The sequence below is a fragment of the Adiantum capillus-veneris genome, chromosome 27 (genome assembly GCF_014529385.1).
Source record: "Adiantum capillus-veneris isolate H3 chromosome 27, ASM1452938v2, whole genome shotgun sequence".
NCBI classification, from domain to species: Eukaryota; Viridiplantae; Streptophyta; class Polypodiopsida; order Polypodiales; family Pteridaceae; genus Adiantum; species Adiantum capillus-veneris.
Window position 1 is genome coordinate 86,751,637 of NC_140957.1, and position 288,358 is coordinate 87,039,994.

Sequence of the window (288,358 nt, forward strand, 5' to 3'; positions counted from 1 at the left end):
AGCTATCCTTCGGCATGAAGACAAGGTACTATGACATGGTAACATTATCCGATAGTACCTTATTAAGTTAAAAAATTATCCTTTTGAACATGCTAGATGGATGCAAGGAATACAGCTTAAGGATAGTATGATACAGCTTACAATGCTACATTAGAGTAAGTAAATGTACAAATTTCTTTTAAATGACCCATGTTTTTGTCTTATAAGAATAGTGCACAAATTTAAATAGTATGCATGCTTAGAATCATGTTTGTGACGATGAAGTCTCTCAAACACCAAGTAGAATTTGTAAGGAGAATGAAATGGACTAAGGAGCAGACATGATTGCGGCAGCTATGTCTCCCAATCACCAACTGTATTAGTCATCCACCTTGGAAATATGTTGTAGGGTAAAAAGGGATCCTCTACCCGCTAAGTAAGATTGACTAATGACTAAGGCTTTATATCTTCTACCTCATAGTCGAGGATGGCTATGATTTCAAGAGAGAAGTAATGTCATAAAATCTAATATCTAACCAACCCAAATGATTTTCTCATATTAAACTGATCGTTTAATGTGGGTGTCATAATAATCAATATCTAATTCTCCTAAATGATTTCCCATATTAAACTGATCATTTAATGTGGGGAAGTGCCAGGGGAGAAAAAGCTAGAATATTGGTTAAGCTAGCAGACCAGCCATTGTAGGGATCCAAAGGAGGGAAAATAGGGATCCAAAAGGGGGGCCATCTGCAAAAGAGCCATGTGCAACAATGGGCTAAAAAGACCCTAAGGTTCAGCCCATTAAGACTTCCAAAATGCTAAGGTTCCAAAATTCAAAGGTTGTGTCCAAAGGTCACCCATGGGGGAATTGGATGCTTTGTGTGTGACCCAAAAAGTCTTTACAAATCCCTACATAGGAGGGGGCGAGCCTTGGGAGTAGGGGATGAGAGAGAAAGTCACACACACACACACAAGCTCCCTTTACACAAAGGGAATGAAGGACACATGTCAGCTCCCTAGCCCAGATGCCCACAAGGTGTACCCAATTCCAATTGGATGGCCTTGGAAGTGGACCAATGAGAATTAGGCTAGAGTAAATCTAGTTTAATTAATTTAAAAACACTTAATAAAAGAACCAATGAGAATTAAGTCCTCTAGAAGACTATTGGATAGTCTCCCAAGTGGTCCAATGAGCATTCAGACGCCCAATGGCTTGTCTGATTCCTATTGGCCAGGAGGCAAAGGGGTCCAATGAGAGTTTAGTTGAATTATTAAATTACCTTAAGCTCTCACAAAAGGGGAAATGGGGACACATGTCAGAAGGCTATCACTTATGCTGCTTAATTGTCATTGGCTAGCTCTAGGGAGGTCCAATGGGAGGACAGCAAGAGCAAATAGCAAGGGGGTTCCGCCCAAGAGAGAGAGGGGGCTGATTTTTGCAAGGCATTATCACACACACACTCACACAATCTCATGTGTGAAGTAAAGAAGACTCTCTCTCCTTCTCAAGCTTTAATGGAAAGCTTACCACCTACTCCAAGCTTGTGAGAAGGGAGGCCTACACCAACAACTCTTGGCTTTGTGATGCAAATCCAACCAAGAGCCAAGCTTCAATGCATGCTCATCTCCTCTACCATGCTAATTACTAAGCTAAGCTATGCTAATATGAGTGATTATGTGAGGAGATGTACATCTTTCTTGTAAGATACTCCTTCTTCCTCTCAATCTACTCTCATACCCTGCTAGCTCTCACCATCTTCGAAGGTGTGTGAGGTCTTGGGTCTGAGACCGGGGATAATTAATGTTGTGTTTGCTAAGTGTTTTGCTTAGTGCATGAATCTTTCATCTTCATTGCACTAGCTAGTCTTGAAGGAACACAAAGAATTGTATTGTACAATGTCTCTCTTGATGGGAGAAACCATAATACAAAGCATTTTGGAGGAGGGACCGGCTCCATGCAAATCCGGTCCTCAATTGTTGTCAATAGCTTAATTTCTCTCTCTATTGAAAGTATTGTTTATGCTATCTAACTAGGTGTTATGCTTTTTGTTGCTCTCTCCACCCAAGCACTCTTGTAATTCTCATTAGGAATCTATTCTAATGAAATGCCCACTATGTTCATGGTAATTTTCACTACACACAAGTTTTTAGGCCATTAAATGTTACAGTGGGAGAATAAACGGGAACAAGGGTTAAGATATATGTTACCATATACATGTGGTAGTGATGTGTGTGAACACACTAGGACCGCCGGGGCATTTTTTCCCTCTTTAGGAGGTTTTTTCCCCGTGCATTGTATATACGCCCATCACTCTAGGGCTATCTATCATTCCATTGCACACTAAGTAACACACTCTCTATTGTGTGCCTTGAGCTTCCTTCGTCTTCTCCAAGCTGTGTGCGTTTCTCTGCAACCCTAATTCCAACAATTGGTATCAGAGCAGGTTGCGTCCTCCCGGGCTTAGTCGCCAGCTGCTCCAGTACACGCCTGCTCACTTTCTCCGATTTCAGTGATCTTTGGCAAGCGTTCGCAGGTCAACAAATATTTTGGGACATCTCGTAGAGCTTGGTCTGCTCATATTTTTGATTTGGGCTCATTTCGGCCTCTGTTTCCACTACAGGTAGTACTGCACAGGCTATTTCGTCATTTTGTGCAGAATTTTTGTCAGTGCCGTTTTTTGCATAACAGGTGCCTTATAGTCTTCTATGGTTTGTGCTATATAGCACAGGTTTTTCCCACTCCATTTCTCCTATTTTCGGGCAGTTTTCACATTAGGTGCATCATTTACCATGGCTGACAACAACAACACAGATGTGTTCAAGATGTTTACTGTGTTGAGGACAGGTTGGATGGGGACAACTACCCTATGTGGGCTTATATGATGCAACAGGTTCTTGTGTCAAAGGGTGTCTGGAACATTGTGCAGGGCATTGATGTACGTCCTAGTTCTGAGGATGTAGGCGATGTTGAGGATGTTGCAGGTCTTGCTACAAGGATTGCAACTGTTAGAGTTGTTTTGCCTACGACAGAACAAGCTCGTTGGTATGTTAAGGATGCGCAGGCTCATGCATTGATTGCGTTTTCTGTGAAGCGCACCAATGTTCCTCACATCCGATCAATGAAATCTGTAAAACAGGCTTGGGATATTCTAGCTGGTCTTTATGCAAGTCGCAATGAGGCTAAAATTGATTTGCTGCGTAAAGAGTTGGAGTCGTAGATTATGCATGAGGAACATGATATGGACACTTTCCTTGCTAGTGTCAAGGATATCAATGAGCAACTCATTTCTGCAGGTGAAGTCATTTCAAACAGTTCCCTAGTGCAGACTGTTCTTGATGCCTTACCAGATTCTTACCAGACTTTTGCTAGTACTTGGAGACTTATGACCCAAGGAAATCCTGAAGTTGTCAAGTTTGATGCATTATGCACATTGCTGTTGCAAGAGTCACTTTCCAGAAAAAATAGGACTAGGCAGCATGCAATTGAACAAGCTTTTATTGCTTCTCAAAGAAAGGGTGGTAACAGCAATGCAACCACTTCTTATGGTTCTGCTGCGAGTGGCAAAAATTCTGTTCCTAATGCTTCTGCTGGCAGCAATTTGTCTGGAAATTCTGGTGATAAGGGCAAAAAGAAGATGCATTTGCATTATTGTAAAGCTAATGATCACTTGATCAAGTCGTGTCCTAAGTTGAAGGCCAAAGAGGCTAAGAAGAAAGAGGGTGGTTCCACTGCAAATGTTGGTTCCACTACAAATGCAGCCATTGTTGAGTCTTCTGTGAAAGGAGACTGTAATGTTGATGTTGATGCAGAATGGGCTTTTAGCGTAGAGTGCACTTACAATCCTGCTGTCCATGATGCATGCTTGTTCTCATGTGTGGTATTTTGACAATGGTGCTACAAAGCACATTACCTCACTTCGTGAATTGTTTACCTCTCTCGAGTATGTCCCTCATGGGAATTCAGTCACTTGTGCCAACAACGCCTCTTATCCAGTTTAGGGAGTTGGAAAGATTGTGCTCGCTGCTGCTAATGGCAGCTCCTTCACACTTGTTGATGCACTTTATGTACCTGGGATCAAGAAGAATCCCTTGTCTGTATCCGCACTTGCTAGACTTGGACTTGTAGTCAAATTTGTCGATGACAGATGTACAGTTCATGATCTCAGTTTTGGTGATGAAATTGTTTCATCTGGCCTTTTGTGCCGTGGGCTATATAAGCTCACTTTGTATGACAAGTGTGGAAAAAATTTTGCAAATGCTGTTGCAGATTCAAGGGCTATTTCAGATGCAAAACTTTGGCATGCACGTTTTGGTCATCTGAATTTTGCCAGTTTGTTGCGTTTGCAGAAATCTGATATGGTTGCTTCTTTGCCACCTCTTAAAGCACTTGTCAAACATGTTTGTGAAGGCTGTATTTTGGGTAAGATGCAGCGTTCTAAGTTTCCAAAGGATGGTTCAGTTCGGGCCACATGTACGTTGCAGCTTGTGCATAGTGATGTTTGTGGGCCCATGCAAACTCCGTCCTTGGGCAATTACCTGTACTTCGTGACTTTCATTGATGATACTCCAGGCATGCATGGGTATTCCCGCTTAAACCGAAGTTCGAAGTTTTTACGTGCTTCAAACAATTTCTGGCTATGGCTGAGAATGTCTTGAAATGTACTATGGGCACCCTCCGTTCCGATCGAGGGGGGGAGTATATGTCTCATGAATTTAAATGCATTTTTGGCTAGTCGTGGGATAAAACACCAATGTACAATGCCTTATACACCTCAGCAAAATGGTGTTGCTGAGAGGAAAAACAGGTCACTTACGGAAATGGCACGATGTATGGTCAAAAGTCAAGCTTTGCCGCATTCTTTTTGTCTTGAGGCCATCATGTGTGCCACTTATGTACTTAACAAGTGTCCTACAAAAGCTTTGCAGTCTATTAATCCATATGAAGCATGGCATGATAGAAAGCCTTCTATTGAGCACATGCGTGTTTTTGTCTATTTGGCATATGCTTTGGTGCCACAAGTGCAGCGCAGAAAATTGGATGATAAGGCTGTCAAATGTATTTTTGTTGGTTATAGTGCTGAAAGCAAAGGTTACAGGTTGTATCATCCGCAAACAAAACGTATTCTGGTTTCTCGGGATGTAGTGTTTGTGGAAGATTCTGTTCAGCCCTTGTTGTCATGTACTAGAGACAGTAATCTAAGCTCGCAGGACATTTATGACACTTTGTTGCCTCTTTCCAGTGGTGGAAATACGAATGTAAGTTCCAATTAGGCAAATATACAGCCTATGGGGGTTTCTGAAAATGTTCTAGATCAGCATATAACTGATGTAGATGTACATGATGTACTTGATGAGGAAAGGGCTGAAAATGAGCAGGCTATAGGTATGCCAAAATGGCCGGTGCACACTTTGCGTGACAGTAAATTGGATGCACCTTTGTCTAGTCGTACTCGTTCAGGCTCTCACCATGCATCTTATGCATCAGATTGTTATGCTTTGGCTGTGTCTACCTTACATGATGTTGAGGAGCCTTTGTCTTTTGATGAAGCACAGAATTCAGAAAATTGGATGGCTGCCATGCAATCAAAATATGATGCACTTATAGAAAATGACACATGGACTTTATGTGATTTGCCTCCTGGCAAAAAGGCCATTGGTACAAAGTGGGTTTACAAGTTGAAATGCAAGACGGATGGTGAGATCGATCGCCATAAGGCTCGACTTGTTGCAAAAGGTTATGCACAGCAAAAAGGCATAGATTATGAAGAGACTTTTGCTCCCACTTGTCGTATGACTACTGTGCGTTTTCTATGTGCATTGGCAGCTCATTTTGGTTGGGATGTACATCAATCATACATTGTTACTGCTTTCTTGAATGGTGACATATTTGAGGAAGTTTATGTAACGCAGACTCGCGGTTTTGTCATAAAAGGACAGGAGGACAAAGTGTGCAGATGTAAGAAGGCTTTGTATGGGTTGAAGCAATCTCCTCGTGCTTGGTATGAGAAAGCTGACACTCATTTGGTTAAACGAGGCTTTCGTAACAGTCCAACAGAAAGCACATTGTATGTAAAGCGTGAGGGTGATGTACTTCTCATTGTGGTTCTTTATGTTGATGATTTGTTGATCACTGGACCAAATGAGAGACATATTGCTGAATTTAAGGCTGATTTGAATGCTACTTTCAAGATGAAAGATTTGGGGCTGTTGCATCATTATTGGGTATACAGTTTAAGCAGTGTGGTGGTGGTATTGCCTTTGTCAGAAAAGTTCAATAGAGACATTGCTATGTAAGTTTGGACTTGAGGATTGCAAACCTATTGCCACTCCCATGGAACCAGGTTTGAAGTCGAGTCTACATGATGCTGGCGATCCTGCTGATGTCACTCTTTACCAAACTGTTGTTGGCTGCCTCATTTATGTATGCAACACGAGGCCAGATATTCAGTTTGCAATCTCACAGGTCAGCAGATTCATGCATAGCCCAGGGTCTAAGCATTGGCAGGCTGTCAAGAGGATTTTACGCTACCATAGTGGCACTTTACATCTTGGCTTGTTTTATCCCAAGGGGGGATCATTGCCGCCAGACCTACATGCTTTTTTGGACTCAGATTGGGCTGGTTGTTTTGACACGCGAGTGTCCACAAGTGGTTTTTATTTCATGCTTGGCAGTTCATGTATATCATGGTTGAGCAAGAAGCAACCTACTGTGGCCACTTCGAGTTGTGAGGTTGAGTACAGGGCAGTCTTCACAGCTATGGTTGAGTGTGTATGGCTCAGACGCCTTATGGCTGATTTGGGTGTTGGACAGGACACTGCCAACACTATCTACAGTGACAGTCAGAGCGCATTGGCAGTTGCGAGGAACCCAGCTTTTCATGCTCGCACAAAGCACATTGAGTTGAATTACCAGTATGTCAGGGAGAGGCTCTCAGCAAGAGAGATCAGCTTGGCTTATGTGCCAACACAGGACAACCTTGCAGATCTTTTCACAAAGGCATTGTCTCGTGAGAAGCTTGAAGCTTTCCACAAAGCTTTGGGCTTACTCCCCTTTGTGGACTGATCATGTCCTCAGGGCATGGAACTTCCCTTTACTCATGTGCCAGCTCTCGTTCACTGCATCACTCCAGGGGGGATTTGTTACCATATACATGTGGTAGTGATGTGTGTGAACACACTAGGACCTCCGGGGCATTTTTTCCCTCTTTAGGAGGTTTTTTCCCCCGTGCATTGTATATATGTCCATCACTCTAGGGCTATCTATCATTCCATTGCACACTAAGTAACACACTCTCTATTGTGTGCCTTGAGCTTCCTTCGTCTTCTCCAAGCTGTGTGCGTTTCTCTGCAACCCTAATTCCAACAATATAAACATGTGCTTATACATCTATTTCAACACGGGGCGAATGGTAAAGGGGCCCAAATGAGAGATGGTCTATCAAAGAGCAAGGCTAACCAATGGAGCATAAGAACTTAGGGTTAGCTTCATTGAAGACCTCAAATAATTAGTGTAAAAGTCCTTTGACCTTAGGTAAGCTAGGGCTGAGCTTGAGGTGGGAACCCGGCCCAAGCTTAAGGTGCTTGAGGTGCTTGTTGTGCATGATGACTAAGGTGCTTGAGGTGCATGATGGCTGAGATGCTTGAGGTGCTTGATGCTTGAGATGCTTGAGGTGCATGATGACTGAGATGCTTGAGGTGATTGATGCTTGAGGTGCTTGTCATGCTTAAGATTCTAGGGTTGTACTTGACGTGAGAACCCAACCCAAGCTTGAGGGGCTTAAGGGCCAAGCTTCTGGTGAGAACTAGGCCCAAGGTTGAGGGGCTTGGGGTGGCACAAAAGTCAAAGATAATACCTACAAGGAGGGGGTGAGCCCTACAAGAGGGGGGATGAGAGAGAACACACACACACACACACTCACACAAGGCATGCTTGGTACAAAGAAAGCAAAAGGGACACTTGTCAAGTTTCTCCTCATGTTGCCATCATGGTGTGCCTGAAGCCTATTGGTTGGCCACCCAAGGGGTCCAGTGATAAATTAGAATATTTAATTAATTGTTTTTACATTTATCAAGTCCTCTCTCTCAAAGGAGAAAGGGGAACACTTGTTCCAAGGATATCCTTGTTACTTGATTTACCTCCTGCTTGTGATTGGCTAGGCCTGGAGGGGTCCAATGAGCTTCAAGCATGAGCTACAAGGGGGGGGGGGGGGGGTCTACCAAGGAAGCTAGGGGCTTGCTTAGGGGTGCAAAGCAAGAGATCCCTCTCCTTCTCCAAGCAAATAGAGAGGTTGAGAGCTTACACCAACACTCTTGGCTATGGAATGCAAATCCAACCAAGAGCCATGCTTCAATGCTTAAGCTTGCCACCTTCTCCATCTTCATTACATAATAGCAAGAAGAGTGATGATAAGTAAGGAACTAATTCTTTCTCCTATGGAATGTTTCTTCTTCCTCTTCCCCACCCTCATTCCCTGCTAGCTCTCTCCACCTCCGAAGGTGTTTGAGGTCTTGGGATTGAGGCTTGGAATAGTTACATCTTTCCACAACATTTACTTTATGCTTGTGATGAGGCAACCCTACTTTGCAAGCCAAAGTTACTCAACAACTTTGCGCTTATGGGATTTCCTTTCCTCTCCAAGAGGAGAGAGAGCTTAGGAGGCCTCTTGAAGAGACCCCCAAAAGAAGACTCTCTCCCATATGACAGGAGGAATCCAAAGAGCAAGAAAGCAATGAAAGTTTAAGTTCCTCTGAAGATGTGGCTCTACAAAGACGGAGGTCTAGACAATCGCCCACTCCTCCCAAGAGGAAAAGATCAAAACACAGTCCTTCTCCTCGTCACTCCGAAAGGGAAGAGAGGAAACAAAGGAAGAAAAGGGCAAAAAAGAGGTCACCCTCTTCTCCTCCTTCTTCAACTTCCTTCTCTTCCGACAAAAGCTATGGCTATTGTCCTAGAGAATACAGAAGGGGAGGACATCACAAATACTACCTTGCATGGCGAAGGTCACAAAAGCTAAAGAAGTTCAAAGAGGGAGGAAAGAGTATCTCTTTTCTCACCTATGATGACACCTTTGGTGCTACCGACAAAGTGTTGGCCTTCATCCAGCAATTTGATTTGGCATTTGGAGACGAGGGCTTAACGGAGTCCTCCAAGCTACGCCATGTAGCTATGCACTTCCAAAAATCAGCTCGTCAATGACTGGCTAGCCTTCATGGCAACGGCGAAGCCCCAAAAACATGGAAAACTCTATGAGTTTCCATCATGAAGCAATTTCTTGCAACAAGCGATGCAAAGGACAAAGTCCTTACCGAATGGTGCAGCTTGAAGCTTCTCTCTCATGAGTCTATCCACAAGTATGTAGACAAGTTTTGGGATTTACATCTCAAGATTACTGTCTTTCAGAAGATAGACTTTACCCAGCAAAAGCAGCAATCTTGTGCGGGATTACCTGAAGAGATGGTCGAATACATCAACTCTCAATGGCCTGGTTCTATCACCGAAGTAATCCATCACACCATGGTTGCTTCACGCATCAATTTTCATCAAGGGGCTAGATGGAATGTCAAGCCCATGGAAAACAAAGACAAAAATGATGCAAAGGGAAAAACCAATACTCAAAATTCTTCCCAAGGCACTTCCAACAACAACAACAACAACAATCTGTCAAGTAGAAGGGAGTTTACAAAGGCAAAAAAAAACTCTCTCCTGAAGAGCTTGAAGCTTTTCGCAAGGACCATAAGTGTTTCAAGTGTGGGGAGCAAGGACATGGCTATCGTTCTTGCCCCAAGTGCTCGCAATGAGACTCCTAGGGCTTCCACCATCGAAGCTCCAAAAGAGGATGTTCATTGCAAAGGATCATCACTTTCCTATGCTTGGGGAAAGGTAAGAAAGCATGATGCCTTCATCTTGTTTGACCCTGGCTCTACTCACAACTTCATATCAATGGAGTTGGCCACCAAGTTGGGCATTCAAGCCTTTGAGATGGGAGATATGGTAATGGCTGACACAGCTTTCAAGGGACAGCAAGCCTCCGTTACTCCCTTGATTGGGAAGTTGAGGCTTCATGTCAAAAGCTATGTCGACAAAGAAGACTTTTTCATCTCTCCTCTCCAACATGAGGATGCTATCCTAGGGGCTCCATGGTTTGATTGCATGGCTACCAATATGAAGTTCCCTAAAAGGAGAATCTACTTCCCCTATAGGTGAAAGAACATGTATATAGATGCTATTGAGCGTGGTCGCACTATTCCACTTGTAAATCCTCCTTCTTTTGATAAATCAATGAAGAGCTCAGTTTCCACGTACATGATTTTTGACAAAGAGTCTCTAAAAGATCCTAATGTTTCATCAAATGTAAATTTGGTAGGAAGCAAGAAGAGTTAGACTTGTCTAATTTCTAAAAGGATTCCAAGATGTGTTCATCGATGATATCCCTATGGACTTATCTCCAAAACGAGGGGATGATGACCATCGCATTGAGCTCCTTCCAGGAAGCTCACCGCCCAACAAGCCTCCTTATTGAGTCTCGCAAGCTCAAAAGAGGAGATCATGAGGAAAGTACAAGAATTGGTAGATGGAGGGATGGTGAGGCCTAGTTCCTCTCCCTTTTGTTCTCCAATCCTTTTAGTACAAAAGAAAGATGGTACATACCGTATGTGTGTGGACTATCGAGCACTAAACCATACCACTATCAAAAACAGATTTCCCGTGCCTCGGGTAGAAGATCTGTTTGATAAGCTACAAGGCTCTACCTACTTCAGTAGGATTGACCTTAAAGTGGCTATCATCAAATAAGGATAGTGGATGAAGATATCCTAAAGACCGCGTTTCGCACAACGTTTGGTCTTTATGAGTATCTAATCAGGCCTTTTGGCTTGACTAATGCACCAACTATGTTCAATTGTCTAATGGAGAAAAAATTTAGACCTTATTGCAAATTTGCTGGAGTGTTCTTTGATGATATTATCATCTACTCCGAGTCTTTGGAGGAACATAAGCAACATCTCCAAGTGATTTTTCAAGCATTGAGGGAGAAGAAGCTTTTTCTCAACCAAAAGAAGAGAAAATTTTTCCTTCAAGAGATTCAATACGTAGGTCATATTATCTCTCAAGATGGTATATGTATGGATCCATCAAAGTTAGAGGTAATAAAAGCATGGCCTAATCCAAGGAATCTACATGAGGTAAGAAACTTTATTGGTATGTGCGCATACTATAGACGCTTCATAGCAAAATTCTCTCAAATAGCAGGACCACTACATGACTTAACTAAGAAGAATGTTAAGTGTGTATAGATTGCTAAGGAGCAAAATGCTTTTGATAAGTTCAAAGAAAAGCTTACCTCCCAACCAGTCCTCATGCTTCCGGATCTCTCAAAGCCATTTGAGGTCCAATGTGATGCTTGTGGTGATTTCCTTGGAGCAGTTTTGCTTCAAGAAGGGCATGCCATAGCATATGACAGACGAAGGCTCAATACTGATGAACGAGTCTTGGGCGTTTATGACAAAGATCTTTTAGTTGTTCTACATGCCCTAGACACATGAAAGCACTATTTATTGGGGACTCCATTTATTCTACGAATCGACCACCAAAGTATCAAGTATTTCATGATGCAAACCAAGATTTTCGACAAACAAATGAGGTGGGAAAATTTTCTTTCACAATATAATTGCCATATTGCTCACATTGCTAGTAAGCACAATCAAGTGGCCGATACACTTTCATGACGATCAACAGTTAATGCGGTGTCTATAGCTACTCACAATGATCTATCTTCTATGATAGATGAGTATGCTACTAACCCTCACTTTAGAGACATAATGTCAGCCCTTGCTTTGGGGAAGAAAGAGGAACCATTCACCTTGCAGGATGGGTATCTTCTCCACGACAATAGGCTATGTGTTACCCATTCCCTTCGTGGGAAAGTTATGTATGAATCCCATGCTCCTCCCTATGTTGGGCATAGAGGTATTCAACCTATTCTTCGAGGAGTAGAGACATATTTCTATTGGCCTACCATGAAAGTGGACATACAAGAGTATGTTTCAAAATGTGTAGTATACCAAAAGACCAAGTATGATAGAGGGAAGCAACCTGGATTACTCCAGACATTGCCTATCCCAAATTCACCATGGGAGACTATATCCATGGATTTCATCTTTGGATTGCCCAAGTCTATCCATGGGAATACAGGAATATGGACAATAGTCGACAGGTTTAGCAAGCAAGCACACTTTATTCTGCCAAAAAGACTATTAAGGCACACCAAATGGCAACTCTCTTCATATCTCAGATTTTCAAACACCATCGATTACCAACATCCATCGTGTCAGATAGAGATCCTAGAATGACCAATAATTTCTCGAAAGGTCTCTTTGAAAATCTAGGAACAATATTGAATTGCTCTTCGGCCTATCACCCACAAACGGATGGCCAAAGTGAGGTAGCCAATCTTACGATACTCGATCTACTCAAGAATTATTTAACCAAAGTAAATCAACACTCACAATGGGAAAAGTACTTACTTCTTGTAGAGTATGCCTACAATAATACTGTACATACTTCTATGGGAAAATCACCTTTTGAGATCATTGAAGGGAGACCTAAAAGTCCATTGCTACTCAAAGTACATGGGAAGATCTTTGTTGCCGATGAGTATAGCTGTGACCTACAAAAATCTTTTCAAAAGATTGAGGAGGCTATATCCATCTCTCAACAAAGGCAAAAAGCTACTGTTGACAAGCACAGAAGGGCCTTAACATTCAAAGAAAATGATTCGGTCTTACTTAAGTTTCCTAAGACTCGATTGAGGCAAACGACAGGCAAAAATCCTACGGGCCATCAAAAGTATTATGCTAAGCTAGCAAAAAGATACTATGGTCCTTTCCAAATCTTGAGGCCCATCAATGAGACGGCTTACCAACTCAAGTTGCCCAACCATTGTCTCATACACATTGCCTTTCATGTAAGCCTACTAAAGATCTACAAAGGAGAGCCACCAAGTGAACCAATTATTGAAGACCCTCCTGAAGTTGAAGACCAAGAAGAGGTGCTACAACCTGAAGCTATCCTTCGGCATGAAAACAAGGTACTACGACATGGTAAGATTATCCGACGGTATCTTATTAAGTTCAAAAATTATCCTTTTGAACATGCTAGATGGATGCAAGGAATACAGCTTAAGGATAGTATGAACCTTGTCAATGCTTACAATGCTACATTAGAGTAAGAAAATGTACAAATTTCTTTTAAATGACCCATGTTTTTGTCTTATAAGAATAGTTCTCTTTTTAATTGTGCACAAATTGAAATAGTATGCATGCTTAGAATCATGTTTGTGATGACGATGTCTCTCGAACACCAAGGAGAATTTGTCACTCTACTTTGGGAGAATGAAATGGACTAAGGAGCAGACATGATTGCGGCAGCTATGTCTCCCAAGCACCAAATGGATTAGTTATCCATCTTGGAAATATGTCGTAGGTAAAAGGGATCCTCTACCCGCTAAGTAAGATTGACTAATGACTAAGGCTTTATCTCTTCTATCTCATAGTCGAGGACGACTATGATTTCAAGAGAGAGGTTATGTCATAAAATCTAATATCTAACCAACCTAAATGATTTTCTCATATTAAATTGATCATTTAATGTGGGAGAATAAATGGGAACAAGGGTTAAGATATAGACATGTGCTTATAGATCTATCTAACACAGTTCCAGTGGTAAAGGGGCCCAAATGAGAGACGGTCTAACAAAGAGCAAGGCTGACCAATGGAGCATAAGACCTTAAGGTTAGATTCATTGAAGACCTCCAATAATTAGTGTGAAAGTCCTTTGACCTTAGGTAAGCTAGGGTTGAGCTTGAGGTTGGAACCCGGCCCAAGCTTAAGGTGCTTGAGGTGCATGATGACTGAGATGCTTGAGATTCTTGAGGTGCTTGATGATTGAGATGCTTGAGGTGCTTGAGGTGCTTGTCATGCTTGAGATGTTAGGATTGTACTTGAGGTGAGAATCCAACCCAAGCTTGAGAGGCTTAAGGGCCAAGCTTCTGGTGAGAACTAGGCCTAAGGTTGATGGGCTTGAGGTGGCAAAAGGTGTACATGTACTTTCCGTGTCGACAAGAAAACAATTTGGAAACACTAATTTACAAGTAGATTGGCCCATGTACATTGAAAAAAAAAATTCAGACTAATAAGTATCTCTTGCAATGTGATAATAACCAATCTTAGACAATCATCCATGCATCTCGTGTCCGGCCTCTTGAGTAGTATGGGAACACATGCCAAAATTTTAAGTGATTTATGAGAAAAGTGTTAAATGGGTAAAACTTAAGCAAAACAGTCCGTATCAATGCAATAACAATGGCGAAGCGCTCCTCCACAAGCGACCAGCAGGTCTATGCGTTCAAGAGTTCATCTCTCTTCTCTCGCCAAATTATGTCCATGATGCTTGTATGTCAGTTGTTGTAGATTATCATGTGCGATACTTTGACAATGGTGCTACAAAGCACATTACCTCTCATTGTGACTTGTTTACCTCTCTCGAGGATGTCCCTCATGGGAATACAGTCACTTGTGCTAACAATGCCTCTTATCCGGTCAACGGAGTTGGAAAGATTGTGCTGACTGCTGCAAATGGAAGTTCTTTCACACTTGTTGATGCACTTTATGTACTTGAAATAAAAAAGAACCTTTTGTATGTATCTATACTTGCTAGACTTGGACTTGTTGTGAAATTTGTGGATGACAGATGTACAATCCATGATCTTAGCTTTGTTGATGAAATTATTGCATCTCGAATTTTGTGGCGTGGGTTGTATAAGCTCACTTTGTATAAAAAACATTACAAATGTAGTTGTGATTCAAAGGCTGTTTCAGATGCAAAATTTGGCATGCACGTTTTGAGCACCTGAATTTTGTTAGTTTGCTGCATTTATAGAAATTTGATATGGTTGCTTCTTTGCCGCCTCTTGAAGCACCTGTGAAGCATGTTTGTGAAGGCTATATTTTGGGTAAGATGCAATGTTGTAAGTTTCCAAAGGTTGGTCCAGTTAGGGCTACATGCAGGTTGCAACTTGTGCATAGTGATGTTTGTGGGCCTATCCAAACTCCATCCCTAGGCAATCACGTATACTTTGTGACTTTCATCGATAATTACTCCAAGCATGCATTGGTGTATCCGCTTAAAGCTAAGTCTGAAGTGTTCATGTGCTACACAAAATTTCTGGCTATGGCTGAAAACGTCTCTAAATGTATTATGGGAACCCTTTGTTTAGATCGAGGGGGGGAATATATGTCTCACGAGTTTAATGCATTTCTAGCTAGTTGTGGGATAAAACACCAATGTACAGTGCCGTATACACCTCAGCAAAATGGTGTTGCTAAGAGGAAAAATGAGCGCTTACGAAAATGGCACGATGTATGGTCAAAAGTCACGCTTTATCGCATTTGTTTTGGCTTGAGGCTATCATGTGTGCCACTTATGTACTTAACAGGTGTTCTACGTAAGCTTTGCAATCTTTGACTCCTTGTGAAGCATGGCATGACAAGAAGCCATTTATTGATCACATGCGCATTTTTGGTTGTTTGGCTTATGCTTTGGTGTCAAAATGCAGCACAAGAAATTGGATGATAAGGCTGTCAAATGCATTTTTGTTGGTTACAATACTAAAAGAAAGGGTTACATGTCGTACCATCTGCAAACAAAGCGTATCTTGGTTTCATGGGATGTTGTGTTTTGGGAGAATTCTATTCATCCCTTGTTGTCATGTACTAGAGACAATTATGTAAGATCACATGACATTTATGACAGTTTGTTGCCTCTTTTCAATGGTGGAAACTTGAATGTAAATTCTAATGAGGCAAATGTAGAGCCTATGGGGGTTTCAAAAAATGCTACGGATTAGCCTATTACTGATGCAGATGTACATGTTGTACGTGATGCGGAAAGGAGTGAGAATGAGCAAGCTAGAGGTATGGCAAAATGGATGGTGCATAATTTGCTAGTGATAGTAAACTGGACGTATCTTTGTCTAGTAATACTCATTCAAGTTCTTGCCATAGATCTTATGCTTCAAATTGCTATGCTTTGGCTGTCTCTAGTTTATGTGATGTTGAGGAACCTCTGTCCTTCGATGAAGCACATAATTCTAAAAATTGAATGGCTACCATGCAATTAGAATATGATGCACTTATACAAAATGACACATGGACTTTATATGATTTGCCTCCTGGCAAAACGGCCATTGGTACGAAGTGGGTTTACAAGTTGAAACGCAAGCTGGATGGAGAGACTGATCGCTATAGGGCTCAACTTGTTGCAAAAGGTTATGCAGAGAAAAAAGGCATAGATTGTGAAGAGACTTTTGCTCCCACTTGTTGTATGACTACTGTGCATTTTCTATGTGCATTGGCATCTCATTTTGGATGGGATGTGATATTGTTACTGCTTTCTTGGATGGTGATATATTTGAGGAAGTTTATGTAACTGAGCCTTGCTGTTTTGTCCTAAAAGAAAAAGAACATAAAGGTGAAAATGTAAGAAAGATTTGTATGGGTTGAATCAATCTCCTTGTGCTTGGTATGAGAAAGCTGACACTCATTTGGTTAAATGAGGCTTTGGTAAAAGTCCAATAGAAAGAACTTTGTATGTAAAGCGTGAGGGTGATGTACTTCTTATTGTTCCTATATGTGGATGATTTGCTGATCACTGGACCAAGCGAGAAACATATTGCTAAATTTAAGGCTGATTTGAATGATAATTTCAAGATGAAAGATTTGGGACCCTTGCATTATTCTTTGGGCATAGAGTTTAAGCAATGTGATGGTGGTATTGCATTGTGTCAAACAAGTTACATAGAATCATTACTATGTAAGTTTGTCTTGAGGAATTCAAGCCTATTGATACTCCCATGGAAACAAGCTTGAAATTGAGTCTTTATGATGCCGGTGATCTTGCCGATGTCATCTTTACCAAATTTCTACTGGATGTCTTATTTATGTATGCAATACGAGGCCAGATATTCAGTTTGTAGTCTCACATGTCAGTAGATTTATGCATAGCCCAAGGTCTAAGCATTGGCACGCTATCAAGTGGATCTTTTGCTACTTAAGTGGCACTTTACATCTTGGGTTGTTTTATCCCAAGGGGAGATCATTGCTGTCAGATTTACATGATTTTTTTGACTCAGATTGGGATGGTTGGTATGACATGCGAGTGTCCACGAGTGGTTTTTGTTTCATGCTTGGCAGTTCATGCATATCATGGTTGAGCAAGAAGCAACCTATTGTGGCCACTTCGGTTGTGAGGCTAGGTACAGCGTAGTCTTCACAACTACGGTTGAGTGTGTATGGCTCAGACGCCTTTTGGCTTATTTGGGTGTTGGACAGGACATTGCCAACATCATCTACACTGACAATCAAAGCACATTGAAAGTTGCGAGGAACCCAGTTTTTCGTGCTCGCACAAAGAACTTTGAGGTGCATTACCACTATGTTAGGGACTCTTAGCAGGAGAGATGAGTTTGGCTTATGTGCCAACATAGGACAACCTCGCAAATCTTTTCACAAAGGCATTGTCTCGTGAGAAGTTCGAAGCTTTCCGCAAAGCTTTGGGCTTACTCCCCTTTGTGGATCGATCATGTTGTTAGGACATGACACTTCTCTATACTTTATGTGCTAGCTCTTATTCATCGCATCACTCCCAGGGGGGATTTGTTACCATATATGTGGTAGTGATGTGTGTAAACACACTTAGGACCATCGAGGCATTTTTTCCCTCACTAGGAGGTTTTTTCTCCCGTGCATTGTATATACGTCCATCACTCTAGGGCTAACTTATTTTTCCATTGCACACTAAGTAATACTACTCTTTGATGTCTGCCTTGAGCTTCTTCATCTTCTCCAAGCTGTGTGTGTTTCCCTGCAACCATATTTTCAACAATTTTTGAAATTTTCACAAATTTGAGGGGTATTATGGTGTGTGTGTCCGACCGCCTAGTGTGAGAGGGCACATAGGCTCTTGGCATGTACTCTTTTAAGGAGATGGATGTATATTTTAAACTCATGGTGTGCTCGCAAAGCCCTTAGCCATTCCTCGTCTTGTCCATTACATTGGGATAGCGACCTAATGTTTGCATGAGCGAGATGTATATGTTCCATGCCTTGAAGTGATGTGTGCAAGTGGAATTATCCGTCTCACTCCCATGACATCCATGCTTGGCAGTTCTCTCTCTTGGCAAGTCTAGTCCCTCAGTTCAACCCCAACGTCCACTCCAAAGTCGTTGTATGATCACTCCGCCCACATGAAGCGTTGGAGTTGATCCCTTTATGTCAAAAAGATGTCCATCTTTATTCTCTGCCCCTAAAAAGGGGGAGGTGTGGTGTGTGAGTCCGATCACCTAGTGTGGGAGCTTCCCATGAAACTCTATCATTTCAGTATTTTGGTAATTTTCCCAAATAAGAATTACCGGCCCAATTTCGAAACATCGCACAGAATGATCGCGCTTGTTGGGAGAAGCTTCTTCTCTTCTTCTGTCTGGTATCGCGGGGGGACCCAAATAGCACTGTTGCGCTATGTCTTATCACACTTTCTTTTGTTGTAGAAACACAGGGATTGTCTTCCTTTGAGTTCACGAGATGAGGGAGGTCATCAGCATCCACATTGGGCAAGCAGGCGTGCAGGTGGGCAACTCTTGCTGGGAGCTCTTCTGCTTGGAGCATGGCATTATGCCCGATGGCTTCATGCCCAGGTTGGTGGGTTGTTGTTCAATCATCCATGATAGATGTTTCAAGCTGTGCGCGCTTGCCGTGATTCTGTAGAACACGCTGATTTTCTTTGCCAAGATGATGAATGTGCTGCCCATTTTCCATCCATTGGACCCCGAATGCGCGTTCTCTGCCCATCGCATACTCGATTCTGAGACTGTTTGAATATGGCCCTCATCAGCGACCACATGGTTGGGGGTGGTGATGACGCATTCAATACATTCTTCAGCGAGACAGGGGCTGGAAAACATGTGCCACGAGCAATCCTGCTTGATCTCGAGCCAACGGTGCTAGATGAAGTGCGCACAGGAACATACAGGCAACTATTCCATCCAGAGCAGCTTATTTCTGGAAAGGAAGATGCTGCTAACAACTTTGCACGAGGCCATTACACAGGTGAGAAGAAGCTTTTGGTATACCACGAGGAAAAGTGGCTCGTATGTTAACTACCCTGTAGAAGCCATTATAAGGAATTAGTTTACAAGAGGTCTGTAGGCTGTTTTGGATCATTATATAGGGTTTGTCTTCATCCTACAGCAAGAATGGTCTCGTTGTCGGAAGAGCTTATGAAATGTCACCCCACTGAACTCGGGAATATAACCTCCCTTGTCAAAACAAAGCAGACCCTGGTTTGTAGCATAAATTTCCCAGTTCAAATTCAAAAGTCCCAGTTATAATTTCGTTGGACCTTAATTCCAGTTTATAATTTGAACATTCTGGCCATAAATTCAGACAAATATTTCAGATTTTGACATGAATAACAGTTATCTCATTAGTTTGGCCTTCAAAATCAAGGGTTTTTTTTAGCATGAGAAGGTCTATATTAGAGTATCTTCATCAGCTCCAAAACATAGGGATTGAAAGACAGGTGGCACGGGTAGGAGAGGAAATCCACTGAGAGGGATTTCAAGGAGCATCACATACCGAATTGGCTAGTATTGTTGATGGAATAATGGTCGAGAACTAAATATCATGACACTTTTGCAGTTGGAAGGGACATTTTGGACGTATGTCTAGACCGTGTGCGGAGAGCAGCAGATAATTGCAGTGGTCTTCAAGGGTTCTTAGTCTTTAATGCAGTCGGAGGGGGCACAGGCTCTGGGCTTGGCTCCTTGCTTCTTGAGCGCCTCTCCGTCGACTATGGGAAGAAGTCCAAGCTTGGGTTCACAATATATCCATCTCCCCAGGTAGGGGCTTTGATTAAGTGATTTGCCTCATTTGTTGCAAGTCAAGTGCTGGTTTTCTCAAGGGGAGAAGGTTTTCGTTTTACTCAAGAGCTCAACATTTGGTAAGGCTACCATGACAAAGTGCAGGAGGAGATGCGTGCGCAAGTGTGTCATGTTGCACATGCCTCTTCTTTATCTGACAACTTTATGGCAGCTTGCTTACTTTTTTGTTGAGACAATAATTGCAGGTGTCGACAGCTGTTGTTGAACCATACAATAGTGTCCTTTCTACCCACTCTTTACTGGAACACATGGATGTGACTGTCCTGTTGGACAACGAGGCAATCTACGACATTTCTAGACGATCGCTAAACATTGAGAGGCCAACTTATACAAATTTGAATAGGCTAATTTCACAGATAATATCGTCTCTCACTACGTCTTTACGCTTTGATGGGGCTTTGAATGTTGATGTGTTAGAGTTCCAGACCAATTTGGTACCCTATCCGAGGATCCACTTTATGCTTTGTTCGTATGCGCCCGTTGTTTCAGCGGAAAAAGCTTACCATGAGCAGTTAACGGTGGCGGAAATCACAAATAGTGTCTTTGAGCCAAGTAACATGATGGCAAAGTGTGATCCAAGGCATGGCAAATACATGGCTTGCTGTCTGATGTATAGAGGAGACGTGGTGCCAAAGGATGCGAATGGGGCCATTGGGAGCATCAAGACGAAAAGAACGATACAATTTGTGGACTGGTAAACTAATGTTTGTGTACTATATAGCTTGTTGTCGATTTTATCCTTACAAGCCATGTGATTGGACGTCTGCATCCTTCAAGCTATGTGATTGGACGATTGCATCCTTACAAGCTATTTGATTGGATATGAGTGTAGGTGTCCCACTGGGTTTAAGTGTGGCATAAATTACCAGCCCCCAACGACGGTACCCGGAGGTGATCTAGCTAAAGTGCAGAGGGCTGTTTGCATGATAAGCAACAACACTGCTGTTGCCGAAGTGTTTGCAAGAATTGATGTGAAGTTCGACTTGATGTATGCCAAACAAGCTTTCGTTCATTGGTACATGGGAGAGGGCATGGAGGAGGGAGAGTTCTCGGAAGCTCGAGAGGATCTGGCTGCTCTTGAGAAGGATTACGAAGAAGTGGGTGAAGACTCAGCTGATTTGGATAGTGAAGAGATGTAGAGTGAGTGTGAAGAAGGAAGGAAGAAAGAAAGAAAGAGAGTTCTATTAACGTCCTTTGGAGGCTGAAGTTGACTTGTAGGACTTAACACATACATCATTTGTTACACTCCACTCTCGGTATCAAGCCGTATTGGCATATGGAAAAGGTAAAAAAACAAACTCTAAAAAAGCATGTTAAGCGTATTGCCAGCGTTCATTCTGAGCCAGTAACACAGACAATAAGCCTTTGGCTTTACAATGAGGCGAAAAGATGACTATCATCTGTACAGTGTGTGTGACGGTTGAAGGGAGAGTGAAGAGTGAAGGCATTGGCTTTGGCTGAACATCCAAAATTGTGAGATTCCCAAGTTATGATGGGTCATGTTTGTGTTCTTGTTCTAAAGCAAGGAAGGGAGAATAATTTGGGGGTCAATTTCCAGTTCATGCACCTACTATTTTCTAAAGCGAGATTATTTAGATGGATTAGGAGTAACACATGCATAATAGAGCGGTGCTTCAGCACAAAATATGCTGTCAGCATGCTTTTAGGTAGTGAAGCAAATTATTGTAATTCATTTTTTGTAAAAAGTGATTGTGTGCACACCCGATGTAAGGTATTGTATCTTGTTTTATGCAATTCAATTATCTTTTGGATTTATTTAATTCATCAAGACAATTACAGGATCACTATTACTTCTTTTGAATCACACATAGCAACAGTGATTATTATGACGAATTGTGTGCCATATCTGAGAGACCCAGTAATAATGGTTTTGACAGTCCTGGTTTAAGAGAAAAGTGGAGAGTGTGTGTTTGTGTGAGAGAGAGATGGAGAGAAATATTTGTATTAACGTCTTCTAAAGGCCATGTTGGCCTAAATAACAGAACTGTATACGATGATGTCCATGTCCATATGTATCATCATGAAACAAAGGAAAATGAAATTGCAAATGCAAATGCAAGAAGGCTGGGTATGGCTCTCCAAAGAATAGATGTACAACATACACATAACCCTTTTGAGCTAGAATTATGTGGGGAAAAGGATGTAGGATATACAATGCATTCGCACAGAGAGAGAGTTCCCTTTTTTGTGTGTTTTCCCTCTTTTTGACGTTTCCCAAAGGTGATATCGAATTTCCAAAAAGAAAGTGTGTGTGTGTGCGCGAGAGAGAGAGAGAGAGAGAGAGAGAGAGAGAGAGAGAGTCGTGGCCTTTGGCTTAGTGCATCAATTTTGAGTATCTTCAATCGTTTCTTCAAGTTGCTAGTTGGAACAATGCTATCTAGTTGGAACGAGATGGTGTTTTGATGAACATGTTGATATGTTGTGTGCTGGAATTCAACTAGCGTCTTCAAAATTTGTCAAAACACAACATATCAACAAGTTCATCAAAACACAATAGAAAGGTGTTATTTTCCTTCAATGTCAAAATGCTCTAACACTTGTGGTCATGACATAAGGCCAAAAATGGTTAACAAGGAATATTCTCATGAATTTAGGTTCCTTGATTTATCAAAACCTTGAAGCCCGTAAAACGGGTAATATGTGGAATGTAAAAAAGGGCTATAATTGCATAACATGAGAAGGACGACGTTCTAAGGACCTTTTGAATCAATTTCTATCGCCAACATTGCAACCAAAATTTCCCATTAGTTCGTAATTGACTATGGCCTCAATAGATGGTCAACACTGCAACCAAAATTTCCCATTAGTTCATAATTGACTATGGCCTCAATAGATGGCAAGGCAATCACCATATCCACCATTTTTTATTGACACATACCATAAGCCACATATTGGAGTTCTTGGGTGATAAGAAAATCATCTCTCCAAGGGTGTGAGAGATGGTGGTTTGATCGCGCGGGACACTTTGTAAAGCCTTTTGATTTTGAAGTATGGCAAAGGGAAGTTAGTGAATGACCCATGAGTGTTACCACCAAATATACCTCTACTCATTCATTTCATAAATGAATGAATATAATTCACTCATTTGTGTTTCATTCAAGTCCTTAAAAATAAGATATATTAAATTCAAGGAAAACTAATTTTTGGAAATTCCCAAAATACCCCTCAAATTTCAAAAATTCCCAAAATGCCCTTATATCTATTTTGGTTGGATTGTTCACAATTCCCTAATCCTTATTCCCTTTTGACAATTCAGATCCGTTTTTGAGTGCTCAACATGTAATTTGTCACAAGTTACCTCCCAAGAAAAGGCAATCATGTCTAAAAATAATGAAGCAATTCATCTCTATAGCTGACATAACCAGCTCAACTTCTAGTTTTAGTATCTTGTATTGATAGACAATTAGTCTTCTTATGAAAAGCTACAAATTTTTTATCTTTGGGGAAATTTACTCACAACCAAGGTATTTTGGGAATTTTGAAAACTTTGAAGCATTTTGGGAATCTATGACAAAATATTGGGGGTATTTTGAGAATTTCCACAAATTAGAGGGTATTTTGGTAATTTCTCCTAATTCAATTAGATACATTTTTCAAATGCCTAAAAATTGTTTTCATACCATAAAAGCACACCTTTGCCTACTCACGAAGCAGATGATATACTCGACTAGAATAATATATACTACCCAAACAATGTTTCTTCGAGGTACAAAAAGAATGCAAGACACTTTTTTGAAAGGCAACTTGAGCTCATAAAAAGTGAGAATAGTTTATGTTTGCTGATTCAAGAGTAGTCTTGACTATATCTGTTGGAAAGTTTGTATTGACGTTGTTTTTCCTTGCTTAAAAATTGACTCTTAAGAGATCTATGTGATATGTTTACATCAGCAATGGGCACAGAAAGATCTAATTGTGTCATTCGATGAAAAAGTGCCTAGAATCTTACACCACTTCTATAGATGGCATAGTATGCTTCCAAACTCAATGCAGTCCCTAGTTTCATCTACTTACACGTCTTTTTTGGCCTATATAAGGCCTTCGTAAAGCATGGAATGCTTGGCAACAATTGTGGACCTTTGGATAAAGCTTGCCAATCAATGCCACACAACAAGTTAATAATGGCTAACCTTTTTCCTTCCTTTTTCTTGTAAGAGAGGCATTAACTAAGCATCCTCTTTGAGAGTTATTTCCTTTTCTATTTCCAAAAAGAGGGACATTGAATAGTGGGTCACAAACAAACTCTCTCATGTAGCCCATTGTGACTTTTCACTTGTTTACTTTCAAGGTGCCAGCTGTCTCTAGTGCATGCCCACAACACTAAATGCCACAGAATCTTTAATGCAGGCGAGCAGTGGGATTGACGGCGATGAGAGCTCTGCACAGATCTCGAGGCCCACCTTGGAACCCTTGTCACCCGTCCGAGGCACATGAGCTGTCCACCCTGCCTGCACACGTCTAGTGATTCAGATGGGAAACCAAAAGCATAATAAGTAAAACTTGGACATCTTCTCACCTGTCCAAGTTTACTATAACTGAACTAGTTTACTTTTATATGCATATGACGGCCCTACGCATCTTATGATTTGTGCTTGAAGTTCTCTCCCGTAGATCCCATGGTTGAAGCCCTTCAGTGCTGAGGAGTGCATGCCTGATAATTGCATGGGGTGTTTGTTGTCTTTTACATACAAGTGTGGGCACTCAAAAAAAAGGCCAAGTGCTTTTAAGAAGAAAATGAAATCTTTCACCTAAAAAGATTTTTAGAGAGTTTGAGGTTTTGAGGAGTATTATAAACAGACTATAATCTCTCCAACAACTGAAGAGCGCCAACTCTATAAAGCAAGAAATTTGATAAGAGTTCAGATGGTAAAGGTGTTAGCAAGTTTTTGTGCCATCATATACTTGCTTGTCTGCAGCACAAGGTTTCAGAACTAGAAATACAAATGAGCTGCATTCAGCATAAAGCTACCACACCGCGTTATGGCCTGCCCACAAATCTGAGACCTGGGTTCCAGCCTGATTTGTATACAAAGAAAGGGATGACACCCCGAGTTACCAACGTCTTGTTCTCACACCGTCGGCAAACTCAAAGAAAATTCCGATGCAACATGCATAGTTGCAGTTCCACCACTCTCCAATAGTGCTAAAGCAAGATCGTAGTCATGCCATGTTCGAAGGGCTACCGCTATCCTTCTCAGTGTCTCTACATCCACATACAAGATCCAGCTGTTTGCACATGTTAAAACCAAAGAAATGAAGCTTCTGACATACGCTTTCCAAGTAATCAGATCACATGCCAAAGACATCTTTCCATCCAATGCAGAAGCCAAAAATCTCATATGTGAAGAGACTGCAGCTATCTTCAAAGACTCCTGCCCCTCCTTTGGTTCCGAAGCCCCACCCCATACAAGCATGCCAGCCAGAACGGTAAAATAAGCCACAGCATATCCTTCCAGCAATGCTGTGTTCCCGCTCTTTCCAACAACTGGCTTGCCTTCAAGCTTCTGTCCAGTTAGAAACCATGCAGGAAGTGCCTCACTGTACAGCAATTGCCCCAAGGTTGAGCCTCCCGACACAAATAGAAAAGATGCTGACAGAGTTGCAGCTTGTGAAACTCGTGATATGGTCGTGGCCAAAGATGATTGCAGGCACCGGAGGCGCGACCCCAACTTTGATGTCACTGCGGAACCACCTCCTTCACTTCCAATAGCACTCACCTCTCTCACTGACTTCACAAGCAGGGTAATAATCTCACCTGGCAGGAACATGATGTCATGTAAAGATGGGCAAATGCGCAGAAACAGAATGCCTGGGGGGATTGGTCCCCTCCCACCCGAGGGTGGATGCATCCAGTTAGTATGGCCCAGCAATGCACCCACTCCTCCATGGGCTGTCAATAGATTGTTTGTGGTGCCCAATGTCACTGAAAAACAACTCTTCAAGACCCGAGAAGCTGCTGTTTTATCCTTTTTCATTGCAGCTACTGCGGAGCCAAACACAATATAGTCATGCCATCTCCGAACTTTCTGTGACCACAAGGCTGCTACAACAGCTGTGCATGCAGTGCCACCCGCAATGTTCTGCAAGGCCGGACCTCCCACGCTTATCACTAACTCTGAAAACTTGTCCACTTTGAATGTGATTGTCAAACTCAACAATGTCGCTAACGGCAGTGGCAGAGTAACCAAGATGTTTCCTGAATTGGAACCTACATAATGTTGTAATACAGAGGATGAGAAAGTCCCGTTTCAATCATTCACCTCAACTGCATGATCACTTAAAAACTCACCAGTTACACAGCTGGGTACATCCACACCTGAAGAGGAAAGCATCTCTCTTATTTCTGCTTCCATTGACAAAAGATTGGCTGCTGGATTTGGCCAGTCTTTCCCATTCATCGGAGCTGACCTCGAGATGCCACGTGTTACCTCCGCTTCTAAGAAACTGATAATACTTGCAAGGGATGCAGGGCAGAAATCCACAAGCTCTCGAAGACCTTTAATTGGCAAAAAAACATTGCTCTCTCTCTCTCTCTCTCTCTCTCTCTCTCTCTCTCCAACAAAGGAGGCTGATTCCTATTACTTGAAAAGTCCCTCAAAACACCCAAAAGGTGCTGATTCTGGTAGAACTTGATAGCAGCAGGCAATGGAAACATAAGGAAGAGAGCAGTCGGTGAGAGAGAAGAGGTAACCGACATTACCAAGAAACTGCAAGAAAATGCCACAAGAAGCCTAACAGAGCACTACACTGGAGCTAACAAGAAGCTATCAGCCAAGGTAGAAACCAGTCCACTTGCTGAAGGTGGCTCTTGAAGACCAGAGTTGGGGAGGGAAAGGAAGACATTGAAGGAGGCTCAAGGGCCAACAACTTTGGAAACCTGGTAGAGGGAGTTGAGAGCAGAGCGGCAAGCCAACAAACGTAAACCCAATGTGAGGAATACAAGGAAACAAAGAAGGCAAGAACACACATGACGATAACAACAAATAATGAACCGAGGAAATCAAACAAAAGAAACACACTCTGAAAACAAACTTCACTTACACCTACGCACCCACCCAAACACACACACACACACACACACACTCATGCACTCACTCACCCCAAAGTCGGTTGATAGAGTATGATGTAAAACCAACTCTTCACGCACCCAAATCACACATACTCACACACACACATATAGCAAAGCAGGAATTGCAAGCTTAAAGAAAACAAAACAAAACAAAAAGCAAACAAAGAAAGCAGACCTGCCAGGGCGAGAAACAAGACGACTCCAACCACTGCGACTTGATGTAGGACACTGTGCTTGCAGAGTTCACTACAACTGAAGCAGGACTGGGGAGACCCTCCAAGCAATTTTCTCTACATTGCACAGGGGAGTCTGACAACGCAACCTAATTCTTAAATGTTTGGGCAGCAAACAGGAGCATGCGTTGCGGGGTAAAGGTTTCCAATCAAAACAGGAAGACATGTGGTGAAGGTGGCCAAGTAGAGCTCTGTAAACCTTAGGCCGCCACCATGGTCGAAAGTACGGTGGATGCTTAAGGTGGGGAGCTCTCTCTCTCTCTCTCTCTCTCTCTACCGGCCCTCTCATCGACCGAGCATTGGAGCTATGGAAATCCAAATGGCCACGATTGAGGAGAGGGGCTACACAACATCGACGAAGACTACAACAGAGGATTCGAGCCATACTCTCTCGACATCGAGAGTGCAGATGAGGATGGATTCTAGTAATAGAAGTATTTTTGTTCTAGTCTTTTTGTACCCAGACATCGTATAAGATTCACAATTTTGTAACAGTTTGGTCTCATAGGTCATTTTGGCATTTTAAAGGCGTTAATAAAACATTTCATTTCATTTCTCTCTCTCTATTGCAACGAGGGTTGAGAGGGGGTGGGTGTAGGTTCTCTGCCTGCGCGCTCTGCTGCTGCTGCCTCGCGCTCTGCTGCTGCCTGCGCGCTGTTACACGCAGCCCCCCTCAGCGCCGCTCTCCCACCTCGCACCTGCACCCTCCCCGCCCCCCCCCCCCCTATCGCGCTACCAATCGCCTATCGCCTAAACCCTTTACCTTTACATTTTTAACCCTTTCACCCCCCCCCCCCCCCTTCCCCCCCCCCCCCCCTTTTTACCTTTACTTACATTTTACATTTACATTTTAACCCTTTCACCCTATCGCCTCCTAGTGCTGCTTCTCTCTCTCTCTCTCCCCCCCCCCCCCTTCTCTCTCTCTCTCTCTCTCTCTCTCTCTCTCTCTCTCTCTCTATCGCGCTGTTAATTTTCTTAACACACTAACCTTTTAACCTTCCATTTTTTAAGTCTTTTAAGTCTATCATCTACGTCTATCGTTTGTTAAAATTAAGTCTATCGTACTGCCTCTCTCTCTCTCTCTCTCTCTCTCTCTCTCTCTCTCTCTCTCTCTCTCTCCTACCCCACCTGCCGCCCCCTCTCTCTCCCGCCACCCCCCTTGCGGACGGCGATCAAGCATGAGGAAGATGAACAATAAAGCCGACCCCCTAGAGGATGCCATTCAAAAATGCAAAGAGGAAATGACGAAGATCATCACCAAGATGAACCGCAATCTCTGGGGTACAATAAACATGCTCGAAGGACGCGTGCTGATCCAAGAGAGCAAGATAAGCACGCTGGAAGACCGAGTGACAACCCAAGAGGAAGAGATCGCGTCACTCAAGAAAGATCTCACCGAAGCACGATCAAGAAACACACTGGAAGAGGGCGAACTGCAACCCTCAGTAATCATAGAAATTAACACGATCAAGGAGCAAGTACGGGCCATCAAAGAGGGAGAAGAGCAGCACAAAGAAATGACGACTTCTTGGGTGGATGTTCTTACCAAAACTCAACAAAAGGCGGACGAAGCCGAGAAATGGATCAAAGTGGCCAAGAAAGGGAAAGGCAAGGAGATGACGCCCACGTCCACACCCAACATCATTAATCAGACACTAGAGGAGGAGCAGAAGAGAAGGGTGCGCGCTTTACATGTGAGAATTTGCGGTCTTAAAGACAAAGGCAATGTGGACGAAGAAGTAAAAGAACTCACAGCCTTGATGGGGATTCATGAGCCGACGCACACAAGGGCATGGAGAGTGGGCAACATAAAGAAAAATGGAAGCAGTGGAGAAACCTCAAAAGAAAGAGCACTCATCCTCCGTTTTCCCTCCATGGAAGCGAAGAAGTCCTTCTTGAAGAAAAGACCAACTCTTAAAGAGACTGGCATCTTTCTCGGGGATGATCTCACCCTCTCGCAGATCGCTCATATGCAGGAAGTAATGCCGGAGATTAGAGCGGCAAGGGGAAAAGGCAAGATCGCTTTTTACCGAGACGGAAAAGTGGTAATACTAGAACGACGCTCCACATGACGGTGCGATCTTTCTCGGGGATGATCTCACCCTCTCGCAGATCGCTCATATGCAGGAAGTAATGCCGGAGATTAGAGCGGCAAGGGGAAAAGACAAGATCGCTTTTTACCGAGACGGAAAAGTGGTAAACTAGAACGACGCTCCACATGACGGTGCGAGACTTATGGGACCACACTCAAAGTAGCTGCCTAGAACTCCAATGGATCTATGCGTCTTGATGTGGGAGCTTTTGAGGATAGCTTTACTGGAAGAGCCATCATCTTTTACTCTGAGACACACCAAGCCCCTGGGCAATCCATGCCTCACATCAGTGGATACAGGTGGGAGACAGCCTACAAACAGGAGACACGCTCAGAGCACAAAGGGCGGGGCTCGGGGGGAGTGGCAGTGTTATTTAGAGAGGATCTGCAGCCATTGATACACATAGCCCGCAGGGACGAGCAGGCTAGGTACATGTGGGTGAGACTGAAAGCAGAGACAGACAGATACCTTTATCTAGCTATTTGCTACTTTCCCCCGAGTACATCAGTTTATGCAGCACCCAGAGGATAGTCCCCTTTCTCTATTTTGGATGATGACATATGGGAGTTCTCTAGGGATGGTGACATTATCATCCTAGGGGACTTCAATGCTAGGACTGCCCATCACCAGGCAGTGTTTTATGATACTTCAGAGGAGATGCTAAGAGAGCTAGATGTTGCAGAGACGGGCCTTTCCAGACTATCACACGATGTGGAATATACTGAGTATGGGCGACACCTGATAGACATGGGCACTGCACATGGATTGGCCATCTTGAACGGCCTACAGAGATTTCCTATTGCGGGAGGTTTTACATGCTTCCCACACAGACATGGAGCCAGCACGGTGGACTATGTCATGGCCCAACCGAATCTCATCTCTAGTATCCAGGATCTCACAGTTGGGCCCAGACCGGTTGGGGTAGCAGTAGATCATGCTCTGGTGTCAATGACCATCTCTTTCCAGTTCAGTGTAGTACACAGGCCACGGGTAGCAGCCCCTACTCGCTACACATTCACACGGGAGACGGATTCTGTATACATGGACAGGATCTACAGACGCCTATGCACTGAGGACCCAGGGCGACCTCTGGAGGAGCTAACTAATATACTGACACAGACATTACATGAGGCAGCAGCACAAGCATACCCACACACCCAGCCTGAGCAGAGCCGCCGATCAGAGAGCATGCCTCAGAACAGCTCGTACGATGAGTGCCGCCAGCCAAGAAAGGGAAAGGAAAAGAAACACCAACCATCCCCACTCCCACAATCATCAACATGAGCTTAGAAGAAGAGCAAGAAGGAAGACTAGAGCTTTACATGTATGAGTATCTGGCCTAAAAGACCGTAATGATGTGGAGGGGGCAGCAAGGAGCTTCTCTTCATGATGGGTAGTGAGGCTATTCACACAAAGGCATGGAGGGTGGGGAAGAAGAGAGAAGGAAATGGGGAGACTGCAAAGGAGAGAGCATTGATCATTCGTTTCTCCTCCATGGAAGCGAAGGACTTCTTGACGAGGCATCCTACAGTAAAGAAAATGGGGATATTTCTTGGGGATGAACTCACTCTCACAACTTGCCCATATGAACGAAGTTATGCCCGAGATAAGGACAGCTCGAGAGAAAGGGAAATTTGCCTACTATAGAGATGGAAGAGTAGTTATTATGGAGAGGCGCTCCGCATGACGGCGTGAGACCTATGGGACCACACTCAAAGTTGCTACTTGGATTTGAAATGGATCTCTACGCCTTGATGTAGGTAGTTTCATTGGGAGGGACATCATCTTCTACTTTGAGACACATCAGGCCCGGGGGAAGTCCATGCCACATGTTAGCGGATACAGATGGGAGAACTTGCAGACAGAAGACTCGATCAGAGCATAGAGGACGGGGCTCAAGAGGAGTGGCAATTTTATTTAGAGAGGAGTTGCAGCCATTGATACATAGCCCGCAGGGATAAGCATGCTAGGTACATGTGGGTGAGATTGAGGGCAGAGACATGCAAATACCTCTACAGTGCTATTTGTTATTTTCCTCCTAGTACGTCAGAGTATAGATCACCTAGAGGACAGTCCCCCTTTTCTATTTTGGATGATGATATATCGGAGTTCTCCAAGGATGGTGACATTATCATCTTGGGGGACTTCGATGCTCAAACTGCCCATCACCAGACAATATTCCATGATACTTCAAAGGAGATGCTAATGGAGCTTGATTGTCACAGAGATGGGCCTATCTAGACTCTCACAGGATGAGCACACTGAGTATGGACGATACTTGATAGACATGGGGATTGTGCATGGATTGGCCATTTTGAATGGCCTACAGAGATTCCTGACAACAGGAGGTCAGCTAGGTCTCATTCCATCTTTTCATGATTCCATGGTGGACCCCATACTAGTTGGAGTAGCAATTGATCATGCTATCTTGTCTTTCACTCTCACGTTTCAGTTCAGTACAACTCTATTAGGAGAGGTCTCCACAGACACTCGGTTTACCTTCACAAGGGTGATGGACTTTGTATACACAGATGAGATATACAGACACCTATGTACTCAACAGCCAGGGCGGTCATTAGATGAGCTCACTCACATACTGACAAAGACGCTTCATAGTCGGCCTACACGGAGACAATCTGAGAGCATGCCCCAGAACAGCCAGTAAGATGGTGAGTGTAGAGAGACGATGATCAGACTACAGAGAGAGGTGCTCATGGGTATCACCACACATAGACAAACACAATTTATCTTTCGCCGCCTAGTGCGACGAAAGAAGAGGGCCTACCTATCTCAGTTAGAGCGGGATTTGTACCAACTATTTTTATTTTTTCCGAGAAAAAGATCCTTCTATTAGTTAATGAAACTGCCCATCAGGCTACAACCACCTCTACTAGAGAGGGCTACAACAATCATAAGGGGGAGACTCTCCCAATGAAAAAACAACATATGTACAATGAGGCTAAATCAAGAGATGGGAGGAGGGAAGAGCCACACAGGTGGACGGTAGTGCCATCTGAGCACACCTTGGACCATGGTGAAGAAAGGCCCAGGGCGCCAGAGTCGAAGGAAAGCCTCTCTACGCTCCCACATGCGGTCGGATCTGCCCTAGATTCTCTCAAACTCTCCCCTGAGAGTATGGATCAGCTCTAGTCAAAGATCTCGAAATGTCTCTACTGGTGGTACAGGGCGAGCCTCAAAGATACGGAAGCAACACGCCCGCCAGATGCACCAGAGTGTCGGGCCGCAGATGAGCTCCCAACACTCCTCTCTCTCATTGCACCACTCCTGTGGAGTAAGCTCTATAGCAAGCTGGAGTGTAGGTCAACCCCCCTACATCACTATCATCCTGCTCGTGGACGATAGCTCAAACTGAAGTGCCGGGCCTGTGAGAGTGGACCAAGCAGCTGCCCCCCAAGTGTACTGCCGTGCTGTGGAAAGAGCTGGCTGCCAAAGGACACGAAGCCAAACCTACTGTGCCAAAGGAACAGTCCCAAAGACAATGACGCTGACTCTCCATAGGATGGTCACAAGCTACGCATGCTGCCGAGAGACCACTATGTACAAGCTAGCTCCCAACTGCTGTAGCTCGATGTGCAACCAACCACTGGAACAAAGTGACTCGCTGTGGCTGTCTGGAATCCCACAAGCTCCCCCAAAAAGCTAACAAGAACTCAGTTGTGAGACCCTCCTCCAGCCAATGAGGTGCTGCAGCAAGACGAGCCTCTCTCCGTGCTGCGAGTATGTGACGTCCCAGTCGAACAGTGTACTGAAAGAAAGGGACACCTCGATGGTTGGCTGAGGAGAAAGGGTCCCTCCAAAACCACTCTCCAAGATCCCACTGCACTCCTGCCTGTGGACAGCTCTACCAAGCCCACAACCTCCAGTTGCCAATCTCAAGAGCTATTAGGTCAGAATCTATGACACAAGTCCTCCCACAAATGCCCACAACTCGGATCCTTTGAAAACAGCACTCTGCCACCTGTGGGGCCTCTATTGAAACTCGGTGTAAACGACCCTCACCCTGTAGCTCGAAAAACAGGGAGGGTACAGTCTCTGAGCAAGCCCAAACTGCGATGAGTACCTCCGGTCGCGTGAAGGCCCCCATCCATCTGGGCGCTTGTCACAAAGTGATGATGTGGCTACGAACAGCAGAAACCCAAATTTCTGCCAGAAACCCTAAAATTCCTGCAAACCCTAATTTTTGCCAAAAACCCTAATTTCCGGAAATCGTGAAGCCTAGGTTAAAAATAAATAAATTTAAATGACGAGCGACACGAATCTTGCTTTTTCTCTACGCCATGAGAAAGAGAGAGAACTTGCTTTTTTTTTTTTTAAAGACTCTCTAAGAGAGAGAGAGAGAGAACTTATGCTTTTTATATTTAAAAGCTTTTGGGGCTCTGCTTTTGGGCATCCCTTGTAACCTTTAAATTAGTGGTGAGGGCCTCACTTCTCAGAGCATCTGGACGCAGAGTCTGAGAGTGAAACTCTAACCGCTCTGCACTTTGATGATTGATTAATACAAAAAGAAATACCGAAAGGGGCGCCAGTCTTTGGGGCCAATATCTCTAGGCACGGAACTCCGCCGGGCCAGTGTACATCTATTGTGATCTGTGACTTGTTTTGAAGTGGTTATTTGGTGCTGTCGCGGTTGATTCTTGACTTGGAGTGTCCAGGTCTGTTGCAGTGGTATCAAAGCACGGCCGATTTCTCTTCTACGGGAAATCCGATCCCCAAATTTTTTTTTCCGCGGCACCTATGGCTTCACGCAAGGATCAATCGACTCCCTCTGGATCTGGAGATGCGGGCTGGGATCACAACGAAGATTCAGACAGAGAGTATGGCCAGCCTTGACCTACTCAGGCGGAGCAGCGAGAGATGACGCGTCGTCAATGGATCGGCGATGCAACAAAGATGATGCTCAATTTTGCCAAGGACCTGAAGATGGCAAAATATATGAACCAGACCTCTTTGGAAGAGGTACAGACGGAGTGGCAAAGAACCACAACACCACTCCCCAAACCCGCTCTCAAGAAACCTTCTACCTCCAAGAAATATACGGAGAAGGAACTGGAGGACGTGGTTGATGCACGGATTGCTCAGCTTTTCGACGTGCAAAAGAAAGACAAGAAAAAGCACGGAAAAAAGCAGAAGAAAGGCACTGACTTCCCGGGATATTTGGGTCGTCAGTCGACTTTTGACAAGGCAAAGAAATAGAAGAAGCGTGTTCGATTTGAAGGAGTACCCAGTTCTTCTTCTTCTTCTTCTTCTAATAGTTCTTCTAGCTCCTCGGATTCGAGCGAAGAAGACAGAAAAGGTAAAAAGCGAAGCAAGAAACAAAGCTTCAGAAAGGGTAAGAAAAAGGCAAAGAAGGCTACATCTCGCCCAAAGACCGATAGTTCTACTGTGGACTCGTCTACAGACAGCTCAGATTCCGATGACGGAAAGTTTTATGCGAACAAGAAGAATTTTTACAAAGCCAATTAGTATGACTTTCTCGAAGATAAAAGCAAGAAAGTCCAAGAGTTTAAGGAAGGTGGCCACTCGATCAAGTTTGATACTTTTCAGGATACTCAGATGCTTCAAAGGCTTTGTCTTTTATACAGCAGTTTGACATCGCTTTCGCGGGAGGACGCTATTCAGAGCACTCCAAGATTCGGAGAGCTACCTCTTACCTTAAGGGGAATGCTCGTACTCGGTGGTCCACGCTTCTTTTAACAAGAGTGCGCCAGTTAAATGGCTGAAATTTAAGAAGCTTTTTATTTCTTCTTGGTTGACGCAAGAATATGAACGAGATGTACGAGCTGCTTGGAACCATCTTTGGATGACCAAGAAAGATACAATCAATGCTTATTGTGAAAGATTCTGGAGCTCTTTTCTACCCGCCTCTTCATTCAAGAAGATCTCGTTCAGAGAACAGATTGAGCGGTTTACCTTGGGTCTAGCTACAGAGATCCGAGATCACTGCTTGGAACAGAAGTCAACTTCTATTCAGGAGTTGATGAGAACAGATTGAGCGGTTTACCTTGGGTCTAGCTACAGAGATCCGAGATCACTGCTTGGAACAGAAGTCAGCTTCTATTCAGGAGTTGATGAGTCATGCGAAGTGGGGCTTTGCCATTCACTCTAGCAGTCTGACCTACCCCACAGATGAGGCCATGACACAACGAGCCGAACAGACTTCTGGGAATGAAAGTAGAAAGAAAAAGAGCAACCCAGAGAAAAATGATGCACGACCCAAGCTTACTCCTGAGGAGAGAGCTCGCTTCATCAGAGAGGGGAAGTGCTTTGGATGCGGGGAACAGGGACATATCTCCGCGAAGTGCCCTAATAAGGCACAGAAAGAACAGAATGATAAAGACGACGACAGGTCTGAGAGTTCGAGAGCAGCTGAGGAATGTGGCAGAAAAGGCAGATAGAAAAGCAGAACTGGTACCACATGGCGTGGGACCTGCATGGAATCTAATGAATGAAAGTACAAACTTTGCCGCTTTTGGGGCAAAGTGAAGGATCAGGAAGCTCTTTTGAAGGAGCTGAGGCCAACTTCTTTTCACTTGGAATTGGTGGCTCGATTTGGAATTACGCCCGACAGACTGACGCCACAGGCAGAGGTAGTTCGACTGGCACCTGGATGGGATGTTGCCATTACACCGAGCATTGGCAAACTTCGTTTGCAATGACAGGGGTGTTCAAGGCACGCGAGTGACGTTCTACTCAGGATCCCTTGGTACCACAAGAACTACGCCGTGGTTGACTACCGGGCCGAGAAAGCGACTTTGATAAATAAAGGGCTTTTGGTAAATTGGTTGAGCTATGGTCAGAGTTGCTGCACAATTTGCACAATCAGTGGGATACAACAGCTGGATTATCTAGGGCAGCAGAAGAGCGTCGCCGTGTCTTTCTAAGGCAGTGGGCTCGCACTTCATTTTTCTTCAATATGGATTAGGGATACCTCACATGGCGCTACACACCTTCCTGTCAATTCATCTTACATTCCTTGTATATGCCACCTTGATGTCTAGATAGCTTGTTGGCATTGGCTATTCTTATACTGTTGTACTTCCTCTGGGTGAGAGGCTCACATGAGCATCCCTACGGGTCTACTTGTACTCAGTATACAGCTACTTTTTCCCCTCAGAAATAGAATCGTCCTCCCTACCATACATGGAGGGGACATTCAGCAGAGTTTTCTTTGTCAAGCTTCCTGAACACTGCTTTGTCTGTGGTAGAGCAGGGCATATGGAATTTGGATGCAGATGGAGAGTAGAGCATCCAGAGTATAGACAATAGACAGATGTTCAAGAGAGGCAGGCAACAGTATCACCAGGGTCTGGAAGGCCGGAAGCTACGAGCGCTAGGAGGAAGTAAAGAAAAGGAAGAGAAGGAAACAGAGGCTGAAAGAGACTCCTGTAGTCAAGTTATAGACCCAGGGATCCTACTCCACAAGATCCACCCCTTCAGATTTCTTCTTCAGCAGCCCTACCAGCTGCCTCTCCAGAGCCAAGGCTCCTGGGGTCATTTTTGTACCTTCATGTAGTTTAGACAGAGATGAGTTTCCTCTTGCTGTGCTCATGACACAGTTCAGGAATTTAACACTACTGTTCATTAGTGTGCATGTAGAAGACTTCTGCAAGTGTAGCTCAAAACTTTAGAGAGCATGTTATTGGAGGGCTGAGGGATTGGAGAGACTACAAAGCCAAGCAATTGATCAGTAAGTTATCACTTGCTTGATGGATTACACCAATTGTAAAGACAATACTATAAAGCTGCTTGAATGTAATGTGAGTGCTGAAGGTAGGTGTCATGAAGGAAGCATAATTTATATCCGTGTCTTCATTGCAAAAGCAGCTCAAATCTTGGTTTCCCATTGTAGCAGGGTTTTGAAAGGTGAAGTATGGACCAATAAGGTAACCTCTGAGCTAAACCTTGTGAGCAAGTCTACCCATCACCCATATGTAAGATTCCCGTACAGGATCTTGAAATGCCATCATACAGTTGGGTAAAGCACTCTGCGTATTGCTCCTGGCAGTTCTACAAAACCAGCTGAGACTTCCCACAATGAAAGAAACAGCTCTGATCAGATAATAGATGAAGTCCAAAAAAAAAGGCATTTACTCCAAATAGAGTTTTTGACGATTAAGGAAAACCTGGAATCTGGTGGCTCAAAATAAAATCACTCGATGCATTCCAAGGAAGCATATCAAGAGTGCCACAACAGTTTCAAGCTTCATACAGTGCGCACCATAGATTCCCACTCGAAATGAAGACGTGGGCCTGGCATTTGCTGCAGTCGACTTGCTCCTAAGATGAAACAGCCGGAATGTTGTTATTGCTACCACCCTCACCCAGACCGTCGTAGAACAGACGCACGAGTGAAGCTTGTTGTGGAACGATGTGTTCCGGATCTCTAAAACCCTTGCATGTAACCACCAGTTTTGTAATAAAAGTTTGTGACACCATTTTGAAACGTTTCCCCCAACAAACCACAAACTCCCCCACCCCCTCCTCTTCGTCCTAGAGGCCCCTTGTGCACGCTGTAGCCCCCGTTTTTTCCTATTTTCTCCCTTCTTCCTCCTCACATCTATGTAAATAAGTCCCCAAGATAGTCATACCATTCTATGATTCTAAAAGAGCCAAAAGAAACATGGTACCTGTAGTTAAATCACGCGGTAGTATTTTTCCATGACCACAAGCTGTCAGCAATGTGTCTACCACAAATGGAACAGCTGCTAAAAGATCCCATGCAGGCAGCAATGGCTTGCCACCTGCATCATCACTGACTGAGCTGGTGACGGACGCTCCAGAAGTTGTTGGCAAATTCGCACTTTTATTAGCCTTTTTTAGCATCATAGCAAGCAATCTGTCTCCTACCTGATGTACAGAATCAACAGACGCAACTCCTGGAATGCTGCTAGTTGTAATGCAAGATTTTTGCTGCAAAAACCATGCCTGCAGCCTTGGAAAAGAATCGATTGATACATACTGAGGAAGTGAAGACTGAGCTGAAGTTTTACTAAAATTACTTGGAGGCAACAATTTCTTTGATCCCTCTAAGTCCTCTGTGCTCTTATTTTCGGAAGAAATACCCAATGAGGACACAACTTGCATATTATGGCGCACCAGCAAGTACTCAAGGCTTGTATTATTAAAGAGATTCAATCCACTGCCTGTGGTCCACTGTTCAAGAGGGGCCCTATGGAACTTGCAGATTTTGATCAGGATCAGAAAAGCCAAGGAGAACACAGTCAAAACAGAAATTTCTTCTTTTGATCCCGTGACTAAGGGTACGGTTGGAGAGAGGCTACCAAACACTTCACATAGAGGCAGTAGAGCTGCAGCCACCTCACATGTCTGTTTCAAATTGCCAACCAAAAAAAATCATCAGGGTTTCTTAAATGCTCTTAAGCAGAAATAAGAGAGCATTGAAGCACAATACCCTGCCATATAAGGACAAAACATGTAGAGCATCAGTGGTATGAATTGCCCCCAGAGTGGCATACAGCATTGGTGCATGCTGAATTAAATGATGACCATTCAGTTTCCCATCATTTGAAGCTGGAGGAGAGAGTAAGCGTAAAACAAAACTGACTGTGTGCTCCTACAGTTCATAGATAAAGATTAGAACCCTCTCTCTCTCTCTCTCTCTCTCTCTCTCTCTCTCTCTCACACACACACACACATTGTAATTTGTTTCAGTTCTTTTTGATTCCGGACATGGTATCAGATTCACTATGTTGTAACGGCTTGGTCTCATAGGTCATTTTGGCCTTTTGAAGACGTTAATATATCATTTCATTTCATTTCTCTCTCTCTCTCTCTCTCTCTCTCTCTCTCTCTCTCTCTCTCTCTCTCTCTCTCTCTCTCTCTCTCTCTCTCTCTCTCTCTCTCTCTCTCTCTCTCTCTCTCTCTCTCTCTCTCTCTTTCATTACTCATTGGATGCACCATCTCTCACCCTTACACAGTCAGAGATCACCAAGCTCATACGCCAAGACCTGACCCAGCTAGACACCAGAAGGACATGGATACAACCAGCACAGGAATTGGGCACGAAGATGGCTTTTTACAAAGACCACCTTCTCCAGCTTACGGAAGATGGTTTTGTGGCGAGACCCAGATACATGGATACCCACTTGTCTCATGGGATACGATGTGCTATTGGCCAGTTACGCACATCTTCTCACCAGTTGTGGATTGAGACTGGGAGATACAGCGGAGTACCAGCAGAGGAGGACATGCCCCTTGTGTAACATGGAACCTGAGACAGAGCTACACTATACATGTCGCTGCCCCGTCTACTACGAGATACGAGGCCGCTTCCATTACTTGTTCAGAGAAGGTTTTGGACCACTCTCAAGAGTCATGGGATACGAAGATCAGAGATGTCTGGGTTTGTTCTTGCTCGAGCTGCGCAGACACGGAGATAGCTTGATGAATGGCGAGGCTGACCAGTCTCAAAGACAGATCACAAACTTCTTCAGAGCAGGCACGCGACAGTGGCAAGAGCCACTCCCACAGCAGAGCTCCCCCTCGTCTCACACCAGAGGCACACTGATTGACCGAGCGATTGAACTGGGGAAATCCAAGCGCCCGCGACTGCGAAGAACTACACAGCATCGACGGAGGCTACGACAGAAAATTCGGAGCACGCTGGCCAGGCATGCACGACGCCCGGTCAGACTACTAACCATGGAGGAAATTGATGAGATTCGCCAACGACCGATGCTAGATCTCTTGTGATTCAGCTACCCCAACAAGCCACCCATTTTTTGCTTAGTCTTTTGCTTGGTTCACATCGATCAACTTAGGACCCCATAGTATATATCTTTGTTTTGTACTGTTGTTAGGTTATTTTGTTACTCTGACTTTGTATCAGATCCACCACTTTGTAACTTTTGGGTCTCATAGGTCATTATGGCCTTTTGAAGACGTTAATATAACATTTCATTTCATTTCATTTCATCTCTCTCTCTCTCTCTCTCTCTCTCTCTCTCTCTCTCTCTCTCTCTCTCTCTCTCTCTCTCTCTCTCTCTCTCGGCTTTCAAGCTCCCTCTCTAACGCCCCCCCCCCCCCAATCTATCGCGCCCTCCTGCCCTGCTGCCTCTGCCCCACGCGCTCCCTGCCCGCCCCCTCACCCTTTCTCTCTCCCGCACCCCCCTGCCCTACGCTCTCTCTCTCTCTCTCTCTCTCTCTCTCTCTCTCTCTCTCTCTCTCTCTCCGCTCCTTCTCTCTATCGTGCTGCCCCCCGTCTATCGCGCCCTCCTCTTCATTCTATCGCACCCCCGCCCCCCTTTTCTAAGTTAAGTTAATTTAATTTAACTTCTCTATCTTTTTTAACCTATCCCCCCCCCCCTCTCTCTCTCTCTCTCTCTCTCTCTCTCTCTCTCTCTCTCTCTCTCTTTCTCTGATTCTTTGGACCTCACCGTAATGGATCAACGTCAAGGCCATGAAGGCTTGATGGGTGTTGCACAAACTGTCACACTTGAAGAAGACACTGCACAGGACACGGAAGCCGCCAATGTCTCACCTGTTTGCAAGCCGCGAGCAAAGGCAACCTTCATGCTCACGAATAAGCGGATGGCGCAGATGGAGAGGGAAATGAACGAGTGGAAAACAGAGATGGAAGGATGGTGGAAGGAGAAGGCCAACCTCCTTTAGATGGTCTTCAATGAAGGCGCTAAGTGGAAGAAGGAGAAAGAGAGCCTTAACGCAGAAATACAGACACTCAAAGAAGAAGTCTCAATCCTCAAATAGGAGAACCCAAACGCCGAGATACGGGTACTCAAAAAAGAAGTCTCAGCCCTTAAACAGGAGCTTGCTGATAGAGTAAGCAATGGACTAGAGGAAGGAGAATTTCAACCCTCGGTAATAGATGAAATCAAGGAAATTAAGGAACAGGTAAGGATGATCACAAAGGAAGAGAAACTGAGTGTGGCAAAGACATCTTCATGGGCGGAGATGATAACAAGGACACAGAAAAAGGCGGAGAGGCTGAAAAATGGATTGAGGTCGCCAAGAAAGGGAAAGGTCAAGAAACTCCTTGTACACCGACGCTTATCAACATGACTCTCAAAGAGGAACAAAGAAGGCGGATGCGAGCACTGCATGTGAGAGTGACCGGTCTCAAGGATATAAACAATGTGGAGAAAGATGTCACAAGCCTTACATCCATGATGGGGATGGAGAAGCCTTTGCACACAAAGGCATGGAGGGTAGGTAAGAAAAGTGATGGCACGGGAGAGTCTTCAAAGGGTAGAGCTCTCATACTACGCTTCCCCTTGTTGGAAGAGAAGAAGGAATTCTTGAGGAAGAGGCCTACTCTCAAAAAGACAGGTATTTTCCTCAGTGATGACCTGACTCTCTCACAGCTCGCACATATGAGAGAGGTAATGCCAGAAATTACAGCGGCAAGAGAGAAGGGAAAGATAGCCTTCTACAGAGATGGACGGGTGGTGATTTTAGAGCGGCGTACTGCATGACGGTGCGAGACCTATGGGACCACACTGAAGATGGCTACGTGGAATTGTAATGGGTCTATGAGGTTGGACGTGGGTGCATTTGAGGAGAGTTTCAAAGACAAGGATATTGTGTTCTTCTCAGAGACTCATCAGGCCCCTGGACAGGTAATGCCACATGTGGTGGGATACAGATGGGAAACAGCTCACAGGACAAATGCCAGATCTGAGCACGGGAGTAGAGGTTCAGGAGAAGTAGCAGTGCTATTCAAAGAGGAACTACAACCATTACTGCATATTGTACGAAGAGATGATCATGCTAGATATATGTGGGTGAGACTGAGACCTGACACAGGTCGATTCCTATATATTGCCATATGTTACTTTCCTTCGAGTACATCAATGTATGCCGCATCCAGAGGGCAGGCACCTTTCTCTATCCTAGATGATGACATTTGGGAGTTTTCTAGGGATGGTGATATCATTCTCCTAGAGGACTTCAATGCCCGAACGGGCAACTCGCAGACAGTCTTCTACGACACTTCAGATGAGGTGCTTAGAGAGCTGGATGGGGGTGAGTTGGGACTTGACAGATGCTCAGATGATAGAGAGCAGATGGAGTATGGGAGATACCTCATGGAAATGACCACTACACATGGATTAGCTATACTTAATGGTTTACAGCGATTTCCTGGAGCAGCCGGTTTCACATGCTTTCCACACAGACATGGGGCCAGTACAGTGGATTATGTTATGACACAACCGAGCTTTATCCCCTACATTCAGGATTTCATAGTGGGAGCCAGGCCAGTGGGCATAGCAGTAGATCATGCTCTCTTGACACTGTCCGTCAAATTTCAATATAGTACAACCCATACATCAGGAGGCAAGTCACACACCCGCTATACATTCACTCCAGAGACTAATTTTGTTTATACATAGGAGATCAGGGACCGTCTATTGGAAGGCACAGCTGGTACAAATGGTACAGGCCTCTCAGTGGAGGAGTGCACCACTCTACTGACTGAGACACTGCATGGGGCTGCATCAGTGGCATACCCACACACTCAGCCGGGCAAGAGACGACATTCTGGGAGCATGCCCCATAATAGTTGGTATGATGAGAAATGCAGAGAGATGAGAACTCAGCTTCAGAGGGATCTTCTTTTAGGAGTCATCACTTACAGACAGTCTCGGATTGCTTTCCGCCGCCTTGTGCGACGGAAGAAGCGAGCTTACCTAGCTCAGATGGAACGAGACCTATATCAGATGTTCTTGAGTAGGGACTCAGGAGAGGCATGGCGACTCTTCCATGAGCACTCCCCTCCCCCAGTGATTACTTCACCTGATGTGTGGGGCCAATATGCGACATCATTATATACGGTTCCTGGACAGGAACCCCTTCCAGACCCTACCAAGCCTTGCCCAGCTACGAGCACCTTCTTTACACCTGAGATGGTACAAAGAGCCATCGACAAGATGAGGACCGGGAAGGCATATGATCATGACGGTCTAGTAGCGGAGCACTTCATACATGCCAGGGATATGCTGATGGAGGTTCTCGCAGTGTTGTTCAATCGTGCCATGTGTGAGGGATTACCTGAGACTTGGAGGCTGTCTAATATTGTTCCCATCTTCAAGGCTGGGGACCCCACAGAGCCTGGGAACTACCGCACTATTATGGTTGGACACACATTGGCACGGTTGTATGCATCTATTCTAGAGCAACACTTGAGTAATTGGGCAGAGGGCGAGGGTGTACGAGCAAAGGGTTAAACCGGCTTCAGGAGGGGTTTCTCCACTCTTGACCATATTCTGACACTCAGGGCCATCATTGAGGAGGGTAGAGCACATGGGAGACGGATCTATTGTAGCTTTGTGGATTTTCGCAAAGCATTTGACATGGTACCAAGAGCCCAATTGATGCGTAGATTGCAGGAGATGGGGGTGCCCATAGAGGTGATTTGGGGGATTATGGCTTTGTCAGATCAGTGGCAGGACATGTACGCACTCCGGAAGGGGTATCTGATTTAGTTCACTCTACTATTGGAGTGAAACAGGGCTGCCCATTGTCTCCTACTCTATTTGGTATGTATGTTGATGAGGTGTCTGAGTACATTGACAGAGAGGGTGACAGGGGTGCCCAGCTGGCAGGGACGTGGATCCCATTGCTACTATATGCTGATGATATTGTGCTGATATCTGACTCACCAGAAGGTATGCAACGACATTTGGATGCACTACGCAGTTTTGCAGAGGATAGTGGACTGTGTGTAAACCTAGGTAAAACCAAGGTTATGGTGTTTAACACCACACCGCAATGGATTAGGAGATCAGTACCTACCTTCAAATATGGTCATGAGATTGTGGAGTATACAGATGCATACACTTGCCTGGGGGTAGTCTTTACTTGGCCGAGATTTTCTTTGAGAAGAGCAGCACAGACTAGACTAACTAGAGCTGGCGTGGCTCTGGGAGGAATGGAGAGGATGTGTTCGCAGGTTCAGTTCCAGGAACCTAGGACAAAGTTATGGCTCTTTGATACTTTGGTTGCTTCTACTATGTTATATGGGGTGCAGGTTTGGGGACCTTCTATAGGCAAAGATGGCTGGAGGTGTATGGAGAAGCCCCTGGTATCTATGATCTCTCGGCTGATTAGAGCCAAGGCTTCCGTACCGCATGATATCATTCGAGCGGAATTAGCTGCCCCCCCTATGGAGATTGAGGCACTTACAAAATCAGTCCCCTTTGTACACAGTCTGTGGGATACTACTAGAGACAGATATGCCAGGGTGGCTCTAGAGTCCTCCAGACAATTAGCTCTTAATGGGGATACATCATGCTAGTTTGCACAGATGGCATCATGGTTTCAGACACATGGTTTCACCATGGACAGGTTGCCTCCTTTTCAATACTCTCTACAGGCACCCTTGAGGTCTCTGACACGGGTAGAGATTAATAGACTTATTCGTCAAGATCTGATCCAGTTGGACACGAGGAGCACATGGATAGAGCCGATACAGGAGTTGGGCACAAAGATGGCTTTCTATAGAGAGCATCTTCTCCACCTCACGGGGGATGGGTTTGTGATTCGACCTAGCTATATGGACACGCATCTTTCTCATGGTCTGCGCTGTGCCATTGGCCAGATACTCACGTCATCACATCAACTCGAGATTGAGACTGGCAGATTCAGAGGGACACCAGCAGATAGCAGGATATGCCGCCTATGCCATCTAGAGCCGGAGACAGAAGTACATTACATGTCATTGCATAGTGTACTATGAGATACGAGGCCGTTTTCATTGTCTATTCAGAGAAGGTTTTGGGCCTCTATCTAGGGTCATGAGTTATGAGGATCAGAGATGTCTTGGGCTATATCTACTTGAGTTACACAGGCATAGAGAAACTTTACTGAGGAGAGTTGAAGAGCGACAACCCCAGAGACACATCACAGATTTCTTTACACTAGATATTGTACACCCAGAAGAACAGACAGAGGAGCAACCAACAGTGGAGAGGTCTACCCGCACTACTGGCATTCTCATAGACCGAGCATTGGAGCTAGGGAGATCTAGACGACCCCGATGGGGAAGAGGAGCTACACAGTTTCGAAGGAGGCTACAGCAAAGGATTCGAGCCATACTCTTTCGTCGTCCACAGTGCAGATGAAGATGGATCCCTATGAAGATGGATCTCTACTCCCCTCCCATATTGCCTTCACATTGTACTGCGTAGTTTAGGATCCCGCAGTATTTATATTTTGTTATCCTAGTTTAATTTATTTTGTTAATCTGACTTTGTATCAGATACACCGCATTGTAACTTTCTGGTCTCATAGGTCACTTTGGCCTTTTGAAGACGTTAATATAACATTTCATTTCATTTCTCTCTCTCTCTCTCTCTCTCTCTCTCTCTCTCTCTCTCTCTCTCTCTCTCTCTCTCTCTCTCTCTCTCTGCCACACCCCCTCGCCTCCCCCCCCTGCCCCGCTTGTCACGTCGCCCTGCACTGTCCGCCTGCTGTGCCATCCCCTGTGCTGCGGGTTCAGGCCCTGTTGTTGATCGCACTGCTAGTGCTACATCCCACGCTGCTGGTGTTGCTTCGTACACCCACAGAAGAGGGACAGAGGTCATCCAACGACCTGCATCAAGAGTGTACCTGCATCGCAAATTTGCAAGCCCTGCAGAAAAACAAAAATTGCAAGCAGAAGAAAATTCAAATATTCAAAAACTCGGAAATTGCAGAATTGGCAGTTGCAGAAAGCGGGACTTTGTCTTAACTTGCAGAAATTGCAGGAAGTGCAAATGTATGCCGTGTATGCTTAAAGTGGGAGAACATGTATGCATAATGTGGTAGGTGTAGTATGGTCTTCTACTACAGTCGCAAATTTCCCTCTTGTTTTTTACGGTGACCAAGCATGGAGAAACAGAATGATAAGCTCGACCCCTTAGAAGATGCAGTTCAAAATTGCAAAGAAGAAATGACCGAAACCATTAACAAGATAACCCGCAACTTATTGGGCACAATAAAAATGCTTGATGAACGCGTGTTGGCTCAAGAAAGCAAGATAACTACACTGGGTGATCGTGTGACGGCCCAAGACAAAGAGATCGCGTCACTCAAGAGGGAGCTCGCTGAGGCACGATCATGAAATACACTTGAAGAAGGAGAATTGCAACCTTCAGTATTAACATAAGAGCTCAAGAGGGAGCTCGCTGAGGCACGATCACGAAATACACTTGAAGAAGGAGAATTGCAACCTTCAGTATTAACATAAGAGCTCAACACAATCAAAGAGCAAGTGCGAGCCATCAAAGAGGGGGAAGAGCAGCACAAAGAAATGACGACCTCTTGGGTGGACGTTATTACAAAGACTCAATAGAAGGCAGATGAGGCCGAGAAATGGATTGAGGTTGCCAAGAAAGGGAAAAGCAAGGAAACAACGTCCACACCCACGATAATTAACCTGACACTAGAAGAGGAGCAAAGAAGGCGTGTGCGCTCTCTACATGTGAGAATTTGCAGCCTTAAAGACAGATAATGTGGACGAAGAGGTAAAAGAACTCATGGCTTTGATGGGGGTTCATGAGCCGATGCACTCAAGAGCTTGGAGAGTGGGCAACAAGAAAAATGGGAGCAAGGGGGAAACCTCGAAAGAAAGAGCACTGATCCTTCGTTTTTCCTCCATGGAAGCGAAGGACTTTTTGAAGAAGAGACCAACTCTTAAGAAAACGGGCATCTTTCTCGGGGATGATCTTACCCTCTCACAGATCGCTCATATGCAGGAGGTAATGCCAGAGATTAGAGCGGCAAGGGAAAAGGGTAAGATTGCTTTTTAACGAGATGGAAGAGTGGTGATATTCGAGCCACGCCCCACATGACGGTGTGAGACTTATGGGACCACACTCAAAGTTGCTACCTGGAATTGTAATGGATCTATGCGTCTTGATGTGGGTGCTTTTGAGGAAAGTTTTAGTTGGAGAGACATCATCTTCTACTCTGAGACACATCAGGCCCCTGGGCAGTCTATGCCTCACATTAGTGGGTATAGATGGGAGACCGCCTATAGACAGGAGACACGATCAGAGCACAGAGGGCGGGGCTCACGAGGAGTGGCAATGTTATTCAAGGAGGAGTTGCAGCCATTGATACATATAGCTCGCAAGGATGAGCAATCTAGGTGCATGTGGGTGAGTGAGAGCAGAGACAGACAGATATCTTTACATTGCTATTTGCTACTTTCCCCCGAGTACATCAGTGTATGCACCACCCAGAGGAAAGTCCCCCTTTTCTATTTTGGATGATGACATCAAGGAGTTCTCTAGAGATGGTGACATCATCATTCTAGGGGACTTCAATGCTAGGACTGCCCATCATCAGACAGTTTTTAATGATATTTCAGAGGAGAGCTGGATGTTGCAGAAACGGGCCTATCCAGACTATCACAGGATGGGGAACATACTGAGTATAGACGATACTTGATAGACATGGGGACTGCACATGGAATGGTCATCTTGAATGGCCTACAGAGATTTCCCGATGTGGGGGGATTTACATGCTTTCCACACAGACATGGAGTCAGCACAGTGGATTATGTCATGGCACAGCCGAGTCTCATCTTTAGTATCCAGGATCTCATAGTTGGACCCAGACTTGTTGGTGTGGCAGTGGATCATGTTCTTGTGTCGCTGACCATCTCCTTTCAGTTTAGTGTAGCACACAGGCCACAGGCAGTAGCCCGTACTCGCTACACCTTCACGCGGGAGACGGACTGTGTATACATAGATGGGATCTACAGACGCATGTGTCCAAAAGAGCCAGGGCGACCTCTGGAGGAGCTTACTACTATACTGACACAGACATTACATGATGCAGCAACAGAGGCATACCCACACACTCACCCTGAGCAGAGACGCCGTTCTGAAAGCATGCCCCAGAACAGCTCGTATGATGAGGAATGCCGCAAGACTAGAGCTAGACTTTAGAGGGAGGTGCTTTTGGGGGAAATCACTCACAGACAGTCACAAATTGACTTCCGGTGCCTAGTGCCGCAGAAGAAGAGGGCATTTTTGGCTCGCCTAGAGCAGGACCTATACCAACTATTCTTGAGTCAGGACTCACGTGAGGCATGACGGCTCTTTCATGAGAGTACACCCCCCACCCACCCCCGCCATTACCTCTACAAAGGCTTGGGGCTAGTACGCGTCATCTCTGTACACAGTTCTTGGACAGCCGCCCCTTCTTGACCCCCCCAATCCATGTCCCCATACATGTGCTTTTTTCACCGCTGAGATGGTCAAGAAGGTCATTGACAGGATGACGACTGGGAGAGCATATGATCATGATGGCTTAGTGGCTGAGCACTTCATGCATGCCAGAGATCTACTAGCAGAGCTTCTAGCAATTATGTTTAACCTTGCCATGTGTGAGGGCTTTCTTGATACTTGGAGCCTATCTACTATTGTACCTATCTTCAAGTCAGGAAACCCTACGGAGCCTGGGAATTATCGCACTATCATGATCGGACACACATTGGCACGGTTGTACGCATGCATTCTTGAGCAGATGGGCAGAGAGAGAGAGAGACGATACGCGCAACCGGGTAGGCAGGGTTCAGGAGAGGTTTTTCTACTCTTGACCATATCTTGACACGATCTATTGTAGCTTTGTGGACGTCTGCAAAGCATTTGACACAATACCCAGAGCTAGATTGATGCGCAGATTACAGGAGATGGGAGTACCCACAGAGCTCATTTGGGAGGTCATGGCATTATACAGGTCAGTAGTGGGGCATGCACACACCTTAGAGGGCCTATCTACAGCGGTTCACTCCACTATTAGGGTGAAGCAGGGTTGCTCGCTCTCTCCTACTCTATTTGGTATGTATGTGGATGAGGTTTCTGACTACATTTGAGAGAGATGGTGATAGAGGTGCACAACTGGCAGGGACATGGATTCCACTATTGTTATATGCTGATGATATTGTGTTGATCTCCGACTCTGCGGAGGGGATGCAACGTCACTCGGATGCTTTGCATAGGTTCGCCCATGAAAGTGGTTTGTCTGTCGACCTTGGTAAAACCAAGGTCATGGTATTATATACCACCCCACAGTGGATCAGGAGGTCAGCGCCCACATTCACATACGGCCAGGAGACAGTGGAGTATACAGATGCTTACACTTACCTTGGAGTGGTTTTCAATGAACCAACATTTTCATTGAGGAGAGCAGCAGAGACTAGACTAACCAGAGCCCATGCAGCATTGGGTAGATTGGAGAGGATGTGTTCACATCTTCAATATCCGGAGCCTCGGACGAAGCTCTGGCTCTTTGACACTTTGGTGGCTTCTCCATTGCTCTATGGAGCTGAGCTTTGGGGACCTTCATTGGACCATCACGGGAGGACAGGTCGCATTGATGGATGGGGGAACATGGAGAAGCCACTAGTCTCTATGATCTCGCGGCTCATTAGAGCCAAGGCTTCAGTACCATGTGCTATTATCCGGGCAAAGATAGCTGCCCCCCCACTAGTGGTGGAGGCCCTCACCAGATCCGTCTCATGCATACACCGCATGTGGGAACTTCCCAGAAACAGATATGCCCGCCTTGCACTCGAGTCCTCTCGACAGTTAGCCAAGCAAGGAGATATAGCATGCTGGTATGGGGAGATGACATCATGGTTTCAGGCACGTGGGTTCAGCATAGACAGATTGCCCCCCTTCCAGTACTCACTGGATGCACCCTCTCTGACTCTTACACAGTCCGAGATCACCAGGCTCATCCGCCAAGACCTGCCTCAACTAGACACCAGGAGGACATGGATACAGCCAGCACAGGAGTTGGGCACGAAGATGACTTTCTACAGAGAGCATCTTCTCCAGTTTGCGGAGGATGGTTTTGTGCCGAGGCCCAGATACATGGACACCCACTTGTCTCATGGGATACGATGTGCTATTGGCCAGATACGCACATCTTCACACCAGCTACAGATCGAGACTGGGAGATACAGTGGAGTACCGGTAGAGGCCAAGACATGCCTCCTGTGTAATATGGAGCCTGAGACAAAGTTGCACTACACATGCCACTACCCCGTCTACTATGAGATACGTGGACGCTTCCACTGCTTGTTCAGAGAGGGCTTCAAACCACTCTCCAGAGTCATGCACTACGAGGATCAGAGATGCTTGGGCCTGTTTTTGCTCGAGCTGCGCAGACACAGAGAGAGCCTGATGGGAGGAGAGGCTAGCCAATCTCAGAGACGAATCACAGACTTCTTTAGAGCAGACACTGGACACCCGGAGGAGCTGCTACCACACGAGAGCTTGTCGCCTCACACCAGAGGCACACTGACCGACCGAGCTAGGGAGATCCAGACGCCCACGACTGCAGAGGACTACACAGCATCGACGACGGAGGCTGCATCAAATAATTGGGATCACTCTGGCCCAACATGCACGACGCCCGGTCAGGCTATTGACCATGGAGGAGATTGATGAGATCCGCCAACGATCGATGCTGGATCTTCTGTGATTTAGCTATCCCACCTAGCTGCTTAGCTCACAGCTAGCAGTTTAGGATTCCATAGTATTTCATTTTGTCATTTTTGTTACTCTCACTTTGTATCTGATCCACCACATTGTAACTTTCTGGTCTCATAGGTCACTTTGGCCTTTTGAAGACATTAATATAAAATTTATTTTCATTCTCTCTCTCTCAAAGGGCCATAGACAGGATGAGGACCGGGAGGGCATATGATCATGACGGTCTAGTAGTGGAGCACTTTATACATGCTAGGGATATGTTGATGGAGGTTCTTGTAGTGTTGTTCAATCGTGCTATGTGTGAGGGGTTACCTGAGACTTGGAGGTTGTCTACTATTGTGCCTATCTTCAACGCAGGTGATCCTACAGAGCCTAGGAACTACTGCACTATTATGGTTGGACACACGTTGGCACGGTTGTATGCATCCATTCTTGAGCAGCACTAGAGTAATTGGGCAGAGGGTGAGGGTGTACGAGCAAAGGGTCGGGCCGGTTTCAGGAGGGGTTTCTCTCATATTCTGACACTCAGAGCCATCATTGAGGAGGTCAGGTCACACGGATTTATTGTAGCTTTGTGGATTTCCGCAAAGCACTTGACATGGTGCCGAGAGCTCGATTGATGCGCAGACTACAAGAGATGGGGGTGCCCATAGAGTTGATTTGGGGGATTATGGCTTCGTACAAATCAGTGATGGGACATGTATGCATTCCGGAAGGGGTATCTGATTTAGTTCACTCTATTATTGGGGTGAAACAGGGCTGCCCATTGTCTCCTACTCCGTTTGGTATGTATGTTGATGAGGTGTCTGATTACACTGACAAAGAGGGTGACAAAGGTGCCCAGCTGGCAGGGACGTGGATCCCATTGTTGTTATATGCTGATGATATTGTGTTGATATCTGACTCGCCAGAGGGTATGCAGCGACATTTGGATGCACTACACAGTTTTGAAGAGGTTAGTGGATTGTGTGTAAACCTTGGTAAAACCAACGTTATGGTATTTAACACCACACCACAATGGATCAGGAGATCAGCACCTACTTTCACATATGGTCAGGAGATTGTGGAGTATACAGATGCATACAGTTACCTAGGGGTTGTCTTTACTGGGCCGAGATTTTCTGTGAGAGAGTAGCAGAGACTAGACTGACTAGAGCTTATGCAGCTTTGGGAGGATTGGAGAGGATGTGTTCGCAGGTTCAGTTCCAGGAACCTAGGACAAAGTTATGGCTCTTTGATCCTTTGGTTGCCTCTACTATGCTATATGGGGTGCAGGTTTGGGGACCTTCTGTAGGCCAGGATGGTTGGAGACGTATGGAGATGCCCTTGGTATCTATGATCTCTCGGCTGATTAGAGCCAAGGCCTCCGTACCGCATGATATCATTCGAGCGGAGTTAGCTACCCCTCCTATGGAGATTGAGGCGCTTACCAAATCAGTCTCCTTTGTACACAGCCTATGGGATACTACCAGAGATAGATATGCCAGGTTGGCCCTAGAGTCCTCTAGACGGTTAGCTCTACAGGGGGATACATCATGCTGGTGTGCACATATGACATCATGGTTTCAGACACATGGTTTCACCATGGACAAGCTGCCTCCTTTTTAGTACTCTCTACAGGCACCCTTGATGTCTCTAGCACGGGTGGAGATTACTAGACTCATTCGTCAAGATCTGATCCAGCTGTGGACACGAGGAGGACATGGATAGAGGCGGTACAGGAGTTGGGCACGAAGATGGCTTTCTATAGAGAGCATCTTCTCCACCTCACAAGGGATGGGTTTGCGATTCGACCTAGCTCTATGGACACACATCTTTCTCATGGTTTGCGTTGTGCCATTGGCCAAATACGCGCATCCTCACATCAGCTTGAGATTGAGACTGGCAGATTCAGAGGGATACCAGCAGATAGCAGGATATGCCACTTATGTCAGCTAGAGCCAGAGACAGAGTTACATTACATATGTCATTGCACAGTGTACTACGAGATACGAGGCCGTTTCGATTCTCTATTTAGAGAGGGTTTTGGGCCTCTATCTAGGGTCATGAGTTGTGAGGATCAGAGATGTCTTGGACTGTATCTACTTGAGTTACACAGGCATAGAGACACTTTACTAAGGAGAGCTGGAAGAGACAGTCCCAGAGACAGATTATAGATTTCTTTACACTAGATATTGGACACCCAAAGGAGCAGCCAGAGGAGCAGAGCTCTGCCCACACTCATACTACCACTACTAGCATTCTCATAGACCGAGCATTGGAGCTAGGGAGATCTAGCCAATCACGATTGAGGAGGGGAGCTACATAGTATCGACAGAGACTACAGCAGAGGATTCAAACCATACTTTCTAGACGTCCAGAGTGCAGATGAGGATGGATGTCTACCATATCTCCCCCCCCCCCCCTCTCTCATTGCACTACACATAGTATTGGGCACCTTTTGTATTAGCTGGCACATCCATACAATCCCAACTTGTAGTAGTTGTATTTTTTGTTTCAGTTCTTTTTTATTCCGGACATGGTATCAGATTCACTATGTTGTAACACCTTGATCTCATAGGTCATTTTGGCCTTTTGAAGACGTTAATATATCATTTCATTTCTCTCGACATCCAAAGTGCAAATGAGGATGGATTCTAGTAGCAGTATCTTTGTTCTAGTTCTTTTGTACCCAGACATGGTATTAGATTCACCATTTTGTAACACATTGGTCTCATAGATCATTTTGGCCTTTTGAAGATGTTAATATAACATTTCATTTCCTCTCTCTCTCTCTCTCTCTCTCTCTCTCTCTCTCTCTCTCTCTCTCTCTCTCTCTCTCTTCCTTCTCATGTGAAGGAGGTAATGCCAGTAAAGCGGCAAGGGAAAAAGAGAAGACTGCTTTTTATAGGGATGGGAGGGTCGTGATAATGAAGCGACACTCCACATGACGGGACAAAATTAAAGGTGGCCGCCTCGAACTGTAATGGATCTCTACGCCTTGATGTAGGTGCCTTTGAGGAGAGTTTCACTAAGAGGGATATCATTTTTTACTCTCAGAAACATCAGGCTCCTGGACAGTCCATGCCACAGGTGAGCGGATATAGATGGGAGACAGCTTGCAGATAGGAGACTCGATCAAAGCATCGAGGACGGGGCTCATGGGGAGTGGCAGTTTTATTCAAGGAAGAGTTGCAGCCATTGATACATATAGCACGCAAGGATGAGCAAGCTAGGTACATGTGGGTGAGATTGAAGGCACAGACAGGCAGACATCTCTACATTGCTATTTGTTATTTCCCTCCTAGAACATCAGTATTATATGCACCACCTAGAGGACAGTCCCCCTTTTCTATCTTGGATGATAACATATGGGAGTTTTCCAGGGATGGTCACATTAGATTTCAATGCTAGGACTACCCATCATCAGACAGTATTCTATGACACTTCAAAGGAGATGCTTAGGGAGCTTGATGTTACAGAGATGGGCTTATCCAGGCTATCACAGAATGAGGAGCACACTGAGTATGGCAGATACTTGATAGATATAGGGACTCCACATGGATTGGCCATTTTGAATGGCCTACAGAGATTTCCTACATCGGAGGTTTCACATGTTTTCCACACCAAGATGGGGCTAGCATAGTGGATTATGTTATGGCCCAACCAATGGCCATGTCTCATTCCATCCTTTCACGATTTCATGGTGGGCACTAGGCCAGTTGGAGTAGCAGTTGATCATGCTATCTTGTCTTTCACTCTCACGGTTCAGTTCAGCACAGCTCCACTAGGAGGGGTCTCCACACACACTCGGTATACCTTCACGAGGGATGTAACTGACTTGGACACCAAGTTAAGAATCTACCACGACAGCACCAAATAACCACTTCAAAACAGTTCACAGTTCACAATTTATTCGATAGTGGCTCGGCGGAGTTCCATGCCTAGAAATATTGGCCCTAAAGACTGGCGCCCCTTTTGGTATTTCTTTTTGTATTAATCTGTGTTCAAAGTACAAGAGTGCGGGCAGGCGCTCACACTTAGACTCTGCGTCCAGATGCTTTGAGTTGTGAGTGGCCTACCCATATATTTAAAGAGTACAAGGGATGCCAAAATCAGAGCCCACAAAAGCTGAAAATCAAAAGCCCAAATAAAGCAAAGGCTCTTTCTCTCTCTTGCTTGTAAAAATAAAGCAAGTCCCAAAAAGCTGTCCATAATTAGCTTTTGAAAATAAAGCAGAAAAAGCTCTCTCTCTTTCTCCCCCTGCTAGAACAACTCACTTCCATTGGCATAAACCCTCTGATTTCTGCCCAAAACAGTAAATTCATCTCGCTGTATTTACTGGTTTTTTCCCTGTTTTCAGCCCCCCACAGCCCCTGAACTGCCCTCTAGCAGTGGGGCAACACTATTCCCAAGGGTTTTGGCCTCCGTATGGCTGAAAAACAGTCAAAATACACTAACGGGCTCGCTGCTGCTGCACGCTCCCCCCCCCCCCCCCCCCCCCCCTCCCCTGTTGCGCCATCGCTGCCCCTCACACCCCCCCCCCCCCCCCTCTCTCTCGCCCTCGCGCTGCCTCCAGCCCCCCAGCGCTGCCCCCTCGCCCTCGCACTGCCCCCCCTCGCCCTCGCGCTGCCTCCTTCGCCCAGCCCTGCCCGCCACCCTTGCCCTCTGCTGCCCGCCGCCCGCGCCCCTAGCTGCCCCCTAGCCCGCCGTTGCCCCCCATCCCCTGGCCGCTTCCCCCTCCCCCCCCCCCCCCCCCCCGGTCCTCATCGTTCCCGAAGGTCTTCTGCACCTGGCTTTGCAACACTTCTTCTTCGGACAAGTGCTCGGCGTGCTCGGTTGCAGATTTTCTTCACCGTCCGCTTCTTCGACTCAGCAGTAGACACAAATGGAGGCTCCAACTCCGCCACCAAGGGACTCACCCGAAGCCCCCTCGCCCGACCCCACTGAGCCCACCATTCAACTTGCTCTTTCGCCGACAGAGCAAGCGAGCCTTGCCGCAGAGGTAGAGCGCTTGCAGGCGACTTCTGTCATCTGCAAGGTTCTCAGCACCCGTCCTAGCAGAGGAGAGCTGTGAGACCTTCTCCAGGCCCTCCTTCTCGCAGAGGTGGACAAGATCTTGGATGTCCAGATTCTCGGACGGGGGTACTACCAGATCGAGTTCGAGACTTCCAAGATGGCCTCCAAGGTCATAGCTATGAGTCCACTGGCCATCCGAGCATCACGCGCCCACTTTCGACAGTGGCGACATGGTTTTGACCCGACCTCGGATGTGCTAGTAGAGGAGGCAGACATCCCCATCTCAGTCTGCTTTCCGGGTTTACGGAGGGAGTACCTTCCACTTCTCTCCAGGATTGGCTCTGCCATCGGGACTGTCCTGGAGACACCTCGTACGGCAGCATCAGTAGCTGCCAAGGCGGCTGGCATCCCTTCAGTTCGAGTTTTGGTCAGAGATACCCACACGCTCCCGAAGGTCATCCTTCTGCCTCGGGTGAGTGGGGGTTGGTTTAGACAGAGTGTGGAGTACTCGGGTCTCCCGAACCAGTGCTTCATTTGCAAACAGATGGGCCACCTAGCGAAGGCCTGTCCACGGAGGAGGCCACGACTTGCACCTTAGCCTCAGCCCCAGCCCCAGCTTGCCAAGGCTGGGCCGCAGCCACAGCCAGCGGCACAACGCACAGATTCAGAGCCACCCTCCGAGAGTGGGCTCCTGCGGAGGAGGGGTCACAGCAGGCCCGTGGCCGTCGACGCCAAGGGCCACAGCGAAAGCCTGGCACTCAGAGTGGCCCTCAGGTGCCTACTCAGCAGCAGTGGGTTCCCACGGGGAACTGCTTTGGTCCTCTCGAGCAGGAGGAGCCCCTTACGCCAGCCTCCACCTCAGCTTCACCTTCGCCAGCCGCCCCACCTTCAGCGCCCCACCTTCAGATTTCCCCTCCTCCTCATCCCCTCCCCCGCCCTCTGCTCCCGCCTACTCCCCTCCTCGCCCCCCTGTCTCTGTCGCCCCACCCCGCTTCTCTTCTCCTCCGCCCCCCCCCCCCCCCCCCCCCCCCCCCCCCCCCCAGCTCCTTCTCCCCCTCCTCCTGCTCCAGTACCACAGTCGAGTCAGGAGACTGGTCCCTCACCGGCGGCTAGGAGATCTCTTGGCAGCGCCTTTGCCACGAGTCGCCTAGCGAGAGAGGGTCAGCCCTTCTTGCGGCCCCCTCTGCAGATTCAGACATCTTCCCTTGCAGCTATCCCTCGTGGTCTGACGAGCATTGACCTACGATGCCGCTGGGATTTCTTCGACTACGGGTTCACTCGCTTCCTCGGCGATTCCGCAGCAGACCACGAGGCAGCCTGCTTCAGGGTCCACGCTTTGTTCCTCACCGCTAGGGGAACAAAGGCCTTGGACTCAACCATTGGTTTCTCCTTCCCCCTCTGTGGTAGGACTGAGATAGAGTGGTCCCTCGACTCAGTGGTGGGATGGTTGCATACACAGGTTCTCGAGTTCTCTCACCACATAGGAGAACTTGGAGTTACAGATTTGCTGCAGACTTTGTGGCCACTGGCCAAGTTTGTGGTGACACCCCCAGACTCAGCAGGATGTACGCACATTGTGGTGTACTTTTTTGCTAATGCGCAGTGTTTGCCTTGCTATGTATACATTCATGAGGACTCCTGGACAGAGGAGGTTGCTTTACGCACGGCTCGCTTTGCTTGGGCTTGGGCCAGGCACTCACTGCAGTCTCGCCTATCTAGAGGACGCTCGGATGCGGATTACTCCCCATCCAAGCCAGCCTCGAAGATAGCCCGTCTTGCTACTGCGGCAGCATCTGTTCTCTCTCGCTCCCCATGAGGATCGTCTCGTGGAATGTGCAGGGACTAGGTGGGCCCCAGTTTCAGCGACAGCGGGGCCGATTGCGTCAGGAGCTTCAGCGTTGCCTTGTGGGAGGAGAGATTGATCTCCTTATGCTTCAGGAGCACCACTTGTCTGAGAGCCGCATTCGGCGATGTGGTCAGATTTTGCGTGGACGTTATGATACCTTTTGGTCAGCTGCTTTTGGACCTGGAGGCATCCACGGTGACAGCGGGGCCGATTGCGTCAAGAGCTTTAACGTTGCCTTGTGGGAGGAGAGATTGATCTCCTTATGCTTCAGGAGCACCACTTGTCTGAGAGCCGCATTCGGCGATGTGGTCAGATTTTGCGTGGACGTTATGATACCTTTTGGTCAGCTGCTTTTGGACCTGGAGGCATCCAGGGTGGGGTATGTATGACTATTGCGGACTCATTGCAGCAGGCCATTGTGGGCTGAGGGATTATTGTGCCAGGCAGGGCTCAGTGGATTACTATGCAGCTTCAGGGTGGCCTTGTGGGCTTCCCGAACATCTATGCGCCCAATGTGGCGAGTGCTCGTGCAGAGTTTTGATCACAGATTGTTGAGTCTTTGCCACAGGTTGACCATTGGTGTGTAGGAGGGGACTTCAACATGTTGGAGGACCCTTCTGACAGGATCGGAGGCAGCCATGCTACTGTGCATGGAGTCGAGTTAGCAGCTTGGGAGAGGTTGTGAATGACTTTGAGGGTCTCGGATACATGGCAGCATTCTGGCATTGTGAGGCCTCCAGAGAGTCTTGCCTTCTCTAGATCGGACCGCAGAGTGGGAGGAGTGAATCTATCGCGGATAGATCGCTTCTACACTAGTGATCACTTCAGTGACTTGGGGGGCTCAGTGGGCATCCTGGCAGGGACATCCTCTCGGACCATGCACCAGTGATCCTCACAGTGGCAGACAGGTAGAGGAGTGGGAGCACGATGCTTCGCATCCCAGAGCGGGTCTTGTTGGACTCAGCACTCAGAGAGAGGGTAGAGGCTCTCTGGACAGAGGGCATGGACAGCCAAGCTCTACCTGCAGACAGAGTGGCCTTAGGCCTAGCTCAGCTTAGCCACTTTTTTCTCCAGGAGTCTCTGGCTCGATGGGCTGCAGCGAGAGAGGAGGAGCAGCGTCTCAGACGAGGCATTGCTTCACTACAGAGGATGCAGGAGCAGCATCCAGACAGTCCATGGTTGGAGGAGCAGTTACAACAGGCTAGAAAGGAGCTTGCTTGCACAGAGGAGAGGCGCCATGAGTTTGCCTTTCACCGACAGGCATCTCAGTGGACTCAGGTGGGTGACAGAGTGACAGGTGCTTTTTTAGAGACAGTGGGACCTCGGCACTCGCATGCCAAGGTCAATCAGTTGAGGAGACTCGATGGGTCAGTTGTTTGTGAGCCCGAGGATATGCGTGCAGTTGCTATTGACTTTTACCGTGAGTTACTGTCGGCTGAGCCCCAGTCAGAGAGACAGGATGCATGCAGGGAGCAGGTTTGGGCACAGATGCCTTGTCTTGTGACTGAGGAGATGCGCCAAAGGCTAGAGATACCTCTTCAGCTTGAGGAGCTGCACACGGCTCTTAGGGCCCTCCCTCGTGGTAGCTGTCCAGGTGAGGATGGGCTGACTCCCAGCTTCTTCTTGGAGTACTGGGACCTGCTTGGCCCAGATCTTTGTAGTGCCTTTCAGTACATTCTGCACACAGGAGTGATGCCGGATAGCATGAGTGAGGGCTTGATTTACCTCATTCCAAAGGAGGGTGGCTCCTTGGATGAGATTCGACAGTGGCGCCCCATCACCATCCTAAACTCAGCCTACAAAATTCTTGCCAAGGCTCTGAGTTTGAGGATTCAGCCACTTTTGGAGAGCCTTATACATGGGACTCAGACAGGTTTTGTCAAGGAACGCAGTATCCTTGACAACATCTTCACCTTCTAGGAGGCTTCTGCCCTGGCACGACTCCGTGGGGAGGACCTTGTGATTCTTCTTCTTGATTTTGAGAAGGCATACGATAGAGTTGACTGGGACTTTCTAGAGGGCACGCTACGCAGGATGGGCTTCTCAGATGCTTGGATCAGAGGGGTGTCAGCTTTGTACAGACAAGCTCACAGTCAGGTGCTTTTGGCAGGAGGTAGAGGTGAGTGCTTCATGCTCACACGATCGGTCAGACAGGGGTGTCCTCTTGCCCCCTTTCTCTTTCTGTTCTATGCGGAGGCGATGAGCAGATTTTTGGTGTCAGAGAAGGTTGGTCTGAGGGGCTTAGCACTCCCTATACGGGGAGATGAGCTTCTGGACACTGAGTTTGCCGACGACTCGGCCTTGTACTTAGAGGGCCAGGAGGCCAATTTACACAGATGTGAGCAGGCTTTGGAGACCTTGTGCTGTGAATCGGGCGCACTGATCAACTGGAGAAAGACAGTGCCTTTCTCGGTTGGCAGTGCTCCTGTGCCAGATTGGATGCCAGGAGAGGGTTTCAGGTGGATTCCTCCAGGGACTACAGTTCGGTACTTGGGTTGTCAGGTTGGTTTGGACTTGTCCCCCGAGCAGCAGATTGCTCCTCTTCTCCTGTCCATCAGGAGAAAGCTGTTACATTGGAGCTCAGCACGACTTTCGTTGGCTGGTAGAGTAGTAGTTGCCAACCAGGTGTTGTTGGCGATTATGTGGTACATCACTTCTTGCTGGATCTTCTCGAGTTCTTGTATCAGCCAGGTAGAGAGGCTGATCAGGAACTTCATTTGGTCAGGTCGCGACACTCAGATTGCCTGAGCCAAGGTGGCTTGGTCGGTCATCACACTTCCTTGTTCTCAGGGAGGGCTTGGGATCATTGATCCAACACAGCAGAGCAGAGCCCTTCTTGGGAGGTTCGTCGTCAGAGGACTTCTTCCAGGCGAGGAGCCCTGGAAGGAGTTCTTGCTGCAGAGGCTTCGTGCCAGGGTGCCTCAGTCAGGAGGCCCTTGGCAACCTTCGACCAGATGGATCTTTACAGAGTTGCGCCGAGTTGGTTTGAGCAAGAGACTGGAGGACCAATTTGCTGTGAGTTTGCTTCGATCTTGGGAGCTCTTACGGCGTGGCCTAGAGCAAAGACAGCCGACGTGCACGGAGGAGCGCCTACGGCAGCCCCTCGTCTGGAACCCCATCGTTAGCACTCAGAGAGGCCACTTGGTTGGGAGTCGGCCTCATGTTTCTTGGGGTCCCATGGCAGCTGGTCCAGCGCGCTCTCTAGGTGACTGGCTAGAGTTCACAGGTTTGTCAGAGGAGGTGCAGGCTATCCAGCTATACAAGGCATGAGAGGGGTGCAGAGCATGTGTCAGGACATCTCAGAGTCAGTTCCAGCTGAGTGGCTCACGCCTCTCGAGCCAGGAGCACCCTGGTGGATGGGAGCCTTCACACGACTGGAGGTTCTCATTTCAGTCAGGGCTTGCTCAGAGATTGTCCCAGCCCTGTTCTTCGAGCTTCAGGGTGGGGGACAATTACAACGAGTTGCAATAGAGGCCCCGTAGGTAGCAGAGTGCTGTTTCCAGAGGATCCGAGTTATGGGCATCTGTGGGAGGACTTGCGTCATAGACCCTGACCCAACAGCTCTTGAAACAGGACACTGGAGGCTATGGGCTTGGGAGTGTTGTCCACTGGCACGAGTACAGTGGGATCCTGGTGAGTGGCTATGGAGGGACCCCTTCTCTTCTGCAGACCGCCCAGGAGTCCCCTTCTTTCAGTACACTATTCGGCTTGGACATCATATACTTGCAGCACAGAGAGACGCCCGCCCCGCTGCAGCACGTCATTGGCAGGAGGAGGGCCTCACAGTCGAGTTCTTGGCAGCTTTTTGGCAGAGGCTGTGGGACTCTAGACAGCCGAGGCGAGTCACCTTGTTTCAGTGGCTGGTCGCACATAGAGCCACAGCAGTAGGGAGCTGGCTTGTGCATAGTGGTCTCTCGGCCACATGTGCAGCTTGTGACCATTTGGTGGAGAGTCAGCGTCACTGTCTTTGGGACTATTCCTCGGCCCAGCAGGTGTGGCTACGAATTCTTCGGCTGATGCCTGCTCTCTCCACGGCTCGCCAGTACACTTGGGGGGCAGCGGCTTGGTTCACCCTCACGGGCCCGGCACTTCAGTTTGAGCTATCTTCCACCAGCAGGATGATAGTGATACAGGGGGGGCGACCTACAAAGCTTACTCCACTGGAGTGCAGTGAGAGAGAGGAGTGTTGGGAGCTCATCAGTGGCCTGACACTTTGGTTCATCTGGTGGGCCCGCTGTTTCCGCATCTTTGAGGCTCGCCCTGTGCCACCAGCAGACACTGTTCGTGCCTTTTGGCTAGAGCTGATCCATACTCTTAGAGGACAGCTTGAGGGACTACATGGCAGCTCCGACCGCATGTGGGAGCGCCACAAGGCTTTCCTTCGACTCTAGCGCCTTGGGCCTTTCTACACCATAGTCCAGGGGGTGCTCAGATGGCACTACTGTCCACCTGTGTGGCTTTTCCCTCCTCCCATCTCTTGATTTAGCCCCATTGTATATATGTTTTTTCATTGGGAGAGTCTCCCCATCATGCTTGTTGTAGCCCTCTCTTGTAGAGGTGGTTGTAGCCCTATGGGCAATTTTCATTAACTAATAGAAGGATCTTTTTCTTGGAAAAAACAAAAAGCTCTCTCTTTCTCCCAACATGCGTAGCCAAAAAGCATGCCAAAATCTGCCGCTGAAACAGCCCGCAAAAAGCACTGCAATTTGCGGACGTCCGTACGGCCTACCACCTGTCCTGCATTCCGCGATTTCCGGGACTGGCAGCCACGTCAGCATTTTTCAGCGACTCTGCATTTTCTTCCGGCTTGTGTGTACACACGGGCAGCCACGCCATCACTTTTGTGACATACCCCCCTCTTGAAAGCATTGTAATCGCCCTCGATTACGCCTGCAAAACAGACAAAAGCCATAAGCTGCCTTAGCAGACATTGAATCTTAGTACCGACGCACTAGGAACACACATCTAGTACATGTACCAATCGACAGTCACATCACACGACATCAGGACATCACTTGAATATCGCATGACAAATCACATTCAACATTCATTCGGATCTTAGAGCATAATTTATTGGCAATGCAATTAGCAATCGCATCTAGATCCAGTCGAGACCTCATAGATGCCCGATTGACTAACCCCTATTGCAACCATGTCTATTCAAGATCATTTAGACCAAAATGCTCAGTCATCTTGTAGCCTGCTACACTATCACTTTCACTTTCACACGACACTAGTTTACAGTTGGGCTTTGGTCAGTTGGTCTTTGGTCTAGTCGGTTCACACTTGGGCAGAGACACGTGGTAGGGTGGTCTAGTGGACATCGTGGCCAGGTCACCACCGCCACCCAGTGGGGATAGACTTAGATGATGTTCTTTATGAGCCGTTGGTGGCTCTTGATGATTGTACATATGAGTAGTCGTTTCGGGCCAGTGGCATTATCTTTGTACGTAGTCGTCTAGAGTGGGTCTTTACACAGAGCACGTCTGCACCATCCCGGCACATCTGAGCCTCGACACCCCCATTGTACTTGAGAGTCCTGGGCTGGAGCTGAGTGTGCTGCCACGCCAGAGTCTGTATGAGTCTTTGAGATAGTCGAGTCATATGTTCTGGTCTGCTGTTGTGTCTTTGCGAGCTCTGTAGACGTCTACTGTTTCCTTTCTGTTCAGTCTGTTTGAGGGAGATTCAGTCTGTTTGAGTGAGATTGTCACGCACATTGCACTGAGGACTATCCACTCTAGAGAGCACGACACATTATCCGCGCTACAGGTGCTCTCATTTTGGCGATCACGGTGGGACCTCAAAGGAAGTCTCACTCTCGTGGGGATAAAATCGTGAAGCTAATCGGTTGTTACCTGGCTCTGCACACTTGCTTACACTGTGTAGATAGTCTGCAAGTTTGTTCTCTCGCCCCGCTCCAAGTCCTAGTCCTCGTCCCTGGTCCCTGGTCCTTGGTCTTTGATCTTGGTCTAGTCCTCGCCCTGGTCCAGCCCTCCTCGTCCTGCCAGCTAGGTGGTCTAGTCACTGGTCCTGGACCAGGTGGTCTAGTCACTATCCTCACTTGTTCTGTGTTAGACCTGTGCTGTTCACTGTTCACTTCACTACATGACACATACAAGGCGGTCAGTTGAGCGTCAAAGCGCACTACTGAGCACTCTGAAGCACTATAACAGAAGACCCCCGGTGGTATCTAGTAGAAGTCCATTAACCTCATCAACCTTACATCCACATACGCCATCCCCCATTCCTTCATCTCCCATTCCTTCATTCCCCATTCCTTCATCCGGTTCCACATCTTCCAGATCACCTTCTCCAGTAAAGCTCTCTCCTATTCCGCTACAGCAGGCTATTGAGCAACAAGGGGCCATGGAGGCGTTGGCTAGAGTGTTGGCCAAGGTAAACATCAAGTTCCCCACCTTCATAGGACTCTCCTCGGAAGATACGGACGACCATGCACGGAGGTTCGTATCTCTCTATAGAGGACGTGGTCTTAACAGGGAAGATGCTTATCTGGAACTTTTTCCATCCACCTTGGACGGTTTAGCAGACAAATGGTACAGCCAGTTTGCAAAGAATCATTTTGCAACTTGGGTAGACTTAAGACAACAGTTTTGTGCAGCTTTCCGGCCGGGCGACTACCAAGAGAAAGTGTTGGATGAGTTGGCCAACATGGTGCTCCAGCCAAAGGAGACCTTTGCAGAGCTTATGACCAAAACCAAGCCTCTGGTTGCCAAGCTTCCCCAGCAACCCGGTGAATTCATGGTTAAGAAGTGGGTGGAGAAGGCGCTTCCAAAAACCTCTCAACAAAAACTCCAGGAGAGCCTCCGACCTGACGCCACTCTGGAGGAATTCATCGTAGCTGCTACTAGAATAGAGGGGGCTAGGAAGCTGTTCAACAACTCTCCTCACATAGATACTCCCTCTGTGTTCTCGGAAGGTAGTCTTGTTGATCCTTTGACTTCCTTGCGCAGGGAACTCGAAGCCCTCAAACTACAACGCGCCCTCCAAGAAGAGAAATCAATCTCTATGAGACAAGAGAAACCATCGCACTTGGAGGCTTTCGATCAAATCAAGAGAGAACTAGAAGAGCTTCGGTCTCAGCAGGAGACCAAAGCTATGGTATGGTGTAGCTCTTGTCGCTCTCCTAGACATCCTCCACAGAACTGTCCCCTTCGGGCTTATTGCCACTTCTGCGAAAAATCTGGGCAAGAAGATAAGGACTCTTACTATATCAAAGGATTGTGGCAAATACAACAAAATCTAGGTCCTTCTCTCCAACAAGGGCTAGCAGCTGCATCCAACATGGTCTCACCCTACGGCCATCAAAACCCGTTGCCTCCTCTGCTGACAACACCCCCTATGCAGCAAGGTATGCACAACAACTTTGCACCCCACAGCTTTTATCATGCCAGTACTCCCTCAGTTCCCCAAAGTTTCTACACCTCAGCCTCCAGCACCATGCAACAACAAGAGCAGCGACCACCTCGTCCTCCGTTTCGTTCGTCTAATCGGCCAATCCTATGCTACAGATGCGGTGAATATGGGCATTACCAAAGTAAGTGTCCTTTACCTGAAGGGTCTCCTCCTTGCAGAAATTGTCCGGAGTCTAAGGACCACTGCAGTAAAGATTGTCCCAAACAAAGGGCATCCTCATCCTTAGGCCCAAATCAAAATCAACAAGAGTTTACATTCCCGAAAATCAATCTGATCACAGTGAACACCACCCCTCAGACAGCACCTGCTACACATACAGTTCAGCCACAACAAGCAGCAGAGCCTATTGGGGTGCTCACACGAGCACAAAGAGCAGCCCTTGGTTTAAGTTTGCCAATGGGACCATCCGGTCCAACACTTCAACAACCTGTTCAAAATGTCGCACCCGTAAGTGGTGCAAAGAATAGGCCAATCTCTATGCTTTCGGACATTGATGGAGCCTTCCTGGCAGCAGTAGCTGACTTGCAACAGGTCAAAGTTTCCGAGGAGGCCCAGGTTGTAGAATCTAGGCCCACAGCGAAAGCAATCTTGAAGAACAACTTTCAGCAAGTGTCTCTTTATGAGATGCTCCGGCTAGATGCAACCCTGAGAAGTGACACCCTCTCAATAATTCAGTCTTTCTACCCTGGTACAGGACCTACTAGCGGGCACCTACCTGTGCAGCCCCTGGAGTCCTACATGATTTCATATCCAGCTGCTCCCCGCACCGACTATAAAAGTCCACGTCTTACTGTATCCATTCTTGGGCAGTCATTCTCAGGCGTCATAGTGGATGGTGGGTCTGGAATCAATCTAATGCCTGAATTTACCATGTCAGCCTTAGGTCTGCAGCCTACTTCCCTGCTCCGTTCACTGTTACATTGGCAGACCAGAGGACAGTCTATCCTGTGGGCATAGTAGAGAAGGTGCCTTTGAAGATACAAGACTTCACATTTAGCTTGGATTTTGTGGTGGTCAGTCTTCCTCTGGTGGAGGGAGGATTTCCTTTGCTGATTGGTAGACCATGGTTGTGGATAGACACTCCCGGCTACCAAATGCAACCAATCCGGCTTGATGGAGGGATGGATCCAGTGGCTCAACACAGCTCATTGTCAGTACAATGCAACCCCGACCCTGAGCAGCCCATCCCACCTGACGGGTCTGACGAGGACCTGCTAAAGTGGTTGGAAGCTACCACTTCGATACCATGCTACATGGTCTCTACTCAAAACTTACCTATGCCGCCAGTAACACTCTCTCTTCAAAATCCTCAGGAGGACACAGATGTCCAAAGTCCTACAGCAGACAGTACAACAATCGAATAAGTAAGTGTGTCAGCCCCAAATTCTCATGCTTTGAATGACCCGCCGATGGGCCCTCGGTCTTGGGGAACCTATAACACATCACCGAAGGGGGAAGAAATCTCCTCTGCATGCACTCGCCCAAGATTTCCCCCTTCCTAGAGCATCTCCCAAGTCGGACACCCTTCAAAAGCACTCTGTCATGTCGCCTGCATCTGAAGATTTACCCTTCGAAGAGCTCCCACAGGGATCGTTACAAGAAGAGTATGCAAAGTTTCCAATCGATCAAACACCTGCACATAATGTCTTGAAGCTCCAAGAGGCAGCCCACCTCTCATCTTCAGAAGCACCCTCTCCAGCTACACCCCCGGACCCGGTCAGAGAAGTCAACCTGGGAGATCCTGACCACCCTCAGCACGTATTGTTAGCAGCTTGGTTATGGGAGCATCCCGCATTACTAAATCAGGTAGTCTCTTTCATACACTCTTTTAAAGATGTTTTTGCTTGGTCCTACAAGGATTTAGAGGGGATTCCACCAGAATTGGGTGTCCACACTATACCTCTGGTTGAAGGGGCTAAGCCTGTAAGAGGCCAAGCTTACAAGCTCAACCCGAAGTATGCTGAGGCGGTCAAGGTAGAGTTAGAAAAAATGCAAGAGGCAGGGATCATAGTACCTGTGGAGCACTCTTAGTGGTTATCACCCATGGTGATAGCCCCTAAGAAGCAATCCAACAAAATCCGTGTGCGCGTCGATTACCGTGCTCTGAATAAGGTAACCATCCCAGATGGTTTCCCAACACGTTTCACTAAGCGGGTGCTCGAAGATGTAGCAGGGCATGTATTGTACAGTTTCATGGATGGGTTTAGTGGATACAATCTTTTGGGCATCCATCCAGGTGATCAACTGAAAACGGCCTTTGTGATTCCCTAGGATATTTTTATATACACTCAAATGTCTTTTGGGTTGAAAAATGCCCCACCTTCTTTCAATAGGGCAGTATATCTCATCTTTTGTCCTCTGCTTATGGATCATCTTTGCATCTTCATGGACGATATTTCGACCTTCTCAGGTGCTCAATGTTCAACCCCAGTGGAAAACCTAGAGGAACACCTCGCTCAGCTCTCTGCTGTCTTCCTCAAGTGCAGAGAGGCACGCCTAAAGCTAAATCCTAACAAATATCATTTTTTGGTTACTGAAGGCACACTTCCAGGCCATGTGGTGTCTGCTAAAGGTTTAGCGCCTGACCCAGAGAAGATTGTGGCAATCTTAAAGTTACCACCTCCCATCAACCCAATAGGAGTACAGAGCTTTGTAGGCCACACAGGGTATCATCGTAGGTTTATACGCATGTATGCACAGGTGGCTCAACCCCTCACCCGCCTAACCAGTGCTGTTGTTCCCTTTCAATGGTCAAAGGCAGAGGCTGAAGCTTTTGCATACCTTAAAAAACGCCTCACTGAAGCGCCTATCTTAGTAGCTCCCGATTGGTCTCTCAACTTTCATGTGCATACAGATGCCAGTCAACTGGTTGTGGGTGCGGTGCTGACTCAACCTAGTAAGGAGTATAACCTGGATAGCCTTGTTCACTATGCAAGTCGCCTACTCACCAAGGCAGAGTGCAACTATAGTACCACAGAAAGGGAAGGTTTAGCTATTGTGTATGCTCTGCAAAAATTTCGGCACTACTTATTAGGGGTCCATTTCACAGTTATTACTAATCACCATGCCCTGCGATATCTGCTCAACAAGCCGCAGGTTGAAGGTAGAGTATGGCGATGGCTACTCTTATTTCTTGAGTTCGATTAAGAAGTGGTACTCAGGCCCGGCAAACATCATGTCCTCGCAGACCACCTTTCTCGCGTTCACACTGGTGAAGAAGCAACAGGGGTTGCTGACGACTTTCCTGATAGCAGTCTCTCTAAGGTAGATACCACACCGGAATGGTACAGCGATGTTTTGCATCTGCTTTCTACTGGCCTCTACCCAGAGAATGCTTCTCCCCTGCAGAAGAGACGCATGCTGTTGAAGTCTAGGCCTTCCACTCTCATTGGGGGCCAACTATACAAATCAGGGCAGGATGGTGTTCTGAGGCGGTGTGTCTCCCCTCATGAAGTCGAGTATATTATAGAGGATGCCCATAGTGGTCCCTCTGGTGGCCATTACCCTGGCCATATTTTCTGCACAAAAGATTCTCCAGTGTGGCTTATGGTGGCCCTATATTTTCCGCGATGCAATTGCCTATGTAAAGGTATGTGATGTATGTCAGCGCTGTGGCCCTAAACCAAGCAAACAGTCAAACCGTCCTCTGCAGGTCTCTATGGCATGGCAACCCTTTGAGAGATGGGGCATAGATTTTGTAGGCCCAATTACTCCCTCTGCTCAACCCGGCAATCGAAAGTATCTCTTGGTGGCTACCGACTACGCAACAAAGTGGGCAGAGGTACTTGCAACAACGGACTGCACTGGCACTACGGTAGCCAAGTTTCTCTACGAAAATATTTTGTGCAGGTTTGGATGTCCCTTGGAAATCACCAGTGACAGGGGTAGTCACTTTGTGAATGAAACAATTTCTACCTTGCTGGCCAACTACAAGATTTTTCACTGAAAATCTTGTTCCTCTTACCCTAGAGCAAACGGGCAGGCAGAGAGCACTAATAAGGTCCTGATAGGACTCCTGCAGAAAGCATGTCATCTTCATCCCTCGACTTGGGCTCAAGCTATCCACGGTACACTTTGGGCATATCGAACTTCTTTCAAAGCCACAACCAATCACACCCCATTTCAATTGGCTTTCGGTTTGGAAGCGATAGCACCTTTCGAATTCAACTCAGGATCCCTGCGAGTGGGGAGTCTTCGTGCCAATGGAAATTTGGGGTCAACATCTGTCTCTCGTCTTTTCCTTTTGGAGGAAAGCCGAGGTTTGGCTTCACTGGCTCTAGAAGCAGAGCAGCTTCGTCGTAAAGCCTAGCATGATCGCCATCTCAGGAAGCCACAAATAACGCAAGGAGCACTGGTGCTACTTTATCAGGCCAAGTTCCTGAAAAAAGCAAAAAATTTGGTCCCAGCATGGCAAGGACCATATAAGGTCATGGAGATTCTACCCCACGGCGTTGTACAATTAGCCACTCTCGAAGGAGTTTCTCTACCTTTAGTCAATGGATCTCGGATCAAATGCTATCATGCTTAAGAAGCCTCTCAAGGGTCTAACCGCGCCACAATCAACTGTTGAGCTTCGCCGACTCCTGAACCTTTAAATAGCTTCGGAATCACTATCTTCCGCATCTTGCTGTTCCGTTTTATCTTATCTCTTAGACCCTCTCCTTAGACAGCTCTCCTTCTGCAGACTCTGTTAAGCTCAATCAACTCTATCCTTCACTCTCTATGTCTTCAATCCCTGTCGGTCTTGGACATAACCAAATCCCCTCACTCCTCAATCTCGACTTAGTTCCTTTTCTTAGCTTTTGCCTCTCAAGTGAATCTAAGTTCCTTGATATGCATAAATGCCTTTGTATCATGAAGTGGGGTATTTATGAAAGTACTTCGCGTTTTATCTGCCAGTGCTCATTCTTTTGAGTACCTCGAAAATATCCATGCTTTCTATTAATCAAGTCTATGTATTGGCCGTCGCTAAATCTTTAAGATCTCTGGGATAGTTCCTACTTGTTAAAACTCACCCTTTATTTTTTCTACCCTCAACTTTGTCTATCCTCTCAACCCCCAGCCCTAATCCTAGCCCTAGTGCTTTCCCTATAACCTCGCCCTAGCCTTGGCCTGCTTCACCCTTGACCTAACTTATCCCTCGCCCCTCGCCCTCGCCGTCACCCCCTATTCCCTCGCCCCTAGCCCCTCAACCTCTTGCCCTCGCCTCCTTCCCCTCACCCTCGCCCCTACACCCTCACCCTCTCGCCCTCGCCTCTCGCCCTAGCCTGCCCTTAGCCCCTCGCCCTCACCCCCTATTCCATCGCCCCTAGCCCCTCACCCTCTCGCCCTAGCCCCAAGACCCTCACCATCTCGCCCTCGCCCCCTAGCCCCTCGCCTCTCGCCCTAGCCCCCCCTCACCCTCTCGCCTTGTCCATCCCCTCGCCCCTAGCCCTAGCCCTAGCCCTCCCCTTCACCCTCTCGCCCTCCCAAGCCTCTAGCCCCTGGTCCCTAGACCTAGCCCTTCCTCCCCTCGCCCCTCGCCCCTCGCCCTTCGCCTTAAAATAGAAAAATAAATAAAATAAAAAAAGCAAGCGCCACTTATCTGCGAAAAGCAATTCGGGTGGGTTCTCACTTCTTAGCAAGGGCATATTTTACCTGCGAAAAGCAACAAAGAAGAGGAGAGAACGTTTTACATGTGAAAAGCAGAGAGCCTTTATTATAGCCTTGGTACTCTGTTCAGTCCGTCATCCAGTACCAAAGTGGGTCTCACCCTTGCTCTTGCTACACTGGGACTCATCAATCAGTATAGATTCTCAGGCACACTTGATCAAGATGGTTAGAACTCACAATAAAGAAAAGCATCTCCAATCTGAGGAAGAGTCCTCTGCCTCTGGGGATAGCTCTGACAGTAAATCAGATTACACTCCTAGTTCAGAGCAGCTTTCAGAGGAATCTTCAGAGGAAGAGTCGCCCTAGTCAGTCACTGCTGACAGGGTCACCGCTCTCCAGGTGCCTCGCCCGTCTGGTGCCCTCTCCAAGGTACCTCTAATAATGATATATCATTTACAGGCTCCGAATCCAGCACTCAAGGATGTGTTCTCTCAACAGCAACTGATACACTTGGGTCTTCAAAATTTGGCTCAGACCAATTTGTGTGCCAATATCTCTACTGCCAAGCTATGTTCCCTCTTGCTAACTTTTCCAAAGCTGAATGATACTGCACTTACAGCAGAGGATATAGGACAAGCTATGGGAATATTGACTCTGCTGGCACCTCTGCCCGCAACCAAAACCTTCTCGAATCTCTCACCAGAAGAAACGGGAAATGCTTGTCAGGAACTTTTGCTGGACTCACATCCCGACTATCACAGGAGTCAGCAACTGTATTCAGTGTTACAGTATTATTTTTTACTGTGAGCACCGGAAAGAACAAGGGTTCCATCTTCTCCAAGCTCTCCAGCAATATGCGATGCTCTTTTTTGTCTCTACCACTGCCTGCCATACCCATTTCACAATTTGCTGTTTAAAGCGCTATAGGACAGGGCAAAGCGTTTTTAGACTCAGTGTAAAGGCAAAGCGGAAAGGTTCAATTGCTATGTAGCGCCTATTATGTATTGGTAGTACAGATTATGTAGCAAAAGAAAGATGCAAAAGCAGTTCTCACCCTTCAAGATGATCCAAAAGAGCAAGAACGTTCCAAAATGGACAAAGGGAAAGGCATCTTGCGCAAGCGGGCAAAGGTACAAAAAGATTCATCTGAGCAGCTGGCAACACTCTGACGTCCATACTACAACACCAGCAATGCGTATGTCTACTTCTGTGGCCACCTCAACTTTCACACCACCTCTTGTGAGTAGTGTTGCAGCCACTAAAACACAACCTCTAGTTGTGTCGCCAGCACCACGTACTACCCTTAATGCTGGGGCACCGAAGGATACTGCAGGGGCATCTAGCTCTGGGGCGCCTACATCTGACAAGCATGACATATATGATACTTTTGCGCCTCAGGCGACAGACTTTTAGAGGCAGACAGAAGAGCCATTTCAACAATTATCAATGCAGCACTCTCATTGCAAGGTACCAACGGTCTGCATCGCGCTTGCTATGACGGTATGACAAGGGAAGTGCAAACGCATCTTCAATGAGCGATGGATAGGGACAATTTCATTGCTGCAGCTCAAGATCGCATAAGAATCTTAACTCAACAAGTAGTGGATCTCAAACAAATTGTCCACACTCAGCAAAAACAATTAAAGAGGCAAATGATATGACCGCAGCAGTTTAGGACCTCTCTCCTGTGGTACATACACTATGTCCTTCTTGTGCAAAATACCAAGCTATAGCCATTTCACAGGCAGTTCCAGCTACAGCTACCACTACAACTACAACCCCGGTTTGTCAGCAAGTTCCTGCTATGGCAACACAGGTACCGACACAGACGGACGTTTCCAAAGCACATTCAGGGGATTCTCAAACAGCAGAGAAGGCAAATCCTACCAATATGGAGTCTAGGCCAACAGGATCGGTCTCATCACAATTTCAGGGTTCCTCTCTGGCATCCCCCTCCCAGTCCCCATCCTTTCCTCAACACTTCTACGGCTTCCCGAGATTCCAACAACCTGTTCCACCCTCGCAACCTGCGCAGTCTTCTCCTGGGTTTCCACCAGCTCCACCTACTCACCATCAACCGTCTCACATGACGCAACCTGCTGCTCATGGGGTGGCTACTCCATACCCGATGTACCCTCCTCATGGCCTCCATCTCCTTACCCACCTCACTATCAGCCTCCTCCTCCTCCATCATCCGACCACGAACAGTAGATCGCCGAGATTTCAGTTCTTCAGTTCCGCTCTTCGGGACGGGCAACGGTCTTGTGGCGAGCAACCTGTAGCCTGCTGCAGTGTCACTTTCACTTTCACACGACAGTAGTTTACAGTTGGGCTTTGGTCAGTTGGTCTTTGGTCTGGTCGGTTCACACTTGGGCAGAGACACGTGGCAGGGTGGTCTAGTGGACATCGTGGCCAGGGCACCACCGCCACCCAGTGGGGATAGACTTAGATGATGTTCTTTATGAGCCGTTGGTGGCTCTTGATGATTGTACATATGAGCCGTCGTTTGGGGCTAGTGGCATTATCTTTGTACGTAGTCGTCTAGAGTGGGTCTTTACACAAAGCACGTATGCACCATCCCGGCACATCTGAGCCTCGACACCCCCATTGTACCTGAGAGTCCTGGGCTGGAGCTGAGTGTGCTGCCACGCCAGAGTCTGTATGAGTCTTTGAGATAGTCGAGTCATATGTTCTGGTCTGCTGTTGTGTCTTTGCAAGCTCTGTTGACGTCTACTGTTTCCTTTCTGTTCAGTCTGTTTGAGGGAGATTTAGTCTGTTTGAACGAGATTGTCATGCACATTGCACTGAGGACCACCCACTGTAGAGAGCACGACACGTTATCCGCACTACACATTTCGTCTATCAGTTCCTACACTTAAAAACAAGTCAAGAACAAATCAATTTCATATTCCGGAATTCCATTTCATAAAGTCATCCAACAGAATATTGTCAGCTCTTGACTTTATGAAATGGAATTCCGGAATATGAAACTGATTTGGTTTTGACTAAGCTCAAAGAGACATCAGTGACTTTCGTATTCAAAAATCGAGGCATTTGTTGACAAAGGAGCGGAGTATCTCCCCTCTTGTGCAAACCCACTGCACCATATCTCCAGCCAAGCTGAATTCTGGGTTCCATTTGGAATAGACTATGCTAAACCAAAAGTTTCAAGGTAAAGACCAGTATCCCTTAAGCTCAAAGAGACATCAGTGACTTTAGTATTCAAAAATCGAGGCATTTGTTGACAAAGGAGCGGAGTATCTCCCCTCTTGTGCAAACCCACTGCACCAGATCTCCAACCAACCTGAATTCTGGGTTCCATTTGGAATAGACTATGCTAAACCAAAAGCTTCAAGGTAAAGATTCTCATTCCGAGGAATATCTGCTAGGTCTTCCTCCCTCCCAAGGTTGGATTAAAACGTACGTACTAATCTGTTCCGTACCGTACGGACGTTATGTACGGATCCGTACGCCTTTTTTTTCTTTTTTTTCTTTTTTCTTTTTTTTTTTCCTTTCTTGGATCTAGTACATCTAGTACTTGACCTTCTGGCATACCAAGCAAATGCGCACAAACTCGTCCATGTCCTTCTTGAGTCTCAGCCAAAAAAAGTATCTCTCTATCCCTTTCAAGGTGGTAGCAATGCCGCGGTGACCCATAAAAGGCGGACAGTGGCATTTGGTTAGAACCTTTTCCCTCAACGGCTGTGTAACGCACAACATGGTTTTCTTCATCAAGTAGCCATCCCGAATGGAGTAGTCCGCTACTATCTCCTCTTTCTATATTCAACTGAATACATTTGCAAAATATGTTATGTGGCGTACTGACCAATCCTCGAAGGTCCTATGATGTATCGCGGAAATACCTAGAACCAACGGCTTTTGGGACAAAATATTTGCCACCAATTTCTACATGGACAATCCGGAAGTAAACTGTGACAAGATGTGTGCCCACCGCATCTGCTTTTCCAACAGCTGCTTCCATGACAAGAAGTAGCATAAACTCCCATCATCTGTGAAAAACCGTAAAATCGACTCCGAGTAGGTAATGTCGCCACTGAATAAGAGCTTGGAAAGCCACCAAAAGCTCTTTCTCACATATCTGTACTGTCAATTTCGGCCTTGAAAACAATCCGCTCTCATAGGCAATGACATTGGCCTTCTTGCATTAAGACCGCATCCAGACTACGACCACAAGTATACTTCAAACGACGTCTGCAAATCCAGCAAAGTCAAAAACTGGTCTTGTAGTCAAATTCTGTTTCAATTCCTGAAAGGCAGTCACTTATGTGGGTCCCCACGAGAAAGGGACTCCTTTCCGTGTCAAGATATGCAAAGGGGAAGCAACCTCTGCAAATGAATCGCCTGTAGTACGAACAGAATCCCAAGAAGCTTCCAACTTCATGAACATGCTTCAAATCAGGCCAATCATGGATAGTCTTTATCTTGGCCGGATCCATCTGCACTTCTGTTGTGATCTCGTAATGCCTGAAAGACTTGAAGCAGATATACTCTATGTTCTGCCTCATCCTCGGAGAAAACAATGATGTCGTCAAATAAGGTGCCAAAAAATAGTCTATACTAAAATCCTATCCATCATCCTTTTAAATGTCGCAGGAGCATTGGTTAAGCTAAAAGGCATCACCAAAAACTCAAATAACCCAAAAGTCATCCGAAAGGCTGTCTTGTAGATGTCTTCCGGCTCAATTCGGATCTGATGATATCCACTCTTCAAATCAATCCTTCTAAAACACGAGGATCCCTGTAATTTGTCGAGTATATCATCGATCCTAGGAATCGAAAATCTATTCTTGTTGATTTTGTTGAGAGCTCTATAATCGATGCACATTCTCCAAGATCCATCTTTCTTCAAAACCAACAACACTGGAGAGCAATACGGTGAAGTACTAGGCTGGACAAGACCCTTTTCCAAGAGGTCTTTCACTTGGTTCATAATCTCCTCGTTCTGGGCTCGGCTCACACGGTAAGGTGGCCAGTTTGGTGGTGTGCTTCTTGGTATCATATTAATAGTATGATCCTCAGGACGAGTGGGTGGTAACTCGCCTGACAGGCCCTTTGAAAAGCAATCGGCATAAGTGTGGAGAAAATCTTGGCGTTCTTTTGTTCAGGTCAAAACATATTCGACTGTCACAAAGTGATGACGTGTCTGCCAGAGAGCATGCGGGAAACCCTAACCCTGACTACTGCTGAAAACCCTAATTCTAGAAGCCCTAACCCTAAAACCTGCAAACCCTAAAATCTGGCAGAAATCCTAAAAACAGTAGAAACCCTAACCTAACCCTAACCCTAAAAGGGCAGCAAGCTGAGATTCCGCGAAATGCACTGGCATGATGACGTGGCATCGTACAAAATACTCCGGAAATTGTGTTGGCAGAATTTTGTGTGGGTTGCTTTTTGACTCTACGCAATTCAAGAGAGAAAGAGAGAGAATATTTGCTTTATCTTCCTAAAGCTCAAGAGAACTTGAGAGAGGAAAGAGATTTTGCTTTTATTTTAGGCTTTTGATCTACAGCTTTTGGGGCTCTGCTTTTGGGGCTCTGCTTTTGGCATCCCTTGTAAACTTTAAATAAGCGGTTTGGACACACTCTGCAGAGCATCTGGACGTAGAGTCTGAGAGTGAAACCCTAATTTCTCTCTTGTACTTTGAATTGATTAATACATAAAGAAATACCGAAAGGGGCGCCAATCTTTGGGGCCATTATCTCTAGGCACGGAACTCCGCCGAGCCAGTGCTAATCTATTCTGAACTGTGAACTGTTTTGAAGTGGTTATTTGGTGCTGTTGTGATTGATTCTTGACTTGGAGTGTCCAAGTCTGTTACAGTGGTATCAGAGCACGGCCGATTTCTCTTTACCGGAAATCCGATCCCCAATTTTTTTTCTGCGGCACTTATGGCTTCACGCAAGGATCAGTCGACTCCCTCCGCATCTGGAGATGCGAGCAGGGATCACAACAAAGATTCCGGCAGAGACTATGGCCCGCCTCGGCCTACTGAGGCGGAGCAACGAGAGATGAAGCATCATCAATTGATCGGCAATGCAACAAAGATAATGCTCGGTTTTGCGAAGGACCCAAAATTGGCAAAATATATGAGCGAGACTTCTTTTCAGGAAGTGCATGCGCAGTGGCAGAAAACCACAACACCACCCCCAAAACCCGCTCTCAAGAAACCTTCTGCTCACGAGACCTATTTAGAGAAGGAATTAGAAGAGGTGGTTGATGAACGGATTGCTCAGCTTTTTGACGCACAGAACAAAGCCAAAAAGCACGACAAAAAGCAGAAGAAAGGCATTGACTTCCCGGGTTATTTGGGTCGTCAATCGACATTTGACAAAGCAAAGAAATAGAAGAAGCGTGTTCGATTTGAAGTTGTTCCTAGTTCTTCTTCTTCTTCTCTGAAAGTTCTTCTAGCTCTTCAGGTTCGAGCGAAGACGTCAGAAAAGGCAAAAAGCGAAGCAAGAAACAACGCTTTGGAAAGGGCAAGAAAAAGGCAAAGAAATCTAAATCTCGCCCAGTGAGTGACAGTTCTACAGAGGACTCGTCAACGGATAGTTCAGACTCTGATGACAGCAAATTTTATGCGAACAAGAAGAATTTTTAGAAAGCCAACCAATATGACTTTCTGGAAGATAAAAGCAAGAAAGTCCGAGAGTTTAAGGAAGGTGGACAGTCAATCAAATTTGACACCTTTTCAGGATAAAAAGACGCTTCGAAGGCTTTGTCTTTTATACAGCAGTTTGACATCGCTTTCGCGGGAGGACGCTACTCAGAGCACTCCAAGATTCGGAGAGCTGCCTCTTATTTTACGGGGAATGCTCGAACTTGGTGGTCCACACTTCTTTTAAACAAGACTGCGCCAGTTAAATGGCTGAAATTTAAGAGGCTTTTTATTTCTTCTTGGCTGACGCAAGAGTATGAACGCGATATACGAGCTGCTTGGAACCATCTTTGGATGACCAAGAGAGATACAGTGGATGCTTATTGCGAGAAATTCTGGAGCTCTTTTCTACCCGCCTCTTAATTCAAGAAGATCTCGTTCAGAGAACAAATTGAGCGGTTTACCTTGGGTCTACCTACTGAGATCCGAGATCACTGCTTGGAACGGAATTCGGCTTCTATTCAGAAGTTGATGAGTCATGCGAAGCGGGGTTTTGCCATTCACTCTGGCAGTCTGACCTACCCCACCGATGAGTGACACAACGAGCCGAACAAACTTCACTGAATGAAAGTAGAAAGAGAAAGAGCAACCCAGAAAAGAAGGATGCACGACCCAAGCTTACTCCTGAGGAGAGAGCTCGCTTCATTAGGGAGGGGAAGTGCTTTGGATGCTGGGAACAGGGACATATCTCCGCGAAGTGCCCTAACAAGGCACCGAATGAACAAGATGAAGAAAGGCCAGAAAGTTCTAAAGCAGTTGAGAGACGTGGCAGAAAAGGCAGATAAAAAGCAGAATTGGTACCACATGGCGTGGGACCTTTACCGAATCGAATGAATGAAAGTACAAACTTTGCCGCATTTAGGGCAAACTGAAGGATCAGGAAGCTCTTTTGAAGGAGCCAAGGATGACTTCTTTTCACTTGGAATTGGCGGCTCGATTTGGAATTACGCCAGACAGACTGACGCTACAGGCGGAGGTAGTTCAACTGGCACCCGGATACGGGATGTTGCCATTGCACCGATATTGGCAAACTTCGCTTGCAATGACAGGGGTGTTCAGGGCACGCGGGTGATGTTCTACTCGGAATCCCTTGGTACCACAAGAACTATGTCGTGGTTGACTACCGGGCCGAGAAAGCGACTTTGACAAATGAAGAGCTCAGAGATTGTACTTGATGAATTTTAGTTTCTTTACTCATTCTTTAGGGAAAGAACTGAACGATGGATAAAGGTTGAATATGTTTTGACCTGAATAAAAGAACGCCAAGATTTTAGTTTTCTATGGTCTGGCCTTCACCCTGTACCAAGCCTTGAATAGACTGTCATACCTTTTGTGGGTCTTCCACCTATTGAAAGTGTGTAAGAAAAGCATGCCTTACCATTTCATAAGTCATAACTGGAGGAGGTTGGGCTGATTGTAGCTGCCCGACATATCTATGCTTCGCTTGTGCAAGACTCTTGGCTGGCTGATCATTGTAATGCGCTTTGGGCTTTGCACAAATCTGAACGATGGTGGAGACAGGCTCTCACTGCGATTTGGAAGTCGCACTTGCCTCTTAAGGAGCGTCTATTTCTTTGGCGTTGTTTGTTGGGAGTTCTTCCGGTTGGAACTCTCCTAGCAGCCTCTCGTTGTGTCAGCTGCTCCGTTGTTGATGAGAATGTGAGACATCTGCTTTGAAATTGTCGTTGCACTAGGACATTCCTTCGATGCGTTTTTGCTTGTATGAATCTTCGATTTCCCTTGATGGTTTTCTACAAACGTTTCTGGCTTTTTGGCATTCTTCTGACTTCCCTCCAACGTTTTTCCACCTTTTTCGCATGGGTCAGATTTTGGTCGTTGTGGTCTCTGTGGCACCATCGCAATCTCCATATGTTTCACCGTCGTGAGGTGGATCGTTTTCCATCGGTCAAGATTTCGTTGAGGCAATCGTTACATTTTTCCTTTGACACTGGGGACATATCCCTAGAAATCTTGTAACTCTTCTATGTTTGCTTTTAGCGATTTTACATTGCAAAACACAGTTGTGTTCTTTCCCTCATACTTGATCTTTTTGGTGAGTTTTCCTCGCTTTGAGGTTTCCCACTTGTAAATTAATCAAATCAGATTTACAAAAAAAGTGTGTGCGCCTAGGGGATTTGGGTGCATCGTAAATCCTTCTACCACTCATCTGTCGTGCGACTCTGTTCTACACAACATCTACCCTGTGCAAGCTCTTCACAACACGCCAATGGTTGAAGTTTGATTTCGCCTGCACACGGTCCTTCCGTCGTTTTGTGTGATAGAGAGAGTTGTGAATGTTTCTGTACATCCAACCTGTGTCACAAAGTGATGACATGGCGGACAGCAGAAACCCTTATTTCTGCCAGAAACCCTAACATTCCTGCAAACCCTAATTTTCGCCAGAAACCCTCAATTCCGGAAATCGCGTAGGCGGATTATTTTTTTAAAAAAAAGGAACATGATGAGCGACGCGAATTTTGCTTTTGCTTTTTTTTAATAAAAAAAAGAGAAAAGACTCTCTAAGAGAGAGAGAGAACTGATGCTTTTGATTTGAAGCTTTTGGGGCTCTGCTTTTGGGCATCCCTTGTAACCTTTAAATTAGTGGTGAGGGCCTCACTTCTCAGAGCATCTGGACGCAGAGTCTGAGAGTGAAACCCTACCGCTCTCTTGTACTTTGATGATTGATTAATACAAAAAGAAATACCGAAAGGGGCGCCAGTCTTTGGGGCCAATATCTCTAGGCACGGAACTCCGCCGGGCTAGTGCAAATCTATTGTGATCTGTGAATTGTTTTGAAGTGGTTATTTGGTGTTGTCGCGGTTGATTCTGGACTTGGAGTGTCCAAGTCTGTTACAGTGGTATTAGAGCACGGCCGATTTCTCTTCTATAGGAAATCCGATCCCCGAAATTTTTTTCCGCGGCACCTATGGCTTCAAGCAATGATCAATCGACTCCCTCTGTATCTGGAGATGCGGGCTGGGATCACAACGAAGATTCAGACAGAGAGTATGGCCCGCCTCGGCCTACTCAGGCGGAGCAAAGAGAGATAGAGCGTTGTCAATTGATTGGCGATGCAACAAAGATGATGCTCAATTTTGCCAAGGACCCGAAGATGGCAAAATATATGAACCAGACCTCTTTGAAAGAGGTACAGATGGAGTGGCAGAGAACCACAACACCACTCCCGAAACCCGCTCTCAAGAAACCTTCTGCCTCCAAGAAATATACGGAGAAAGAACTGGAGAACGTGGTTGATGCACGGATTGCTCAGCTTTTTGACACGCAAAAGAAAGCCAAAAAGCACGGCAAAAAGCAGAAGAAAGGCACTGACTTCCCGGGATATTTGGGTCGTCGGTCGACATTTGACAAGGCAAAGAAATTGAAGAAGCGCGTCAAGTTTGAAGACCTACCCAGTTCTTCTTCTTCTTCTTCTTCTGACAGTTCTTCTAGCTCCTCGGATTCGAGCGAAGAAGACAAAAAAGGTAAAAAGCGAAGCAAGAAGCAACGCTTTGGAAAGGGCAAGAAAAAGGCAAAGAAGGCTACATCTCGCCCAAAGACTGACAGTTCTACTGAGGACTCGTCTACAGACAGCTCAGATTCCGATGATGGAAAGTTTTATGCGAACAAGAAGAATTTTTACAAAGCCAACTAGTATGACTTTCTCAAAGATAAAACCAAGAAAGTCCGAGAGTTTAAGGAAGGTGGCCACTCTATCAAGTTTGATACTTTTTCAGGATACTCGGATGCTTCGAAGGCTGTGTCTTTTTTCAGCAGTTTGACATCGCTTTCGCGAGAGGACGCTATTCAGAGCACTCCAAGATTCAGAGAGCTGCCTCTTACTTTAAGGGGAATGCTCGTACTTGGTGGTCCACGCTTCTATTAAGCAAGACTGTGCCAATTACATGGCTGAAATTCAAGAGGCTTTTTATTTCTTCTTGGTTGACTCAAGAGTTTGAGCGAGATATACGAGCTGCTTGGAACCATCTCCGGATGACCAAGAGTGATACAGTGAATTCTTATTGTGAAAGATTCTGGAGCTCTTTTCTACCCGCCTCTTCATTCAAGAAGATCTCGTTCAGAGAACAGATTGAGCGGTTTACCTTGGGTTTACCTACAGAGATCCGAAATCACTGCTTGGAACAGAAGTCAGCTTTTGTTCAAGAGTTGATGAGTCAAGCGAAGCGGGGCTTTGCCATTCACTCTGACAGTCTGACCTACCCCACAGATGAGGCCATGACACAACGAGCCGAACAGACTTCTGGGAATGAAAGTAGAATGAAAAAGAGCAACCCAGAGAAAAAAAAGGATGCACGACCCAAGCTTACTCCTGAGGAGAGAGCTCGCTTCATCAGAGAGGGGAAGTGCTTTGGATGCGGGGAACATGGACATATTTCCGCGAAGTGCCCTGATAAGGCACAGAAAGAACAGAATGATAAAGACGACGACAGGTCTGAGAGTTCGAGAGCAGCTGAGGAATGTGGCAGAAAAGGCAGATAGAAAAGCAGAACTGGTACCACATGGCGTGGGACCTGCACCGAATCTAATGAATGAAAGTACAAACTTTGCCGCTTTTTTTTGGGGCAAAGTGAAGGATCAGGAAGCTCTTTTGAAGGAGCCAAGGCCAACTTCTTTTCACTTGGAATTGGCGGCTTGATTTGGAACTACGCCCGACAGACTGACGCCACAGGCGGAGGTAGTTCGACTGGCACCCGGATGGGATGTTGCCATTACACCGAGCATTGGCAAACTTCGTTTGCAATGACAGGGGTGTTCAGGGCACGCAAGTGACGTTCTACTCGGGATCCCTTGGTACCACAAGAACTATGCCGTGGTTGACTACGGGGCCGAGAAAGCGACTTTGATAAATGAAGGGCTTAGAGATTGTACTTGATGAACTTCAGTTTTCTTACTCATTCTTTTGGGAGAACTGAACGATGGATAAAGGTTGAATATGTTTTGACCTGAAGAAAAGAACGCCAAGATTTTTTTTCTCCACGCTCATGCCCATTGCTTTTGAGAGGGCCTGAAGATCATACCATTGATCTGATATCTGGAAGCACGCCACCGAGTCGGCCACCTTATCGTGTGAGCCGAGTACAGAATGAAAAGATTATGAACCAAGATTTTTTTTCTCCACGCTCATGCCCATTGCTTTTGAGAGGGCCTGAAGATCATACCATTGATCTGATATCTGGAAGCACGCCACCGAGTCGGCCACCTTATCGTGTGAGCCGAGTACAGAATGAAAAGATTATGAACCCAGTAAAAGACCTCTTGGAAAAGGGTCTTGTCCAGCCTAGTACTTCACCGTATTGCTCTCCAGTGTTGTTGGTTTTGAAGAAAGACGGATCTTGGAGAATGTGCATCGATTATAGCACTCTCAACGAAATCACCATCAAGAACAGATTTCCAATTCCTAGGATCGATGATATACTCGACAGGTTACAGGGATCCTCGTGCTTTAGCAGGATTGACTTGAAGAGTGGATATCATCAGATCAGGATAGCGCCAGGAGATGTCTACAAGACAGCTTTTCGGACGACTTTTGGGTTATTTGAGTTTTTGGTGATGCCTTTTGGCTTAACCAATGCTCCTGCGACATTTAACCGGATGATGGATAGGATTTTTCGAGAGTACAGGCTATTTGTTGGCACTTTCTTTGATGACATCATTGTTTTCTCGAAGAATGAGGCAGAACACAGAGATCATCTGCTTCAAGTCTTTCAGGCATTACGAGATCACACGCTAGTGATTAATGCAAAAAAAAAAAAGTGAATTTTTTCCTACCAGAGATACACTTTTTGGGACACATTTTGTCAGCAATAGGAGTGCAAATGGACCCGGCCAAGATAGAGACTATCCGTGATTGGCCCGATTTGAGGAATGTCCATAAAGTTGGAAGCTTCTTGGGACTGTGTTCGTACTACAGGCGGTTCATACGAAAGTTTGCAGAGGTTGCTTCCCCTATGCATACCTTGACACAGAAAGGAGTACCTTTTTCGTGGGGACCCACAGAGGTGACTGCCTTTCGGACATGGAAAGAGAAATTGACTACGGGACCTATTTTGACTTTGCCGGACTTGCAGAAGTCATTTGAAGTATATTGTGATGCTTGTGGTCGTAGTCTGGGTGCGGTCTTGATGCAAGAAGGCCATGTCATAGCTTACGAGAGCCGTTTGTTCTCTAGGCCGGAGATGACAGCACAGATCTATGGGAAAGAGCTTTTGGCGGTTATCCACGCTCTTACTCAGTGGCGGAATTACCTACTCGGAGCGGATTTTACTGTCTTTACAAACCATCAGAGTTTGCGCTACTTCTTGTCACAAAAGCAGCTTTCGGAAAAGCAGATGCGGTGGGTGAACATCTTGTCACAGTTCCACTTCCAGATTGTCCATGTGCAGGGACAGAAGAATGTGGTGGCAGATGCTTTGTCTCGAAAACCGTTGGTTCTGGCTATTTCCGCGATACATCATAGGAGCTTCGAGGATATGGTCGATCAGTATGCCACAGATACAGATTTTGCAGATAATTTCACACGGATACGAGATGGGGAGACAATAGCGGGATACTCCCTTCGGGAAGGCTACTTGATGAAAAAGACTATGTTGTGCGTTACACAGCCGTTGAGGGAAAAGGTTATGACTGATTTCCACTGTCCACCTTTTACGGGTCACCGCGGCATTGCTACCACCATGAAAGGGGTAGAGAGAGATTTCTTTTGGCGGAGACTGAAGAAGGATGTGGAAGAGTTTGTGCGCAGTTGCTTGGTATGCCAGAAGGTCAAGTTTGACAGGCATAAGGCACAGGGATTGTTACAGCCTTTACCCATACCCACCCGCCCCTGGGAAAATATTGAAATGGATTTCATTTTTTTTTATCTCTCGAGAATACAGAATGATCACGATGATTTTCCGATTACATGGCACGCCTGAGACGATTGTCTCCGACAGAGACCCCAGATTTATGAGTTTGTTTTGGAAGGCAATTTGGGAGAACATTGGCATGCGGTTGCAGTTCTTGTCATCGTTCCTCTTGCAGACTGACGGGCAATCTGAGATTGCCAATTCAGTGATTTTAGATTTATTGAAGTCTTGTATCTCACATCAGAAGACTCAATGGGAAAAGAACTTACCTTTGGTGGAATTAGCCTACAATAACACGATACACTCTTCGACGGGGAAGACGCCATGTGAGATTGTTGAAAGTGTTGCGAAGGTTCCATCCTTCCTGAGCACGAAAGATTAGAAATTTGAAGCGGATGAATATTCACGAGATTTGGATACGGCTTTTGCCAAGGTTCGTGAGACTTTGCAGGAGTCTCAAGAACGACAGAAAAAGGCAGCGGATCGCCATCGTCGCGACTGGAAACTCAAGGAGGATGATTGGGTGCTCTTACTTTTGAGAAGGCACGCCTAAGAAAGAAAAAGGGAAAGGAGAGGCTTTTTCCAAAGCTTAGTATGTGATACTACGGACCTTTCCAGATTACTGACAAGATAAATGATGTCTCCTTCCGATTGAAACTGCCAGATACTTGGAGGATTCACAATGCATTACATGTGAGTCTCTTGAAACCTGTTAAGGGTGATGTGCCTGATGATGGGGAGCCTGATGAGCAACCCGCAGTGGAAGAAAACGAGGAGATCCTTGTTCCTGAACAGATTTTGGCACATAATGATACGAAGAAAGGTAAAGTCCGAAGGTGGTTCTTAGTTTAGTTCAAGAACTTTCCTGCATTTGATGCGAAGTGGATGGAGGAGGACCTAGCAGATACTCCTCGGATTGTGAAACTTTACCTCGATGTTTTGGTTTAGCATAGTCTACTCCAAACGGAACCCAGAATTCAGCTTGGCCGGAGATCTGGTGCAGTGGGATGCACAAGAGGGGAGTCACTCCGCTCCCTTGTCAACAGATGCCTCGATTTTGATACTAAAGTCACTGATGTCTCTTTGAGCTTCAGGGATACTGAGAGCTGACACTATTCTGCTGGATGACTTTATGAAATGGAATTCCTGATTATGATACTGATTTGTTCTTGACTTCTTGTGAGTGCAGGAACTGACAGCCGAAATGACTGCAGCATTTTGGTCTGATTGATCTCGTATAGACATGGTTGCAATAGGGGTTAGTCAATCGGACATCGTTGAGGTCCCGATTGGACCTAGATGTGATTGCTACCTACATTGCCGATAAATCATGGTCTAAGATCCGAATGAATGTTGAATGTCATGTGATGTCATGTGATGTCTGGTGATGTCCTGTGATGTGACTGTCGATTTTGTACATGTGCTAGATGTGCGTTCCTAGTACGTAGGTACTAACAGTCAGTGTCTGCTAAGACGGTTTATGGCTTTTGTCGGTTTTGCAGGCGTAATCGCGGTCGATTACAATGCTTTCAAGAGGGGGGTATGTCACAAAGTGATGACGTGGTGGACAGCAGAAACCCTAATTTCTGTCAGAAACCCTAAAATTCCTGCAAACCCTAATTTTTGCCAGAAACCCTAAATTCCGGAAATCGCGTAGGCGGATTATTAAAAAAAAAAAAATGGAAAATGATGAGCGACGCGAATTTTGCTTTTGCTTTTTTTTAATAAAAAAAAGAGAAAAGACTCTCTAAGAGAGAGAGAGAGAATTGATGCTTTTGATTTGAAGCTTTTGGGGCTCTGCTTTTGGGCATCCCTTGTAACCTTTAAATTAGTGGTGAGGGCCTCACTTCTCAAAGCATCTGGACGCAGAGTCTGAGAGTGAAACCCTACCGCTCTCTTGTACTTTGATGATTGATTAATACAAAAAGAAATACCGAAAGGGGCGCCAGTCTTTGGGGCCAATATCTCTAGGCACGGAACTCCGCCGGGCCAGTGCAAATCTATTGTGATCTGTGAATTGTTTTGAAGTGGTTATTTGGTGCTGTCGCGGTTGATTCTTGACTTGGAGTGTCCAAGTCTGTTACAACCTGTGTGTGTCTGTCTATGTCTATGCAGTCAAATATCAAAACCCCCAAAAAAAGAGTGTGTGTGTGTGTGTGTGTGTGTGTGTGTGTGTGTCTAAGCTTCACATGGATTCGATTGATCAGTGTATATACAAGCCCCGGAAAGACATGGAATCTCCGGATATTGATGCTTTAAGCCGTATCAAAGAATGTTTGCATGAGGATTTCGAGGATACACGTCAAGCCTGGGAAGGATCCGCTCCCGTCATGGAAGTGCGCATCCCTTCCCTATACAAGAGCTTATGGATCCTGTTGCTCAATACGTACTTAACGCCGTGATTCTTTTTTCCCGGGTAGAATGCCTACGGCTCAAGATGTATGCTAATGGATTGATTTCCTACTCAAATGGCAAGCAGTCCGAGGAGTTTACTTTGGTGCGCGAGGGTTCTATGAAGTCTTGCTGGCTGACATGGATGTTCGGGAAGCTCTGCTTGAAATGTCTCCTCTTTTTTTCAATCACAAATGACTCATGTACTGCCCTGGGCTCTCACCAAGGACTATCAGAGTCTTATTCGTCACAAGTGTCCCGTTTGGGTTGAGGTGGTCGACTTTCCTCGCACTTGGCGTCACTTTCTTTCTTTGTTGGCTGCTCAGCTGGGCAAAGTCATTTGCCCTTCTAAGCTGGATGCAAACACAAACCGTTTTTGTATTCTGTGGGACACAGATATCCCTACACCAGAAAGTATTTCGATCGATTATGGGGATGCAGTGGTTGGAAAGCGTCCATTTAAGCTTAAATAGGGTAAGTTTGCAATTTCTTGCTTCCACTGTGGCAAATTTGGTCATATGCAATCCGAATGTCCGGAACCAAATCTGCAACCACATCCTTCAGTCGTCCCTACTCCTCAACCTCACTCCCCTTCGAAATCTTCTACTGAGGTTCAAACCAAAGGTACTTCAACCTCCTCCCCGATAGCTAGGGCGAATAAAGGCAAAGCGAAACAATTACAGTTGTCTACACTTTCTGCTTCTCCAAATGTTAAAGATAAAGGAAAAGAACAGGTTTCGACCTATCAAACTTGGACAGTGCCCAAGAAACCCGCTAAAGCTGCTACAGCCCGCATTCTCACATCTTCTCGTAATTATGTGCCCCCTTTGAAGAATGTTGCTCAGAAAAAACTCCCATGTAATGACAACACTTCTTTGGCTGAAGCTTGGGACAAGGTGGTTCACTCTTACAAGGAAGTTGTTATAGGAGAAGCCTCTTCATCGCAAGGTGCCTTTATTTTCAATCATCCGGGTCTAGGTCTTGACCCACCTTCTCAAGTACCTATAGCTTGGGAGGATGTGTCGATGGGCATTGGTACTTGAGTTTTCTCCCCTTTTCCTTATTTCCTCGCCCACTGTATATACCATATGGAATGCATAGTTCTTTGAATTGCATCTCCTATAATGTGCGTGGGTTATGCAATCATGACAAGCAGCGGCTTACCTAGCATAACCAGCCAGACTTCTTACTTTGTGGGCTACTGGATAGCTTATGCAAGATCAGCTAGCTATTCTGGAGTGCTTATACTTGTTCGACGTGAACTCTTCCCTACCTTGGTTTACAATGACCCGGCTGGGAGATGGATGGTCATCCAATGTATTGTTAATGGGGAAGTTTTCGGATTTGGAGGATTATATGCATACACAGCTTCTACAGATAGGGCACGGTTGTGGAGTGCTATCTCCTCTTACTATTGGCGTTCCAATGCCTTTCTCTGCAGGGATTTTACTAATGCACCTAATCTTGCGGATAATATTGATGGCCATTCTCACATGCTTCATATAAAATGGCAATCATGGGACCAATTTATGTCGACCTGTAATGGGCTTGATTTGTGGCCCTTTTTGCATGTGACTGATCCAGGATTCACTTTTCAACATAATGCTCAATCTATGTATTGCGCTAGGCTAAATCGCTGGTAACTTTTTCACATGCAACAGTATGATGACTTGTATGCGAGATGAGGATTGATTATGATATGTCTCTCTCGGATCATTTTCCCGTATGCTTGAAACTGCGTTTTGGCTCTTTTGATGTCAATGACCGCCTACCCAAGAAGAGACTTTTGCATGTCAATAATTCTTATCTCAAGCATGAGCCTTTTCGCGCTATGATTGTGGATAGCATCCCGCCTTTCATCTCCCAGATGTATGTTGATATGGACAAAGCCTAGTTCCGCTTTGTTATGCGTGTTGAATGTGTTATTCAGGATTATGGTAGGGATTATTTGTCACAATTAAGGGAGCAGGTTAATCACACAAAGGATGCACTTGGCTAATCATTCTTCTCTTACTGCCGCTCAAATGACTGAGTTGCTTTCAGCTCGTGTTATGTTACGGCACAATAATGAGAGGAAATTGGGCAATTGGCAGACTCGAGCTCGTCAACAGGCTTTTGCAAATAAAGGATGTGCTTCTAAACAATTCTTCCAGCATTTGCATCACTCCAGGCAGTCTCAAGCCATACGGAGAGTTAAATTACCGTCAGGGGAGTGGACCTCCACTTTCCGAGAGCTAGCACTAGCCATGCGCTGTCATTAAGGCAAGCTTTTTGAACCCCCTTCTTCTCCCACGAGAGAAGCTCGCCAAGCGCGTCACATGTTCCTATCGCAGGTTACTCCCATTCTTTCAATGCGGCACTTGGAAGTTGTTTTCACTGAGTCGGAATTGTATGCTAGCTTGCTTGATTTAGGTCGATGGAGAGCTCTTGGTTGGGATGGTCTCTATGTGGAATTTTTCGTGTCTTTCTGGGATTATTTGAAGTTGCCGTTGTTGTTCATGATGAATACAGATTGGGAACAACAAGAATTGCCCTCGTCTTGGAAAGAAGGTTTGCTCAAGCTGATACCTAAGCATCCATTGTGTGAAGAATTCTCTCATTGGCGGCCTATTACACTTATGCCTGTGGTATATAAATTAATGGCAAAAATGCTTGCTAATCGACTCAAGTGCTTTCTGCATGAAGGCTTGCATCAATCTCAATACGGCTTCATTCCACGACGTCAAATTACCGATAACCTCGTGAATGTCATCATTGGATTGGAATATGCAAAATATACTCGACAGAATGTCTTGGTTATGCAGGTCGACATTGAAAAGGCATTTGATACTGTTCTTTGGGATTATATTGCACATACCATGCAACACTTGGGCTTTGGGCCTAGGCTATCCCGTGTCGTACTTTTCTTGTATGCACACAGCACTTCTGCACGCTTGCTGGATGGATCTCTCAAAGAATCTTGTCCTTGGGGACGATCGGTAAGGCAGGGCTGCCCTCTGAGTGCTTTGCTTTATGTGATCGCTACTCATCCCTTGTTTATGTATTTGAATTCCTTGACTTCCACTAGTAGGCTACATGGCTGACTTTACCTTCTGGACGGCAGTTAGCTGGTCAGGCTTATGCGGATGACTCTTTGTTCATGCCTCGCAATAACTATGATGATGTGCAGCAGATTATGCATACTCTTCACTTGTTTGGATTGGCAGCAGGTCTCAAAGTTAACTTTTGCAAATCCAAGCTATTGCCTTTGAAAGAGTGTGACTGGCATAAGATATTGTGACCTGGGGACATTGTTCCTCCACATGTTCTGGTTCGCCATTTGTGTTATCCGCTGGGTTGGAATGTATCGGCTATGCAGACATGGATTGGGTGCTCCAACGTCTGCATTCCAAGTTGAATTATTGGAAACTGTCCACGGGGCCACTTCATGTGCGTCTCAAGATTGTGCAATGCATCCTTGTGGCATATGTGCAGTTTTACTTGCCTTTGTTATCCTGGCCTCGGTTGCGCTTGCAGTCCCTCATGTCGAATAGTTTAGAGCATTTTTGGCGGACCTCGTCTAGCAAGAGGGGTCTTCGGCTTCTATGTATGGACAAGCTGTGTTCTCCCAAGCGGCTTGGAGGGTTAAATATTTTGGACTTGAGACGTCATCTTCTGGCTCGGAAAGCTATGCTATTGCCGGTTTTGGTGGAGCAGCAGCAACCTTGGGCTCTCATGGTCGCACATTTGTGTACGCACATTGTCACCCCATCATTTGGTCATTGGAAACCGACTTATTGGGATGTTGCTCTTGGGAAGCTTGAGGGACACATTCCTGGATGTCCCTTTACTTCTTCTCTAATTGTTGATTGGAAGGTTGTCACTTCGCATTTGGCTTGGAATGGTCGACAATCCTCTGTGGGTAACTCTCTTCGCTTGGCGAGTCTGCATTGGAGCAGGGCTTTCACTTCGACTTTGGTTCAACGATCTCCTCGCCAAGCGTATTTTCTTTCCCAAAAAGGAATCTGTCAGGTGCATCAACTGGTTGATAACTCAGGTTATGTTCTTTCGTTCGTGTCCTGCATTCGGTTGGTTATTCACTATTCTCCTCTCTGGCGAGAGCTTCAAAGGATGCTTACTGCTCACTCACCCATTCCTCCTTTGGATGTGGACTCTCGCTTCTTTGATTGGAATCTGGCTGCTACTAGATTGGACTACATCTCAACTGGCAGTGTCTATGACATCCTTCATTCTGATGTATGGATTGTGAATCAAGGTAATCAGCTGTGGTCGCCCTGCGAGTCATCCTTGTGGTGGCAACACACATTGTCTCGCATTTGGCAGTCATCTGCCTTTGAAGGAACGTGTTTTCTTGTGGCGCTGCTTGGTGAGAGCTCTACCTGTTGGCAACGTGTTACATGTTCGGCATATTGCGCCTTCCCGCTGCCCCAGATGCCTTGAAGCTGAGGAGACCGTGCCACAATTAGTGTGCCGTTGTCGTCACTCCAGAGCCTTCATTCGGCAAGTGTCGACTGCTCTTCGGCTGCATTTTCTTTCCGGCTCTTTTCACAGACGCTTTTGGGCTTTTGGGGTTCTCCAGTCACCGCAATCTCCGTTTGCGGTGTTCTTCACCTGGGTCAGATTTTGGACTATGTGGGCCATCTAGCACCATAGGAACTCCTTAATGTTCCAAGGCATTTCTGTTGACCCCTTTCCCTATTTCAAATTATCTCTTGGTCAAGCGCTGCATTTTGCCTATGACGCTGGAGACATCACTCTTGATACCTACAGGATCTACTTTGACTGTTTCTAGCCTTCGGAGCCTCATAGTGCTCCGCTTTTTGTATCCCTTCCTTTTCGTGGTTTTCCTCGCTTTGAGGTTTCCCACTTGTAAATTAATCAAAGCAGATTTACAAAAAATGTTTGTGTGTGTGTGTGTGTGTGTGTGTGTGTGTGTGTGTGTGTGTGTGTGTGTGTGTGTGTGTACCAAAAGTGTGCGGTGTGTGTGTGATTTTTTTTCCTTTTTGGGATTTTTATTTTTTTTTAGGGAGAGGGAGGGCGGCCGGGGGCGGGGGGGGGGGGGCAGGGAGCTCTTGAAAATTGTGGCCTACAGAATCCTCATAAATTAGAAAGATTAGTTGTATCTCCCAACTACTTCATAACTTCAATGATTTCAGCCATATTTTATAAGTGAATTCAGCCATCTGCTAAAATAAGAAAACTAAAAGTACCAGCAAAAAAATGTTTACCAGAACAAACTATGCCACAGATATAACTTAAATGAGTTACCTGTACGTTCCAGCTTCGCATTAGGGAAGCACCACATAAGATGCTCGCTGCTGCTGGCCTCTCTTCCTCAGGTCCACTAATTGCTATGTGAAATATCTTCTCGAGTTCTGCTACACTGTCCATGGCCAACGTTCGGTATTAAACAACCCTAGTTCCAAATAGCAGCTTGTAGCACTAAAAGATTCACTTGGGAAAAAACCATTTTCCTGCAAAACCTTCAGCATCAGAAAAACCAATAAGTACCTCTTTGCAGGTGTTGAAAGCAGAGAACTCCTTAATGAGGCACTTAAAGGGGCTCCATCCATGAATGCCTTCCAAGGGGACACTTGAGCTTGTACCGAACGAGAAATGTTATTGCCAGCTGCCCCAACATAATCAGGCCAAAAATATGCTGAAGTGTCCAACAGACCTCGCGCAATGCATGTGTCTACGATAAGATGGCGTAAATTGCCCACTGTGATAGCACATCCAGGCAAGCTTAGATTAAGCCTTCACTAAGGAAGTTATACAAACTTCCATGCCATATCAAGCAGTAAGAAACAAGAGCATTTTTTTTAAATAAGAGCCGCCAGCTTTGTGTGGTACCTTAATAGGTCAGATAACCAGATACTGATCATTTGCATGTGAGAAAAAGAGAACGAGCAATGTGTGGTTCCTTACAGATCTGATAACTAGATACTGATTTTTTGCTGTAAGAAAAAATTAAAAAAAACAAGCAATGTGACCTGCTCGAAGACCAGAACTTCCATCAGTAACTCCTACACTTTCAAAAGCCATATTCCCATGATTAAAGGCAGAAACAAAGGCTGCTGCTGATGCCGCTGCCTGATTCGCAGCAGTTGCAACCTTTTGAGGTAAGGTAAGTAGATCCTCAAATTGGCCTAAAACCTTTAAGCTGGAAACAAATGCAGCTCTGCGCTTGCCCATTATTTTGGTGTCCTTCTCAATGCCGGTTCCCAAGGAACCACTTTCAGAGCCAGTCAGTAAAAGTTTCTCCTCTTCCTCAATGAGTAAAGCTGAAGCCAGTGGCACTATTGACAGGGGCATACTCAAGCGTGATCCAAAGAGAGGCTTGGGGCCCTCCATGTTTTCCATTTCCTGCAATTTGTAGTGATGTATGCTGTAAGACATCAGTACATGTTAGCTATAACTCATGGGAGACATGAATGGTTACCCGTTGAGGCAGCCTAACAGCAGAGATCCACAAAGCTAGAAATGTGTCATGCCAAGAAGCATTGTGGATGGACTGCATGGTCTTTACCAACTCTGTGAAAACGAAACAAGAGATGCTATGGGAAGTGCTTCAGGAAATGTTACCCTTGCAAACATGAATACATGCAGACTAACCTGCCAATGCCTCTACCACAGATGTTGCAATTATTCTTGTTCCAACCATAACATCTTCCATGAAAATATCGAAGCTAAGCCAAGCTGCTTCTCGTCCAACTTCAGAGCAATTACCATATGGCCAGCTAGGAGTCCTAGACTCGATCAATACTTGAAGAACTGGAAATTGATAACCTTTAGGCTCTTGAGAAAAGCCTCGCTGCTGGTAGGACGCAAGTAAGTGGGTTAAAGCTTCAATAGCAGAGATTGGCAAAGCATCACTTATGATTGCATCAAGTGACTGAAAGCAGCTGGTAACCATGCCCCATGGCTTCAACCTGCCAATGTGGCCAATCAGAAACAATTCAGCACACACACTAATTTCTTGTAAAACTAGAAAAAAATCGCTACTCATGATACACAGTATAAGGGTCCAAGTGAAGTTCGCACACAGATAAGGTTTTAAGCACATGGAGCAATCAGCTACAGCGTCAGATAGCTGTTCCTTTGAGTAGTATGGCAACTGAATATACAGCCATTCGCTGCTCAAGGCATAATTGTGTAGGATGCTATGAGAGCCTGAGCTTGACTCTGATTTTTAATAACAAAAATCCAGGCCCCAATGTCAGATCCAGATACAAAGTGAGGATATACAATCTAGATGCCATACCACCACATCTAATTCCACAACGTTGAGGGATAGCTTTCACCATCATGTCAACTATCATACATGGACAATTCTCCCAAGGATCGAAAAAAAATCTTTGAAGATGAGCATGATTGCAAATTCTATAGCATACTAGGAGATGGCATATATGGACAACGGGTATAAGTCAGAAAAATCTGTAACTTACAAATTAAAGAGGGACAAAACCATGGACTGGACATCGCCACTCTACCACCATAAACTAGGTGTAGCGGAGATGATGTGTCGTGCTCTCTACAGTGGGTGCTCCTCTGTGCAATGTGCGTGAAATCTCACTTCAACAGCATGAAAACACTGAAAACAATGTAGACAATGAACAACAGAGCAAACACAGCAACTCAACAATAGAATTTGAACACCATGGGACTCGACTAACTCAAATGGACCAGTACAGACTCTGGTATGGCAGCACACTCAGCTCCAAGCCCAGAACTCACAGGTACAATGGGGGTCGAGGCTCAAAATGTGCAGGGATGGTGCAAATGTGTTGTGCATGAACTCAAGACACTCGACGATACAAAGTAGATGATGATGATAATGATTCCAAACGACTACGGATATATACAACCATAAAGAGCCACCAACGGCTCACAAAATATCCAATCCACTAAGTCTATCTCCAAACTGTGGTGGTGGTGATCTGGTGATCTGGCCCCGTGTCGGCTAGACTACCACCCGTATCCTTGCCATGTGTCACTGCCCACGCAAAAGTCTGTCCAGTGTGAACTCCAGCCCAACTATAACTAACAGTCTGTCCCGTGCCCGTGACACTGTAGCCCTACCACAGGTTGCCCGCCACAAGACCATTCACCGTCTCGGTGAGAGGAACATTGAAACTGCAAAAAGAAACCACAAGGCACTGCATATGTACAAGAGAAGCTGAGCAAAGCAGCTTATTCTTGTCACCCAAGGGAAAGAGTCGTCACCACTGCTGTATTAGAAGTATCAGCCTCTAGAGGGGGAGCCATCAAATCGATGGTGGGAGTCTGATGATAGACTAAAGGCTGTTAAGACTTTGCTTTGAACAAACTGGCTCCATGGGAATGGAGCAACCACCTATTGCTCAGCGGATGGAAGCACCTGTCATGAAGTGTACTCAGGCCGTCTACTAACACAGCCATGGCAGTGTGCACCAGCAAAGCTATTGCAAGGAACTCTCTGTGTCGGTTGCATCTGTGGCATGAGGGTCAATTGCTAAAACCCCTGAGGATAGTATGGGAACTTCCGAGGCTGAGCATATCCTATAGGAGTCTGTGTAGAGGGTCCCATGAAATGTGTAGAAGTACCTCGTTGTGTATACCCAACAGGAGTCTGTACCTGTGTCCCCGGCTCCGTCCATCCATACCTCATACCCACTTGAGCCTGAACTCCCATTTCCTCGTATAGTAGCATCTCACGAAACCCTTGTACCTGAGCTCGGAGGTCGTCAATGATTTTATACTTCTCTTTCAAAGCGTGGTGCAAAGCAAAAATAGTAGCATCTCTATCTGCGATCGCACTCTCTGCGACACGCAGAGATACTTCCATAGTTGCATATGTGTCTGAGTGGCGCTGGTGAGTAGCAGCCAACCTCCGCTCCAAGCTCAATGGTAACAGTAGCATGTTTGGACTCCTGCAATATCTCCTCAGAACGCCGAAAGAGCTAGGTAGAGTCCGCCACTGCTGAAGATCCCACAGCGGTGTCTAGCGGGGCAAGGCTAGTACGTGGCACAGCTGGTGAACTCGTAGCATGCATAGTAGGTGTAGCCGACACAGGTGGAGTGGGTGTAGCTGAGATAGGTAGAGGGGAAGAGAGAGTTGCAGGCAAGGTATGGGAGATAGTCAATGTGGTAGGAGTGAAGATGGGAGAAGTAGGGAGAGGAGCACAAGATGGAGAAGCTGCATCTGGGACATGAAGAATGTAATCCGAAAGACCCAAGCACAGCACTCTTACTCAACGGAAGTAGACGAAGAGCGGCGTGCAGGTGCAGGGTGAGTCACCCTAGTCCTCTGGTTCTCTCATACTCGCAATGCCAATAGTGACTCGATTGTGTCCTTCACCACTTTGACCCTCTTCTTCTTTTTCTTCTTGAGTGTTGGATCGGCCGCATTGGCAACAGATTTACCTTTTGCTTTTGAGTGCACTCCTTGCATATCTACATCCACGTCCATAGGGCTAACATGGATATTGATTACCCAAGACAACATAAGCGCTGCAAAACAGTGAAAGCTCAATTGTACAGATTGCACCTGCGCTCGAAATCGTTTGGCCTTGGTCTGTAGGGATGTGTAAAGAATCTGGTGAAATCCACAAGGTATAGTGTGGGTCACACAGTAGAGGCCATCGCAGTGAGAAAACATTGTGGACACCTCGCAACTTTCTTTGACTCTTTGGCATCTCTGAGTAAAAAGAAATACTTAAAGACAGTTGTTAAGTGCAGCGGAATGAATGTTTGAACTTTGCTCAAGATGAGTGCTCCGAACTGTGCTCAAGGTTCCTTTTGTTCTTATGGAAGGGAGAGCCTTCCGTTCTTAATGAGAGAGTGCAATGATCATAACAAAGTGAATGGACATTGTGCATGCAAGTGTATGAGACTGAGAGATAGAGAGAGAAGAAAGATAAGACACCAGAGACGTTGTAAAACCATCCTCCAAAGGCCCCACTCTCGTTGGCGAGAGTGGTCTACTTATGATTGCACAAACTGGTACAAATTGAATGCATGTGACTGATGCAAGTCTAAGCTAGATCGATGACGACGATGGGGATGGCGAGGCCGACACTAGGGCTGAAAACTGAAGGTCTTTATCTGCTGTTCAAAAACGCTATGGGCTGAAATCTGCTGCAAATCAAAACGCTGAATTGGGGCTGATTTCTGCTGCTGAAAAACGCTGATTTGGGGGCTGAAACTGCAGGTCTTTATGGCTGAAACTGATGGTCTTCATGGCTGCAAACTGATGTTGCTTTCTTGCTGAAAAACGCCAGCCAGAAGGGGGTGACTTGGGTCTGTGAAAAACGCTAGGGCTGGGGGTATTCATGCGGTGAAGCCTTCGATCAAAACGCTAGGCACTGAAGTGTGTGGCGATGGGTTGCTGATGCAAAAACGCCAATGGCTGATGTTGATCAAAACGCTAGGAAGGGGATCTTGCTTGGAGGGAAAATAGCCACCAAGGGGTTCTTGCTTGAGAAGTTGCCTGTTGAGCGGTGGAGCTCCTGCTGCCTCTTCTACCAATTAGTGCTAGTCTAAGTTTGCTTATATACAAACTTACTCAATTTGACCTACCTACTTTCCAACAAAAGTCACTTAAAAAAAATAAGTGAAAAATGTCAAAAATAGGTAAAATAGGCTAAATGCATTGGACAATTCCCGTGAAGGATTCTGATGGATCTGATGGGAATGCTTATAATCATGCTGTGTGCAACCAGAGGATATGCATCTACACTAAGTGACTGGGCATGCACGGTCTACGAGTAGACTCACAAAAGTGCCAGAACAATTCTAAATCTAGACTGACTGGACTGACTAAACCCTTGTCGTGTTGTAGCTTGTCCACAGACACATAGGTTTGGATGTGTCACGTGACAACAACCCACAACTCTTTATTCCTCGCATAGTCTGGGTGATCAGGATGGAGCGCTCGTGACAAGCCTGAATGGTGGCATCTTTGGAACGCTGGGAGTATGTGCGCGTGGCCGGCTTCAAAGACGGAAAGGTGGTCATTCCCAATGCATGACCAATCCGCGTAGCACTAAGGTTGTGGCCCCGCACTTTGGGAAAACGGTTCAAAAGTTCATGAACCATAGCCACATGCACATCAGTGGGAAAAGCCGCTAATGCAGTTGGACCTAGTTTCTACAATTGATCCTTGGAAAGGATATCCTTGCGAGAAGGATGGGGTAGTTGCACGTGAAAATTCAATGTGAACTCTGCCTGACTTTTGGATTAGCAGCCAATTGATTTCATGGTGTAACACCTCTCTTATGCCTTTGGCTTCTGCTTCTTGGGTGCTCAAAGCCCCGACTCTGAGCTAGAATTCGAATCGACCATGTTAGAGGGTACTCTGTAACTTTCATCAATGGCTTCACTAGAAGTCATCTCGGTAACACCATGGCCGCTTTGATTGGATTCTGCCTCATCTTCAGAACTACTCTCTCTGACCCCTACGAGTAGGATTTTTCTCGCACAGCTTCCCGTTGCATTTGCCTACTACTACGTGCCATATTACCTCAATAACCAACTCTGTGGTTGCACGCTGAAGAGTGAAACTCAACAAACTGCCAACAAACTCTATACTTCTTTGTAACCCAGAGTAGCTTACATACAAGGTTCCAATTACCACAATACTTAACATATATAATCTTTCAAAATCGGACGAGCATCAGAGAACACCCGATAACACCATGTGTGTGCAGACTGGAGGTAAGGTAGACATGTCTGAAGATGTTGAAATGTCTGTCAGAAAGTAGTCACGCTTTGCAGATAAATGAGAGGGAGAGGGGAGGGCGACGAGTTTGAGGTGGGTAGGGGAAATTGAAAAGGATAGCGGTGAGGGGGTTACTGGGTAGATAGGGACGAGAGCAGGTAGAGAGGGGCGAGGGTTTTAGGGGAGGGTCGATTGCTAGGTAGGGGCGAGGGTAGAGAAGGGCGAGGGGGTGGGTAGGGACGAGAGGAGGTAGAGAGGGGCGAGAGTTAGGTAGGTAGAAACGAGGGGGTGGATAAGGGTGAGGAGAAGGGTGAGTAGGTGGGTGGGACGAGGGGAAATAGAGGGACGAGAATTAGGTAGGTAGGGGCGAGGGTTAGGTAGGGAGGGACGAGGGGGTGGGTAGGGACGAGGGGAGGTAGAGGGGGGTGAGGGGGTGGGTAGAGAGGGGCAAGAGTAGGTAGAGAGGGGCGAGGGGTAGAGAGGGGCGATGGGAGAGGGTAGGGGCCAAGGTAGAGTAGAGAGGTGGGAGGGGATGGGGGGTAGGTAGAGGGCATGTTAGGACATGGGTCCTATGGGCAAGGCCACCAGCACGTCCGGACAGTGTGTACGCTAGGGGGAGGCTATAAGATAGCACGGTTGGGTGGAGACTAGCACATGCATTACCACCGCCCTTTCAATGGTATCAGAGCTATTTTTGGGAGGAGGCGAAAAGCAGGTTGCATGTGCGTGCGACGTTCTGCTTCTCTCCCACGTTCCGTAGACAGCGACGTATCTGCTGCGCAGCAAAAGAAGACAGGCACGCTTTCCTGTGCACAACGCGTGGACAGACAGCGACAGGCCGCCCCATCTACGCCATCCACAGCGAGCGACTAAGGCGGACGACCAAGGAAAACTCGACTGGAAACTCGACGGCACCGAGGCTCCGAAGGCTTCCGTTGGCGCCGTTGGCTGTGCGCTTAGGAAGGCCCGCTTAACCCTTGCATGAAGGAGGGTTGAACCCACCCCATGAGGGTAAGAGGCCAACACTTTACCATCAAGCTATTGACCCTTGTTGTGTATAACAAGGAAAGATGGCCTACTTGTGTTGAAAGGAAAACTAGAAGGAAAGGGAAAGCTTCAAACTTGAAGGAAGTAGCTTCACCCTTCCTTTTCACTTCTTGGAGGAAGGCAAGTTTTCCTCCAAAAATTCTTTTTCCTCAAGGAGGTAGCTTCAAAGTGAACAAAAGCCTTCACAAAAACGACGGGTTTTTGTGAAGAATCAACAAAGGTGTTCTTACAACGAACGACAAGTGAAGCGCTCAAATTCCTGCAAGGCGAGGTCGCATGCAACGCAAATCGAGGAGCGTACAAGACACAAAGACTTCAATTTCTCAAGGTACAGGTTGTCGTTTTTTTTTTCTCTCTCTTTGCATTAGTGTGTGTTTACCATGGCCAGTGAGGATATCCCACCTACACACACGTTTGATTTTGAGCACGTAGACCAAAATCAGGGCACCACGGGTGTTGCTGACACTAATATGCATGATGATGATGATCATGGGCTTGTAGGTATGGCATCTTTCAAGACTTTGGAACATCGCCAAAGCGTACTTGAAAGCAACCTCTCGGCACTCAATGCAAATGTTACCAATCTTACGGAGTTACTTGTGAAATATATGAATTCACAGACGACTCAAGGAGCCACAAGTGGCACGGTTCAAGGGAACCAAGCTCGCACGACTCAAGGAGTCCAAGAGACAAGTATTGCAGAAGATGCAGAAGGCAGCAATGCATTACTTAAGAATATCACCATTCCTGAGTTTCATAGGGAAGAGCGTGATTGCAACAAGGATGCGGTCAATACGTTCTTACACAAATGGAGTAATATTCATAGATTGAGACACACCCCGGATATAAAGACGGCTGTGGAAACAAGTCTATCTCTTAAAGGCAAGGCCTATAACTGGTGGATGACATTTCCAATAGATGCTCGTCCTCCGTCTTGGGCTGTGTTTCAAGCTTCTTTCTCCAGAGAGTTTTTGGACTCCAATGAAGAAGATAAGAATTGGTTAGCATGGGATGCATGCCGTATGTCTGGCCTCTCTCTCACACAGTACCTTTCGAAGTATCGGGAAATCATATTAAAACTAGAAGGTCTAGATGAATTCCAAAAGATACGGGGTTTTAATAGGCGTCTTGACAAAGACTATCGTCTTCATGTCAAGACCCAACATCCAAAAACTTTAGAAGAAGCCATCAGTCATGCCCAAAGATATGATGATGACCAAGAGAGGAAAGGAAATGTTCCCTACTCTAAGAATACTTTTGCTAAGAGCAATGTGGCTAAGAGCCAATGGCGAGGTAGATCTCCCACACGTTCCAAGAGGAATAAGAGACAATCTACCTCTCCACGCCCACAAGAGGCTAAGAAGCCTAAGAAATCACGAGATACTCCACGTGGGTCTCTTAGCACTGCTGATTTTGAGCGTGCAAAAAAACACAATTTGTATTTTAAATGTCTTTTGAACCAACATAACAAGAAAGATTGTCCTCTTTTGCAAGGCAAAGAAAAGGCCATGCACACGGTGCAACGCCTCACATTAGATTCATCTCCTAAATATTGTGTTGTAGAGGTTCTTCATATGGAAGAAAATCACAAGTGTTGTGTGCCTGCTTCAATGTGGCAACCCACCTTTGGCCCCCATGATTTGATTCGCATGCATGGCACTATTAACGGACAACGTGTTCGTATTTTAGTGAATGATGGTGCAGCTCATAACTTCTTGAACTATAAGCTAGTCAAGAAATTGAAGCTTACACAGACTCCCTGCTCTCACAAGTATGTGGTAGAGCAGATGTCTGGGAATGATAAAGAAGTATGTAGTTCAAGGGGTTGAGCTTATTGTTCAAGATCATACGATGACCCTTGACTTCCAAGTTATGAACATGGACCGTGCTGATATAGTTTTAGGACGGGAGTGGCTGCATGGTTTAAGAAACACATTGCACACTAGTTATAAACACAACTCCTTATCCTTTATGGCCAATGGTAAACATGTGCTTTTGCTTGGTGAGAAAAATATACCATCTGCACCTCTTATATGTACAGCCGAGCTTTCTATTTTGCAGAAAGCAGATTTAATAGATGAAGTCTTTTTGTGTTACTGCTTGTCTCCAAGTCTTGTGAATTCTCAGGAGCAAAGTGCGGTGAATTCTAGTAATGGTATGCAAAGTGCAATGAATTCTACTGATAAACAAAGTGTTAACAAATCTAACGAGCAAAGTGCTCTCAATTTTAATTCTATAGAGCAATGTGCAACTGTTGTAAAACAAACATTACAGGAATTACAAGATTCTCCATCCTAGCATTACTTTCTCCTTTTGCACGGCAAAAGCTGACTCACTTACTCACGAAGTATAGTGATGTGTTCTCAAGTGATTTACCACCGGGTTTACCCCCTACACGTGATGTGCAGCACGGCATAGATGTCTTGCCAGGCACTAAACCGGTGAGTAAACCGCCTTATCGTACGAGTGCTAAAGAAGCCAAGGAGGTTGAGAGTCAGTTGACTGACTATCTCGCTCGTGGTTTCATTAGACCTAGCACTTCGCCTTGGGCATCACCAATTCTATTGGTAAAAAAGAAAGATGGTACTATGCGCATGTGCGTAGATTATCGCGGATTAAATGCGATAACCATCAAGAACAAGTATCCTCTGCCTCGAGTGGATGAGTTGTTTGATCAACTCCACGGGGCAAGATACTATACAAAGATAGATCTTCGTTCAGGATACCACCAGGTACGTATCCTACTGCAAGATATCTCCAAAACTGCCTTTAGAACACGGTTCGGGCATTTTGAATTTTTGGTCATGCCTTTTGGTCTAACCAATGCTCCAGCTACATTTATGACACTCATGGATAGTGTCTTACATCCCTATCTTGGAAAATTTGTTGTGGTTTTCCTTGATGACATTCTCATTTACAGTAAGGCTGAAGATGAACACATAGAACACTTACGATTAGTGTTTGAACAGCTACGAGCTCACACCCTGTATGCTAAGCAAAGCAAGTGCGATTTCTTTAAAACAGAGATACATTACCTCGGTCATGTGATCTCTTATTCTAGCATCAAGATGGACACTGACAAGGTCGCTGCCATTCTTCGATGGCCACATCCCAACACGGTTGAGAAGCTTCAAATATTTTTAGGCATAGCTGAATTTTATCGACAGTATATCCGTGACTATGCCAAAATCACTGTTCCTATGACGGAACAACTTAAATCAAAAGGTAAGACCTTTTCTTGGGAAGAAGCCCAACAACGCAGTTTCGAACAGCTCAAGGTAGCTATAGCCACTGCTCCCATCCTAGCAATCGTCGACCCACTTAAGCCGTTTGTGGTAGAGACTGACGTTAGTGATAAAGCCACTGGTGCGGTACTTCTCCAGGAGGGAAGACCTATAGCCTTTGAAAGTAAAAAGTTAGATAGAGCTCAACAAAATTATTTTGATTATGAGAGAGAGCTCTTTGCCATAATTCACACTTTACGGAAGTGGCGACACTATTTATATGGTGCTAAGTTTGAAGTAGTTTTTGACCATGAGAGTATCAAATGGTTTATTACTCAAATAGACTTGGAGGGCCGTAAAGCTAGATGGGCAGAAATCCTTCAAGATTATGATTGTAAGCTACGATATCGTTAGGGGCAATATAATGTAGTAGCAGATGCACTAAGTCGGATGCCTCAGATTAATTCACTTGCTTTCACGGAACTAAAGAGTGGATTTTTGGAGTCATTACATGGCAAGTATGCACACAATCAATCATATGCTAAAGTGTGGAGTGCAGTTTTAAAAAGGAATCCCTCACACTCACATGTCTCTGAACAACCAGATCAACATGTCTCTGCACGCGCAGATAGAAACTCCAACACACAGAGCTCCACCCCTACTCAGGAAGAGCTTGAGCGATGGAAGAATTTTTCCATTGATGATGGCTACTTACTCCACAAAGGTAGAGTATGTGTGCCAAAGGACTCAGACACTAGGTGCCAAATCTTATTTGAGTGTCACGATAGTGCAAGTGTTGATCATCCAGTTATTCGTAAGACGTATACCTTAGTTCGATGACAATTTTATTGGCCGGGCTTACATCATGATGTTCAAGAGTACGTACTAAACTGCCAACAGTGCCAAGTGCAGAGCGCCTCAAGGTAGGTGGCCTTTTACATCCTTTAGAGATTCCACAAGGTAAGTGGGAGAGTATCTCTATGGATTTTGTAGTAGGACTACCTACTACAAATCGTGGCCATGATGCCATTTGGGTAATTGTAGATTGTCTCACAAAGATGGGTCGATTCATTCCCACTAAGACTATGGTTAAGACAACGGAATTAGCACGGCTATTTGTAGAGCATATATATAAACTCTACGATCTTCCAGCTAGTATCATTAGTGACAGAGATCGAAAGTTCGATAATCATTTCTGGAGAGCTGTGTTCTAAAAGTTGGAAACTAAACTTAATCTAAGTACGACTGATCATCCAGAAACGGATGGTCAAACAGAAAGAATTAATCAAGTGCTAGAGGATATGCTATGAACGTACGTTAGCAAGAAGCAAACCAATTGGGAAGACTACTTACCTATATTAGAATTTGCTTATAATAGTTCAAAGCATGTGACTACAGGGTTTAGTCCATTTATGCTTTTGTATGGATTTCAACCTAGATCACCCGTTACGGTGGGGTTGGCTAAGCAGAAGATACAGCAAGCGAAGAATTTTCTCCAAGACCATTTTGACATGCTTCGAGTTGCTCGACAAAACGTTAAGCAAGCTCAAGATCGATATAAGAAGTACGCAGATGAGCATCCTCGTCTTGTTACTTTCGAAGAAGGAGACAAGGTTTTCCTCAAAGTTCCAGAGCATTCAGAAAGTCTGAAGACGGGAAAAGTTGCTAAACTTTCACCAAGCTATTGTGGAGCGTTTACCATTCTCAAACGTATAGGTCAAGTGGCCTATAAGTTAGCTCTTCCAGAGCACTCACGAGTTCGTCCTGTTTTTCATGTTAGCCGTTCACGAAAACGGCTAGGATAGAATGATAATGTCAATGACACAGGTGTGTTGGTTGACCTTATCGCACCGCCAAGCATTCCTCATGAGCCCGAAAAGATTTTGGATTCTTATGAGCTTCGCACCAGACATCATGTCACTGTAATTTGCTGATTTTGACCTAATTTCAGCCTGTTTTAGGTCAATTTGACTAGCCAGGGGCCCTCTAGTGTCCGGGGACGAGTCCTTTGGCGATAAAATTGCAAAACCTCGCGTGAAAGTTGACATCCTTAGCTGAAAATCAGCGTTTACAGGTTTGGAAGCAAACCGAGAGGTGATGATCTGTAGAGATGGGGACGTGAGAAATCAAAGTAGGAGAGAGAGAGAGGCTGCACGTTTTCGTAAGGGGAATAGTTGAGAGTATGAATTGGGCTCTCATTCCATTTATTAAAGTATAGGACCATTTTTAAGTTAGTGGCCAAGTTCAATGTGAACTTGGCCAAAGGTTAGTAACCTTTGAAAATATACACAAAAGGGGTCATATGGGCCTTTAACCCAACACCTGCAACTTGCGGCTTGTTAAGCAAATAGCGTAAAGCATGGTGATCAGTAATAATTGTGAAGTGGACCCCTAATAAATTGTGCCGAAATTTTTGTAGAGCGTACACAATAGCCAAACCTTCCCTTTCTATCATGCTATAGTTGCACTCTGCTTTAGTGAGCAGCCGACTTGCATAGTGAATGGGCCTATCCAAGTTGAACTCCTTGCTAGGTTGAGTCAACACGCCACCCACAACCGTCTAACTCGCATCCGTATGCACATGAAAAGTAAGAGACCAATCGGGGGCAACTAAAATAGGTGCTTCAATTAGGCGTTTTTTGAGGTAAGCAAATGTGTCGGCCTCAGGCTTTGACCATTGGAATGGCACAATAGCAATGATAAGGCGTGTCAAAGGTTGAGCCACCTGTGCATACATGCGGATGAACCTACGATGATAGCCTATGTGGCCCACAAAGCTCTAAACACCTTTGGGATTGATGGCAGGAGGCAACCTCAAGATGCCTACTATCCTCTCTAGGTCAGGCGCTAAACCTTTAGCAGATACCACATGGCCTAAAAGCGCACCTTTAGTGACCAAAAAATGACATTTGTTCGGATTGAGCTTCAGACGTGCCTCCCTGTACCTGAGGAAGAGGGTAGAGAGCTGAGTGAGGTGCTCCTCCAAATTCTCTACTGGGTAGAACATTGGGCGTCGGAGAAGGTTGAAAAATCGTCCATGAATATGCGAAGATGATCCGTGAGCAGAGGATAAAAGATGAGATATACTGTGCGATTGAAAGAATGTGGAGCATTTCTCGAGCCAAAAAACATTCTAGTGTAAATGAAAATACCCCATGGAGTTGCAAAAGCAGTTTTGAACTAATCATCAGGCTGGATGTCCAATTGATTGTAGCCACTGAACCCATCCATGAAACTGTAAAGTATGTGCCCTGCCACATCTTCGAGCACACATTTAGTGAAGGTGTTGGGATACCATGAGGGATTGTAACCTTGTTCAGAGCGTGGTAGTCGACGCACACGCGGATTTTATTGGATTGCTTCTTGGGGGCGATGACCATGGGTGATAGCCACTCAGAGTGCTCCACAGGTACAATGATCCCTGCTTCTTGCATTCTTTCTAACTCCAATTTGACAGCTTCTGCATACTTAGGGTTGAGCTTGTAAGCTCGGCCTCTGACTAGCTTAGCCCCTTCAACCAGAGGGACAGTTTGGACACCCAATTTTGGTGGGATTCCTTCCAAATCTTTGTATGACCAGGCAAAAACATCTTTAAAAGAGTGCATAAAAGAGACTACTTGATCGAGTAGCGCGAGGTGATCCTATAACCAAGACGCTAAGAGGATGGGCTGAGGTTTATCAGGGTCGCCCAGGTTGACTTGTCTGATTGGGTCAGGAGGTGTAGCTGACGAGGGTGCATCAGAAGATGAAGATTGTGCCGCCTCTTGGAGCTTGGAGACATCATGGGCAGGTGTCTGATCGATGTGAAAATCAGCATACTCTTCTTGCAACCATCCTCGTGGAAGCTCCTCGAACGGTAAGTCCTGATACACAGCAGAGAGCTTTTGTAAGGAAGGGAGTCGGGCACAAAGGAGGCTAAAGGAAGAGGTGAGGTGTTGGTGAACTCCGGCAAGGGCCTCCTTCTATGGTTTGTTATGGGTTCACCAAGGCCGATGGCTTCCATCAAGGGGGCAACCGAAGTATGATCCTCAATGACTGTCACACTTGCTTTTGGATGTCGTGGCTCACTGGTCGCAGTTGGGGGAACAGTGGAAGAGGGTGGTGTATCCTATTGATATCTTCTTGTATATATGCTGCATGTATCTAGAGTTTACAATGCCACATCCTGGAGTCTCAAAAACCAGTAGGATGTCATCCATACATACCACGATATCAACCAATGTACTTGCTAGATCGACACCGTCACCACCTCCGTGTACTATGAAGTTATCCACCTTGTCAATGAACAGCCCAAACAGTGTGAGCGACAGTGGGCATCCTTGCTTCACATCTTTAATGCTAGCAATAATCTCTTAACTTACCTCAATAACATATCACCTTCATTCCTATATGAAATGATTGACTACATAAAAGGCAAACATACAGACACACACATTTGCATCAACATCTACAATGATAGGTACAAGTTTGCAAACACAATTTGAAGTTTCTAACAGCTGATATACATAATTCGTTCTTAACCCTGTATGAAAAACTGGTAAAGATGTCCATTAAGTGCCTCACATATCTGAACAAGTTCCTGGTTTTGTTGGCTCCTAGACAAGAATCCAATCTTGCCTGACAACACAGGTCATAAAATGTTTTTCCACACAGATGACACTCTGCTTAAGAATTTCAGCTATTGACTGGCTAGAATTTCACCTAGAATGAGCAGCAGAACATATATCTTGCTAAAGTTTAGAAGTTACAACAAGGCAAAATAAACTAGCCTACCTATTGAGTAATTATTGCTCCCCCTAGGGTTTTTTTTCAAACTGGACCATTCTTTCTAGCCCTACAAATAAATGTCGTTAAACCTAGTTATGTTTGGTACATGGGTTAATGTGTTGTTCTTATGCAACAGAATGCCTTTCTAGCCTTCTTGTACACACAAGGTCTGCTTGCCACAATCTTTTGCATGCTGGCCTTAAGTCACAAGTCCACGTGGTAAGTTCAGCAGCTTAAAGGGAAAAGAGGCACATACAGGTTGTGGAAACCAAAAGAGATAAGTGCCAAACTAACAAGGAAAAAAAGTAGGAACTTCACACACTCCTCATCATCAATAGTACAGAAGCTTACGAAGTTCTTTGTGCAAGACGTAGCAAAGAAAAAGTCTTCTTATTTTCCAACATTTTGGCTGCAAGGCGAATAGCTGCGATCCAATTTGCCTTTTGCAAATGCTCACGCTCTCTCATTTGTTGCTCATTTAAACCTTCATCAACTTCCATAGTTGAATCAAATTGAACTGAGTTTTGAAAACCTGTGTCTTGTTTGTCTGATTTACCATAAAAGGTCCTCCAGTCCTCCAAGGTGGCCTCCATCAGTCTCCAGAACAAGATCAATAAAAACTGCACGGTTGCTGTCCCAAAGTCTGAGGCTGAAACTCCTGACAAGACAGAGAGTTGCAAAACCTCATCAACAGCTTTGACTACCCTGCAGACACATTAGAGGTGCAATCATCCTCTCACCATGCTTATCCTCGATTTAAAAAAAAAAACTGCTTATAGAATAATGCAGTAAGGAGGCATCTTTTCTCACATTTGTGACAACCTTGGAATAGATTCCATTGGGTCCGTGTATGAAGAGACAAAAACAAGAAACAATTAAATAGTTGATGGGCCAAAGATTGTGATGTTGTAAATTTATTTTATTTGAATACAAACTTTCACTTTAAATGAGATCTTCTATGAGGATCAGGCTACCTTTTTACGATTACTATTGCTTAGACCATGCATGAAAGGCCAGTTACAAAGGACTATGAAACTAAGTTGCGATTATGCTGCACAAAGTGAAGTTTACTAAATCATGGTTGAGGAATTGAGGCAAATGTTAACTGGTAAGGCAATTGCACAACATTTCTGCTAACCCATCATAGCCAACCTCCACCCCCATCACCCATAAGAAGAGACCACTGTGTGCAAAAACAGCAGAAATCCTTGGGAGCAGAAAACAAAACCTAAATAGTGCTTACTGCTGTGGTTATAATAGTCTTCCCAGTAAGTATATGACGTTCTGCAAACTGCAAAGTGCAGATTCATCCAAGAAAACTTTAATTTTACACAAATAACTCATTTTTTAAAGCTTCAAGTCAGAAAATATTTTGAACATGATATTGAGTACATAAAGTAACATTGTAATGAAAGGGGGATTCTGTAATATGCCTAATTGTTCAAAGCTACATTTTTTAATGGTTTTGAGGTGGCATAACACTCCATGGTGCAAGAATTTGAGCGGAAGACTAAAACAGAAGGGAAGCTGCTGCCCATTCAAGAGTCCTACAGGGAAAGTTAAAGAAGAAAACATCAGGCTCGCTATAGTTTAACATCAAAATGACCTATATGGGATAAAGTGAAAACACATCAAGTTCATGTCTTTGTGTGCCATGATAATTATTGCACAAAGCTGTTGAGTGCCATGGATATCATGCACAAAGTTGCTGATGGTGATTGATCCAGAGATCTGACCATGCTCCCGATCCCTTATATGCTTTACAAAGTACAATCATTTGTCCAAAAATTATCATTCCCTATCACTATGACTGTAGAACGGAAGACACGAATCCCGGTTGATGGCTACTCTTAGAACCACCTCTTCCTCCCATTATTGTCCCAAACCTCCTTGGTCTAACTTCAGGCATGATATGTAGAGGAGAAATATGGTGTAGATGGAGATGCCCTCTCTCGTGACTCGCTTATGATGAGAACTGGATGTCTGACATGTCCAAGTCATCTGCCCCTGATCTCATAGAATTGGGGTGACAGTTCGTACATTTTGATCATGTTGAGATATCCAAGTAGCTGCCCTAGTCACGATCTATAAAGAATGTGTTTACTAGAGTTTCACCTCCTATCTGGTGGTTGTTCCAGTATCTCCCACAAGCAGAGCAGGGAGTGGGAGTGAGCTGTTTTGTGGCTGTGCCCGGCCATGTGTGAGGTAGATGTACTTGCACATAAATTGTGACCCATGTATGTGCCTACCATATAACCTGGCTAGGGGCAGGACCCATATTCCTAGTCACTTAGGGGATTACAGACTCTGTTTTTGCAGCTTTTAATCTATGTGTCACACTATCCTGAGGTGGCATACTTGTATCATATGCATGTTCATTTGGATGCCCCATTACGCATGTCCTAGGGTGTGTGAGTGAGTCGGGCATGTGTGGGGACCCCCTCATAGAGATTTCTTCTCCACCCATAGTATCATTTGATTTGCAGTGCAATCCCACAACCCCACGCTCTCTGCCGCATTGGGGAAATCTAGGATTAGTGAGAGATTCTAAGAACCAGGCATCTACTGAAGAGTGTCAATCAGAGGGATAAACTTTTCACCATCCCTGAAGAAGTAGCAGACACCTACTCAGATTTGAGTTCAAACATGGGTTCCCATTCTACTCAATCGGGAATAGGAACTAACCTGAGAAACCTAAGCATCTTGGCTCATTACAAGCAGATGGAGCTCCGATATACATAGATGCTAACGAGGAGAGGATAGCCGACCATGACATAGGGTTTGAAACAGAAGTGCGTACCTGTAAACAAGAAAACTATTACATGGATCCAAAGGGCATGAGATTCCTAAGGATGGAAGATCCTGGAAACATAAATGTTTGGGAATAGATAGTAGCACCACTAGAGTCAAAGGAAGGAAATCATTGAAAAACCACCTCCCAAGGGACTAGAGGGCTATGTCTTAGCAGACTTAGGCATTGCGAGGAGACTCAAGACCGATAACCAGAGTTGGAGGTGTATAGTAGGTCTTTCAACAGATGCGGCAAATCTACTACCACATTACTACATCAAAAAAAAATATACAACAACAGGTTCACAATAATGTTTAAAGCAGACATAGAGAAAACAATCTACCAAGGCTAGCCACACTCGACTCCAGGGCCCACTTGCCTTCTCCATCACGCGCTTAACGGCGCCTGCCGAGTCTCACTGACGAGAAGTTGCATATTTGAAGGAGGCAGATCGATGGAAACTCGGAGGCATACTTATACTTGCCCCCGCAACTGCCCACTAGCTAGCTGCTTGCATACTTTGCTTGGAGGAACTCTTCATCTAGAGCCCTCGCTGATGAAGATGAGAGTCGACGTCTCAAGCCAACTCAATTTTCCCTAAGGGAAACCGTCTCCATGCCTTGCATGAAAATCCATGCACCACAATTGTTGCATCTACAGACGGGTTTCCCTCGTACCATGAAGTGCGTCCTCTTGCAACGCGCTCACATGGTGGGATAAAGAGATGATGCCAATCTCTTTCAAGCTCGGATACCACTTGAAGAGTTGGGGAGGATTAGAGAGAGAGCTATTCATTAGTAAAAAGGACCTTATCCATCGAAAAGATGTGTGCATCAAGCCCCTTATTTAAGGAATAGGAGAGACTCTAGGGCGGACACAAATCATCATGATAGCTTGTAACTTGTACAATTTGACCCACACTCTCAGGGATGCTTTTGAAATCTTTTGCACACGGCATAAGGGATACATATACCATACATACATCATGTATATACAAGCCACAAGTAGGACTTCACGCAGATAAGGAAGAGGCCATAGCACATCCCCTTGGAGGGAGGGAGAGAGGGAAGGGTTGGGGGGGGGGGGTATTTGTTTGCTCGCAGGAAGATCTCAGCCTTACAAGATATACTTTCTTTAGGTTAGACGGTTGGACTTGCAAACTTTAAGAGTAGGCAAGACACTTTTGCAAACACACAACCAGACACACAAAAACATGAAGCAAGACTAGATTTAATACTCGGTTTATTTGTCAAAAATGTTGGAATTAGGGTTGTAGGAAAACACACACAACTTGGAGAAGACGAAGGAAGCTCAAGGCACACAACAGAGAGTGAATTACTTGGTGTGATACGGAAAGATAGATAGCCCTAGAATGATGGGTGTATATACAATGCACGGGGGAAAAAACCTCCTAGAGAGGTAAAAAATGCCCCGGCAATCCTAAGTGTGTTCACACATCACTACCACATGTATATGGTAACAAATCCCCCCTGGAGTGATGCGGTGAACGAGAGCTGACACATAGAGTAAAGGGAAGTGCCATGCCCTGAGGACATGATCAATCCACAAAGGGGAGTACGCCCAAAGCTTTGCAAAAAGCTTCGAAATTCTCACGAGACAATGCCTTTGTGAAAAGATCTGCAAGGTTGTCTTGTGTTGGCACATAAGTTAAGCTCATCTCCACTGCTGAGAGCCTCTCCCTGACATAGTGGTAATGCACCTCAATGTGCTTTGTGCGAGCATGAAAAACTGGGTTCCTCGCAATTGCCAATGCGCTCTGACTGTCATTGTAGATAGTGTTGGCAGCGTCTTGTCCAACACCAAAATCAGCCATAACGCGTCTGAGCCATACACACTCAACGGTAGCTGTGAAGACTGCCCTGTACTCAGCCTCACAAATCAGCCATAAGGCGTCTGAGCCATACACACTCAACCGTAGCTGTGAAGATGCCCTGTACTCAACCTCACAACTAGAAGTGGCCACAGTAGGTTGCTTTTTGCTGTAGCCTGCTACAGTGTCACTTTCACTTTCACAAGACAGTAGTTTACAGTTGGGCTTTGGTCAGTTGGTCTTTGGTCTGGTCGGTTCACACTAGACGGACTCATTGGGCAGAGACACGTGGCAGGGTGGTCTAGTGGACATCGTGGCCAGGTCACCACCACCACCCAGTGGGGATAGACTTAGATGATGTTCTTTATGAGCCGTTGGTGGCTCTTGATGATAGTACATATGAGTAGTCGTTTTGGGCCAGTGGCATTATCTTGTACGTAGTCGTCTAGAGTGGGTCTTTACACAGCACGTCTGCACCATCCCGGCACATCTAAGCCTCGACACCCCCATTGTACCTGTGAGTCCTGGGCTGGAGCTGAGTGTGCTGCCACGCCAGAGTCTGTATGAGTCTTTGAGATAGTCGAGTCATATGTTCTGGTTTGCTGTTGTGTCTTTGCGAGCTCTGTTGACGTCTATTGTTTCCTTTCTGTTCAGTCTGTTTGAGGGAGATTCACTCTATTTGAGTGAGATTGTCACGCACATTGCACTGAGGACCACCCACTGTAGAGAGCACGACACATTCTCCGCGCTACAGGTGCTCTCATTTTGGCGATCACGGTGGGACCTCAAAAGAAGTCTCACTCTTGTGGAGATAAAATCGTGAAGCTAATCGATTGTTACCTGGCTCCGCACACTTGCTTACACTGTGTAGATAGTCTGCAAGTCTTGTCCTCTCTCGCCCTGGTCCAAGTCCTAGTCCTCGTCCCTAGTCCTTAGTCTTTGGTCCTGGTCTAGTCCTCGCCCTGGTCGCCCTCCTCGTCCTGCCAACTAGGTGGTCTAGTCACTGGTCCTGGACCAGGTGGTCTAGTCACTATCCTCACTTGTTCTATGTTCAACCTGTGTTGTTCACTGCATGACACATACAAGGGGGTCAGTTGAGCGTCAAAGCGCACTACTGAGCCCTCTGAAGCACTATAACAGAAGATGCCCTGTGGTATCTAGTAGAAGTCCATTAACCTCATCAACCATACCTCCACATACGACATCCCCCATTCCTTCATCCGTTCCACATCTTCCAGATCACCTTCTCCAGTAAAGCTCTCTCCTATTCTGCTACAGCAGGCTCAACAAGGGGCCATGGAGGCGTTGGCTAGTGTGTTGGCCAAGGTAAACATCAAGTTCCGCACCTTCAAAGGACTCTCCTCGGAAGATGCGGACAACCATGCACGGAGGTTCGTATCTCTCTATAGAGGACGTGGTCTTAACAGGGAAGATGCTTATCTCGTACTTTTTCCATCCCCCTTGGACGGCTTAGCAGACAAATGGTACAGCCAGTTTGCAGAGAATCATTTTGCAACTTGGGTAGACTTAAGACAACAGTTCTGTGCAGCTTTCAAGCCGGGCAACTACCAAGAGAAAGTGTTGGATGAGTTGGCCAACATGGTGCTCCAGCCAAAGGAGACCTTTGCAGAGCTTATGACCAAAACCAAGCCTCTGGTTGCCAAGCTTCCCCAGCAACCCGGTGAATTCATGGTTAAGAAGTGGGTGGAGAAGGCGCTTCCAAAAACCTCTCAGCAAAAACTCCGGGAGAGCCTCCGACCTGACGCCACTCTGGAGGAATTCATCGTAGCTGCTACTAGAATAGAGGGGGCTAGGAAGCTGTTCAACAACTCTCCTCACATAGATACTCCCTCTGTGTTCTCGGAAGGTAGTCCTGCTGATCCTTTGACTTCCTTGCGCAGGGAACTCGAAGCCCTCAAACTACAACGCGCCCTCCAAGAAGAGAAATCAATCTCTCTGAGACAAGAGAAACCATCGCACCTTGAGGCTTTGGAAATCAAGAGAGAACTAGAAGAGCTTCGGTCTCAGCAGGAGAAAAAAGCTATGGTATGGTGCAACTCTTGTCGCTCTCCTGGACATCCTCCACAGGACTGTCCCCTTCGGACTTATTGCCACTTCTGCGAAAAATCTGGGCACGAAGATAAGGATTGTTACTACATCAAAGGATTGCGGCAAATACAACAAAATCTAGGTCCTTCTCTCCAACAAGGGCTAGCACCTGCATCCAACATGGTCTCACCCTATAGCCATCAAAACCCGTTGCCTCCTCTGCTGACAACACCCCCTATGCAGCAAGGTATGCACAACAACTTTGCACCTCACAGCTTTTATCATACCAATACCCCCTCAATTCCCCAAATCTTCTACACCTCAGCCTCCAGCAATATGCAACAACAAGAGCAGCGACCACCTCCTTCCCCGTTTCGTCCGTCTAATCGGCCAATCTTATGCTACAGATGCGGTGAGTATGGGCATTACCAAAGTAAGTGTCCTTTACCTGAAGGGTCTCCTCCTTGCAGACATTGTTTGGAGTCTAAGGACCCCTGTAGTAAAGATTTTCCCAAACAAAGGGCATCCTCATCTTCAGGCCCAAATCAAAATCAACAAGAGTTTACATTCCCGAAAATCAATCTAATCACAGTGAACACCGGCCCTCAGCCAGCGCCTGCTACACATACAGTGCAGCCACAACAAACAGCAGAGCCTACTGGGGTGCTCACTCGAGCACAAAGAGCAGTCCTGGGTTTAAGTTTGCCAACGGGACCATCCTGTCCAACCCTTCCGCAACCTGTTCAAAAGGTCGCACCCGTAAGTGGTGCAAAGAATAGGCCAATCTCTATGCTTTCGGACATTGATGGAGCATTCCTGGCAGCAGACGCTGACTTGCAACAAGTCAAAGTTTCCGAGGAGGCCCAGGTTGTGGGAGCTAGGCCCACAGCGGAAGCAATCTTGAAGAACACCTTTCAGCAAGTGTCTCTTTATGAGATGCTCCGGCTAGATGCAATCCTTAGAAGTGACACCCTCTCAATAATTCAGTCTTTGTACCCCGGGACAGGGCCTAGTGGCGGGCACCTACCTGTGCATCCCTTGGAGTCCTACATGATTTCATATCCAGCTGCTCCCCTCACCGACTATAAAAGTCCACGTCTTACTGTATCTACTCTTGGGCAACCATGCTCAGGCGTCATAGTGGATGGTGGGTCTGGAATCAATCTAATGCCCGAATTTACCATGTCAGCCTTAGGTCTGCAGCCTACTCGCCCTGCTCCATTCACTGTTACATTGGCAGACCAGAGGGCAATCTACCCTGTGGGCATAGTAAAGAAGGTGCCTTTGAAGGTACAAGACTTCACATTTAGCTTGGATTTTGTGGTGGTCAGTCTTCCTCACGTGGAGGGAGGATTCCCTTTGCTGATTGGTAGACCATGGTTGCGGCATACTAAGGCACTTCATGATTGGGGAAACGACGCCATGTGGATACACACTCCCGGCTCCCAAATGCAACCAATCCGGCTTGAAGGAGGGATGGATCCAGTGGCTCATCACAGCTCATTGTCAGTACAGTCCAACCCCGACCCTAAGCAGCCCATCCCACCTGACGGGTCTGACGAGCACCTGCTACAGTGGTTGGAAGCTACCACATCGATGCCATGCTACATGGTCTCTATTCAAAACTTACCTGTGCCGCCAATAACACTCTCTCTTCAAAATCCTCAGGAGGACACAGATGTCCAAAGTCCTACAGCAGACAGTACAACAGTCGAAGAAGTAAGTGTGTCAGCCCCAAATTCTCATGCTTCGAATGACCCGCCGATGGAAGCCCTCGGTCTTGGGGAACCTATAACACATCACCGAAGGGGGGAGAAATCTCCTCTGCATGCACTCGTCCAAGATTTCCCCCTTCCTGGAGCATCTCCCAACCCTACAAAAGCACTCTGTCATGTCTGCATCTGAAGATTTACCCTTCGAGGAGCTCCCACAGGGATGGTTACAAGAAGAGTATGCAGAGTTTTCAATCCATCAAACATCTGCACATGATGTCTTGAAGCTCCAAGAGGCAGCTCACCTCTCATCTTCAGAAGCACCCTCTCGAACTACACCCCCGGACCCGGTCAGAGAAGTCAACCTGGGAGAGCCTGACAACCCTCAGCACGTACTGTTAGCAACTTGGTAATGGGAGCATCCCGCATTACTCAATCAGGTAGTCTCTTTCATACACTCTTTTAAAGATGTTTTTGCTTGGTCCTACAAGGATTTAGAGGGGATTCCACCAGAATTGGGTGTCCACACTATACCTCTGGTTGAAGGGGCTAAGCCTGTAAGAGGCCGAGCGTACAAGCTCAGCCCGAAGTATGATGAGGCGGTCAAGGCAGAGTTAGAAAACATGCAAGAGGTAGGGATCATTGTACCTGTGAAGCACTCTGAGTGGTTATCACCCATGGTGATAGCGCCTAAGAAGCAGTCCCACAAAATCCGTGTGTGCGTAGATTATCGTGCTCTGAATAAGGTAACTATTCCAGATGGTTTCCCAACACCTTTCACTGAGCGTGTGCTCGAAGATGTAGCAGGGCATGTATTGTACAGTTTCATGGATGGGTTTAGTGGATACAATCAGTTCGGCATCCATCCAGGTGATGAGCTGAAAACGACCTTTGTGACTCCCTCGGGTATTTTTATCTACACTCGAATGTCTTTTGGGTTGAAAAATGCCCCACCTTCTTTCAATAGGGCGGTATATCTCATTTTTTGCCCTCTGCTTACGGATCATCTTCGCATCTTCATGGATGATTTTTCGACCTTCTCAGGTGCTCGATGTTCAACCCCAATGGAAAATCTAGAGGAACACCTCGCTCAGCTCTCTGCTGTCTTCCTCAGGTGCAGAGAGGCACGCCTAAAGCTAAATCCTAACAAATGTCATTTTTTGCTTACTGAAGGCACACTTCTAGGCCATGTGGTGTCTGCTAAAGGTTTAGCGCCCGACCCAGAGAAGATTGTGGCAATCTTAAAGTTACAACCTCCCATCAACCCAAGAGGGGTACGGAGCTTTCTAGGCCACAGAGGTTTATACGCATGTATGCACACATGGCTCAACCCCTAATAGGCCTAACCAGTGCTGTTGTTCCCTTTCAATGGTCAAAGGCAGAGGCTGAAGCTTTTGCATACCTTAAAAAACGCCTCACTGAAGCGCCTATCCTAGTAGCTCCCGATTGGTCTCTCACCTTTCATGTGCATACAGATAGTGAACTGGCTGTGGGTGCGGTGCTGACTCAACCTAGTAAGGAGTATAACCTGGATCGCCCTGTTCACTATGCAAGTCGCCTACTCATCAAGGCAGAGTGCAACTATAGCACCACAGAAAGGGAAGGTTTAGCTATTGTGTATACTCTGCAAAAATTTCGGCACTACCTATTAGGGGTCCACTTCTCAGTTATTACTAATCACCATGCCCTGCGATATCTGCTCAACAAGCCGCAAGTTGCAGGTAGAGTATGGCGATGGCTACTCTTATTTCAACAGCTCGATTTCGAAGTGGTACTCAAGCCCGGCAAACATCATGTCCTTGCCGACCATCTTTCTCGCGTTCACACTGGTGAAGAAGCAACAGGGGTTGCTGACGACTTTCCTGATAGCAGTCTCTTTAAGGTGGATACCACTCCGAAATGGTACGGCAATGTTTTGCATCTGCTTTCTACTAGCCTCTACCCAGAGAATGCTTCTCCCCTGCAGAAGAGACGCCTGTTGCTGAAGCCTAGGCCTTTCACTCTCATTGGGGGCCAGCTATACAAATCAGGGCAGGATGGTGTTCTGAGGCAGTGTGTCTCCCCTCATAAAGTAGAGTATATTTTAGAGGATGCCCATAGTGGTCCCACTGGTGGCCATTACCCTGGTCATATTACTGCACAGAAGATTCTCCAGTGTGGCTTATGGTGGCACTATATTTTCCGCGATGCAATTGCCTATGTAAAGGTATGCGATGTATGTCAGCGTTGTGGCCCTAAACCAAGCAAACAATCAAACCGTCCTCTGCAGGTCTCTATGGCATGGCAACCCTTTGAGAGATGGGGCATAGATTTTGTAGGCCCAAGTACTCCCTCTGCCCAACCCGGCAATCGGAAGTATCTCTTGGTGGCTACCGACTACGCAACAAAGTGGGCAGAGGTACTTGCAACAACGGACTGCACTAGCATTACGGTAGCCAAGTTTCTCTACAAAAATATTTTGTGCAAGTTTGGATGTCCCTTGGAAATCACCAGTGATAGGGGTAGTCACTTTGTGAATGAAACAATTTCTACCTTGCTTGCCAACTACAAGATTTTCCACAGAAAATCTTGTTCCTATTACCCTAGAGCAAACGGGCAGGCAGAGAGCACTAATAAGGTTCTGATAGCACTCCTGCGGAAAGCATGTCATAAAGCCTCGTCGTAAAGCCTGGCATGATCGCCATCTCAGGAAGCCGCAAATAACACAAGGAGAACTGGTGCTACTTTATCAGGCCAAGTTTCTGAAAAAAGCAAAGAAGTTGGTCCCAGTATGGCAAGGACCATATAAGGTCATGGAGATTCTACCCCACGGAGCTATACAATTAGCCACTCTCGAAGGAGTTTCTCTGCCTTTAGTCAATGGATCTCGGATCAAATGCTATCATGCTAAAGCTGCCGCTCAAGGGTCTAACCGTGCGACAATCAAGTGTTGAGCTTCGCCGACTCCTGAACCTTTAAATAACTTCGGAATCACTATCTTCCGCATCTTGCTGTTCCGTTTTATCTTATCTCTTAGACCCTCTCCTTAGACAGCTCTCCTTCTGCAGACTCTCTTAAGCTCATAGGTTTGATTATGGACTTGGATCAACTCTATCCTTTACTCTCTCTGTCTTCAATCCCTGTCGGTCTTGGACATAACCGAATCTCCTCAATCCTCAATCTCGACTCAGTTCCTTTTCTCAGTTTTTGCCTCTCAAGTGAATCTCAGTTCTTTGATATGCATAAATGCCTTTGTATCATTGAGTGGGGTATTTATGAAAGTACTTCGCGTTTTATCTGCCACTGCTCATTCTTTCTGAGTACCTCGAAATTATCCATGCTTTCTATTAATCAAGTCTATGTATTGGTCGTCGCTAAATCTTTAAGATCTCTGGGATAGTTCCTACGCGTTAAAACTCCCTCTTTATTTTTCTACCCTCGACTTTGTCTATCCTCTCAACCCCCCCTAGCCCTAATCCTAGCCCTAGTGCTTTCCCTCTCTCCTCGCCTCTGGCTGCCTTACTCCCGCCCTCGCCCTAGCCTTGGCCTGCTTCGCCCTTGACCTAACTTATCCCTCGCCCCTAGCCCCTCGCCCTCACCCCCTATTCCCTCGCCCCTACCCCTCGCCTCTCACCCTAGCCCCCCCTCACCCTCTCGCCCTCGCACTCGCCCCCTTACCCCTATTCCCTCGCCCCTCGCCCTCACCCCCTAGCCCCTCGCCCTCACCCCCTATTCCCTCGCCCTAGCCCCTCGCCCCTAGACCCTCACCCTCTCGCCCTCGCCCCCTAGCCCCTCGCCCTCACCCCCTATTCCCTTGCCCCTAGCCCCTATCCCCTCGCCTCTTGCCCTAGCCCCCCCTCACCCTCTCGCCCTCGCCTCTCGCCTTGTCCATCCCCTCGCCCCTCGCCCCTAGCCCTAGCCCTCCCCTTCCCCCTCGCCCTCGCCCCTAGCCCCTAGTCCCTCGCCCCTAGCCTCTAGCCCTCGCCCCTAGACCTAGCCCTTCCTCCCCTCGCCCCTCGCCCCTAGCCTTACCAAAAAAAAACAAAAAACAAGCGCCACTTATCCTGCGAAAAGCAATTCGGGCGGTTTCTCACTTCTCAGCAAGGGCATATTTTACCTGCGGAAAGCAAAAGAGAAGAGGAGAGAACGTTTTACATGCGAAAAGCAAAAGAGAAAAGCAGAGAGCCTTTATTATAGCCTTGGTACTCTGTTCAGTCCGTCATCCAGTACCGAAGTGGGTCTCGCCCTTGTTCCTGCTACAGTGGGACTCATCAATCAGTATAGATTCTCAGGCACAGTTGATCAAGATGGTTAGAACTCGCAATAAAGAAAAGCATCTCCAATCTGAGGAAGAGTCCTCTGCTCTGGGGATAGCTCTGACAGTAAATCAGATTACACTCCTAGTTCAGAGCAGGTTTCAGAGGAAGATTCGCCCCAGTCAGTCACTGCTGACAGGGTCACCACTCTCCAGGTGCCTCGCCCGTCTGGTGCCCTCTCCAAGGTACCTTTAATAATGATATATCATTTACAGGCTCCGAATCCAGTACTCAAGGATGTGTTCTCTCAGCAACAACTGATACACTTGGGTCTTCAAAATTTGGCTCAGGCCGCTTTGTCTGCCAATATCTCTACTGCCAAGCTATGTTCCCTCTTGCTCACTTTTCCAAAGCTAAATGGTACTGCACTTACAGTGGAGGATATCGGACAGGCAATGGGAATATCGACTATGCTGGCACCTCTACCCGCAACCAAAACCTTCTCGAATCTCTCACCAAAAGAAACTGCAAATGCTTGTTAGGAACTTTTGTTGGACTCACATCGAGACTATCACAGGAGTAAACAGTTGTATTCAGTGTTACAGTATTATTTTTTACTACGCGCACCGGAAAGAACAGGGGTTCCATCTTCCCCAGGTTCTCCAGCAATATGCGATGCTCTTTTTTGTCTCTACCACTGCCTGCCGTACCCATTTCACCATCTGCTGTTTAAAGCGCTACAGGACAGGGCAAAGCGTTTTCGAACTCAGCGTAAAGGCAAAGAGGAAAGATTCAATTGCTATGCAGCCCCTATTATGTATTGGGTAGTGCAGATTATGCAGCAAAAGGCAGATGCAACAGCTGTTCTCACCCTTCAAGATGACCCAAAAGAACAAAACCGTGTCAAAATGGCCAAAGGAAAAGGCATCTTGCGCAAGAGGGCAAAGGTACCAAAAGATTCGTCTGAGCAGCTAGCAACACTACCCTTCTCAGAATCACAGGTCAAAATCTCTGACGTCCATACTACAACACGAACAGTGCATATGTCTACTTCTGTGGCCACCTCCACTTTCACACCACCTCTTGTGAGTAGTGTTGAAGTCACTAAAACACAACCTCCAGTTGTGTCGCTAGCACAACGTACTACTCATAGTGCAGGGGCACCTAAGGATACTGCAGGGGCATCTAGCTTTGGGACACCTGCATCTGACAAGCATGACATATATGATACTTTTGCGCCTCAGGCCGACGGACTTTTAGAGGCGGACAGAAGAGCCATTTCGACGATTATCAATGTAGCCCTCTCATTGCAAGGTACCAACAGTCTGCATCGCGCTTGCTATGACAGTATGACAAGGGAAGTGCAGGCTCATCTTCAACGAGCGATGGATAGGGACAATTTCATTGCTACAGCTCAAGATCGCATAAGAATCTCAACTCAACAGGTAGTGGACCTCAAACATATTGTCCACACTCAATAGAAACAGTTAAAAGAGGCAAATGATATGACCGCAGCAGTTCAGGACCTCTCTCCTATGATACATACACTGTGTCCCTCTTGTGCAAAATACCAAGCTGTATCCATTTCACAGGCAGTTCAAGCTATAGCTACAACTACAACTACAACCCCGGTTTCTCCGCACGTTCTTGCTATGGCAACACAGATACAGACACAAACGGACGTTTCCAAAGCACATTTAGGGGATTCTCAAACAGCAGAGAAAGCAAATCCTACCAATATGGAGTCTAAGCCAGCAGGCTCGGTCTCGTCACAATTTCATGGTCCCTCTATGGCCTCCCCCTCCCAGTCCCCATCCTTTCCTCAGCACTTCTACGGCTTCCCTGGATTCCAACAACCTGTTCCACCCTCGCAGCCTGCCCACTCTTTTCCTGGGTTTCCACCAGCTCCACCTACTCACCCGCAGCCGAATCACCCGACGCAGCCTGCCGCTCATGGGGTGGCTACTCCATACCTGATGTACCCTCCTCATGGCCACTACCTCTCACCATACACTTGGCCTCCATCTCCTTACCCACCTTACTATCAACCTCCTCCATCATCCGACCACCAACAGTAGATCTCCGATATTTCAGTTCTTCAGTTCCACTCTCCGGGACGGGCAACGGTCTTGTGGCGGGCAACCTATAGCCTGCTACAGTGTCACTTTCACTTTCACAGGACAGTAGTTTACAGTTGGGCTTTGGTCAGTTGGTCTTTGTCTGGTCGGTTCACACTAGACGGACTCGTTGGGCAGAGACACGTGGCAGGGTGGTCTAGTGGACATCGTGGCCAGGTCACCACCACCACCCAGTGGGGATAGACTTAGATGATGTTCTTTATGAGCCGTTGGTGGCTCTTGATGATTGTACATATGAGTAGTCATTTTGGGCCAGTGGCATTATCTTGTACGTAGTCGTCTAGAGTGGGTCTTTACACAGAGCACGTCTGCACCATCCCGGCACATCTGAGCCTCGACACCCCCATTGAACCTGTGAGTCCTGGACTGGAGCTGAGTGTGCTGCCACGCCAGAGTCTGTATCAGTCTTTGAGATAGTTGAGTCATATGTTCTGGTCTGTTGTTGTGTCTTTGCGAGCTCTGTTGACGTCTATTGTTTCCTTTCTGTTCAGTCTGTTTGAGGGAGATTCAATCTGTTTGAGTGAGATTGTCACGCACATTGCACTGAGGACCACCCACTACAGAGAGCACGACACATTATCCGCGCTACACTTGCTCAACCATGATATACATGAACTGCCAAGCATAAAACAAAACCACTTGTGGACACTCGCGTGTCAAAACAACCATCCCAATCTGAGTCCGAAAAAGGATGTAAGTCTGGCCGCAAAGATACCCCTTGGGATAAAACAAGCCAAGATGTAAAGTGCCACTCAAGTAGCGGAAAATCCTCTTGACAGCCTGCCGATGCTTAGACCCTGGACTATGCATAAATCTGCTGACCTGTGAGACTGCAAACTAAATATCCGGTCTTGTGCTTGGTATGAGAAGGCTAACACTCATTTGGTCAAATGAGGCTTTCATAACATTCCAACAAAAAGCACATTGTATGTAAAGTGTGAGGGTGATGTCCTTCTCATTGTGGTTCTTTATGTGGATGATTTGTTGATCACTTAACCAAATTGATGAGGTTATCCCCGGCTATGGTGGGTGAAGATGAGCCATGGTGCAGCTGTTGATAGCGTTTTGAGAACGAGAGAGAGAGAGAGAGAGAGAGAGAGAGAGAGAGAGAGAGTCGACAAGGCAACGCTATATCATTGATTAAAAAAGCTTTTACATATATATATAACTAAAACTTTCCATGCATACTGAACCTGGAGTTGAAGTGTGACTGCATGCTACAAATGAAGTTCCTACCACAAGCTTGACACATTGGACTCCGGGTTTGAATACCCAACAACCCCCCCTCCCCCCCGGTCAAGCCTGAACTACTAACAACGGACTTGATACAAACTATGGCAAAGTTCAATCACCTAAAACTCTGAGTAGAAGCCCCGCCCCTTGACAATAACATAGGTATGTGTGTGCACTTCCCTCAAACAACCATCAGTGTGAGACTACAAGAACTCATAACCAAACATAAAAGGGCGGTCTTATCACTGATGTGTGGCAGTGTCTATAACCTGTAAATTTTATTAACGACTGACTGACATTAAAAAAAAGAAACTGAAAACTACAGGACATTACTATCTACAAGAAGCATCGGTGCTTCACCATCTTCATCACTTTCAACCATGTTGTTCTGTCATTTGTTCTTTTTAAAACATTTATCAGAAGGTTGATTGGTCTTTCCACAATGGATGCAAGGATTTTTGCTGAAACAATCCTTAGTTTGATGATTGTTGCGGCCACATATCGCACAAGGTCCAATGTTGATACTGGTTAAAGTTGCAATCCTGGTTGAATTTGCAGTCGACGTACAACCACAAGCGACATAAGCAATAGGTACGACAAAACTAACACGTGGTACTCGTTTCTCTTCTTCCTGCGAGATGAATTAACAATACCATCCAAAGAAGGCAACGGATCCTTCTTCTTTAAAATAGTTACAATTTGACGAAATTTTGCAGGTAGGCTATTAAGAAAAACAGCTATAGAATCTTCATCTAGGACAGGGGCTTCAACATAAATAAGCTGAGTGCAGATACTTTTCAATCTGTTAGCTAAAGCTGCAATATTCTCGTCATCACGCATAGAAAAAGAATACACCTCCATTTTAAGGCTCATTTTTTAGTATTTGGCTTTAGGACCAAACACTTTCTCTAGTTCCATCCAAGCAGCATTTGCAGATTGCACGTCATCCAGATAATGAACAAAATCATCTTCAAGGGATGTCAAAATAATACCTAATGCTTGCTCGTCCTTGCGTTGCTGCTCGGCAGATAGCGCTCTCGTAACAGCAACGGATGTGCCAGCTTCGTCTGTTGATAGAGGCTTGATCACGCTCCGAAGATTCGTTTGCATCAAATATCCCTTCACTTTGATTTGCCAAGTATAAAATCCAGATCCGTTGAATTTATCAACTTTTGACGCCATATTGAAGTCTTTAAGAAGCCTAGTATGAGGTTGTGTTGTTGGTTATTACATTGGTTTAACCTTTGGAGAGGTTGTATTGTTGTCTTCGTCTCCAACTGTCTTTGCATGCACCTTAGAGAGCGTATTGAGATGAAGTGACCTCCCGCTTAATAGTATTGGCTGCTTTTGAGATGATGCAAAAATTTGCTTTAAAAATCCTTTTATTGTCTTTTGTACATGCGTCTTGAAAAGCTGCCGTTTGCCTTGACAAGAGAGTCTCAAGAGCGTCTCCAGATGCCCTTTTTTTTTAATGTCGTTCGGATTAAACTTTGAGCAAAAGCTTGCCAATATGCTGCCAATCTGGAAATTTATGTAACTCTTCAAGATTAATTGCATGTTTGCTGTTGCCGATCACCGAGGGTGTGAATGGCCTCTTGAAGGGGTTAAACAAGTGGCCAATATTTAAATAGGTGGTGTGAAAACGAAAAAACGAGCTCTGTAGTATTGAAATGGCGCAGAACGACAGAACGATGCAGAAGTTTCTCAGAGCGGGCTGTGGAGGCAAAACCAAGAGTGCTTGTAGTGTTGAAAAACAGCTCTCAGGCCATGGCGAACCTTCTACTGGTGGTCATGATCGAAATCGTGCAGGTCGACGAAGGCCAAGTCTCTTCTGCGAGCAACGGTTCCCGCCATCCTTGTCGAACACAAGCCTTCAATCCACCTTGCTCTGATACCAGTTGATGGGGTTATCCGGGCTATGGTGGGTGAAGATGAGCCATGGTGCAGCTGTTGATAGCATGCAGAGAACGAGAGAGAAAGAAAGAAAGAGAAAAAGATTTTTTACATCTATGTCAAGCCAAAATCGGCCTATGAGACAAATCAAATATACATGGTGTGTGTCATCCGTCTATCGGAAAGACAAATGAAATTAAACCGATACAAAACTGAACGGAACTGAAAATAAGTAGTGATGTGCTGAAGATGGTGATGGTGATATATCCAGGGGATATCTGAGGAGGGATGGAGTTCTATCTCTAAGGGTATATGCATGTCTATGTGCTCAGGGTAGTACAATCATGAGAGTGCACCAAGCTATCTAGCTCCATCCTGTACTAAGTGGGGGGGTGTAATATGTGGTACATGGGCGGGTTTGGTGCCAGGGCTGCCCTGATGAAAGCTGCAGGGTCGGCCCTCATCTAAGCCACTCGCTCCTCAATGGCACATCGCTCTCGGGCCCGGATCTCCTCAATCTGTCGATGGTGGAGGCTCGCACCCCTGTAGCCACTAACTGGTGGTCGTCGTCTGGCTCGGCTCGCCTCGACCTATGGGAGTGTCACTAGTGTCAGATGAGGGGTGGACTGTAACCCTCTGAAAGAAGTCTGTGAGCTGCAACTGTCTCCCCTCTCTCTGTGTAGCTGTGTGTGTCTGTAGTTGTATGTCCCGGTGGCTTTGTATATCTAGTAAGAAACTCCCTAGCTGTCTCTGATCTCGGGAATCCATGATCTCCCAGAGAGTGGGCTGCCCTTTGAATAAGGCCTCAAACCTGCCTCTGATCTCAGTATATGCACTGCATCAACACACAAAATGCTCCTCGCTCTCCACCTCCTCTGTGCATGCTCTGCAGACTCGCTCTTCTCTGGGGACACCAGTATGTCTCAATCTCAATCTCTAGCCAGTGTGATGCCACTCTCAACTGACCAATCGCCACCCGTGAGCTATGTGGCATGTATGTGTCCATGTAGCGTGGTCTCTGTATGAACCCATCAGGTAGAGAGTTACAATGTGGTGGATCTGATACAAAGTCAGAGTAACAAGATGACAAAATGACAGAATGACAAAATGACAAAATAAAATACTATGGAATCCTAAACTGCTAGGTGTGGACTAAGCAGCTAAAGAGCTAGCTGGGATAGCTAGATCACACGAGATCCAGCATCGGTCGCTGGCGGATCTCATCAATCTCCTCCATGGTCAGTAGTCTGACCGGGCGTCGTGACCTGCTATGCGCTGCCCTGACCTGCTGCGCACTGCTTACTGCCGTGACCTGCTACGCGCAGCTTGCCTTAACATGCTGCATGCCTAGCTGCTGGCCCTGTTAACGCACTGTCTGCCCTGCTGCGCACTGTTGCCGACGGCCCTGCCCTGCTGCAAACTGTTGGTGCAACCCCGCCCCGCCCCCACGTTGTTCCCCCCCCCCCAAACCCCCCCCCCCCCCCGAGGTACAACAATAAATGGAAGAATTGGCAGAACTGACAGAAACTGCATAATTTGGCAGAAATTGGTGAAATTGGCCTGCTGTGCAGCAACTGCGTCAGATACTCTGCAGACAGTAACAGTAAACAGCGTTCCATGCAGTGACAGTACATAGTTTTCTGGACAGTATTCACTCGAGCAGGTGGAGGTTTTGGAGAGCTGTGGAAGAGCAGGTTGCAGGCAGACCGAGGAGTGCCTATTTACATATTCTCTCCTTGATTCGTATCGCCCATAAGGGGCTGTGTTGTGGATGCCGCGTGGTCTCAGCTAAGCCAGCGCTGGCTGTGGTTTCTTGGTTTCCGAATGTATGCAGCAGGTTTCTGATCCGGGTTGACACTACCCGAGGTATGTATGTTGTTGAGGGGGTCACGAGCTAAAGGCTTGCAAATATATCTCCTTTTGGTTGCGCTGTCATACCCGCCAACAGGTGTCTGGATAAGGCCACCTGGTCTCAACCGAGCCAGAGTGAGCTAGTGCTTCACATTGCTTTTGTTGCTGAGTATTGGCCTTGCAGGCTGGACTTGTGCCCTATCCGCATGGACTCAGCCGAGCCAGAGCATCGAGCTATACCCGCATCGCCAATTGAGGCCATGAGCGCTTCGCCAGTGGAGGCCATGATCATTTCGCCAGTATGTAAGCCCCATACGAAGGCATCCTTTGTGCTTACAAACAAGCGGATAACACAAATGGGAAGGGAGATGAGAGAATGGAAAGCAGAGACGGAGGGATGGTGGAAAGAGAAGGCCAACCTTCTTCAAATGTTTCTCAATGAAGGCGCGCAATGTAAGAAGGAGAAAGAGAACTCGCACGCAGAGCTACGAGCATTTAAGGCGGATTCACAAGCACTTAGAGAAGAGGTCACACCGAGAGCTTGCGGATAGAGTAAGCAGTGGACTGGCATAAGGGGAATTTCAGCCCTCGGTGATAGACGAGATCAAGGTCATCAAGGAGCAGGTACGGATGATCATAGAGGAGGAGAAACAAAAGGTGATAAAGACGTCTTCGTGGATGGATGTGATCACGAAGACGCAGAAGAAGGCGGATAAGGCCAACAAATGGATAGAAGTCGCTAAGAAAGGGAAAGGGAAAGAAACCACATCCGTCCCCACTCCTACAATCATCAACATGACTCTAGAAGAAGAGCAGCGAAGGAAAACTAGAGCCTTGCATATAAGAGTAACCAGTCTAAAAGACCGAGATGAAGTGGAAGGGGAAGTCGAAAAACTTCTCCGCATGATGCGTAGTAAGGCTACTCATACAAGGCATGGAGGGTAGGGAAGAAGACACAAGGCAATGGGGAGACTTCAAAAGGGAGAGCTTTAATCATCCGTTTCCCATCCATGGAGGCAAAGAAGGACTTCTTGAAGAAGCGCCCTACACTAAAGAAAACAGGCATATTCCTTGGAGATGACCTCACTCTCATACAGCTTGCGCATATGAGAGAGGTAATGCCAGAGATTCAAGCGGCAAGGGAGAAGGGGAAGACGGCCTTCTACAGAGATGGCCGGGTGGTGATTGTAGAGCGGCGCTCCACATGACGGTGCGAGACCTATGGGACCACACTCAAAGTTGTCACCTGGAATTGTAACGGATCTATGCGCCTTAATGTGGGTGCTTTTGAGGATAGTTTTACGGGAAGAGATATCGCTTCTGCTCTGAGACACATCAGGCCCCAGGGCAATCTATGCCTCACATTAGTGGATATAGATGGGAGATAGCCTGTAAACAGGAGACACGATCAAAGCATAGAGGGCGGGGCTCAGGAGGAGTGGCAGTGTTATTCAGGGAGGAGTTGCATCCATTGATACATATAGCCCGCAGGGATGAGCAAGCTAGATACATGTGGGTGAGATTGAGAGCAGAGACAGGCAAATATCTTTACATTGCTATTTGCTACTTCCCCCCGAGTACATCAGTTTATGCACCACCCAGAGGACAGTCCCCCTTCTTTATTCTGGATGATGACATATGGGAGTTCTCTAGAGATGGTGACATCATCATTCTAGGGGATTTCAATGCTAGGACTGCCCATCATCAGACAGTATTTTATGACACTCCAGAGGAGATGCTGAGAGAGTTGGATGTTGCAGAGACGGGCCTATCCAGACTATCACAGAATGGAGAACACACTGAGTATGGACGACGCTTGATAGACATGGAGACTGCACATGGATTGGCCATCTTGAATGGCCTACAGAGATTTCCCATTGCGGGGGGTTTTTCAAGCTTTCCACACAGACATGGAGCCAGCACAGTGGATTATGTCATGGCACAGCCGAGCCTCATCTCTAGTATCCAGGACCTCACAGTTGGACCCAGACCTATTGGTGTGGCAGTGGATCATGCTCTTGTGTCGTTGACCATTTCTTTTCAATTTAGGGTAGCACACAGGCTACGAGCAACAGCCCCTACTCGCTACACCTTCACGTGCCGACTCTGTATACATAGATTGGATCTACAGACGCTTGTGCACAGAGGAGCCAGGGCGACCTCTGGAGGAGCTTACTACTATACTGACAGACACTACATGATGCAACAGCAGAGGCATACCCACATACCCAGCATGAGCAGAGACGCCGTTCGAGGAGCATGCCCCAGAACAATTGGTATGATGAGGAATGCCGGGACAGTAGAGCTAGATTCAGAGCGACCTGCTTTTGGGGGACATCACTCACAGGCAATCACAGATTGACTTCCGACGCCTAGTGCGGCGGAAGAAGAGGGCATTTTTGGCTCGCCTAGAGCAGGATCTATACCAGCTATTCTTGATTCAGGACTCACGCGAGGCATGGAGGCTCTTTCATGAGCACTCCCCCCCCCCCTGCCATCACTTCTACAAAGGCCTGGGGCCAGTATGCATCATCTCTGTACACAGTTCCTGAGCAGCCCCCCCTTCCCGACCCCCCCGATCCATGCCCACACACGTGCTTTTTTCACCGCTGAGATGGTGAGGAAGGCCATTGACAGGATGAGGACTGAAGATCATATGATCATGATGGCTTAGTGGCTGAGCATTTCACGCATGCCAGAGATTTACTAGCAGAGCTTCTACCAGTTATGCTTAACCGTGCCATGTGTGAGGGCTTGCCTGATACTTGGAGCCTATCTACTATTGCACCTATCTTTAAGTCAGGAGACCCTATGGAGCCTTGGAACTATCGCACTATCATGATTGGACACACATTGGCATGGATGTACGCATCTATTCTTGAGCAACAGCTGAGTAGATGGGCAGAGAGGGAGGGGATACGCACAACCGGGCAGGTAGGTTTCAGGAGGGGGTTTTCTACTCTCGAGTCTTGACCATATCTTGACACTCAGAACCATCATTGAGGAGGGCAGATCGCGTGGGAGACAGATCTATTGTAGCTTTGTGAATTTCCGATTGATGCCTAGATTACAGCAGATGGGAGTACCCACACAGCTCATTTGGGGGGTCATGGCATTATATAGGTCAGTAGTGGGGCATGTACGCACCCCAGAGGGTCTATCCACACCGGTTTACTCCACTATTGGGGTGAAGCAGGGTTGCCCACTCTCTCCTACTCTATTCGGTATGTATGAGAGAGAGAGAGAGAGAGAGAGAGAGAGAGAGAGAGAGAGAGAGAGAGAGAAATGAAATGAAATGAAATGTTATATTAACGTCTTCAAAAGGCCAAAGTGACCTATGAGACCAAAAGAGTCGACAAGGCAACGCTATATCATTGATTAAAAAAGCTATTACATATATATATATAACTAAAACTTTCCATGCATACTGAACCTGGAGTTGGAGTGTGACTGCATGCTACAAAAGAAGTTCCCACCATGGGCTTGACACATTGGACTCCGGGCTTGAATACCCAGCACAAATGAGAGACATTGCTGAATTTAAGGCTGATTTGAATGTTACTTTCAAGATGAAAGATTTGGGGCTGTTGCATCATTACTTGGGTATACAGTTTAAGCGGTGTGATGGTGGTATTGCCTTATGTCAGAAAAGTTACATAGAGACATTGCTATGTATGTTTGGACTTGAGGATTGCAAACCTATTACCGCTCCCATGGAAACAAGTTTGAAATTGAGTCTTCATGATGCTGGTGATCCTACAGATGTCACTCTTTACCAAACTGATGTTGGATGCCTCCATTGTTGGAATTAGGGTTGCAGGAAAACACAGCTTGGAGAAGACGAAGGAAGCTCAAGGCACACAACACAGAGTGTATTACTTAGAGTGCTATGGAAAGATAGATAGCCCTAGAATGATGGGCGTATATACAATGCACGGGGGAAAAAAACTCCTAGAGAGGGAAAAAATGCCCCAGAGGTCCTCAATGTGTTCACCCACATCACTACCACATGTATATGGTAACCAAAAACCTAGATACAAAAAAACATCCCACCTCCATAGCTAGATAAACGCATCCAAGATTCTCCCCAAAACAGTTAGCATAAACTAGCCCTCCAATCCAAGGATTAAAAAAACAATGGAGCTAAAATGACAGATGACAAGGTTGGCCAGCCACTAGCTATACAACATGATATTATGACCAAGCAATAAAAGAAACAGATTCGACTATAATCTTAAGGAAATAGGTAATTAGACTCAGCAAAGTTTGTCACCGGATTTCAAGGACGAGAACATATGTGAGCAAGGTAAAACTTCTACCAACAGGAAAGAACTCTTAGTTATCCAGCACCAATTTAGAACAAAAAAGACCAAACAACATCAGTCATCATCATCTTACATGTCACAACAAGACATTGCTTTTGTGTGTCCAAGATGAAATATGTAAGTGCTCATGAGCTCCAAGTATAATGAATACACCTCTGGGCGAGACCGTCTAGATTGCAGCACACTGAAAACATGAACAATAACCTTTGTCAACCATTTATACAATGTCCAATTCTTAAATTATAACTTACAAAGACATGTTGCTTACTTCTTGTCATTGACAGCAGTCTGCTGATGACAGATTTATTGGCATCAGCTAACATAGCAGGGATGCCACATGAAAGCGGCACACATCCTTAAGGATCAAGAGCATTGCAATGAGAAAGAAGAAAACAAAGTGATGGCCTGCTTCTTTTGGTCACATAAATCTAGAGGGTGACGGGGCATTTTGTGCCCAGCTTTTGAACCATTCCTGCATGCTATGTTTATCTGGTCAAGACTATTATTATCGATCCTACGGCCCCTGCTGTAGCACCGGCCTCTATATGTAATGAACCTCAAGAAATAATGAACCTCCAAGGACATCAAGACATAATGAAATTATGAACCTCCAACTGCGCTCCACAGCTCTGCTACGTTGCAACCGGCATCTGCAAGATGTCGTGATTGTCTCGCTCAGCTGGAATGCAATCCACTATGTCCAAATCCATCCGCCCGTCATTGAAGAAAGCTGGTTATTGCTTCCCACACACATTTGGCACACCAAGACTCAACTAAGTCCTATATGAGGACAAACCAACTCCTAATTCTGAGTCTAGAGTGACAAAAACTGTCGGATCTAAGATACCTAAGGGAAGCATAGTTCCATGTCCCTTCCTAAGAGTATCAAATTTAAAATCCCAGGGACTATGCCGTGCTTGGAGGAAAACACATGTCTTAAATCGGTTTCCAACTCCAATCAAGAATTGATTCGAGCACAACCTCGCCCTTGAGAGCCTTGTAGTGCTCCTACTCTTCTTAAAAAGAGTATCTATGGCAAAACAGCAAGAAAGAAGGCAACCAAAAAGAGAAAGACATGACTGGTTACGTCTTGGTAGCATAAATAATAGCAATGGATAGAAGGTAATTGAGGTCTTATCTATTGTATATAGCCTCGCCTACAAAGGGAGAGACACAACAAGCGATTGCAATGAAGGTGGAACTAAGATGCCTTTCTTTGCAATAGACTTTCACTGAGCCCACAACAACGAAAGAGACTCTTTCTGGCCAAAGGAAGGCTCTATAGCAAGAGGGAGGTGGCTGAAAACTGGAGGCAGAAACAATTCTCTAGCAGAGAGGGGTTTACGGAACATTTTCTTTGCAATACTCTAGTCACCCATCTAGAGAGAGAGACCCATAAGAAATACCCGATCAAGATGGTCTAGAGGATAGCCCTTTCTCAATGCTTTAATCACATTTTGTGCCACATTACGAGTACCCTTTCACGGTGCTTTAGGCATCTCTTTCATAATACACCAACAATATTCAATGTCACAAAATGATGATGTCACAACCGTACCAACCAGAAGTAGAGCAAGAGCCGACTGGAGCAAGGTCAGCTGCCATCCATACCGCACAAAAATCACGTCATGATTCGTATAAGGAGATGTTTTGAACTGCTTTCATGCACAATTGTAAATAGCAGATTAATTCAGTTGCTTTTCGGGGCCAAGTGTCGCTAAGTAAGTGGCCAGGCTGCCATTAGCACTCAGACTCTGTGAGTGGGTGGGCCCACACAAATAGTTGTAACGACTAATTCATCAATATAAAATGAAATACCACAAGGGGCGCATATCAAAGGATCAATCTTTCTGAGTGGGGAGCTCCACCCCACCATGTCTTGGCTAAAGTGTTCTCTTTCAGCTCAGGTTGTTTTTTTTTTGTCAGTTATGGTGCTGTTGCATTATTTTACCGCCTTGTCAGGTGACTCGCCATGAATTTTTTCCTAGGAAGAGTCCGATCCAGATTTGCCCCAATCAACCATGAAAGCAACGCACCCAAATCATCAGGATGAAGAGGAGTACGAGTGTTTAGAAGAGAAAGTGAAAGAAGAATCCACTTTGAGACACAGCACGCTCCAATGAAGTGGAGAAGGCTCGAGAAAACTAAGTCACGCCTCATGAAGCATCTTCTTGCCTATTCCAGATCCACGTTATGCAAAGTATATGAAGTTCAAGCTTATGCTCAGACAATCGAAGAAGTTGATGAACCCTCAAATAAGAGCAAAAACCAAGGTAAAAGTAACCAAATCATCTAGCAGCAAGATCAAGTATTCCAAGGGTCCACAGTATGCAAAGTTTTTGAAGAAATTCCACTTGACGAGGTCCATTCACGATGGCGTGCTGCCATCCACTCGCATCTCAAGTCGGCCATGAAGCAGAGGCAAAACCAGGTGCAGACGTACTCGCAAGAAGAATTTGATGATTCTCTTGAGCATACAATTTTAGCAGGGCTATAGTGTCACAGGCACTGGATAGATAGTTAGTTGCAGTTGGGCTTGAGTTCACACTGGGCGGACTCTCGCCTGGGCAGTGACACGTGGCAAGTGTTACGGTTGGTGGTCCAGTGGGCCCCGTGTCCAGATCACCACCACCTCAGTTAGGAGATAGGCTTAGCTGGATTGGGATATCTGCCAGCTGTTGGTGGCTTTTTAGGAGATACATATGGTTGGTCCCAATCGTGGGTACGCATCATCATCTACTTTGTATGGTTTAGCGTCTAGTCTTAAGTCCTGAGTCTAGAGTTCTCCACGCCGCTGGCACTCTCCCTGCACATTGGAGCCTCGACACCCCATTGTACCTTGAGTCCTGAGCGTGGAGCTGTGTGTGCTGCCAGCCAGAGTTGTATGGTTCTATGAGCTTGTCGAGTTCCATTGAGTTAAGTCTACAGTTGTGTTTTGAGTCGTATCGTGTCTTGAGTCATATTTCGCTTCTGTGTTTGAGTCATGTTCCTGTGTAATGTTTCTTCTGTTGGAGTGAGGTTTCGTGCATACTGCACTGAGGAGCACCCACTCCAGAGAGCACAACACCTTTTCCTTGCTACAGGTGCTCTCATTTTTGGCACACCCGATGGGACCTCAACTAAAGTCTCGTCGAGAGTTGCGGAGCTACCTGGTTTCAACTCCCTCTATCACTCACTCGATTTGTTTGCACGCGTCTGGGCCTACCTCAGCTTGGTCCCACTCGACCTGCTTAGTTTCAACCTGCTCGTCTAGACCTGCTTGACTGGTCTTTCGTCCTGGTCCAATAGTCTCTCGGCCTGGGACTAGTCCTTCTCGCCCAGGTCCAGCTAAGTGGTCCAGTCACTCGCCTTGGTCTAGTGGCGATTGGACCAGTTTTCAGCAAGTTACAAGGTCTTCGTGCCCAAAGCTTGGGTGGGCTTTTGGTCACTGCATGACACATACAAGGCAGTCAAAAGAGCGACAAAGCCCACTACTCAATCCTCTAAAGTACTACCACAGGAAGCGTCAACCCTTTTTGCCAAGTAGAAGTCCACCACCCCATTACCCCTACCTTCCCCTGCAGCTACCTCCATTCCCTCAACCAGTTCTACACCTGCCCAATCACCCCCACACTGCTAACGCTAGGGCTGATCTGCTGAATTACTACCGCCGGGGCTGATCTGCATGTAAAATGCTGGAAGCTCTGCAATGCTAAAAAACACTAGGCTTGGTTTGTCATGCAAAACGCTAGGGTTCATCTGTTGGGGGTCTTGCTGAGAAGGTGCCCGTTGAGCAAGTGCTCCTGCTGCCTCTTCTGCCAGAATTGCTAGCGCTAGGGTTTTCTTATGTACTTGCTTTCTAAAATTGCCCTACCTAGTTCCCAACAAAAGTCACTTAAAAATAATAAGTGAAAATGTCAAAAATAGGGAAAATAAGTCTATGCACTGTAAAAATGCTCTAGATGGTTCTGATGGAAATCTGATGATCATGTTGTGTGCAACCAGAGGATATGCATTTAATCTAAGTGTCTGGACATGCACAGTTTGCGAACAGACTCACAAAAGTGCCAAATTACTTCCTATTCTAGATTGACTGAATTGAACTGACCCCTTGTCATGAAGTAGCTTGTCCACGTGCACATAGGGTTAGATGTGTCACGTGACAGAATCCCTTAAGCAACCTCTCCTTTTCATGATAAACCATGCATGGACCGCGCAATCTTTGCCGCAATCGTGGAAAGAAGGACTGGTGAAATTGTTGCCCAAGCAAGCATTGTGTGAATACTTTTCACATTGGCGACCAATAACGCTTATGCCGGTCGCTTACAAGTTGTTGTCGAAAATGATAGCAACTCGTGTTGCTGACCACTTGTTTTCTGGCATACATCCGGCTCAGTATGGATTTATTCCTCGTAGGCAAATTATGGATAATATTGCCAATGCTTTTATTGGAATTGAGTATGCAAAATATATAATGGACAAGATGTGCTTGTCATGCAGATTGATATAGAGAAAGCATTTGACACTGTTCACTGGGACTTCATTGCTTAAATCATGACAGCTTTGGGCTTTGGGCCTAGGACGGGCCAGGTAGTCTATTTTCTTTACGAAAAGAGTCAATCTGCCAGAATTCTTGACGGTGAGCTGACTCGGTTATGGGATCTTGGTCGACCGATCAGGCAAGGATGCCCTTTGAGTGCTATGTTGTATGCTATTGCTACACATCCTCTGCTGTTGTATTTGGACTTCTTAACAGCATCTGGTCGGCTACATGGACTGCAACTGCCAGCTCATGATCATTTTGTGGCACAAGCGTATGCGGATGACTCCATGTTCTAGCCTAGAAATCATCCTGAGGATGCTCATTGTATAATGGAAGCTCTGCATATTTATGGGTTGGTTGCAGGTCTGCAAGTGAATTTCCGAAAATCTAAATTGTTGCCGTTGCATCAAATGGATTGGCATGCTCTGTTATGGCCAAGTGAGATAGTGAAGCCTGATGAAATTGTGAGACATCTTGGTTATCCGTTGGCTGGGTTGGTTAACAATGCAAAATTGTTGCAATCGGTTGAGAATAAATTGAGATCTAAATTGCAGTATTGGAAATTGTCTACATGGCCGCTCCATGTAAGGCTCAAAATAGTGCAATCTATTTTGGTGACATACATGCAATTTTTCCTACCACTGTTGTCACGTGACACATCCAAACCCTATGTGTTCGTGGACAAGCTACAGCATGACCAGGGTTCAGTTCAGTCAAGTCAGTCTAGAATATGAAGTGATCTGGCACTTTTGTGAGTCTGTTCGTAGACCGTGCATATCCAGATACTTGGATTAGATGCATATCCTCTGGTTGCACACAGCATGATCATCAGCATTCCCATCAGATTCCATCAGGATCATTTTCCAGTGCATTAAACCTATTTTCCCTATTTTTGACATTTTTCACTTATTATTTTTAAGTGACTTTTGTTGAAAACTAGGCAGGGCAAATTTACTAAGTTTGTATGTATAGAAACCTAGCGCTAGCACATTCGTGAAAAAGAGGCAGTAGGAACTCGGTTCAACAGGCACCTCCTCAACACGACCCCAGCAGGCCTAGCGTTTTTGCATCAGTAGCAAGACCTACCATTTTGCAACGTTTCCTTCAATTTTTAGATCAGCCCAGCGTTTTGCAATTGCAACAGCATGGCGACAGCAGGATACGGCAGATTAGCCCTAGAGTTAGTAGATTCTTCCCGCATGACACCAAATCAGCCTAGCGTTTTTGGAGCAACATAACAGCCAGCGTTTTTGCAAGTTCCGTCGCGACAAGACAACAAGAAGACCAGTGTTTTCAATTTTCAGCAGTCAGACTCCGCAGTAGAACCCCCAAACCTCGCAGATCTCACCTTCCCGCAGCAGATCCTCGCCGCAGGTCCGATCCAGCATAGTTTGCAGTTTCAGCTTGGAAAACGCAGATTTCAGCATCTGCTTTTTCAGCGCGTCATTGTCGCATCGTCGTCATCGACATCATCACAGACATAGAGTCGGAATTCAGCAGATAAAGATTTGCAGATTTCAGCCTATCTCATCGTCGTCGACATCGTCGGCAAGTCCAAGCATTGTAGAGATTTGTGCAATCATAAGTAGTCCGCTCTCGCCATAGAGAGTGGGGCCTTCGGAGGAGGGTTTGACAACATTCCGGTGTCGTATTCTCTTCTCTCTCTATCTCTCAGTCTCATGCACCTTCATTCACAGTGTTCACCACTTTGTTTGTGATCATTTGCACTCTCTTACTAAAGAAACAGAAAGCTCTCCCTTCCGTAAGTAAAAGGAACCTTGAGCACAGTTCAGAGCACTCATCTTGAGCAAAGTTCAACATTCACTTCCGCTGCATCTTACATTGGTATCAGAGCTTTGGCAATGTTCTCTATCACTCAAGGAAAGAACCACAAGAATTTTTTTTTTCTTGTTGCGGTCGCAGGTAACCCAAGTCCTCTTGGGCATGTCGATTCCTAATCGTGTTTTTGAAGAGTGACAGGAAACCCAAGAAAGAAGGGCTTGTCCAGCCTCCCCTTGTGCCTCTTTTCATTCATTGAGAGCAGACCATGCACTTAGTGGCCAGCCAATCGACTTGAGGTGGGAAAAAGCAACTTTGGTGTGAGCGCAAGGCCGGCAAGGGGTGCATCCGCGGAAAAGAGCAAAACTTGGGTGAAGAGAAGATCCTTCTCTAACACAGATTACAAGCGAAAGAAGAACTCAAGAACCTCAAGACCCTGAAGACCCTCAAGAACCTCAAGACCCCCAAGAACCCAAGAACCCAAGACCCACAAGAACCCAAGTTCCTCGTGAACTTAAGAACCAAAGATCATAGTGGATGGTCATCACCCGAAGCGGAATGGATACTTCACATGGAGGTGATGAGCATGATAGTGGCGACAAAGAATTTTCCCTACCAGGAGGTTTTTCTGACCCTCTCCCTTCGATTGCACTAACTCTTATGGAGGCTTTCGACAAGATGATGATGGACAAGAGGATAGAACGAGAAGCGCAACACGTCGCCTTGGACCGCGAGCGCAAAGCAAGAACAGCAGAAAGAAGGGCAGCCATAGACCGTGAATATGAAGAAAGAATGGCAGCCATAGCGCATGAGCACGAAGAAAGAAAAGCAGAAATGGATCGCGAGAACAAAGCAAGAAAAGCAATGAACGACTGACACATGAAGGAGATGTTGCGACTCTTTTCTCAAGTTCAGGCACAGATGCAAGAGATTCGGGAAAAGGAGACTCTCTCAATCTCTTCTTTTCCAAAGCATGACACACAGGATTTGCATGATGATAAGCATGATGAATTGAATGACAATGACAAGCATAATGATTTGCATGATCAAGATGTGATTTCTCACAAGCATGATGATTTGCAGGAAGATGATGTGATTTCTCACAAGCATGATGATTTTTATGATCACGATGTGATTGTTCACAAGGATGATGGGTTAGTTGATGCTTTTTCTAGTGAAGCTAACCTCATTGCAGAGACGATCAATCACGAAGCACCAATCCAAGCTCTCGAGTCGAGGTCCAAAGACCCCCCTCATGAAGAACCCCCTCAGAAAGAACCGATCTTGGCCCTCGAGCCTAGGTCTAAAGAACCCCCACAGGAAGTACTATGTGTTCGAATGATTAGTCAGCACGCATTGTTCGAGTGCTTCATTCGTGATCGTTTCCTGTATTTTAGTTAGCGTCTTTATGTGATCCCTTTTCATAGGCATGCCATATTGCACGTTGAGCACGATTCACTCATGAATGAGCACGGATGTATGCGGATGATTCATGAAAAGATGACATGTTTGCATTCAAGAAATTTACATTCCATGTCTCTTTCTTGGCATGACACAGTCGTAGAAAGAGCACAAGAAGGATTGAGCATCAAGCATCGGTATTTCTATTATGATTTGCCACAGTTGATTGATTTAGATCAGAAAGAAAAGATTCGATCTCATTGTTTGCATGTGTTTGATGAACGGTTTGGCACTCCGTCTCTATGTTCATCTAAAATGCATGCACAGTCTTTAGAGAAGACAAGAGCTTTTCCAGTCACTTTACATGGAATGGGTATGTTCATGTTTTTGTGTTGGAAGTGGTTTCAAGAATTTTCACCCTGGGAGATTCTTGAAGAAGGTAGACCCATGACTATAGACGAAGTTGAAGCATTAAAGGAGCCACAGAAGACTTTGTGTCACTCTCGGCGTGGCCCAAAGAAGCAAGCGTTGTAGACCTTTATGAAGTTCAAGTCGCACGACCCACACATCAGAGTGGGCCGACGAAGAATCCTTTCTAGGATTCAAGACCCTGTTGGCGATCTCCCTCGACGCCATACAGTTTGGTACTAGTACCTCACTTTGAAAAGGAGGGGATGTCACGTGACACATCCAACCCTATGTGTCCATGGACAAGCTACAGCATGACCAGGGTTCAGTTCAGTCAAGTCAGTCTAGAATAGGAAGTGATCTGGCACTTTTGTGAGTCTGTTCGCAGACCGTGCATGTCCAGACACTTAGATTAGATGCATATCCTCTGGTTGCACACAGCATGATCATCAGCATTCTCGTCAAATTCCATCAGGATCATTTTCCAGTGCATTAAACCTATTTTCCCTATTTTTGACATTTTTCACTTATTATTTTTAAGTGACTTTTGTTGAGAACTAGGTAGGGCAAATTTACTAAGTTTGTATATATAGAAACTTGGCGCTAGCACTTTCGGGCAGAAGAGGCAATAGGAACTCAGTTCAACAGACACCTTCTCAACAGGACCCCAACAGGCCTAGCGTTTTTGCATCAGCAGCAAGACCTAACGTTTTGCACCAAGACCAGCCAGCGTTTCCTTCAATTTGCAGATCAACCCAGTGTTTTGCAATTGCAGCAGCATGGCGACAGCAGGATACAGCAGATTAGCCCTAGAGTTTGCAGATTCTTCCCGCATGACACCAAATCAGCCTAGCATTTCGAGCAACATAACAGCAAACGTTTTTGCAAGTTCCGTCGCGACAAGACAACAAGAAGACCAGCGTTTTCAGTTTTCAGCAGTAAGACTCCGCAGTAGAACCCCCGAACCTCGCAGATCTCACCTTCCCGCAGCAGATCCTCGCCGCACGGTCCGATCCAGCGTAGTTTGCAATTTCAGCCCAGAAAACGCGGATTTCAGCATCTGCATTTTCAGCGTGTCATCATAGCATCGTCGTCATCGACATTGTCACCGACATAGAGTCAAAATTCAGCAGATAAAGATTTGCAGATTTCAGCCCTTAGCATTTTCAGATCTCAGCCCGTCTCGTCGTCGTCGACATCGTCGGCAAGTCCAAGCATTGTAGAGATTTGTGCAATCATAAGTAGTCCGCTCTCGCCAAAGAGAGTGGGGCCTTCGGAGGAGGGTTTGACAACATTCTGGTGTTGTTTTCTCTTCTCTCTATCTCTCACTCTCATGAACCTTCATTCACAGTGTTAACTACTTTGTTTGTGATCATTTGCACTCTCTCACTAAAGGAACGGAAGGCTCTCCCTTCCGTAAGTAAAAGGAACCTTGAGCACAGTTCAGAGCACTCATCTTGAGCAAAGTTCAACATTCACTTCCGCTACATCTTACAATTGTTGCATTGGCCACCCCGTCGTCTTCGAGATTTCATGTCTCGGATTCAGGAGCACATTTGATCCACTTCCTCTCACAAAAAAGGCTTGCGATTTCTTGCGATGGATAAGCTCTGTACTCCAAAACGTTGTGGTGGTCTGAATATCCTTCATTTGTGTTCTCATGTTACAACAAGGAAGGCTACTTTGTTGTTGGTGTTGGTTGAGCAAAAACAGCCTTGGACGCAGATGCTTGCATTTTTGTGCTCTCATGCGGTTTCTACGCCAACCTTCGGCCATTGGTAGCTGTCGGATTGGGATGTGGTTTTCGGTAAAGTTGAAGCTACAATTCCGGGATGTCCCTTTGCTTCCAGTCTAGTGGAGGATTGGAAGGTGATCACGACAGAATTGTTGTGGAATGGTAGAGATGATGTCTGTGGAAATTCACTTCGACTGGAGAGTTTGCATTGGACTAGAGTTTCTGCTCACTCTTGTTCAACGCTCTCCTAGACACGCCTACTTTCTCTCCCACAAAGGTATTGACAGGAGAGCAGACATCATAGACGCTGAAAAGACAGGCTACTTATACCTTTGGACTTGGGTTACACTACAAACGCATGTGGGACATTATTAAGGAGTTGGTCGATTCTGTATCTCCCATCTCGTCGCTAGTTGAAGACAATCGAATTTGTGATTGGCTCTATGATGGTTCTTCGCTTGGTTCGATATTAGCAAAGAAAGTGTACTCTCATTTGCAATCGTCCTCCTAGGTCCAAGAACACTGTAACAAGGTATGAAATATGAATAAGAGTGTTACTTGGTGGCGGAGTAAATTATGAAAATGTGGCATGATAAGCTACCTCTCAAGGAGCGATTGTTTATGTGGAGATGTATTGTTGGGGTTCTCCCCACTGGCAAATTACTGCGCTCTAGGAGATTGGCCTCTTCGATATGCGTTCGCTGTGGTGCAGGCATTGAGAATATATCACATCCTCTGTGGTCCTGTTCTTGTACGCGACAGTTTGTGGATAGCATCTCTTCAGCTCTTCGCTCGCGTTTCCCTGGATCACAATTTTGTAAATTTTTTTGGATCTTTGGAGTGCTTTTGCCTTTGCTTCAGCCGTATGCATACTTTTTCGGCTTGGTTAGATTCTGGGTACTATGGACAATGCAGAAAGCACGGAATTCCCTCATGTTTCAGCAGATTCAAGTGGAATATGTTTCTTTCTTCAAGATATCTCTTAGACAATCTCTTCAAGTTGCCTATGACTTGGATGAGCTCCCTATTAGCCATTACCAGCTCTACTTTGACTGTTTCAAAGTTACAGCTTGTAATACTTTCTATGGGTTTTCCTCGTACTGAGGTCTCCCACTTGTAATTCAATCTAACATTACAAAAAAAAGTGTGTGTGTGTGTGTGTGTGTGTGTGTGTGTGTGTGTGAGAGAGAGAGAGAGAAAGAGAGAGAGAGAGGATCTGTGTGTGTGTGTGTGTTGCGGGTGTGAGTGTCTGATGTGTGTGCAGGTGAGCAGTAGTGTTGTGTGTGTTGGGTGTCTAGTGGTGTACGGGTGTGTGGCGAACCCTTCTGCCGCTTGTCTGTCGCACGAACCTACCTGCGCAAAATCTACCCTACGCAGGCTCTACGTAGCGCGTCAGTGGCTCTATAGTGCTCTCGCATGCAGGCGACCCGTCTTTCAGTTTGTGAGAGAGGGGTGTGTGTGTGTGTGTGTGTGTGTGTGTGTGTGTGTGTGTGTGTGTGTGTGTAGCAGGTCGTTTTGCATTAAGTGTGTACAAGGGGGGGGGGGGGAAATTAGAATCTTGTGCTTTAGGAAGGCTTTTCGAGGAAGTGTATGCAGCAGTGCTTCTTCATAAAGTTTTTACACAAGAGCAAGGGTTTTTTTGTTCTCTCGTTTTCGGGTCTCCTAAATTTATTTTTTTTTAAACGTGTGAGTGTGTGAGTGTGTGGTTTCTCGTTCGAATGGATTTGGGTGATCAGTGTATCTACAAGCGTCGGAAAGCTTCAAAGAATTTGGCTATGGATGCTTTATCTCTTATCAAAGATTGTCTTCATGAGGATTTCGAGGATGCACGCCGAGTATGGGAAGGGCCTACTCTTGGCATGGAAGTGCGTATTTTTGTCCAAGAGCTCATGGATCCTGTTGCTCAATATGCTCTTAATGCGGTGATTCTCTTCTTCCCGGGCAAAATGCCTATTGCTCAGGATGTGAGCCAGTGGGTTGATTCTCTGTTGAAGAGCCAAGCAGTCCGAGGAGTTTAGTTTGGTGCAATAGGGTTTTATGATGTCACGTGACACATCCCAACCCTATGTGTCCGTGGACAAGCTACACCATAGCAAGGTTCAGTGAGTTCAATCAAGTCTAGATTAGCAGTGATCTGGCACTTTTGTGAGTCTATTCGTAGACCGTGCATGCCCAATCACTTAGCATAGATGCATATCCTCCGGTTGCACACAGCATGATCATCAGAATTCCCATTAGAATCCATTAGCAACAGTTAGGGAAATTTTCCAGTGCATTTAGCCTGTTTTCCTATTTTTGGTTATTTTCACTTATTATTTTAAGTGACTTTCCAACAAAAGTAGGTAGGGCAATTTTGCTAAGTTAATATAAAAGCAAACCCAAGTTAGCACTTTCTGGCAGAAGAGGCAACAGGAGCTTCCCGCTCAACAGGCAACTTCTCAGCAGTACCCCCTCAAACCATCCCTGGCGTTTTTGCATCTACACCCCTGTCTGGCGTTTCCCTTCCACTGCACGCCATCGCCATCACCTCAGCATCCCAGCCATAGCAGATCCCCAGCATCGCCAGAAGTCCCCATTTGCTAGCGTTTTCAAATCAGCCTTGCTGGCGTTTTTCTACAGCAGCCTATTAGCGTTTTTGACCTCCCACAGCCAGCGTTTTTGGCAAGAGACTGCATCAGCCAGCGTTAGTGCATTTTCAGCCAAACTGCCTAAGATCTACAGCGTTTCCAGCCCTAGGATATAGTGGCAGATTCACCCCAAGTTGGTTGCAGACGCTCCCCCATTTTCAGCCATCAAAACGCAGCCAAAACAGTCATTTTCAGCCACCGAAACAGTCCCGAAAAACAGCAGATAGAAGACTACAGATTTCATCCATCGAGTCATCGTCGTCACCACCGTCGTCGTCATGACATAGTCCAAGTTGCATCAGTCCATTGCATTTTCAAGGTCCACGACTTGTCCAATCTAGGCTCATCAAAACACTGTACACCTTTGTGCAATCAAAGTAGGCCACTCTCACCGATGAGAGTGGGGCCTTCGGAGGAGGGTTTTACAAACTCTCGGGTGTCGTATCTCTTCTCTCTCCTTCTCTCAGTCTCATTCACTTGCACGCACAATATCCACCCACTTTGTCGTGATCACAGCACTCTACAAGACGGAAGGCTCTCTCCTTCCCTAAGAACTAAAAGGAACCTTGAGCAATAAAGATCACTAATCTTGAGAAAATACAACATTCATTCCCCTGCACCTAATATATGAGGTGCTACTCACAGACATGGATGCTCGAGATGCATTTCTTCAAATGTCTCCTCTCGTTGAGGTGGTGGATTTTCACTACACTTGGCGTAACTTTCTTCCCTTGTTGGTTGCTCAGCTGGGTAAGGTCATTTGTCCTCCTAAGCTGGAGGCGAATACCAATCGTTCGTTTCTGCATCTTGTGGGACACGGATATCCCCACTCCAGCAGGCATTGCGGTTGATTCTGGGGATCCGGTGGCCGGAAGCGCCCTTTCAAGCTTAAATGGGGTAAATTTGCTAACTCTTGTTTTCGTTGTGGCAAATTTGGTCATATACAATCTGAATGTCCGGAACAGAATTTGCAACCACCTCCTTCAGTTGTCCGTCCCCCTCAACCTCCTCTGCCTCTAAAAGCCTCTTTTGAGGGTCGGCCAAAAGGTACTTCAACACTTGGGGTGAATAAAGGCAAAGCGAAGCAATCTCAATCAAACACACTTTTTGCTTCTCTGAATGCAAAAGAGGCAGGGAAAGAACATGCTTCATCCTCTCAGGCTTGATGGTGCCTAAGAAATCTATTAAAGCCCGCCCCCTGGCATCCTCTCGCAATTATGTGCCCCCCTTGAAAAATGTTGTTCAGAAAAAGCTTCCTTGCAATGACAACTCTTCTTTGGCTGAGGCATGGGATAAGGTTGTCCGCTCCTGCAAGGAAGCGGTGACAGGGGAGGTCCCTGCATCGCAGGGCGGTACTCTATTGAATCCGCCTGGACCGGGTTGTGTTACGTCTTCTCATGTATCTACAATCAATGAGGATGTGTCTATGGGCACTCCGACCTAGGTCTCCTTTTCCTTAGCTCATCGCTCATTGTATATGCTATACAAAATGCAGTCATTTGCACTGCATCTCTTATAGTGTGCGTGGTTTATGCAATCACAAGCAGCGGTGGCTTACCTGGCACTATGTACATACATGCAAGGCAGACATTGTAGTTCTTCAAGACCATAACCAGCATATTTTCCCGGTCAAGCTTCTTACTTTGCGTGTTATTGGATTGCCTACACAGGGTCTGCAGGTTTCTCTGGAGTGCTTATGCTTGTTAGACATGAGCGACTCCTGACTTTTGCTTTCAATGACCCAGATGGAATATGGATGGTTGTTCAATGTATTGTTAATGGGGAATGCTTTGAATTTGGCGGCATGTATGCTTTCAGGGCTTCTGCTGATAGGGCACGACTCTGGAATGCTCTTTCCTCATATCGTTGGCATTCAAATGCATTTCTTTGTGGGGATTTTAAGAATGCACCCAGTCTTGCGGATAACACAACTAGTCACTCTCACATGCTTCATGTGGAACGTCAATCATGGGACCACATTATGCTCGATTGTCAAGCATTGGATTTGTCGCCTCTTTTGCATGCGCATGATCCGGGCTTCACATTTCAGCATAATGCTCGATTGTTAGGTGCAGCAGAATGAATGTTGTATTTTCTCAAGATTAGTGATCTTTATTGCTCAAGGTTCCTTTTAGTTCTTATGGAAGGAGAGAGCTTTCTGTCTTGTAGAGTGCTATGGTCACGAACAAAGTGAGTGGATATTGTGCGTGCAAATGAATGAGACCGAGAGAAGGAGAGAGAAGAGATACGACACTCGAGAGGTTGTAAAACCCTCCTCCGAAGGCCCCACTCTCGTCGGCGAGAGTGGTCTACTTTGATTGCACAAAGGTGTACAATGCGTATGCAATGGAGTGATGCAACTTGGTCTATGCCGATGACGACGACGATGACGATGACGACGATGGCTGAAATCTGAGATCTTCTAATCGCTGAATTTCGGGACTGTTTCGGTGGCTGAAAATGACTGTTTTGGCTGCGTTTTCTTGGCTGAAAAATGAGGTTTCTTAGGGCTGAAAACTGATGGTCTTTACGGGCTGAATCTACTCCACTTTAGGTGAATGATGCCGGTCTTAATTTGCTGCTGAAATCCAAAAACGCCAGGGGCTGAAATTGGTCCTTTTGTCGCCGGGGTTCTGCAAATGCAAAAACACTAGGCTGATCTGCTGTGTCGTGATGACGCCGGGGCTGATCTGCTGTGCACAAATCGCCAAGGCTTATCTGATACAAAAACGCTAGGTCTTCTATGGAGAAAACGCCAGAGTAGTCGCGGGGGTTGGTCTTGCTGAGAAGTTGCCTGTTGAGCAAGGTGCTCTTGCTGCCTCTTCTGCCAGAAAGTGCTAACTTGGGTTTGCTTATATATTAACTTAGCAAAATTGCCCTACCTACTTTTGTAGGAAAGTCACTTAAAAATAATAAGTGAAAATCCCAATAAATAGGAAAATAGGCTAAATGCACTAGAAAATTCCCCTAACTGATGCTAATGGATTCTGATGGGAATTCCAATGATCATGCTGTGTGCAACCAGAGGATATGCATCTAAGCTAAGTGACTGGGCATGCACGGTCTACGAATAGACTCACAAAAGTGCCAGATCACTGCTAATCTAACTTGACGTGACTGACTGAACCCTGTTGTGGTGTAGCTTGTCCACGGACACATAGGGTTGAGATGTGTCACGTGACATTGATCTACGTATCATGCTCGACTAGACCCCTGGTATCTTTTCAATATGCAACAGTAGGATGACTTTGTTTGTGATACGAGGATTGATTATACGCTTGGTCTTTCGGATCATGCTCCTGTATGCTTGAAGCTACATTTTGGCTCCTTTGTTGTCAATGACTCCCTACCCAAGAAGCAACTTTTACATGTGAACAATGCTTATCTTAAGCATGCTCAGTTTCGCATTGATTCATGACGTCATTCCCCCTTTGTCATCCCAGATGCTCCTTGATATGGACACAGCTTGGTTTCGATTTGTTATGCGCGTTCAAAGTATCGTCCACGATTATTGTTAGGTGCAGCGGAATGAATGTTTGCGCTTTGCTCAAGATGAGTGCTCTGAACTGTGCTCAAGGTTCCTTTTGTTCTTATGGAAGGTAGAGCCTTCCGTTCTTAATGAGAGAATGCTATGACCACAAACAAAGTGAATGGACACTGTGCGTGCAAGTGTATGAGACTGAGAGATAGAGAGAGAAGAGAGATACAACGCCAGAGACGCTGTAAAACCCTCCTCCGAAGGCCCCACTCTCATCGGCGAGAGTGGTCTACTTATGATTGCACAAAGTGGTACAATGACGATGCAATGGACTTATGCAACCTGGGACTATGTCGGTGACGACTATGGGGATGACGACGACAACTTAAGGGCTGAAATCTACGGTCTTCTATCAATTGTCCATAAAAACGCTATGGCTGAAAATCTAGGACTGATTTCGGTGGCTGAAAATGACTATTTGGCTACGTTTTTGAGGGCTGAAAATGAGGTTCTTCTTCAAATGGCTAGGGCTGAATCTGCTGTTGTCTTCAAGGCTGAAAACGCTGCTGCAAATTCACTGCTATAGGCTGAAAATGAAAACGCTGGCCTGCTCTTGTAGCGTTAGTAAAAACGCCGAGGATCTGGGTATGCTTGAGGGCGATCTGGAAACGCTAGGCTGTAGAATGTCTGTGGCGATCAAGCAATGCTGAAAACGCCAAGTGAGGGGAGTGTCTGGCGATGAAGGAAATCTGCAAACGCCGGCTATGGTTGATGGCGATGATGAAAACCAAAAACGCTAGGCTTAGGGGGATTCTGGGCTCGGCAGGAATTTGGAGATGTCTTGTTGAGAAGGGGTACCTGCTGCCTGAGGGCCTGTTGTGCTCCTTGCTCATCTGCCAAAGAGTGCTAGCTTTGGTTTGCTTATATGTTTTCTTAGCAAAATTGCCCTACCTACTTTTGTTGGAAAGTCACTTAAAAATAATAAGTGAAGAATGTCAAAAATAGGGAAAATAGGCTAAAATCACTCGAAAATTCCCCTGATGGAATCTGATGGATTCTAATGGGAATACCGATGATCATGCTGTGTGCAACCAGAGGATATGCATCTACACTAAGTGCCTCGGTATGCACGGTCTACGAATAGACTTACAAAAGTGTCAGATCACTTCTAAATCTAGACTTGACTGGACTGACTAAACCCTGATCATGATGTAGCTTGTCCACGGACACGTAGGGTTGGATGTGTCACGTGACATCCCCTCCTTTTCAAAGTGAGGTACTGATACTGAACTGTATGGCGTCAAGGGAGATTGCCAATAGCATCCGGAATCCTGGAAGGGACTCTTCGCCGGTCCACTCTGATGTGTGGGTCATGCAGTACTTGAACTTCATAAAGGTTTGCAAAGTCTTCTTCTTTGGGCCACGTCGAAAGCGATACAAAGTCTTTTGGGGTTCCTTCGATGCTTCAACTTCATCGAGAGTCATACTTCTTTCTTCTTCAAGAATCTCCATGGCTGAAAATTCCTGAAACCATTTCCAACACAAACCCATGAACATACCCATTAAATGTAAAGTAAGTGGAAAAAATCTTGGCTTCCTCAAAGACTGTGCATGCAATGTAGATGAACAAAGAGACAGAGTGTCAAACCGTTCACCACACACACGCAAACAATGAGATCGAATCTTTCTCTTATGATCTAGAGCAATCAACTGTGGTAATTCACAACAAAAATGCCCATGCTTGGTGCTCATACTTTCATGTGCTCTTTCTACGAATGTGTCGTGCCAAGGAAGAGACATAGAATGTGGCTTCCTTGAATGCATACTTTTCAGCTTTTTATGAAAAATCCGCATACATTCGTGCTCATTCATGAGTGAAACGTGCTCAACGTACAATATATCATGCCTAGGAAAAGGGATCACGTAACGATGCTGACGAAAATACAGGAAACGATCACGAATGAAACACTCGAACAATGTGTGCGTATCAATCATGCGAACACATAATACTTCTTGTGAGGGTTCTTTGGACCTAGGCTCGAGAGCCAAGATCGATCCTTCTTCGTGATTGATCGAATCTACAACGAGGTTAGTTTCGCTAGAAAAAGCATCCACTAACACATCATCCTTGTGAACAATCACATCATCTTCATGCAACTTATCATGCTTGTGAGAAATCACATCTTGATCATGCAAATCATCATGCTTGTCTTTATCATCCAAATCATCATGCTTATCATTGGCATTCAAATCATCATGCTCCTCACAATCATGCAAATCATGAGTGTCATGCTTTGGAGAAGAAGAGACTGAGAGAGTGTCCTTCTCATGAATCCGTTCAATCTTGTCCTGCATATTAGCAATGAGAGATGGAGAATGAACAATGTCCTCTCTACGAATGACAATGGGAGAATCACTTTTGGCATTGAGAGTGAAAGTGTTAGCCTCAAAATCAATGAGAGCGTTATTATTAGCAAACCATCGAATGCCCAAAATCATATCACATCCTAAGAGAGGAGAAACAACAAATCTTCTAGTGAAGGCAGCTTGTCGAATTGCAAACAACACATCAAGGCACTCCTCCGTGAGGAGTGCGTTGATACCGGGAACAAAGTCCGAGACCTCGATAGGAGATCTCGGACTAACTTCAAAGCGAGCTCTCTCAACAAGAGAGGGACTGATCACATCATGCATACTACCTGGGTCAAACAATATGACAAAACGCTGCCCCGACGTACGACCATAACATTTAATGAGAGAATCATCAATGGGAGGGTCATGAGAAACTTGGGGCACACTCGTGTTATCATTAATTGCATTGACAGAGCAAGTGGGTTCTGTGGATTCTTTAAATTCATTCGATTCAAGCTTAGGACATGTTCTTTTTATGTGACCCTTGATGTGACAATGAAAACAATGACCTTCCTTAGAATAAGTGCTTTGCTCTTCCGACGTGATGTATCCTCCTACAATTCCTTGTGCTACCTTTGCATCTGGAGTAAGCTTAGGTTTAGCAATTGTGTTAGCCTTACCCTAAGGTTCATTGAAAGAATTCTTTTCTGAGAGACTGTTGGAAGATTGGTTAGAAGAGTTACCATTCTTACCAACCTTACCGTTCTTACCGTTTTGAGGGTTCTGAGAAGTCTGCTAGGTACTTGTGGAAGTCTTGTTCTCCTTAGGCTTTCCCTTGTTGTGCTTCATCTCCTGTGCGAGAGCAATTGCTACCGCCTTGTTGAGATCGATTGGATCGAGCACCTCGACATCGTACTTAATATACTCGTCCAATCCAAAGAGAAACGCCTCTTTGCGCTCATCATCCGATTTTCGTAATTGAGTGCGTAGCTGCAAAACACAATTAGAAAAAGACATGACCGGCATACCATTTTGCTTGAGAGCGCACCAATCGTGCGAGGTACTGAGGTGGCATAAACCGCGCCTTGAGCTTGTCTTGGAAATCAGCCCAATTGAAGGAAAGGGGCGTGAATTCGTCGGCTTCCTCTAGGTGCGCAGCTAATTGTGCCTCTTGCCATGCATGGTACCAATTAATGGCATCACCGGCAAGGTACACAGCTACCGTCAAAACTTTGCTATTTCTTGTCTTCTTAGTTGTCACAAAATAAGCATTAAATTGATACAACCAAGAATGAATAACCGTAGCATCCATCTTACCATCATACTTACTGAAAGTCAACTTCTCTGAGACTGAATGGTTGGAATCCACATCGTGGCTTGCACCACTTAAGGGACTCCCACGATCTTTGGGTGGTCGGTCTTCGAGGCAAGTACTTGTCGAACCAATTCTTGAGTGCGTAGTTCTCGTTGAGCCTCACGCTCAATCTCGAAGGCCGCGCTTCGTGCTGCCTCTTTCGCCTTTCTTTGTTGTTTTCTTTCTTTGCGTGCGTCGCACTCGCGTTCTAAAGCAAGGCGATTTGCTTCTTGCTCGCGGTCCTTAGCAAGGCGATTTGCTTCTTGTTTGTCCATCATAGCCATTATCTGCTTGACCATTGCCTCCATAGGGTTTGGTACACTTGGTGGCGTAGATGGCGAAGGGGGAGGGTCGAAAAAGTCTCCTGATGGGGAAGATTCTTCGTTGCCTCTCTCATGCTCATCACCTATATGCGAAGTATCCATTCCACTTCGGGTGACGACCATGCACTATGATCTTTGGTCCTTAAGTGCACAAGGAACTTGGGTTCTTGAGGTTCTTGAGGTTTTCTTTTGCTTGCAAATCGCGTTTGAGAAGGATCTTCTCTTCACCCGAGTTCTACTCTTTTCCGTGGGCACACCCCTTGGCGGCCTTTTGCTCACACCAAGGTTTCTTTTTCCCACCTCATGTCAATTGGCCGGCCGCTAAGTGCACGGTCCACTCTCAATGAGTGAAAAGAGACACAAGGGGAGGTTGGACAAGCCCTTCTTTCTTGGGATTCCCGTCACTATTCAAAATTGCCCTGCCTACTTTTGTTGGAAAGTCACTTAAAAATAGTAAGTGAAAAATGTCAAAAATAGGGAAAATAGGCTAAAATCACTGGAAAATTCCCCTGATGGAATCTGATGGATTCTGATGGGAATATTGATGATCATGCTGTGTGCAACCAGAGGATATGCATCTACACTAAGTGCCTGGGCATGCACGGTCTACGAATAGACTGCCAGATCACTTATAAATCTAGACTTGATTGGACTGACTGAACCCTGATCATGCTGTAGCTTGTCCACGGACACATAGGGTTGGATGTGTCACGTGATAATTATGGCAAGTCTCACTTGTTGGAAATGAGAGGGAAAGTTACACAGGCAAAGGATACCTATCATAGATTGATGCAATTCGCGAGCACCTCCTCTCTTGATGAGACTTAGATGGCTGAGTTGTTATCTGCTCACACGTTGTTGCGGCATAATGATGAGAGGAAACTGGCTAAATGGTAGACTCGAGCTCGCCAACAAGCTCTTATAGACAAAGGTTGCACTTCTAAGCAATTCTACCAGCACTTGCATCATTCTAAGAAATCCCAAGCTAAAAAGAGAATCAAACTTCCATCGGGGGAGTGGTCTTCCTCTTTATCGGAGCTGGCTCAGGTTCTACAGTCTCATTATGCCAAGATCTTTGAGGCTCGTTTACCTCCTACACGAGAAGTTTTCCAAGCATGCCACTTGTTTCTTTCGCATGTTACTCCCATTCTTTCGACATAGCAGGCCCAAGACCTAGAGGTTTCTTTTACTGAGTCGGAATTGTATGCCAGCTTGCTTGATTTGGACCGTTGGAAAGCTCCTGGTTGGGATGGTCTTACTGTGGAGTTCTTCTTGTCTTTCTAGGATGATTTAAAGTTGCCACTGTTGATGATGACGAAAACGGACTGGGAGCAGTAGCAGTTACCCTCCTCTTGGAAAGAAGGCCTCCTCAAGTTGATACCTAAGCAATCACTATGTGAAGAGTTCTCTCATTGGAGACCAATTACGCTCATGCCTGTGGTATATAAATTGATGGCTAAAAGGATTGTTAATCGTCTCAAGGGCTTTCTAGAGGAAGGCCTACATCAATCTCAATATGGCTTCATTCCGCGTCACCAGATTACTAATAATCTCGCCAATATCATCATAGGCATGGAATATGCGAAATATACTCAACAAGATGTATTGGTCATGCAGGTTGACATTGAAAAAGCTTTTGATACTGTTCTTTGGGACTTCATTGTAGAGGTTATGAGACAATTGGGCTTTGGGCCCAAGCTTTCCTACGTGGTCTTTTTCTTTTATGCGCATAGTTCTTCTTTGGGTTTGTTGGAGGGTTTTCTCACAGACCCTTGGGCCCTGGGACGATCAGTAAGACAAGGTTGCCCTCTCAATGCTTTGCTTTATGCAACTGCTTCTCACCCCTTACTTGTGTATCTTGATTTCCTGACTTCTTTTGGTCGATTCCATGGTCTCGCGCTTCCATCTGGCAAGCATTTTGTTGGCCAGGCGTATGCGGATGACTCTTTGTTTATGCCTCGCAATCACTATGATGATGTGGAACTCATTATGCAAACCCTTCACTTGTTTGGATTGGCGGCAGGCCTCAAAGTCAATTTTTGCAAATCCAAGTTACTGCCTTGAAGGAGTGTGATTGGCATAAGCTATTATGGCAGGGGGAGATTGTTCATTCGCATATAATAGTTCACCACCTGGGTTATCTGCTGGCCTGGAATGTATCAGCTACTCATAAATTGGATTGGGTGCTTCAACGTCTGCATTCTAAGTTGCATTATTGGAAATTGTCCACTTGGCCACTACATGTGCGTCTCAGGATTGTCCAATGCATTCTCATGGCCTATGTGTAGTTTTTCTTACCTTTGTTATCTTGGTCTCGGTTGCGCTTGCGTCCCTCATGTCTACTTTTTTGGACCACTTCTAGCGCACTTCATGTTACAAAAAAGGTCTCCCACTTTTGTCTTTGGACAAGTTGTGTTCTCCCAAGCGCCTTGGCGGATTGAATATTTTGGATTTGTGAACTCATGTTCTAGCTCGGAAAGCTATGGTGTTACCAATCCTGAGGCAACAGAAGCAACCCTGGACACTTATGGTGTCGCATATGTGTGAGTGTATTGTTACACCATCCTTTGGTCATTGGAAGCCGACATATTGGGAGGTTATTTTTGGGCGACTTGAAGGACACATTCCAAGATGCCCCTTTACCTCTTCTCTAATTGTGGACTGGAGGGTTGTCACCTCGCATATGCAATGGCATGGTCGCAAACACCTTCTTCGCAATTCCCTTCGATCGAAGAGCTTGCATTGGAGCAAGGCTTTCTCCTTGACTTTAGCTCAATGCTCTCCTCGTCAGGCCTATTTTCTGTCGCAAAAAGGAATATACAAGGTGCATCAAGTGGTAGATGATAAGGTGGTAGATGATACTAGACATGTTCTTTCATTTCCTGATGCGGCATCTCGCTTTAGGTTGGGGCACCATTACTCTTCTCTCTGGCGGGAGATTCAGAGAATGCTTGCTGGTTTTTCCCCCGTTCCTCCTTTGGATGTAAATTCACGTTTTTTTGATTAGAAGCTTGCTGACTTGAGGTTGGACCGCATTTCTGTTGCCAAAGTTTATGCTCTATTGCAATCGATGCATGGATTGTGCGGCATGGTAATCAGATGTGGTCCCTCTCCAAAGTAGCCTTATGGTGGAAGCGAACCTTGGCTGGTATCTAGCGAAATCATCTACCTTTGAAGGAACGTATTTTCTTGTGGCGCTGCTTGGTTGGAGTTTTACATATTGGCAGCTTGTTGCCTGCTCCGCATATTGTGTCTTCTCAATGTCTCAGATGTCATGATGCTGAGTGTCACAAGGCGAGCACCATGTGCCAATAGAAAAGAACAAACTGAAAGACTTTTAGCGCTTCAATAACAACTGAACTGAAAGAGAGACGACACGCCACACGGAGTGGTGGAATTCCACCCCAGAGAGTATTGGCCCCAAACCTTGGCGCCCCTTTCGGTATTTCTTTATATTGCATCAACACAGTACAAGCCAGTACCCTAGACTCTGCACCTTCGCTAGGAAGCATGCCAGAGAATGAGCCCTGGCCTCATATTTAAAGGCCCTTCGCCTAAAAAGCAATTACAGTGAAAAGCCTTCAAACTTAAAAGCATCTGGTCCAAAAGCAAAGCCAAAAAGCAGCCAGCGTAAATCATGGAAATCCGTCCAGCCTACCATGTCATCAGCCAGCGCAAAACGCTGAAATTTGTACAGCCTGCCACGTCATCATGTCAACGCAAATTTCGGAAATCTGTCTGCTGCCCTTAGGATTAGGGTTAGGGTTTTTGCAGTTTTAGGGTTAGGGTTTCAGAAGTTAGGGTTTCTCGCAAAAATTAGGGTTAGGATTTCTGCTCTCGGGCAACCACGTCATCTGTAAGTTGGCTCCATTCTTTAGGCTTTGACACGTCAGCAGTTTGTTGCATCTCCCCTTCTTGAAAGAGAGTAATCTTCCGCGATTACAGCATATCTGCAAAACAACTCAAGTTAGCTCAAAAATTTCCGAGGGACAATCAGTTTGCTCTTTTTATTAAGGAGTTAGCTTCTCCTTTCGGCTGTTTTGATCAAGGAGTTAGCTTCTCCTTTCGTCCAGATCGAAACTCTTGATATTCCGGCGTAGCAAAATTAGCCATCACACCTAGACCATACTGATCTTCCACGAGTGTCTTGATGCACTAAAATTACATACCCAGGCAATCTCATCCAATTAGGAAGATTCAGTGATTGGCACATCACAATGCAACACAAATGCTCACACATGCATGTTACAAAACACAACAAACAGCGCCGCTGAGCACTCCCCCGAGACAAACAGTCTGCGGTAGGAAGCTACTCAAGGACTACCTCATCACTCCCCCTGCAAATAACCTATAAAGATCCGGGCCATGAGCTCAGAAGACTGTACAACCAAACGCTCCCCAGACCGCAGTCTGCGTCGCTCGGAGGTTCAAGCATACAACCAAACGCTCCCCAGGCATCGGCATCGGCATTGGCATCGGCCTGCGTCGTTCGGAGGTTTTCTAGCATACAACGAAACGCTCCCCAGGCATCGGCCTGCGTCGTTCCGAGGTTCAAACAATACCAAAACAGTATTTCTCACTTCTCCACCCAGGAGTAAAAATCACCAATCAATGAAACCAGTATTGAAACTAGAATCAAACATGTCAAATCGGCACCAAGACAGGTTTAAAATAGATAGCATCCATTTCAAACAATTTCCAAACAGAATCACCAAACAAGTTCTCAAACAGATTTGAAACTTTCAAAGCAATCTCGACATCAGTCAAGCTCGAAAAGTCGACTGACTCTCCATCCTGAAACCTGCATAAAAAATTAGGGTTAGGTTCCTTCCATAAGGTCGTAGACAACCACAACATGGTCCATCAGCTCTTGGACAAACAGTGTTTGTCTGGCGGCGATGGTAGTCCCAAGACATAACAATCGCATCGGATCTCCAAGTTCATTTGCTCGTGAAGAGACATCTACTAGGAGATGTCGAGAAACTTCAAGTTATAATCTGCTAGGGTTCCATGGCAAGTATTTCAAGATACCCCACTCTACCAGAAGTTGCACTCCGAAGGAAGATGTCAGAAACCATATAACTTCGGGCAAAAAAAAGAATCCTTGAAAGCTTGCCAAGTACTTGGAATATGCTGCTTGGTAGCTGTAGACATCAACATCTGCATGGCACTGCTTCTGAGAAAAACAGTGACTTCAAACAAATCTTGGATCCTTCTCTTGCAAGTGATCTTAATTGGCTTATGCCCTGTAAGACATGAGTAGTGAAGACGGGAGCGCGCCCGATGCGCGATGAAGTAAGGGTGGGAGTGGCTAATAAGTCCGGGTTGGAGAGCTCTGTCTGCTCTCCAATAAAATTCCATCAATAGCTCTGTCTGCTCTTTTGTAGGATCGGTATGCCTTCAGAAAAGCACACGCCTGATGCTCTGATACCACTGTCACAAGGCGGACACCATGCTCCAATAGAAAAGAATAGACTGAAAGACTTTTAGCGCTTCAATAACAACTGAACTGCAAGAGAGACGACACGCGACACGGAGTGGCGGAATTCCACCCCAGAGAGTATTGGCCCCAAACCTTGGCGCCCCTTTCGGTATTTCTTTATATTGCATCAACACAGTACAAGCCAGTACTCCAGACTCTGCACCTTCGCTAGGAAGCATGCCAGAGAATGAGCCCTAGCCTCATATTTAAAGGCCCTTCGCCTAAAAAGCAATTACAGTGAAAAGCCTTCAAACTTAAAAGCATCTGGTCCAAAAGCAAAGCCAAAAAGCTGCCAGCGTAAATCACGGAAATCCTTACAGCTTGCCACGTCATCAGCCAACGCAAAACGCGGAAATCCGTTCAGCCTACCACGTCATCATGTCAGCGCAAATTTCGGAAATCTGTCTGCTACCCTTAGGGTTAGGGTTAGGGTTTTTGCAGTTTTAGGGTTAGGGTTTTCAGAATTAGGATTTGCAAGTTTTAGGGTTAGGGTTTCCAAAGTTAGGGTTTCAGAAGTTAAGGAATCTGGCAAAAATTAGGATTAGGGTTCCTGATCTCCGGCAGCCACGTCATCTGTAAGTTGGCTCCATTCTTTAGGCTTTGACATGTCAACAGTTTTTTACATTGAGGAAACTATGCCGCACTTATTGTGGGGCTGTCGTTGCTCTCAATCCTTCATTCGGCAGCTGGCATAGGTGCCAGTTGCTCTTCAGTTGCGTTTTCCCTCCGCCACTTTGCATATGCGGTTCTGGCTTTTTGGGGAGCTTCGGTCTCTACAGTCACAGATTACAGTCTTCTTTGGTTGGGTCAGATTTTGGGTTTTGTGGACCATCTGGCACCACCGCAACTCTTTGATGTTCAAAGCATTGCGATTGACTACCCGTTTCCCTACTTCAAATTTTCGTTGGGTCAGGTGTTGCATTTTGCTTATGATGTTGGGGACATCACTCTTGATGCCTATAGGACTGTTTCTAGCCCTTGGAGCCTTATGTTGCTCCACTTTTTGTATCTTTTCTGCTTGGTGGGTTTTCCTTGCTTTGAGGTTTCCCACTTGTAATTTAAATCAACAAGATTTATAATAATAAAAATGTGTGTGTGTGTGAGAGAGAAAGAGAGAGAGTTGTCACAGGAGAAGCCTCTTCATTGCAAGGTGCCTTTATTTTTAATCTTCTGGATCCAGGTCCTGACCCACCTCCTCATGTACCTACAGCTAGAGAGGATGTGTCGATGGGCACTGGTACTTGAGTTTTCTCCCTCTTTTTCCCGTTTCCTCGTCCACTATATATACCATATAGAATGCATAGTTCTTTGAATTGCATCTCCTATAATGTGCGTGGGTTATGCAATTACGACAAGTGGCGGCTTACCTGACAATATGTACATACATGTAAAGCGGACATTGTGGTTCTTCAAGAGCATAACCAGCATCAATTTGCAGGACAGACTTCTTACTTTGTAGGCTACTGGATAGCTTATGCAGGATCAGCTGGCTATTCTGGAGTGCTTATACTTGTTCGACATGAACTCTCCCCGACCTTGGTTTTCAATGACCCAGCTGGGAGATGGATGGTCATTCAATGTATTGTTAATGGGAAAGTTTTCGAATTTGGAGGATTATATGCATACACAGCTTCTGCAAATAGGGCACGGTTGTGGAGTGCTATCTCCTCTTATCGTTGGCGTTGCAATGCCTCTGCGGGAATTTTAATAATGCACCAAACCTTGCGGATAATACTACAAGCCATTCTCACATGCTTCATATTGAACAGCAATCATGAGACCAATTTATTTCGACATGTAATGGGCTTGATTTGTGGTCCTTTTTGCATGCGACTGATCCAGGATTCACTTTTCAGCATAATGCTCAATCTATGTATCGCGCTCGGCTGGATCGCTGGTATCTTTTTCACATGCAACAATATGATGATTTTGTATGCGAAATGAGGACTGATTAAGCTATGTGTCTCTCGGATCATTTTCACGTATGCTTGAAACTTAGTTTTGGCTCTTTTGATGTCGATGACCGCCTACCCAAGAAGAGACCTTTACATATCAATAATACCTACCTCAAGCATGAACCTTTTCGCACTATGATTCTGGATGTCATTCCGCCTTTGATCTCCCAGATATATGTTGATATGGACATAACCTTGTTCCGCTTTGTTATGCATGTTCAATGTGTTATTCAAGATTATGACAGGGGATTATTTGTCACGATTAAAAGAACAAGTTAATCAGGCAAAGGATGCTTGTAGCAAATTAATGCACTTGGCTAATCATTCTTCTCTTACTGCCACTCAAATGACCGAGTTGCTTTCTGCTCCCGTTATGCTATGGCACAATGATGAGAGGAAATTGGCCAAATGGCAGACTCGAGCTCGTCAACAGGCTTTTGCAGATAAAGGATGTGCTTCTAAACAATTCTTCCAGCATTTGCATCACTCCAGGCAATCTCAAGCTATACGGAGAGTTAAATTACCGTCAGGGGAGTGGACCTCCACTTTCCAAGAGCTGGCATTAGCCCTACACTCTCATTATGGCAAGATTTTTGAGGCCCCTTCTTCTCCCACGAGAGAAGCTCGCCAAGCGCGTCACATGTTTCTATCGCATGTTGCTCTTATTCTTTCGATGCAGCAGGCTCAAGACTTGGAAGTTGTTTTCACTGAGTCCGAATTATATGCTGGCTTGCTTGATTTGGGTCGATGGTTAGCTCTTGGTTGGGATGGTCTCTCTATGGAATTTTTCTTGTCTTTCTGGGATTATTTGAAGTTGCCTCTGTTGTTCATGATGAATACAGCTTGGGAACATCAGGAATTGCCTTCCTCTTGGAAAGAAGGGTTGCTCAAGTTGATACCTAAGGATGCATTGTGTGAAGAATTCTCTCATTGGCACCCTATTACACTCATGCATGTGGTATATAAATTAATGGCAAAAATGCTTGCTAACCGACTCAGGTGCTTTCTGCATAAAGGCTTGCATCAATCTCAATACGGCTTCATTCCACGACGTCAAATTACTGATAACCTCGCAAATGTCATCATTGGAATGGAATTGCAAAATATACTCGATAAGATGTCTTGATCATGCAGGTCGACATTGAAAAGACATTTGATACTATTCTTTAGGATTATATTGCGGATACCAGGCAACACTTGAGCTTTGGGCCTAGGTTGTCCCGTATTGTGCTTTTCTTATATGCACACAGCACTTCTGCAGGCTTGCTGGATGGATTTCTCACAGAATCTTGGCCTTTGGGACAGTCGGTAAGGCAGGGCTGCCCTCTAAGTGCTTTGCTTTATGCAATTGCTACTCATCCCTTGTTTATGTATTTGGATTCCTTGACTTCCACTGGTAGGCTACATGGCCTGATTTTACCTTCTGGACAACAGTTTGCTGGTCAGGCTTACGCGGATGACTCTTTGTTCATGCCTCGCAATAACTATGATGATGTACAACAGATTTGAATACTCTTCACTTGTTTGGATTGGCAGCAGGTCTCAAACTTAACTTTGCAAATCCAAGCTACTGCCTCTGAACGAATGTGACTGGCATAAGATATTGTGGCCTGGGGAAAATGTTCCTCCACCTGTTCTGGTTCGCCATTTGGGTTATCGGCTGGGTTGGAATGTATCCGCTATGCAAAAATTGGATGGGGTGCTCCAATGTCTGCATTCCAAGTTGAATTATTGGAAACTGTCCACGTGGCCAATTCATGTGCGTCTCCAAATTGTCCAATGCATCCTTGTGGCTTATGTGCAGTTTTACTTGCCCTTGTTATCCTCGCCTCGGTTGCGTTTGCAGTCCCTCATGTCCAATATTTTAGAGCATTTTTGGCTGACCTCCTCTAGCAAGAAGGGTCTTCGGCTTCTATCTGTGGACAAGCTGTGTTCTCCCAAGCGACTTGGAGGGTTAAATATTTTGGACTTGCGACGTCATCTTCTTGCTCAGAAAGCTATGTTGTTGCCAGTTTTGGTAGAGCAGCAACAACCCTGGGCTCTCATGGTTACACATTTGTGTACGCACGTTGTCACCCCATCTTTTGGTCATTGGAAACCGACTTATTGGGACGTGGTTTTTGGGAAGCTTGAAGGACACATTCCTAGATGTCCCTTTACTTCTTCCCTAATTGTTGACTGGAAGGTTGTCACTTCGCATCAAGCATCTAACGGTTTCCATCCTATGCTACCAGAGGCCTACACAGAGAATGATGGCCTAGATGAGCTTTGGAGACAAATACAAGAAGCAATCGATGTGCAAGAGTTGAGTCAGAGAGTCAATCAAGCCAGTAAGGGGAGGGATGGTTTTCTTCCACCTATTGAGGAGTTTGAGGCAGGATCTCAAGCACATTTGGATATTTGCTCATATTGGGGGGATAAGGGATCAGTACGATAGAGAGTCAACCTCAAGCGTTGAAAACCTTACCCTCATATATGGGAGAGTATGAAGCCAAGTCAGATATGAAGGCGGTGCCATCACAAACAATGACTCGTTAAGAAAGGCTATGGACTCTAAGGGATTGATAGACTATTGTCTATGCATGTGAATTGTACTATTACGCTAGTAGAGCTCCTCCGTGCTTGGAATGGTCAACAATCCTCTATGGGTAACTCTCTCTGCTTAGAGAGTCTCCATTGGAGCAGGGCTTTCGCCTCGACTTTGGTTCAACGGTCTCCTCGCCAAGCGTATTTTCTTTCCCAAAAAGAAATCTGTTGGGTGTATCAGGTGGTTGATGACTCGGGTTATGTTCTTTCATTCGCTGATGCAGTATCCCGCTTTCGGTTGAGTCTTCACTATTCTCCTCTCTGGAGGGAGATTCAAAGGATGCTTGCTGCTCATTCACCTATTCCTCCTTTGGATATGCACTCTCATTTCTCTGACTAGAATCTGGCTACTACTAGATTGGAATGCATCTCAGCTAGCAGTATCCATGCCATCCTTCAGTCTGATGTATGGATTCTGCATCAGGGTAACCAACTGTGGTCGCTTTCCGAATCATCCTTGTGGTGGCAACACACATTGTCTCGCATTTGGCAGAGTCATCTGCCTTTGAAGGAACGTGTTTTCTTGTGGCGCTGCTTGGTGGGAGCTCTACCTGTTGTGGCAGTGTGTTACATGCTCGGCATATTGCATCTTCCCGCTGTCCCAGATGCCTTGAAGCTGAGGAGACGGTGCCACACTTACTATGGCATTGTCATCACTCCAAAGCCTTCATTCGGCAAGTGTCGATTGCTCTTCGGCTTCGTTTTCCTTCCGGCTCTTTTCACAGACGCTTTTGGCTTTTTGGAGTGCTCCAGTCATTTCAATCTCAGTTTGCGGTGTTCTTCAGCTGGGTCAGATTTTGGACTATGTGGGCCATCTGGCACCATAGGAACTCCTTAATGTTCCAAGGCACTTCTGTTGATCCCTTTCCCTTTTTCAGATTAACTCTTGGTCAAGCGCTGCATTTTGCCTATGAGACTGGAGACATTACTCTTGATACCTATAGGATTTACTTTGACTATTTTTAGCCTTCGGAGCCTCATAGTGCTCCTCTTTTTGTATCCCTTTCTGTTCGTGGATTTTCCTCGCTTTGAGGTTTCCCACTCTAATTAATCAAAGCAGATTTACAAAAAAAAAAATATGTGTGTGTGTGTGTGTGTGTGTGTGTGTGTGTGTGAGAGAGAGAGAGAGAGAGAGAGAGAGAGCTTACCGGGGAGTGAGCAGCCCAATGACGTGAAAGGATGAGACAAGCTGAGAAGCCATGGCGTGGTGGAGGTATGCGGAGAGGGCGGAAAACGAGAAACAGGTGAAGAGGCAGGAAGCGAGGGCATGAGCTAAAGGGAGGGAGGGAATCTCAAGCCCGGCATTATCAAGGCACCGGGCCACCTCGATGGACCAAAGCAATGGTGAGTCCCCTCGTTCTAGCGACGCCTTTGTCATCTCCACCACCTTCTGCATCGTCATGGTCGACTCTGGACTGTCCATTGTTCAAAAAAAAGAAATGGGGGTTGTTGGATGTTTTTTGAAACAAGGTGAAATCTCACGATGGCGTGCTGAAAAAATGATTTTGAGAGAGTGTTAGCACAAAGGGGCCCTGGCCTGCTATTTGAGAGTATACAAAGGTGCACGAAGGGGTTCTTGCCATGTTGATAGCTTTAGCATAAGGTCTACTTCCACCTCCACTCGGCAAGCTATGCAACTGGTAGGTCGTGGTTGTAGTCTTGAGCACATTAAGGGGCAATCGTGAGGATCAACGAAGAAGAGGGAGACGCGTGTAAAGGTCAAGGCGGGAGTTGCAATGATGAGTGGAAGCAAAGCATTAAACCAGTTAGCCTTGGAGGCCAAGCTGTAGCTCTTCTCGACCTCCGGCGAGCAAAAAAGTGAATTCCTGTTAACCCTCACGTACATTCCTATCACCTAAGACGGACGCCGTATTATTTATTTGGTAGAGTCCGGTACTGGGCTTGTCGGTCCAATAGGAAAAGGGTAAGAGTGATCGTCGATGAGAGACGCACTCTAACTGGAACATTCAAGGGATTAGTTGGCTAAGCATGGGCGCCCAAGTGTGAATGGAACGATCTCATATAAAAGTCAACTAAACCTAAAAATCACTCATTCTCTCATTTATGCAATTGAAGAGTGCTCTTGCTCCATCTCCATCTTCTTCTTCTTCATCTCCTTGTGCGTGTGTATGCGTGAGAGAGAGAGAGAGAGTGTGTGCGATCGAGCATTGTGACGACGGCACGATGACGACGAAGCGGTTGAGCGCGGCGCAACGGCGAGGAATCCTCCACGACAGCAAGTGTAGAGCGGTGAGTGACAAACCATCGTCATCTTTGAGCTTACTAGTTTAAGCTAGTTGCGTGCTTGGAGCCATTTGTGGCTCGCACACAGTGGATCGACAGGTTCCTTTCATTGACACGTACGACAGACACGCACATTTTTGGCACCGTTGCCGGGGAAATGCCATACACTAAATTTGAATGGCACTCTGTGCTTCTTTTGTGATGCAATTTCAATTGGAGGAAATGTAGGGAAGGAAGATGTGTGTGTTGAGAAGAAGGATTTTGTTTTTGCTACTGTGTATTTCTTTGTTAATGAAGTTTTAAAAGGTACTGTGGTTTCTCTGTGATAAGGTGTTAGTATTAAGGTTGTTAGTTCTATGTAATGTAAAGTACAGTAAGTAGGAAGTAGATCTGTGAGAGCTAATAAATTGTGTTAGTGTGTAACAATAGGTGTATTAGTTGTAAGTAGGTAGGTAGAGTGTATGTGTGCTCGCGCGCAGGCCACCGCGATCTTATCCCAAAAAACAAAAAACAAAAATTTTAAAAAAAATAAAAAAATTTAAAGGTAGGACCGGGATCGAGAATATCTCCCCCTCCATCTGACCTCAATGTCTTGATTTGCATATCTGTCTCCTTCTCAATCATGACTTTGAAGTCTTGAAAGTGACCAAACACTTCACTTTTGTTACGCATGAAGTAGACCCATACTTTCCTTGTATGGTCATCAATGAAAGAGACATAATACCTGCAACCATGTATACTTGCAGTATCGGTTGGACCCCAAACATCTGTGTGCACCACCTCAAGTGGCTTTTTACATACATTGCGCTCATGTGGAAATGAGCCCTTTGACTGTTTTCCAAACTGGCATGCTGCACACACTTTATGCATACCATCCACCTTGAATTTGGGCAAACCTTTTACAATCTGTTTTGATTGCATGCTGCGCAATCTCTGCTCATTGACATGGCCAATGCGTTTGTGCCAAATGTCAACATCAGCCACAACACCTGTGTCCTGTGCAAATAATGCAGCTTTTACCTCAGGCATGTCTACATTTAGCGTAAACATTATGCCCACACATTTGCCCTCTGTGATCAGCTTACAGCCATTCTGGAAATCTTCTACATAACAGCCATTTGGATTGAAGCGAACCTGCAAACCCTGCTCAACCATTTGTCCAACAGAAACAAGATTCTTTGTAATGTTTGGGACATGAAGTACATCTGCTAAGTACTTTGATTTCCCACTCTTCGTATTTAGAGGTATGTCCCCTACATGAGCAATGGGGTGAGCTGTGTCATCTCCTGTCTGCACATAGCCTGACACATCTGGTTTGCGCATATCTCTAAACCACTCTCCACGAGACGTCATGTGATTAGAGGCACCTGAATCCACATACCAAACATCATCTTGGGTGGAATTCTCTGCAGTCATTGTGTTCATTACATGTTGCATAACAAACATGCGCTCGTTTTTGCTGTCATCTGCATCTCTGGTAGTAGATGCATAGTTGCCCTATTCTCTCTTTCTACTTGTTTTTTCCTTTGGACAGTCACGTGACATGTGACCTCTTTCACCACAAGTCCAACATTCTCTACTATCTGGAGTATGTTGCTACCTGCTTGATTCTGCACCACGACCTCTTTGACTCCCCCTGCCTTGAGACTGGTTTCCCCTGCCACCTGTATTGTTTTGATTTGATTGACCTTCCAGAAATTGGCCCCTGCAACCCCTTGGGCCTCGACCACGACCTCTACCTCTACCTCTGTTGGAGTTAGAATAGAAGGCCTGTTCAGAATTATTTCTGCCATGAGAAGAAGATGTGTCAAGGTTCTTCTCCTCAAGAATAAGCATAGAAATCAAATCTTGGAACACAGGGATGTCGTCTCTTGTATTCATGGAAGACCTAAAATGTACATACTCATCTCCTAGACCATCCAAGCATGCACGGACAATGTCATCGTCTTCCACTGAGACTTTAATAGATCCAAGAGCCTCAATGATACTCTTGATCTTCAAAGCATAATCATTGATGGAGAGGTTGTTCCTCTTAACCTGATTTAGCTCCGACTTTAGTTGAAGCTTCTTGGCCTTGGTGTTCACCTCGAACACTCTGCCTAAGTTTTTCCATGCAATGGCGGGGGTTTCAGCATCCTGTAGATAGCCCATCATGCCATCTGTGATGCTCATAGAAAGCCAATACATCACTTTGCTCTGGCCTTGTTGCCAGTCCCTCAAAGCTTTTCTTTGTTCTGCTGTAGCATTTGCCTCGGGAATCGCTGGTTCCTTTTCATTGTCTCCTTCTACATAGTCCCAATAACCTTTTCCTTTTAGGAAATTTGTTATTCTGAACTTTCATGCAGGGTAGTTATTTTTCTCAAGCTTCTCAGTAACAATCTGACTGAAACCGTCAGACATCTTGAAGCACTAAAACAAAATAGCTGCAATCTGCAAAAACCTCCAAATCTGCTGAACCTGCTATCGTGGTTCCTGTAACGCTTTCTACACTCAACGAGTGTCCACAATCAAGCGTACATACAACCACTGTACTTGTACAATAAATCTCTGTATACTGCACTTTGGAGACCTGTTCAGAAGGGATTGCGAACGAAGGGATTGTGATGCTCTTGCTCTCTTAGCCTCTCTTGCCTGCACCAGGCTCTGATACCATGTAAAGAATGAGGATGCAAGAGAGCTACACAAGACAAGCACAAAGCACACAGAGATGGAAAGCTTCTTCTTCTTCTTTACAGAAAAGAGAGTACAAAATGACTAAGTGCTAAAGCTGAAAAAGTAGCACATATGTACATGCGGTCACTAAGTGTGAACTCGCTAGAAGCGTACTAGGCTGGCACTATAAGTGTAGTCCAGCTGTAGAATCACTGGCAAAGATCCTCCGTGTCTGTCACCTAACGCGCCAGTGAGTAAATGCCGTAAGCGGCCAAGACCCGTAGTGGATGCCAGCTCAAGGTGTAGAGCTCGACATCTCAACACGGCGGAGACCCAAGGTAGTACAAACCAAGACCCGAACATAGCAGCTAGTGACTCTTCCTCTGACTACAACGCCATGGAGGGTTTCCCAATGCCTAATCCCAATAGCTTAAACCAAGACATGCATGCCATGGGCCCGCGGTCTGGGCCGAGCGTGCTTAGCCGCCTGAAGGAAACCTTTAGTAGAACCACTCGCTCCGAGCATGGAGCTAATGATGTAAATGAGGGGGGTGAGGAAGGAAATTCTTCATTCGTGACCAACATAGACCCTATACCGTTAGAGAATGTGCACGTGAATACTTCAGTCACTGCACCTCTTGACTCTTCAGAGTTATTTTCCTCGGAGGTCATATTACACGCTGGTAGAAGCCTTGCCGAAGTGCAAGAGGTTGAGCGATATATCATTGCGGCTAGGGAAAAGGAAGTCGAGAGCTTATGCAAGGCAGAGCAATGAAGAGAGTTAAAAGCGAAAGTCCCTATGTCAATATCCTTGCTAAGAGAGAAATTGAGTGCTCCTGACGTAGCAACCGCTAATGGCCAACCCCTAAAAAGCAACATTGCATCTAGCTCAAAGGACACCCCTAGCACCTCAATCCTAGATGGAGCGTTCTTAAATGAGAACTGGGAGTACGAACTATGAAGAGAAATTCTAACCGATCTATATACAGTTCACACCTATCACGTGGGTTAGTTAGATGTCCTGCAATCCACAATGGGTGCTACAAGTGTGGAGGATCAACAACAAAGAGTTTGTGAGGTCATCCATAGGGTCATTGAGTTAGAGAGACAGAACAAAGAAATCAACATGCCTTCAACGGGTCTCATGAGGTTCTTGGATACGAAAAAGGCTAAACAACTGACCTTATCACAAATGGAGACTTCCTCGGTAAGTTCGATGGATCCTCCATATGTTGTTTCTCCAGGGGTCTCAGTGCAATCTAAGACCACAAGTGATAGCTTTACCTTTCCAAGTCTAGCTCATCTTTCCCTTGATGACACCACGGCTACCATGCCTACCCCAATGATGGGCATGCCGAGAAACACGCCATGGACCTCATTTGTTAGTAAAGCACCACTACATGGTAGCTCAATGCCTCCAATAGTACCTACAAGTGTGTACCAATCGTATACACCCATGGGTCCTCGTACTCATGTAGTCCCTACCCCTCCCATTGTTTCAACTACCTATGCTCCACAACCACAACACCCAAGCTCTTATTTCCATGGGACTATACCGGCTAGCATTAACATGTCATATACGACGTCTGTTATGCCTAGGGCCACAGATATGAACTTTGGGCCGCCACATGGAACAACACCTTACCCAACGTGGAACCCAAGGACTTCCTATACACCAACCCCAATGCCAATACCTACTCCACATGTAGTCTCTGGAGCACCTCCACCCACGGGTCCTGCTCACTTAGGTGACTTGGCAACATTTGCTCAAGCTATTGGTCGATCTATTGCTGAGAATATGCGTAACACGCCTGATAGAGAGCCTAGAAGTAAGGCAGTACAAATAGCCAAGCTCACATAAAAATTTAGTGGAGACGGGGATGTTAGAAAGCATATCGAAGTGTTTGAACAAATATGCGATTCTCTAGGAGAACACAATGACCTGCATAAGAGTAATGCTTTAAGCCTAATCTTAAGTGGGAAGGCAGGGGATTGGTATAGAACCCTAAGGGTGGAAGAAAAAACGATTTACCCTACTCTTAGGAGACTGTTCTCGAAAGAATACATACGAGAGGGAGTACTTTGGGATGTAGCCCAAAGAGAGAAGGGAGAGTCGGTGAGAGACTTTATTAGTCGCTTGAAGCATTCGAATTCTCGTTGTAATCCAAATGAGTGCTTCAATAATAATCAATTGCTTGATAGATTCATTAGGGGATTACGAAATGAGGATATCTACAATGGCCTAGTCATTAGAGGTATCACCACTTGGGAAGCAGTCACCACCAATGCGATCCAATTGGAGGATAATTTAATGATTCAAGGAGAAAGAGTGTCTGTTGAGCCTAAATCTATTAGCTCGCAAGCATCAGGGAATCAACCAATGACCCTAAAGCCTATTGTTGGAATTAGGGTTGCAGAGAAACGCACACAGCTTGGAGAAGACGAAGAAAGCTCAAGGCACACAATAGAGAGTGTGTTACTTAGTATGCAATGGAAAGATAGATAGCCCTAGAGTGATGGGCGTATATACAATGCACGAGGGGGAAAAACCTCCTAAAGAGGGAAAAAATGCCCTGACGGTCCTAGTGTGTTCACACACACCACTACCACATGTATATGGTAACAAATCCCCCCTGGAGTGATGCGATAAACGAGAGCTGGCACGTGAGTAAAGGGAAGTTCCATGCCCTAAGGACACGATCAATCCACAAAGGGGAGTAAGCCCAAAGCTTTGCGGAAAGCTTCAAGCTTCTCACTAGACAATGCCTTTGTGAAAAGATCTGCAAGGTTGTCCTGTGTTGGCACATAAGCCAAGCTGATCTCTCCTGCTGAGAGCCTCTCCCTGACATAGTGGTAATGCACCTCAATGTGCTTTGTGCGAGCATGAAAAACTAGGTTCCTTGCATTTGCCAATGCGCTCTGACTGTCAGTGTAGATAGTGTTGGCAGTGTCCTGTCCAACACCCAAATCAGCCATAAGGCGTCTGAGCCATACACACTCAACTGTAGCTGTGAAGATTGCCCTGTACTCAGCCTCACAACTCGAAGTGGCCACAGTAGGTTGCTTCTTGCTCAACCATGATATACATGAATTGCCAAGCATGAAACAAAAACAACTTGTGGACACTCGTGTGTCAAAACAACCAGCCCAATCTGAGTTCGAAAAAGCATGTATGTCTGGCGGCAATGATCCCCACTTGGGATAAAACAAGCCAAGGTGTAAAGTGCCACTAAGGTAGCAGAAAATCCTCTTGACAACCTGCCAATGCTTAGACCCTAGGCTATGCATAAATCTGATGACCTGTGAGACTGCAAACTGAATATCTGGCCTCGTGTTGCATACATAAATGAGGCAGCCAACAACAGTTTGGTAAAGAGTGACATCAGCAGGATCACCAGCATCATGTAGACTCAACTTCAAACCTGTTTCCATGGGGAGTGCAATAGGTTTGCAATCCTCAAGTCCAAACTTACATAGCAATGTCTCTATGTAACTTTTTTGACACAAGGCAATACCACCATCACATTGCTTAAACTGTATACCCAAGTAATGATGCAACAACCCCACATATTTCATTTGAAAGTAGCATTCAAATCACCCTTAAATTCAGCAATATGTCTCTCATTTGGTCTAGTGATCAGCAAATCATCGACATAAAGAACCACAATGAGAAGTACATCACCCTCACGCTTTACATACAATGTGCTTTCTGTTGGACTGTTACAAAAGCCTCGTTTAACCAAATGAGTGTCAGCTTCAACCCATACAAAACCTTCTTACATCTGCACACGTTGTCCTCTTGTCCTTTTATGACAAAACCGTGAGGCTGCGTTACAAAAACTTCCTCAAATATGTCACCATTCAAGAAAGCAGTAACAATGTCTGATTGATGTAGATCCCAACCAAAATGAGCCGCCAATGCACATACAAAACGCACAGTAGTCATACGACAAGTGGGAGCAAAAGTCTCTTCATAATCTATGCCTTTTTGTTGTGCATAACCCTTTGCAACAAGTCAAGCCTTGTGGCGATCGATCTTACCATCTGGCTTGCATTTCAACTTGTAAACCCACTTCGTACCAATGGCCTTTTTGCCAAGAGGCAAATCACATAAAGTCCACGTGTCATTTTCTATAAGTGCATCATATTCTGAGTGCATGGCAGCCATCCAATTTTCTGAATTTTGTGCTTCATCAAAAGACATAGGCTCCTCAACATCATGTAAGCTAGACACAGCCAAAGCATAACAATCGGATGCATAAGATGCATGGCAAGAGCCTGAACAAGTACGACTAGACAAAGGTGCATCCAATTTACTGCCACGCAAAGTGTGCACCAGCCATTTTGACATACCTCTAGCCTGCTCATTTTCAGCCCTTTCCTCATCAAGTACATCATGTACATCTGCATCAGTAATAGGCTGATTTGTAACATTTTTAGAAACCCATATAGGCTGTACATTTGCCGCATTGGAACTCACATTCGTGCTTCCACCACTGAAAAGAGGCAACAAAGTGTCATAAATGTCCTGTGAGCTTACATTATTGTCTCTAGCACATGACAGCAAGGGCTGAACAGAATCTTCCACAAACACTACATCCCGTGAAACCAGAATACGCTTTGTTTGCGGATTATATAACATGTAACCTTTGCTTTCAGCACTATAACCAACAAAAATACATTTGACAGCTTTATCATCCAATTTTCTGCGCTGTGTTTGTGGCACCAAAGCATATGCCAAACAGCCAAAAACACGCATGTGCTCAATAGAACGCTTTCTATCATGCCATGCTTCATATGGAGTAGTAGACTGCAAAGCTTTTGTAGGACACCTGTATAGTACATAAGTGGCACACATCATGGCCTTAAGCCAAAAAAGAATGCGGCAAAGCTTGACTTTTGATCATACATCGTGCCATTTCCGTGACCCGTCAGTGACCTGTTTTTCCTCTCAGCAACACAATTTTGATGAGGTGTATAAGGCATTGTACATTGGTGTTTTATCCCACGACTAGCCAGAAATGCATTAAATTCATGAGACATATACTCCCCCCCTCGATCGGAATGGAGGGTGCCCATAGTACATTTCGACACATTTTCAGCCATAGTCAGAAATTGTTTGAAGCACATAAAAACTTCAGACTTCGCTTTAAGCGGAAATACCCATGCATGCCTGGAGTAATCATCAATGAAAGTCACGAAGTAAAGGTAATTTTCCAAGGACGGAGTTTGCATGGGCCCACAAACATCACTATGCACAAGCTGCAACCTGTGTGTGGCCCGAACTGAACCATCCTTTGGAAACTTGGAACGCTGCATCTTACCCAAAATACAGCCTTCACAAACATGTTTGACAGGTGCTTCAAGAGTCGGCAAAGAAGCAACCATATCAGATTTCTGCAAACACGGCAAACTGGCAAAATTCAGATGACCAAAACGTGCATGCCAAAGTTTTGCATCTGAAATAGCCCTTGAATTTGCAACAGCATTTGCAAAATTTTGTCCACACTTTTCATACAAAGTGAGCTTATACAGCCCACAGCACAAAAGGCCAGATACAACAATTTCATCACCAAAACTGAGATCATGAACTGTACATCTGTCATCCACAAACTTGACTACAAGTCCAAGTCTAGCAAGTGCGGATACAGACAAGAGATTCTTCTTGATCCCAGGTACATAAAGTGCATCAACAAGTGTGAAGGAACTGCCATTTGCAGCAGTAAGCACGATCTTTCCAACTCCCTGAACCAGATACGAGGCATTGTTGGCACAAGTGACTGAATTTCCATGAGGGACAGACTCGAGAGAGGTAAACAATTCACGATGTGAGGTAATGTGCTTTGTAGCATCACTGTCGAAATACCACACATGTGAATCTGCAGCAACTGACAAGCATGCATCATGGATAGCAGGATTATAAGTGCACTCTGCGCTAAAAGCCCATTCTACATCAACATCAACATTAAAGTCTCCTTTCACAGAAGACTCAAATGGCTGCATTTGTGGTGGAACCAGCATTTGCAGTGAAACCACCCTCTTTCTTCTTAGCCTCTTTGGCCTTCAAATTAGGACACGCCTTGATCAAGTGATCATTAGCTTTACAATAATGGCAACACATCTTCTTTTTGCCCTTATCACCAGAATTGCCAGACGAAGTGCTCCCAACAGAAGCATTAGGAACATAAGTTTTGCCACTCGCAGCAGAACCATAAGAAGTGGCTGCATTATTGTTACCACCCTTTCTTTGAGAAGCTATAAAAGCCTGTTCAACTGCCTAGTCCTGTTTTTTTTGGAAAGTGACTCTTGCAACAACAATGTGCATAATGCATCAAACTTGACAACTTCAGGATTTCCTTGGGTCATAAGTCTCCAAGTACTAGCAAAAGTCTGGTAAGAATCTGGTAAGGCATCAAGAACAGTCTGCACTAGGGAACTGTCTGAAATGACTTCTCCTACAGAAATGAGTTGCTCATCGATATACTTGACACTAGCAAGGAAAGTGTCCATATCATCTTTCTCATGCATAATCTTTGACTCCAATTCTTTACGCAGTAAAGCAATTTTAGCCTCATTGCGACTTGCATAAAGACCAACCAAAATATCCGAAGCCTGTTTTGCAGATTTTGCTGAACAAATGTGAGGAACAATGGTGCGCTTCACAGAAAACGCAATCAATGCATGAGCATGCGCATCCTTTACATCCCAACGAGCTTGTTCTGCCGTAGGCAAAACAACTCTAATAGCAGCAATCCTTGCAACAAGACCTGCAACATCCTCAACATCGCCTACATCCTCAGAACCAGGACGTACATCAATGCCCTGCACAATGTTCCAGACGCCCTTTGACACAAGAACATGTTGCATCATATAAGCCCACATAGGGTAGTTATCCCCATCCAACCTGTCCTCAACAGCAAACATCTTCAACACATCTATGTTGTTGTCAGCTATGGTAAATGTTGCACCTGATGTGAAAACTGCCCGAGAATAGGAGAAACGGAGTGGGAACAACACGTGCTATATAGCACAAACCGTAGAATACTATGAGGCACCTGTTATGCACGAAACGGCACTGACAGAAATTATGCACAAAATGATGAAATAGCCTGTGCAGCACTGCCTGTAGTGGAAACGGAGGCCGAAATGAGCCCGAATCAAAAATCTGAGTAGATTAAGCTCTATGAGCTCTCCCAAAATTTTTGCCGACCTGCGAACGCTTGCCAAACCTCACTAAAATTGGAGAAAGTGAGCAGGCATGTGCTGGAGCAGCTGACGACTAAGCCCGAGAGGACGTAACCTGCTTGATACCAATTGTTGGAATTAAGGTTGCAGAGAAACGCACACAACTTGGAGAAGAAAAAGGAAGCTCAAGGCACACAATAGAGAGTGTGTTACTTAGTATGCAATGGAAAGATAAATATCCCTAGAGTGATGGGCGTATATACAATGCACGGGGGAAAAAACCTCCTAAAGAGGGAAAAAATGCCCCCGCGGTCCTAGTCTGTTCACACACATGACAATCACATGTATATGGTAACACCTATTGCTAAGGAGCCAAAGATATCTGAGATGACTTTAGCAGATCTCACCAAGGCTATTCAAGAGAGTCTTAGAGACAATCGTGCTTCGCAAAACAATCATATGTATCCAAGAAGGGAGCAGCAATGGTGCTTAGTATGCTATGGACCGCATAGTACCAAGGAGAATGCCCTACTTTTAGAGTAAAATTCAATGGGAATTGCAATGCCTGTGGGAGGTATGGTCATCAAGCTAAGGATTGCATAGTATTTAAGCACGCGATGGCCAATAGACCGACCTTAGCATGGACAGACACACCTCGAGTGCCTGCATTGATGCCGGCCCCACCTTTTGAAAAAACGTCACAACACATGGTCCCTAGGGCCCAAAATGTTGTTCAAACAACACCCTTACCACCTCCAGTGCTAGGACCGCAACCACCGCATCCAAGAATCACTTCTGTGAATCAAGTAGGTTGTGAGTCATCTATTGCTTGTTTGGAAGGCTCTGAGGAATATATAGATCCTAATATTGCCTATAGGATGGATGTGCTTGAAGAAAGTCCACAAAACTACATGGAGGACTATTGGAGACAAGTCAAACCTGTCTATCAAGTAGCTGCTCTTGCTGTAAGAGACCAAAATATCAATTACACTACTAAGAGACCACCTCTTCAATGCTATGAGTGTGGAGGTCCACATCGTGTAGCTGAGTGTCCTATTAGGCTATAAAAGAACGCCACACTAATGCAAACCAATCAAGCAAGCACGTCTACAATGCCGATACTCATGTGTAATCGATGTGGCATAAATCATTTGATTGCCCAAAGTCCAAATAATCCAAATGCACCAAAGATCACGCCATTAAACTTGATTGAGGTTATCGAGGAGCCATTACAAAGTACACAGGTGGTACTAGTAAACGTACTCACATGATCGATGCTCCAAAAACAAAATTATATTCTTGAGAAAAGAGACACGGCATCAATTGCCCAATTTCAAAAAAAGAAGAAAACACGAAGGAAGAGATCGCAAAAAGCAGCGAAGTCAGACCCCAGTTCAAAAACAAACATAGGGACTGGTGACGACCCCGTATATATGAACAATGCTGAAGAGGATTCGGATTCAGGTGAAACCATGGAGACCAAAACGACCACTAAGATAGAAACCACAAGGAAGATCTTCATGAGCCACAATGGCCAGGATCCAAGAAGAAGATAGGAAATTATCCAAACCCTACAGAGGAGATCGAGCGAGTCAAGCAATTAAGGAGTTTGGTAGAAGATACCCAAAGGGATCTAGAATCAGCACCTAGGCAGATCCAGATTACAGACAACGTGTTCCCTACGCAACAACAACCTCACCAAGTCCATAGGCCCTTAGACTAGGATCTAGATTACAGTAATGTGTTCCCTACGCAACAACAACCTCACCAAGTCCATAGACCCTTAGCCATACCTAGTGTCATCCAAGAAGAAAGTGACTTAAAGTCATGGGAAAGTGGGTATACTCACTTCTTGATGGAAATAATGTTTACAGAGGGACTACCTGATCCTATCTAAGAAATGGAGATCCCATATTCCCCACGTCAAAGGATTCAAGCCCAAAAGGTGCCGTTAAACATTGCCAAATTGATGGATTTCATGTCTTCAGAAGTTAGAACCGCCATCATGTCCAATATAAAGACCCTGAGCTAGTCTGAGCTCTTTGAGCCTTCCTCAATGGAGAACTGAAGTTTGGGCTACCACAATTTTCACAGATGGATGGAGTTGGGGAGATGCCAATAGAGGAGGAACACTTAGATCCACAACCCAACCGAGATGAGAACCTTGTTTAAAAAATACCTGTTAACAAGTTGGGACAATACTTTGATGGTGATGAATCCAATGCGACCATACCAATCACTACTAAGGGATTAACTGTGAAGGGAATCCTTGATGGTGGCGGTGGGGTTAGCATTGTTACTAAAAATTGATGGGAAACTATGGGAAGACCTTACCTTGCGACCACAACCATAGTAGTGAAGATGGCCAATGGGTCTATTGTTAAACCTATTGGGATGCTAGAAGATCTCAAGATCAAGGTCTTTGGACATAAAATAAGAATTACCTTCATTTTTATGGATTTCTCCAAACACACTAAGGCATCGGAGATGATCTTAGGACGTCCTTTCATGAGGGAAGCAAAAATGGTGCATGACTGGTCTAAAAACCATGTCTACTTGCAGTTCCAAGATTTTGGCATTCGAGTGGATCTAGTAATTGGTTGAGCACATCCTCTAGGAAACAGGTTTATAATTGATAAGAGATCTGACACCACAGTTCATTCGGCCCCATTGCAGTATTGTTACATGTGTAAAGCGGACACTCATGTTGGGGAAGATTCTCCTTATATGGATGTACTACCTGGGATGACTGAGTCAGACAATGTGGATTGGGTCCACCTAGCAGCAACCATAGACACTTGGGGAAACAGGGGGACGACCTGGGTAACACCTGAGGGGGATGAAATGCCCGTACCCTTAAATATGCTACAAGCAATGCATATAACTTTTGACAAGACTCATCCTAATGTAACAAAGACAACATACAAGTGGGTCCCTAAAGCTTGTTTAGCGACCATAGCTAGTGCTAAAATATAGGAGCCTGGTAAGAGACGTCCCATTTGCCCCAATAAATGTAAGGAAACGTGGTGATGGATTCCTAAACGACTATTGGAAGCCCAAGGCTACTATGAAGGAAATGATCACATATGGATGCCAAAACGTAGTTGTGTTCTTACCGGTCACCTGACGCATGTGAGCCCAATCCTGTAGCTCCAAAAGGAATTGACGATCGTGGAAAGAAAAAAATCACAGAATGCTACACACCCGCTCCAGAGCTAGTTTGGGTGCGGAAGAAAGAACAATTTGTTCCACCTAGCTCAGGAAGGGGGGAGTCCCATGAAACTTCTACCTCCTCATGTAATGCATCCATAGAGGTAAGAGCTTCTCCATAGCCTCCACCTACAATAGTGGACATCCATGAAACTACAAACGAATACACACCTCCCAGTGTTCAAGAATCACATGGTGAACGACTTCAAGTTTGATCTTGGGAGAGTACCTTACCACCCTTGCAACTCGACGAGGCACCAAAGGTAATAGAAAACTACTGGCAAAAATCCTCACCTATTACCAACTGGAACAATTGGTTTGAAAGGGTGACGAGCACATTTCAAACGGTATGATCTACCCAAGGAAGGGGGGAGTGTTTGCTGACATCCATCATTCACTTGCTTCCCTCTCAACCTTCCTCCCTGAACTCTTAATCTCCCAATCTTAGGGAATGTATATATATAGCCTTATACACACAAAAAACAAAAATAGTAAAGAGCAAGAGCAATTACCAAACGAATGTGCACAATAGAAGTCAAAACATTGACCCAGACCTACACATTCACATCCGGTACACTGAAACAGAAACCTATGTCATAAAACACCTTTGATCCTCATCACTCAGGTGATGGAGGGTAGGTAGGATTAGTACGATAGGAGTGTTTCTGTTTTAGAGTTTAGTGATTAGCAAAGTTCCTTCTTCCCACTGATGTGCCTCGTAGAGGTATTCTTTGTGTTTCTTAGTGTGTACAAGAACGTGTTGCTGTTGTTAGGATTTGGATCTTCATGGGATCTTTCTCTCATTCGACTTCAAATCAAGCATGACCATCAACACAAACAAGTGTTTCTTGTCCATTAGCATTGCCCCTTATCTTTTTGCATCCATGTTTGTCTGTTTTAATTGTAATTGGTAGCATAATATTCAACGCATTTGGTTAGTATCAAACATTAAATTCAATGTAAATTTTTGTCATAAGCACTTGTCTAGGTTTAAAAATCAAGCGGTCTGACTAAGCTAGTTTGACCAAGTTAGATGTTAGAGATCTTCTCTTAATACCATGGGGAATTCCTTCCTAATAATCAATGGTTACTTAGGTTCTTAACCCAATTTCGGCAGCGTTGTGTGAAATGTACTAGGGCTTTCTAGTGGGCTTAGTCCCTATTGACCTTTAGCTTAAGTATTATAAAGGGACTTTACTAGTGTGATGAGCCTGGGGAGGGTAACAATGTTATATGACCCCCCAAAGTTACAAAATTAAAATGCTGAAAACGAACAAACAAAAAAATCAAAGTGCCATAATGTAAAATCTTAAGCTGGAAGAGAAATCTCAGCTTGATTTGGTACTCCACTCACATGTATTGCCTATGGTACTAGAGCCCTAGAGGTTCCCAGTGTGGGCGCTTTTCCTTGAAAAGCAAAAAACCCAAGGCATACAAAATAAACACACACATCAAAATTGAAACAATGTGAAAAGACTTTGGGGGATCAAAGAAAAGGTAATAAGTCAGGTCATGATTTCATGCGCAATTCCTTTTATCGTAGCTTAACTACAAGGTCTTCTAGGTATAGCCTCTAGTCAGCCCTTGGACATGAAATACTTGGCTCTCGCGATTAAACAACTTAATTGACCAGAGAAAATTGAGAAGCTTACCCATGGTATTAATAGTCGATCTTTAGTGCCTTTCAACCGTTAAATTAGCGACCCCAGACTTGGTTAATTTTTTACCTTTATAATTGTTTATGCCTTTGATTATATTGCAATTTAATGTTTATTGCTGACAAATGGTTTAAAATTCTGTTACCAATCAAATTGTCTGCCTACAACTGCATATGCTTTTTAATTGCTTATGAGAATGCAATTACTGTGCCAATGTTGTTTGATTTTGTAGTGACTAAAGGAGGCTAAGGACATTCATCTCAAAAGCTCTTCCACCTCGACGAACGAGCTTCAACTCAATAGCTTCCGAGGACGGAATCTACATCAGGAAGGGGGGCATGTTAACCCTCACGCACATTCCTATCACCTACGATGGACATTGTATTATTTATTTGGTAGAGTCAGGTACCGGGCTTGTCGGTCCAATAGGAAAAGGGTAAGAGTGATCGCCGATGAGAGGCGCACTCTAACTGGAACATTCAAGAGATTAGTTGCCTAACCATGGGCGCCCAAGTGTGAATGGGCAGAGCTCATATAAAAGTCAACTAAACCTAAAAATCACTCATTCTCTCATTTGTGCAATTGAAGAGTGCTCTTGCTCCATCTCCATCTTCTTCTTCTTCATCTCCTTGTGTGTGTGTGTGTATGCGTGAGTGTGTGTGTGTGTGTGTGTGTGTGTGTGTGAGAGAGAGAGAGAGAGAGAGTGATCGAGCATTACGGCGGCACGATGGCGGCGAGGCGGTTGAGCGCGGCGTAGCGGCGTCTCCTCTTCTTCGCGATGAGGAATCCTCCACGACAGCAAGCGTAGAGCGGTGAGTGACATACCATCGCCTTCTTTGAGCTTACTAGTTTACACTTATTGTGTGCTTGGTGCCATTTGTGGCTCGCACACAGTGTATCGGCAAGTTCCTTGCATTGACACGTGCGACATACGCACACATTTTTGGCGTCGTTGCCGAGGAATGCTATACACTAAGCTGAAATGGCACTCTGTGTTTCTTTTGTGGTGCAATTTCAATTGTAGGAATGGTAGGGAAGGAAGGGGGGCATGTTAACCCTCACGGCTCACGGACACCCTATCACCTACGACAGACGTCATATTATTTATTTGGTAGAGTCAGGTACCGGGCTTGTCGGTCCAATAGGAAAAGGGTAAGAGTGATCGCCGATGAGAGGCACACTCTAACTGAAACATTCAAGGGATTAGTTGGCTAAGCATGGGCGCCCAAGTGTGAATGGAGAGAGCTCATATAAAAGTCAACTAAACCTAAAAATCACTCATTCTCTCATTTGTGCAATTGAAGAGTGCTCTTGCTCCATCTCCATCTTCTTCTTTTTCATCTCCTTGTGTGCGTGTGTGTATGCGTGACAGAGAATCACTTCTAGGAGAACACAATGACCTGCATAAGAGTAATGCTTTAAGCCTAACCTTAAGTGGGAAGTCAGGGGATTGGTATAGAACCCTAAGGGTGGAAGAAAAAATGATTTACCCTACTCTTAGGAGACTGTTCTTGAAAGTGTACATACGAGAGGGAGTACTTTGGGGTGTAGCCTCTCAGCTCCAGAAAGCTCAACGAGAGGAAGGAGAGTCGGTGAGAGACTTTATTAATCGCTTGAAGCATTTGAATTCTCGTTGTAATCCAATTGAGCGCTTCAATAATAATCAATTGCTTGATAGATTCATTGGGGGATAACGACATGAGGATATCTACAATGGCCTCGTCATTAGAGGTATCACCACTTGGGAAGCAGTCACCACCAATGCGATCCAATTGGAGGATAATTTAATGATTCAAGGAGAAAGAGTGTCTGTTGAGCCTAAATCTATTAGCTCGCAAGCATCACGCATCAACCAATGACCGTAAAGCCTATTGCTAAGGAGCCAAAGATATCTGAGATGACTTTATCATATCACACCAAGGCTATTCAAGAGAGTCTTAGAGATTATCGTGCTCCGCAAAACAATCATATGTATCCAAGAAGGGAGCAACAATGGTGCTCAGTATGCTATGGACCAGATAGTACTAGTGAGAATGCCCTACGTTTAGAGTAAAATTCAATGGGAATTGCAATGCCTGTGGGAGGTATGGTCATCAAGCTAAGGATTGCATAGTATTTAAGTGCGCGATGGCCAATAGACCGACCTTAGCATGGACATATAGACCTCGAGTGCCTGCATTGATGCCGGCCCCACCTCTTGAACAAACATCACAACACATGGTCCCTAGGGCCCAAAATGTTGTTCAAACAACACCCTTACCACCTCCAGTGCTAGGACCGCAACCACCACATCCCTGGCAGCGGCGCCAAAAATGCACGCGTATGTAGCACGTGTCAATGTAAGGAACTTGCCGATACACTGTTGCGAGCCACAAATGGCTCCAAGCACACAACAAACCTAAACTAGTAATCTCAAAGAAGGCGATGGTGTTTCACTCACCACTCTATGCTTACTGTCGTGGAGGATTCCTCGCCGCCGCGAAAAAGAGGGAGACACCGCTACGCAACGCTCAACCGCCTCGTCGTCGTCGTGCCACCACAATGCTCGATCGCACACACTCTCTCTCTCTCTTACACATGTAAAGAAAGAGGATGCAAGAGAGCTACACAAGACAAGCACACACCACACAGAGATGGAAAGCTTCTTCTTCTTCTCACAGAAAAGAGAGTACAAAATGACTAAGTGCTAAAGCTGAAAAGTAGCACATATGTACATGCGGTCACTAAGTGTGAACACACTAGAAGCGTACTAGGCTGGCACTATAAGTGTAGTCTAGCTGTAGAATCACTGGCAGAGATCCTCCGTGTTGGTCACCTAACGCGCCAGTGAGTAAATGCCGTAAGCGGCCAAGACCCGTAGTGGATGCCAGCTCAAGATGTAGAGCTCGACATCTCAATATCACACATACACACACACACACAAAGAGATGAAGAAGAAGAAGATGGAGATGGAGCAACAACATTCTTCAATTGCACAAATGAGAGAATGAGCGATTTTTAGGTTTAGTTGACTTTTATATGAGCTCGCCCCATTCACACTTGGGCGCCCATGCTTAGCCAACTAATCCCTTGAATGTTCCAGTTAGAGTGCGCCTCTCATCGGCGATCACTCTTACCATTTTCCTATTGGACTGACAAGCCTGGTACCTGACTCTACCAAATAAATAATACAATGTCTGTCGTAGGTGATAGGAATGTGCGTAAGGGTTAACAATGAAATGCATAGGGCGGTCGAAAACTATTGGTTAAAGCCTTCACCCATAACAACTTGGAACAATTGGTTTCAAAAGGTGACGAAATCATTCCAAAAATTATGATTACCCAAGGAAGGGGGGAGTGTTTGTTGACATCCATCATTCACTTGCTTCCCTCTCAACCTTTCTCCGTGACCTCTCAATCACCAATCTTAGGGAATGTATATATAAAGCCTTATACTCATAAAAAACAAAAATAATAAAGAGCAAGAACAATTAGCAAACGAGTATGCACAATAAAAGTGAAAACATTCACCAGACCTACACATTCACATCCGGTACACTGAAACAGAAACCTATGTCATCAAACACCTTTGATCCTCATCAATCGAGTGAGTGAGGGTAGGTAGGATTAGTACGTTAGGAGTGTTTCTGTTTTAGAGTTTAGTGATTAGCAAAGTTCTTTGTTCCCACAAATGTGCCTCCTAGAGGTATTCTTTGTGTTTCCTCATGTGTACAGGAATGTGTTGATGTGGTTAGGATTTGGACCTTCATGGAATCTTTCTCTCATTCACTCTTCAAACCAAGTGCGACCATCAACACAAACAAGTGTTTTTTGTACTTTGGCATTGTCCCTTATCTTTTTCGCATCTATGTTGGTATGCTTTAATTGTGATTGGTAGCATAATTTTCAACGCATTTGCTTAGTATCAAACATTAAATTCAATATAATTTTTTGTCATAATCACTTGTCTAGGTTTAAAAATCAAGGAGTCCGACTAAGCTAGTTTGACCAAGCTAGGTGTTACAGATCTTCTCTTAATACCATGGGGAATGCCTTCTTAATAATCAATGGTTACTTAGGTTCTTATTCCGATTTAGGCAGCATTGTGTGAAATGTACTAGGGCTTTCTAGTGGGCTTAGTCCCTATTGACCTTTAGCTTAAGTATTATAAAGGGAGTTTACTAGTATGATGAGCCTGGGGAGGGTAACAATGTTATATGACCCCCCAAAGTTACAAAATTAAAATGTTGAAAATGAACAAACAACAAAAGCAAAGTGCCACAATGTAAAATCTTAAGCTGGAAGAGAAACCTCAGCTTGATTTGGTACTCCACTCACATGTATCGCCTATGGTACTAGAGCCCTAGAGGTTCTCAGTGTGGGCGCTTTTTCTTGAAAAGCAAAAAACCCAAGGCATACAAAATAAGGACACACATCAAAATTGAATCACTGTGAAAAGACTTTGGGGGGTCAAAGAAAAGGTAATCAGTCACGTGATGATTTCATGAGAAATTCCTTTTATCGTAGCTTAATTACAAGGTCTTCTAGGTATAGCCTCTTGTCAGCCCTCAGACATGAAATACTTGGCTCTCGCGATTAAACAACTTAATTGACCAGAGAAAATTGAGAAGCTTGTCCATGGATGGTATTAATAGTGGATCTTTAGTGCCTTTCGATCGTTAAATTAGCGACCCCATACTTATTTAATTTTTTATCTTTACAACTGTTTATGCGTTTGATTATATTGCAATTTAATGTTTATTGCTGACAAATGGTTTAGAATTCTGTTACCAATCAAATTGTCTACCTACAACTACATATGCTTTTTAATTGTATATGAGAATGCAATTACTGTGCTAATGTTGCTTGATTTTGTAGTGACTGAAGAAGGCTAAGGACATTCATCTCAAATACTCTTCCACCTCGATGAACGAGCTTCAACTCAATAGCTTCCAAGGACGAAATCTACATCAGGAATGGGGGCATGTTAACCCTCACGCACATTCCTATCACCTAAGACGGACACCGTATTATTTATTTGGTAGAGTCAGGTACCGGGCTTGTCGGTCCAATAGGAAAAGGGTAAGAGTGATCGCGGATGAGAGGTGCACTCTAACTGGAACATTCAAAGGATTAGTTGGCTAAGATGGGCGTCCAAGCGTGAATGGGGCGAGCTCATATAAAAGTAAACTAAACCTAAAATTCACTCATTCTCTCATTTGTGCAATTGAAGAGTGCTCTTGCTCCATCTCCATCTTCTTTTTCTTCATCTCCTTGTGCGTGTGTGTATGTATGTGTGTGTGTGTGTGTGTGTGTGTGTGTGTGTGTGTGTGTGAGAGAGAGAGAGAGAGAGAGAGAGAGAGAGAGAGAGAGAGAGCATTGCGACGATGGCACGGCGTTGGCGAAGCGGTTGAGCGCGGCGCAGCGGCGACTCCTTCTTCTTCGCGGCGAGGAATCCTCCACGATAGTTAGCGTAGAGCGGTGAGTGACACACCATCGCCATCTTCGAGCTCACTAGTTTAGGCCTCCTCCACATGTGTTCACACCCCTTTCCTCAGTGGGCTGGCCGCTCAATTACATGAGTAGATTGGATAGCGATCCGGGAATCGTGAGGTAGGAAAGAGGCCATTTGCAAAGGGAGAAGAAACCCGAAAATTTCATTGGCTAGGCCACTTGCAAGTCAGGCTGTTGGAAGAGGCCCGCTATCCTTTGTGCAGAGAGAGAGAGAGAGAGAGAGAGAGAGAGAGAGAGAGAGAGAGAGAATGTCAAAACAAAACCTAAGTTTATTTACGTTTGGAATTGTAATTAAAGCCAACCTTCTAGAAAATATTTTAATTAAAAAGACAATGATAAGCACAAAAATAAAGCAAAAGAAATTGATTCCTCAATGCATGTGTAGTTCCACCTTTAGGAAAAGAACATATATGGTTTCAACTTCATAAAAAAGCAAATACATGAGGACCATGATAGCTAAACCAATGGATCGAATCACCATTTAGAAAACCTTGGCCAAACAATGGGAAGGATTCCATCTTGTCAAAAGCTTTGCCTCTTCAAAATTTTAGCAAAGAAGAAATTCTCATGACTTTCATTTCCATATCCTATCCATTCCCATAGGGAGATGATGGTGTCTAAAAGGTATTTTCCTTTAAAAAAAACAATCGTCTTCTTCGTTAATCTATGTTTTTTATTGATTATTAAGCCCATTTTGTTTTTCTCAAATATATGCTTTTAGGCAATAAGTGAGCCAATCTGTCAAGACCATGTGGGCAAGTATAAGTAGAGCTAAGTGTCTCCCATTGTTGATCTCTTATCTATCTCCCTTTCCAAACAAAACCTTCATGGTATAAGTATTAACCAAAGTACGAGGAGCATTATATATCATGAATTCCTGAGCCAATAGCTTAGGGACCAATGTGGGAGAGAGACACTAATTGAATTCAACTAGGAAAAGGCCATCATGAGTAAGACTTTTATTCAAGATAAAGTATGCAGTAGGTTGTCCAATGCACAACTACCTAATGGAATTTTTGTTGAAGCTATTACTATGGTAGTTCATCTTATCAATAGATCACCTAAACAAAGATGAGAATTTTTGAATCTTCTTATATACATGTTACAATATGTATTTTTGAATCTTCTTATATACATGTTACAATATGGCTATGAACCAATTGTCATGCTCCAAATGAAATACAAAATAAGCTTGACCTAATATCAGAAAAGTGAATTTTATTGGTTATGGTAAGTGTAATGAGATGGGATATCATTTATGAGATCTAAAAACCAAATTATGGTGCTAAGAAATGACGCTTACTTCAATGAAGACAATATCTATAAAAATAAGTGATTATCGAAGATTGCTTTATGGACATGTGATGAGGACAGGAGACTAAGCATCTTGTTCTCCACCCAACCATACTCCTTTTATAGGCATCTTAGCCTACCCTTTAGGGGACCCTTGAACTACTCATGCTAGGGATGTGCCCCCTTCGGTCCTACCCTTGTCTTGACATTACTCTCTCCTTTAAGGAGAGTTTTCGTCCTCAAAGCAGCACATCGCTTCTTCAAAACATAAATGTTTTTCTAATTTAAATTGGCATCAAGTCAACTAATCCATGATCTAAATACCAAATCTAGTACTCAAATATGAAATTATTTGCTTATAGCAAAAATTGAAAGGTTAGAAGGAACATTTACTTGGAGCTTAACAAAAATTTATTGTTGCAAGTACACAAGAATCGCTGACACATCTTACGGACAAACAAAAAGCTAAAGTAGACCTTCTAATGACTATCATAAAGGATGTGATAGCATATTCCTCTACATAAAAAAACCTGATGGATCAGTTCACCAAATTTTGCTAAAGCCTTCCACGGTCCTCAAGCAAGCCAAACTCTTGGGGTATAAAGCCCAATGTGGTCGCCCAGGTAAGTGGGCGGGCCGCCAGGTATGTACACATATTCTTTTGTAAAAACCTAATAAGAACTCACTATGCTCTACACATTACAGTAGAGCGAGTTCACCATATCTTCGTGCTCTTCTTCTTGCACTCTCTCTCGCGTCGCACTTCCGCTCGTACTCCTTCAACTGGTATCAAAGCTCAGATCGAGGCTCGGGGCAGCACTGCAGGAGGCTAGAGTCACCTGCTCAAATTGGAGTGAAATTCGACAGGCGAAGACACGGCCCCAAATCCTGTGGGAGAGCCCGAAGCGCTTGGTGTTCTCACAATTTCATTCTGAGGTCATCTCGGCCACCGCTCGACTTTGACAAAGGTCTGCGCAGGCCATTTGCGACTACGTGGTCTCGGCGGGTGCAGATCCGACTCTGCAAATTTGGGTTTTCGGCCTACGACTGCAGGTGCTGAGGATATCGACACTCCCAGAGTGTTGATTTGTGGCTGTCTACACATCGAAGGACGGCTCACAGTTCTTGGAGACGTGTCACATACGACACGGGCGTATCTACACACAGACTGTAGGCGACATCCACTAGTTCATCAGGTAGCTTGTGTTTGCTGCTTGATATTCCAGATTTCATCCTGACATTGCAGGTACTTCTACATGGGATGTATTGTCAGAGATGATGTATGTCTGTTGAGGGTTTGCTGGCTATGAGTCACGCAGCAAACAACAGCCGCAGCGGTTACAGCATACAGTGGGAAATTTGTGGATGTATGACTTTGTGGGAAGTCTATGTACTGTCAGATTTACTGCAGCCTTTGTTGAGGGTCGAGTGAGGTTTTATTGAGCTGGGGGATTCTCGAATGTTGAGATCCTTTCGGTGATACAGGTCTTGGAGCGATCCCTCGAGCACCCTTAGATAGGCACCTAGGATGTATTGACTATGAGTTAGACAGTTGGGATTGCATCTTTGCTTTACTGCCGTTGAGGCATTGTCGCAGTCTATGCTTATAGGACAATGACAGGACAGTGAGAGACAGTACAGGTGCAGGACAGGTTTACCCGTAGCTTACAGTGTCAGAGAGAGTGTTTTTTGAGTTGTTTTTGGTCTGTTTTTGAGTACACCAGAGCCATTTTACAAGGAGACTCTGCCGAAATTTATGCAGAATCTGAAGCTTTCTTGGTTCATTTGACAGGTTGATATTGGTTCAGAGGTCAGTTTACAGGGGAAACTCTGCCGAATTTTTCCCAGGAAAGTAAACCACTGTGAAGCGTAGCTATGGCTGGATCACAGGACACTGCTCTTTACAATATCAAGAAGCTAGATGGAACCAATTTCCCATTGTGGAAGAAGCAGATTTGGCACGTGTTGGTACAAAAGAAGCAGATAAAACCTATAAAGCTCAAGGGGATAAAACCAAAAGATATGGACGAAGATGAATGGAGCGAAATGGATGAATTGGCACTTTCTACCATTATGCTGACTTTGGCGGAAAGCGTTTACTTCAATGTAGCAGACGAGATGTCGGATTATCAAGCATGGTTAAAGCTGAGTGATCTTTATGAGAAGCAGACTGCAGCTTCACAGGTATATTGGCTTAAGAAGCTTGTTGACTTGAAGATGAAAGAAGGGACACCTATGTCCAATCATCTGAATGAATTCAACACAATCTATAGTCAGTTGTCAGCTCAAGGTGTCAAGTTTGATGAACCTGTTAGAGCTATGTTCCTGTTGATCACATTGCCGGAAAGTTGGGACACTTTTTGCATAGCTTTGAGTAATTCTGCACCTCCAGATGGTTTGAACATAGCAGGTGTAGAAGGAAGTCTGCTTACTGAAGAAACCAATAGAAAGACAATGGACCAAGGCAAAGGAACATCCTTAGTTGTCAGGGGAAGGACCAAAGAAAAGTACAAAGGTGGAAAGAGGAATCAGTCTCGTAGCAAGTCTCGCAGTGCTAAAGGCAAGAGTGACATAGAATGCTACCATTGTGGCAAGAAGGGTCACATGAAAAGAGACTGCAGAGAATGGAAAGCAGAAAAAGGCAAAGAGAAAGCTGAAGACCATGGTGAGAAGAACAAGTCCTCAGTGAAGATTCAAGAAATAAATGTGACAAACAGTGTTGCAGAGGATGACAGTCTAGCGTCAGGAGACATCTACTTCTTGAAGAATACAATGGACTCAACTCTTCTTACAACATCTGATGGAAATGCACTAAGTGACTGGATTATAGACTCAGGGGCATCACTTCATGTGTCTCCAAACAAGGAGTGGTTTACTTCTTATGTGACCACTAAAGATCATGTTCGGCTAGGCAATGGGCAGACATGTGAGATCTTAGGTGTTCGAGATGTTCAATTGAAGTTTCAGAATGGCTCTTCTTACACGCTGAAGAATGTGAGACATGTTCCCGCAATTACAAAGAGCTTGATCAGCACAGGTTTACTTGATGATGCTGGCTACGTCACCATTTTTGGACAGAACATGTGGAAGATATCCAAGGGTTCTATGACAATAGCACATGGAGTAAAGTCTGGAGGACTTTACATGATTTATGTATCAAATGTCTCTAAAAATGTAATCAATGCAACCAAGCAGCCGAACGTTTCTTTGTGGCATAGCCGGTTAGGACATATGTCCAAGAAGGGAATGGAAATCTTGTCTCGTTCTGGTTATTTGCCTGGCTTTTCATTTAATGATTTTGAATTCTGTGAACATTGTGTGTATGGTAAGCAAACACAACAGCCACATAAGCATAGAAGCAGTAGAAGAGATACAGAGTTGGCACTTGTTCATAGTGATTTGTGTGGACCTATGCCTAACCTATCTCTAGGGGGAGCTTCTTACTTTATGACATTTATAGATGATTACTCGAGGAAAGTATGGATTTACTTTCTCAAGCACAAGGATGAAGCGTTGAGTGTTTTCAAAACGTTTATGACACTTGTGGAGAATCAGAGTGGCAAGAAGCTTAAATGCTTACGCACTGACAATGGTGGAGAGTATGTTTCAAAGGCCTTTCAGGACTTTTGTGAGTCAAAAGGTATAAAACGTGAACTTACTGCTCCTTACAATCCTCCTCAAAATGGTGTTGCTGAGAGGATGAATAGGACCATACAAGAGAAGGTCAGAAGTATGTTGTCTAATGCACCGCTGCCAAATGGGTTTTGGGCTGAAGCTGTATCAACAGCTGTTCATCTTGTAAATAGATCTCCTAGCAAGGTTTTGCAGAAGGATTCAGTGTCAGAGATGGTATGGTCAGGCAAAATGCCCTCATACAAACATCTCAGAGTCTTTGGCTGTGAGGCATATACTCACGTTCCAAAGGAATTTAGGAAAAAACTTGAGCCAAAGAGTAGAAAGTGCATCTTTGTAGGCTATGGTAATTCTGGTGAGATGGGGTACATACTTTGGGATCCCAATCCAGAAAGGTTAACCGCAGCAATGATGTTCACTTTAATGAATCTAAATATCATTCTAAACCAGAGAGGGTTGAGGAGATTAGAAGAGTTGTCTTCCAAGAAGATGGACCTGCACGTGCAAGACAAAATGTCAGGGCTCAAGAGGAGCAAGGACAGGATAGAGTGGAACCACAGGTTGTGGCTGAGCCTGAGCCACCTATTGTGCGTAGATCTCAACGTGTCACGCGACCTCCTAATAGGTTTGTTCCATCTATGAACTATGTCATGTTGACTGATTGCAACGAGCCTTCATGTTACAAGGAAGCAGTGCAAATGAAGGACTTTGGGAATTGGCAATTGGCCATGAAGTCAGAGATGACAGCTCTGCATAAAACCAAGACATGGAAGCTAGTTAAATTACCACAGGGCAAAAAGGCTCTACCTTGTAAATGGGTTTACAGGTATAAGATCACCGCTCATGATAGTCAGCCAAAGTACAAAGCAAGGCTTGTTGCCAAGGGCTTTAAGCAAGAACAAGGCATTGACTTTGATGAAGTCTTCTCTCCGGTGGTCAACATGACTACATTGAGATGCTTTCTTGCATTGGTTGCCATATTAGATTTAGTGTTGCACCAAATGGATGTCAAGACAGCGTTCTTGCATGATGATTTAGATGTGGAAATTTACATGCAGCAGCCAGAAGGGTTTGTTGAGAAAGGCAAGGAAGATTGGGTATGCCAGTTGTTAAAGAGTCTTTATGGCTTAAAACAATCACCGAGGGCATGGTACCATAAATTCCACAAGTTTATGCTTTCTCAAGGCTACAAACGTAGTGAGTTCGATCACTGTCTATATACAAAGAAGGCTAAGGATGGTAGTTGGCTGATCCTTATTTTGTATGTGGATGACATGTTGATTGTTGGCAAGCACTTGGAAGAAATTTCAGCTTTGAAGTCAAAGATAGCAAAATCTTTTGACATGAAAGACATGGGTGAGGCAAGTCATATACTTGGTATGCGCATTGAGAGAGACAGATCAAAGAAGTTGATTTGGTTATCTCAAACAGAGTATATTGACAAGGTTTTGCAACATTTCAATATGGAGAAGGGAAAGGCATTGAGTGTTCCATTGCCACCATATCGGAAACTTAGCACACAAGATTGTCCTGTGTCTGAGGAAGAACAGGCTGAAATGGATAAGATTCCATATGCGTCTGCAGTGGGTAGTTTGATGTATGCAATGATTGCTACTCGCCCACACATTGCATTTGCAGTGGGAGTAGTAAGTCGATGCATGTCAAACCCAGGCAAGAAACATTGGGAGGCAGTGAAAGGAATATTGAGATACCTGAAAGCTACAAAGAGTATGCGTATATGCTATGGGAGTCGGGAGCTAAGTGTAAAGGGTTTTACAGACTCACATTATGTAGGTGACTTAGACAACCGAAGGTCTACGTCAGGGTATGTCTTTACATTGGCTGGTGGAGCAGTATCATGGAGTTCTAGATTACAAGATTGTGTTACTCAGTCGACTACAGAGGTTGAATATGTTGCAGCATCAGAGACATGCAAAGAATCAATTTGGCTTAATCGACTAGTAACAGATGTGGGAATCAAAGAAGAGATGCATGTGTTATATTGTGATAATCAAAGTGCTATACAATTGGCTCGCAATCCAGTTTATCACTCAAAGCCAAAGCATGTGGATGTGAAGTATCATTTCATCAGGGAAATGCTCGAGGATAAGCAAATTCAGCTTGTCAAAGTTCACACCACAGAAAATCTTGCTGATCTACTTACAAAAGGACTTCCCTCAGAGAGCTTTGCGCATTTTCGCAAGCAATTAGGTGTAGGGTAGTACATCACTTCTCTACATCTCTTGTATATTAGCTTGTATAGTAGCTTCTCTCACACTTAAAGTACCACATTGGACTTTAAGTGGGAGGTTGTTGGGGTATAAAGCCCAATGTGGTCGCCCAGGTAAGTGGGCGGGCCGCCAGGTATGTACACATATTCTTTTGTAAAAACCTAATAAGAACTCACTATGCTCTACACATTACAGTAGAGCGTGTTCACCATATCGTCGTGCTCTTCTTCTTGCACTCTCTCTCGCGTCGCACTTCTGCTCGTACTCCTTCACAAACCACAAGTAGATTCCAAATAATGTTCTTCTTGAGCAAGGATTCTACACAGGCTATACTAGAATTTGGCTACATAAGGATTCTACAGGGGCTATACGAGAATTTGGCTACGAGTTGACCAAAGGCCTACGACACTTACAGACAAGTTGCATGAAGATCTCAAGAGCTCAAAAGGACCTCTTGCAGACACAATCACCATAGAAGCTACAAAGGTAATATGAGGATTTGCATTCCTAAGTCTTCCAATACACATGGTCCAAGGTCAAATGCCGACAGTCAACAAAGTCCTTCAACAACTTCAAAAGGCTCCTTTCAATAAGCCTACTTGGAGGATCAAATGGATAATCGAGTCTTCATAGTCAAAGAAGGACAACCTAACCGACATAGGTACAGATACAATGGTGATTTAACAAGTATGGCAAACACTCTCAATACCAACTTGGTCCTTCAATAATCTACTCTTTGAGCATTCGAGCTTACTTGTATGCGAATAGGATGTCCCATCATTGGAAATGTGCATTAGACACTCTTTCTTTCATCTATGCACCTTGAGTGGACTACAACAGGCAAACCAACTTTCTATCTTGCTACTCTAGTATTTGCTACCATCTTATTCCTATATACATTAGCAATAATCCTTTTAGTACTTTGTTAATATTTTCCACGCTAATAAATACTCCAATAATACACATATCTCAAAAAGACTTTTTTCCAATTAGCTAGGAATCCATTTTTACACCTTGGCTAAGGTATAAAAGCCATTTTTTGTAACTTTAAGACCTAAGTTTTGGATAATAAAGAGTAAGCGTTATTGCAGCAGCTCAATGATTGTCTACTATTTCTTCAATCTCTCGTCTCTCTCGCGTACGATATTGCATTATTGTTATGAGCAAACCAATGTGTTCGCAGGTGAAAGCTGTCTCTTTTAATGTAAGTTTCTTGCGATAAAGTGTGATTTCAATCGTGCCCATCTATGAGATGTTTTTGTTCTCTATGCACAATACATGCATTAAAATTGGATTTTGACCTTAGGGATAAATAGAGCACATCTAGAGGAAGCTACAGAGCTCTTATGGCAGCGAAACCAACAACCCTAAAATAGGAGGTTTATCTTATGTGTGATTTTTTCCAGGTGTCAGAAACAACATTTGAGCACATGAGAGTGTAGAGGATACCTTGCCCATTCTAGGTATTAGTTTTCATTCCATTCGGAGTACTGTAGCTACGCAAATTTGTATGGATATTGTGGCGGTAGAGAAAGTAGCTTTTGGTGTCTGACACACACTTGAGACTTAGATAAGTAGAAGCGACATAGACTTGGGTTTTTTGAGACCTTGGCTATCTCTTGTAGCCTCCATGCACTAGTTGAGTCAGCTACGTCCCACAAATTGACATTTTATGTTTGTGGTTCTCGCTTTGCTAACACTGATATGGTGAGGCTTGGCAACTGGCCAACATTTTGGCGCCGCTGCCGGAGACGAGGCAACGTAGACTAGAGAAAAACCCAAAACACTCACTTGAATTTCCATTACTTCCGCTAGTTTTGGCTAGAGTAGCACATTTTCTATCTTTATCACGACTAAGAGGTGCTTGAGAGTAGAGATACTCGGTAAGGACCTCGGGAGCTTTAGATAGTAGGACGACTAGGTATAGGATCCTTGAGACTGGCTAGTAGTCGGTAAGGGTGTTACTTAGATAGAAAGTAGGGATTTGACACCGAAAGTTGAATTTTCCACTTTCTCCACTCTTTTTTATGTCCAATAGAAGTAGGGTAAGTAGAAACCAACAGGAGTGCATCTGGTCAAATGTGCATTAGAGAAAATATAAAAATTGACAAAATCTATCTTTGGCGCGCTGAAGATAGACAGGGGGTTTTTGAGACTAAAACTAAGGAATTGAACTTGCAAGGTGGTAGACCAACTTTTTTATACCATCCCATTAATTTTGAAACATTTGGATCACTGAAAGACATGTTCAAGCCCAAAAAGTTGTAGACTTCAAAGAAAATCAATAAGGAAAAGTCAAATTAGGCTAAAACCTAAAACCAAGGTGTGGATAAATCCTCAAACTTGTGGAAAAATCAATCTATGAAGAAAACAATAAAAAATGTTAAAATCTGGAAGAGATTTATCTTCGACACGCTGAAGATAAAAATCTCACTGGAAGGGATATTTTGCTCATTTTTCAATCCCCAGGGTCTATTAAGGTTATAATATAGCTCTTAAGTAAGCTTCATTAAAATTAGAGCTGTGCAAAAATCAATATACCAAGGGGATTGGGAAAACCAGCCTTCATGCTCAAAAAGAGCTAAAAACGTTGGTAGGTGGTCAAAACTTTGTGAAATTCATGGTACAAGCTTGAAATCACGTGAAGAACCCAACCCAAGCCACAAATTGCAAGAAAAAGTGAAAAAGAAGAAGATTTATCCTCGGCATGTTGAAGATAAATCTCACACCAGGGAAGTAATTTTGCAGATTTGACTTTAGGGTGTCTTTGGAAGGCCATAAGGACTCCATTTATGAGTTGAAAGTTGAAATTGGGTCTACCTATGAGTACATATATCTTCTGCGCACCTAAGATAGCCTGAGCAAAATTCACATCTTTTTGCACAAAGAGTCTATCGAGGGATAGAGAAAGGAAATTTTGTATCATTTTGACTCCTTATTGACCAAATTGATGTTAAATTGTGGAATCACATACGGCTTTAAGTGTTGTTGTGTAGGAATTTGCGACTTTGTGAAGGACAAAAGAGCAAACGGCAAAAGCGTTGTGATTGAATCAATGCCACATTTCCAGGTTTGAAGTATCAATTCAATTGAGTGAATAAGTCCATATATGAACCTAAGATCTGATAGAGTTTTGGGAAACTCGATTGACTTAGGAGAGAATAGGAGCAGAGTGTCCACAGAGGAGAGTGTAAACCAAGGGAGACCATTAGAAGTGCCAGACACTTACTCCAATTCAAGCTCAGACATGTCTTCCTTATTGACTCAATCAGGAACAGGGACCTCACTCAAATTCAAGCATATCCTGACTTTCTTCAAGACCAACAAAACGAAGCCCAAATTTACTTGGACCCAAATGAGGAGTTTGCACTGAGGATAGATGACCATACCATTGATTTTGAAGAGGAAATTAGGACCAAGAAACATGATGTCCTGTATGTAGACCAAAATGGAGTACAATATCACAAGATACAAGACCCTGATTCAGTGGATAAATGGCGATTAGAGGTCGATACTCTAATACCAGATAAGGCTATAAAGGAGGGACCTCTAGTGTTAGAATTAGAAGGGTGTGACTAATAGATGCTAAACCATTAAAATGCATCCCCATTGGTAACCCAAGACACGGAGTTTATTGCTGGGAAGAAAAAAATATTAAGGATTTGGTATGTACCACCCATGCCAAACTAGGACAACTGACTCCCTTGAAAATTGTGTACATCTTCAAGATCAGGAAAAAAGGGTTAGCAAAACTTCCCGGTCATCTCTTTAGAGATTGTTACGACAATAATTTTGTTATGATGACCCCAAAAGAGATTGAACAAACCAAGTACCAAGGAAACTCAATCCGTGAAGTAATTATGCAAACCACACAGGAAATGGATAGGGATGTGGATCCAAATGCTAGACCTTATGACAACATGTCCAACAAACGAGGCAGCACAACAAGGGGTAGTCACCTCAATGGTACCAATATAGAAAGAAAGACTGGAACCACCTGCTGCAATAGGGGAGGAATGAGTGACACAAGGATGAGAAGAGGTCCACATGAGTCACACTTACCAAACAGCTGGTTTGAGGGATTAATGGGACCAGTTAGAAGGGAAAGAGTGGGTGCACACAACCGTAGGGTCAAACCAGCAGATTTCCAAAAGTGGACCAAAAAATACAACGGATTGGGGGATCCATATGACCATTTGGCCAGTTTTAGACAGGTTTTGAGAGCTAAGTGCATAACCGACTTCCATACGCAATTTGAGGTGTTTGGGATGACCTTGGAAGGCAAAGATTTGACTTGGTTTCAAACCATACCACATGGATCGATAATCAACTTGCCAACCTTGGCAATGAGATTTGTTGCTACTTGTTCCAAAATGGGGATAAAGCATAATATAGTGGCACAAATCTATAGTTTCACATAGAAACAAGGAGAGATTGTAAGGGATAGTGTGAGTCGAATGAGGCAATATATAGACAGATTTCTAGAGCTGGAAATTCCAACCGAGGAAGACGTCTCTCATTATTTTTGGAAGGACTATTAAACAAGGAATTACATGCTATCTTGTACAACACAAAAAATATGACTTGGGAAGCATGTATTCTAGATGCAATCGACCTGAGTCATATTTTTTAGATTTATAATGAGGAAAGTAAAGCTAAAGAGGCACAAAGTGAATGAATAACAATCACTGTTCCAACACAAGTCGGACCAGCTGTTGTAGCGCCTCTTAGTACTATAGAGGATATGCTGAAGCACATGAATGGTATGATGATCAACATGCAAAGGATGTTGTTGAGAGGCCCAATGTAGGGACCAAGTCAAGGACAACAGCAAAGGCAATTAAAATGTGTGCCATTAAAGGAAAATGGACAAATCACAAGACAAACGAGTGCTACTACAAGCCTAAATATGATGGGAATGTTTAGTACGTGCCAATGAGGCCACAAGGACAACACATGTATCGCTACCCACCAAATGTGGCACCCATGCAGAGATTGCCAATGAATATAGAGAGACCACAACCAATATTAGGCCAACAGCCACCACTTCCTGGAAATAATGTTGTACCGGTCAAGTATATGCTACCCGAGGGACAGATGGATGAGCAAGCTCTAGTACCCGTTACTCCGTACCACTCTGAAATAAGCTCCGTAACAATGAAAATAGAAGAAGAATGGTATAGCCAACCTACTCCAGTCCCTATAGAGCCGATGTTTCAACCACGTAGTGAAAAAGCACCTGTTAACTTTATTGCAAATCAGGGGGCGAGACCACCAATGGTCAAGCCAATGCCCAAACCAAAAACTGGAAATTGTCATAATTGTGGAGCGGATGGAACAATGATTTTCCTAAACCGGATAAGAATGCATGACCTATAGAGGCTTATTGTGTGGCATGTGGACAAAGGGGGGGACACTTTCTTGAAGATTGCCCTAGAAACCCAACCAACAAAGGAAGAACTACTATAAACATAATTCAAATCAGACCGAGTAGTTCATCAGAAGAGGAACCAACAATTCCTGTTCAAGTGATGTGTAATGGAATTGGCCTATTTAACTTGAGAGTAGCAGAAATTAATGAGAGTACTTTTGTGAAATAACTTTGTGAGCATAACGGGTGAACATAATTGAGGATAGCAACATAATCATAGCAATTAGTTAACTTGGCATGAACAATACCTTTGCAAGAGAGAATTTAGAGAACATGACAACAGTTGAGGACCGGATTTATGTGGAGCCGGTCCCCCCTCCAATAGGCATTTGTATTATGATTTCTCCCATTAAGAGAGACTTGTTACAATACAATCTTTGTGTTCCTTATGACCTAGGTGATGCAATGAAGATGGAAAGCTTCATGCATCACAAAGATAACATCAACTTGAAGAAAGATTTAACTATCCCAAGCCTCAGTCCCAAGACCTCAAACACCTTCGAAGGTGGAGAGAGCTAGCAGGGAATGAGGGTAAAGAAGAGGAAGAAGAAACATTTCGTATGAGAAAGAATTAGTTCCTCACTTATCATACTCTTGTTGCTAGCATACATAATAGCATAGTAATGAAGAAGAAGGAGATGGCAAGCTTAAGCATTGAAGCATGGCTCTTGGTTGGATTTGCACTCCATAGTTAAGAGTGTTGGTGTAGGCTCTCAACCTCTACTTGCTTGGAGAGGGAGCTCTTGCACTTTGCATAGCACACAATGAGAGTGTTTGTGAGTGTGAGTGGGTGAGTATACCCCCTAAGCAACCCCCTAGCTTGCTTGGGTTGACCCCCCCTTGTAGCTCATGCTTGAAGCTCATTGGACCCCTCCAGGCCTAGCCAATCATGAGCAGTAGGCATTACAAGCAGTACGGGTAGCCTTGAGACAAGTGTCCCCCTTTCCCCTTTAAGAGAGAGGGATAGATAAATGCTAAATCAGTTAATTAAATCTCCTAAATTACTATTGGACCCCTTGGGTGGCCAACCAATAGGTTTCAGGCATCTCATGAAGGTAACATAGGTAGGGGCCTGACATGTGTCCTTGTTGCCTCTTCAAGCTTGGTCCTTCCTTGTGTGTGTGAGTGTGTGTTCTCTCTCTATCCCCTAGGAAAAGGGCTCGCCCCCCCTCTTGTAGGGATACTTTTGACTTTTGGTGTTCAAGCACCTTAGTCATCAAGCATGACAATGCACTTGAACTAGGGGTGTTCCCACAAGCATCTAGGGCAAGCATGTCAAATCACCTCGTGCACCTTAATCAAGTAGCAAGTCAAGCACCTCAAGCATGTAGCAGGTCAAGCACCTCAAGCACCTTAATCAGGCACCTCAAGCACGACAAGCACCTCGAGCTTGGGCCAGGTTCCCGCCTCAAGCTCCTAAGGTCAAAGGACTTTTACACACATTATTGGAGGTCTTCAATGAAGCTAACCCTAAGGTCTTATGCTCCATTGGTTAGCCTTGCTCTTTGATAGACCATCTCTCATTTGGGCCCCTTTACCATTGGCCCCGTGTTGAGATAGATCTATAAGCACATATCTATATCTTAACACTTGTTCCCGTTTATTCTCCCACATTAAGTGATCAATTTAATATGAGAAAATCATTTGGGTTGGTTATATATTAGATTTTATGACATGATGACTAGAGCCCAAGACAAGGAGAACAAGCAGAAAAACGCAAGTGGATCTCACAAATCCATTAAATCCTCTAAAAATTCCAGGAAAGAAAGACATAAGAGGTACAAACTTAAGAGACAAAAACAACGAAAAGAGACTGAAGAGAAGATACAAAAGGAAACTTAAGAAAGAATTCAAACTCCTTTAACCAAATTCAACTAACCAAAATCAAAATCGAATGGATCAATACTGGTCGATCGAATCTAGAAACCAATCAATGCAGCTGTGAGAGCTTTCCAAGTTGGGTTGAAGCGGGCAGACCCTAGAAAATCAATGGAAAAATTATCCAACCCCAGATATGGAAGCAGCTAGACTAGAAGCTTACGGAAACCTTGTGCGAATCACACAAACCATGATGGAAAAACAAAATCCACAACAGGTTTTTGCAGAAAAACCGGTTGAAAATGAGACTGAAACCATGAAGGAAATAAAAGGATGAGTTTGGAAACATGGCAAACGATAATGTACCATCACCTAAATTGGAAGTTCCTGATAGTGAGGAAGGGTGGGAGGAGGTGCCGATAGTTAAAGAAGATTGGCCAAACTACTTGTTGTTACCATATATATGTGGTAGTGATGTGTGTGAACACACTAGGACCGCCGGGGCATTTTTTCCCTCTTTAGGAGGTTTTTCCCCCCGAGTATTGTATATATGTCCATCACTCTAGGGCTATCTATCTTTCCATTGCACACTAAGTAACACACTCTTTATTGTGTGCCTTGACCTTCCTTCATCTTCTCCAAGCTGTGTGTGTTTCTCTGCAACCCTAATTCCAACAATTGGTATCAGAGCAGGTTGCGTCCTCCCTGGGCTTAGTTGCCAGCAACTGCCTGCTCACTTTCTCCGATTTCATTGAGCTTTGGCGAGCGTTCGCAGGTCGACAAATATTTCGGGAGGGCTCGTAGAGCTCGGTCTGCTCAGATTTTGATTCGGGCTCATTTCGGCCTCCGTTTCCACAACAGGCAGGTTTGCACAGGCAATTTTGTCATTTTGTGCGGAATTTGTGTCAGGGCCATTTTTTGCATAACAAGTGCCTTACAGTCTTCTACGGTTCATGCTATATAGCACGTGTTGTTTCTGCTCCGTTTCTCCTATTTTCGGCCAGTTTTCACATCAGGTGCATCATTTACCATGGCTGACAACAACAACACGATGTGTTCAAGATGTTTGCTGTTCAGGACAGGTTGGATGGGGACAACTACCCTATGTGGGCTTATATGATGCAACACATTCTTGTGTCAAAGGGCGTATGTAATATTGTGCAGGGCATTGATGTACGTCCTGGTTCTGAGGATGTAGGCGATGTTGCAGGTCTTACTGCAAGGATTGCTGCTATTAGAGTTGTTTTGCCTACCGTAGAACAAGCTCGTTGGGATGTAAAAGATGCACAGGCTCATGCATTGATTGCGTTGTTTGTGAAGCGCACCATTGTTCCTCACATCCGTTCAGCAAAATTTGCAAAACATGCTTGGGATATTTTGGTTGGTCTTTATGCAAGTCGCAATGAGGCTAAAATTGCTTTGCTGCATAAAGAGCTAGAGTCGCAGATTATGCATGAGGAAGATGATATGGACACTTTCCTTGCTAGTGTCAAGGATATCAATGAGCAACTTATTTTTGCAGGAGAAGTCATTTCAGACAGTTCCCTTGTGCAGACTGTTCTTGATGCCTTACCAGATTCTTACCAGACTTTTGCTAGTACTTGGAGACTTATGACCCAAGGAAATCCAAAATTTGTCAAGTTTGATGCATTATGCACATTGCTGTTGCAAGAGTCACTTTCCAGAAAAAACACGACTAGGCAGCGTGTAGTTGAACAGGCTATTATTGCTTCTCAAAGAAAGGGTGTTATAGCAATGCAACCACTTGTTATGGTTCTGTTGCGAGTGGCAAACCTTCTTATCCTAATGCTTCTGTTGGCAGCACTTCATCGGGCAATTCTAGTGACAAGGGAAAAAAGGAGATGCGTTGCCATTTTTGTAAAGCTAATGATCACTTGATCAAGTTGTGTCCTAAGTTGAAGGCCAAAGAGGCTAAGAAGAAAGAGGGTGGTTCCACTGCAAATGTTGGTTCCACTACAAATGCAACCATTGTTGAGTCTTCTGTGAAAGGAGACTATAATGCTGATGTTGATGTAGAATGTGCTTTTAGCACAGAGTGCACTTACAATCCTGTTGTCCATGATGCATGCTTGTCAGTTGGCTGCAGATTCACATGTGTGGTATTTTGATAGTGGTGCTACAAAGCACATTACCTCACATCGTGAATTGCTTACCTCTCTCGAGTCTGTCCCTCATGGGAATTCAGTCACTTGTGAAACCAATGCCTCTTATCGTTCATGGAGTTGGAAAGATTGTGCTTACTGCTGCTAATGGCAGTTTCTTCACACTTGTTGATGCACTTTTTGTACCTGGGATCAAGAAGAATCTCTTGTCTGGATGATAGATGTACAATTCATGATCTCAGTTTTGGTGATGAAATTGTTGCATCTGGCCTTTTGTGCCGTGGGATGTATAAGCTCACTTTGTATGACAAGTGTGGACAAAATTTTGCAAATGTTGTTGCAGATTTAAGGGCTATTTCAGATGCAAAACTTTGGCATGCACGTTTTGGTCATCTGAATTGTGCCAGTTTGCTGCGTTTGCAGAAATCTGATATGGTTGCTTCTTTGCCGCCTCTTGAAGCACCTATCAAACATGTTTGTGAAGGCTGTATTTTGGGTAAGATGGAGCGTTCTAAGTCTCCAAAGGATGGTTCAGTTCGAGCCACATGCAGGTTGCAGCTTGTGCAGAGTGATGTTTGTGGGCCCATGCAAACTCCGTCCTTGGGCAATTACCTTTACTTCGTGACTTTCATTGATGATTACTCCAGGCATGCATGGGTATTTCCGCTTAAAGCGAAGTCTGAAGTTTTTATGTGCTTCAAACAATTTCCGGCTATGGCTGAAAATGTCTCGAAATGTACTATGGGCACCCTCTGTTCTGATCGAGGGGAGGAGTATATGTCTCATGAATTCAATGCATTTCTGGCTAGTCGTGGGATAAAACACCAATGTACAGTGCCTTATACACCTCAGCAAAATGGTGTTGCTGAGAGGAAAAACAGGTCACTAACGGAAATGACATGATGTATGGTCAAAAGTCAAGCTTTGCCGCATTCTTTTTGGCTTGAGGCCATCATGTATGCCACTTATGTACTAAACAGGTGTCCTATGAAATCTTTGCAGTCTATTACTCCATATGAAGCATGGCATGATAGAAAGCCTTCTATTGAGCACATGCGTGTTTTTGGCTATTTGGAATATGCTTTGGTGCCACAAACACAACGCAAAAAATTGGATGATAAGGCTGTCAAATGTATTTTTGTTGGTTATAGTGCTGAAAGCAAAGGTTACAGGTTGTATCATCCGCAAACAAAACGTATTCTGGTTTCACGAGATGTAGTGTTTGTGGAAGATTCTGTTCAGCGCTTGTTGTCATGTACTAGAGACAGTAATGTAAGCTCACAGGACATTTATGACACTTTGTTGCCTCTTCTCAGTGGTGGAAATACGAATGTAACTTCCAATGAGGCAAATGTACAACCTATGGGGGTTTCTGAAAATGTTACAGATCATCCTATTACTGATGCAGATGTACATGATGTACTTGATGAGGAAAGGACTGAAAATGAGCAGGCTAGAGGTATGCCAAAATGGTTGTGTTAACCCTCACGGCTCACGGACACCCTATCATCTACAATGGACGTTGTATTATTTACTTGGTAGAGTTAGGTACCGGGCTTGTCGGTCCAATAGGAAAAGGGTAAGAGTGATCGCCGATGAGAGGCGCACTCTAACTGGAACATTCAAGGGATTAGTTGGCTAAGCATGGGCGCCCAAGTGTGAATGGGGCGACCTCATATAAAAGTCAACTAAACCTAAAAATCACTCATTCTCTCATTTGTGCAATTGAAAAGTGCTCTTGGTCCATGTCCATCTTCTTCTTCTCCATCTCCTTGTGTGTGTGTGTGTGTATGCGTGAGAGAGAGAGAGATTAGAGAGAGAGCGTGTGTGCGATCGAGCATTGCGGCAGCACGACGACGGCGAGGTGGTTGACCACGGCGTAGCGGCATCTCCCTCTTCTTCGCGGCGAGGAATCCTCCACGAAGCAAGAGTAGAGCGGTGAGTGACACACCATCCTCATCTTTGAGCTTACTAGTTTAGGCTTGTTGTGTGCTTGAAGCCATTTGTGGCTCGCACGCGGTGTATCGGCAAGTTCCTTGCATTGACACGTGCGACATACGTGCAGATTTTTGGCGCCGCTGCCGAGGAATGCCATACACTAAGCTTGAATGGCACTCTGTGCTTCTTTTGTGGTGCAATTTGTATTGTAGGAAAGGTAAGGAAGGAGGGTGTGTGTTGAGAAGAAGGATTTTGTGTTATACTGTGTATTTTTCTTGTTAATGGAGTTTTCAAAGGTACTGTGTTTATTCTTTGTGTATTAAGGTTGTTAGTTTTCTTTGTTAATGGAGTTTTCAAAGGTACTGTGTTTATTCTCTGTGTATTAAGGCTGTTAGTTTTCTCTGTACAGTAAGTAGGAAGTAGATCTATGAGAGCTAATAGAGTGTGTTAGTGTGTAACAGTAGGTGTATTAGTTAGAAGTAAGTAGATAGAGTGTGTGTGTGTGTGCTCTCGCTCAGGCCTAGGCCTCAGTCGCCTTTTAAAATTACGAATTTTAGCTTCACACGTAGCTAAAAATAAATTTTTTGAGGACCAACGTAACTTCAGATGCCCGAAAATTGTGTTGTAAAGCACACAATGACCCTCTAAGTGATACGCTTGTTTCGAGCTATCACACACTTTAATAAAAAAATCAAACATTAAAAATAAAATAAAAACATAAAAAACACAAGTGAAAACGGATGCTTAAAAAAGGTAAGCGGTTAACCTTCGAGGTTATTCGCCGACGCTTGTAGGGTGTCAAAGGCACATGCATCTGCGCTCTGGTCGTGTGCTAGAGACGGAGCAACTAGAGAGAATTTTGACTTATGCGTGTTCTAAATATCCACCTACTTTAGGTTCCGGGCCCTCGACGAGGACCCAAGGTAGTACAAACCAAGACCCGAACATAGCGGCTAGTGACTCTTCCTCTGACTACGATGTCATGGAGGGTTTCCCAATGGTTAATCCCGATAGCTCAAGCCAAGACATGCATGCCATGGGCCCGCTGTCCGGGCCGAGCGTCCTTAGCCGCCTGAAGGAAACCTTTAGTAGAACCACTCGCTCCGAGCATGGAGCTAATGATGTAAATGAGGGGGGTGAGAAAGTAAATTCTCCATTCGTGACCAACGTAGACCCTATACCGTTAGAGAATGTGCACGTGAATACTTCAGTCACTGCACCTCTTGACTCTTCAGAGTTATTTCCCTCGGAGGTCATATTACACGCTGGTAGAAGCCTTGCCGAAGTGCAAGAGGTTGAGCGATATATCATTGCGGCTAGGGAAAAGGAAGTCGAGAGCTTATGCAAGGCGGAGCAATGAAGAGAGTTAAAAGCGAAAGTCCCTATGTGAATATCCTTGCTAAGAGAGCAATTGAGTGCTCCTGACGTAGCAACCGCTAGTGGCCAACCCCTAGAAAGCAACATTGCATCTAGCTCAAAGGACACCCCTAGCACCTCAATCCTAGATGGAGCGTTCTTAAATGAGAACTGGGAGTACGAACTATGAAGAGAAACTCTAACCGATCTATACACAGGTCACACCTATCACGTGGGTTAGTTAGATGTCCTGCAATCCACAATGGGTGCTATAAGTGTGGAGGATCAACAACAAAGAGTTTGTGAGGTCATCCATAGGGTCATTGAGTTAGAGAGACAGAACAAAGAAATCAGCATGCATTCAACGGGTCTCATGAGGTTCTTGGATACGAAAAAGGCTAAACAACCGACCTTATCGCAAATGGAGACTTCCTTGGTAAGTCCGATGGATCCTCCATATGTTGTTTCTCTAGGGGTCTCAATGCAATCTGAGCCCACAAGTGATAGCTTTACCTTTCCAAGTCTAGCTCATCTTTCCCTTGATGACACCACGGCTACCATGCCTACCCCAATGATGGGCATGCCGAGAAACACGCCATGGACCTCATTTGTTAGTAAAGCACCACTACATGGTAGCTCAATGCCTCCAATAGTACCTACAAGTGTGTACCAATCGTATACACCCATGGGTCCTCGTACTCATGTAGTCCCTACCCCTCCCATTGTTTCAACAACCTATGCTCCACAACCACAACACCCAAGCTCTTATTTCCATGGGACTATACCGACTAGCATTAGCATGTCACATCCGACATCTGCAATTCCTAGGGCCACACATATGGACTTTGAGCCACCACATAGCACAACATCGTACCCAACGTGGAACCCAAGGGCTTCCTATGCACCAAGACCAATGCCAATACCTACTCCACATGTAGTCTCTGGAGCACCTCCACCCACAGTGCCTGCTCACTTAAGTGATTTGGCAACATTTGCTCAAGCTATTGGTCGATTTATTGCTGAGAATATGCGTAACACGCCTGATACAGAGCCTAGAAGTAAGGCAGTACAAATAGCCAAGCTCACAGAAAAATTTAGTGGAGACGGGGATGTGAGAAAGCATATCAAAGTGTTTGAACAAATATGCGATTTTCTAGGAGAACACAATGACTTACATAAGAGCAATGCTTTAAGCCTAACCTTAAGTGGAAAGGCTGGGGATTGGTATAGAACCCTAAGGGTGGAAGAAAAAATGATTTACCCTACTCTTAGGAGACTGCTCTTAAAAGAATACATAAGAGAGGGAGTACTTTGGGGTGTAGCCTCTCAGGTCCAGAAAGCCCAACGAGAGGAAGGAGAGTCGGTGATAGACTTTTTTAGTCGCTTGAACCATTTGAATTCTCGTTGTAATCCAAATGAACGCTTCAATAATAATCAATTGCTTGATAGATTCATTAGGGTATTACGACATGAGGATATCTACAATGGCTTAGTCATTAGAGGTATCACCACTTGGGAAGCACACACCACCAATGCGATCCAATTGGAGGATAATTTAATGATTCAAGGAGAAAGAGTATCTCTTGAGTCTAAATCTATTAGCTCACAAGCATCAGGGCATCAGCCAATGACCCTAAAGCCTATTGCTAAGGAGCCAAAGATATCTGAGATGAATTTAACAGATCTCACCAAGGCTATTCAAGAGAGTCTTAGAGACAATCGTGCTTCACAGAACAATCATATGTATCCAAGAAGGGAGCAACAATGGTGCTCAGTATGCTATGGACCGCATAGTACCTGTGAATGCCCTACTTTTAGAGTAAAATTCAATGGGAACTACAATGCATGTGGAAGGTATGGTCATCAAGCTAAGGATTGCATAGTATTTAAGAGCGCGATGGCCAATAGACCAACCTTAGCATGGATAGACACAACTCGAGTGCCTGCATTGATGCCGGACCCACCTCTTGAACAAACATCACAACACATGGTCCCTAGGGCCCAAAATGTTGTTCAAACAACACCCTTACCGCCTCCAGTGCTAGGACCGCAACCACCACATCCGAGAATCACTTCTGTGAATCAAGTGGGTTGTGAGTCATCTATTGCTTGTTTGGAAGGCTGTGAGGAAGATATAGATCCTAATATTGCATATGGGCTGGATGTACTTGAAGAAAGTTCACAATACTTCATGGAGGACTATTGGGGACAAGTCAAACCTGTATATCAAGTAGTTGCTCTTGCAGCAAGAGGCCAAAATATCAATTACACTGCTAAGAGACCACCTCTTCAATGCTATGACTGTGGAGGTCCACATCGGGTCGCCGAGTGTCCTATTAGGCTACAAAAGAACGCCACACTAATGAAAACCAATCAAGCGAGCACGTCTACAATGCCAATACTCATGTGTAATCGATGTGGCATAGATCATTTGATTGCCCAATGTCCAAATAATCCAAATGCACCGAAGATCACGCCATTAAACTTGATTCAAGTTACCGAGGAGCCGTCACAAAGTACACCTGTGGTATCAGTAAACGTACTCACATGATCGATGCTCCAAAAACAAAATTATATTCTTGAGGAAAGAGACACGACATCAATTGCCCAATCTCAGAAAAAGAAGAAAACATGAAGGAAGAGATCGCAAAAAGCAGCGAAGTCAGACCCCAGTTCAAAGACCAACATAGGGACTGGTGACGACCCCGTATATATGAACGACGCTGAAGAAGATTCTGATTTAGGTGAAACCATGGAAACCAAAACAACCACTAAGATAGAAACCAACAAGGAAGATCTTCATGAGCCACAATGGCCAGGATCCAAGAAGAAGATAGGAACTTATCCAAACCCTACAGAGGAGATTGAGAGAGTCAAGCAATTAAGGATTTTGGTAGAAGATACCCAAAGGGGTCTAGAACCAGCCCCTAGGCAGATCCAGATTACAGACACCGTGTTCCCTACGCAACAACAACCTCACCAAGTCCATAGACCCTTAGCCATACCTAGTGTCATCCAAGAAGAAAGTGACTTAAAGTCGTGGGAAAGTGGGCGTACTCACTTCTTGATGGAAAGAATGTTTACAGAGGGACTACTTGATCCTATCGAAGAAATGGAGATCCCATCTTCCCCACGTCAAGGGACTGAAGTCCAAAAGGTGCCGTTAAACTTTGCCAAATTGATGGATTTCATGTCTTCAGAAGTTAGAACCTCCATCATGTCCAAACTATATAAAGACCCTGAGCTAGTCTCAGCTCTTCGAGCCTTCCTCAATGGAGAACTAAAGTTTGGGCTACCACAATTTGCACAGATGGATGGAGCTGGGGAGATGCCAACAGAGGAGGAACACTTAGATCCACAACCCAACCTAGATGAGAACCTTGTTATAGAAATACCTGTTAACAAGTTGGGACAATACTTTGAGGGTGATGAATCTAAAGCGACCATACCAATCACGACTAAGGGATTAACTGTGAAGGGAATCCTTGATGGTGGTGCTGGGGTTAGCATTGTGACTAAAAATTGATGGGAAACTATGGGAAGAGTTCACCTTGCGACCACAACCATAGTAGTGAAGATGGCCAATGGGTCTATTGTTAAACCTATTGGGATGCTAGAAGATATCAAGATCAAGTTCTTTGGACATAAAATAAGGATTACGTTCATTGTTATGGATTTCTCCAAGCACACTATGGCATCAGAGATGATCTTAGGACGTCCTTTCATGAGGGAAGTAAAAATGGTGCATGACTGGTCTAAAAACCATGTCTACTTGCAGTTCCAAGATTCTTTCATTCGAGTGGATGTTGTAACTGGTCAAGCACATCCTCTAGGAAACACGTTTATAATTGATCATAGATCTGACACCACAGTTCACTCGGCCCTATTGCAGTATTGTTACACATGTAAAGCGGACACTGATGTTGGGGAAGATTCTCCTTATATGGATGTACTACATGGGATGACGGAGTCGGACAATGTGGATTGGGTCCACTTAGCAACAACCATAGACACTTGGGGAAATAGGGGGACGACCCTGGTAACACCTAAGGGGGATGAAATACCAGACCCTTAAATATGCTACAAGCTATGCATATAGCTTCTGATTCTAATATAACAAAGGAAACATACAAGTGGGTCCCTAAAGCTTCTTTAGCGGCCATAGGTAGTGCTAAGAAACAGAATCCTTGTAAGAAACGTCCCACTCACCCCAAGAAATGTAAGAAAACGTGTTTTTGGATTCCCATAAAACTATTGGAAGCCCAAGGCTGCTATGAAGAAAATTATCAAATCTGGGTGCCAAAACGTAGATTGTGTTCTTACCTGTCACCTGACCCATGTGAGACCAATCCTGTAGCTCCAAAAAAAATTGACGATCGGGGAAAGAGAAAAATCACAGAATGCTACACACCCGCTCCAGAGCTAGTTTGGGTACCAAAGAAAGAACAAATTGTTCCACCTTGCTCAGGAAGGGGGGAGTCCCATGAAGCTTCTAGCTCCTCATGTAATGCATCCATAGAGGTGATGGGGGCTTTTCACAAGCCAAACTCCCATACCCCTCTTCTCTTGTCCCCACTCCATGGAAACCTCCTCTTAGGGAGGGAGTGATAAAAGGCATTGGAAAAGTAAGAAAAAAAAAAGTATGATTATGTAAATATATGAGAAAGGTAAAATAGGCCACCTCATGCCTGCGGGGTAGCCCATCCCCACCTTGCCTCCTTTTTTTTCACTGTTGCCCCGTCGTGTGTCCCTTTTCCTCTCCTCCACTCAAAAGGTCAACCCCCTCTCTCTTCCCCTTGTCCTTTCTCCTTTCTCTCTCCCCTCAAGCTACCCCACCTCTCACCAATAATGCATTCTAACTCACCAATAATGCACCCTAACTCACATGCAACTTATCCTATCTTCCAAAATAGTATACCCCACACCCCCTTTCTCTCTCCTATCATATCCCATGACCCAAATACCCCCCCCCCCTCTCTCTAAAGGGCGCCATGTCTCTTGTCTTGTAGCTAAATAACCTCCCCCACACTCACACACACTTAGTTTCACTGAAAAAGGTGCCCACAGACCCATCCCCATCCGGTGGTTACCTGATTTTTCTTGTGTTCACACACATCTGCACACAGATTCACCTCTGAACACACTCCCCTCTCTCCCCTCTTGTAATTACTTTATTCTCCATGTCACCTCTCACTTTTTTTTCATCAACCCATCTCTCTCTCTTAGTCTCTCTCTCATGAGACTGTTGTTCTGGCATATATACACATAGCCAGACAAGTGGGGCCCACAGTCACATGGCCTATGTAGATAATGATTTCTTCATTTCTAAATTCTAGAATTTCTCCCCCCTCCTCCCCTATATAAAGAGGGTCACCATCACACTAAAGACACACACAACATCACCAAAGAATACACTATGCACTGTGTGTGCCTAGTGCACACACACACACACACACACACACACACACACACACACACACACACACACACATACACACACACACACACACACACACACACCATCACCATCACCGCAATCACCATGCTTGTCTTGAGCATGACCTCTACCTCCTTGGGCTATGGAAGATGAAGGGCAGCTAAATGAAGGATGATGGCCATAACCCTCGTGCGAGTCTTCGCCATCAGCTCCCACCTATCCGCCATGTGCTCTACCACTCTCTCCCTTCTCATTCCCCTACCCTAAGCTCCCCATTTCATCGCCTTATTCTCTAAATAAATCTTGAGGTTTTGTGAGTATGTTTTCTTGCAATGTTTTGCCCATGTGAGGTGTGCGGAATCGCCACCTAGTCTTGTGTTTGGAGTGAGCTTGTGTATGTGTGAAGGGTGTGCGGATTCTCCATCCTTTTGTGGTGCCTAAGTACTAAGCCGCTATACCCCCTCCCTCACTTGATCTCATTTCCCTTCCTCTTCATTATTACTCCTAAGCATCCATCTCTCTTGGATGAAAACTTTGTTATGGTGGTGTGTTGTTTGCGTCCTAGCCGCTGAAGCTAGGTGGTGCCCCTTTTTTGTTTTACCATGACAAGCTCGAGGCGCGCCATTTGGTCCCCGGTGTTTTAGAGGCCGTTGGGGTTCGGGGTCTGCTTTGCTCCCGTCAGAGGTAAAAGCTTCTCCACAGCCTCCACCTACAATAGTGGACCTCCATAAAGCTACGAAGGAATCACACCTCCCAGTGTTCAAGAATCACCTGATGAACCACTTCAAGTTCGATCCTGGGAGAGTACCTTACCACCCTTGCAACTCGACGAGGCACCTAAGGTAATAGAAAAAAACTGGCAAAAATCCCCACCTATTACTAGCTGGAACAATTGGTTTCAAAGGGTGACAAGCTCATTTCAAGCGGGGTTGATCTACCCAAGGAACGGGGGAGTGTTTGCTGATAGTCATCATTCACTCACTCCCCCCTCAACCTTGTTTCCCTGACCTCTCAATCTCAATCTTAGGAAATGTATATATAAAGACTTATCACAAAAGACAAAAATAATAAAGAGCAAGAGCAATTAGCAAACGAGTGTGCACAATAAAAGTCAAAACATTGACCCAGACCTACACATTCACATCCGGTACACTGAAACCTAAACCTATGTCATAAAACACCTTTGATCCTTATCACTCGAGTGATGGAGGGTAGATAGGATTAGTACGATAGGAGTGTTTTTGTTTTAGAGTTGAGTGATTAGCAAAGTTCCTTTTTCCCACTGATGTGCCTCCCAGAGGTATTCTTTGTGTTTCCTAGTGTGTACAGGAGCGTGTTGCTGTTGTTAGGATTTGGACCTTCATGGAATATTTATCTTGACTCACTCTTCAAATCAAGCGCGACCATCAACACAAACAGGTGTTTCCTGTCCATTAGCATTGCCCCTTATATTTTTGCATCCATGTTTGTGTGCTTTAACTGTGATTGGTAGCATAGTATTCAACGCATTTGCTTAGTACCAAACATTGAATTCAATGTCATTTTTCGACATAATCACGTGTCTAGGTTTAAAAATCAAACAGTCCGACTAAGCTAGTTTGACCAAGTTAGGTGTTACAGATCTTCTCTTAATACCATGGGTAATGCCTTCCTAATAATCAATGGTTACTTAGGTTCTTAATCCGATTTCAGCAGCATAGTGTGAAATGTACTAGGGCTTTCTAGTGGGCTTGACCCTATTGACCTTTAGCTTAAGTATTATAAAGGGAGTTTACTAGTGTGATGAGCCCGGGGAGGTGTAACAGTGTTATATGGACCCCCAAAGTTACAAAATTAAAATGCTGAAAATGAACAAACAAAAAATCAAAGTGCCACAATGTAAAATCTTAAGCTGGAAGAGAAATCTCAGCTTGAATTGGTACTTCACTCACATGTATCGCCTATGGTACTAGAGCCCTAGAGGTTCCCAGTGTGGGCGCTTTTCCTTGAAAAGCAAAAAACCCAAGGCATAGAATATAAGCACACACATCAGAATTGAATCACTATGAAAAGACTTTGGGGGGTCAAAGAAAAGGTAATCAGTCAGGCAATGATTTCACGATAAATTCCTTTTATCGTAGCTTAACTACAAGGTCTTCTAGGTATAGCCTCTAGTCAGCCCTCGAACATGAAATACTTGGCTCTCGCGATTAAACAACTTAATTGATCAGAGAAAATTGAGAAGCTTGTCTGTCTTTTGATGAAGCACATAATTCAGCATTGTGGCGGCATGACGGCGGCGAGGCGGTTGAGCGCGGCGTAGCGGCGTCTCCCTCTTCTTCGCGGCGAGGATTCCTCCACGAAGCAAGCGTAGAGCGGCGAGTGATACACCATCGTCATCTTTGAGCTTACTAGTTTAGGCTTGTTGTGTGCTTAAACAAGTGTGAATGGGGGGAGCTCATATAAAAGTCAACTAAACCTAAAAATCACTCATTCTCTCATTTGTGCAATTGAAGAGTGCTCTTGCTCCATCTCCATCTTCTTCTTCTTCATCTCCTTGTGTGTGTGTTTATGCGTGAGAGAGAGAGAGAGAGATCAGAGAGTGTGTGTGCGATCGAGCATTGCGACGGCATGACGGCGGCGAGGCGGTTGAGCGCGGCGTAGCGGCGTCTCCCTCTTCTTCGTGGTGAGGAATCCTCCACGAAGCAAGCCTAGACTGGTGAGTGACACACCATCGTCATATTTGAGCTTACTAGATTAGGCTTGTTGTGTACTTGAAGCCATTTGTGGCTCGCACGCGGTGTATCGGCAAGTTCCGTGCGACATACGTGCACACGCTGGTGCACACTTTGCGTGATAGTAAATTGGTGCACACGCTGCTGCACACTTTGCGTGACAGTAAATTGGATGCACCTTTGTCTAGTCGTAGTCGTTCAGGCTCTCCCATGCATCTTATGCATCAGATTGTTATGCTTTGGTTGTGTCTAGCTTACATGATGTCGAGGAGCCTCTGTCTTTTGATGAAGCACATAAGTCAGAAAATTGGATGGCTGCCATGCAATTAGAATATGATGCACTTATAGAAAATGACTGTTGTTGCATCATTACTTGGGTATACAGTTTAAACAAGTGATGGTGGTATTGCCTTGTGTCAGAAAAGTTACATAGAGACATTGCTATGTAAGTTTGGACTTGAGAATTGCAAAACTATTGCCACTCCCATGGAAATAGGGTTGAAGTTGAGTCTACATGGTGCTAGCGATCCTGTTGATGTCACTCTTTACCAAACTATTGTTGGCTGCCTCATTTATGTATGCAACACAAGGCCGGATATTCAGTTTACAGTTTCACAAGTCAACAGATTTATGCATAGCCCAAGGTCTAAGCATTGATAGGCTCTCAAGAGGATTTTTCACTACCTTAGTGGTGCTTTACATCTTGGCTTGTTTTATCCCAAGGGGGGATCATTGCCGCCAGACTTACATGCTTTTTCGGACTCAGATTGGGCTGGTTGTTTTGACAGGCGATTGTCCACAAGTGGTTTTTGTTTCATGCTTGGCAGTTCATGTATATCATGGTTGAGCAAGAAGCAACCTGCTGTGGCCACTTCGAGTTGTGAGTTTGAGTACAAGGCATTCCTCACAACTACGGTTGAGTGTGTATGGCTTAGACGCCTTATGGCTGATTTGGGTGTTGGACAGGACACTGCCAACACTATCTACATTGACAGTCAGAGCGCATTGGCAGTTGCGAGGAACCTAGTTTTTCATGCTCGCACAAAGCACATTGAGGTGCATTACCACTATGTCAGGGAGAGGCTCTCAGCAGGAGAGACCAACTTGGCTTATGTGCCAACACAAGACAACCTTGCAGATCTTTTCACAAAGGCATTGTCTTGTGAGAAGCTTGAAGCTTTCCGCAAAGCTTTGGGCCTACTCCCCTTTGTGGACTGATCATGTCATCAAGGCATGGCACTTTCCTTTACTCATGTGCCAGCTCTCGTTCACCGTATCACTCCAAGGGGGATTTGTTACCATATACATGTGGTAGTGATGTGTGTGAACACACTAGGACCTCCGGGGCATTTTTTCCCTCTTTAGGAGGGTTTTCCCCCCGAGCATTGTATATACACCCATCACTCTAGGGCTATCTATCTTTCCATTGCACACTAAGTAAAACACTCTCTATTGTGTGCCTTGAGCTTCCTTCGTCTTCTCCTAGCTGTGTGCGTTTCTCTACAACCCTAGTTCCAACACTTGTGAAAAACGGTTAGAGAAGCAAAAGATGGGAGTATAACCTTGAAATCAGCTCCACTTGAGGAAGTTTAGTTTGATAGAGTGCCTATGGAATTGGATAAACAATCATTATATGGAGATTGGGGATCCGAGCAGTAAGGCTCTTCAAAAGCTGAAACTTTGCGGACGCTACCATCCTACTTAGGAGAGAATGAAGAGAAATTGATGGTCTCAAAAACAACCAAACTAGAAAGGCCAAGACAAACCTTGGATGTGGCTAATTTACAATCCATTATGTCAACACTAGTTTAGTGCATAATCACTTTTGGAGGACTACTAAGATTAAAACCGCAATTGTGGAAAGACATAAACCACCATGGAAAAGATGGGGCTAAAAGAAGAATCTCAAATGGACTCTGGAAAAATTGCAAAACAAAGACATACATACTAAAATTGTCAAGTCATTACCTATAAACAAGGTAGGGGACTACTACGAAGGGAATGAGGGAAACACTACCCTTCCGATACAGTACAATGATATAACTACCATGGCTATTGTAGACAGTGGCGCAGGCATTGCCATAGCAACCAAAGCTATCTGGAAAGCTTGGGGAAAACCAACAATCAGGAAAACAAGAATGAAACTGCAATTGGAGGATGGATGCATAGAGAAACCAATGGGCTTACTTGAGAATATGATAGTCACTTCCTGCGGAATTGACTACCAACACAATTTTTCCATTGTTTTTTTTTACTAAGTTAGCATACCACTAGTTTTACCATGTTGTAATAAGCCCACAAACCAAATTTGGTAAGATTTGGAAAATTGTGACCAAAATTACAAAGTCAGTCTACGGACATAAAACTGATGACCATTTGACCAAAAATAGTCCAAACTTTGATGAAACTTGGCTAGAGACCTTAAGTTGAAGTGCTTAACAGATTTGTGTTAAGATTGGGGCATCTGCTTATTTTAAAAAGAAACTCAACTATGAAATCATCTTGGGAAGGCCATTCATGAGATAGATACAACTAGTTCAAGATTGGGACAATGATTATCTCTACCTGAAACAAGTAGGGGAAATTACACGAGTAAACTTGAAAGATCATTCTTACAGGGATACATAAAAACACCCCAATTTGGATGTGTGGGGCTTTTCAGTCAGGGAGTTTGCAAAGGGAAGACTACGATCTAGATAGAGAGGTGAGTAACGTGGAATATATACCGGAATCATTCCCTGAACATTTGTTGAACCCGTTGAGTGGACTCAGATCCTGGCCACAATGGATGTATGTGTTGATGAATCAACACCTACACAATTTTGTGATGCAAAAAGCCATGACATAGTCCCTATCCAAATGGTATTCATTGAGATGATTGAGGAGTAATAAGCCTTTTCAGATCACTACTATGATGCCACAGACGGGTTGGAAGAAGGGACATTTATAACTGAAGAATCGGACTAAAAAAAAGAGCACGTAAGGACCAAACTTCTACTCCGAGGAGGGGAACAAAGATTTCTTGAGTTTCCAAACCAACATCGGAGACGTCAACAAAGATACCGCAAATAGCGAGAAGAAAGCTTGAGGAAAAAATCACAAAACAACTGTTGGATACCAAAACCCAATTCTTAATGAAAGTAAATGCTGCGGATTGCATAAGAGACAAGGTAATTGAAAGGTATCCCAAATTTTGCACTTAAAGAGCGACAAACCCAAAAGAAATAAAAAATTTACAAGCTTGGTTTTACAAGCCTGAAACAACCAAGGGAAAGAGCCTCCAATGACAAAAATAGAGCGTAAGGCTAAATACAAAGAGAAAAGGAACTTGAAAGAAATCTAGACAACAAAAATGGAATCAGATAGTGATAAACATGGAGAAATCAATGTTCCATCTCACTATTAAAAGTACACTTTTCAAGATTGTAGGATTGTTGTTGAGCAACCATGATGACAGTCAACAAAACCGGGGAAATCCTATGAAGGGCCAGAAAATGCAAAACAAATCGACCTAGCAGAGCTTGGAGAAGAGCCAAGACTTGCATACATAGCTATGGATCTACCACAAGAAGAATAAGAGATTCTCATAAGGACGTTGAAGGAATATAGAGATGTTTTTGCATAGTCATATAGAGATCTCAAAGGAGTGGATCCTACAATATGCCAGCATACCATCCCTATGAGAGATGATGCCAAGCCAAGTCAACAAAGACCATATACGTATAATGAGACATTTACCATAAAAATCAAAGAAGAGATAGAAAAACTCAAGGAAGCAGAGTTTATCTATGAGATAGAACACGGAGATTGGGTATCACCAATTGTTGTGGTGCCTAAAAAAATGGCAAACTCAGAGTGTATGTAAATATAAAAAAAGTGAACTCTACCACTATATAAGATAACTATCCTCTTCCCATCACTGATCACGAGTTAGGACGTGTAGTTGGCAAGGAAGCTTGTAGCTTTTTAGACGACTTCTTTGGATACAACCAACTGACAATAGATCCTAAGGACCAACGTAAAATAGCATTTTCTACAGAATGGGGAATTTTCGCTTATAGAGTCATGCCCTTCGGCTTGACCAATGCACTGACAACATTCCAAAGATTGATGAGCCATGCCTTCAAGGAATATCTGTGAAATTTCTTAGAAGTGTACATGGATGATCTCTGTGTGCACTCCACCAAACGAGAAAGTCATTTTGAGCATTTATGATGTGTCTTTGAGAAATGTCGCTTATATAGGATTTGCCTAAATCCTAAAAAATACGTTTTTATGGTTAGACAAGACAAAATTCTTGGACATATTGTGCTTAAAAGTGGCATAGCCATAGATATGGAAAAAGTAGGAGTTATTGCTGAGAAGGCTAGACCAACAACAATCAGAGGGGTTTAGGAATTTATGGGACATTGTGGTTACTATCGTAGATTTATCAACATGTATGCCGTGATTGCTAAGCTCATTTATAGCATTATCACTCATTTTGAATGAACCAACAAATGTGAAGAGTCATTTCAAAAAGCTTAAGCAAGCTTTGACCTTAGCTCTTGACCTCAGCTCCAATACTAAAAGCTCCTTGGGACAAAGTATTTCATGTACACGTTGATGCTTCAAGTTTTTCTATATGTTGTATCTTAGCTCAGTCAGAAGAGGGGACCATGGATTTTCCTATCTCCTATGCTAGCCGACAATTAAACCTGGTAGAAAAGAATTATACAACCACGGAAAGAGAAGGCCTTAGAATGTTGTATTCCATCAAGAAATTTCCACACTACTTGTTAGCCAACAAGTTTGTATTTTTTGCAGACCACCAAGCCTTACTCTATTTGGTAAACAAAACGTGCAATATTGGAAGGATAGTAAGATGGTTCATCATCCTACTTGAATTTGACTTCACACAGGTGGTTAAAAAAGGCACCACACACCAAAGAGTGAATCATCTATCAAGACTCACAACAGGGGAAGCACCTAAGGGGTAGACGATTATTTACCAGATGCATATTTATTCTCTATGGAAATGGTTCCAAGATGATCAGAAGACCTTATGACCCTATTACCATTGCACAAGTAGATTCTCAAATACCGATTCCCATTACACCACAACTGATTGAGCAATCCACATTGTATCAGTTGCTGGTTGGATGGTTGTATAAAAAAAACAAAGAGTGGAGTATTGCTCTTGTGCATCAATCCTAAGGAACAAGAAGCCTACTTGAGTTAAGCACATACCACAATAGTAGGACACTTTGCACAAGACCAAACCTTACAACCATTAGCTTGGTTGGGGGCTTATTGGCCCACTATGAAGAAGGACGTTCATCAATATGTGAATGAGTGATTTCAATGCAAAGTAAAATACTCCATACCCCATGCCACGTTATTCCACATTGCAGCCACACCACAGTGGAGCGGTTATCTGGTAGAAAATCTAACCAACATAATCTTTTCGGAAAACATGAGTAAAAGACAAAGGAGGGTCAATAGAAATGGAAGCTGCCAACTACATCTTGATTGGAAACCAACTCTATCGACGAGGGAAAGACCAACATCTTAGACTATGCACAAATGAGGAGGAATATCTTCCCTATTTTAGAACAAGCACATGCAGATATAGCAAGAGGTCACTGCTCTCAAGAAACCACGGCCAAAGCTATATTGATGGTAGGCATCTAGTGGCCAACCTTATTTGCGAACGCAAAAGAGTTTGTTCAACGATCTGATGCATGTCAAAGAGAAAACATGATGACAAGGGTCGATAATATGCCATTGCGACCTATGAAGGGAGCACGAGTCTTTGCTAAGTGGGGTATAGACTTGATGGGACCAATCCAGCCACCAGCTTACAAAACTTAGGCACAATATATTATTGTGGCCACATATTACTTAACCTAGTGGGTTCAGGCATGTACCACTAGGAAGAACGATGCTAGAACTAATGTTGCAGTCTTGTATGAATGTGTATTCACTAGGTATGGACTTCCTATTGAGCTTGTGAGTGATCGTGGATCGCATTTCCTTAATGAGGTGATAGAATACGTGTTAGACGAGCTCATGGTAATCCATAACAAATCTGCTCCCTATCATCCTTAAGCTAATGGTCAAGCAAAACATACGAAAAAAATTCTTAGCTATGTACTAACTAAAATTGTTAGTTCATGCAGAACAGACTGGGAAATGCATCTTCATTCTGCCTTATGGGCTTATCAAGTTTCCTTCAAAATAGCTTTGAGTACGACTCCTTTTAATTTGGTCTATGGCTGGGATGTGATCTTGCCAATGGAATTCTTGTTACCCACTCTCAGAGTTGCTACTGAGTCAGAATGGAAGGGACACAAATTGTCGAAACGACTTGAAGATTTGGAACAATTAGATGAACAAGGATTAGCGGCCATTGCTCACATCTACGCACAAAAACAAAAACTTGTCTAATTTTCGAAAAGGATTCCAAGATGTGTTCATTGATGATATCCCTATGCACTTACCTCCAAAACGAGGGGATGATGACCATCACATTGAGCTCCTTCAAGGAAGCTCACCGCCTAACAAGCCTCCTTATCGAGTCTCTCAAGCTCAAGAAGAGGAGATCATGAGGCAAGTACATGAACTGGTAGACAAAGGGATGGTGAGGCCTAGTTCATCTCCCTTTTGTTATCTAGTCCTTTTAGTGCAAAAGAAAGATGGTACATACCGTATGTGTGTAGACTATCGAGGACTAAACCATATCACTAGCAAAAACAGATTTATTGTAATTATCATCAAATAAGGATAGTGGATGAAGATATCATAAAGACCATGTTTCGCACAACGTTTGGTCTTAATGAATATTTAGTCATGCCTTTTGGCTTGACTAATGCACCAGCTATGTTCAATCGTCTAATGGAGAAATTTTTTAAACCTTTTGCAAATTCACTGGAGTGTTCTTTGATGATATCATCATCTACTCCAAGTCTTTGGAGGAACATAAGCAACATCTCCAAGTGATTTTTCAAGCATTGAGGGAGAACAAGCTATTTCTCAATCAAAAGAAAAGCGAATTTTTCCTTCAAGAGATTCAATACCTAGGTCATATTATCTCTCAAGATGGTATCCGTATGGATCCATCAAAGTTAGAGGTAATAAAATCATGGCCTAATCCAAGGAATCTACATGAGCTAAGAAGATTTATTGGTATGTGCGCATACTATAGACGCTTCATAGCAAAATTCCCTCAAATAGCAGGACCACTACATGACTTAACTAAGAAGAACGTTCAGTATGTATGGACTACTAAGGAGCAATATGCTTTTGATAAGCTCAAAGAAAATCTTACTTCCCAGCCAATCCTCATGCTTTCAAATCTTTCAAAACCATTTGAGGTCCAATGTGATGCTTGTGGTGATTGCCTTGGAGTAGTTTTGCTTCAAGAACGGCATGCCATAGCATATGAGAGCCGAAGGCTCAATACCGATGAACGAGTCTTGGGCATTTATGAGAAAGAGCTTTTAGATGTTCTACATCACCTAGACACATGGAAGCACTACTTATTGGGGACTCCATTTATTCTACGATCTGACCACCAAAGTCTCAAGTATTTCATGATGCAAACCAAGCTTTCCGACAAACAAATGAGGTGGGCAAATTTTCTTTCGCAATTTAATTTCCATATTGCTCACATTGTTGGTAAGCACAATCAATTGGCTGGTGCAATTTCACGACGACCAAAAGTTAATGCGGTGTCTATAGCTACTTACAATAATCTATCCTCTATGATAGATAAGTATGCTACTAACCCTGACTTTAGAGACATAATGTCAGCCCTTGCTTTGGGGAAGAAAAAGGAACCATTCACCTTGTAGGATGGTTATGTTTTACATAGAAATAGGCTATGTGTTACCCATCCCCTTCATGAGAAAGTTATGTATGAATCCCATGCTCCTCCCTATGCGGGGCATAGAGGTATTCAACCTACTCTTCGAGGAGTAGAGACATATTTGTATTAGCCTACCATGAAAGTGGACATACAAGAGTATGTTTCAAAATGTGTAATATGCCAAAAGACCAAGTATGATAGAGGGAAGCAACCTGGATTACTCTAGCAATTGCCTATCCCAAATTCACCATAGGAGAGTATATCCATGGATTTCATCTTTGGATTTCCTAAGTCTATCCATGGGAATACGGGAATATGGACAATAGTCGACAGGTTTAGCAAGCAAGCACACTTTATTCCTATCAAAAAGACTATTAAGGCACACCAAATGGCAACTCTCTTCATATCTCAGATTTTCAAACACCATGGATTACCAACATCCATCGTGTTAGATAGAGATCCTAGAATGACCAGTAACTTATGGAAAGGTCTCTTTGAAAATCTAGGAACAAGATTGAATTTTTCTTCGGCCTATCACCCACAAACGGATGGCCAAAGTGAGATAGCCAATCTTACGATACTAGCTCTACTAAAGACCTATGTTACAGAAGTAGATCAACGCTCACAATGGCAAAAATACTTACCTTTTGTAGAGTATACCTACAATAATACTGTACATATTCTACGAGAAAAGCAAATTTTTGAGATCGTTGAGGAAAGACCTAAAAGTCCATTGCTATTCAAGGTACATGGGAAGACCTTCGCTGCCGATGAGTATAGCCGTGACCTACAAGAATCTTTTCAAAAGATTAAAGAGGCTATATCCATATCTCAACAAAGGAAAAAAGATGTTGCTGATAAGCACAAAAGGGCCTTAACATTCAAAGATAATGATTGGGTCTTTCTTAAATTTCCTAAGGCTCGATTAAGGCAAACGACGGGCAAAGATCCTACGGGCCATCAAAAGTATTATGCTAAACTAGCAAAAAGATACTATGGTCCTTTCCAAATCTTGAAGCCTATCAATGAGACAACCTACTAACTCAAGTTGCCCAACCATTGGCTCATACACAATGCTTTTCATGTGAGCCTACTCAAGCCCTACAAAGGAGAGCCACCGAGTGAACCAATTATTGAAGACTCTCTCGAAGTTGAAGACCAAGAAGAGGTGCTACAACCCGAATCTATTCTTCGGCATGAACACAAGGTACTACGACATGGTAAGATTATCCGATAGTATCTTATTAAGTTCAAAAATTATCCTTTTGAAGATGCTAGATGGATGCAAGGAATACAGCTTAAGGATAGTATGAACCTTGTCAATGCTTACAATGCTACATAAGAGTAAGCAAATGCACAAATTTCTTTTAAATGACCCATGTTTTTGTCTTATAAGACTAGTTCTCTTTTTAATTGTGCACAAATTTAAATAGTATGCATGCTTAGAATCATGTTTGTGATGACGACGTCTCTCAACCACCAAGTAAAATTTGTCGCTCTACTTTGGGAGAATGAAATGGACTAAAGAGCAGACATGCTTGCGGCAGCTATGTCTACCAAGCACCAAAGGGATTGGTCATGCATCTTGGAAAGATGTTGTAGGGTGAAACGGGATCCTCTACCCACTAAGTAAGATTGACTAATGACTAAGGCTTTATCTCTTCTACCTCATAGTCGAGGACGACTATGATTTCAAGAGAGAGGTAATGTCATAAAACCTAATATCTAACCAACCCAAATGATTTTCTCATATTAAACTGATCATTTAATGTGGGAGAATAAACGGGAACAAGGGTTAAGATATAGTCATGTGCTTATAGATTTATCTCAACAAGGGGCCAATGGTAAAGGGGCCCAAATGAGAGATGGTATGTCAAAGAGCAAGGCTAACCAATGGAGCATAAAGATTTTAGAGTTAGCTTCATTGAAGACCTCCAATAGTGAGTGTTAAAAGTCCTTTGACCTTAGGTAAGCTAGGGCCGTGCTTGAGGTGGGAACCTGGCCCAAGCTTAAGATGCTCGTCGTGCTTGATGACTAAGGTGCTTGAGGTGCTTGTCGTGCTTGATGAATAAGGTGCTTGAGATGCTTGTCGTGCTTGCTAACTAAGGTGCTTGAGGTGCTTGTCATGCTTGCCAACTAAGGTGCTTGAGGTGCTTGTGTGGGAACACCACCCAAGCTTGAGGTGCTTTGTCATGCTTGCTGCCTAAGGTGCTTGAGATAAGGTGTGCCAAAAAGTCAATACTCAATCCCTACAAGGAGGGGGTGAACAAGAGGGGGGATGAGAGAGAACACACACACACACACACACACCCACACCCACACTCACACAAGGCATGCTTGGTACAAAGAAAGCAAAAGGGACACTTGTCAAGTTCCTCCTCATGTTGCCCTCATGGTGTGCGTGAAGCGTATTGTTTGGCCACCCAAGGGGTCCAATGATAATTTATAAGATTTAATTAATTGTCTTTGCAATTATCAAGTCCTATCTCTCAAAGGGGAAATGGGACACTTGTCCCAAGGCTACACTTGTTACTTGATTTACCTCCTGCTTGTGATTGGCTAGGCCTGGAGGGGTCCAATGAGCTTCAAGCATGAGCTACAAGGGGGGTCGACCAAGGAAGCTAGGTGCTTATGGGGTATACTCTCCCACACACACTCACACCACACACTCTCATTGTGCAAGTGCAAAGTGCAAGACCTCCCTCTCCTTCTCCAACCAAGTAGAGAGGTTGAGAGCCTACACCAAGACTCTTGGCAATGGAATGAAAATCAAACCAAGAGCCATGCTTCAATGCTTAAGCTTGCCATCTTGTCCATCTTCATTACTATGCTATTATGTATGCTAACAAAAAGAGTGATAATAAGTGAGGAGCTAATTCTTTCTCCTATGAAATGTTTCTTCTTCCTCTTCCCTACCCTCATTCCCTACTAGCTCTCTCCACCTTCAAAGGTGTTTGAGGTCTTGGGACTGAGGCTTGGGATAGTTAATGCTTTTCTCAAATTTTATGTTATGCTAGTGATGCATGAAACTTTCCATCTTCATTGCATCACCTAGGTCACAAGGAACACAAAGATTGTATTGTAACAAGTCTCTCTTGATGGGAGAAATCATAATACAAATGCCTATTGGAGGGGGGACCGGCTCCACATAAATTTGGTCCTCAACTTTTGTCATGTTCTCTAAATTCTCTCTCTTGCAAAAGTATTGTTCATGCCAAGTTAACTAAATGCTATGTTTATGTTGCTACCGTCAATTATGTTCACTCGCTATGCTCACAAAGTAATTTCACAAAAGTACTCTCTCTTATTTCTGCTACTCTCAAGTTAATAGGCCAATTCCATTACAGAGGATGTGATTTGAAGCCATGGATTGTGCATGAGGTGTTGGCTGCGGATTTTTTGTGGTGTGAGTGGTGGTGGTGACAATGATGTGCATAGTGGTATGCTCTTGTATATCGTCCATGTGGTGCCAAATATGAGTGTGCGCTCGTTTGGGTTTGAGAGGATCTTCTAGAATGTGCAAACGAGAAATGAACTTCAAGTTGTGAGTTTTGACGTACATAGTACGTAAAGTTTTAAAAATTTTGTAAAATTCAATAAAACTATGTTTAAAAAAAACTCAAAATAGACAAAACTTGACCCACGAGGCCATTAATTAGGGCGTCAACAAATCACTTGGCATTACGATGCATGTTTACTAAGAGATACCCTCCCCAGGGGTCTGTGAACAAAATACACAATTTACACTTTTATACAATTTTCGATATACATCATAGCGTTTGCATAAGGGAAGAGTTCTCAATGCTCGACCTAGCATGGAGTTTAGGCCACGAGCCTGGCTGCATCCAGAGGCACCTAGCGACTAGTGCTATCCATTGTTGGAATTAGGGTTGCAGAGAAATTTACACAGCTTGGAGAAGACAAAGGAAGCTCAAGGCACACAACTGGGAGTATATTACTTAGTGTGCAATGGAAAGATAGATAGCCCTAGAGTGTAGGCGTATATACAATGCACGGGGGAAAAAACCTGCTAAAGAGAGAAAAAATGCCTCGACAGTCCTAGTGTGTTCACACACATCACTACCACATGTATATCGTAACAAATCCCCCTGGAGTGATGCGGTGAGCAAGAGCTGGCACATGAGTAAAGGGAAGTGCCATGCCCTGAGGACATGATCAGTCCACAAAGGGGAGTAAGCCCAAAGCTTTGCGGAAAGCTTCAAGCTTCTCACTAGACAATGCCTTTGTGAAAAGATCTGCAAGGTTGTCCTGTGTTGGCACATAAGCCAAGTTGATCTCTCTTGCTGAGAGCCTCCTCCTAACATAGTGGTAATGCACCTCAATGTGCTTTGTGCGAGCATGAAAAACTAGGTTCCTCGCAACTGCCAATGCGCTCTGACTGTCAATGTAGATAGTGTTGGCAATGTCTTGTCCAACACCCAAATCAACCATAAGGCATCTGAGCCATACACACTCAACTGTAGCTGTGAAGATTGCCCTGTACTCAGCATCACAACTTGAAGTGGCCACAGTAGGTTGCTTCTTCCTCAACCATGAAATACATGAACTGCCAAGCATGAAACAAAAACCACTTGTGGACACTCGTGTATCAAAACAACCATCCCAATCTGAGTCCGAAAAAGCATGTAAGTCTGGCGGCAATGATCCCCCCTTGGGATAAAACAAGCCAAGATGTAAAGTGCCACTAAGGTAGTGGAAAATGCTCTTGACAGCCTGCCAATGCTTAGACCCTGGGCTATGCATACATCTGCTGACTTGTGAGACTACAAACTAAATATCCGGCCTCGTGTTGCATACATAAATGAGGCAGCCAACAACAATTTGCTAAAGAGTGACATCAGCAGGATCACCAGCATCATGTAGACTCAACTTCAAGCCTGTTTCCATGGGAGTGGCAATAGGTTTGCAATCCTCAAGTCCAAACTTACATAGCAATGTCTCTATGTAACTTTTTTGACACAAAGCAATACCACCATCACACTGTTTAAATTGTATACCCAAGTAATGATGCAACAGCCCCAAATCTTTCATCTTAAAAGTAGCATTCAAATAATCCTTAAATTTAGCAATATGTCTCTCATTTGGTCTAGTGATCAGCAAATCATTGACATGAAGAACCACAATGAGAAATACATCACCCTCACGCTTTACATACAATGTGCTTTCTGTTGGACTGTTACGAAAGCCTCCTTTGACCAAATGAGTGTGAGCTTTCTCATACCAAGCACGAGGAGATTGCTTCAACCCATATAAAGCCTTGTTACATTTGTACACTTTGTCCTCTTGTACTTTCTTGACAAAACCGCGAGGCTGCGTTACATAAACTTCCTCAAATATGTCACCATTCAAGAAAGCAGTAACAATGTCTGATTGATGTACATCCCAACCAAAATGAGCTGCCAATGCACATAGAAAACGCACAATAGTCATACGACAAGTGGGAGCAAAAGTCTCTTCATAATCTATTCCTTTTTGTTGTGCATAACCCTTTGCAACAAGTCGGGCCTTATGGCGATCGTTCTCACCATCCGGCTTGCATTTCAACTCGTAAACCCGCTTCATACCAATGGTCTTTTTGCCAGGAGGCAAATCACATTAAGTCCATGTGTCATTTTCTATAAGTGCATCATATTCTGATTGCATGGCAGCCATCCAATTATTTGAATTTTGTGCTTCATCAAAAGACAGAGGTTCCTCAACATCATGTAAGCTAGACACAGCCAAAGCATAACAATCTGATGCATAAGATGCATGGCGAGAGCCTGAACAAGTACGACTAGGCAATGGTACATTCAATTTATTGTCCCACAATGTATGCACCAGCCATTTTGGCATACCTCTAGCCTACTCATTTTTAGCCCTTTCCTCATCAAGTACATCATGTAAATCTGCATCAGTAATAGGCTGATCTGTAACATTTTCTAAAACCCCCATAGGCTGTACATTTGCCTCATTGGAATTTAGATTCAATGAGAGACTTGGTGTTTGAGAGACGTTGTCATCACAAACATGATTCTAAGCATGCATACTAGTTAAATTTGTGCACAATTAAAAAGAGGAGTAGTCTTATAAGACAAAAACATGAGTCATTTAAAAGAAATTTGTACATTTGCTTACTCTAATGTAGCATTGTAAGCATTGACAAGGTTCATACTATCCTTAAGCTGTACTCCTTGCATTCATCTAGCATCTCCAAAAGAATAATTTTTGAACTTAATAAGATACCGTTGGATAATCTTACCATGTCGTAATACCTTGTCTTCATGCCGAAGGACAGCTTCGGGTTGTAGCACCTCTTTTTGGTCTTCAACTTCGGGAGGGTCTTCAATAATTGGTTCAGTTGGTGGCTCTCCTTTGTAGGGCTTAAGTAGGCTTACATGAAAGGCATTGTGTATGAACCAATGGTTGGGCAACTTGAGTTGATAACCCGTTTCATTGATGGGCTTCAAGATTTGGAAAGGACCATAGTATCTTTTTGCTAGTTTAGCATAATACTTTTGATGGCCCGTAGGATTTTTGCCCGTCGTTTGCCTTAATCGAGCCTTAGGAAACTTAAGTAAGACCCAATCATTTTCTTTGAAGTTTAAGGCTCTGCTGTGCTTATCAGCAGCAGCTTTTTGCCTTTGTTGAGAGATGGATATAGCCTCCCTAATCTTTTGAAAAGATTCTTGTAGGTCATGGCTATACTCATCTGCAGCGAAGATCTTCCCATGTACTTTGAGTAGCAAGGGACTTTTAGGTCTTCCCTCAATGATCTCAAAAGGTGCTTTTCCCGTAGAAGTATGTACACTATTATTGTAGGCATACTCTACAAGAGGTAAGTACTTTTCCCATTGTGAGCGTTGATCTACTTCGGTAACATAAGTCTTGAGTAGATCGAGTATCGTAAGATTGGCTATCTCACTTTGACCATCCGTTTGTGGGTGATAGGCCGAAGAGAAATTCAATCTTGTTCCTCGATTTTCAAAGAGACCTTTCCACAAATTACTGGTCATTCTAGGATCTCTATCTGGCACGATGGATGTGGGTAATCCATGGTGCTTGAAAATCTGAGATATGAAGGAGAGTTGCCATTTGGTGTGCCTTAAAGTCTTTTTGACAGGAATAAAATATGCTTGCTTGCTAAACCTGTCGACTATTGCCCATATTCCTGTATTCCCATGGATAGACTTTGGTAATCCAAAGATGAAATCCATGGCTATACTCTCCCATGGTGAATTTGGAATAGGCAATGGCTGGAGTAATCCAGGTTGCTTCCCTCTATCATACTTGGTCTTTTGGCATACTACACATTTTGATACATACTCTTGTATGTCCACTTTCATGGTAGGCCAATAGAAGTATGTCTCTACTCCTCGGAGAGTAGGTTGAATACCTCTATAACCCGCATATGGAGGAGCATGGGATTCATACATAACTTTCTCACGAAGGGAATGGGTAACACATAGCCTATTGCCGTGGAGAAGATAACCATCCTGCAAGGTGAATGGTTCCTCTTTCTTCCCCAAAGCAAGGGCTGACATTATGTCTTTAAAGTCAGGGTCAGTAGCATACTTATCTATCATAGAGGATAGATCATTGTGAGTAGCTATAGACACCGCATTAACTTTTGGTCGTCGTGAAAGTGCATCGGCAACTTGATTGTGCTTACTAGCTATGTGAGCAATATGGAAATTAAATTGCGAAAGAAAATTTGCCCACCTCATTTGTTTGTCGGAAAGTTTGGTTTGCGTCATGAAATACTTGAGACTTTGGTGGTCGGTTCGTAGGATAAATGGAGTCCCCAATAGGTAGTGCTTCCATGTATCTAGGGCATGTAGAACAACTAAAAGCTCTTTCTCATAAATGCCCAAGACTCGTTCATCACTATTGAGCCTTCGGCTCTCATATGCTATGGCATGCCCTTCTTGAAGCAAAACCGCTCCAAGGCAATCACCACACGCATCACATTGGACCTCAAATGGCTTTGAGAGATCCGGAAGCACGAGGACGGGTTGGGAAGTAAGTTTCTCTTTGAGCTTTTTAAAAGCATTTTGCTCCTGAGCAGTCCATACAAACTTAACGTTCTTCTTAGTTAAGTCGTGTAGTGGTCTTGCTACTTGAGAGAATTTTGCTATGAAGCGTCTATAGTATGCACACATACCAACAAAGCTTCTTAGCTCATGTAGATTTCTTGGGTTAGGCCATGCTTTTATTACCTCTAACTTTGATGGATCCATTTGAAGGAGTACGAGCGGAAGTGCAACGCGAGAGAGAGTGCGAGAAGAAGAGCACGACGATATGGTGAACTCGCTCTACTGTAATGTGTAGAGCATAGTGAGTTCTTATTAGGTTTTTACAGAAGAATATGTGTACATACCTGGCGGCCCGTCCACTTACCTGGGCGACCACATTGGGCTTTATACCCCAACAACCTCCCACTTAAAGTCCAATTTGGTACTTTAAGTGTGAGAGAAGCTAGTATACAAGCTAATATACAAGAGATGTAGAGAAGTGATGTACTACCCTACACCTAATTGCTTGCGAAAATGCGCAAAGCTCTCTGAGGGAAGTCCTTTTGTAAGTAGATCAGCAGGATTTTCTGTGGTGTGAACTTTGATAAGCTGAAGTTTCTTATTCTCTGGCATTTCCCTGATCAAATGATACTTAACATCCACATGCTTTGTCTTTGAGTGATAAACTGGATTGCGAGCCAATTGTATAGCACTTTGACTATCGCAATATAACACAGGAATCTCTTCTTTGATTCCCACATATGTTACTAGTCGATTAAGCCAAATTGATTCTTTGCATGTCTCTGATGCTTCAACATATTCAACCTCTGTAGTCGACTGAGTAACACAATCTTGTAATCTAGAACGCCATGATACTGCTCCACCAGCCAATGTAAAGACATACCCTGACGTAGACCTTCGGTTGTCTAAGTCACCTGCATAATGTGAGTCTGTAAAACCCTTTACACTTAGCTCCCGACTCCCATAGCATATACGCATACTCTTTGTAGCTTTCAGGTATCTCAATATTCCTTTCACTGCCTCCCAATGTTTCTTGCCTGGGTTTGACATGTATCGACTTACTACTCCCACTGCAAATGCAATGTGTGGGCGAGTAGCAATCATTGCATACATCAAACTACCCACTGCAGACGCATATGGAATCTTATCCATTTCAGCCTGTTCTTCCTCAGACACAGGACAATCTTGTGTGCTAAGTTTCACATATGGTGGCAATGGAACACTCAATGCCTTTCCCTTCTCCATATTGAAATGTTGCAAAACCTTGTCAATATACTCTGTTTGAGATAACCAAATCAACTTCTTTGATCTGTCTCTCTCAATGAGCATACCAAGTATATGACTTGCCTCACCCATGTCTTTCATGTCAAAAGATTTTGCCATCTTTGACTTCAAAGCTGAAATTTCTTCCAAGTGCTTGCCAGCAATCAACATGTCATCCACATACAAAATAAGGATCAGCCAACTACCATCCTTAGCCTTCTTTGTATATAGACAGTGATCGAACTCACTACGTTTGTAGCCTTGAGAAAGCATAAACTTGTGGAATTTATGGTACCATGCCCTCGGTGATTGTTTTAAGCCATAAAGACACTTTAACAACTGGCATACCCAATCTTCCTTGCCTTTCTCAACAAACCCTTCTGGCTGCTGCATGTAAATTTCCACATCTAAATCACCATGCAAGAACGCTGTCTTGACATCCATTTGGTGCAACACCAAATCTAATATGGCAACCAATGCAAGAAAGCATCTCAATGTAGTCATGCTGACCACCGGAGAGAAGACTTCATCAAAGTCAATACCTTGTTCTTGCTTAAAGCCCTTGGCAACAAGCCTTGCTTTGTACTTTGGCTGACTATCATGAGCGGTGATCTTATACCTGTAAACCCATTTACAAGGTAGAGCCTTTTTGCCCTGTGGTAAGTTAACTAGCTTCCATGTCTTGTTTTTATGCAGAGCTGTCATCTCTGACTGCATGGCCAATTGCCAATTCCCGGAGTCCTTCATTTGCACTGCTTCCTTGTAACATGAAGGCTCATTGCAATCAGTCAACATGACATAGTTCATAGATGGAACAAACCTATCAGGAGGTCCCGTGACACGTCCAGATCTACGCACAATGGGTGGCTCAGGCTCAGCCACAACCTGTGGTTCCACTCTATCCTGTCCTTGCTCCTCTTGAGCCCTGACATTTTGTCTTGCACGTGCAGGTCCATCTTCTTGGAAGACAACTCTTCTAATCTCCTCAACCCTCTCTGGTTTAGAATGATATTTGGCTTCATTAAAGTGAACATCATTGCTGCGGAGAACCTTTCTGGATTCGGGATCCCAAAGACTGTACCCCATCTCACCAGAATTACCATAGCCTACAAAGATGCACTTTGTACTCTTTGGCTCAAGTTTGTTCCTAAATTCCTTTGGAACGTGAGTATATGCCTCACAGCCAAAGACTCTGAGATGCTTGTATGAGGGCACCTTGCCTGACCATACCATCTCTGCCACTAAATCCTTCTGCAAAACCTTGCTAGGAGATCTATTTATAAGATGAACAGCTGTTGATACAGCTTCAGCCCAAAACCCATTTGCAGTTGTGCATTAGACAACATACTTTTGACCTTCTCTTGTATGGTCCTATTCATCCTCTCAGCAACGCCATTTTGAGGAGGATTGTCAGGAGCAATAAGTTCACGTTTTATACCTTTTGAGTCACAAAAGTCCTGAAAGGCCTTTGAAACATACTCTCCACCATTGTCAGTGCGTAAGCATTTAAGCTTCTTGCCACTCTGATTCTCCACAAGTGTCACAAACGTTTTGAAAACACTTAACGCTTCATCCTTGTGCTTGAGAAAGTAAACCCATACTTTCCTCGAGTAATCATCTATAAATGTCATAAAGTAAGTAGCTCCCCCTAGAGATAGGTTAGGCATAGGTCCACACAAATCACTATGAACAAGTGCCAACTGTGTATCTCTTCTACTGCTTCTATGCTTATGTGGCTGTTGTGTTTGCTTACCATATAGACAATGTTCACATAATTCAAAATCATTAAATGAAAAGCCAGGAAAATAACCAGAACGAGACAAGATTTCCATTCCCTTCTTGGACATATGTCCTAACCGGCTATGCCACAAAGAAACGTTCGGTTGCTCGGTTACATTGATTACATTTTTAGAGACATTTGATACATAAATCATGTAAAGTCCTCCAGAATTTACTCCATGTGCTACTGTCAATGAACCCTTGGATATCTTCCACATGTTCTGTCCAAAAGTGGTGACGTAGCCAACATCATCAAGTAAACATGTGCTGATCAAGCTCTTTGTAATTGCGGGAACATGTCTCACATTCTTCAGCGTGAAAGAAGAGCCATTCTGAAACTTCAATTGAACATCTCCAACACCTAAGATCTCACATGTCTGCCCATTGCCTAGCCGAACATGATCTTTAGTGGTCACATGAGAGGTAAACCACTCCTTGTTTGGAGACACATGAAGTGATCCCCCTGAGTCTATAATCCAGTCACTCAGTGCATTTCCATCAGATGCTGTAAGAAGAGCTGAGTCCATTGTATTCTTCAAGAAGTAGATGTCTCCTGACACTAGACTGTCATCCTCTGCAACAGTGTTTGTCACATTTATTTCTTGAATCTTCACTGAGGACTTGTTCTTCTCACCATAGTGTTCAGCTTTCTCTTTGCCTTTTTCTGCTTTCCATTCTCTGTAGTCTCTTTTCATGTGACCCTTCTTGCCACAATGGTAGCATTCTATGTCACTCTTGACTTTAGCACTCCGGGACTTGCTACGAGACTGATTCCTCTTTCCACCTTTGTACTTTTCTTTGGTCCTTCCCTTGACAACTAAGGCTGTTCCTTTGCCTTTGTCCATTGTCTTTCTATTGGTTTCTTCAGTAAGCAGACTTCCTTCTACACCTGCTATGTTCAAACCATCTGGAGGTGCAGAATTACTCAAAGCTGTGCGAAAAGTGTCCCAACTTTTCGGCAATGTGATCAACAGGAACATAGCTCTAACAGGTTCATCAAACTTGACACCTTGAGCTGACAACTGACTATAGATTGTGTTGAATTCATTCAGATGATTGGACATAGGTGTCCCTTCTTTCATCTTCAAGTCAACAAGCTTCTTAGGCCATTATACCTGTGAAGTTGCACTCTGCTTCTCATAAAGATCACTCAGCTTTAACCATGCTTGATAAGCTGACATCTCGTCTGCTACATTGAAGTAAACGCTTTCTGCCAAAGTCAGCATAATGGTAGAAAGTGCCAATTCATCCATTTCGCTCCATTTATCTTCGTCCATATCTTCTAGTTTTATCCCCTTGAGCTTTATAGGTTTTATCTGCTTCTTTTGTACCAACACGTGCCAAATCTGCTTCTTCCACAATGGGAAATTGGTTCCATCCAACTTCTTGATATTGTAAAGAGCAGTGTCCTGTGATCCAGCCATAGCTACGCTTCACAGTAGTTTACTTTCTTGGGAAAAATTCGGCAGAGTTTCCCCTGTAAACTGACCTCTGAACCAATATCAACCTGTCAAATGAACCAAGAAAGTTTCAAATTCTGCAGAAATTTCGGCAAAGTCTCCTTTGTAAAATGGCTCTGGTGTACTAAAAAACAGACCAAAAACAGCTCAAAAAACCACTATCTCTCTAACACTGTAAGCTGTGGGTAAACTTGTCCTGCACCTGTACTGTCTCTCACTGTCATGTCACTGTCCTGTAAGCATAGATGTGACAATGCCTCAACGGAAGTAAAGCAAAGATGCAATCCCAACTGTCTAACTCACAGTCAATACATCCTAGGTGCCTATCTAAGGGTGCTCGAGGGATCGCTCCAAGACCTGTATCACCGAAAGGATCTCAACATTCGAGAATCCCCCATCTCAATAAAACCTCACTCGACCCTCAACAAAGGCTGCAGTAAATCTGAGAATACATAGACTTCCCACAAAGTCATACATCCACAAATTTCCCACTGTATGCTGTAACCGTTGCGACGGTTGTTTGCTGCGTGACTCACAGCCAGCAAATCCTCAACAGACATACATCATCTCTGACAATATATCCCATGTGGAAGTACCTGCAATGTCAGGATGAAATCTGGAATATCAAGCAGCAAACACAAGCTACCTGATGAACTAGTGGATGTCGCCTACAGTCTGTGTAGATGCGCCCGTGTCGTATGTGACACGCCTCCAAGAACTGTGAGCCGTCCTTCGATGTGTAGACAGCCACAAATCAACACTATGGGAGTGCCGATATCCTCAGCACCTGCAGTCGTAGGCCGAAAATCCCAAATTTGCAGAGTCGGATCTGCACCCGCCAAGACCACGCAGTCGAAAATGGCCTGCGCAGAACTTTGTCGAAGCCGAACGGTGGCCGAGATGATCTCAGAATGAAATTCAGAGAACACCAAGCCCTTCGGAGTCTCCCACAGGAATTTGGGCCGTGTCTTCGCCTGTCGAATCTCACTCCAATCTGAGCAGGTGACTCTGGCTACCCGCAAATGCTGCCCCGAGCCTCGATCTGAGCTTTGATACCAGTTGAAGGAGTACGAGCGGAAGTGCGACGCGAGAGAGAGTGCGAGAAGAAGAGCACGACGATATGGTGAACTCGCTCTACTGTAATGTGTAGAGCATAGTGAGTTCTTATTAGGTTTTTACAAAAGAATATGTGTACATACCTGGCGGCCCGCCCACTTCCCTGGGCGACCACATTGGGCTTTATACCCCAACAAAATGTTGCCAGCAGAAGCATTGGGAACAGAAGCATTGCCATACGAAATGTTGCCAGCAGAAGCATTGGGAACAGAAGTTTTGCCACTCATAGCAGAACCATAAGAAGTGGCTGCATTGCTGTTACCACCCTTTCTTTGAGAAGCAATAAAAGCCTGTTCAACTGCATGCTGTCTAGTCCTGTTTTTTCTGGAAAGTGACTCTTGCAACAACAATGTGTATAATGCATCAAACTTGACAACTTCAGGATTTGTACAATCTCACCCATATACCCTATTAATTCTACAAGAACTTGCACCAAAGAAAGCCAAGGTGTAGTGCTCCTTCATAGCGAGTCACACTAGCTTTCTACACAATTGGTTGTAGAGAAGTGTTGCCTACTTGCTACAGGCATGACAATGCCATTAGGGAAGACATTAATGCAAGACATTGTCATGGCTTATGGTAATCTAACCAATAACAAATTTCAATTGCACGGTTGCCAAGACTAGGAAGTCTGAGAATGTTTGTGTTGGGTGCAGGAAGGAGTTTGGTCGATGGCTAAAATCTATAACATCTCTAGGGTGGCCCATGCTATGATCTCTACTATGAAATTAACAAAAGGTGGAAATTGGGCAAAAAATCTGATTAGGCAGTTGTTTGCAAAAGCAAGGCTTGTGGTTAGTACAATGGATAAGGGACAAGCAGTAAACACCAAAGTGGGCCAGATTACTATTCCCTGAACAAGGGTATAAAGGTCCTAGTTCTAGAGCTTTTGTTCTTGCTACAACGTATGTGCCACTCCCAATAACGCTTGATTTCTCAGTTACGTCCATGCTTTTGATGTACGGTCAGGGGGGCCACTAGTGGCTCTAGGGGTGCATCGAGATCTACCTCTGTTGCGTTCGGTCGGGGGGAGTCAAGTCCTTAGGCTACGAGTGGCTCTAGGGGTGCATCGGGATGTAGCTCTGTTGCGTCCACCAGTAACCCTATGATTGTGACCATAGCGCTCCCCAATTAGTAATCACTTCCCAGTTAGAAGGAGGAATCCAGCAACCCCCTTCTAAACGATGGAAAAAGGAACTGCAGGAGTGGCGGACGTTGTATTCTTTGGTGGCAAACCAAGTTGCCAATATCAGACAAAGCAGTGATGTGGGTCAGACTGTGTCAATCTTGTTTTCTTCTCCCAAGACAACCTTTAAGTATCAGTGCCTGTCATATCAAGATCTATCTCCACAATGTCTACACAGACAATAGTGCCCACGACACAGAAGCAAACAGAGGGCTTCAGATCCACATTTACTTTTGCGGAGTCACAACACATACCGGTCGGTTGTAAGATATCCCTAATTACAATGTGGTTATACATTGTAAGCTCAACATGTTACGGATCTCCTTTAGTTCATGTTCCATGTCAACTGGCACTAGTAGGAACAAAGCCAGCACTTGCAGGCTATACCTGTACAGAGGCAACAAATAGTTGAGCAAATCAGCAGACTGATGGAAAGACTAGAGAAGATGGAAAAGCAACTTCACTGAGCCAAGTCTCGTGCCTTTTATTTGGAGCATGCTCAAAAACAGGCTTGTGAGGCTCTGGAAGCAACTGTTTCAGCGTAGGAATAGCAAGCGGAGTTCACCCAAAGTGTTTTAGAGGAATCGGCAAGACATCAGGCGGACAACTCTCAAACTCGCTTACCAGAAGGCCAACTCCCCCTTGCTGAAAATGATTGGATGCGCTGGTTTCCTTGTTGAAGGAGGACATCCAAATGCATTGGGAGGGAGAAATAAAGAAATGGGTATCAGCTCTTAGGCTTCTCGCTAGAGTTTCAGTGCTGCCCGCACTAGAGGGTCAACCGGGTGGGTCATCTCTTGCATGAGAGGATCTGGTTAAGAAAAAGGCTAATGATTCTGACCCAATTTTGCAAAGAGATTTTTTTAGAAACCCTATATTTGATGTGAAGAATACTAATCTGTTCTAGAACGTGGAAATGGCACTTCGAACGATGAAGGTGGAGCTGGAAACTCTGAAAACCCAATTGCTGTTGAGCAAGGAGGAGAAGTAGCTACGGGATGAAGGTGGAGCTGGAAACTCTGAAAACCCAATTGCTGTTGAGCAAGGAGGAGAAGTAGCTACGGGAAGAAGTGGCTCTTCGAACGATGGAGACCTTCTCTCTTAATAACTATTATTAATTGTTATGCAGCATGTAGGCTTGGAATTTGAATTTGACACCATAGGTTGATAGTACATCCAAACCTTGCCAAGGATAGTACATCTAAACCTTGCCAAGAAATTTACCACTACTCACATGCACTCAAGAGGTTGGTTATAAGCTTGTTAAACCAAAACTTGGGGCAAGCGACCTATTGGGGAAGCACTAGTTAATAATCATGATTATAAATAACTGAGCATGTCCAGGACTTGGAAATTGAACTTGACCTCACAGACAAGTTTTATATGTTGTAATATTGTTGTGTGCCAAGTTTCAATTTAGTTGGATCATTTTTCAGTCATAGACTAGCTAAAATTTGATGGTAAAATGCTTGAAATTTCTTTCTTGGGTGATAGGCAATTGCAGAGATTGATACACTATATATGTGTGTGTGAAAGAGTGTGTACAATCCAAGGGGAAGTGTTGTCGATAAAACAACATCAAATTTAGAGCCAAAAAATTTAGTGACACATTGTATATACATATACATATATGTGTGTGTGTGTTTGTGTGTACAAGCCAAGGGAAAGTGTTGTCGATAAAAAAACTCAAATTGAGAGCCAAAAAAGTTAAGAATCATTTTTTGTGGATGCGCACACGTGTGTGTACAAGCCAAGGGAAAGTATTGTCGATAAAACAACTCAAATTGAGAGCCAAAAAAGTTAAGAATCATTTTTTGTGGATGCGCACACGTGTGTGTACAAGCCAAGGGAAAGTATTGTCGATAAAACAACTCAAATTGAGAGCCAAAAAAGTTAAGAATCATTTTTTGTGGATGCGCACACGTGTGTGTACAAGCCAAGGGAAAGTATTGTCGATAAAACAACTCAAATTGAGAGCCAAAAAAGTTAAGAATCATTTTTTGTGGATGCGCACACGTGTGTGTACAAGCCAAGGGAAAGTATTGTCGATAAAACAACTCAAATTGAGAGCCAAAAAAGTTAAGAATCATTTTTTGTGGATACTAATAATCATGCATTTGAGGCCATAATTTGAGAATTTTGAAGATTTGGTGATGCCAACTGGGTTTCCACAACAAAAATAGCACACCCATCAAGTTTCATATAGACTAGAGCTATTGAGTAGGGATTAAAGTCAATTTTTCTTAAGAAACTCTAATTGATGCAAAAATCATCCTCAATCTCAAAAAGAAGGTCCAAACATTGTGACATTTGATATGTGAGATAAAGCCAGGGGTATCAAAAAATTCACAAAAATTGCCACAAATAACATAGTTGCAAAAAAAGGGGGCTTGAAGTGAGAAGAAAGGATATTATATACTTGCAGACATATTACTCCCATCAAAATCTTGGTTTTGACTATCAAAGTTAGTAAAAATAGCTTAACAAGATTATAGAGTTGACCAAGAGTCACAAGTTTAAATGAGTGAAAACTCCTTAACTTCCATCTATACAAGAGTCTAGGGCACTAGCAGAGTAAATGGACAATGGGCATTCAAAGAGTTATCAGAAAAATGGAGATACAACCAGGGAAGTAACATCCAAGCTTGAGGTTACTTTTCAGTCATTTGAGTATCTCAGCAGGCATTCAAAGACTATCGAAAAAACAGAGACAAAAGGGAAGTAATAACTAGGTTTGAGTTTTCTTTTCATTCATTTTCGGATAGTCTAGGAGGAAATTTTGGGATAGTCAAGGATACTATCAATAGAGAATCTATTACAGAGAGAGTAAATCATGAAATGGGGCTCAAATCTTTCTAGACCCTACTCAATTTTTTTTTGTCAAACTTGATGACCATGGCATTGTGCTTGAGGAGGCGCAAGCTAATGAGTAGGGTGACAACTACATAAAAATTGATTATTCCAACTTTATGACACATACTGGGTCGAAGTTCGTTTCCATTAATTAATTTGGACGCAAGATCCTTTCTTGTAATCAAGACGAAAACTCTCATGCCTCGTCAGCAGACCCTCCCCCCCCCCCCCCCCCCCCCCCCAAAAACGCGCTGCCATGGACTCCTCAATCCCCCGCCTGCTCTCCTGGATGGTGTCCTGCTCGTCCCCCCAGTCCGCCTTTGCGGGCAACCATCTGGATGCATAATATTCTCCCTGTCTCTCACCGCTTTCTGTGCATGACAAGGTGACTCCAGCCTCCTTGCTCGCGAGGAAGAGCCTCGTCCTCCCTATTGGCTGACGACCCTGTGCCCATCCGTCCCTACGAAGTACCTCTCTCTCTCTCTCTCTCTCCTGCTCTCCTGGTAAAGCACAGCTGCAAGGCAAGCTCGCTTATGCCTGCGAGGTCGATGCACAAGAAGAAGAAAAATTGTTTCTCTCTCCTCCACAACCCGATCGCAAGCCCTGCTGCAATCCCATTACACGCGTCACAATTAGACAATGCACGTTCCAGCTCGCAGGTTGCAATGCGTGGCATCTCTCTCTCTCTCTCTCTCTCTCTCTCTCTCGGTGGCCGCTCCTCTCCTTTTCCCCTTAAACTTTTGGGAGGATCTTTGTAGATTCCCGTTAAGTCACCTGCTTCCCAAAATTGAGCAGACATACCGGCTAAATGGGGATAGATTGTTGGTCCAAAAGACATACGCAAAGGTCTACCTCCTCTAGAACCGAAATGCTATAGATTATTTGAAATAGGGATGATGAAAAAGATAAAAATGTACATTGGACTCTACCATTGGGTAATGGCTAATGTGATGCACTAATTTTCTACCAAGAACTCTCCATTAAAAAAACTTTCATGTATTGTTATGAGTAAAAGGTTTTTGCATCACTTCATGTCTATGTGTTCAATGATAAGTATAACAAAAGACTTTTCATGATGATGACAAAAGAGGAAGTGGACCAAACCACCTATAAGGGGTATTGAATGAAGCATTGGGTGCCAAAAAAAGGATAAGAAAACCCGCTAACTCAGTACAACTTTGATAGCGTACAAAACCAATAAGGATCTATTTCAAATCATACCCCTATAGAAGTTGACATGTGAAAATATACGAAACTAAAACTATCCTTCTATTGAATCTACACGTATATATATATTATATGTGACCAACCAGTCCTCCCCGCCCCGCGCACCCCCCCTATAAACAAAGAATACACACACACATTCAGAGAGGAAAAGAGAGAGAGAAAGAGAGAGAGAGAAAGATATAAAACAAAGAGAGAGAGAGAGGAAGAAGAAGAAGAGAGTCTTAACGCTGTAGGAAACTATCCCAAGAGACCTTAAAGATCTAGTCGACGAGGAGTTGAACTCAAGACCTGTTATTCATGAGAGAAATGGCATAACCAATCTATCACACTTGGGTGATAGAAAATTTATACCATTTTTCTCCTTTTATTGGCGTGCACACACACACACACTCGAGAAGAAGAGAGTTTAATTTAACGTCATAGAAAACTAATTCAAGAGACCTTAAAGATCTAGCCGACGAGGAGTTGAACTCAAGACCTGTTATTCAAGAGGGAAATGGCATAACCAATCTACCACACTTGGGTGATAGAAAGGTTATACCATTTTTCTCTTTTTATTGGCACACACACACACCCACACACACACACACACACACGAGAAGAAGAGAGTTTTAACGTCGTAGGAAACTATCACAAAAGACGTTAAAGATTATGTTATATGTAGACTTACGTTAGATTAGATTTAGGTTTATTTACGTTAGATTTAGATTTACGTTATATTAGATTAGATTTAGGTTTATTTACGTTAGATTTAGATTTAAATTATATTAGATTAGATTTAGGTTTATTTAGGTTATTTACCTGTTATTGAAGAGGGAAATGGCATAACCAATCTACCACACTTGGGTGATAGAAAGGTTATACCATTTTCCTCTTTTTATTGGTGCATACACACACCCACACACACACACACACACACACACACACACACACCCGAGAAAAAGAGAGTTTTAACATCGTAGGAAACTATCCCAAGAGACTTTAAAGATCTAGCCGACGAGGAGTTGAACTCAAGACCTGTTATTCAAGAGGGAAATGGCATAACCAATCTACCAAACTTGGGTGATAGAAAGGTTATACCATTTTTCTCTTTTTATCGTCTAAGATAAAGTCAGATTTAGATTTACGTTAGATTAGATTTAGGTTTATTTAGGTTAGATTAGATTAGATTTAGGTTTATTTTGAGTTAGATTTACGTTAGATTAGTTTAGGTTTATTAGCGCGCGTTATATTTAGATTTACGTTAGATTAGATTAAATTTAGGTTTATTTTGAGTTTAAGATTAAATTGATCTAGATTTATGTTTGATGGACCATGGGGACCAGCAATTCCACGATAGTCTAGCGGTGGTGGTGGTTGTGGCGAGGAGCACGTCGTTTCTGGAGCTCATGTGTTGCAGAGTCCCTAGGACACACCGAGGAGCGTCCTTGCTTGTGAGACTGCTCAGACTACACCGAAGGATTATACTGCCTACACGTTTGAGAGTGGTGTCCCGGCCACTGCATCAGAGATGCTGAGGAGTGACCCGAACACTGCGTCGGGGTCACCTAAAGGTCTGGATGATGAGCATTCATCGGACAGGGTTGCTATAGTTCACGAGAGGGACATGCCAAAGTGATACGCCTACCTCATCAATCGTATGTTCGATGAGACCATTATGACCCCTCAGGGGAAGCAAGTGATGGGCCGCATACAACAGTTGTGTAAACAGGTTTTTTGACACACTGTAGTCTGTCATGGTCTCTTGTAGGGATCAGGATAAAGCCTCTAAGGATTATCTTATTGCTACGCTGCATCGGGAGTTTCCAGTTCCCTCTCTAGAGAATACATTTGACGATGCTTGTATGAGGAGACGCATGCGCGACTACATGAAGCATCGGAGGTCAGATGCACAGATGCCATACTTGACTGGCGTGAAAGAGAGGATTGGAGGGGTATCAGGGAGGAGAGGATGACCAATCCAGACAGGTGGTGGAAGCAAAAGGATGCAGCAAGAGTTTGCATCAAGACGGGATTATCCCATCACCTAGGGAGACGCGACTGGGCCAGCTTCGAGGAGGATTTTGTCCCATCACCTGGGTCATGGATCGACGGGGTGGAGAGGTGAGAGTATTAAACTCTTGCATTGAAGTATTTGTATATGTGAGGCCCATTCACATCTACACAGCTAGTAGCCCCATTGGTATGTCTTTTACCCTTCAATGGAGAGAATCACCACATGTTCAATTAGGTTAGATTTAAGATAAGATTTTGGATTGAGTTTTTATATTAGAGTCTACCTTCGAGATTATGGTAAAAAAATTAGAGTTAGACGGACGGTGAAAAGATCTAATGTGAAAAGATGTTAAGATGCTGTGAAATGCTATAGCTAGAGAAGAGGCAAAGGGGTTTTGTCCACTACATACACTATCATGTAGACGTGGGTGTGTAGATTTCTTGTACCCACAAATATACGCATTGACCAATAAAGACGAGCTTATAACCCGGTGGTTTTGATCTCCGTGCACCTCTAGACCGAGGTGTGCGGGGGGATTGGACATAACTAGAGAATGTGAGGTAGTTTACTGCCACCACATATGAGTGGTAAGACCTCCCAATTTATCAATCTTTGTTCTCAAGTCCCATTTTTTGTCCCGCTTCTAATGAGGTTACTGGGTACACCTAAAACCCAAGGTTTGGCAGTGAACCAAAAACTCCACTTTTGGTAGCTAATGTTTTGACCTACACCCTATCTGTTCAAGGGGGGGTTACTGACTTAGCACAAGGTTATGGATAAACCAAAAATCCTTGGTTGTGAGAAAACCTAAAACTCACTGTTGACGAGTATACCAAAAACTCGAGGTATCATGAGTTGCTTGTCCAGTTCGGGCTTGAGGGGGGGATTGTTGGGTTCAAGCCCATGTTTGTTAGCCCATGAGAACATGGCTCAAAGCATACAGCTATAGGCCATCAAATAAGTTCAATTTGCATGAAAGAGAAAGGAGTGGTTGCTATCATCTTTCAAAAGCTATGTAAAGACCCTTTCATTAATAGAAAAAAGAATGTAGCATGTTCTTTTGCTTCAAGCTGTATCGAGTCCCTCTCTCTCTCTCTCTCTCTCTCTCTCTCTCTCTCTCTCTCTCTCTCTCTCTCTCTCTCTCTCGCCTTCTGCTGTGCTCAGCACCACGCCATGGCCCTTCGGCTGCATCCCCCATAGCCTCAGGTTCCAACACTAGGTGGGCTCACTCTTGTAGTTTTCGGCCTTGTTGTTTATAGATAGTAGGTATGTGCATGTTTGGGGTGACATAGTGTTGATGGAATGGTCCCCCAAAGTATGTATATCCCTCAAGCCCATTGCGGCTCACTATAGAATATCTCCGACCATACTTGTCCATCATGATTATTTGCATATCCCTCTCCACTTCATACATGAGTATATACAAACATTTCTGCTTCGTTAACTCCTTTGCGTTGGGTTACTCACACTTGTATAATAGAACATTTTCTCTTTGTTATCATACTTGTATAAACCCACATGCGTATTGTCTATGTTGATGTGAGTAGCCACATTTACTCACCTAAGCTTGGCATTAGGAATGTTCATCTTTGGCAGTTTCTCCTCATCCTCAACATCAACCTTTTCTTTTGTGTCTGTTAATCCCCACTTGTCCACAATAAAGAAATTATGCCCACCTAAATACATATTTCCTTCCTCATCAAGGTACCAATTGCCAATGTAATCCACAAGCACTATGAGCTTAAGCTCACGACGTCTCTCTTCTATTTTTACGCATAATGATCCATACCATCTCTATGGATTTTTGCACCTTGTTCATTTTCAAATTTGTATTATAGGTGAAAAAGTTTCATGATTTGTGAAGTGTGTGACGGTCTCACTCCCATTTTGGTTTCCTCCTTGAAACTCACAATTTTGGATCCCTCGCCCATGTAGGTATAAGATGAGCCGTTTCTAGAGGAGTTGTTTGAACCCTTTGGATGGGATAAAGTGCTAGCAACTTTGGATATTTGTGTGAATGAGTTGACTACCATGATCTTTTGCGACAAGGACGTTTATGACATAAAGCCCTTCTAGATTGTGAATGCTATCTCGAGTCCAAAAAATAAGATCAATGGATGAAGTTTTTTTTCAAGATATAAGTGATGATGATAAGGATGAATTCCATGATTCAAGAAGCAATGAACTTGGGAACGATGCTGTAAGATCCCCAAATACTGGGTCTCTTTTAAAAATAAGAAAAATAGATTCGAATGTTCGTTTTATCAAATTTTGGTTTAAGATGCTTGATTGACAATATATAATGTAAAAAGCAAGGTATTTTCCATGTTTCAATAGGTCGGGCGAACGTTTGGTTGAGTTTTGAGAAAATCTAGTATTTTTAGCTTTTTCATGCTTTTAGGTGCTTTTGTTACAAAAAGCAGGGTGAGATCCTTAACCTACGAGTTTCGAAGAAGCTATGGTTCAATTTTGTAAAAATTTTCTTTTTGAGTGTTTTTCATGATATTTGGTGCTTTTTAGTGAAAAGCGAATCCGCTTTCTTATTCCACTGGACAAGGAAAACCCGTGGTTTAATTTTTTATTTTATTTTTTTTCTTTTTACGCTATTTTTAGCTTTTTGTGCAACGTGATTTTTAGGATGATCTAAGCATAAAAATATTAATTTTAGTCTTCATCGGATTTAACAATGACCACTCGAAGAAAAAACCGGGATTAAACAGGATTTTTAGAAAAATTATTTATATAAAAAGCAGTATTGTAAATACGTTGGGGCAGTACGAGAAAGTCATAATTATGTCAAGACATCACGGTGGGGCATACTCTAGTCACAGTTTCATTAGTTGGTTGGATATTGTTCAATTAGTCAGTTTTACTGTAAAAATTGAATGGTAAGTGGGAGAGTTGACCACCAAAAGCCAAGCCTTGTTTTTAGAAAAGTCCCAAAAGCTGTAAGCTATTCCTAGCTGAGAAGGTAGTGCTAGTTTTTGACTTGCGACTCACTCCACCTTTGTCCAGTGCCTATAAAATCATATGCAGTGCTCAGTTTTTAGTGCCCTCATTTGCCTCTACTACTGCAAGGCAGTATGTACATATTATACGGAGTGGTGCAAGCTCTTCATCACCATCTCCATAAGCTCTTCTCTCTCATTTATGGGAAAAAGAAGAAGAAGAAGAATACTCTCTCTCTACTTGCTTACTATCTCCTCTCTCCTTTCACAGTGTACGCGCTCTCCGAAAAGCTCTCGTGGTGAAAACCTCTACGTAGCTCTTATCACCGCTCTCTTGCAGCAAAGAAGAAGCCTTTCGACATCCCCTAATCAATTCTAAAGCAAGGTGAGAAACTCTAAACTCCATAGCCATCATCATCTCTCTCTCTCTCTCTCTCTCTCTCTCTCTCTCTCTCTCTCTCTCTCTCTCTCTCTCTCTCTCTCTCTCTCTCTCTCTCTCTCAGCCTCCCCTGGGCGAGGGGCTCCCCTTGGGGAGGCGTTAAGTACAGCCCCGCCCCCCGCACAGCTCTGCCTGCCTCTGCCGCACAGCTCTACAGCTCGTCCTCGCCGCACAGCTCGACTTCTACCTCTACCGCACAGCTCGACTTCTTTGCACAGTCCGCCTTCTACACCTCGCCCTCGCAGTACAGCTTGACTTCTACCTCTACCGCACAGCTCGACTTTTTTTCACAGTCCGCCTTCTACACGCACAGGTCAATTTTGACTTCCCACCCTAGCCCGACTTGGCCCAATCGAGGACTGCAATCGATTGTAAGCCCAGTTTGTAGAGAGTAGCTGCCGGTTGCAACCCAAGCCTGAGTGCTTGCAGAGAGTGTTTTCCCACCATTGCAAAAGATTGTGGCGACATTCAGCCAAGGTTCACTGCCGATTACCTCCTGGCCGAAGTCCACCCACGACAGTAAGCCCATTTTTTGTGCTTTTGTCGGCTGGCCCCATTCCCACCAATGCAACCCCGAACAACAATCATGGCTACCCGGGCCTCATCCCAAAGCAAGGCTACCTTTGTAGGGATCGTGGCAATGCCTGCCAAAATGGCCAGCACCATTCGACTTCAGAATGAAGTCGAAAGACTCCGCAAGGAAAATGACGAGCTGAAACAAAGGCTCGTAACGATCGAGACTTGGCTCACTGCAATGGAGAACTACAAGAAGGAAGAAATGGAACAGATGGAAGCCAAGCTCAGCAAAACAAAAGAAGTAGAAACCACCCTCACAAAGGCGGTCAAAAATCAAATACAGGAGGTCATTCTCCACAAAGTTGAGGATGGCGTGGCATCCACGCTACGTGAACAACGACAAGAGAACCTCGCCCTCAATGTTCGCATCGGCGGGCTTCCAAGTGACTGGAAAAGAGAGGGAGACCTCAAGTTCCATGAGTGCTTTACTCGTATCCAAGAAACAACCCACATGATAGAGTGGGACCTAGCCACAATCACCTTCCTTACACATGAACATCGCACCAACCACGCGATCTTCACTTTCAAGACCAAGGCGGACCGAATCAAAATCCTTAAGCAATCAAGGCTCCTCAAGGACAATAAAATTTGGTTTGTAGAAGACCTCACACCCACCCAACTCAAACAGAAGAAGGTAGAACTACAAAAGGTGCGAGAAGCGTGCGCGGCAGAAAAATGGGCAGTTTATCGAAGAGGTAAAGCCATTATCCAGGAGTTTTGAACTCCCAAAATGGCTCCCCCCTCACCTACCCCCCCTTAGGTTTTTTTTAATTTTGTTTATCCTATCTTCCCTTTTGTTCACCTCTCGTTGGACCCTCGGTCCTTAACTGAGATGTAACGTTTGTGCTTTTTGGTCCCATAGGTCATATTTGACCTCCGTGGATGATAATTCTCTCTCTCTCTCTCTCTCTCTCTCTCTCTCTCTCTCTCTTTCAAAGAGTAGATAGAGACAAACCTGCAGACAAAGCTCCGAGCTGCTTCCGGGGAACCTACGAACTGCTTGTGGAGAAGATGAAATTGGTTCTGATTCTGAGTCGTATTGAACAACGAAGTGCTTTTGAACTGTGCTATCTAGCTTTTCACACGGAGATTTCTTTTTTAGAGCTTTTCATGGCAGGGATGTTTTTTTTTAATTTAAATTTAATTCCACGTGGTGGCTTCTGCATTCAGATACTTGAAAAAGAACCTTGGGCTCACCAAGTAACCATTTCTTCTTTTGGTCCCTTGTTGAGATAGGTCTAGAAGCAATTATCTACATCCTAACTCTTGTTCCCTTTTTATCTTTCCATATTAAATGATCAGTTTAATATGAGAAAATCATTCGGTAAAGTTAGATATTATATTTTATGACAATTTATATTTTTAAAAGACCCTCTAGCTAACATATTTAAGCATATCAAGAGGGTTCCCTTAAATACACCATCTAATGCAAGTAGCGTTTAATTTATAAAAAAAATTAAAGGACACTTAACACTAGGGCTGTGTGAGCATGAGCCACTTTTGTGGCTATAAGAAACTCTTTTGTAAATTCTTGTTCTCATGGACCATAAAAAATCTCATCATTTCTTCTCAAGGCATGTAGGGAATTGAAAAAAAATAGAAATAGATATTTAATGTAAAATAATTATTTTTTAAGAGCCATTTTTTAGGTAAAACCGAACAAAAATCACTCAAAAGTTTTGATATCCTAGGTAGACCCCTTAAAACCCTTCAAAGCACATTGAAACTTTTTTGAAAAATACATGGATATGTATAAAATGAGAATCTAAGTGTTAAGTGTCCTGTTTTGGTACCAAAGTAGTGCTAAAATAATATAACATTGCTCCATCGCCCACACGGAGCCGTGTGCCCTTACAACAACTCACCTTTGAAGCATGAGTGGTCCTTATTGGAGTTGATTGAGTGCATGACACCGTGCACCCCTACAGCAAGATTGCCTGGTTTCTTTTGCGGCCTGCTTTGTTCCGCTCTTTCTCTCACTCTCTCACCTTCTCACCTTTGTTCCACTCTCTCTCTCACTCTCTCCCTTTCTGCTGGTTTGTTGGCGGTGTTGTTTTGTAGCTCGAGACTGGCCACAATAGCTTTCAGTTGTGGTCTACGAAAATTGTAAACATACTTTTTGAAGAGTATGATGATTCAAGCTAAGGATAAGCACCCTATGCTTTTGACACTGAGAAGGCAGTGGTCTTGGATATACAAGAATACTATATGATACCATTGAGTACTATTCAAGCCACTAATAAGCGTGACAAAATATCAATGCATCATCCAAAGGGCCCAAAAATCCACCCCATTATTCCTTTTGCAGGCTAAAGTAGCATACAACATCACTGTTCTTCAATGGAATACAAGTGTGTAGATGCAAAATTACATAGAATGTAAAATAGATGCAAAATAATATAGAATTCAAAAATCATATATTCTAAATAAAAAGAAAACAAAAAAGGGTTTTTAATTCAAATGGAAAAAAGAGGATCTACATCACAATATATAGTCAGGGCATATGGCAAGAAAGGATTTTAGTTCAACTACATAGGTATTACATTATAAAAGAAATGGCATGGGAAGTGAGAAAAACTAAAGCTTTGGGTTTACGGTTTGAGCCGGTGAAAGCAATCTCCGTCTTGTTTGTAGAGGCATCCTCAGAATCCTCGTGCTTTGTCTCCGTCTCTAATGGTTCATTCCTCAAACTTTCTTTTCTTTCCTTTTTTTAATCCTACTTCTAATGTCCTGAATATTACTCATTTGATATTGTAAACTCCTTATAAAAACTGGTGTTATTCATGTAAGAAATCACGTCAACCTGAAAAACTTTTGATATGATACTGGTATTTTTGTATATCATGTTGGTATGCTATGCTTTAATACTGATATAATATCTCAAATATAATGAACACACATCATACATGAAACATATCAACGGATAGTACAATACATTTTCCCACTGGTTTAGTAGGATATCATAGTAGTAATAAACTATGTTATCTACTATCTACTAACATAATATGACGGAAGGGGGAGCCCTTTACACGTGTCGCAATCTGCAACTTGAAGGCTAAAGTCCAAAACAAAAACAAGCCCTTTTGCACGCGATAAAGAGGGAGAGAGGGGGAAGAGAGAGAGGCCGCCACAGGCCAGCCGGCCGTACTAGTTCATGTAAAGGAGAGGGAAGGGGGAGGGGAGTACGTGGATATATTTTTTTGGAGGCAAAAAAGAACATCAAAGAAGTAGATTTTTGTTAGAGCGTAAGTCAACAAAGGAGTCAAAAAAATGCAAATATTGATATGCATAAACGTTGAGGTGAGCTTTTAGGCAGAAAGTATATGAAAATAATTATTTTGAAAAAGTCACTTTTTGGCCCTTAGTTATGCACAATTTTGATGATGTGGCATGGAAAAGAGAATGAAGGTAGTTAATTTATGCCACACCGCCTTTTTCCCCTTTTCCTTGAAAAGAGGTAGTGAGAGACAAGGACTTTTCAAGTCCATATTGTGGTGTGTGTGGCCAGACGGCCTTGGTGTGAACCTACCCTCATGTAGATACCAAGATAATTAGTTGGTTGTAGTCTCTCTGGTTATCAATATAAGGAGCTACCTACTCGTGGAGAAGGGAGACTCAGTTTGAGCCTAATCCCGTGCACACCACATTGGTGGAGTTGACGGGCATTAGGAGGGTTCTTTAGAGGTTTCGTTTTCAGTTTCTTGGTGCACTGCAACAAAGTAGGCAGCTATGACGACCTTCTTGGTTGACACGGGGTAGTGACTTCAGTTTGCATCCTCACTGCTCGCTTTCTTGCTAATCTTCTCCCGCCATCACCATCGACCAAAGACCTCTAGTGTGTGATGCCCCGTTGGCAGGAAGCCCCCCTTTTGCTCCTATACTGTGCCGTCAATTTTGATGATCCATTGCAGCACCAAACCACGTCATCATTTACCCTAGCTTCTCGCTATTGCGTACTACCTCCGAGTCCTCTGCTTTTGATTAACATCCCTTTTGAGCCGCATCCCCAGTCTTGCCTCACACTTCTTGGTGTACCTCCACCTTACCTTCATACATGGCTTTCCTGTTCGACACAGGGTGATACCGCTTACATTTTCCCCAGTTATCATACCCTTGCAATCTCTACTCAAGACAAGAATTGCGTTTATGGAGAAGCTCCTTGATTGCTCTATCTCTTGTCGCAAATCCTGAGCCGACATTGTCCAATCGTGCATCAAGATCAAGGCCACGTCTTGCCGTGAATCAGGAGCACACACTGCTTCGTCTGTGGTTCTTGTCATTCCAAGCTCAGCTAATGAAGGAGGTGGTGTTCCTCTCAGCAGTAACAACAATCCGATGACCTTCATCACCCTTCAACAACCTTTTCTTGACCCAGTTATCCCGAAGCTCTGCCTTGCCCCATTAATCTGCCCACACAGATTTCATGCCTTGCCTCTCGAGATGAGCTCTTTAGCTCTTGCAGCAGCCGCAAGAAGAGAAGGAAGAAGTCAGTTATATGCAGCTCCTCAATCGTCTTTCAATGGTCAGGTGGTTTTCACAATTGCTAGCCGTGGAAAGCTCGAACACAATTTGCAGAGAAGCTCAGAGTTCACAAAGCTCAAAGCCTTATGGTGCTTGCACATGGCCACTGCCACAGATTCGTGCGAACAGGCAACAATCCTCGTGGGGAGGGCGAAAGATCAAGAACCTGGTCAGCTCATTTCTTGGCGTGTTTCTTGGTCTTCTAGCAGTTCTTGTAGCGCATGTTCTTGTAACACTAATGTTCTCCATTCTTGCGCTGCTAGTCCCGTGTTGCTCGTTGGGGTCCAAGTGCAACATGCAATGCACTCACATTGCGTCAACAAAGGGAGTTACTGCAACTTGGTTGCAGAGGTGTCTTTTGCTATCGATTTCAATTCCTGGAATTTTTAGCTTTTGTTCAAATAAACTCACAATCACACCAAGTCTCTTGTGGAAATGGATGTATGTCGCCAAAATATCGTGTCTAGTCCTCAATTTGTCCTCCCTCGTCTTGTCCATTACATTGGGATAGCGATCTAGTGTTTGCATAAGCGAGATATTCGAGTTCCATGCCTTGATGATGATCGACATGATGTCAATTCTAGCCCCCAAGCCGTTGTATGATCACTCCCCTTGGATGAGGCGTTGGAGTTGATGTAGTCCCTTCAGTCATGTCGAGTCCCTACCCAATCCAAAACTAATAAAAAGATGTTCATCTTTTTCTCCCCAAGGGGGGAGGTGTGGCGTGTGTGGCCGGACGGCCTTGGTGTGAACCTACCCTCATGTAGATGCCAAGATAATTAGTTGGTTATAGTCTCTCTGGTTATCAATATAAGGAGCTGCCTACTTGTGGAGAAGGGAGACTAAGTTTGAGCCTAATCCCGTGCACACCACAATATCCTACAAGGGCCTTAAAAAGGCTAGAGAAGAATAGTAAAAAATAAGCATCATAAATGCGCTTGTCCCCTTAACCTTAAACAAGTTTGTTTTCATCCCTGAAAACTAGAGATTCTTATATGGCCTTTGCAAGGTCCATATCTTTCCTAATGTGGATTAAAATTACCATATCATGTGCATCTAGTGAAGGAAACCTTTTACGTAAGAGAATGTATACGCATACATTGAAGGAGATTTTCTTAAAGTGACTCACACTATTGTGTAATGGGCTATTTATTAGATTCTCTTGAATGCACACATGATATCCATTTGATTCCATTGCAATGCAATTAGACTCAATCGAGTGTAATTGTGTGCCATTATGCCCAATGGAGTTAGTCCATTGGGTACATCTGAAAGAAATTTGAATCATTATATGAGGTTAATGGGATGCAGCAGCTTAGTGTAGTCAAGTGCAATTTGGTACAATTGAGTGCAATTAAGTCCGAATTGATGAAACTAGGGCTCATAGATATATGGGTGATGTAGATAAATTGTGTTGACATATTATAAGTTCAATTTATCCATACATTTTGAATTACTTCTTCTTAATTCTGCATTAAATTGTCTAACGGAATTATCTATCACTAGATATACTAACATAATGTCTAGAAGTATAGATTGAGAGTTCCAATTGATGAGGTGCTCATGCCCAATTAGTCCCTTTTCTACCACAATTATAGAATAGACCAATATTGATGGAAGCTTTGATACGATACAGTTTACTGAATTACCCCAAAGTGATGTAACTATAATGGCAAGATAGTTTGGCCTTAAAACTCACTTCTATGGCATAGTATGGATTTGAATCATTGTCTAGACTTATAACTTGACTCTTAAAGTAATCTTATTTTCATTTTTTGTGGACTAATATTTTCTTGATTTTTTTGTGTCTAAATCTCATCAAGTTTGGTTATCTTTGTGGATGATTTGTCTCATATGGGGTGATCTACTTAGTGTCTAGAACATGCTTTTAATGATTTTGTTTATGTGTATATCATTTCAATGTTAGCTAAGCACACAGGCAACCTACACTTATTGCTAACCAACCAAGGGAGTCTTAATAGATTAGAAAAATCTACACTTGGTATCCACTGAGAAAAGGAGACATGATTACTCTCTAAAATATTGCTATCAATTGAAAAGAGGATCCTTACATTCAATTATTAATGTACTTGATTGTCTTGCAATATATTTTATTTTGTTAAAGAGAGATTAGGTATTTGAAAACCTGGGGAAGGCTTCATTAAATGATACCATGAAAGGCCACTTACCATTTGGTTGACAGTCATGAAATGTAAAGAGTGCATGGTAGACCGCGTTTCGCACAACATTTGGTCTTTATGAATATCTAGTCATGCCTTTTGGCTTGACTAATGCACCAGCTACTTTCAATCGTCTCATGGAGAAAATTTTTAGACCATATCGTAAATTCACTGGAGTGTTCTTTGATGATATCAGCATCTACTCCAAATCTTTGGAGGAACATAAGCAACATCTCCAAGTGATTTTTCAAGCCTTGAGGGAAAACAAACTTTTTCTCAACCAAAAGAAAAGTGAATTCTTCCTTCAAGAGATTCAATATCTAGGTCATATTATCTCTCACGATGGTATTCGTATGGATCCATCAAAGTTAGAGGTAATAAAATCATGGCCTAACCCAAGGAATCTACATGAGCTAAGAAGATTTATTGGTATGTGTGCATACTATAGACGCTTCATAGCAAAATTCTCTTAAGTAGTAGGACCACTACACGACTTAACAAAGAAGAACGTTAAGTTTGTATGGACTGCTAAGGAGAAAAATGCTTTTGAAAAACTCAAAGAGAAGCTTACTTCCCAACCAGTTATATGATGGATAAGATTAGTACAGTCAATGTGATGGGTGTCTAGCCAATTGGCATGAATCCTAGCAATCTCCAAATTGAAGGCCAACATAGCCCAGGTGGCCTATGCATGTACATATATACAACCATGAAGAAATCTTATGGCTTCACCCTACACCCATCATCTCCATGCAATGTGAAAACTACTCGGAGGGTAGGTTCTTCTTGAGAGAATATGTACCTTGACTAGCTCAATGTGTTTGCTAGTCAATATGTCTTGTATCACATGATAACAAATTTCTACGTGTTTTGACTTGGAGTCAAACACAAGGTTCTTCACTAATGCAATTGCACTCTAGCATAATGGGACACTGGAGTCTAAGTAATGCCAAGATCTCCCACTAGGAGAGCTATCCATATAGCTTCCTTGCTAGAGTTAAAAAATGACACATTTTTGTCAGCCATGGCATACATGAGACTGCCAACTACAGAAGAATATGGAACTTTGGCCATCTTTGCTCTCTCAGCATCAGACTTGGGAGAATCATTCTTGCTAAGTTTTTCATATGCCTGCATTGGGGTACTCAATGTAGACTTTCCTCCTTACATATTATAATGTTGCAAGACATTGTGGATATATGTTTTGTGAGACAACTCCAATATTCCACATTTTCTATCCCTCTTGATATGCATACCAAGAAAGTGATTTGCATCTCCCAAATACTTCATAGCAAATTGCATGCTAAGTGACTTTTTCAAGATGGCAATCTCGTTTAAGTTAGACTTCTCGGCAATGAGTATATCAATGTAAAGTATCAAGATGATAAGTGAACCATCATTCAACTTCCTAGTATACAAGCAGTGATCTTCTTGGCTCCTTAATTACCCTTGGGACTGCATGGACTTGTCAAACTTCATGTACCATTGCCTTGGGCCTTGTTTTTAAGGCATACAATGCCTTACGATCGACACACTAGTTCTACCCTTGTAGGCTTTTTAGGTATGACTTCACAACCCTCTGGCTATTTTATGTAGACATCCTCATCAAGATCCCCGTGAAGGAAAGTTGTCTTCACGTCCATCTCGACAAGTTCCATGTCCTCAATGGCTACTAGTCCAACCACAAGGTGTTAATGACACAAACTTATTGGCCTTAAGTCAACTTAGCCTAAAGAAGTATGAATCAATCTAATGCTTGTAATGAGAGGGAAGGTTTAGATCTAAAACAATAGGAAATACTAATCACACATGTAGCTCTAATACCAGCTTTTGAGATTATGGATAATAAAAGAGCATAGCATTCATTCTATTGACATGCTAATCACAACACTAATTGATAAATGGAAATTGACTAGAGTGCAGGCACAAAATAAACTAGATTACTTGGTTGGAATGAGCATAAAAGAGATGCTTATATAGCACTAGAGAGGTAGCTTTGCATACCTCATGCATGATAACTTGGAACATCTATTCTAAGGGCCGAACTCAAATTTGCATTTCTAGGGGTCTTTATTCACGCTTACATGACTTTTACATGTGATATTATACTCTAGAAATTATTCACATGGGGTAGCCTATGACCAAGGTGTTACCCCTCACGGCTCACGGACACCCTATCACCTACGACAGACGTTGTAACCTACGGCGGACATTGTATTATTTATTTGGTAGAGTCAGGTACCGGGCTTGTCGGTCCAATAGGAAAAGGGTAAGAGTGATCGCCGATGAGAGGCGCACTCTAACTGGAACATTCAAGGGATTAGTTGGCTAAGCATGGGCGCCCAAGTGTGAATGGGGCGAGCTCATATAAAAGTCAACTAAACCTAAAATCCTCTCATTCTCTCATTTGTGCAATGCAAGAAGAGTGCTCTTGCTCCATCTCCTTGTGTACTAGTTGTGTGTGTGTACTTGAGAGAGAGAGAGAGAGAGAGTGTGTGTGTGTGATCGAGCATTGTGGCGGCACGACGGTGGTGAAGTGGTTGAGCGCGACGTAGCGGCGTCTCCTTCTTCTTCGCGGCGAGGAATCCTCCACGGCAGGAGCATAGAGCGGTGAGTGACACACCATTGCCCTCTTTTGAGCTTACTAGTTAAGCTAGTTGTGTGCTTGGAGCCGTCTGTGGCTCGCACACAGTGTTAGGCAAGTCCCTTGCTTCGACAGTGCGGCAAGGAGCACACATTTTTGGCGCCGTTTCCGGGGAATCGCCCTGCACTAAGCCCAAGAGGCACTTTGTGCTTCTTCTATGAGTGTTTTGTAGTAGGAAAGAAGAGGAAGAGGAAGAGGAATGAGTTATTTTTCTGCAAGTTGTTAATTTCTGTATTGTCAACAAGTTCTGTGATTTCTGCATAATCTTGTGTTTTCTGTTTGCACACAGTCTTTGCACAATTAGTAGTCGTTAGCTTGTTCACAGTGAATGAGTAAGTAGGTAGACAGTTAGCAATTTCTGTTTGCACACAGTCTGTACACAGTTTTTTGTTAAGGTTTGCCTGCACATAGTCTTTGCACAGTAAGGTAGTGAGAGAGGAAGTAGGTGGACAGTTAGCTCACTGTCAGTAAGCATTTAGCAGAGTGGTTAACAGATTAGTTAGTGGCTAGCAGCACTGTTAGTAAGTAGATAAGGTAGTGAGCTGTGAGCTGTTGACAGAGAGGTTAGGTAGGTGTTGACAATGTGTGTGGCCAAGAAAGGGTCACCTAAAACACGCGCGGTCGTTGTCCTAAAATATATATATATATATTAAAAATTTTAAAAAAAGTTTAAAAAATCCGAAAATATTTAAGCGTGAGTAACTGGGGGGCTACACTAAAATTTTGATCGGGATCGTTTCCCCAAGCCCAAGCCCAAGCCCAGGCCCAGGCCTCAGTCCTCAGTCTTATGATATATACTAGACTCACTCTTATATATATACCCTACCCCCTCAAGAGGGAATGAGAGCATGTGGGGCAAGTCCTCCACTCTCCTCCCTTCTCTTCCCACTTGCACCCTTAGACTTTCTAATTTGAGCTTAGTTCCCTACTAGAAATTGACGGTTTTAGGGATTCCGAGGGCATAAAGTGACCAAACGGAGGGCTGTAAAGCACGGCACGTCCCTCTGACCGAGACGCTTGTTTTGAGCTATCATACGTTCTATTCTATAGCTGGGTTAAAAAAAAAAGGAACCAAAAAATCAAAAAACAAATAAAAAATTTAAGAAAAGACATGGGTTGCAAAACACCCAAAAATACTAGGTGAGCAGCCTTCACGGGCACTCATTGACACTTCTAGGGGATCCAAGTCATATGAACCTACGCTACGGACGAGTGTTAGAGCATGAGCATATTGGTAGTGCCTCCATTTACGCGGGCACCCATTATTCCTCCACCCTAGGTTCTGGACCTTCTGCTGGGACTGAAGGTAGCGCGACCCAAGATCCTCATATCGCGTCTAGTGATTCTTCCTCTGACTACGAAGTCATGGAGGGGTATCCTACACCAAACCCTGATAGTTCAAGTCAAGACATGCATGCCATGGGCCCACGGCCCGGGTCCACCAGCGTGTTTAGCCGCTTAAAAGAGACCCTTAGTAGAGCCACTCGCTCCGAACATGCGGTTAATGAAATAAATGAAGGGAGTGGGGAAGTAAATTCGTCATTCATGCCAAAAATAGACCCTATGCTTCTTGAGAGTGTGCATGTGAATGTTCCATCCACTGCACCTCCTGATCCTTTAGGACTATCTCCCTCTGAGGTTTTACTAAAACTACGGCTACCATGCATATCCCAGTGGTGAGCATGACAGGAAGTACACCATGGAGATCATTTGTTAATACTACGCCGATGCCTAGTAGCACAGTGCCCCCAACTATGCCTACATGTATGTATCAATCATGTGCACCTGTCGTACCTCAGCCTCATGTAGCTCCTACACCTCCGATTATTCCAAGAGCTTACAATCCACAATGGCATTATCCAAGCTCTTATACAAGTGGAACCATGCGATTTAATAATAACATGCCATATCAGGCACCCCCTATGCCTAGGGCCACGCCTGTAAACTTTGGACCACTGTCTGGTACACCACCATACGAAATATGGGACCCAAGAGCCACGCGTATGCCAAGGCCAAGGCCAACTCCCATCTCACATGTGGTTCCAGGAGCACATACACCCATTATACCTGCTCAAATAGGAGATTTGGCAGCATTTGCTCAAACTATCGGCCGCTCTATTGCGGAAAACATGCGTAGTGCACCTGATAGAGAGCCTAGGAGCAAGGCAGTTCAAGTAGCTAAGCTCACACAGAAATTCAGTGGAGACGGAGATGCTAGAAATCATATGCAAGTCTTTGAACATGTGTGTGATTCCTTGGAAGAGCACAATGAGCTACATAAGTGTAAGGCTTTGAGTTTGACCCTAAGCGGAAAGGCTTGAGATTGGTATAGAACCTTAAGAGTAGAAGAGAAAACGATCTACTCTACTCTTAGGAGATTGTTCTTGAAAGAGCACATACGAGAGGGAGTACTTTGGGGTATAGCCTCTCAGCTCCAGAAAGCCCAACGAGAAGAAGGTGAATCCGTGAGAGACTTCATTAGTCGCCTAAAGAATTTGAATTCTCGATGCAATCCAAACGAGCGATTCAACAACAACCAATTGCTCGATAGATTCATCAGGGGACTACGACATGAAAGTATCTATAATGGCCTAGTCATTAGAGGTATCACTACTTGGGGAGCAGTCACCATGAATGCAATCCAATTGGAGGATAATTTAATGATTGCAGGAGAAAGAGTGTGTGCTGAGCCGAAGTCTAGTAGCTCGCAAGCGTCAGGTCATGAGCCAATGAAGATAAAGCCAATCGTGAAAGAGCAAACGATATCTGAGATGACTTTGGCAGATCTCACCAAGGCCATCCAAGAAAGCCTTAGGGGTAATCGTGCTCCACAAAACACTCATATGTATCCAAGAAGGGAGCAACAATGGTGCTCAATTTGCTTGGGCCCACATGCTACGAGTGAATGCCCTACTTTCAGAGTAAAGTTTAACGGACTTGTAACGCGTGTGGTAGGTATGGCCATCAAGCGAAGGATTGCCTAATGCTTAAACGCATCATGGAAAATAGACCGCCTATAGCTTGGGCAGACTCACCTCGAGTTCCTGCATTGATGCCTACCCCACCCATGGAGCAACAGTTGCCATTACAGCACATGGTCCCTAGAACCCAAAATGTGGTCCAAACCACACGGTTGCCACCTCCAGTGCTAGGACCGCAACCCCCTCATCCAAGAGTTACACCTATGAACCAAATAGGTTGCGAGTCATCTAGTACTTATGTAGATTGCGAAGAGGACATGGACTCTAGTATCACCTATGGAGTCGACATGCTTGAGGAGTGTCCCATGTACTATATGGAAGACCATTGGGGACAAATCAAACTGGTATATCAAGCTACTGCGCTAGCAGCAAGAGGCCAAAACATTAATAGTTTTGCCAGGAGACCACCTCTTCAGTGCTACGAATGTGGTGGACCACATCGAGTAGCTCAGTGCCCCATTAGAATGCAAAAGAATATTTCACTAATGCAAACAAGTCAAGGGAGTGCATTGGCAATGCCAATACTCACTTGTAATCGTTGTGGCATAGATCATTTGATCGCACAGTGTCCTAACAATCCAAACGCACCGAAAATCACACCATTGAACTTAGTAGAGATTGTTGATGGGACACCACCAACTATAAACATAGTACTAGTAAACGCACTCACACGATCGATGCTCCAAAAACAAAATTATATTCTTGAGGAAAGAGACACGGCATCAATTGCCCAATCTTAGAAAAAGAAGAAAACACGAAGAAAGAGATCGCAAAAAGCAGCGAAGTCAGACCCCAGCTCAAAGACCAACATAGGGACTGGTGATGACCTCGTATATATGAACAACGCTGAAGAAGATTCTGATTCAGGTGAAACCATGGAGACCAAAACGACCACTAACATAGAAACCAACAAGGAAGATCTTCATGAGCCACAATGGCCAGGATCCAAAAAGAAGATAGGAACTTACCCAAACCCTACAGAGGAGATTGAGCGAGTCAAGAATTTAAGGAGTTTGGTAGAAGATACCCAAAGGGATCTAGAACCAGCACCTAGGAAGATCCAGATTACAGACACCGTGTTCCCTACACAACAACAACCTCACCAAGTCCATAGACCCTTGGACATACCTAGTGTCATCCAAGAAGAAAGTGACTTAAAGTCATGGGAAAGTGGGCGTACTCACTTCTTGATGGAAAGAATGTTTACAGAGGGACTACCTGATCCTATCAAAGAAATGGAGATCCCATCTTCCCCACGTCCAGGGACTCAATGCCAAAAGGCGCCGTTAAACATTGCCAAATTGATGGATTTCATGTCTTCAGAAGTTAGAACCACCATCATGTCTAAACTATATAAAGACCCCGAGCTAGTCTCAGCTCTTCGAGCCTTCCTCAATGGAGAACTGAAGTTTGGGCTACCGCAATTTTCACAGATGGATGGAGCTGGGGAGATGCCAACAGAGGAGGAACACTTAGATCCACAACCCAACCTAGATGAGAACCTTGTTATAGAAATACCTGTTAACAAGTTGGGACAATACTTTGAGGGTGATGAATCTAATGCAACTATACCAATCACTACTAAGGGATTAACTGTGAAGGGAATCCTTGATGGTGGCGCTGGGGTTAGCATTGTGACTAAAAATTGCTGGGAGTCTATGGGGAGACCTCACCTTGAAGCCACAAGCGTAGTGGTAAAAATGGCTAATGGATCTATTGTTACGCCTATTGGAATGCTAAAGGATCTCAGGATCAAGGTCTTGGGACACAAGGTAAGGCAGACTTTCATTGTTATGGATTTTTCCAAGCATCCTATGTCATTTGAGATGATCTTAGGGCGTCCATTCATGAGGGAAGCAAAAATGGTGCATGACTGGTCCAAAAACCACGTCTACTTACAGTTCCAAGACTCTGTCATTCGAGTTGATCTTTTAAGTGGTCAAACGCATCCTCTAGGAAATAAATTCATCATTGATAATCGATCAGACACAACAATTCACTCATCTCCATTACAGTATTGTTACACGTGTAACGAAGACACGGATATTAGGGAGAACTCTCCTTATATGGATATCCTACCCGGAATGGCTGAGTCAGACAATGTCGATTGGGTAAACCTAGCGGCAACTATAGATACATGGGGAGCTAGAGGAACAACCTGGGTAACACCAGATGGGGAAGAGATACCACACATTGCACCAGTAAACATGTTAGGTGTAGCGCATGTAACATCCGATGATAAGAAAGAGGCACACCTACCTGAGAGTGAAACTGAAGATTCCTCAAAGGCTTCAGGCCAATACACATCAGAAACGGAATCTCAGGGAGAAATGGATTCAGAACCTGAGGAAACATAGAGTGAACCAAGTATAGAAACTAAACACTCAAGGCCTAGTACGACCATCTATGGTAATTTATATGAGAGTGAAGAAGATACAAGCGAAGACCTATCAGGCGAGTCGTGTTCAAACATTTACCAAAATCAAAACCTTAACAAGAAACAAAGGTCATGTAAGAGACGACGATATCGAGCAAATGTGAGAGCTAGGATAAACAAGGAAAGATCTACTGCAGAATGGCTTAGCTATCTAGGGGCATCTGATGCTCATCGAAAGCTAGTAGACAATTGGGGTGAACATCTCCAGAGTGTCAAGTGGTGCAGCCCGCGACCCATTGACCTCGCTCAATTGGAGGTTACAGAGCCGAAATTGAGTCGAACTATAAGAAGACGTCAAAACCGAGAGTTAGCACAACAACAAAAGGAGGCAGAACTAAAAGAAAGGTCTCTGTCAGGACAAGAGCCTGCTGACTTACATACGGCTCCTGAACATTTTAAATCTTATACCACGGGGGAGCAAAAGGTTGTGTATGCCAAAGCCCAACGAATACCTACCAATGGAAGCAGTGGAGTCTATGATGGTCCAGCGGTAGTTAAAGAGATAGAATTAGCAGAACCAGGTGAGGAGTCTAAACCAGTCTTTATTGCTCAAGACCTTACCGAAACTGAAGAGGCTGTACTTAAGGAGCTCCTCAAGGAATACAAGGATATCTTTGCTTAGACATATCATGACATGAAGGGCGTTCCACCTTCTGTGGTGCAACATACAATTCCCATGATCAACATTGCTAAACCCGTCTAGCAACGACCCTATCCAATGAATCCTAAGTACGCCAAAATTGTACAAGAGGAGATTGAAAACTTATCCAATGTGGATTCATATACCCTATTGAGCACTCAGAATGGGTTTCTCCAATAGTCATTGTGCCAAAAAAGAATGGGAAACTAAGAGTGTGCGTGGACCTCAAGAAAGTTAATGCAGCCACTAGGAGAGATCATTATCCCTTGCCATATTCAGAACATGTGCTTGAAAGAGTTGCGGGCAAGGAAGCTTATAGCTTTTTAGATGGGTACTCTGGTTACAATCAAATCACAATTGAATTAGAGGACCAAGCTAAAACTGCTTTTATCACAGAGTTTGGAGTGTTTGCATTTCGTGTTATGGCTTTTGGCTTAACAAATGCCCCTGCTACATTCCAACGATTAATAAACACTGCGTTTAAAGAATTTCTAAGGGAGTTTTGTGAAGCTTTCCTAGACGACCTTTGTGTTTATTCTTCTTGGAAGAAGCATTTGTTATATCTACGAAAAATATTTGAAAGGTGCAGATTTTATCGCATCTCATTGAACCCTTTCAAATGCCAATTTTGGGTTAAGCATGGAGTCATTCTAGGGCATATAGTGTCCAAGAACGTGATCTCCACAGATGAGAGTAAGATTAAATCCATTGCCGATTTGCCACCACCTACGAACTATAAAGGAGTTCAAAGATTTATGGGCCATGTTGGTTATTATCGAAGGTTTATTTTAAACTTTGCCGAGATAGTGCGTCCATCGTACAAGCTTCTTCTTGGGAGAAGCATTTGTTATATCTACGAAAAATATTTGAAAGGTGCAGATTTTATCGCATCTCATTGAACCCTTTCAAATGCCAATTTTGGGTTAAGCATGCAGTCATTCTAGGGCATATAGTGTCCAAGAACGGGATATCCACAGATGAGAGTAAGATTAAATCCATTGCCGATTTGCCACCACCTACGAACTATAAAGGAGTTCAAAGATTTATGGGCCATGTTGGTTATTATCGAAGGTTTATTTTAAACTTTGCCGAGATAGCGCGTCCATCGTACAAGCTTCTTATCGAGTTTCACTGGACGGAAGAATGTCATCAATCTTATGAGTTATTAAAGAAGGCCCTAACAAGTGCTCCAATCCTGCGAACACCTGATTGGAATGTACCTTTTCATGTGCATATTGATGCATCAAACTTTGCTATTGGGTGTGTTCTAACTCAACCAGGAGAACATAAATTGGACTACCCTATTAGCTTTGCAAGTCGCCAATTAAATGATGTCGAGATGAACTACACTACTACAGAGCGTGAAGGTCTAGCTATCATTTACGCAGTAAAGAAATTTCGCTATTACCTTCTTGCTACCAAGTTTGTGTTTTATGTTGATCATCAAGCATTGCTATATTTGGTAAACAAGCCGTGTTCCACAGGTCGAATTACACGATGGTTGTTAATTCTTCTTGAGTTTGACTTCACCGTTGTTGTGAGGCCTGGGAGGAAACATGTCATGGCAGATCATTTATCTCGTATCCCTAATGGCAAAGCTCCTACGGGGGTTGATGATGAATTGCCTGATACTCCTTTGGCGAAGCTCGTATCCCTAATGGCGAAGCTCCTACGGGGGTTGTTGTGAGGCCTGGGAGGAAACATGTCATGGCAGATCATTTATCTCGTATCCCTAATGGCGAAGCTCCTACGGGGGTTGATGATGAATTGCCTGATACTCCTTTGTTCATGGTTGAGACAATGCCTAAATGAAGTGAAAAGATTGTTAACTTCTTAGTTAATGGTTTTCCACCCAAAGAGCTGCGAAAAGATATAGCTCGAAAATTAATCAAGGAATGCGAACCCTATTGCTTACTGGCTGGAATTCTCTATAAGAGAGGAAAAGATGATGTTCTTAGACGCTGTGCCCGCGAGGATGAGTATTTATATATTCTACAAGAGGCACACATGGGCGTATCTGGTGGTCGCTTTTCAGGAAAGTTGATTGCCCGAAAGATCTTACAGTCAGGTTATTGGTGGCCCACTCTGTTTAAGGATGCATCACTTTTTGCAAAGGGATGTGATGAATGCCAACGCTTCAAGAAGCCACAAAGAAGGGATAGGATGCCTCTACATCCCATCAAGGTAACCCAACCATTTGAAAAGTGGGGCTTAGACTTTGTAGGACCGATTAGTCCGGCTGCACGTAACACGCAATCATGATATATCATTGTGGCTATCGACTATGTTGTTAGGAAATAAGACGTAGCTAAATAGATAATTGAGTAAATTACTTAATGGAGAGAGACAGATTTATATACACGAGATTATAGAATAGAGAGAGAGAGAGAGTACACACGATATACGTGGTTCACCCAATGTGGGCTACGTCCACGGGAAAGCAGCCACTCAATGGCTTTAGTACTTCAAAACAAGAAGTAGTTTACAAAGGGATTATACCCTTAATGGAGCTCCCGCCTTGCTTCACTCTCACCACCTCACACTCACCTTGTTGCATCAACTTCACACTATAAAATGTGTGTAGAAATGGCCTCCTTTTATAGGCCAAAAGGGCTGCCCTCTCTTATGAGAGACAGCCATGTGTAGCCGCCCTTGTGCAAATAAGTCCAAATCGGACCCTCCAATCCACCCATGTGTGGCCGCCCTTGAGAAGACAAGTCCGCTTTTGAATTTGGCCACCGGCCATTGACTTCCGACCACCGGCCACCGGCCATTGACTACCGGCCACTAGCCAACCGACCGGTTGTTTTCCAAACACTTTCCGGCCGCCGTCCGGCCATAATATTCCGGCGAAAAAGAATATTTCGACGATTCTTGTCTGTGAAAATTTTGGTTTCCGGTGAGTGATTTTCCTTCACGCACGATGGCTTCTCCTCATAATGGGGGCCTTACAAATGTGCGCTTTTACCACAGAAAATTACAAGGGTAAATCAGGCTCCATACTTAACATATGTAACCAAATGGGCTGAAGCAAAAGCAACACGAAAGGCGGATGCAAAAACAACAGCTAAGTTCCTCTTTGAGAACATTATCACACGTTTTGGATGCCCCTTTGAACTTGTGAGTGACAATGGAACTCATTTTATAAATCCAGTAATAAAAGAACTCACATCAAACTTCATGATATCTCACCACAAGTCTACACCCTATTATCCCCAAGAAAATGGCCAAGCTGAGAGTACCAACAAAACTCTCATCTCCATTTTGACAAAGAAAGTTGAGGCTCATCGCACTGATTGGAACCTAAAGCTTACATCGGCGTTTTGGGCTTATCGTACTGCGTATAAAGTTGCTATTAATTGCACACCGTTTAAGATGGTGTATGGCCAAGAAGCAGTTATGCCATGGGAGTTTGTCATTCCTTGTCTTCGAGTAGCTTCTCAAGAAGGTTGGGATGGTAACCCCTTAGTTGAGTGATTATATATCCTGGAAAGGCTAGATGAAGAGAGGCAATTAGCTGTGCGAAATGCTCTAGTGGAGAAGGATAGGAGAAAGAAGTGGTTTGATAGCCATTTAAAGGATAAAGACATCGAAGTTGGTGATAAAGTTCTTATGTACGGGGTACGTAATGAAAAGAAGAAATTGAAATACGCTGGTAAGGGACCATATCAAGTGTGTGAAATTACCCCGCAAGGTACCATTCGTGTGGAGACTCTAGATGGAGTTGAAACCATTGGATTCCTTAATGGGAGTAAGTTCAAAAGATATTATGATCCTCTAAGCTAGGAAGAGTTGCAAGCCATCCATCAAAAGAAGGCTGCCAAGGAGCAAGCAGAGCTTAGAAAAATCCAAGCAAGAGTTGAGGCTCGAGAACGACAACAACGTCTTAGACGCCAACGAGAGGCTAATCTGGGAATCACGCAAGCATTTTTCAAGGACACAGATAACGACTCATTAGAATCTGAGCCACCCCTACGATACCCAATTGAGCTAAATAGCCCCTATGAGAAAGTACTATACAATGCCTTATTAGATACGGGAGCTAAACATAATTTGTTATCCTATGGAGTTTGGTGTCAATTAGGGAAACCGACCCTATCCCCGAGTACGATGCAAGTCAAGGGCATTAATAAAAAGAAAACTGCTATTCTTGGAGTCCTTCAGACCCCTGTTTTCTATGACAATGGAAGCATAGTGCATAGGTTTCTAGTCATGCCCGCGGGAGCTATGGAAGGCAACATAAACTTGGGACACACATGGATGTTGGCAACCAAATGCACTATTGATTGGAATACTGGTAGTGTCACGACGCGACCACCGACTCTTACCCCTATCATTCAAGCAAAGTCACCTACGTTGCAAACTCTAGTAAAGTTGAAGGATAGCCAACATTCACAAGCCAAGGTGGTTAACTCGTCTTTGTCGGCTACCCATGAACCTAGCACTTCAACACTTGTAGTTGCAGCAAGCAGTAATATTGCAAGTACTCAACTTGCACAACCTAAGAGTACATATCAATGGGTCCCCAAGGCTTTACTTCCAACTACCTCAACCCTCCCATCCATTCTAAGAAAAAATTTCCCTGGAAAACCAAGAGCGCGCTCTAGGAGAGTCAAGACCAAATCACGATGGATTCCAAAATGACTATTAGAAGCCCAAGGCTACTATGATGAAAATGAGCAAATTTGGGTACCTAAACGTAAAATGTGTCCTTCCCTATTGACAACAAACCCATATGAGTCAAACAGTGTAACGCTAAAGCCAATGGCAGACCGTGGGAAGGGAAAGATCACAAAATGCTACACACCTAGTCCAGAGCCAGTTTGGGCTCCAAGGCAAAACCAATTTATTCCACCTAGCTCAGGAAGGGGGGAGTTCCATGAAGCTTCTAGCTCCTCATGTAATACATCGATAGAGGTAAAAGCTTCTACACAACCTCCACCTACAATAGTGAACCTCCATGAAGCTACAAAGGAATCCACACCTTCCAGTGTTCAAGAATCACCTGATGAACCACTTCAAGTTCGATCCTGGGAGAGTACCTTACCACCCTTGCAACTCGACGAGGCACCTAGGGTAATAGAAAACTACTGGCAAAAATCTTCACCTATAACAACTTGGAACAACTGGTTTCAAAGGGTGACGACATCATTTCAAACGGTATGATCTACCCAAGGAAGGGGGGAGTGTTTGTGGACATCCATTATTCACTTGCTTCCCTCTTAACCTTTCTCCCTGACCTCTTCATCTCCAATCTTAGGGAATGTATATATAAAGCCTTATACTCACAAAAACAAGATATAAAAGTAAAAGAGCAAGAGCCATAACACAAAATCATAAAAACAAATTATGCACAAGAACACGACCCTTGTAATATTTGCACTCTAACCATCATCTATTTGTGTGTACAGATATGGATAGTACGCTAGAGTCATCCACTCCTGCCTTGGGTGAGAGGTACCCTCGTTACTTTTCACAAATATTTCACATGGTCTTTCCAGTGCTTGCATGTGAATGGGATTTGATAGGTACGCTAGCATGTGAGAGGAATTTTGAGGAGTTAGAATGGCTGATACGTCTCTTGACCACGTCTGATCCATACTTAGTAGAGAGCGTTTCTCCCATTGCACAAGCCTACCCTTTTGACCAAGATGACTATAGGCGTCTAGTGATCTTCTTAGTAAACATGGGCACCTATGATGAAGAAGAAAATTTACAGGACTACACGGATGACACATATGGTCTCATGGATGATGACTTTGTTTATCTCGACGACGAGGATAGGGGTTTAGCCTTAGGGTTTCCCCCCAACCTCTACAATATCCTATTCCCTTGACTCTCTAGGGGGAGTGCAAATAATTAGGTTAGGGTTCCTTATGTTTTTTGTTGTGTTCAATAAGTGTTGGTACCTTTTCCCACTAATGTGCCTCCTGGAGGTATTCTTTTTGTTTCCTAGTGTGTACAGGAGCGTGTTGCTATTGATAGGATTTGGACCTTCATGGAACCTTTCTCTCGTTCACACTTCAGATCAAGTGCGACCATCAACACAAACAGGTGTTTTTTGTCCATTAGCATTGCCCCTATCTATTTTGAATCCATGTTTGTCTGCTTTAATTGTGATTGGTAGCCTAATATTCACCGCATTTGCTTAGTATCAAACATTTAATTCAATGTAATTTTTTGTCATAATCACTTGTCTAGGTTTAAAAATCAAGCAGTCCGACTAAGCTAGTTTGACCAAGCTAGGTGTTAGAAATCTTCCCTTAATACCATGGGGAATGCCTTCCTAATAAGCAATGGTTACTTAGGTTCTTAATCCAATTTAGGTAGCATTGTGTGAAATGTACTAGGGCTTTCTAGTGGGCTTGACCCTATTGACCTTTAGCTTAAGTATTATAAAGGGAGTTTACTAGTGTGATGAGCCTGGGGAGGTGTATCAGAGTTATATGATCCCCCAAAGCTACAAAATTAAAATGATGAAAACAAACAAAACAAAAAAAATATCAAAGTGCCACAATGTAAAATTTTAAGCTGGAAGAGAAATCCATGCTTAAATTGGTACTCCACTCACATGTATCGCCTATGGTACTAGAGCCCTAGAGGTTCCCAATGTGGGCGCTTTTCCTTGAAAAGCAAAAAACCCAAGGCATACAAAATAAGCACACACATCAAAATTGAATCACTGTGAAAAGACTTTGGGGGGTCAAAGCAAAGGTAATCAGTCAGGCGATGATTTCATGAGAAATTCCTTTTATCGTAGCTTAACTACAAGGTCCTCTAGGTATAGCCTCTAGTCAGCCCTCGAACATGAAATACTTGGCTCTCGCAATTAAACAACTTAATTAACCAAAGAAAATTAAGAAGCTTACCCATGGTATTAATAGTCGATCTCTAGTGCCTTTCGACCGTTAAATTAGTGACCCCAGACTTGTTTAATCTTTTACCTTTACATCTGTTTATGCATTTGATTACATTGCAATTTAATGTTTATTGCTGACAAATTGTTTAAAATTCTGTTACCAATCAATTTGTCTGCCTAAAACTACATATGCTTTTTAATCGCTTATGAGAATGCAATTACTGTGCCAATGTTGTTTGATTTTGCAGTGACTGAAGAAGGCTAAGGACATTCATCTCAAATGCTCTTCCACCTCGACGAACGAGCTTCAACTCAATAGCTTCCGAGGACGGAATCTACATCAGGAAGGGGGGCATGTTAACCCTCACGGCTCACGGACACCATATCACCTACGACGGACGTTGTAACCTACAACGGACATTGTATTATTTATTTGGTAGAGTCAGGTACCGGGCTTGTCGGTCCAATAGGAAAAGGGTAAGAGTGATCGCCGATGAGAGGCGCACTCTGACTGGAACATTCAAGGGAGTAGTTGGCTAAGCATGGGCGCCCAAGTGTGAATGGGGCGGGCTCATATAAAAGTCAACTAAACCTAAAATCCTCTCATTCTCTCATTTGTGCAATGTAAGAAGAGTGCTCTTGCTCCATCTCCTTGTGTACTAGTGTGTGTGTGTGTGTGTGTGTGTGTGTGTACTTGAGAGAGAGAGTGTGTGTGTGTGTGTGTGTGATCGAGCATTGCGACGGCACGACGGCGGTGAAGCGGTTGAGCGCGACGTAGCGGCGTCTCCTTCTTCTTCGCGGCGAGGAATCCTCCATGGCAGGAGCATAGAGCGGTGAGTGACACACCATTGCCTTCTTTTGAGCTTACTAGTTAAGCTAGTTGTGTGCTTGGAGCCGTCTGTGGCTCGCACACAGTGTTAGGCAAGTCCCTTGCTTCGACAGTGCAGCAAGGAGCGCACACAAGGCTTCTTTTGGCAATGCTACACATGCCATATGCCATCTAGGATGCCCAATAGACTAAGGATATGCTCCGTGGTGACTCTAGAATAAATCCCACAAACCTTACAAAAAGCATCTATTTTTCTTTAAATCGTTCCTTTCTCATCTTGAATCCCTTAGCAACCAATTTATCCTTATACTTAGTCTCAAGATCTTCTACTGTGTACTTCATTGCAAGGCAAGGCTTCTTTGCCCCCTAGCAACTCTATTAGTTCCCAAGTTTCACCACAAACATTGTCAAAATCATAAAAAAATGTCATACTAGGCAAATATAAAGCTTTAAAACTGTATGCATGAGAAAATTGGCTTCAATAAATCCCTTAAAAAACTATCAATACATAGCCAAATCATAAAGATATCATGAATTTTTCATATAAGATCTATACTTAAATGCCTTTTTTATTGAACCACTAATACTGAAGAGATGAAGCATGACTTGACACAAATGAAGGACAATTTGTATTGTTAGCTATATGAAGTATTAGATGCAAAAAATGGTCATATGATAGAAAGTCCATATGAACAAGAAAACTAATCCAAATTGTGTCTATCTATTGAAATGCACATTTTAGCAATAATCAGCATTAGCAGATTTCATAAATCGGCTATAGCTTCAAATACAAGCATCCCCTATCTTTTAGAAGCATGGAAATATCTTGAAAACTAATAGAGCTCTTCATGGAATGCTCTCAAGCTAACTAAGATGACTTTTGAAAAGGTATTAATGTAGATAATATGAGAAATGACCAAATATAACATTCGTTTTTTGAATTATTTTGGGTCAAAAAAAGATTTGCCAGTGCAAGGTCGAAGGTGGAATCCATAGCCGAAAAATATGTTAAGTCCCTTTCAACTCATAAAACACCTTTGTGGATTTAAAAAAATTATAAACTCATTTTGTTTCTCTTGTAATAATTCTAGAGAGTTGCTTCCTTAAGTGCCTCAATGAGGAGGGAAAATCCCCCAGACGCTCCTAAGCTTGTTCACAACATCACTACCATAATATGATAACATATTTGAGGGGGGAAATCCCCCAGACTCTCCTAAGCTTGTTCACAACATCGCTACCATAATATGATAACATATTTAGAAGGTGTCCCTACCATCCCCTTGTTGGAGAAATTGGAAAAGAAATATCAAGTGCCACGGGATACTCTAGAGGACAAGATCAGCAAAGAAATAGAGGTAGAAGTCAAGAAATAAGACCACACTGCCATGTATTGCGTAAAGTCTCTCAAAATAATGATTCTTTAAGGCTGGGTTCAGACGACTCTGCAGAAGAATAACTCCCCCCCAAATCCGCCCTTCGAAAAACTGTTTCTTTCGCCCTCTTTTCAACGGGATATGCGGATATTGCTGCTCGAACCTTTAAACAACAGTCACCATAAGCCAAACCATCCGGATAGCCCCTATTGGTTGAGAGACCTGCAAAGAAAAGCATACTAAAACTACCAGTGTCGTCAACGAGCGCTAGCTCAGTTGGTAGAGCAAGAGCCCCTTGCGTTTGAGTTCTTGAGTTCAAACCCCTTGACACCTCGTGTGACATGTAACCCTTAGGGGTTGTTCCCCTAGTCCATATGATGGGTTGGCCAACCTTATCCGGTCGGAAAGACTCACCTCAAGAGCCATGGAGGAGTTGTTCCCCTAGTCCATATGATGGGTTGGCCACCTACGGGGATGTGTTGTAATTTCAAAGTTGTAGGTAATTCTCCCCAAAAAAAAAAAACTACCATACACCTACGGGGATGTGTTGTAATTTCAAAGTTGTAGGTAATTCTCCCCCAAAAAAAAACTACCATCGCCTAATGTGAACGAGGGGGGAGGCAGCATGTGAAAACTGAATCCACCCAAACATGAGCCTCCAACCAAACAAAGAGCCAGCGAGATTCGAGTCACCTATTGAGGCCCATGACTACAAAAAGCAACTAGAAGAGCAAGGCAAGTTCCTCAAAATGGAGCAAGAGGGAAAATCTAGATTAAGCCATAAAATTCTAGGGCTTAAGCAAAGAATCCAAGCTTTGGAAGAAGACATGGAAAAAAAGGATAAAAGCATAGCTGAAAAGGGATGTCATGGTGCAGTACAAGAGGCCAACCGCAAAGCAAAAGAGGAAGCTACTACAATGGAAGTTGAAAAAGTAAGGAAGAAGCAAGAAGAAGAGCAGCAAGAAGGTCATGCAATCTAGCACACTTTGACATAATGAGAGATTTACATCTTTATCATCTTGAAGACAACATCATAGAGATACCAATGGCTATTTGTGAGCTCAAGATCAATTGAGAGCGGAAAAATTGGGATATGGAACATGCCACAAGGATGCACAATGGCTATGAACTCCCCGACGACCTTGCAAAGATGATTACCAAAAGCTTTAAAGAAGGCAACTCATAGGCGCGATGTTTGGGATTGTTATGCGAATGGTGAGAAGAAATTGTCCTCCGGCTAATAATTTCCCCATGTTTCCCCCTCTACTTCCCAATGCGTAGATCACAAAGGAATGGTTCTTACAAGTTGCCAATGATATGCTCAAAATGTATTGAGCAACTAGAGTTTTCAGTGTAGCTAATGATGAAAATTTTAAGTGTCTTACATGCATGATTGAAGATGGAGCAAAACTTCCTTCAATGCATTGAATGCACTCGAAGATAAGTGTAGGCAAGCAAGGGTTGTCTTTTTGAGCCAAACAAAATATGTGGAAGAATGCATGATTCAAGTGTTCTTTGCAAGATCTCAATTCCTTCTCGTCCACTGTCTACTTACAGTAGAAGAAATGGTTCAAATAAGGTTCTTCCAATATCAAGGCAATCGCGCATCCTTCAATGCCAATGCTCATCATACGCTTTGATTGAAAGCTTTACAAACTAAAACAAAGGCCTCTATAGCCAGATTGGCAAGTTGGCATAGAAAGGCAAAAAGGAAACAAAGAGTTACATTAAGCCATGGTTGTCTCAAAGCCCGAAAGGATCTGACCCATTCATATAAAATCTGACATGCTTGCCAAAATTTTAAGCCAGATGGAGCAACTAGACATTCTCTACATTGAGATGGCCAAGCAAAGGACAAACCAACAACATGAAAAGAGAAGCATTCGTGACAAGTTTGGCACGTCCATCAAAGTCCCCCCAATCTAATGCCCCATATCCATGACAACAACAATAGAACCGAGCGAAATTTCTTTGGTATTCTTTGCCATGTGGCACAAATCGATTGGCTTAACCCAACTATTCACAATTGGTCCCAAGAGTTCACTGAGGCCTTTTTGTAGAACAAAAAGTTAGCAAAGTGGAGATCCAAAGACACCTAATCGATAGATGAGTTATTTTAGTGAAAATAGTAAAGCTACTATTTTAGTGACAATACTAAAGCTAGATGAGTAATTTATTAGAAGCTAGATTGGGGTCTTAAAACCTAGATGATCTGGGGGGAAATTTCCCAATGGGGAAAGAGTAAAAATTAAGATCTGCATGCTAGGCTCAACCAAAGAGTTTGTACATCACAAAGGTTTAAACAGTCTACCAAGCAAAAGCTCACTTCCTTGCATGCTCTGCAAGGGAGAGAAGACCAAGAAGAAACGAAGATAATCCAACTTGTGTTACACCCAAAACTTGTCATCTAGAAGGGGATTGGGATAACTTGGGTAGTACAAAGGTTATTCCAGTTTCCACTTGTTAGCCTCTCTCTCTCTCTCTCTCTCTCTCTCTCTCATTTTAACATCATAAAACAAACCCAAGATTTCTTCAAAACTATCTGAAGAATCATAATGAGGTGCTAGAAAGGTCATCCCACTATACCTTACTCATTCACTTGGTTACATGGCGGCATAGCTTAATGGTCAAGTAGAGCCTTGCCAAGGTTTTGAGGCGACAGTTAGAATCCCTCTTTCCACTCAACACACCACTAGGTCATTCCAATTTCCTCTTCATTAACACAAGTAAAGAAGATGAATTTAAAGAGGGGGGGGTGGGAGAGAGAGAGAGAGAGAGAGAGAGAGGCAGAACTTAGAACACGGTATGCTCATTACAGTGGTCGCTATCCTCCTAGAAATCATCTGCAACATAGTGTTTTGATTCAATGGATGCAGCTCCAGACAGGCATACAATCACAAACACTTTCAACACAATTGAGTCAAAACAAAGGTAGCCTTTCTCTCAAATCAAATGTGCACACTAACAAACTAGGAAAATTCGTTTAACACGTATGTCTAGTTCAACGCAAGCAACTAGAAAAGACCAGATGAGAAGGAAGAAAGGTAAACTATGGCGAAAGCACATTAATTTCATGACAGCAAGAATGTATTGCTTAATTCATGGCCTCAAGTCATCGGTAACATTCCAGCCAGCAGTTAAGCCCATATTGAATTAAGCCTTAAGGATACAGTTTGAGTGGCCTTCAGATAAAAGAACTGAATAGATGCGGTGCAGTGAGATGAGTCCCGGCCCCTGTAAGCAACAATACTCATAACTAGGAAAAAGGGAAGCACAGGTCGCCAAATTGGAACAAGATCACACAAAACCGTCCCATCTAGCACTATACTGTCGTCAAGCCGTTGCAAAAACAAATTACTCAATACAAACAGTTGTTTTGACCAGCAAAAGCACTCAAGACACCGTCCTTCGTATGAAAGATTGATACAAATGACCACTTAGGAATCAAAATAGTCAAAAACCTAATATCCTGTCTAAGGAATTCAACATTGAAATCCCCGGTTAAAACTTCAGGCTGACTGTTTGTGTAACAAAATTAGGCAGACCTGAGGCCAATGGTACATCACAAATGTTTTCTGCTCTCAATAAAAAAACCCAAGGACTTTTCCACCCACATTCTTCCTTCGTGCTTCATCATGATCCATGATTCCAGCTGATGTTGTCAACACAATATGGCCAAACTGCAGCAGAATAAAAAAGGGATCATCTTTATTTATAAGCCTAAACCAACTCACAATCACAGTATGAAAACGGATCTATCTTCATTGGCTTCTCAAAAAGAGCGATTATAAGACCATGTGCCGCCACTACCATCCACTAGCTAAACCTCAGAAAAAAACATGCAAAATTGAACTCTTACAATAACCAGAAAGACAGTCCTCCAAAATTAAACTTTAGTTAATGGAATATATGAAAAGGGCAGCTCTTTTATGGCAGCACATTGAATAGAACAGAAGCCTATATGCAAAGCTGAATTTGATACCTGTCTTGAAGGAAGAAGGCGTGCTGTCCAAGCCTCTAGCTCACCAACTGCTACATCATAACGAGGACTAATCACTCCACACTTGTTCAATCTCCCATTCAACTCCACGACAATTTTCCCAGCTCTATGGTCATCTACAAGCTCAAACTCCCCAATGTAGCCTGCATGGTTGAGAGGATCAATACAAATTTAGAAAATGAGAAGGAATGGACTTACAATGACTTGGATCAATGCATCCCCACTATCGACTCTCATATTGATACCCATTTACTCTCACATTGTATCAATATATCTTCATATACATTCTCAATTCTGCTGGGTTGCATGACTTACTAATGGACTGAAGGCTTGGACAAGAGGAAAAGGCCGATGTAGGTACCCAATACCTTAAGATTGTTCAGAATGGCATTAAAAGTGCACGGCCTTTTCAGAATACAAGGAGAAAAATCACTAGAAAACACTTTCTAGAGATTAGGCCCAAGGTATGAGCTTCAAAGAAAAAAATAGCTTGGCAGAACTAGAATCCACCTTCAAAAAACAGGAAGAAATAGAAAACTCCCATTCAACTACAATCTTTTTATGCCTGAAACCAAAAAGTCTGTACGATATAGAAATTCTAAATAGATTACTTATCAGAGATACGAGGCAATCATACCATGATTGCTACAGAATAACTCTTACAGAAGTTGCATGCACTTGAAATGTCAAACACACCAAGCAGGAAAAGCAAATAAGAAAAACAATGATAGCCTACATATGCCTACACATAGAAAACCTACATGTGGGTGTCACCAACGTGTGACTACTATCTATCCTTTTTGTTGATTTCTTTCTTATTATCTATTTACTTTCACTTTTTGGAAACACCCCTCGGGAAATCTAACTCCCCTGCATTGCATAGCTAGTGTGGAACTGTCCAGAGGGAGTCCAGGCCTAAGGGCAAGAGAGAGCACTAAGGTTGGACAAGGACTATGGTTAGCCAAAGGGGGTCATTGACTAGCCAAAGTGGAATCCTTTGCTACAGAGGCTACATTTCAGTTCTGGGTGTGGTTGCAGTGTACAAAGGGGGTCAGATGACCTAGAAAGATACAATGGCAGCATCTCCTAAAATTTAGGAAACTGCTATTTTGGGACCTGAAAATGTGTTTGCATCGTTACCTCCGGAATGACAAGGGGAACATTTTCTTACTCTGCCGTGAAGTCAACTGAGCAACTGGTTGGGAGATTTTTAGGCGACAACCCCGAAACGGGAAAATGCTTGTAAATGTGCCAAGTGACACCTTCTAGTGCACTTTCCTCATGCAACAAGAAGTGGCGCTGAATTTTAAGCTGGGAGAGGCTCATTTTCAGATTTTGTCGTGGGTTAAGAGCTATGGAGTGCTTGCTTTCCCTCCCATGTACAGTGCGGTGCCAGGAGTGATGCCCGGCACGCTACGCAATGCCCTCTCTCTCCCCTATGGCAGTATGTTATGCCCCTCTAGTGGGCTCTTCATTTGACCAATGTACAGTTGTGTGGGTTCATGCGCGATTGCCGAGGCAAGAGCCTCTTGCACAGGTACTGGATTAGCTAGCGGCTAATCCCCCCGCAGGTACAAGTGAATTCGGAGAGGTTTCACGCCAAAAATCTCGTCCAATTCAAAGGGCAAGTAGCCCTACACGTGCGGGAGCTCGAGGACTTGCTACGGATGCGACCAGCACACGAAACAGAACCCGAAACAGTAAATTACAGCCTGCTGTGTATTTTTGCAGGTTTAGGGTTTTGGCCCTAAACGGACCCTAATACCCCCAGGAGGTTCGGGGACGCAAGGGGACCGCTGTACAGGCGATCTGGCGCATTTTCAGGGCTGAAAACAGAGAATTCAGCATGCTGCAGATTCTCGCCAGGTTTTGCAAAGTGCCCGTATGCGTCGGGAAAGTCATTTAATGCATGGGAATACTGACCGTGAAGGGTTCTAGTACAGTTATGCTGCCGAAATCAGGCCAGAACAGTCAAAATTCAGCCAAGGTTGTGCGGGGCAGCTTGGAAAGAACCACAACGTTTATTCCCTCTTTTAAACAATAAAGAAATACCGAAAGGGGCGCCTAAGTTAGGGGCCAATCTGGTGTCAGTCTTCTCATACAGGAGCATTCTAGCATCTGTATCCCATTCCCCTCTCTTGTGTCATTATAGCACAGGTAGAATAGACGACTAATAATGGGTGAAAGCTAAATCAAGGTTTGAAGTAAAGTCTACCGCCCTTTTTGAAAGTACAAGCCGGTTTCAGAGGGCCCTACCCTGGGGTAAGGGCTAGCATCATGACAAGTAAAACATCGATATCTATGTTTGTCATGATGCTAAGAGCACGGTCTTCAGTATTATTCAATCTGGACACATTGTATGGCATTATGCTCATCCTCAGTGGTTTATTTATGCACCCATGGCACATCCTGCTCTCATCCTCGCTTCCTCTCTCCACCCATGGACCCCTTCTAATTTTGTCTTTGCTCGCCTGCCGGGGATTCCTCTTTGGTTCCTTTGCTAGCCCCCCCTCCTCGCCCACTCCTCGCCTAGTGTTGTACTCAAGAACCACACACTTTTTTGTAAATCTCAACAACAACAACCACACACACGCACAAGCGTACTCTCATGCACGCATCTTAATCAACTGCAGAGAGGATGTCGTGGATTCACTTGAGACAGCAACCCTCCGCCAACAGATCCCTTCAAAATCACGGTACATTGTTAAACAAGGAGCAACAATTTGGTTTGCATGTCCGCATCTTGCAAGAGGATTGGCTCCCCGGGGAACTCCAATCACTCTTATGTGTCACCATGATGAATAGCTAGCACAGTGTACTCCTCCAATTTGTTGGTCCTCTCAGACATAGGCCCATTCCGCATCCCCAAAGGTCCCTTGTACACGGTATATAGCTCCCTCTCTCACCAAAAATAAATAAAAATTCCATGTAATTTATCAAGAAACGCTCACTGATCTGATTCTCTAACATCTGAATTTCGAAGGCCTCCCCAAATTACCAAACATAATGCACAATGGTGAGATTTATTGATCAGAGGAGTTGCTTGTAATAGGGTCTAGAATGTAAGTTTCTTTATAATGGCAGTCTTCCTTCCGACCGCTGCAAAGCGAAAACATTAATTGGTATGGCCTCTTTCATTGTTTGCTTTTCTTGCAGTGCACGCTAGGAATCCAGTTCAAACATACAGCACCCGCCATGCAACAAACATTGAGGCTTTTTACTCATTGCTGTGACTACCTCCACTCCTTGCTGTTAACTCTGTACACTACCTAAATTTGTACGCATTGTTGAACCTTATAATAAGGTGGCTATAACATATGCAGCTGGCTTTCCCAATGCATCACTAACTGAATTAATCACAAGTGCATGAATACAACAACCTGATTAATCTTAAAATACAATGCTTGATGTACATTAATAGACATATTGTGCAATAAGATTACAGGAGAAACTGCATACCAAATTTTTGCATGACGGTGAGGAACTTGATGATCACTTTCGATGAAGGCTTGAGAAGAACCTGCCTCTTACCCCGCTTCTCAGCATTGTACATATTCTTCAAAGCATCGTTTAAAACACTGATTCGCACCATCTTGGCGGGCTGAATTTTAGACACCGGATTAAACTGTCAGCCTTAAGCAGAGAAGTTATTTGACACCAAAATGGTTAAATTATCAGTCTATACTTTATAGAGCACAGAGCAGAAAAACAGAACCATGCAGACTGAACTAATGTCAAAACATCGATGCTTGGTCACTCTGGGCAGAGGTGCATTATACAGGCATTAACTTGAACAGATGCCCATTCAGCAAGCAAGCCTAGCTAGAAATTATGAAAAACTCTGGGCCTGGCCCGGATCTTCATAGATCTTAATTGCTTGTTGGGACTTCATTAGCCCAGTAAGGCTGTCAAAAGAGGCTCGAACACCTGTTTGCGTTCTGTGAAGAGCTGTCCACCTACAGCTTCATCTTAGATCACTGGAATCGAGGACTGTCGACCCCTAAATGGGCGAATGTGTACAACGAAAACAATGAGTAGGACGCCGACAACAAAAATGCACTACGCTCTGATGCAGACGACTTCAAGCACCTTAGGGTGAAGAGAACCATCACATACCTGACAACAAGAAACGCCCCCCTGCTGGCCGCTCCCTGTCCGATCTCGCGAGACGTCCTAGGGTTTGGCAAGTGCAAGAGAATTCATCATAGTGGAGATCGCCTGTTTATTACATCAGTTCACACAAGGTCGGACACATTGGCGGACTTTATTTTTTTGAGTGAGCTTTCATGTGAATTTTAAATTTATTAAAATTGTGGTAGCGAAACCTTTAAAATGGTAAGCTTAACCTAATTGGATGAAACTTTCTAAAAGTAGAGGCTTTCAGCTCATGAAAAGGGAACGAGTCTCTTTCTCTGCTACAATTAGAGGCTCTCAGCTCATGAAATGTGAAGGATTCTCCGCTTCCGAGTCATGTGGCACTAGGGGAGTCGGGATGATGAGACTTAACCTTTCGCTCTATGCAAACTGGTGAGCATCTTGAGAGCCTGTTCCAGTGCCTCAAGTTCAAGCTCAAGCATATCTCTCTCTCTCTCTCTCTCTCTCTCTCTCTCTCTCTCTCTCTCTCTCTCTCTCACACACACACACACATAGTGGAGATGTGTGAAAGAGGCATGTTAGAAGCACTTGTTAACCCTCACGGCTCACGGACACCCCATCACCTACGACGGACGTGTATTATGTATTTGGTAGAGTCAGGTACCGGGCTTGTCGGACCAATAGGAAAAGGGTAAGAGTGATCGCTGATGAGAGGCGCACTCTAACTGGGACATTCAAGAGATTAGTTGGCTAAGCATGGGCGCCCAAGTGTGAATGGGGTGAGCTCATATAAAAGCCAACTAAACCTAAAATTCATTCATTCTCTCATTTGTGCAATAGAAGAGTGCTCTTGCTCCATCTCCATCTCCATCTTCTTCTTCTTCACCTCCTTGTGTGCGTGTGTATGTGTGTGTGAGAGAGAGAGAGAGAGAGAGTGTGTGTGTGCTCGAGCATTGCTACGAAGGCACGGCGGCGGCGAAGCGGTTGAGCGTGGCACGACTGCAGCTTCTTCTTCATTGCGGCGAGGAATCCACCACGAAGGCGAGCGTAGAGCAGTGAGTGACACACCCTTTGCTCTCTTGAGCTTGCTAGATTAGTCTTGTTGTGTGCTTGGAGCCATTTGTGGCTCGCACACGGTGTATCGGCAAGTCCCTTGCTTCGACAGTGCGGCAAGGAGCGCACATTTTTGGCGTCGTTGCCGGGGAATCGCCCTGCACTAAGCCCAAGAGGCACTTTGTGCTTCTCCTATGAGTTGTTTGTAGTAGGAAAGAAGAGGAAGAGGAAGAGGAATGAGTTGTTTTTCTGCAAGTTGTTAATTTCTGTATTGTCTGCAAGTTCTGTGATTTCTGCATAATGTTGTGTTTTCTGTTTGCACACAGTCTTTGCACAATTAGTAGTCGTTAGCTTGTTTGCATTGAATGAATAAGTAGGAAGGCAGTTAGCAATTTCTGCTTGCACACAGTCTGTACACAGTTTTCTGTCAAGGTTTGTCTGCACACAGTCTTTGCACAGTAAGGTAGTGAGAGAGGAAGTAGGTGGACAGTTAGCTCACTGTCAGTAAGCAGTTAACAGATTAGTTAGTAGATAAGGTAGTGAACTGTCTGTGAGCTGTGAGCTGTTGACTAGGAGGTTAGGTAGGTGACAGTGTGTGTGGCCAAGAAAGGGTCACCAAAACCGCACGCGGTCGTCGCCCAAAAAAATAAAAAAATAAAAAAATAAAAAATAAAATAAAAAAAGAATTTAAAAAAAACCGAAAATATTCAAGCGTGAGTGACTGGGCTAGAAAATATTTAAGCGTGAGTGACTGGGGGGCTACACTAAAATTTTGATCAGGATCGGGATCATTTCCCCAAGCCCAAGCCCAATATTCAAGCGTGAGTGACTGGGCTAGAAAATATTTAAGCGTGAGTGATTGGGGGGCTACACTAAAATTTTAAAAATTTGGGATCGAGATCATTTCCCCAAGTCCAAGCCCAGTCCTCAGTCTTATAATAAATACTAGACTCACTCTTATATATATACCCTACCCCCTCAAGAGGGAATGAGAGCATGTGGGGCAAGTCCTCCACTCTCCTCCCTTCTCTTCCCACTTGCACCCTTAGACTTTCTAATTTGGGCCTAGTTCCCTACTACAAATTAACGGTTTTAGGGATTCCGAGGGCATAAAGTGACCAAACGGAGGGCTGTAAAGCACGGCACGTCCCTCTGACCGAGACGCTCGTTTTGAGCTATCATACGTTCTATTCTATAGCTGGGTCAGAAAAAAAGGACCAAAAAATCAACAAAAAAAAACTTGGGTTGCAAAACACCCAAAAATACTAGGTGAGCAGCCTTCACGGGCACTCACTGACACTTCTAGGGGATCCAAGTCATATGAACCTACGCTCTAGACGAGTGTTAGAGCACGAGCATATTGGTAGTGCCTCCATTTACGTGGGCACCCATTATTCCTCCACCCTAGGTTCTGGACCTTCGGCCGGGACTCAAGGTAGCGCGACCCAAGATCCTCATATCGCGTCTAGTGATTCTTCCTCTGACTACGAAGTCATGGAGGGGTATCCTACACCAAACACTGATAATTCAAGTCAAGACATGCATGCCATGGGCCCACGGCCCGGGTCCAGCATGTTTAGCCGCTTAAAAGAGACCCTTAGTAGAGCTACTCACTCCGAACATGCGGTTAATGAAATAAATGAAGGGAGTGGGGAAGTAAATTCGTCATTCATACCTAAAATAGACCCTATGCTTCTTCAGAGTGTGCATGTGAATGTTCCATCCACTGCACGTCCTGATCCTTTAGGACTATCTCCCTCTGAGGTTTTACTACCCGATGGTAGGAGTTTTGCCGAAGTACAAGAGATCGAACACTATATGCAAGCAACAAGGGAGAGGGAAATTGAGAACCTACGAAGGCTAGAACAAAGTCGAACCCTGAAAGCAAAGGCTCTTATGACAACAATCATGCCAGCCGAGCAACCGAGTGCTCCCAAGGTAGCAGTCACGGAGGGGCAAGCGATGGGGAGCAATAATGCTTCCACCTTGAGGGAAACCTCCAGCACGCGAGGCCTAGATGGGATATTCCTAAACGAAAATTGGGAGTATGACCTACAAGCAGAAGCTTTAACTGATCGGTACATAGGACACACCTATCATGTGGGTTGGTTAGATGTTCTACAATCCACATCGGGTGCTACTAGCATAGATGAGCAACAACAGAAAGTATGTGATGTCCTCCATAGGATTGTCGAGTTAGAAAGACAGAACACAAGGATCAACATGCCTTCAACAGGCCTAATGAGATTCTTGGATACGGGAAAGGCCAACCAACCAACCCTGTCACAAATGGAGACTCCCTCAATGAGCCCCATTGATCCTCCATATGTTGTTTCGCCAGGAGCCTCAGTACAATCTGAGCCCACAAGTGGCAGCTTTACCTTCCCAGATCTAGCTCATCTTTCTCTTAATGACACTACGGCTACCATGCATATCCCAGTGGTGAGCATGACAAGAAGTACACCATGGAGTTCATTTGTTAACACTGCGCCGATGCCTAGTAGCACAGTGCCCCCAACTATACCTACATGTATGTATCAATCATGTGCACCTGTCGTACCTCAGCCTCATGTAGCTCCTACACCTCCGATTATTCCAAGAGCTTACAATCCACAATGGAATTATCCAAGCTCTTATACAAGTGGAGCCATGCCATTTAATAATAACATGCCATATCAGGCACCCCCTATGCCTAGGGCCACGCCTGTAAACTTTGGACCACCGTCTGGTACACCACCATACGAAATTTGGGACCCAAGAGCCGCGCGTATGCCAAGGCCAAGGCCAACTCCCATCTCACATGTGGTTCCAGGAGCACATACACCCATTATACCTACTCAAATAGGAGATTTGGCAGCATTTACTCAAACTATCGGTCGCTCTATTGTGGAAAACATGCGTAGTGCACCTGATAGAGAGCCTAGGAGCAAGGCAGTTCAAGTAGCTAAGCTCACACAGAAATTCAGTGGAGACGGAGATGCTAGAAAGCATATGGAAGTCTTTGAACATGTGTGCGATTCCTTGGAAGAGCACAATGAGCTACATAAGTGTAAGGCTTTGAGTTTGACCCTAAGCGGAAAGGCTGGAGATTGGTATAGAACCTTAAGAGTAGAAGAGAAAACGATCTACTCTACTCTTAGGAGACTGTTCTTAAAAGAATACATACGAGAGGGAGTACTCTGGGGTGTAGCCTCTCAGCTCCAGAAAGCCCAACGAGAAGAAGGTGAATCCGTGAGAGACTTCATTAGTCGCCTAAAGAATTTGAATTCTCGATGCAATCCAAACGAGCGATTCAACAACAACCAATTGCTCGATAGATTCATGAGGGGACTACGACATGAAAGTACTTATAATGGCCTAGTCATTAGAGGTATCACTACTTGGGAAGCAGTCACCATGAATGCAATCCAATTGGAGGATAATTTAATGATTGCAGGAGAAAGAGTGTCTGACGAGCCGAAGTCTAGTAGCTCGCAAGCATCAGGGCATGAGCCAATGAAGATAAAGCCAATCGTGAAAGAGCGAAGAGGACATGGACTCTAGTATCACCTATGGAGTCGACATGCTTGAGGAGTGTCCCATGTACTATATGGAAGACCATTGCGGACAAATCAAACCGGTATATCAAGCTACTGCTCTAGCAGCAAGAGACCAAAACATTAATAGTTTTGCCAGGAGACCACCTCTTCAGTGCTACGAATGTGGTGGACCACATCGAGTAGCTGAGTGCCCCATTAGAATGCAAAAGAATGCTTCACTAATGCAAACAAGTCAAGGGAGTGCATTGGCAATGCCAATACTCACTTGTAATTGTTGTGGCATAGATCATTTGATCGCACAGTGTCCTAACAATCCAAACGCACCGAAAATCACACCATTGAACATAATAGAGATTGTTGATGGGACACCACCAACTATAAACATAGCACCAGTGCATGCACTCACACGGTCGATGCTCCAAAAGCAAAATTACATCCTCGAAGAGAGAGATGCTGCATCCATTGGCCGAGAGAGAAAGAAGAAAACACGAAGAAAGAAATCCCTTAATGCTTCTAGCTCAAAACCTAGTTCAAAGACTAACATAGGGATAGGAGTGGAGCCCGTGTATATGAATGACCCTGAGGATGACTCAGATTCGATAGAGACCACGGAGACCAAAACTGTTACTACAAAGGAAAAAGCCAGTGAGGAGGATCACGAGAGGGAATTACGACGAACACCAAAAGAGTATTCAAAGTTAAACTACCTAGTTGCGAACCCCGAAGATAAGCCACGAGAGACAAAAAATGAGGATTGCAAGAGAAAGATTGGAACCTATCCAAACCCAACAGTGGAAATTGAACGAGTCCGACAACTGAGGGGTTTGGTGGAAGAAACTCAACGAACATTAGAACCTGAACCCAAACATATCCAGATGTCGGACACAGTGTTTCCCACACAAGTTCAATCTCACAAGAACTACATGCCGTTAGCTATACCCAGTATCATTCGGGAAGAGAGTGAGGGTAGGACATCTGAAAGTGGACAAACACCTTTCCTACTAGAGAGAATGTTTGGTGAGGGAATACCCGACCCCCTTGAGGAAGTGGAGATTCCATCTTCCCCATTCTCTTGTCAGGGTCCTACGTCCCACAAGATGCCATTAAATGTTGCCAAATTGATGGATTTCATGTCTTCAGAAGTTAGAACCACCATCATGTCCAAACTATATAAAGACCCCGAGCTAGTCTCAGCTCTTCGAGCCTTCCTCGATGGAGAATTACAGGCCGGATTACCACAGTTTGCACATATGAACAAACCTGACTCGGTAATGAATGATGAGGAACATTTAGCACCACCATCTGACCTAGCGGGACATGAATCTGTAATTGAAGTACCCGTTAACAAGTTGGGGCAATACTTTGAAGGTGATGAATCTAATGCTACTCTACCAATCACTACTAAAGGATTAACTGTAAAGGGGGTCCTTGACGGTGGTGCGGGAGTCAGCATGGTGACAAAGAGTTGTTGGGAGTCTATGGGACGAACTCACCTTGAAGCCACAAGCGTAGTGGTAAAAATGGCTAATGGATCTATTGTTACGCCTATTGGAATGCTAAAGGATCTCAGAATCAAGGTCTTGGGACACAAGGTAAGGCAAACTTTCATTGTTATGGATTTTTCCAAGCATCCTATGTCATTTGAGATGATCTTAGGGCATCCATTCATGAGGAAAGCAAAAATGGTGCATGACTGGTCCAAAAACCACGTCTATTTACAGTTCCAAGACTCTGTCATTCGAGTTGATCTTTTAAGTGGTCGAACGCATCCTCTAGGAAATAAATTCATCATTGATAATCGATCAGACACAACAATTCACTCATCTCCATTACAGTATTGTTACACGTGTAACGAAGACACGGATATTGGGCAGAACTCTCCTTATATAGATATCCTACCCGGAATGGCTGAGTCAGACAATGTCTATTGGGTACACCTAGCGGAAACTATAAATACATGGGAAGCTAGAGGAACAACCTGGGTAACACCAGATGGAGAAGAGATACCACACATTGCACCAGTAAACATGTTAGGTGTAGCGCATGTAATATCCGATGATAAGAAAGAGGCACACCTACCTGAGAGTGAAACTGATGATTCCTCAAAGGCTTCGAGCCAATACACATCGGAAACGGAATCTCAAGAAGAAATGGATTCAGAACCTGAAGAAACATCGAGTGAGCCAAGTATAGAAACTGAACACTCAAGGTCTAGTACGACCATCTATGGTAATTTATATGAGAGTGAAGAAGATACAAGCGAAGACCTATCAAGCGAGTCGAGTTCAAACATTTATCAAAATCAAAACCTTAACAAGAAACAAAGGTCATATAAGAGACGACGATATCGAGCAAATGTGAGAGCTAGGATAAACAAGGAAAGATCTACTGCAGAATGGCTTAGCTATCTAGGGGCATGTGATGCTCATCGAAAGCTAGTAGACAATTGGGGTGAACATCTCCAGAGTGTCATGTGGTGCAACCCGCGACCCATTGACCTCACTCAATTGGAGGTTACAGAGCCGAAATTGAGTCGAACTATAAGAAGACGTCAAAACCGAGAGTTAGCACAACAACAAAAGAAGGCAGAACTAAAAGAAAGGTCTCCGTCAGGACAAGAGCCTGCTGACTTACATACGGCTCCTGGACATTTTAAATCTTATACCACGGGGGAGCGAAAGGTTGTGTATGCCAAGGCCCAACGAATACCTACCAATGAAAGCAGTGGAGTCTATGATGGTCCAGCGGTAGTTAAAGAGATAGAATTAGCAGAACCAGGTGAGGAGTCTAAACCAGTCTTTATTGCTCAAGACCTTACCGAAACTGAAGAGGCTGTACTTGAGGAGCTCCTCAAGGAATACAAGGATATCTTTGCTTGGACATATCATGACATGAAGGGCGTTCCACCTTCTGTGGTGCAACATACAATTCCCATGATCAACACTGCTAAACCCGTCCAGGAACGACCCTATCCAATGAATCCTAAGTATGCCAAAATTGTACAAGAGGAGATTGAAAAACTTATCCAATGTGGATTCATATACCCTATTGAGCACTCAGAATGGGTTTCTCCAATAGTCATTGTGTCAAAAAAGAATGGGAAACTAAGAGTGTGCGTGGACCTCAAGAAAGTTAATGCAGCTACTAGAAGAGATCATTATCCCTTGCCATATTCAAAACATGTGCTTGAAAGAGTTGCGGGCAAGGAAGCTTATAGCTTTTTAGATGGGTAATGTGGTTACAATCAAATCACAATTGCATTAGAGGACCAAGCTAAAACTGCTTTTATCACAGAGTTTGGAGTGTTTGCATTTCATGTTATGGATTTTGGCTTAACAAATGCCCTTGCTACATTCCAACGATTAATAAACACTGCGTTTAAAGAATTTCTAAGGGAGTTTTGTGAAGCTTTCCTAGACGACCTTTGTGTTTATTCTTCTTGGGAGAAGCATTTGTTATATCTACGAAAAATATTTGAAAGGTGCAGATTTTATCGTATCTCATTGAACCCTTTCAAATGCCAATTTTGGGTTAAGCATGGAGTCATTCTAGGGCATATAGTGTCCAAGAACGGAATATCCATAGATGAGAGTAAGATTAAAGCCATTGCCGATTTGCCACCACCTACGAACTATAAAGGAGTTCAAAGATTTATGGGCCATGTTGGTTATTATCGAAGATTTATTTTAAACTTTGCCGAGATAGCGCGTCCATTGTACAAGCTTCTTATCGAATTTCACTGGTCTGAAGAATGTCATCAATCTTATGAGTTATTAAAGAACACCCTAACAACTGCTCCAATCCTGTGAACACCTGATTGGAATGTACCTTTTCATGTGCATATTGATGCATCAAATTTTGAAGTAATAAAAGAACTCACATCAAACTTCATGATATCTCACCACAAGTCTACACCCTATTATCCCCAAGAAAATGGCCAAGCTGAGACTACCAACAAAACTCTCATCTCCATTTTGACAAAGAAAGTTGAGGCTCATCGCACTGATTGGAACCTAAAGCTTACATAAGCTTTATGGGCTTATCGTACTGCGTATAAAGTTGCTATTAATTGCACACCGTTTAAGATGGTGTATGGCCAAGAAGCAGTTATGCCATGGGAGTTTGTCATTCCTAGTCTTCGAGTAGCTTCTCAAGAAGGTTGGGATGGTAACCCCTTAGTTGAGCGATTATATATCCTGGAAAGGTAGATGAAGAGAGGAAATTAGCTGTGCGAAATGCTCTAGTGGAGAATGTTGAGCCAGCAGAGGATCACACCCACATTTTTGCTCACACTCATCATTTTGTAACCATTGATTGTAATAAATGTCTTTCCGACATTGATTTTGATTTGAGCCATTCATTAAGTAACGGGACTCAATTGAGTTTCTAGCTTGTAATCCCGAAGTAATTTCACTTGCTGATGTAATTAGTTAGAGATGTTCTCACCTCCAAGGCTGAGGTATATAAGCCAAAGTTTTTGTAACCTAAAGGGGGATTCAGATTATTAATCAAAGTGAGTTTTTTGAGCGCCGTGACTGTGTCCGAGAGAGAGAGAGAGACAAAGTCTTATCTACTTGCTACGTGAGCTACGGAGCCGCCATTGGGGAAGCGACACCGCCATTGTGTTAGCAACGGCGAGAGCTACGCACAGATACCAAGAGTGCGTGCTATCGGCTTCTGTGTGTGGTAAGTTCCTACGAGCTTCGGTGTGAGTTTTCTTCCAACTCGTGTGTCGGAATTGAGCGTGCAGCATATCTATAGAACCACAACAAGTAGAGCTACACATTAGTACCATCGGGGTCAAGTTTCGGTCACCTGTATTTTTCGGCCTGTCTTCATACGCGTTTACCGCACGAAGTGGTTATAGGCTGATTTTGGAGTTCAAGTCTTTAGGGTGTTGTTCTTACCTAGTGTATAGACTTCCCCTTGAGTTTGAGATCGATTCAATGATTCTAGATCCTGTTTCGTATAGCATTCGTTCGTAGTACGGATTTCAGTCACTTGCGTATTCTAGAGCTTAGATTTGATTTCCTTAGTAGTGATTGTCATTAGAAGGTCGAGTAGGTGATTTGACACCCACTTAGTTGTTTCCATGCGTCTGCGGGTCAAGCTCCATCCTCGTCTGACAAATTCTATTGTTGGTTGAGTTCTCGCTATTTAGCTTCCGCTAGCGGCGTAACCGCCTCAACATTTGGTGCCGCTGCCGGGGACGAGAGCCCTAAGTAGGTGACCTTAGACTAGTCCTACGAGGTGAGTAGTATAAACTACTTTGTATACTTTAGTTAGAAAAGATCTAGGAGTGGTGGACTCCGAAGATCTCGAGAGATACTAGGAAGTGGGGTGTTCCTGGGTCTTCCGTGTTGACAGTATTTTTAGTTTAGCTTAGATTTGGTTGTTGTTTTGTTGGTGTTGAGTAGTTGTTGATAGAAGAAGAATTTGCTAGTTCGTGAGTGACAGCGGATCTCTTTAAAATCACAATTACCAAACCCATTTTATGATTAGGAATAGCTTAGGTAGGACTTCATTTGATCCTGATCTAGAGCTAGTAATCATTGGAGTATTTGCTTGATATGGTTGATTGCATGTTAGATCACTAAACCGTCGAGTTAGTAGTGAAACTTGCAATAAACAAAAGTCAGAGAAATTTTATGTGTATCTGGGACTTGCTGAGCACTTGAGAAAGCTTTAGAAAGGATTCTGTGCCAAAAAACTGGAAATCTGCAACTTTAGACACCATACGCGTATGATGTTTAAATGACCAAACAGAGACCAAAACAGAAATTTTGACTTTACCAGAGTGTTCAAAAGGGGGGTTATACCCTAATTTCAACTTAAAACAAGAGCATTAACACTCAAAGAAACCCAAAAAGACAAGTTGGAGTCCAAGAAACGCAAAGAATAGGAAATTTTGGATTCAGATCTTGTTTTTACATTCAAACCTGACAAAAACACTTGAAACTCAATTATAAACATTGGAGAAGGCTTAAAACCAAGAATAGTCAAAATCTGGGACAAAAGACATCATACGCGTATAATGTCTTTTAGCACATCCACTGCTTATTTTTTATATCTGTGACAAGATTGTTACAAACACTGTAGAAAGCATAAATATCAAGTCTTGACCCAAATTGATGAAAAAGACATCATACGCGTATGATGTCTTTGACCTAATTTTGGACATATTTTGATACTTTGCCAACACATATCCATTGTAATAGCTGTCTAGAGGTTATATTTCAAGTTTCATCCCATTTGGATCACAATTGACCCAAAACAAGTCAAAAGCGGAAAATTGCCAAGAAAAGCCTAAATCAGCCATAACTTGCTTAAACAGAGTTCAAACTGAATTTTGTGAGTGGACAGAGCATAAGGGGGCTACAGAGAGTGAGCATAACCAAAATAGTCCAAATCTGTGAAAAAAGACATCATACGCGTATAATGTCTTTTTCAGCATAACTGCAACAAAATTCTCACTTGATGAAACAGAAGTTGTCCAACTGACAAGATTAAACAATTGACCAAGTATCAATCAGTTTGGATCAATTCTGACCACACAAACTTGGGAAAACAAATTGCCGAGACGGAAA

At 44.4% G+C, this 288,358-nt stretch overlaps 4 protein-coding genes across 9 annotated transcripts; 1 reads left to right on the forward strand and 3 right to left on the reverse strand.

Moving 5' to 3' along the window:
* The first annotated feature begins 18,432 nt into the window (after window positions 1-18,432).
* LOC147422329 (tubulin alpha chain-like) lies at window positions 18,433-21,778 on the forward strand. Its single transcript, XM_086502854.1, has 5 exons — window positions 18,433-18,728; window positions 18,926-19,140; window positions 19,732-19,931; window positions 20,159-20,667; window positions 20,806-21,778. The coding sequence occupies exons 1-5, from the start codon at window positions 18,616-18,618 to the stop codon at window positions 21,110-21,112; spliced, it is 1,344 nt and encodes a 447-aa protein (XP_086358980.1). The 5' UTR covers window positions 18,433-18,615; the 3' UTR covers window positions 21,113-21,778.
* Window positions 21,779-24,778: 3,000 nt separating this feature from the next.
* Window positions 24,779-163,023, reverse strand: LOC147422330 (mediator of RNA polymerase II transcription subunit 33A-like). Of its 6 annotated transcripts, none has more exons than XM_086502850.1 (13): window positions 162,625-163,023; window positions 131,548-131,658; window positions 107,768-108,121; window positions 93,293-93,609; window positions 93,120-93,211; window positions 92,671-93,043; window positions 92,189-92,399; window positions 91,946-92,060; window positions 38,820-38,981; window positions 38,035-38,734; window positions 26,281-26,487; window positions 25,747-26,199; window positions 24,779-25,671 (listed from the first exon to the last, which is right to left on the reverse strand). In XM_086502850.1, exons 1-13 carry the CDS (start codon window positions 162,897-162,899, stop codon window positions 25,061-25,063), a joined length of 3,981 nt encoding a protein of 1,326 aa, XP_086358976.1. In that variant the 5' UTR covers window positions 162,900-163,023; the 3' UTR covers window positions 24,779-25,060. The 6 variants fall into 6 exon arrangements, with proteins under 6 accessions (XP_086358976.1, XP_086358975.1, XP_086358974.1 ...); XM_086502849.1 differs by having other exon boundaries at window positions 24,779-26,199; window positions 107,768-107,900; window positions 107,973-108,121; window positions 162,625-163,019; XM_086502848.1 differs by having other exon boundaries at window positions 24,779-26,199; window positions 162,625-163,019.
* Window positions 163,024-234,365: 71,342 nt separating this feature from the next.
* LOC147422331 (uncharacterized) lies at window positions 234,366-235,979 on the reverse strand. Its single transcript, XM_086503429.1, has 3 exons — window positions 235,206-235,979; window positions 235,063-235,112; window positions 234,366-234,968 (listed from the first exon to the last, which is right to left on the reverse strand). Exons 1-3 carry the CDS (start codon window positions 235,269-235,271, stop codon window positions 234,860-234,862), a joined length of 225 nt encoding a protein of 74 aa, XP_086359555.1. The 5' UTR covers window positions 235,272-235,979; the 3' UTR covers window positions 234,366-234,859.
* A 36,493-nt stretch (window positions 235,980-272,472) lies between these two features.
* On the reverse strand, window positions 272,473-277,335 carry LOC147422332 (small ribosomal subunit protein uS8z/uS8w-like). The gene is made up of 4 exons (XM_086502925.1): window positions 277,201-277,335; window positions 276,544-276,685; window positions 273,067-273,227; window positions 272,473-272,764 (listed from the first exon to the last, which is right to left on the reverse strand). The coding sequence occupies exons 2-4, from the start codon at window positions 276,674-276,676 to the stop codon at window positions 272,666-272,668; spliced, it is 393 nt and encodes a 130-aa protein (XP_086359051.1). The 5' UTR covers window positions 276,677-276,685; window positions 277,201-277,335; the 3' UTR covers window positions 272,473-272,665.
* Between the last annotated feature and the right edge of the window lie 11,023 nt (window positions 277,336-288,358).

Coding starts and splice junctions, on each gene's coding strand:
- LOC147422329 (XM_086502854.1), top strand. CDS start 18,616: ATGAGGGAGGTCATCAGCATCCACATTGGGCAAGCAGGCGTGCAGGTG. Junction 19,141..19,731: donor TGCACGAGGCCATTACACAG/GTGAGAAGAAGC, acceptor ACACTTTTGCAG/TTGGAAGGGACATTTTGGAC. Junction 19,932..20,158: donor CAATATATCCATCTCCCCAG/GTAGGGGCTTTG, acceptor CAATAATTGCAG/GTGTCGACAGCTGTTGTTGA.
- LOC147422330 (XM_086502848.1), bottom strand. CDS start 162,899: ATGGACAGTCCAGAGTCGACCATGACGATGCAGAAGGTGGTGGAGATG. Junction 131,659..162,624: donor ATTGGGCTGCTCACTCCCCG/GTAAGCTCTCTC, acceptor TCATGTTTTCAG/TGTGCTGCAATCTAGACGGT. Junction 93,212..93,292: donor TGTGGTAGAGGCATTGGCAG/GTTAGTCTGCAT, acceptor TCGTTTTCACAG/AGTTGGTAAAGACCATGCAG.
- LOC147422331 (XM_086503429.1), bottom strand. CDS start 235,271: ATGTCCTCCTTCAACAAGGAAACCAGCGCATCCAATCATTTTCAGCAA. Junction 235,113..235,205: donor AAGGGGGAGTTGGCCTTCTG/GTAAGCGAGTTT, acceptor ACGCTGAAACAG/TTGCTTCCAGAGCCTCACAA. Junction 234,969..235,062: donor GAGCATGCTCCAAATAAAAG/GCACGAGACTTG, acceptor GCCTCTGTACAG/GTATAGCCTGCAAGTGCTGG.
- LOC147422332 (XM_086502925.1), bottom strand. CDS start 276,676: ATGGTGCGAATCAGTGTTTTAAACGATGCTTTGAAGAATATGTACAAT. Junction 273,228..276,543: donor CACCGTCATGCAAAAATTTG/GTATGCAGTTTC, acceptor TCAACCATGCAG/GCTACATTGGGGAGTTTGAG. Junction 272,765..273,066: donor GCCTTCTTCCTTCAAGACAG/GTATCAAATTCA, acceptor ATTCTGCTGCAG/TTTGGCCATATTGTGTTGAC.